This window comes from Staurois parvus, unplaced genomic scaffold (genome assembly GCF_062004578.1).
Source record: "Staurois parvus isolate SC_StPar_1 unplaced genomic scaffold, SC_StPar_1.0 ptg000586l, whole genome shotgun sequence".
Lineage (NCBI taxonomy): Eukaryota > Metazoa > Chordata > Amphibia > Anura > Ranidae > Staurois > Staurois parvus.
In genome coordinates this window covers 4942346-5198707 of record NW_028318382.1, presented here as the reverse complement: position 1 = coordinate 5198707, position 256362 = coordinate 4942346, and the positions used below count along the sequence as shown (strand labels likewise).

Below are 256362 nucleotides of genomic sequence, written 5' to 3'. Positions count from 1 at the left end.
CATATTGCGTATAAAAAAATACACAATGACATGCATTTTCACAAGACAAAGGGTACATTTATAAAGCACTGAATCCTTCCAGGTTTGTGGGCTTTGGCCGCTTGATTGCCTGGGCCGCGATGACGTCAATGCTGTGCATGTACACGGATGTCTCAATCACTGCATGCGCTGGTGACATCATCTGCTGCAGGGCCACTGAGTATCCCCTAAATGGTGCATGTTTAGGAGGTATTCCTTGTACCTACAGGTACAGCTTTATTATGAGCTTGCCAGTAGATAAAATTTTCCAGTGGAAGTTTAATGACTGCCTCCACTACATGGTAATGTGAGTTCAAACCTAAGGTATCAACCTGTAGTGAAAGCTTCAGATGGCCATCAAACTACAACAAGGCATGAGGAGCCTCTGGAGGACGGCAACTTGCACAATCAGAAACGCCATGAAGCTCGTTGGCCACATGACAGCAGCCATACCAGGGGTACAATGGGCACAACTACACTCCAGAACGATACAGAATCACGTCCTTTCCCACTGGGATGGCAGCCAAGTGTCTCTGAATTCCAGCATTCGCCTCACACGAGTGAGTCATTGGAGTGGTGGGAAAACATCCACATGCTGGAAACCGGGAGAAGATGGAAACAATCCAACCCAACAAAAATCACCACAGACGCAAGCATGCGGGGGTGGGGCGCACACATGGAGGGTTGCCTGACCCAGGGAAAGTGAGTGTGGGATTCGGTATGCTACCCTAATGGCTTGATGTCGCCCTTTCTGCCCTAGCTCCCGATTAACAATAATCCTTTTTTTCTGCCGGGCTTAGATCAGCCAGGGGCAATCTCTTGGTGGGTGGCCAACGGTTTTTCGCAGGTGCAACACTTTTTGACCTCTCGATCCTTCCCCACCTGGAACTTTCTTCGGGAATCACGGGATATCCTTCAGGCAGAATTTCTCTGTTACCGTCAATTGCGGCACTGGTTGACCTCACTGCGTGGCACTTCCGCCTTTCTATATCAGAAATTAGCCTTTGAACAGCTTTGCCAACAGCGTCTGGGAGCTCTGGGTCATTTTTCCCTACTCTATGCATCCTTGAATAGGCGCTTAATGCGTAATTCTCTATCACATGTTGTCCAGTGGGAGCGTGACTTGGGGCGATCGTGGATCTGGAGGACTGGAATAAGGCCTGGTCGTTTGTAGCTAAATGTTCATTTAATACGGCCATGCTGGAGGCGACATACTAAGTACTGTTTCGTTGGTATTGGGTCCCAGCTCGTATAGCCCAGGCAAACCCTGCCTATAGTGATCGCTGCTTTTGGGGTTGCGGCCATCATGGAGATGTGTTGCATATATGGTGGTCATGTCTGAGACTGCTTTGTTTTTGGTCTCGTGTCTTTGGCCTTCTTTACACCTTGTTCCATCTCTCCATATGCCAAGAGGCTCAATGTGCTTTGCTTTATTGTCCCATACCGGGCCTGTTGGCTTAGCAGCAGAAGTTGGCTTCTTATCTGTTTCTGTCGGCCACTAGAACAATTGCCCAGGCATGGAAGAGCCCGTCTGTCCCTTTTCAGGGGTTGTGGGACTGTATGACCACTCTGATGCTCAATGAACAGATGTCGAATATCTGTAATGACGCCCAAGGAAAGTTTTTGAAAATATGGGAGCTGTGGTTGACATATGCTTTTCCCATGCTCCCCCCAACTAGTCTGGGTTTATGGCGCTGTATGGTATTGGATCCTTGCTTCTGGTCTTGTTTTCTTCTTCCTTCTTTACTCTTTTTTTCCTCTTTTTTGTTTGATTACGTGAGGTGATAGATATTTGCCTTTGGCTGGAAATTTTTGTTGATGTTATACCACTGTTTCTGTATTTTATGTGCTATTGATAGCCCCTACGTAGGCATGTATCTTGCATTGTTGGAATTACAGTACTTATTTATTTATTTTTTATGTACCATTGATATCTTTTACTCTAAGCCTTCTTGTTAAATTTTTTACAATAGTTAATAAAAACCATTGAAATACAAAATTTTCATTAAAGCAAAAACATTTTTTTAAAAAGAGTCATTAAAACCCACCAAAGAAAGCTCTATCTATTTAAAAAAAAAAATTAGAAACATTTAATTTGGGTACAGTCACTGGTTCAGGGGAGCTGGATCACATGACCAGATTGGAGCAGCCTAAAAGTAGGTAAGTATACAGATCTTTCTTACACAGGCTAGTCAGAGTAGGAGGGCGAAGGAGCATTTTTAGAGCACCTGTATTGACACCTCTAATTTCCCATGTGACAGACCGCCTGACACCCCACCTGGGTGCTTCCATCAGAGAACTGCTTCCTCGTCACTGGGACACAGGATCAAGGTATTATAGCTGGGCATTGCACCCAAGGACTAGGCGACACAAGCTTAGTTGCAACTTGAACTCTTTATTGAACAGAAATACAGGTTTTATACACTTCAAAAATAGGGGCAGTCCCCACATGAACAATCCCACACTGATTAGATAACAAGGTAAAGCTGACACAAGACTAATCCCATTATGTTGGAACCTCCAGGAGGACTAGCCAACAGACAGAAACATTAGATTACTAAATTAACTATGGGACAAAGACACAGCAAGTGACCTCAGCATCAGGTTGTTTTGAGCTGATTATATTAACATCTGCTCTGAGTCTAGGAGGCGGGTTGAAGCAGTCAATGCTGGTTTAGGCACAGGGACCCCAAATCTGTATCCTGGTCCTCCAGTTCTCAGAGTCTGTGTGTTTTGGAGAGACATTGTTTTTGAACCTGTAGTAAAACTACTCCTGTCCCCCAGGCACACACCTCCAAAAGAATATAGCCCTCTCAGATTCCAGGGCCCATGGCCAGTAGGCAAGTGTCTAGCCTGCAGTCCCGTCCAAAAGCTCCTGTCCCAATTGGGTCTGTCACACCCCATATATGCAAGAGTGTGCATTCATATGTACTGGTAATTGGATTTTGCATGCACAGTAGATATACTGATGTCTTGGTGCACATGTATGTCCTGATGTCTGTGTGCATGTATATGTGATGGTATGACCAAAATGTATTAGTCTGTACGCTTCTTTTAGTAAGGATGGGACTGATGTGTTTCCACTCTATAAGACCTTGCACAATATCAGCAATATATAAAACAGGGAAAGATTTGTTAAAGTGAAAATGTGTACATTTTTCAAAAGCATAATAAAGTAAATCTATATTAATGGATGTACTGGAGGGGGAAAGCATGGTTCACCACATTCTCTGGCCATGGTAAAGTTTTGTACAAATATTCTTTCAGAATGTTTTAAAAGTGCTATTTACTGCCTCATTTTATCTATTTCTTTCCACTCTAACAGCGCGTGTGTGTATATGTGTGTGCGCAAAAAAACCCAGGATTTTAAAATGTGGGCTGCATTGGGTTATTTATGGTGTATGGATGTGGTTTTTGCAATGAGTCAGAACTGGTGCTAAGGACATTTCACAATTAATGCTCAAATATCTGCATGTAAACATTGTCCATACATGGTCAGTTATGTGTCAAAAACTTTAAGCCTTGATCTGCTGTCTACTCTATCAGCTGAAATTTTCTTCCATCGACTTCCCCACCACCACCATCACCAGGATTTAATAGAGCCAACAGAGCTGTGATAGGGACTCTTCAAGAGTTCCTGACAAAGACCATCTTTTCCACCCAACTCCTCCATTTATAGAAGCCATTACTACAGTTTCTAGTAATGAAACGTGAACTATGAATGGAGGACAGGTGGATGATTGAAAGTATGTCCCCTCTATTCATAGATCATGTTTCAGACATAGAAGTTGTAGTATGGTTTCTATGAATTGAGGAGGTAGGTGGAAAGAGCAGGCATAGTTGGGCACACTTGATGAATGCCTGTTACAGCTCTGTCGGCTCTATTAATCTCAGCTGCACCTTAAGATTACAGGGGTAGGGGTAGGAAAGGATCGATGGAGGAAGATTTAATTTAATAGCGGAGAAAACAGCACAAGGGACACACCAGCATCCTACTGATGGTAAAAAATGTCCCAAGTTGATTTTTGTTTTTTGATTTCTGAATTAACCTCTACTTTAAAGCAAAACTGTGCTGGTTAAAAAGCAAATAAACAAAACTGTCTGGTAGATAGCAGACCCTATAAGATCCAGAACATTAGCAATAGTACTATCAACTTTTTTTTATCAACTTTGTTATACTTTTGAGATGTGGACAAGCTTTCTACCCTTCCACCTATGTGACTATATTTGGACCTGACAACATATTGCTTACATATGGGTGTGGGTATGCCAAGGAAAATGACTGTCTTTCATAAAGTTAGTTTTTACATAGGAAATTCTGGAGACTCACACTGCACTGTAAAGAGGACTATCCAGATGCAAATCATGTGTATTCCCCATATGACTGCCTTTGCAGCTCAACTTTCCTGTACCATCCCCACCCCCAACCCCCTAACATCAAGTGTAAACTAAAGCAGGCCATAGATTATGCCAGCATCCTTCTCTGCCAGCAGAACACAATGATCAGTGCTATAGAGGGCGGCAATAAATCATGTGGGAAAATCCCGACAGACTGGTTACACACCAGCCAATAGACAGATCAATTTGTGAACAACCAGAGTGTCCATATATGGATCAAAATTAATCTGGTCCATGATGAATCGGCTGAATTTGTATCCATACATGGTTGGCATAAGCGTTTGTTCCAGTAATAATAGTCACAAATTAAGATAGTGAATTTTCCTATCAAGAACACAGACACCAATGAAAGCCTAACACGGGTTCTAATTCTTCTTCACTCTACCCAAAAGTATTCTGTATCACTAGAAGAAGTGCTTTCCCAAATCATCTTCCAGGACAGCACATGAGAGATAGGCACCACCTCCAGCAGGAACAGGAAACAGATCACCAAAAAATACTTTGCTGGAACTCTGGTGGGATAGTGGGCTGTTCACTTCATCCTACTTTATCTTAGCTGCTTATCTCAATGGTTTTGCAGAGTAAATCAGAGCCTTCACTTTATTCTTCATGCCCCTTGGACCACCTTCCTGATTTGGGCTCCCACCTAGGCTTCATGATCCTGGGGATCCAGGACCCCACCAGGCTGAGCCCTCTTGAGAGCTGCAGGCCCCTTGGGCCAGTCCCAGGTCTAGTAACTGTGTCTCTGTAAGCCGTGTACCGGGGTGAGTTCCCCAGGATACAGTGAAGTCACGAACAAGGAAAGCAACCCCAACACCAGCTTTTGCCACAACAGAATTTTACTTAGATGTGGCAAATAAACACAACCACAAATGCTGGAAACATACAATAAATTTACATACACCCAGCCCAAAGGCTGAAACCCTTGTGCTGCACAGCACGGCGCCTTCTGATGGATGAAGGTAGAAAGTGAAGTAATTTACCTACTGGCGGGCACAAATAAGCTGCCACACCTTACCTGTTATTACCCTAAAAGAGCAGGAATCAGTGTATGGGTGTATGGTATGGGCTAGCCTGCAGTGCAGCACAACAGCTTACAATCTTACACAAATCTACAGTATTCCCCCTCCCATAACTGGTCCTGTAGCACGTGCCTGAGTATTCCTTCTGAGCAAAACGCCAGTCTGGCTTGAGTTTGTAGGATTTTATCAACTCTCCAATGTGAAATGTCACTTTAAGTTGTGGAGTCCTTCCAATAATCAGTAACAACACTGGCCTGACACAAACAGAGACCCTAACTAACTAACTATAGGCCTGGACTCAGTCTCAAGGCGCCAACACTGAAATGAGGTGCGTGCACAATCTTACCGACCGGGGTCTGGTTTGCATCCACTGGTGACTCTGAACAGAACAAATGTGTCTCCAACAAGCCAGCGGTCTTGCCGTATATATTGCTTAGTTCCTCTGCTCTCATCAGCCTTCCTTGCAGCAATCTCATCAGCATTCCTGGCAGCAATCTCTGGTTACTGAGGGACGCCTTCACACCTGGATCATCAGATTCTCAGCTCACACGGCCCCTTATTCACCATGCTCCAAAACATGGCTTCTCTCTCTCCTTCCTGTTCTCTCCAACTCTGTGTGCAAAACCCCACCTCTTCATGAATATACAAATATCTATGCAGTCTGAGGCTGTGTTAGAAAAACACTGACATATTGTGGCTAAACCGCAGAATGTCAGTCAAAACATTATTTTACTTCCACATAACAGTGTTCAAACAATGAGAGCTGTTTCCCCATCTCACATCTCCTTGACTGGCGATGCATGTGCATCACTCCCAGTAGAGATGGGGACTGACATTGGGCCTTTAGCTCTAGCTCATAGAAGGCAAGGGAAGGGAGCAAGCTTCTGACTGGTCACTTTTGGTTCAGGCCTCTATCACGGGTCGTGAATACGAAACCATGGGCATTTAGTTAAACATTATGCATTGCTGTGCCTTCAGCATCAGATATCCAAGGAGACAGCATTGGTGACTAAAGGCACCAGGGGTACCAGCTTTGTTTGGGTGAGAGATTTCACTTATGTCATCTACTCACCTGTTATGGTTGTTTTTGGTTTTGACTCTCGCACCTTTTTTTCCTGTTGGATTTCCAGTGTGACTTTGCAGTGCGAATTTCATGCAACTTTACACTCTAGTCCAGCAATGGGCAAACTACGGCCCGCGGGCCGTATACGGCCCGGCGGACCTTTTAATCCGGCCCGCGGAGCTAGGCTCCCGCAAGGCCAGTGGTCGGCAAGCCGCGGCTCTTTACAATAGATGCGGCTCTCCTGTGTGCCGGGCGCCCGCTCCCCTCCCTCCTCTCGGGCGGGCGGGCGACCTCCTCTCCTCCTCTCCCCTCCCCTCCTCTCGGATGGCCGCCCCCCCTCTAGGATGGCCGCCCCCTCCCTCCTCTCGGGCGTCAGGACTCTGCAGCTGTCAGGATGTAGGCGGGGCAGCCAGGATGTAGGCGGGGCAGCGTGACGAACTCTTCTCTCACAGTCCTCCCTGAAGACCAGAACGGCGCGGGAATACGAGAGGAACGCGCGGAGGAGCAAAGGTAAGTGAATTGACACAGGGGGGCTTACTATATGGGGAATGAATTACTATATGGAGGACTTACTATATGGGGGATGAATTACTATATGGGGGACTTACTATATGGGGAATGAATTACTATATGGGGGACTTACTATATGGGGGATGAATTACTATATGGGGGACTTACTATATGGGGAATGAATTACTATATGGGGGACTTACTATATGGGGAATGAATTACTATATGGGGGACTTACTATATGGGGGATGAATTACTATATGGGGGACTTACTATATGGGGAATGAATTACTATATGGGGGACTTACTATATGGGGAATGAATTACTATATGGGGGATGAATTACTATATGGGGGACTTACTATATGGGGAATGAATTACTATATGGGGGACTTACTATATGGGGAATGAATTACTATATGGGGGACTTACTATATGGGGAATGAATTACTATATGGGGGACTTACTATATGGGGAATGAATTACTATATGGGGGACTTACTATATGGGGGACTTACTATATGGGGGATGAATTACTATATGGGGGATGAATTAATATGGGGGATGAATTAATATGGGGGATGAATTACTATGTGGGGGATGAATTACTATGTGGGGGATGAATTACTATGGGGGATGAATTACTATATGGGGGATGAATTACTATGTGGGGGATGAATTACTATGGGGGATGAATTACTATGGGGGATGAATTACTATATGGGGGATGAATTACTATATGGGGGATGAATTACTATATGGGGGATGAATTGCTATAAGGGGGATGAATTGCTATATGGGGGACGAATTACTATATGGGGGACGAATTACTATATGGGGGATGAATTACTATATGGGGGATGAATTACTATGGGAGATGAATTACTATATGGGGGATTAATTACTATGCTTACTATGGGGGAATATTACTATACTTACTATGGATGACACATACACATCATTCATCTACTCTTGGTCCGGCCCCCGGGTCCAATATATGAACCCATTGCGGCCCTCAAGTCAAAAAGTTTGCCCACCCCTGCTCTAGTCGCAAGAAAGTTGCATGAAAGTGGTGCAGGAACTTTTTTAAAGTGGCTGTGACTTTAGCCACATAGATTGGAATGGGTGCTATTGAAATAAATAGGATGCTACTTGTCATATGACCTTATGGGGTTTATTTACTAAAGCTGGAGAGTCCAAAATCAGACTCACTTCTGCATAGAAACCAATCAGCTTCCAGGTTTCATTGCCAAAGCTTCATTGAACAAGCTGAGGTTAGAAGCTGATTGGTTTCTATGCAGAAGGGAGTCTGATTTTGGACTCTCCAGCTTTAGTAAATAAACCCCTATGTGTCCAAAGTCACATGACAAGTCACACCAGTGTGAATGGAGCCTTGCGATGGATCCTTGCAGACTTGTTTTTGCACGACGTACACTACAACTTCATGTATTCTACTATGTATGTTTTTTCATTATATTTAAATATATTACAGTGAGATCCAGTGTTCATATTGTCAGGAATTTATGTACTATATCAATCCCTGAGCCAAGTCTTCCCACATTCAGGAAGTTCCAGGCACTTCTGGTTTTCTATTAGTGCTTGTGACATATATATTTATTGCTACTTTGTTCCAGTCACCCACCATGTGAGAGTTTTAATGGAACATAGTTACATAGCTAGTCTGGCTGAAAAAAGACAAAAATCCATCCAGTTCAACCAAAAAAAAAAAAAAAGGTATAACCCTATACCCACAATTGAACCAGAGGAAGGCAAAAAAACCACCAAAGCTTGATCCAATTTGCTCCTGTCGGGGAAAAAAATCCTTCCTGATCCCCCAAGAGGCAATCAGATATTCCCTGGATCAACTTTACCTATTAATGTTAGTATCCAGTTATATTACAGTATGTGTATCTAGGAAACAATCCAGGCCTTTGCTAAATCAATCCACTGAGTTGGCCAGAACCAACTATTGAGGGAGTCTATTCCACTTTTTCACAGCTCTTAATTTGAAGAAACCTTTCCGTATTTGGAGATTCAATCTCTTTTCTTCAGATGTAAAGAGTGCCCCCTTGTCCTCTGTGATGACCTCAGGGGGAATAACTCTACACCAAGTTCACAATATGAACCACTGATGTATTTATGCATGTTTATCATATCCCCCCTTAATCTCCTCTTCTGAAGAGAAAATAATTTCAGTTCCTCTAATCTTTCCTCGTAGCTGAGCTCCTCCATGCCTCTTATCAGTTTGGTTGCCCTTCTCTGCACTTTCTCCAGTTCCTCAATATTCTTTTTGTGAATTGGTGCCTAAAATTGAACTGTATATTCCAGATGAAGTCTTACTAATGATTTGTACAGGGGTAAAATGATATCTCTCTCTCTGGAGTCTATACCTCTTTTAATACAAGAGAGGATTTTGCTCGCTTTAGAAACCGCAGCTTGGCATTGCATGAGCATTAAGCTTATGATCTACCAGAACTCCCAGGTCCTTCTCCACCATTGATTCCCCCAGTTGAACTTTCCTAGTATGTATGATGCATGCATATTCTTAGCCCCCAAGTGCATAACCTTACATTTATCAACATTAATCCTCATTTGCCAAATAGTTGCCCAATTAAACAGTGCATTGAGATAGACTTGTAAATTGAAGACATCCTCTAAGGACGTTATTCCACTGCAAAGTTTGGTGTCATCTGCAAAGACCGAAACAGCATTTTTAATCCTAGACTCTATATAAATATACTAAAAAGTAAGGGTCCCAACACTGAACCTTGGGGTACACCACTAACAACCCTAGACCATTCAGAGTATGAATCATTAACCACTACTCTCTGAATATTTTTCTATCTAGTTTTCTATCCATTTACATACCGATTTTCCCAAGCCTGTAGACTTTACCTTACATATTAGCCGTGTGTGGGGAACTGTGTCAAATGCTCTTGCAAAATCCAGTTATACCATGTCCACCACCACCCCTCTGTCCAAGGTTTTGCTCACCTCCTCATAAAAAGAAATCAGATTTGTTTGACAACTTCTGTCTTTCATGAATCCATGCTGTCTATGGCTTAAAATATTTTTTTACAGTAAGAACTCGTCTATGGGGTCTTTTATTAAACTCTCCAGTATCTTCCCAACTATAGAAGTTAAACTAACAGGTCTATAATTACTTGGTAAAGATTTTGATCCCTAAATAGGCACCACATTGGCCTTACACCAATCCAGTGGTACTATGCCAGTCATTAAAGAGTCCCTATAAATTAGAAACAATGGCTTTGAAATGACAGAACTCAATTCTTTAAGGACCCGTGGGTGTATGCCATCCAGTTCAGGTGCTTTATTCACCTTTATTCTGTCTATATATCTCTGGATCATATAGAGTATCTCACAGAAGTGAGTCCACCCCTCACGCTATTGTAAATATTTTATTCTATCTTTTCATGTGACAACACTGAAGAAATGACACCTTGCTACAATGTAAATTAGTGAGTGTACAGCTTGTATAACAGTGTAAATTTGCTGTCCCCTCAAAATAACTCAACACACAGCCATTAATGTCTAAACCGCTGTCAACAAAAGTGAGTACACCCCTAAGTGCAAATGTCCAAATTGAGCCCAAAGTATCAATATTTTGTTTGGCCACCATTATTTTCCAGCACTGCCTTAACCCTCTTGGGCATGGAGTTCACCAGAGCTTCACAGGTTACCACTGGAGTCCTCTTCCACTCCTTCATGACGACATCACGGAGCTCTTGGATGTTAGAGACCTTGCACTCCTCCACCTTCCGTTTTAGGATGCCCCACAGATGCTCAATAGGGTTTAGGTCTGGAGGCATGCTTGGCTAATCCATCACCTTTACCCTCAGCTTTTTTAGCAAGGCAGTAGTCATCTTGGAGATGTGTTTGGGGGTCATTATCATGTTGGAATACTGCCCTGCGGCCCAGTCTCTGAAGGGAGGGGATCATGCTCTGCTTCAGTATGCAACAGTACATCTGAACCAAATATGTTTATCTTGGTCTCATCAGACCACAGAACATGGTTCCAGTAATCCATGTCCTTAGTTTGCTTGTCTTCAGCAAACTGTTTGCAGGATTTATCGCGCATCATCTTTAGAACAGGCTTCCATCTGGGACGACAGCCATGCAGACCAATTTGAGGCAGTGTGAGCACTGACAGGCTGACCCCCCACCCCTTCAACCTCTGCAGCAATGCTGGCAGCACTCATACATCTATTTCCCAAAGACAACCTCTGGATATGACGCTGAGTACATGCACTCAACTTCTTTGGTCGACCATGGCGAGGCCTGTTCTGAGTGGAACCTGTCCTGTTAAACTGCTGTATGGTCTTGGCCACCAAGCTGCAGCTCAGTTTCAGGGTCTTGGCAATCTTCTTATAGCCTAGGCCATCTTTATGTAGAGCAACAATTCTTTTTTTCAGATCCTCAGAGAGTTCTTTGCCATGAGGTGCCATGTTAAACTTCCAGTGACCAGTATAAGAGAGTGAGAGCGATAACACCAAATTTAAGACGCCTGCTCCCCATTCACACCTGAGACCTTGTAACACTAACAAGTCACATGACACCAAGGAGGTAAAATGGCTAATTGGGCCAAATTTGGACATTTTCACTTAGGGGTGTACTCACTTTTGTTGTCAGCGGTTTAGATATTAATGGCTATGTGAGTTTTTTTGAGGGGGCAGCAAATTTACACTGTTATACAAGCTGTACACTCACTACTTTACATTGTAGCAAAGTGTCATTTCATCAGTGTTTTTACATGAAAAAATATAATAAAATATTTACAAAAATGTGAGGGGTGTACTCACTTCTATGAGATACTGTAAATTGTGAGCCAATGTTGATCATCTGGGGCTATCAACACCATGCCCATTATGGACAAGAGCTCCCCCATGCTCCTCTGTATACACAGAGCTGAAAACGTATTTAATAAATTTGCCTTCTCTTTGTCCCGTCACCCACTCTAGATTATTTTGTAAAGGGCCTACATGCTCAGACCTGACCTTTTTACTATTAACCTCCTTGGCGGTATTCCCGAGTGTAGCTCGGGGTAACATTTCAGTACCAAAAGCGGTAACCCTGAGCTACACTCGGGAATACCATGCGGCACTGCTCCGGCATGTGTTCTTCACTTACCTTACCCTGCGCTCCCACGATGTGTCCCCTGCAGCGTCCCCGGCCATCTCCTCCGGCCGATGCCGGCATCCGGCTTCTGTGTCCTGTCCCTGTGACGTCGGGACATACGGGCGCCGCCGGCGGCGGGAAATTTAAAAATTTTAAAAAATGTCATTTTTTTTTTTTTACATTTTACACAGTAAAACATTGCTGTTTCAACCTATTTCACATACATATTGTCCCTAGTGCTTTGTCCTGCGCCCTGCCTGCATTTTGTCTGTTCTTTCTGCCTGGAAACTGAGAAATGTCCATGGCGTCCAAAAAGTGTCCCTTTAGGTCAAAAGCGGTTTAGATCAGCTAGAGAACAGCGATAGTAAATCAGAACCACTTGCAGAATTGAGTGATAATGATTCGTGGGGGAAATTCGTCATCAGAAACTGAAAACGATTTTGCGACTGAGCTCAGCAATGTGCGAACTTGGCGCTCTATTTCACATTTCAGTGTTTTTGGTTTGATTATATTATTGAATTAAATTTTTTATTATTTTTATATTATTTTTATGATTATTTATTAAATTATAATTTATGATTTTGTGTTTCAAATTTTATCATACCCGGGATGTTTACTAGACTCTTGTTCGGACAGATTTCAGTGAGTTTTTCCTAAAAATTACAGCCTACAATAAAAAAAATACATATTTCCATGCAAAAAAATGGTACCGCTTTCAGCACCAAAAATCTGAAATAATCATACCGCCAGGGAGGTTAATATATTTGAAAATATTTTTGGGGTTTGTACTGCTATCTCTTGCAATCTGTCGTTCATTTTCAATTTTTGCTGCCTTAATTTCCTGTTTACATACTGTAGTCTGTTATATTCTTTGTAGTGTGTAAACAGTGATATCATTCCTTAATTTTAATAAAAGCTCTTTTCTTATTATCTATAGCTTTTTAACTTCGGCCATAAGCTACATAGGTTTGATTTTTAGCCTTTTAAACTTGTTGCCTATAGAATATATTTTTCTGAGTGTTCACATACAGTCTTTTTGAAAAATTCCTATTTTTGTGTTGTGTTCATTGATGCCAATATTCCCTCCCAGTCTAAGTCTTGGCGAGCAGCTCTCAGCCTTGGAAAAATTAACTCTCTTAAAGTAAAGCATTTTATAATACACTGTAGTTCCTTTGAGGAAACATAAGGCAGCTCTTTGAGATTGGATCCCTATATGTACTGTTCTCTTAATGAAAATTTACAGTACAGCGGAATGTTTGCATGCATGGTATTCAGAAGGGTAATGCAGAAACTTCATGAAAAAAGTGTCAAGGTGAAGCTTTGGAGCTCAGTATTTTTGGTAACTTGTGGGCCTCATACATTTTATATTTGCTTGGTTGGATACTATGTAAAATAATAATATTATAAAATCATTTATTTGCAGATTAGGCTGTAAAATGTATTTGTTAAACTAGACAGCCATAACTTTAACCTTATCATATAACATGCAATATTTCAACCCATTAGTTTCACAACACAAAGTCCTTCTGATATGTATTGTACTTGTTCACTTTTATTGGTGTCTATTCAGCCCCACAGAAACAAACTTCTTACATGACTTCCTATGTGGATGGGGAAAGCTTAGGTTATTGCAGAGGTTTACGTTGGTAAAGGGATGTTTTGTTTTTGCAATGCATTACTTATTACAGCCAGTTAATGTTACAACATTAAGCCCTTTGAAGGACATGTTTTCTATTTGTACACTTATGGGTACCACATCTTAAAACCTCTAGGTAGTTTGTGTAACTGTTGCTGTGGAGGTTTTGGATATTTACCTAATCCTTTGGGCTTTCAATGTCTCAATAGTTGTATATAGTTATGGCTACAAAATTAAGCCTTTTATTATTTCAGGTATTGTACTTAGGCATTTTTGTGTTTATTTAATTCCACAGTTGCAAACCTTTTACATGAATTCCCATGTGGATGGGGGAAAGTCTATGTTGCTGCAGAGGTTTAGGTTGTTTAAAGGATGTCTTCTACTTACCATGCATCACTTGTTCATGCTGGACATGCACTGTATTCTTGCACTTTTAGGCACACAATGTTGAAACCTTTACATGACTTCCTATGTAGTTCATGCGGTAGTCTATAGTTCTATAAGGCATCTTACACACAAGGGTATTAATTTACTGATGTTTACACTCAGGATCTTGTTGACGGAAAGATGCTGAGTAAGGGTCCATTCACACCAGATGTGATGGGACAGCATTGGGCAGCTATTCCAGCTTAGGCCCTTTGCATATGATAAAGCAAAATTCTTTGTCTCCTTAGCTGCCAGATTTACACCACTGGGTTACGGTGGGGTGTGGGCAGTGTGCACTGAAAAAAAAAATACGTACACTACTTTTTTCCAGTGCAGTGCAAGGCAATCCATCATCTTGCACTGCTGGCTGGCAATTGAACTTTATAAGATGTCTGTGTGACATTTTAATAAAGTTCTTTTAAAAAAAACTGAACTTTGTGATACATCGAAATCGGCACCACACCAGCTGCTGCATTGTAACACAGTGACTGATGTGAACATACCCTATAATATTCTGTAAAGACCTTGCGTATACTTGCATATAAGCACTTAGCATGTGTATGCGTAAAATTCTTGTTCCTCCTTTTCTAGTTGCAAGTGTTGCAACATGCATATGCGCACATATCACTGCACTCAGATGTAAAATGTTCTGTTTTTATTTTACTGCTCTGTACTCATCGCTGTATTACTGATTTTTACGCAGCTGTGCACATTGTTCCATAAACAACAATGCACCTATATTAAGATCATTAAAAAAGTGGTTCTTTTTTACTCCCGTGTGCAAGAGGCCTTAGGCTACATGCAGACGCCCATAAAAAATGCATTTACATTTACAATTTTTTTCCTTAATTTACATATCTGAACGCAGCTGCATTGTTTTCAATGAAGACATTCAAAAATCTGTATCTGAGGACATGCATTCTGGTATTGCAAAAAACAACAGGACAATTTTACTTTTTCAAAAAAATGGATCTAAGGGCTGGTTCATACCAGCCGCTGCATTACAGCACAGGGGCTGGTGTGCAGTGTGATCCGGCTGAGATCAGCACAGCTCGGCGGATTGCACCATTTCTTTTTTTATCTAAACTAACTTTATTAACTTTATGTCACAAAGCCATCTCATAGAGTTCAATTGCTGGCATCACGGTGTGAGGCAGTGGATTGCCTCTCACCGTGTTGTGCTGATAAAAAGTATTTAATGCAGTACTTTTTCTCAGTGGGCTGAGCCCACATGTCTCTGCAATTCAGTGGTGTGAACCAGATACATAGTAGACAAGGCATTTTGCCTTGTCCATGTGTTGAGACTGTGCTGGAATATCAACACAGTCCCACTGCATCTTGTGTGAATATACCTTGAAAGTAAGACTCATTTTGTATCAGTAACATTTTTAGAGTTTACAATGTACCCCTTGTTGCATGCTAGCATTGCTACATCATCAAGCCCTTCACATCTCAAGTATGCAGTTTTGCTGGTATCCATTCTGAACCACAGTGGTAAACCTCTTACATGACTTCTTATGTAGATGGGGAAAGCCTATGTACCTGTAGAGATTTGTGTAGTTTAAGCCCCTTTCACACAAGGAGTATTCAGTTCCGATCAGCAGGGGATCAGCTCATAGATCCCCTGCTGACCAGAGCAGAGTGGGTGAATAGAAAAACTGGAGTAAGTGGATTCCACTGTCTGTTTACACCCAATTACCCTCCAATCTGATCCACCTAAATAGAAGAGGATGGATCCCTTTCCATTTTTTTAGAGTACTGGATTGGACCCAGAGATAGGTAGAGGTAAATTAACATAAGCCCATTTGCAGCCATATGTTCATAAGAATGCGTAGACCTTCTCATCAGGTCCACCTGAAAAACTGACAGGCTGACCTGATTGGATCACCCATGTGAAAGGGGCCTTAGGGAATGTCTTGTGGTTACAATGCATCTCTTGTTGCTACCAGTTAACGTAACATTAAGCCCTTCACATGGCATGCATCGGATTTGTTCCCTTTGGGCACCACAAAGTCAAAGCCTCCTTACTTGACTTTTATGTAAATAGTGTGATAATCAATGCTTCTGCAGAGGCTTAGGGCATTTATGTAGTGTATTTGTCTATACACTATAACAAGTTTTACACAATGGTTTAACCACTTCATGACGATGTCACGGGTTGCTTACTTACACTTTAATACTTGTGCATTTAATTTTGTCATACTCTGTTGACAAGCCTCATAACAATACGAAGTGGTATCAAAATTTTTTAGACTAGTTTTGTAACACACCAGCAGATGGCAGCACAACGTTGCATGCACAGTCACAGGGAGCACCGATCTTCATAAGTCAGTGTGCCAAAAGACATTGTCCTGTGTACATCAGGAGCTGTGCAACTGGTGCTGTCTAAATGTTTTGATTCCACCTCATACTTCTTTTCAGACTACAAGAATTTCTACCACTTTTGGTTGCTACTAGCACAGCTACAGGTGATGGAAGCAGGACCTGTTCCAAAAAAATGTTGGTGTCGCCTAGCTTTTTTTGGCCTTTTTCAACCAAGGTGCCCAGTCACCCTGGGATGCCTTCAGGTTTCTTCAGGGGTGCCTTGGCAAAATGCCTTAAAATTGCCCCCAAACTGTATACAAGCCAGCGAGTGGATCAAGTCTGCCTTTTGGTTACACAAAGCCACAGGTAGTTATTGTACACCATTGCATCCTTCTAGCCACTGGCAGTTGATAAGGAGGATGTCAGATGTCTGCACGGCATGCTTGTTTGCTCCCTTCTTCTCTCCATCAGCACTGGGGTCACATTTGCTGAGTGAGGGAGAGAAACTGAGGGAGAATAAAAACATTGGGATACTAGTCAGTACCAGTGTGCAAAGGTGTATTTGCTTTGGAAGAATAAATCACCTTTAACATTGGGTGTCCTACCTGGGTGGATGTTGCTGTGTTATATAAAACTATTAGTTTAGTTCTTTACATTTACGGCCCCATTCACACTGATGCAGTGCAGTTTGACTGCACCGTGAGTGTATCGCAGTATACCTGTGGGTTTGGTGAGGGTTAGCTGCGCTTTTCCATTGAGTTCTATTATGTCCCATGGTTTTGGTGCGCTTTCTCAAAGCACACCAAAAGTCCTGCATGCAAAACTGTGGGACATAATAGAACTCTTTGCAAAAGCATAGCAAATCCGTAGTAAACTCATGGGTACACTGCGCTACACTCATGGTAAGGCCAAACCGTACCACATCAGTGTGAAAGGGGCCTTAGAATGGAGTGGCTCGAGATTGTGCAGAATTTTATAGGGTGCCTTGGTTGAAAAAAGGTTGAGAAATGCTGTCTTAAAGTACCATAGTTATGTTCAGCCCCCTACTGCTTAGCCTTTTTAGTTGATGTATGTGGACAGTGGCTTGGGTTTACCACAATGCCACAATCACACACATTTGGTGTAGGTAAGCTGTTATTCCAGCATAGTGAGTGCTATATAGATCCTTAGGTAAGTGTTGTTGGTCACAAGCTTTGTTGGACATTTATATAAAGTGATGTAGATTGTAAGCTCGAAAGAGCAGGGCCCTCAATCCCCTTATGTTTTGCATTGTATTGGTATTGTTCTGTCACATGTTCTGTCCCCCTTTGTAATGTACAGCGCTGAGCGAACTATTGGCGCTTTATAAATACTGTATAATAATAAGAATAATAATAATGTAGGTTGTGAGAGGTCTCTGTGTTTCAGCAACAGACCCTCTTTAATTTCTTTATGCTAACATACTGTATGATATACATCTTTATCACAGCTAAGACCTAAATCAGTACAATTCCATTATAGTTGAGATATGCCTTTTCAGCTTGTACTCAAAATTTCTTAGTGCTTTTTTTTTTATTTGCTAAATATACAGGAATTATATAGTACATATACAGTAAATTATACGTGCATCCCTTATTTTGGGAATATATTCATGGCTGTATGTATTAACAGTGCAGAATAGAAGTCTAAATAAATTCCTTAATTAACCTTTTACATTGAGACACTTAGGTTATAGGTGCTTGTATATGTTCTTCGTTGACCAGAATCTAAACTAGGTTTGGTCTCATTACAGTATTGGAATTTTTTTTTTCTGTGTAGAATCAGTCATTTTCATATGAAGGAAGAATGAAAGTAAAGGGGAGCCAGTTTTAAGGCCCCTGCACTCATGGGAATGTGATAGCAAGGAGAGCAGTTTCTCGGCCCCCCTTTTTCTCTCAGCCTAGCCAGAAGAACACCTGGCCAGCTGTTTTCATAAGAAATCTGATTGGGTCAGCTTGCCTGGATACAAGGGTTCAGTGACCTATTTGAATCCAGCGGGTCACATGATCTTGTTGGAATTTTCTGGAATCAAAGGTCAGCTGACCCTGTGGAAGTCTCTGGAAAGGATGTGACCCCTATATAAACCCACTCTGTGGAGGCTCTGTGCCAGTCCTTAGGACCTCTTACCTACCAGCTCTGAGCTATAATACAGAGCTATAATACCTGAGCTGGGCAGCGGAGGTTTCTGTGTGACATGGAGAGTCTGATGCGGCAACTCATTGAGAGAGCTGGGCATGAAGACGGAGAAGATTGGATAAGAAGGTGTCTCTCTTCACCAAGACCACTGGGATATCGCTCCGCTGTCGCAGCCACTGCTACTGCCGCTGCCACCACTGCCGCCGCTGCACCCATTGCCAACATCAATGGTCCAGTTTCAATCAATTCAGCTCCTGCATCACTGCAGAGAGCCTCTGAGTGGTAAAGGACGAAGTGACAAGTGAAGAGGAGCATGGCCCAGCTCCGGAGACTCTCTCCTTCACCACCCAGTCACAACAGAGGATCGTCGGATCCCCGCCAGCTCCACAGTGAATCACGAAGGGGCAGAGCTTTCAGAAAAGAGAGCGGCCCCTCCCACGTAGCTGGAGAAAGGGTTGGCATGTCCCCAGAGTCATCATCAGTGGTGCGGTCGTCTAGGCTACTGGATGCCTCACCTCCTCCAGCTGCAGCTGGAGGAGGAGGCGTGGCGTCCAGTAGCCTAGATAACCGCTGAAAATCAGGCTAGGAGGGAACATTTTCGCATTAGAGGGCCTCCTGAGTCGGTGAAAAATATCGCCTCCCTCGCCCATTCCCTTATGCATGCTGCGGTGTCAGCTATTGATGAGATCCATCTTGAAATAGATCGTATCCACAGGGCTTTAGTCCCTTTAAAGTTGGACAGACCTCCTCAGGATGTTATTGTAAAACCTAATTTCTTTAAAGTAAAGGAGGCAGTGATGTGATATGCTCGGTAACTTCCAGATCTGGAAGTTGATGGTTATAAGATCCAAGTCTTTGCAGACATCTCTCAAATGACCATTCAAAAATGGAGAGCCTTCAAGCCGTTGCTCTTGCCCTTAATCCAAAAGGACATTCACTACAGATGGAACTATCTGTTTCCCCTACACTTCCCCTATAATGGCAAATCCTATTCCTTTTCCACATTCCTCGAAGGTGAAAAGTCTGCTGAACTTGGGCCTCATTTCCCGCACTCCCTCCTCACAATACCAGTCCAAAGCAAATGAACGACCATCGCCACTCTCACCCCTTTGGTCCTCCTGTTTCCAGGAAAAAATTTTCAATTCCACATCGGGTGTCTTGAGGACTTTTATTTTCTGCTAGTTGATGTTTCGGTCAGTGGAGGCCTCTCAGTGGTCCCAATGTGGGATGTTGGCCTTGGCACATGTTTTAAAAAGCCTTTTTTGAAATGCTTTACTTTAGCAATGACATTTTCTTCTTCCTTAATTGCTTGAATTGTTTATATTTTGTATAATGATGCTGTGGCTTCGGGAGCCTCTTACATGTTTCTTGTGGACCCCGAGGTGGCCAGAAGAGTCTATGCGCTCTCCCTAAACGAAAGACTCTCTCCCTTGCTTAGCCTTGGTGGAGACTCTTTCATTTCTTGACCTTGTCTAGGATATTTGCTATTCTATTATCTTACATTATAAACTGATTTTGCTAGTTGGTAGATGCGGGACATCCCTCGGCTCCGGGATCTCTTACTTCTTTTTTTCTGGCTATTTTACTCTTTTAATTTTTTAGATTATTTCTATTTGAGTGTCAACTGGAGATTCCTAAAATGATTTTGGACTCTTGATAGTGGGTGAGTTTGTCTAATTATAATTGTATCGGTTGTTTTCCATGTCTACCTTAGGACCCTATAACGCCATGATCCGATTATTTTCTTATAATGGTCAAGGGTGTGTGTCAGGAATGGATTCACCACTGGTGGTGGGACTCACTTGCTGTGTGGGCTGCAGTACCAGGGCTGGCCAGCGGGTGCTCTCAGCAGCCAGAAGCTCACTCCTGCAATCAAGCCATCATCTGAGGCTGATTGCAGGAGGTGTATTTAGGGAATGGCCAGGCCTGCAGTCAGTGCCTTGGTGTATTTTTCCCAAGAGCCCCTGTACCTGCATCCTGTCTGCTTCCTGCCTTTTTTTTTTTTTTTTCTTTTTATGGCCTTTCCTCTTTTCTCCTTATCCTCTCTTTCCCTTTTCTTTATGTTTACTTACTCACTCAGTACCTTCCTTTACCTTTACTTTGAACTCCTCCCATTTCCCCCATTTCATATGATATGTCACCATCCTATCTTCCTGCATATAATAAAGTTTTTCCATTCTAGCAATCTGGTCCACTCTATTCATCCAATCCTCTTCCCTCGGTACCTCAACCTTACGCCAAAACCTAGGAATCAGACTTCTTGCTGCATTTAAGTAACACATTATACCCAGTTCTTTATATTTATTTCCAGGTAATATTGAGTTATGAAAAAGACAGGTTTCAGGGTCCAGTCCTATCTCTATTCCAGTGATAATCATGATTTGATTTCTAATTTTTTCCCAATATACTTGTATTTTTGAACATTCCCACCATATGTGATATATCGTGCCCAGCCCTCCACACCCTCGCCAACACCAGGGTTGGTTCTCCTCACTCAACATGTGTTCTATCACCGGTGTAAAATACCACCTTGTCAAACATTTAAAATTCATTTCCACCTCACGCATACTAATATTTTCGTGTACCATTCTATATATTTTCCTCTGTGTGTGCTCTTCCCACTCCACTCCTAAATCCTTTTCCCATTTTTCTATGTATTTTAATTTAAACTTACTATCTAAATCCGTGAGAGCTTTATATGCTTTAGCAGTGCTGTGTTTCCCATCACCTCGGTCTTCTAAGTATTTCTCAAATTCATTCCACTCTTTCCTAGTTCTAAGGGGCTTCGTCAATTTCTCCACAAATTGTTTCAGTTGATTATATCTCCATATATCTATCCTAGTGAAAATTCTTCCCTCTTCCCTTTTCAAATCCTCCAGTGTTCTTAAGTTTACCCCCTCCATTACATCTCTTAACTGAGCGTCTTCCTTCATAATCCATCTACCTGAGATTTCCTCTTTACCTGGGGGGAAAAACTCTGAATTTCTTAGTGACATTAATAGTGAATTATAATCCCATTTCCTCTGTTTGTGCATTTTATCCCACTCCCTTATTACAATTCTCGTGTATATACTCGTGTTCTCCTCTAATTCTCTAAACTGTGGTGGCACCCATACACTCCTACCCAACTCCTTTCTACTAAGTGTATTTTCAATTGTGACCCAATGTTTACTCTTTGAATTATATATCCAGTCAAAAATTCTTGCTAAAATGACTGCCCTGTGGTATCTTTTAAAGTCCGGTACTCCCAACCCCCCCTTTTCTTTATTTCTGCTTAGCACTTCATATGATATCCTAGGTTTTTTATTTTTCCATATATATTTAGTTACCATTTGCTTAATTGTCCTAAAATACACCTCTGGAAGATTAATGGGAATCATCTGAAATTTATACAGTATTTTCGGGAGAATTACCATTTTTATCAGGTTAATACGACCCAGCCAGGAAGGATTTCCACTACCCATTTTCCTCAATTCCTCTCTAATTTCGTTTAACATTGGGATATAATTAGCTTTATAAAGATTTTTCTGTGAGGGAGTGAGTTTTACTCCCAGATACTTTATTTCTCTATCTTTCCATATAAAGGGAAATTCTCTCTGTATATTTTCTTTTTCACTCTTTGGAAGATTTATATTTAATATCTCTGTTTTGCTCGGGTTAATTTTTAGATTTGACATTTCCCCATATTCCTTCAATGTTTTCATTAGGTTAGGAAGTGTTATCCTCGGGTTTCCAACATAGAATAATAAATAATCCGCGAAGGCGGCTATCTTATGTTCTGTCTTTCCAACATTTATTCCCCTTATATCTATATTCTTCCTAATTGTTGATAACAGGGGTTCCAATGATAAAACAAACAACAGTGGGGAAAGTGGGCATCCCTGTCTGGTTCCATTTGACATAGAAAAGGTCTCTGATCTCTCTCCGTTTACCATTACCATCGCAGCCGGTCCTTCATACAACTTTCCAATCCACTTTCTCATCCTACTACCCAATCCCAGGATCTCCAGTGTATCTAACATAAAGCTCCAGTTAACCCTGTCGAACGCCTTCTCCGCATCTATCGAGAGCAGCACTACTGGGTTTTTTTCCATTTTACTTTTCTGTATAAGCATCAGGGATCTCAACCCGTTATCTCGACCCTCCCTTCCTCTAACAAAACCCACCTGATCTCCATGTATCCAATCCAGCATCAGATCTCTTAACTAGAGATGAGCGAATCTAACTTGGCGAAGTGGAATTCGTTTCGAATATTAGGAAAAATTCGATTCGTGCCGAATCCGAAAATTAGCAGACTTCGGATGCGCGAATCGAAATTTTTCCTAAAATGGCGGCGACATGTGTGGCGAAGGAGCGGGGAACTCTGGGAAGGCGCGCAGACAAGGCGCGCTGACCCATAATGCATTCATTCATGACATGTGATCGCATTAGCCAATCAGCAGCCAGCCAGCCAGCACTGTGTAATGGTGGAGCTATAAATTGCGGCCATCTTACAATTCTCCATTTGCCTCCGGTCATTCAAGAGAGACAGACCTCTCTGTATTAGGGACAGAGTTAGGGCCACAGATACTTTAGGGACACAGAACTGTTACTCAGGGACACAAAACTGTTACTCAGGGACACAGAACTGTTACTCAGGGACACAGAACTGTTACTCAGGGACACAGAACTGTTACTCAGGGACACAGAACTGTTACTCAGGGACAGACACAGAATTGTTACTGAGGGACACAGAATTGTTACTGAGGGACACAGAATTGTTACTGAGGGACACAGAATTGTTACTCAGGGACAGACACAGAATTGTTACTGAGGGACACAGAACTGTTACTCAGGGACACAGAACTGTTACTCAGGGACACAGAATCGTTACTCAGGGACACAGAATTGTTACTCAGGGCCAGACACAGAATTGTTACTGAGGGACACAGAATTGTTACTCAGGGACACAGAACTGTTACTCAGGGACACAGAACTGTTACTCAGGGACACAGAATCGTTACTCAGGGACACAGAATTGTTACTCAGGGACAGACACAGAATTGTTACTCAGGGACACAGAATTGTTACTCAGGGACACAGAATTTTTACTCAGGGACACAGAACTGTTACTCAGGGACACAGAACTGTTACTCAGGGACAGACACAGAATTGTTACTGAGGGACACAGAATTGTTACTGAGGGACACAGAATTGTTACTGAGGGACACAGAATTGTTACTCAGGGACAGACACAGAATTGTTACTGAGGGACACAGAACTGTTACTCAGGGACACAGAATCGTTACTCAGGGACACAGAACTGTTACTCAGGGACACAGAATCGTTACTCAGGGACACAGAATTGTTACTCAGGGACAGACACAGAATTGTTACTCAGGGACACAGAATTGTTACTCAGGGACAGACACAGAATTGTTACTGAGGGACACAGAACTGTTACTCAGGGACACAGAACTGTTACTCAGGGACAGACACAGAATTGTTACTGAGGGACACAGAATTGTTACTGAGGGACACAGAATTGTTACTCAGGGACACAGAACTGTTACTCAGGGACACAGAACTGTTACTCAGGGACACAGAACTGTTACTCAGGGACACAGAATCGTTACTCAGGGACACAGAATTGTTACTCAGGGACAGACACAGAATTGTTACTCAGGGACACAGAATTGTTACTGAGGGACACAGAATCGTTACTCAGGGACACAGAATCGTTGAATGAAAGAGTATGTCAGACAACACGCAGAGGAGTGGCAGAGGAGGCAATGTTTTAGGAGCGAGCAGACGTGGCAGCAGAGGAAGGGGTCGAGGCAGCACTAGTCGCAGCCAGAGGCCAGTGCTCCCGGTGTCATCCAGCGGTCGTGTCTCCACCGACAACCCTGCCGTCATCGATTGGTTGGCTCGGTCGTCTTCCTCTTCCCAGGTCACCTCTGACACCTACAGCCAACGGTCGGTGTGTACGTCAGACACAACCGTTAGTTGGCATGGCCCGGGAGCAAGCCCACTGAAATCACGTGTCCTCTACTTGCCCCTGTCCTTTGGTGTTCCCTCACCAAGCGAAGTATCGCATGCTGTGGGCTCAGCCCCACTGTACAGTGAGGAAGAGCTAACAGAGGGCGGTCAGGAACGGGGGGAGACATCCGCCTCTTCAGCAGCCAGGCGAAGAAGTACTGGCGAGGAGAGTGGCTCAGTAGCCGGTCTAGAGACAGGTCTGTCTCCTGACCCACACGCAGCCGAGGGGGCTAGTAGTGAGGCGGAGACCCTAATTGATGATGATGAGGCTGATCGCACTTGGCAGCCTCGTCGTCATCAGGCTATTGCTTCCGCATCATCAGGAGAAGAGGGTGCCAGCTTGGCAGCGAGCAAAACAGTCGGTGGGTTGCCCAGGAGGCAGCAGGGTCGCAGCAGTGTCAGTGGAGGCAAACGGCCACGGAGTAGAGCACCAGCTCCACTGCAGCCTACCACCACGGCCAGTAGTGGTGCCGGTGTGCACGGAGGAAGTAGCAGTCAGCCAGTGAGGAGTAGCAGGGGCAAAGTTTCCTACTCGGCAGTGTGGCAATTTTTCCTCAAGCCGCCCGAGGAAGTAAACGTAGCCGTATGTCGACTATGTGGCCAGAAAGTCAAGCGTGGCCAGGGGGCCAATGTTGCGTCAGCATATGCAGCGTCGCCATTCGGTGGCCTGGGAAAACCGTGATAAAGATACGGCGGTTCTGCCTGCCCCAGCCCCCGCTCCATCACCCGCTCCGTTACTTGCTCCGTTACCCGACGTCAATCGCCCTCTATCAGCCAGTCAAGGCTCCAACACCTCTGCTGAGGGGAGTTGTCGCTCGTTGGCATCTTCCGCTCGTTCAGATGCTCCTTCTCCTGCTACTCCTCTTCACGGATTCCGTCAGCAGTCTTTCTTGGAATCCGTTTCCAAGAGACAACAGTTTGCGAGCACGCACCCGACGGTGCAGAAGCTGAACGTCCTCCTGTCCAAGTTGCTGGTGCTGCAGTCCCTCCCTTTCCAAGTGGTGGACTCAGCACCTTTCAGAGAAATGATGGCTTGTGCCGCACCGCGGTGGAGAGTGCCAAGCCGGCATTTCTTCGCCAAAAAGGCAGTGCCAGCCCTGCATTCAGATGTAGAAGAGATGGTGGGCCAGTCTTTGAGCATGTCGGTCTCTGCCAAAGTGCACGGCAGCGCCGATGTGTGGAGCTGTAACTACGGTCAGGGACAGTACATGTCATTTACGGCCCACTGGGTGAACGTGGTGCCGGCACAGCCGCACCAGCAACTTGGACAGGTCACGCCGCTTTTGCCTCCACGTTTGCACGTCCTTGGTCCAGAAAAAATGTCCGCCTCTACCACCTCTTCTTCCGCCGTGTCCTCAGCCGCCACCCCCGTGCCAAGTCCCATTACCCGACCGGCATATCACATGTGGAGGGCGCAACGGTGTCACGCTGTGCTGCACCTGTTATGCCTTGGCGAACGTAGTCACACAGGGGAGCAACTTCTGAGTGTAATGAACAGAGAAATCGACAGATGGCTGTCTCCGCGCAAACTGAAAATCGGAACCATGTTGACCGACAACGAAAAGAACATGGTGTCTGCTCTGCGTCAAGGAAGGTTGTGCCATGCGCCATGCATGGCTCACGTGTTCAATCTGGTTGTCAAGCGGTTCCTAAAATCCACCATCCCACTGCAAGACATCCTTAAAATGTCACGTAAACTTTGCATGCATTTCAGCCATTCCTACACCGCAAAGCACACCCTCCTTGAGCTGCAGCGGCAGAACGGAATTCCACAGCATCGCCTGATCTGCGACGTTGCAACAAGGTGGAATTCAACCCTACACATGTTAGACCGCCTTTACGAACAGCGAAAGGCCATCACCGATTTCCTGATGTTACAAGCGGATAAAGGTACTCCCCTGTGTAACTTCGATGTCAGCCATTGGCAGCTCATGCGTGACACCTGCCGCTTGCTCAGGCCCTTTGAGGAGGCCACGCTATTCTTGAGTCGGCAGGACTATGGGATGAACGACGTCATTCCTCTGTTGCACGTCCTGGAACAAATGCTGTTAACAATGGCTGGTCAGGGTGCGGTAGACGTGGCGCACAGATCTCAACGCCACATGACCCCTGTGGGGGCAGGACAGGAAGAAGAGGAGGCAGAGGAGGACATTGGTGCTCAGGAATTATTGAGTGAAATGGGTGGTTTTTCCACTCAGCGGACAGGAGTGGAGGAGCAGGAGCATCTGGTAGAGGAGGAGGAGGAGACAGAGGACCCAGACCCACCGTGGCAGTATGCTGTGGAGATGGAGGCAGGGAGTCCCTCGCATTCCTTGGCACAAATGGCCCATAGCATGCTCGGTTGCTTGCGTAGCGACAGCCGAATATTAACCATCAGACAGAGGGATGACTTTTGGCTGTCCACCTTGTTGGACCCTCGCTACCGTTCAAAAATGGTGGCCTTTTTCACACCTGCTGAGAGGGAGGCCAAAATAACGTACTATAAAAACCACCTATGTAGTCAGTTGGTCTCTGCCTTTCTGCGCCAACGTCCATCCTCAGACACTGTGGGCCCTGTGCGCTCGCGTTCCGCTGCCATGGCAGCAGGGGAGGGGTGGGGTGGTAGGAGCAGTGGCAGCTCCACCATCAGCGGCTGTCTCAGTCTGCAGTCGATGATGAGTAGCTTTCTTCTCCAGCGCAGTGAGGAAACTACTAACCAGCCGCAGCAGCATCAGGTGGACCTGGAGCAGGACCTCAAACAACAGGCTTGGGCCTACTTGGACAGCACCCTGCCAACCGAGGTAGACAATCCCCTTGACTACTGGGCAACGAAACTTGACCTTTGGCCCCAACTAGCTGAATTTGCCCTTGAAAGGCTGTCATGCCCGGCCAGTAGCGTGGCATCGGAGCGCGTGTTTAGTGCGGCAGGAGGTATTGTAACTCCGCGGAGGACACGACTGTCCACCCAAAATGTGGAGAGACTCACGTTTGTGAAAATGAATCAGGCGTGGATTAGTCTGGATTTCAAACCACCAGTTCCTGACACAACTGACTAAATCCGCCATGAATCATGCCCCAAACATGTGCCACTTTCAGGTCTCCTCACACTGCTGGTGGGTTCCATTTTGTCATAGGGTGCTGGCAGATTACGGGCCTCCCATTGCTGCTGCCAGGCCCGTAATCTGCCATGGGCCCCTGTACCGCCTCCTCATGCTGCTGCCAGGTCCAGAGTGTGTCATGGGTCCCTGTACGGCCTCCCATTGCTGCTGTCTCCATCGCCACACTCTGCCATGTGCCACTTTCAGGTCTCCTCACACTGCTGCTGGGTTCCATTTTGTCATAGGGTGCTGGCAGATTACGGGCCTCCCATTGCTGCTGCCAGGCCCATAATCTGCCATGGGCCCCTGTACCGCCTCCTCATGCTGCTGCCAGGTCCAGAGTGTCTCATGGGTCCCTGTACGGCCTCCCATTGCTGCTGTCTCCATCGCCACACTCTGCCATGTGCCACTTTCAGGTCTCCTCACACTGCTGCTGGGTTCCATTTTGTCATAGGGTGCTGGCAGATTTATGGGCCTCCCATTGCTGCTGCCAGGCCCGTAATCTGCCATGGGCCCCTGTACCGCCTCCTCATGCTGCTGCCAGGTCCAGAGTGTGTCATGGGTCCCTGTACGGCCTCCCATTGCTGCTGTCTCCATCGCCACACTCTGCCATGTGCCACTTTCAGGTCTCCTCACACTGCTGCTGGGTTCCATTTTGTCATAGGGTGCTGGCAGATTACGGGCCTCCCATTGCTGCTGCCAGGCCCGTAATCTGCCATGGGCCCCTGTACCGCCTCCTCATGCTGCTGCCAGGCCCGTAATCTGTCATGGGCCCCTGTACCGCCTCCTCATGCTGCTGCCAGGTCCAGAGTGTGTCATGGGTCCCTGTACGGCCTCCCATTGCTGCTGTCTCCATCGCCACACTCTGCCATGTGCCACTTTCAGGTCTCCTCACACTGCTGCTGGGTTCCATTTTGTCATAGGGTGCTGGCAGATTACGGGCCTCCCATTGCTGCTGCCAGGCCCGTAATCTGCCATGGGCCCCCGTACCGCCTCCTCATGCTGCTGCCAGGCCCGTAATCTGTCATGGGCCCCTGTACCGCCTCCTCATGCTGCTGCCAGGTCCAGAGTGTGTCATTGGTCCCTGTACGGCCTCCCATTGCTGCTGTCTCCATCGCCACACTCTGCCATGTGCCACTTTCAGGTCTCCTCACACTGCTGCTGGGTTCCATTTTGTCATAGGGTGCTGGCAGATTACGGGCCTCCCATTGCTGCTGCCAGGCCCCTAATCTGCCATGGGCCCCTGTACCGCCTCCTCATGCTGCTGCCAGGTCCACAGTGTCTCATGGGTCCCTGTACGGCCTCCCATTGCTGCTGTCTCCATCGCCACACTCTGCCATGTGCCACTTTCAGGTCTCCTCACACTGCTGCTGGGTTCCATTTTGTCATAGGGTGCTGGCAGATTACGGGCCTCCCATTGCTGCTGCCAGGCCTCTAATCTGCCATGGGCCCCTGTACCGCCTCCTCATGCTGCTGCCAGGTCCAGAGTGTCTCATGGGTCCCTGTACGGCCTCCCATTGCTGCTGTCGCCATCGCCACACTCTGCCATGTGCCACTTTCAGGTCTCCTTACACTGCTGGTGGGTTCCATTTTGTCATAGGGTGCTGGCAGATTACGGGCCTCCCATTGCTGCTGCCAGGCCCGTAATCTGCCATGGGCCCCTGTACCGCCTCCTCATGCTGCTGCCAGGTCCAGAGTGTCTCATGGGTCCCTGTACGGCCTCCCATTGCTGCTGTCTCCATCGCCACACTCTGCCATGTGCCACTTTCAGGTCTCCTCACACTGCTGCTGGGTTCCATTTTGTCATAGGGTGCTGGCAGATTACGGGCCTCCCATTGCTGCTGCCAGGCCCCTAATCTGCCATGGGCCCCTGTACCGCCTCCTCATGCTGCTGCCAGGTCCACAGTGTCTCATGGGTCCCTGTACGGCCTCCCATTGCTGCTGTCTCCATCGCCACACTCTGCCATGTGCCACTTTCAGGTCTCCTCACACTGCTGCTGGGTTCCATTTTGTCATAGGGTGCTGGCAGATTACGGGCCTCCCATTGCTGCTGCCAGGCCCCTAATCTGCCATGGGCCCCTGTACCGCCTCCTCATGCTGCTGCCAGGTCCAGAGTGTCTCATGGGTCCCTGTACGGCCTCCCATTGCTGCTGTCTCCATCGCCACACTCTGCCATGTGCCACTTTCAGGTCTCCTCACACTGCTGGTGGGTTCCATTTTGTCATAGGGTGCTGGCAGATTACGGGCCTCCCATTGCTGCTGCCAGGCCCCTAATCTGCCATGGGCCCCCCTACCGCCTCCTCATGCTGCTGCCAGGCCCGTAATCTGTCATGGGCCCCTGTACCGCCTCCTCATGCTGCTGCCAGGTCCAGAGTGTGTCATGGGTCCCTGTACGGCCTCCCATTGCTGCTGCCAGGAGGCAGCAGGGTCGCAACAGTGTCAGTGGAGGCAAACGGCCACGGAGTAGAGCACCAGCTCCACTGCAGCCTACCACCACGGCCAGTAGTGGTGCCGGTGTGCACGGAGGAAGTAGCAGTCAGCCAGTGAGGAGTAGCGGGGGCAAAGTTTCCTACTCTGCGGTGTGGCAATTTTTCGTCAAGCCGCCCGAGGAAGTAAACGTAGCCGTATGTCGACTATGTGGCCAGAAAGTCAAGCGTGGCCAGGGGGCCCATGTTGGGACTACAGCATTGCGTCAGCATATGCAGCGTCGCCATTCGGTGGCCTGGGAAAACCGTGATAAAGATACGGCGGTTCTGCCTGCCCCAGCCCAGGGTTCCATTTTGTCATAGGGTGCTGGCAGATTACGGGCCTCCCATTGCTGCTGCCAGGCCCGTAATCTGCCATGGGCCCCCTTACCGCCTCCTCATGCTGCTGCCAGGCCCGTAATCTGTCATGGGCCCCTGTACCGCCTCCTCATGCTGCTGCCAGGTCCAGAGTGTGTCATGGGTCCCTGTACGGCCTCCCATTGCTGCTGTCTCCATCGCCACACTCTGCCATGTGCCACTTTCAGGTCTCCTCACACTGCTGGTGGGTTCCATTTTGTCATAGGGTGCTGGCAGATTACGGGCCTCCCATTGCTGCTGCCAGGCCCGTAATCTGCCATGGGCCCCTGTACCGCCTCCTCATGCTGCTGCCAGGTCCAGAGTGTGTCATGGGTCCCTGTACGGCCTCCCATTGCTGCTGCCAGGCCCGTAATCTGCCATGGGCCCCCGTACCGACTCCTCATGCTGCTGCCAGGCCCGTAATCTGTCATGGGCCCCTGTACCGCCTCCTCATGCTGCTGCCAGGTCCAGAGTGTGTCATGGGTCCCTGTACGGCCTCCCATTGCTGCTGCCAGGCCCCTAATCTGCCATGGGCCCCCGTACTGACTCCTCATGCTGCTGCCAGGCCCGTAATCTGTCATGGGCCCCTGTACCGCCTCCTCATGCTGCTGCCAGGTCCAGAGTGTGTCATGGGTCCCTGTACGGCCTCCCATTGCTGCTTCCAGGCCCGTAATCTGCCATGGGCCCCCGTACCGACTCCTCATGCTGCTGCCAGGCCCGTAATCTGTCATGGGCCCCTGTACCGCCTCCTCATGCTGCTGCCAGGTCCAGAGTGTGTCATGGGCCCCCGTACCGACTCCTCATGCTGCTGCCAGGCCCGTAATCTGTCATGGGCCCCTGTACCGCCTCCTCATGCTGCTGCCAGGTCCAGAGTGTGTCATGGGTCCCTGTACGGCCTCCCATTGCTGCTGCCAGGCCCGTAATCTGCCATGGGCCCCTGTACTGCCTCCTCATGCTGCTGCCAGGTCCAGAGTGTGTCATGGGTCCCTGTACGGCCTCCCATTGCTGCTGCCAGGCTCGTAATCTGCCATGGGCCCCCGTACCGACTCCTCATGCGGCTGCCAGGCTTGTAATCTGTCATGGGCCCCTGTACCGCCTCCTCATGCTGCTGCCAGGTCCAGAGTGTGTCATGGGCCCCGTACCGACTCCTCATGCTGCTGCCAGGCCCGTAATCTGTCATGGGCCCCTGTACCGCCTCCTCATGCTGCTGCCTGGTCCAAAGTGTGTCATGGGTCCCTGTACGGCCTCCCATTGCTGCTGCCAGGCCCGTAATCTGCCATGGGCCCCCGTACCGACTCCTCATGCTGCTGCCAGGCCCGTAATCTGTCATGGGCCCCTGTACCGCCTCCTCATGCTGCTGCCAGGTCCAGAGTGTGTCATGGGTCCCTGTACGGCCTCCCATTGCTGCTGTCTTCATCGCCACACTCTGCCATGTGCCACTTTCAGGTCTCCTCACACTGCTGGTGGGTTCCATTTTGTCATAGGGTGCTGTATGGCCTCCCATTGCTGCTGCCTCCACCGCCACACTGTGGCTCCACACTCTGGTTTTGGCCCCGTGACTGCCCAAATGAGTGAAGTGTGCGGTGATTCTAAGATCGACGGCACTCATCTGCATGTCATACTGACTGACAGTATTATTTCTCTTCCCCAGCAGACTCCAAGGGCATTTAAATTAAAGGTACAGTGTTCTGCACTAATATAAAGGCTCTCTGAAGCCTAGAAACACCCTTTTATAAGTTAAATTCGCAGCGAATATATTCGACTCGAATCGAATTTTTTCCACGAATCAGTCGAATCGAATTTTTGAATAATTCGCTCATCTCTGCTCTTAACCTATTCGCCAATACTTTTGCATACAGCTTCGTATCTACGTTCAATAGTGATATCGGTCTATAACTTGAACAGTGGGTGATGTCTTTACCTTCCTTATGTATTAAGACCACCTGTGCCAGAAGGGATTCCTGTCTTATCTCCATCTCTCCCCCCAACGCCTCCATATATCTCTTGAGCTTGGGTATCAGTATATCACCATATTTTTTATAATATCTCACGGTATACCCGTCTGGGCCTGGGCTTTTCCCCGTCTTAAAGCTTTTTAATGCTATGTTTAGTTCTTCCTGTGTGATTTCAGATTCTAAGGAGTTTAATAGTTCTTCACTTAATTTTGGTAATCCTGCATTTCTTAAATAATCCCTTCTTTTTTCAATATTTATCATTTTATCTTTATTTATGTCATCCTTGGGGGCAATATTATATAATTTACTGTAGTAATCTTTAAATACCTTTAAATACCTTTGCAATGTCTCTGGTTGAATGGACTGGTTGAATGGACTAACTCTCCCTTGGAGTTTTTTATTTTATCTATATAGTTCCTATTCTTCTTTTTCCTCAGGGCTCTCATCAGATATTTTCCTGATCTGTCTCCCCATCTATATCTTTCACCATTGATTTTATTAAAGGTTCTCATTTTTTCTTCCTCCGTTACCTTCTCTAGTTCTTCCCTCTTTTTTATCACTCTTTGCTCTATATCTTTTCTTATGTTATTTTTATGTAGGAGTTCCATCTCAGCTATTTCCTTCAAAAGCCCACTGATCTTCTCTCGTCTTTCCCTTTTTTTTCCTTGCCCCAATTGCTATAAGGATTCCTCTTACATACTGTATGCTTTATGTGCCTCCCACACTGTAGCTAGTGATACATCCCCTGTTTCATTTTTCTCAAAGAACCTCTCTATTTCTACCCTGATCTTCCGGTCAATATCTGGATCCATGAGGAGTGTCTCATTCAACTTCCATGATAGGCCTCCTGACACCTTCCCTCCCCATCTTAATTCCAATACTACGGGTGCATGGTCCGAGAAAGTTATTGCTTCTATTTTTACTTTAACCAGATCCTCAACAAGTCGATGGTCCACCAAAATATAGTCCAATCTAGAGTATGTCCTATGTACACTAGAGAAAAAAGTATAATCTCTATCTCTCATATTAACAATTCTCCAGCTATCCACCAATTGGCACTCTTTCATCACCGTTTTCAATAATCCCATGGACCTATTTTCCCCTCGTTGTGCTCTAGATGTTGTATCTATTTGTGGATCCATACATATATTAAAGTCTCCCGCCACTATTAGATATCCCTTTCCAAAGTCCATCAATCTTCTCATAACCCCTTTCAAAAACATCTCTGGCTTCCTATTCGGGCAATATATGTTTACAAGCGTGCATTCTATGTCCTGTAGTTTACAATTCAAGAACAGAAACCTCCCTTCCGGGTCCGTCTTTCTATCTTCCAGTTCAAATCTAATGTTTCTTGCAAATCCTATAGCTACACCTTTAGCTCTCTTAACTGGGGAATCTGCGTAATACCATGTCGGGTGTTGTCTAGAGTTTAGTTTGATATTTTTTTTTAACTCTAGATGTGTTTCCTGCAAAAAGACGACTGAGGCCTCTCTATGTTGTAATTCTCTGTATAGTCTAAATCTTTTACCTGGGCAGTTTAATCCATTTACATTATGGGTTACAAAGCGTATTACCTCCATATTTTATTTGTCTTCTTCCTATTTTACCCTTTCCTTTCCTCTTCCCCTTCCCCATACCTCTCCTTTCATACAAGATGTCAGTTTTAAAAACCTCTATGCCCACTCCCACCCCAATTCTCTCCCTCCCCTCCACCCCCCCCCCTCCATCTCCCTCCCCTCACCCTCCCCCCAGGCCTCCTTTGCCTTTGGATCATGATCCTCCACTGATCCCTCCCTAGGGGTTCGGCTCCACCCATGACCGCTCACCTTCCCCCCCTCCTCCCCGATGTCTCCTTGTCTATTGACTCTCTGTTTCCTCTTCTTACCAGCTGCCACTCTCCTTCACCAAAAGTACTTAACTCTCCCTCCTCCACTTCCCAACCCGGTATCACTAATCTCTGCAGACCAAGTTTATCACAAAAATCTTCCATGTCTTCTGGGAATCTTAATATTGCTGTGATTCCATCTCTCCAACCGATTAAACTCACTGCACGGCCCCATCTGTATTTCACATTATGCTTTTTAATCAGTTCTAATAGGGGTTTCAGTGATCTCTTTCTTCTCAGAGTCTCTGCTGTTAGATCTGCAAAAATTTGAATATCTTTCCCATCATATGAAATACTTGTTCTTCCTTTGATCTTTTTCCATATCTCTTCTTTATCTGCAAAGTCATGGAATTTAACAATTATATCTCTTGGTCTTTCTAATCTTTTTTCTTGTTGATATTTTCCTATCCTATAGACTCCATCCAATTTAAACGTCTCCACGTCTGTTTTCTCCATTATGGAACTCAAGATTTTGTCGATTAGCTCTTTTAAATCTTCCCCCTTTGTCAACTCTGGGACTCCTCTTACTCTAAGATTATTTCTCCTTTCTCTGTTTTCTTGTTCTTCCATCATAAAAAGCAGTCTTTTCTGTTCTTTTCTATCTTCTTTTATCCATTTCTCTAATTTTGGGACAACTTGGGAATGAATTTGAACCTTTTCCTCCATTTCCTCCACCCTAGTTAACATTTGCTGCAATTCTTCCCGAATTGTCCCCATCTCTTGCTTTATTGATTTTTCCAGATTTTTGAACATCTCCGCCATTTCCTTTTTATTAGGTAATTGCAGGTCTCTTTCAAAATCTCTTGATTCAATCCCTTCCTTTAATTGTTGACTATTATATACCGGTCCCAGGGATAGTCTCGGGCTGTTATCCAGACTTATTTCCAACTCACTTTTTTCACTTACTCCCAACGTTCTTTCTGGGGTCAAATTTCCCTGTGATACATACTTTTTAATCGTACTAGATTGGGAACTCTTGGACCCACTCCCTTTAGTATTTTTTCCTTTCATGTTGATTTTTAATGCTTTACTTTTACTTTTGAGGCTCCTCTTTCACTTCTCCTTCACTTCTCCAGGTCTTCAGACCCTCCCTAGGAATCCCCTATATCCTTATTTCAGACTCAATGCTTGATAAAATGTCTTTTTTTTTTTTAGAGGCACAAGGAGATCCAATATAAATCCGGTTCAAGAACATAAATCCAGTTTATAAATAATGCATAAAGAGTTGCAAAAAATCCCACAGTTAACACAGTTATCACTCACCCTCCACGTTGGAGTGTCTTTCTCAATACAGTCCTCTCCTGTAGCCGTGCTCTCTTAGGGGGATTCCTATGGGTCTCTTTTTTATATATATATTTATGTTGCTGATATGTCAATTGGAGGATTTGAGGGGATTTGAAATTGGGAATGGTGTAGTTTGGAGGTAGTATGGCTGCATTCCCCCCCTCCACCAGTCCACCAGCTCACCCAGACGCCGAGTGTTGGAGCGTCAAGCTGACAAGCAGTCTCTCCTCCTGAAGCTCCCAGGGCTCCTTTGCGGCTGCCCACGTGCCTTCGCCGCTGCGTCCGTCTCCTTGGCAACCCTGCTCCTGCTCCTCCACTGCAGCCGCCGCGAGGGTTCCCAGTGAACCTCCCGGTCGTCTCTCTCCGGGATCCCGCAAGGCCCGCCAGGCTCCAGGCTCGCCACCAAAGCTTCCCTCTTCAACCGGGTGAGTCTCCGCTCACCCTCCGGTGCAGCTGGTCTCTCTGTGGGAGACACCTAGGGAGGATATATGGGGGAGGCTAACGAGGAGTGCTTACAGCACACTCTCTCGTGCCGCCATGTTCAGGCTCCACCCCTGAAAAAACCCAGCGCCAGTATAGACCTCTCAATACAGACCTGTCTGCTTCCTGCCTTATCCTGACTCTGCTTGATCCTGACTCTGCTTGAACTCTGCCTGCACCGACCTCGGCTATTCCTGACCAATCTTCTGCCTACTCCTTGTACGTTGTCTGCCCGTTAGCTACTGACCCGGCCCGCCTGACTACGTTGTGCTCCATATATATATATACATATATATATATATATATATATATATATATATATATCAGTTTAGGTCTGGGTTTGTTTCACCTTGTTTTATGTATTTGTGTTAGCTTTGGGTTTGGTTTGTTGCACTGCGTTTATGTTTGTGTTGTCCTTAATAAATTATCTTGTTTACACGCTATACCTGAAGTCTGTGTTTCCCTGTGTCGGTCCACACACCTCTGGTCATTCCCGGAGCCCTGACAGTGTGGCTCCTCTTCTAAGCATTTAAAAACATTTTCCCATTATAAGTCTCTAGGAGCTGATGTTGTTCTACAAGAAACGCACTTTGCTCCTCCTTCTATGCCTAGGTATATTCACAGAAATTTTCCAGTATTTTTTTTTTTTTGCTAATGCCTCTGATAGGGAGCGAGGAGTAGCGCTTTGCTTTTCTAGGCAGTTGTTGTTCGCCAAAATTAAAGTGATAAGGGACAAGGAAGGGCGTTTCCTTTTAGTTAAGGGTCACTTTTCTCATCTATTATGCTCCTGGCATGAATCAAGTGGCCTTTTTCCAATCCCTATTGAAATCATTGTCTGCTGAACTGAAAGGCGATGTTATTTTGGCGGGGGATTCAAATATAGCATTAGATCATTAGAACACTTGATAAATCTCTTACAGGCAAACTTAAATCCCTTCCCAAACAGAGTTGTGACTTCACACAACTTTTGTATCGTAACAATTTAATTGACGCGTGGAGAGAAGCCAATCCCACCTCCAGAGATTATTCTCATTTTTCTAGAGCTCATAATCATTATTCTTATATTGATCATATTTTCCTCCCCTCAGAAATGCTATCTAAACTCCACTCAGCCAAAATAGTATCGACGCCTTGGTCGGACCACGACCCTGTAATGCTGACGCTTTCTAATTTGACAGCCAAATTGGCCAAACCACATTGGCATCTAAATGAGTCCTTACTTAGTAATGAGTCATACTGCCTAGACGTAGGGGAACATTTGAAATCTTATTTTGCAATTAATAAAGCAGAAGATACAACTCCTGCTATTAACTGGGCAGCCTACAAAGCCTCTGTTAGAGGTTTTTTCTATCCAATTGTCCTCTAGAATTAAAAAATCTTGAGAAGAATTGATCTCTGCCAAATCTAAAGCATATGAGGCCTTAGTCGCCCAACTTAAAACGTCTCCTACCTCTGACATGTTATTTAAAGTGGAACAAGCTTGATTAGAACTTACCACAAAAGCAGAAAAACAATTACGCTGGATGAATCATAAATTTTTCACGTGGCGAGACAGACCGGGTTCCCTATTGGCACATAAACTTTCCCCTAAGTATGTACATACGGCGCTTCGCAAACTTAGGCTTGCGGGGGGTCCCATTACACAAGATCCTCAGAAGATCCTTTAGGAATTTCATGATTTCTATGCTTCTCTATATGGTCAACCCCAGCCAGCTGAGTCCTCCTCAATCAAAAATTTTCTAGAGACAGTGTGTCTTCCATCCCTCACTGAGGCCCATAGAGAACTTACGGAACAGCCTATTACTGATGTGGAACTTGGTCATTAAATTGCTATTGGCACATGAATCCCAGGCCCCCAAATTATTATTATAAAACTTTTCCCGAACACCTTCTCCCCAATATGACTATTTTAATTCTTTGAGAGAGGAGGGTGTGGTTCCTTCTGATGAGAATAAAGCGTATATCAGTGTCATTCTCAAACCTAACAAAGACTCTACTGATGTTCACAATTATCGTCCCATTTCATGAATTGTGACCTAAAAATTCTAACAAAACTTCTGGCTTTACACTTTAATTAGTTTTTTGCACAATATATTCATAAAGACCAGTTAGGTTTTATCTCAGGTCGTCAGACATTAGATCAGATTTGTCAGTCTATCGATCTGATGAGGTTATAGATCCTCTGTGTTTCCAATTCAATGCGGCACTAGACAAGGTTGTCCACTTTTCCCACTGCTTTTCTCTCTGGCAATCGAACTCTTAGCTATGGCAATCCGTTTCCATCCTTAAATACATGGCATCCATTGTGGGCAACAAGAGCATAAATGTGCCCTATTTGCTGATGATGTCCTTATGTATATTACCTCACCATTGATTTCTGTACCTAACTTCCTGCCTCTGTTGCGCCAATTTTTACTCTTTCTGGGCTGGCTTTAAACTCCCAAAAAAACGACAGCCCTTTAAATCACCATACCCATTCCCATTGAATGACAGCTCAAATCTAATTATGATTTTCATTGGGCTAGTAAATGTTTACCCTATCGAGGAGTCCACCTGACCGCTTCAGTCGAGACCCTCTATCAAGCTAACTATCCTCACCTTTTTAAACAAATCTTTGCCATTGGTCTGATTATTCCTTGTCATGGTTTGGCAGAATCAGTTCGATTAAAATGACATTTTTGCCCCGATTATTATACTATTTTAGAACCTTGCCAATACAAATTCTGATACGGAAGCTGCAGCAACTACAAACTGAGGTTCTCCGCTTTGTTTGGAATAATAAAAGACCTTGGTTGAATCAAAAGACACTATATGCTTCTAAACCGCAAGGTGGGATTGGCCTTCCCAATCTTCAGGCGTATTTCCATTAGTCAGTTGTTCTATACCACGGCTAAGGAACCTACCCCTCTCTTGGTTTCAATTGAGGCTCTCTCCTGCCATCCCCTAGCTGTTGGCTCCTTACTTTGGCTTCCCAATCAACTACACCCTCCTATACTATGCCTTACTTTGCTGCATTCATTGACAGTCTGGGACAGAGTACGGCATCACAAATCATTAGCATCTCCACATACACCTTTAGCTCCCAGCTCCTATCTTTTGTAATCCTGAATTTGTACCTGGTCTAATAATTTCCCCTTTTCAATAGTGGATCAATAAAGGATTGTTGCAGATAGGGAATTATATTAAAAGTGATCGAATACACTCTTTACAGTATTGTAAAGATAAGTTGCAAATGCCTGCTGCCAAAATCTTTAGACATAATCAAATTGTTTAATTTATCCACTTGAAGCTTAGGTTATTGGATGAGCCACCCTTACTTACCAACTTTGAACTCTCATGTCAGAATAGGGATTTCCCTAGAGGCTCTGTCTCCACAGTGTATACTCTCCTCACTGATCCAAATTGTAAACTTTCCTATATGGAGCATTGGGAATGGGACCTGAATGTCCACTATGATCTTTCGGATTGACAAGATACTGCCCTGGCAAAGTTTCCATCAATACTAATTAATTGAAGCTAATTACAAAACGTTGTTAAGGTGGTGTTTCATATCTGGTGCCAATGTCCAATGGCAACCAGATTTTGGATTTTCATGTTTAACTTCATTAATTCAGTGATGGGGTAAATATTCGCAGATCCCCAAAGATAAATCATAAATTCCCGGATAATGTTCCTAAAAAGTCCCATAAATTGATCACCTACATGTTGTTGACAGAGAGAATTACTGTAGCTAGACATTGGAAGCAATCAATTATCCCACTTAACTTTGTTAAGAATAAGTTGAACTGCATTATGATCAATGACAAACTCACCTGTATACTACATTATAATACCAAAAAATTTGACAAAACATGGGACCTGTGGATCCACTTTATTTCTATGCCTTTCTAGTGTCCCCCACCTTGACCCTCTCCTTTTCTTTTTCAATTTTTTCTCTCTATTTTCTATTACTCTCTATTTTGTAAATTAGAATAGATCATGCCTATTTTCCACATGCTCTATAACGTTTGTCCTGCTTAACACGACAGCTAATCTATGGGTGTTTCCAGGTTTATGGACAGCGGTTCTTCCTCTTTCTCTTCCCACTTCACTTCCTACCTTTCCCGGTTCTTTTCCTAGTTCCCTCCCTCTTCTCTTCCCTACCACTGTGCCAGTCTCTCACATATGTCACTTAAGGAATATGTACCTTGGGTTTGGACTCCCCAATAATTCCTCTACAGAGTTCTTTATCTCCGGTTAATTATTTTATGTTTGCTAAACTTTGTTATTGGAGTCATGTTTTAATCTTCATGTTCTGATGGGACTTTGTTATTTGTATTACTTATTATTGGAAAAATTGTTCATAGAAAACTATTGAAAAATTAAAAGAAGCTATGGCTTGTGAGGTATCGCCATTAGGATATCATCTCTCTAATAGAGTTTGTGGATTTACTGTCTCTTCTTTCTTCTGCTAAAGAGTTTTTGTATAAAGGAGATTTAAAAGATGAAAAAGCAGAAGACGATAGGCATAGACCAGTGTCTTGCAATTTTAACAATTGGTTACAATCTTTTTGCATTTATGTGAGCATAATTTCTGAAGAACACCCAGAAAAAAAGTGTTGGTCTTTTCCAGCATTTAGACATTATTTTGAAAGCCTATAAACATTTTGGAGGTTTTTGCTGGTTTCGATATGATGAGTAGTTCAGGCAAAAATTGGTGGACCATCCCGGGTTAAAATGGGGTTGTGAGGACATAGGTTTGTGGCTCAACGTTTTTCTGCCTCAATGTCAATCATTCATTAAACCATCAGCAGCAACATCCAATGTCACTAATTACAAGAAAGGTATCTGCTTTTCGTTCAATTATTCACAATGTAAATGTTCGAGGACATGTCCCTACACCATGAATGTGCCTTCTGTGCTGGTACAAACACCAGTGTATTTACAAAAAATGCACCCATGGTTGCAAATATACCACAACACAACAACTATTTGAAGGTTTCACAAAAGGTTTTTTGCTTCCCCCCTTTACTGGAGATGGTTGCGCTATAGTAGCGAATTTAAAATCAGTTCATTTATTTTCTAAATTGGTTAGAGATAAGATTTTTAAAGAAATTTAGGAGGGTAGGGTTTTAGGTCCTTTTCTGCACCCGCCATTTCCTAATTTTCTTATTTCCCCATTGGGTATCATTCCAAAAAAAGAACCAAACTCATATAGGTTAATTCATCATTTATCTTTCCCTAAAGGAGGTTCTTTAAATGATCAAATAAGCGATGAATTATCTTCAATTCATTATTCCTCTTTTAAAGATGCGTTACGCACAGATTAGCCAGACAGGGTTCATTTTTAGCTAAGGCAGATATAAAATTGGCATTTCGACTTCTACTGATTAACCCAGTTTTGTTTAATTTATTAGGTTTTTATTTTGACAATTGTTTTTTTTTTTACAAATGTCTTCCAATGGGCTGTTCTCTTTCTTGTAATTATTTTGAGGCCTTTTCGTCATTTGTAGAATGGGTGGTGCATATACAGTACATGCAGGATCACATCCTATAATTCATTATCTAAATGATTTTGTTTTTGTAGATTTTTCTTTTTCAAACGCAACAAACTGTTGGAGACATTTCTATGTGTTTGTTCGGAATTTAACATCCCTTTAGTGAAAGAAAAAACAGTTTTGCCCACCACAAGTTTAGTTTTCTTGGGTATTACAATTTGCCCCGATTATTATACTATTTTAGAACCTTGCCAATACAAATTCTGATACGGAAGCTGCAGCAACTACAAACTGAGGTTCTCCGCTTTGTTTGGAATAATAAAAGACCTTGGTTGAATCAAAAGACACTATATGCTTCTAAACCGCAAGGTGGGATTGGCCTTCCCAATCTTCAGGCGTATTTCCATTAGTCAGTTGTTCTATACCACGGCTAAGGAACCTACCCCTCTCTTGGTTTCAATTGAGGCTCTCTCCTGCCATCCCCTAGCTGTTGGCTCCTTACTTTGGCTTCCCAATCAACTACACCCTCCTATACTATGCCTTACTTTGCTGCATTCATTGACAGTCTGGGACAGAGTACGGCATCACAAATCATTAGCATCTCCACATACACCTTTAGCTCCCAGCTCCTATCTTTTGTAATCCTGAATTTGTACCTGGTCTAATAATTTCCCCTTTTCAATAGTGGATCAATAAAGGATTGTTGCAGATAGGGAATTATATTAAAAGTGATCGAATACACTCTTTACAGTATTGTAAAGATAAGTTGCAAATGCCTGCTGCCAAAATCTTTAGACATAATCAAATTGTTTAATTTATCCACTTGAAGCTTAGGTTATTGGATGAGCCACCCTTACTTACCAACTTTGAACTCTCATGTCAGAATAGGGATTTCCCTAGAGGCTCTGTCTCCACAGTGTATACTCTCCTCACTGATCCAAATTGTAAACTTTCCTATATGGAGCATTGGGAATGGGACCTGAATGTCCACTATGATCTTTCGGATTGACAAGATACTGCCCTGGCAAAGTTTCCATCAATACTAATTAATTGAAGCTAATTACAAAACGTTGTTAAGGTGGTGTTTCATATCTGGTGCCAATGTCCAATGGCAACCAGATTTTGGATTTTCATGTTTAACTTCATTAATTCAGTGATGGGGTAAATATTCGCAGATCCCCAAAGATAAATCATAAATTCCCGGATAATGTTCCTAAAAAGTCCCATAAATTGATCACCTACATGTTGTTGACAGAGAGAATTACTGTAGCTAGACATTGGAAGCAATCAATTATCCCACTTAACTTTGTTAAGAATAAGTTGAACTGCATTATGATCAATGACAAACTCACCTGTATACTACATTATAATACCAAAAAATTTGACAAAACATGGGACCTGTGGATCCACTTTATTTCTATGCCTTTCTAGTGTCCCCCACCTTGACCCTCTCCTTTTCTTTTTCAATTTTTTCTCTCTATTTTCTATTACTCTCTATTTTGTAAATTAGAATAGATCATGCCTATTTTCCACATGCTCTATAACGTTTGTCCTGCTTAACACGACAGCTAATCTATGGGTGTTTCCAGGTTTATGGACAGCGGTTCTTCCTCTTTCTCTTCCCACTTCACTTCCTACCTTTCCCGGTTCTTTTCCTAGTTCCCTCCCTCTTCTCTTCCCTACCACTGTGCCAGTCTCTCACATATGTCACTTAAGGAATATGTACCTTGGGTTTGGACTCCCCAATAATTCCTCTACAGAGTTCTTTATCTCTGGTTAATTATTTTATGTTTGCTAAACTTTGTTATTGGAGTCATGTTTTAATCTTCATGTTCTGATGGGACTTTGTTATTTGTATTACTTATTATTGGAAAAATTGTTCATAGAAAACTATTGAAAAATTAAAAGAAGCTATGGCTTGTGAGGTATCACCATTAGGATATCATCTCTCTAATAGAGTTTGTGGATTTACTGTCTCTTCTTTCTTCTGCTAAAGAGTTTTTGTATAAAGGAGATTTAAAAGATGAAAAAGCAGAAGACGATAGGCATAGACCAGTGTCTTGCAATTTTAACAATTGGTTACAATCTTTTTGCATTTATGTGAGCATAATTTCTGAAGAACACCTAGAAAAAAAGTGTTGGTCTTTTCCAGCATTTAGACATTATTTTGAAAGCCTATAAACATTTTGGAGGTTTTTGCTGGTTTCGATATGATGAGTAGTTGAGGCAAAAATTGGTGGACCATCCCGGGTTAAAATGGGGTTGTGAGGACATAGGTTTGTGGCTCAACGTTTTTCTGCCTCAATGTCAATCATTCATTAAACCATCAGCAGCAACATCCAATGTCACTAATTACAAGAAAGGTATCTGCTTTTCGTTCAATTATTCACAATGTAAATGTTCGAGGACATGTCCCTACACCATGAATGTGCCTTCTGTGCTGGTACAAACACCAGTGTATTTACAAAAAATGCACCCATGGTTGCAAATATACCACAACACAACAACTATTTGAAGGTTTCACAAAAGGTTTTTTGCTTCCCCCCTTTACTGGAGATGGTTGCGCTATAGTAGCGAATTTAAAATCAGTTCATTTATTTTCTAAATTGGTTAGAGATAAGATTTTTAAAGAAATTTAGGAGGGTAGGGTTTTAGGTCCTTTTCTGCACCCGCCATTTCCTAATTTTCTTATTTCCCCATTGGGTATCATTCCAAAAAAAGAACCAAACTCATATAGGTTAATTCATCATTTATCTTTCCCTAAAGGAGGTTCTTTAAATGATCAAATAAGCGATGAATTATCTTCAATTCATTATTCCTCTTTTAAAGATGCGTTACGCACAGATTAGCCAGACAGGGTTCATTTTTAGCTAAGGCAGATATAAAATTGGCATTTCGACTTCTACTGATTAACCCAGTTTTGTTTAATTTATTAGGTTTTTATTTTGACAATTGTTTTTTTTTTACAAATGTCTTCCAATGGGCTGTTCTCTTTCTTGTAATTATTTTGAGGCCTTTTCGTCATTTGTAGAATGGGTGGTGCATATACAGTACATGCAGAATCACATCCTATAATTCATTATCTAAATGATTTTGTTTTTGTAGATTTTTCTTTTTCAAACGCAACAAACTGTTGGAGACATTTCTATGTGTTTGTTCGGAATTTAACATCCCTTTAGTGAAAGAAAAAACAGTTTTGCCCACCACAAGTTTAGTTTTCTTGGGTATTACAATTGATACATCAGTTATTGAATTCAGCTTACCACTGGAAAAAAGTGGACAAGTTGATATTTACCATGTTTTTAATGCACACTGTTGGACAGGACAATTCAGTTTGTTCACAAGCCGGTCGGTAAGTTGAGCTAGGAATTTTTCTCTTTTATTGTTTGACATGCATTGCTTTTCCATGTGCTCCTTACTGTGAAGGCCAGTTATAGACTGGGGCAGTGGCCATTTTTTTGTACTATCTTCCAGGATTGTCTGGTGTCAGCATAGACTATCAAAAGTGACTTACGCAGATAGCATAAGAATGAGAGAGAAGACGGTTGGTGTGTTGAATAGAGGCAAGTGCACACTATTGAGGGATATGCTTTGTTCATTTGGGGGGTTTGCTACCATTTTAACATCCCCACGCAGCTGAAATTTGCCTAATGTTTCTATCCCATATGTTGGCATTCATTGCCTAAACACCTCCCCCTGCATACTCCAGTGCCTGAAAACACAAGATGGACATAGTGTATGCAGCACCCCCTAACCCCTGGAGGAAGGTGGAGTACCTGCAGAGACAAGGTGGGCTAGCATTTTCCCAGGCCATGGCTGAAAGATGGGGATATGCAACAATTGGGTACAAGTCGCCTTTTTAAGGGTTTGTCTTCTTCGCAGCAACACATGAGAGGGGTTGGGAACACAGAACACCCATTACTGACTTGCAGGCTTCATAAATTGATCTGACTACAGGCAAAAACTGGCATTTAAACTGAAACCAGCAACCTGCACCTTTCCAGAAGAAGCAGTAATCTCACCAATAGCAACAGCTTTCATAGTGATCCTCCTGAAGCTTTCCCAGGCTCTCTGCATGTTCCAAAGGATCTTCAGTGGGACAACGTCTTTCAGCGTTCCCTTTAATGCTACCACCTCCCCCTCACTCCCCCTCTCTGTTGGGGTCCCTCAAGGCTCCGTCCTCGGGCCCCTTCTCTTCTCCATATACACCTCCTCCCTTGGCCAACTCATACACTCTCACGGCTTCAACTACCACCTATATGCCGACGACACACAAATCTCTCAACCCCCCACCTCACCCCCTCAGTCTCTGCCCAAATCACACACCTACTGAGCGACATATCTGACTTTCTTAAACTGAACCTCTCCAAGACCGAGTTTCTTGTCTTCCCCCCAGCCTGGACACCACCCCCCATTGACTTCTCCATCATGTCCAACAACGCCACCATCAAACCCGCCCCACAGGCCAGAGTACTTGGTGTCATTCTGGACTCCAACCTATCCTTCCAGCCCCAAGTCCAATCTTTAACAAGCTCGTGCAGACTCCACCTCCGCAACATTGCCAAAATACGCACGTTCCTAACCCCAGAAACCACTAAACAGCTCATCCACTCCCTCATCATATTAAGACTCGACTACTGCAACTCCCTCCTCACTGGCCTGCCTCGCCACTGGCTATCCCCGCTTCAGTCGATCCTGAATACGGCAGCCAGACTCATTCACCTTTCCAACCGCTCCATCTCCGCCACCCCCCTCTGCCAATCCCTCCACTGGCTTCCGATTGCGCAACGGATCAAATTCAAAATCCTAACACTGACGTACAAAGCCGTCCACCACACTGCCCCAAACTACATCACTGACCTAATATCCAAGTACCACCCAGCACGCACACTCCGCTCCTCACAAGACCTCCTTCTCTCTAGTTCCCTGGTCTCCTCCTCCCATGCCCGCCTCCAGGACTTCTCCAGGGTGTCACCCATCCTCTGGAACTCTCTGCCCCAACCCATCAGATTATCACCTACTGTCCTCTCCTTTAGGCGCACCCTGAAAACCCATCTCTTCAGGGAAGCCTACCCCACCCCCTGCTAACTTGCCGACCTCCTCCACTCTTCCTACCACTCCATCCCCCACAGCTATCTCCTCCTGTGCCACCATCCCCTCCCTCCTAGATTGTAAGCTCGAAAGAGCAGGGCCCTCGATCCCCTCATGTTTTGCATTGTATCGTTATTGTTCTGTCACATTTTCTGTCCCCCTTTGTAATGTACAGCGCTGAGCGAACTATCGGCGCTTTATAAATACTGTATAATAATAATAATCACAGGTACTTCATCCCAGGAATCACTTCTCTTTCTAGATCCTTGTCTTCTGCGAGGCTCCCTGAGCCCAGGGCCTCAAGCAGCAGGATTATACAGGGCAGGCAGGCTTCTTCTGCTTCAAATCATTTGCACCAAGCACATGCAGATGCCTCCCTAATTGCACAACATGTACCCTCCCCAGGTCAGAGCCCAGGCGGAAGAGAAAGCTTTCAATAAATCACCTACTAGTTGGCTACAGGAAACAAAAATATTTGTAGCTCAATATAACTACACTACACTAAGCTTAGAGAGAAAACCAAAAAAACAGATTATAAATCAGTTGGGTGGATTAACATTCACCAGGACTAGATTTAAGGCAGATAGGCTACATGTAGAACCTTCCACTTTAGGCCTGATTAAGTATAGACCCTGCATTAGTCTTGATGTCAGGGCCTGAGACCGTTGGAGCATGAGGGAGAAGACGCATACAGCAATGCGGAAGAACGGAAATCTTTTCTGTGTCCCCTAGACCTAAACAAGCAATTAACCCTTGCAGTGCGGGGTAGCCTGGAGGTAGGCCTTAAATAACATTTTATAGCCCAAACTGTTTTTTTTTTAGTTTTTGATTGACTGGAAGAGGGTTAGACAACGTTTTATGGTCTCTGTCACTCTCTTTTGACCCAGTGACCTTTGTCACAGAGACAGGAAGTGATGGAAAATAAAAAATGTACAGTTGTCACCAAACAAGACTTAAGTGGAAATCTTGCAACGTGGACAACTGTTTTGGTAATGGCTCTGTAAGAGGGAACTATACTTTAATGATACTACTCTCTAGATCTCAATAAAACTCATCTCCCTGATCCCAGGAGCAGGCACGTCATTCAGCTCCTTCAGGTGTAGCAAGGTCATACATACAAAATCTTGTGAGCCACCAGTCTTCAATAATACATAAAAGTTTTATGCAAGATCTAAGCCTGGTGTGTATAAAGGTGGCCATAGACAGATCAAAATTCGACCAATTTAGCAGGCACTGACAAAATTTTAATCCATGTGAGGCCGCCAGTTGCTAAAGAGAAGTCGATCTATCGATACAAAAACACAGCTGGAAGGCTTCCTCTAGCCATCTCGATTGTATGAATAAGAGAACCTGGTACGTTTTTTTAATTCAGTCTGCTGGCTGAATGAAAAAAAAACTGAACCATGTATGGCCAGCTTAAAGTGGTTGAAAACCCTTACATATACCCAGTGAAGTGTCCCAGTGCCTGTGTCCAGTGTCCCACTGGACACAGGCAGGGGCGGACTGACCACTCATGGGGCCCCCGAGCAATAGGGGATCATGGGGCCCCTGTGTCCTTGCCCACACTCAAACCACACCCAAAAAAGCCTATGAAAGGTACCAGGGACATCTCATGGGGCCCCCTACTGACCCCAATGGTCAGTCCGCCCCTGGCCACAGGTCATACACAGAGATGAAAAGGATTTTTCACAGATACAAAAAGCAGGGGGTGGGGAGCTGCAGTTACACACCGCACAAGAGCTCTGAAAGCTGAGAGAAGGGACACAACCTCCTTCACACAGCAGACAGGAACAGAGCTGAGGCTATCAATCAGCTGGAGGTAGCTCCACATCACCATTTTTCTGTTGGTGTCAGGAAAACTTGTCAGAAGAGACCCAAGCAGATAGCAGAGGAACTAGACTGCAGAGATAAATTACATTTAGAGGTTTGAAGAGAGGCAAGTAAACACAATAGAAATAAGTGCTTTGTTCAGATTTCATGTCTGAGGTTTACAACAATTTTAAGAGTAGGGTCTCAGGAACATGAAGTAAAGGAAATCTCCCCAAGGGGACACAGGCAGCAATACAGTAGACTGGTAGGTTATCATCCTTCTCTACTCTCAAAATAAATAAATAAATAAAGGTTTTGGCTACATATGCAATTAAATCTTTTTATTTTACAGGATACATGACTGGCCTAAGTAATTTTTCAAATCTTTGCTGACCTAAAAGGCACCTATAGACACGAGAGCATGGCAGGAAGATTGGAGTACCCAATGGTCATTTCAGAATTGGGCAAATACTGTGCATGTATGTTGTACTGGCCGAGCAGAATTTTTATGGCCAATGTAAACTTGGTGGGGAGAGCCTAATATCTGAGCCTGAGCAACAGATTGGTTGGCAATGACAGATCGGCATACACACAGTCATTTCCTGATCCACATGTACCAACAAAATACCTTATGGGGTTATTTTTACACTGGTAAGAAACCTCATGACTCATTTGAATTGTGATTACTAATATAACACTTTATACATCATCATTTCCAGGAGCACTGGCTTATTAATCCAATCTATTATACTTAAGCAGATGTCACCTATATGATTAGTATGGTGACCTACATCCTGCATGGTGACACCTGTTCTGTGGCAAGTCTAGATTTGATTCCGGCTAGCAAGCCATTAGCACAAAACAGGATGTTCCCGTAATCTGGCTTCATCAAGTTCCTTATTCAGCAGAAAACCACAGGATGAGGACATGAAAAATCTTCTAACAGCTATAGAAATAATATTCAACTGTATACATGATGTCAGCAAGTGATATACACGGGACTTTGACATAGAATATACCATAAACTGCATTTGTTACGTGCATACTGTGGGGTTATTTGTAAGAAGACCAGACCAGAAGAGATTTTCCCAGACTGCATTCCTGAGCATTGCTCTTTCAAAACCCTCCAGCCAGTCCCAGTGACTTGTGGCTCAGGTCCCTCTGATGTTGATGAATGCAGTGTATAAGTAGAATGCTCCTAATGTGGTTCTAAAGGCTCAAGGTTTTTTACCTTAATGCATTCTGTACAATAAGGTAGAAAAGCCTTTTGAATGTAGCAGCCCCCCCTTATACTTACATGAGCCCCATCTCGATCCAGCGAGTTGGAGTCTCTCTCTCCTCATAGGCTCACACAGCAGCGGGAGCAACTGCTGTCAATCACAGCCAGTGAGCCAATGAGGAGAGAGGGGGGGTAGGGCCGAGTCACACTCTGTGTATGAATGAACACACAGAGCATGGCTTGGGAGAGATTCTGCTCAAATGCCCCCATATCAATAGGCTTGCTATTGGGGGCCCTTGGCAGGAAGGAGGAATCAGGACCTCCGACAGTTAACCCAAAAAAAAAAGGATCGGGGCTGCTCTGTGCAAAACCATAACACATAGAAGGTAATAATAACATGTTTGTTGTTATTTTTTTTTAATCTTTCCTTTAGAATCACTTTAAAGTATATCTAATTCTAAGTACAAAAATGTAATATATTGCATCATATCAGTGTATCAATGTGGTGGCTACATTCATTTTCTTTTTTTTTTGTTCAGTCTGAGCGCAGACTGGCACAAATCTAGAGTCCTGGTAACTTTCTATGCACTGTACCAATATCTCAATCAATTTTATCAGCTTTTCTAGTTATCTTCTATGAACAATATGATATAACCTCCCTATAATAGATGTAGAGCTACCCCTGCAGGGGCTGCTTGATAGTGATTGTCCCCAGTGATTTCCCTGATCTTGCAAGCCTCTCGACACCTCTGACACTCTGAGTTCAGACATATTTCAACGGTATGAAATTATAATCCAAGATCTACAATTCTTTAGTAACACCTCCATAATAGGCTCGTTCAAAAGAGTAGACCACAGAATGAAGGTTTAGGAGGTAATCAGAGCTGGACAAGGTCATCCAGTGCCCAGGGCAAAAATGGCAAACTGCACTCCCCCCCACCCATACATGATGTGCAAGCTTAGGGTATCCTACGCCCTTCAGTCACTCTCTTGTCAGCCATGTAACAGAAGGAAGGTGCCCCCCATCCCCACAGTAAGCCATTGCCCCAGGGCAGCTGTCCCTCCTGCCCTCCCCTTGTTCCGGCCCTGGAGGTAATTCCCCAGGTAATGCATAAAAGCAAAACACTGATAAAATGGAAATAACCAAATAGCAACAATTAAGAGATTATACAGTCACAAATGGTATGTTGTATCTATGTAACTGCAATAGAAGCAGCAGGAGGGGGAAGATAAGGCTTGTTGACTTATCAGCTCCCTCTGGGCCACTGGCATCACAATAGGGAATGCAAAGAATTATGTAAAAATATATACTGTATATATATATATATATATATATATATATATATATATACACACACATAGTAAATATATATAAATATATACACACTATATTATATTATGTTGCCAAAAGTATTGGGACGCCTGCCTTTACATGCACATGAATTTTAATGGAATCCCAGTCTTAGTCCGTAGGGTTCAATATTGAGTTTGCCCACCCTTTGCAGCTATAACAGCTTCAACTCTTCTGGGAAGGCTGTCCACAAGGTTTAGGAGTGTGTTTATGAGAATGTTTGACCATTTTTCTAGAAGTGCATTTGTGAGGTCAGGCACTGATGTTGGACGAGACGGTCTGGCTCGCAGTCTACACTCTAATTCATATTAAAGGTGTTCTATTGGGTTGAGGTCAGGACTCTGTTCAGGCCAGCCAAGTTTCTCTACCACGAACTCACTCATCCATGTCTTTATGGACCTTGCTTTGTGCACTGGTGTGCAGTCATATTGGAACAGGAAGGGGCCATTCCCAAACTCTTCCTAAATTTGGAAGCATGAAATTGTCCAAAATGTCTTGGTATGCTGATGCCTTAAGAGTTCCCTTCACTGGAACTAAGGGGCCAAGCCCAAACCCTGAAAAACAACCCTGCACCATAATCCCCCCTCCACCAAACTTTACACTTGGCACCTGGCACGTCCAGAGAGAGAAGAATGATTCATCACTCCAGAGAACACGTCTCCAATGCTCTAGAGTCCAGTGGCGGCTTGCTTTACACCACTGTATCCTACGCTTTGCATTGCACTTGATGATGTAAGGCTTGGATGCAGCTGCATGGCCATGGAAACCCATTCCATGAAACTCTCTATGCTTTGTTGTTGTGCTAATCTGAAGGCCACACAAAGTTTGGAGGTCTTTATGTATTGACTCTGCAGACAGTTGGCGACTTCTCTGCACTGTGCGCTTTAGCAAGCACTTACCCCGCTCTGTCATTTTATGTGGCCTACCACTTTGTTGCTGAGTCGCTGTTGTTTCCAGTTGCTTCCACTTTGTTATAATACCACTAACAGTTGACAGTGGAATATTTAGTAGCAAGGACATTTCATGGATGGACTTATTGCACAGGTGGCAACCTATCACGGTACCATGCTTGAATTCACTGAGCTCCTGAGAGCGACCCATTCTTTCACAAATGTTTGTAGAAGCAGTCTGCATGCCTAGGTGCTTGATTTTAAACACCTGTGACCATGGAGGTGATTGGAACAAATATATATATATATATATATACCAGGGGCGGACTGACCATTTGGAAACTCGGGCACTGCCTGAGGGCCCGGGGTCAGTAGGGGGCCACATGAGATGCCCCTGGTACCTTTTTTATAGGCTTTTTTGAGTTTGGGCAAGGACACAGGGGCCCCATGATCCCCTATTGCCCGGGGGCCCCACGAGTTGTCAGTCCGCCCCTGATATATACTTATTACTTGTAGTAAATTGCATGCACACTGAAACCTTTGTGTGTTTATTTATGTGCATCATGGACAAGTACTGAGAAGATACAATTCGGTTGTGCAGCCATATCCATTCAATAATTAGCTTGTAGTGCTGTAACGCCTTCTTTTGTAATAGGTAAATGTGGATGCCACCATGTCCTTCTATAATTTTAAATTGCACATAGAAATATAGTTTTTAAAAAACATAAAATATGGTTAATAAAGCATATTGATAAGATTATTTCCACTGTACCGATTTCTTTTACATATTTATCCCAAAATGCTTAGGCTTAAATTCCATTTAAATCATTAATTATTTTTCTAGTCTAAATACATCTCCTACAGTTAGGAATGGTCTGTCAGCTTATTTATGAAGACAGCTTGATCATTTTACCTTTTTGGTCATGTCCACCACGTGGTTATTTGTGTGTACTCGTCAAGAGAGATGTTTCAGCATAGTGGCCAAATCCTGTGTAAACTCTCAGTACAAGATATGAATATAGAAATAAAGTATATTGCCCAGTAACAGGGTTTTTTCTTAATTTGTTTGTCAACTGCCATCTGGACATCAGCTGCTTCACCTTCTGTGGAATCTTCTCCTTTGCAGAATATGAAGATGGCATAGCAAAGGTTAAACAATGAGAAATATAAGACAAAGTGCTTATGGACATATGACACTGACTCAGGAATATGTTAAAAAATGCTGAAAGTTAGAGAAGCCTATACATTCATTTATAGAGTGTGGGTTTACAGTTTTCTCCATTTTATCAGTGAACTTTTGTCTGTGTTTTTTGCCTGTCAGGTTTGTCTTTCTCAAGTTTTGTCATATTTTATTGAAACTCTTCATGAGCTATTAGAAAAAAAAAATATTTAGGTGCTGTTTGAATTTGTAATATGCATCTCTTTCTTTAAAGGTGTACAATATTGTTCTTTTTCATTTTTTTAAGATTTGTTTTCCATATTACACTATGACCAAAGTAGTATAATGTTACCATAGTAACACTGTACTACTTTGGGGAAGTGATCAGTATTTTTTTTTCACACAATTTGATTGCTTATAGCAAAGACTTTCTTTGCTATAAGCAAGCATTTATCTGAATGAAATTGATTAATTCAGGTTTTTTTTGTTGTGATTAGCTGTGATTGGCCATGGCAAATCACATGACACAGATGGGCTGTAAGTGCCCCAGCCTGGGCATGTGATCACTGTGACCATTCACTGCTATACACACTTGTATACAATGGATGGCATGAAAGGAAGCCATCCATTGTATACAACTGTCATGTGACCTGCTATGATTGGTCACATCAGGTCACATGGTACTGGCAACGGGACCGGTACACAGATCGGCGGTACACGTCCGGTGACAGATCTCGCCACAGTGCGGTCCTGTGGGCACGCGCAAAGAGCAATCCGGGAAAGATGTCATATGACGCCCTCCCAGAGGGATGAGATGTTCGCCCAGCCGTCATTTGACCATAGGCCGGGCGGCAAGTGGTTAAAAAGTGACAGCTTGTATAGGGAACTTTTCCCCTTACTGCTGTCACAGTTAGTGCGGGGATCGGAGAGCAGCTGCAGGATCGGGAACATATTACTTGTTCCACCCTAAAACATTAACATGTTTCCAAAGGTGTACTTATCCTTTAAGGCAAGGGTCCTCAAACTTGTTAAACAGGGGGATAGTTCACTGACCTTCTCACTGTTGGAGGGACGGACTATAGTTTGAAAAAAATATGAACAAATTCTTATGCACCGCACATATCTTATTTGTAGTGCAAAAAAAATATGAACAAATTCTTATGCACCGCACATATCTTATTTGTAGTGCGAAAAAAAAACAGGAAAAAACAATACAATATTTAAAATGCACTGTACTCTGTAATGCACGTGACACCAAAATGTACTGTACTCTGTAATACACTTGACACCAAAATGTACTGCACTCTGTAATACACTTGACACCAAAATATACTGTACTCTGTAATACACTGAACACCTCCGTTCACTGTACCTGGTGCCTGGTGCACTCTCCTCCTCATCTCCTGTTGCTTCTCTGGCTGCAGAGGGTGAAATCAGGGGGTGAGTCTTCACTAGGCTGCCACTCGCTGGGTCCTCACTGCCGAGGACCCAGCGAGCAGCCTAACTATTTGCCTGCGCAGCGCTGTTTTTTTTTTCATTTTTGGGGTAAATTACTTTGACAGGCCATATCTGGTCCGGGGGCCATAGTTTGAGGATCCCTGCTTTAGAGGAAAAACTAGTGAATCTCAGGTGAAAGTTGTGCAAATCATGGATGAAAACAATGATACATTTTTACCTAACACACCAGTCCACTTGAGCTGCATTGGACAACAAAAGCAAAGACATGGCAAAAAGCCTTGCTCTCTATAGGGCCTCTTCATATCAATGGTGGTGTTCGTTGTTACAGTGCACAGCAATGTTCCACAATGTGCTGCCATGCATAGAGCTACATGAAGTGTAATGTAAATAAAGTTGTAACACCGCATTGCAGGACAATGCATAGAAGTGTGCGCATGTTTAGCGCACCATAAGGCATGCCCATACTGGTGTAAACAAACGCTAAGCCTTTTGGATTGAACAGCAAATTTAGATTTGTAACACATTGAAAGCATCGGAGGAAGATGGGACAGTAATTATTATAAACCTATAATTAGTGCTGTCATTCTAGCACAAACTTACGAAACCACAGTTTGAGATAAAAGGGACTGTTACAACACAATGTACCTACCAGTACTATTAGTAATACTAATAAGGCAAATTACAAAATGTGACGTGTTGATGTTGACATTATACAGTAGATTTCTCTGTAAAGCAATATTGGGCAATTCTGCTGTCTAAGCTTTAACAGCTGAAGATACTTCCTTTTGTCACTTGCACATCAGGAGCACACCACAACCACACAGTGACAATGTTGAGACCCCTACTATTACTGCTTGCACTACTGGATAGCCTGGTTTGGGGTAAGTCTTTACATTTCTTTGTATATTTCTATTAATATACAGTATACGGAACACATAATTGGCTTCTTTAATAAGCAATTACTAATTTTACTATGATACATCAATGTCTTTCGTCTTCTGATCTCACTCATCATGTCATTTCAGTCTCTGAAATTCAATGTGACTTTAGGGACACTTCACTTCTTTCACAGAACTTATATTAAAATATATTGATAGAAACTATTACCATGACATTTATTAATCTTTTTGTAGTATTACACAGAGTTCCTGTGTTCAGACAACAAAAAAGACTAAATTCCATTTTGCACCATGTTGTTTCCAAGCAATACAAAAGCACCGTGCTGTATACGTGGTTATGCAAATGAAGCTGGAAGATTACAAATCAGAGCCCTAGGGATCTATTTCTTACGTTCTCTTTCATAAACCAGCAATGAATCAATGGGGTTGTTTTACTAAAACTGGAGAGTGCAAAATCTGGTGCAGCTCTGCACAGAAACCAATCAGCTTCCATTTTTGTTTTTTGCAAACTTTAAATGAACAAGCTGAAGTTAGAAGCTGATTGGCTACCATGCACCACTGCACCAGATTTTGCACTCTCCAATTTTAGTAAACCAACTACAATCATTTCTGGTTCACTTCCATAACTCATACATATATACAATACTGTAGCTGGCAGTGTACTTGTATTGTCGTGCACCACAACATACATGCCAGGCCTTAGGGTGTGAAGTGTTAAAAAAAAAATCAGATCCAATTTGTCATGTGTTAACCCCCCTGGCAGTATTCCCAAAGTGTAGCTCGGGGTTAACTTTCAGTACCAGAAGCAGTAACCACGATCTGCACTCAGGATTACCCTGCAGCGTTGCTCTGGGATCCCTCCAGCACTTACTTTGTCCTGCGCTCCCGCGATGTCCCCCCTGCAGCGTCTCCGACCATCTCCTCCGGCCGATGCCGGCATCCATCTTCCGGATTCTGTTCCCTCCGAGCGTCGGTATGTATGATGGACGGAACCGGCGGGAAATTCAACAATGTAAAAATTTTACATTCACCCAATACACCAAAATCTGATAGTATTACATTACTGTATCAAACCATTCCAAATACATTTTGTTCCTAGTGCTTTGTCCTGCGCTCCTGCGATGTCCCCCCTGCAGCGTCCCCGGCCATGTCCTCCGGCCGATGCTGGCATCCATCTTCCGGGTTCCATTCCCTGCGAGCGTTGGGACGTACGGGGGATGGAACGGCGGTAAATTAAAAAATTTTAAAAGTGACATTCGCTCAATACACTAAAATCACATAGTAAAACATTACTGTATCAAACCATTTCACATACATTTTGTCCCGAGTGCTTTGTCCTGTGCCCTGCCTACATTTTTACCGTTCTTTCTGCCTGGAAACTGAGAAATGTCCATGGCGTCCAAAAAGCATCCCTTTAGGTCAAAATCGGTTTTAGACCAGCTAGAGAACAGCGATAGTAAATTAGAACCACTTGCAGAATTGAACGATAATGATTCGTGGGGAAATTCATCATCAGACACTGAAAACGATTTTACGACTAAGCACAGTGATGTGCGAACTTGGCACTCTATTTCAAATTTCAGTGTTTTTGGTTTACATTATTGAATTGAAGTTATTATTATTATTTTTATGATTATTTATTATATTATAATTTATGATTTCGTGTTTCAAATTTTTTCATACCCGGGATGTTTACTAGACTCTTGTTCGGACAGATTTCAGTGAGTTATTCCTAAAACTTACAGGCCTACAATAAAAAGAAACATATTTCCATAGAAAGCAATGTACCGCTTTGAGGACAGAAATACTGACATAATCAGACCGCTAGGGAGGTTAAAGTGTGCATCCAACCACTTCAAAATGAAAGGATGGCCTTAACAAAATGCACAGTGTGAATGGGTCCGAAATGAATGCACTGAGCCAGAGTTAATGCAGCATATGCATGTATGCCAGTGCATCAATCCTATGCTTGTGGAATTACCTATGTGATGTGTGTAAATGCATGTGCACAGGGTACAGTATATATACATGGGATTTATGAGTGGCTTTGAAATGTGTGTTTTAGCATCTATGTGTATGCCAGCTAAACCATGGTGTGCCTATATTTTTTTAGGGTTTATCCAAGCATTTTTAAATGGACAAACACAGTATGTATAGCTAAGATTAAAAAAAAAATTTTTTAAAAAACATCAGTGAACCATGTGCAGAGGAGTACTGTACTGCACATGTTTGTTCTCTATTGCCCATGTGCAGAAGGTCCAGCATTAATAGCCGGTCTATGTGATTGAATACCCTTATGCTCAGAATACAGATTCCAATGATAAACTTCATACATTGCTCCTTTTCCTGCAACAGCATATCGTATGGAATTATTTGACATTCCAACATCTTGCATGCGCCTTTTATAATGAGTATGTTTACAATTTATTTAGTAGAATTTCAATATGTGCATTATTTGCACTTTTTAGGAACAGTAGGCGCAAGGGCAGTATTATTTGGATGCTCTTCATCCATGGCAAATTAGGACCACACTGTATAAATGTAACGCCAATGTGGGTTCAGGGAATCAAACCGCTATGTGCACAAATATCTGCATACACATGCAAGCCCGTAACTAAAGCACGCCTGTTCAGGTTCACTTGCTTTAGAAATTTGCCCTATTGAGACAGGTATGTTTTCATTAAAACCTCTGAAGATGCTGCATTTCTAATTCTGAATATGGCAATAGAAAACATGCTTTTTATTGGACCAGTGCATGTAAACCAAAAGTTATCTATTTGACTAAAAGAGACCATAAACTATACAATCTGATTGTATAGTGTCTCCTCTACATCTGTCATCAACTATGTAGTGCAAGGGCCTGCCCAATTTGATACAAATCGAATAGACTTTTCAGGTGGATCCTACTATTACATAGATTTGGTAAATCTAGAGGAAATTGTACAGAGATTGTACAATCAGACTGCATAGTGAATGGCAAGCGTTATGTGTGTCTAAAGGATATATTCTGGGCGCACATGTTTAATTGGGAATGCAAATATGCGGCTTCATCTCATCAAGGCCCAGCTGCTGAGAGGCCACATATTTGCGTACCGTCAGCGCAAAGGAGCCAAAACTGGAGCACACAATATCTGGCACAGCTTTAGGCACTGGGGAGCCTAAAGCTGGCCATACACCAGTGAATTTTCAAACAAACGTTAAAAAGTGTTTAAAAATTTTGCTTTTAACATTTGATTTTTGGGACAAATGGACTTTCCTGAACAAAAACCTCATTCACTGTTTGAATTTTTTCTTCACTGTAGTCAAAAGCAAACATTGATTGGACCCACTAATGATTAGAAAATCAAACAAACGTTTTTGAAACAAAAAAAAGAAATTCTACCAGTGTATGGACAGTTTAAATGACCCAACACTCCTGATGAGTTGATATTAACACTACTGATACAGCATCTACACTGCTCAAAAAATTAAAGGAACACTTTTTAATCAGAGTATAGCATCAACTCAATTAAACTCCTGGGATATTGAGCTGGTCAGATAAGAAGCAGAGGGGGTTGGTAATCAGTTTTAGCTGCTTTGGTGTAAATGAAATTAACAACATGTGCATTAGATGGGCAACAATGAGACGACTTCCAAAATAGGAATGGTTTTACAGGTGGAGGCCACTGACATTTTTTTCCCTACTCACCTTTTGTACTGTATTTCACTAGTTTTGCATTTGGCTAGGGTCAGTGTCACTACTGGTAGCATGAGGCGATACCTGGACCCTACAGAGGTTGCACAGGAAGTCCAGCTCTTCTAGGATGGCACATCAATTGCCAGAAGGTTTGCTGTGTCTTCCAGCACAGTCTCATGAGCATGGAGGAGATTCCATGAGACAGGCAGTTACTCTAGGAGAGCTAGAAAGGGCCGTAGAAGGTCCTTAACCCATCAGCAGGACCGGTATCTGCTCCTTTGTGCAAGGAGGAACAGGATGAGCACTGCCAGAGCCCTACAAAATGACCTCCAGCAGGCCACTGGTGTGAATGTCTCTGACCAAACAATCAGAAACAGACTTCATGAGGATGGCCTGAGGGTCTGAAGTCCTCTAGTGGGTCCTGTACTCACTGCCCGGCACCATAGAGCACGATTTTCATTTGCCATTGAACACCAGAATTGGCAGGTCTGCCACTGGCGCCCTGTGCTTTTCCCAGATGAGAGCAGGTTCACCCTGAGTACATGTTACGGATACAAAAGGATCTGGAGAAGCCGTGGAGAACGTTATGCTTCCTGTAACATCTTTAACCAGTAGCCGACCGCAGATAGCCGAATAACGGCTGCACTGTGGCCGGCCAGTTCTGGGTGGACGTCATATGACGTCCACCCAGAACGCGCTCTCCTGCGCGCCCCAGGGGGCGCGCACCCGGCGATCTCCGTGATCGCTGTGTCCTACGGACACAGCTAATCACGTGATGTGGTAAAAGGCCAATCACAGCGGCCTTTTACCACGTGATCAGCGGTGTCCAATGACACGCTGATCAGAGGAAAATACAAGTGCCGGTTCTCGGCTGCACTTTCCTCACGCTGTCAGATCGTGAGGAAAGTACTGCTGAGAACCGGCAGTTGTCAGAGCGGGGATCGGCACCGATCATCAGGGCACTGATGATCAGTGCCCTGATGATCGGTGCCCAGCAGTGCCGCCCGCAAGTTCCGCCCACCTGTGCCCAGCAGTGCGCCCACTAGCTCCGCCCACCTGTGCCCAGCAGTGCACCCACCTGTGCCCAGCAGTGCACCCACCTGTGCCACTCTGCAGTGCCACCTACCTGTGCCCAGAAGTGCCACCTACCTGTGCCCAGCAGTGCCACCCACCTGTGCCCACCCACCAGTGCTGCCCACCAGTGCCGCCCACCAGTGCAGCCCAGCAGTGCTGCCAGTCAGTGCCACCAGTCAGTGCCCAGGGGTTGTGCCAGTCAGTGCCGCCAGTCAGTGCCCAGCAGTGATGCCAGTCAGTGCCGTCTATCAGTACCCATCATCAGTGTCACCTATCAGTGCCGCCTATCAGTGCTGCATATTAGTGCCGCCTATCCGTGACACCTCATTAGTGCTGTCTATCAGTGCCGCCTATTCGTGCCACCTCATTAGTGCTGTCTATCAGTGCCCTTTAGTGCTGCCTATCAGTGCCGCCTATCAGTGCCCATCAGTGCTGCCTCATCAATGCACATCAGTGAACGAGAAAAAATACCTGTTTGAAAAATTTTATAATAGAAACAAAGAAACTTTTTTTTTTTTCAAATTTTTTACACTTTTTTTATTTTTAGCACAAAAAGTAAAGCGCCCAGTGGCGATTAAATACCACCAAAAGAAAGCTCTATTTGTGAGAAAAAAATGATCAAAATTTCATATGGGTACAATGTTGCATGACCGCGCAATTGTCAATCAAAGTGCGGCAGCGCTGAAAGCTGAAAATTGGCCTGGTAAAGAAGGGGGTATAAGTGCCTGGTAGGCAAGTGGTTAAGCATGACCAGTTTGGTGGTGGGTCAGTGATGGTCTGGGGAGGCATATCCATAGAGGGATGCACAGACCTCTACAGGCTAGACAATGCCACCCTGACTGACATTAGGTATCAGGATGAAATCCTTGAACCCATTGTCAGACCCTATGCTGTTGCAGTGGGCCCTGGGCTCCTCCTTGTGCACAACAATGCCCAGCCTCATGTGGCGAGAGTATTCAGGCAGTTCCTGGAGGATGAAGGAATTGCCTCCCTTGCCTGACCAAAATCCAATAGAACACCTCTGGGATATCATGTTTCAGTCCATCCAATGCTGCCAGGTTGCACCTCAGACTGTCCAGGAGCTCAGTGATGCCCTGGTCCAGATCTGGGAAGAAATACCCAAGGACACCAGGATGATCTGAGCTGCTGAGAGAACAGTTCCAGTGCTTCTGTTGATAATGTGAGGGCAAATTGCTCCACAGTGTTTATAGCCACAGAAGTCAGTGAGGGCTTGTTTTAAGCTCATTTATTGCTGGTTAGGAAAAGGTAAATTCTTGATTGTTTATAGCCTAGTCACAGCTCTACTTTAAGATGGAGTTGGGCCGAGAGCAACAACTAGTATGTGTCCTCCCATCAACATGGATTTCATGTTGCACGTTGTAGGAGGATAAAACATTTTTTCCCTGTCAGGTTGAAACCAACCACCATGGTTCTGGATTTTGAGATTATAACAGCCAATTTTAGTGATCACATGGTTTTGTTTACAAAATGTGCCAGTGCTGACTGCCAGTGATGACTGCTGGCTGCATTGTCATTGCATCTGGTGCAGAGAGAGCCACTTTGACAGCAGCAGTCAGAAGACTGTGGCTGTTAAAATTATGCAGTAATAATTTTAAAAGCATTTTATTAACCACATGCCGCCCAGCCACTGTAGAAATACAGCGACAGGGCGGTACGGCTGGGCAAAACCACGTTTTAAAATGTGTGTTTTTAAAACAGGTAGGGGGCGCGCACGAGGCGCGCCGCCGCCCTACCTGTCCCGCCAACCACAGCCGCGGATGTCAGTCGGTGGGTCACAGCCGGTCGTTACCGGCTATGTCCTGGCGATCGGCAGCAATCGCTGACAGAGAACACATCTGCAGTAGCTGTGCTTTCTGTCAGTTCCCTGACAGCTCCAGGACACGCTGATCGGGACAGAAGAGTTTCTCTCTCCCGATCAGCGCTGTTCCCTACAGTACACACCCCCGCCCCCTAGTAAAACACTCCCCTCACACAGTTAACCCTTTCCCTGAATAATAAACTTAACCCCTTCCTCCCCAGTGCCATTAGTACAGTGTCAGTGTTTTTTTTTTTGCACTAATCACTGTATTGGTGTCACTGGGGATGTCAGTGACCCCAAGTCAGTACCCCCCAATGTCAGAATGTCCACCGCAGTCCCGCCATAAGTCGCTGATCACCGCCATAAGTCACTGATCGCCGCCATAAGTCGCTGATCGCTGCCATTATTAGTATAAAAAAAAACTAAAAATCCCAGTATCTTTCCCGCCATTTGTAAACACTATAACTTTCACGTAAACCAATTAGTTTACACGTATTGGGTTTTTTTTTTTAGCAAAGACATGTCGCAGAATGCATTTTGGCACAAAATTTATGACTAAATTTTATTTTTAAATTTTTTTTTACTGGACATGTTTTATAGCAAAAAGTCCAAAATATTGTTTTTTTTCCTCAAAATTGTCAGCCTTTTTTTTTTTATAGCGCAAAAAATAAAAATCGCACAGGCAATCACAAACCACAGAAAGAAAGCTCAATTTGTGGGAAAAAAAAGGATGTACATTTCATTTATGTACCATTTTGCATGACCGCGCAATTGTCCGTTAAACTAGCACAGTGCTGTATAGAAAAAAATGGCGTAAATTGCAGTATCTATACCATAGTTTGGAGACGCTATAACTTTCACACAAAGCAATCAATATACACTCATTGGGATTTTTTTTACCAAAAACATGTAGCAGAATACATTTTGGCCTAAATTTATAACTAACTTTGAGTTTACTATATATTTTCTATAGCTGAAAGTAAAACATATCGTTTTTCTTCAAAATTTTTATCCTTTTTTTGTTTACAGCGTGAAAAATAAAAAGCACACAGGTGATCAAATACCACCAAAAGAAAGCTCTATTTGTGTGAAAAAAAGGACGTAAATTTCATTTGGGTGCAGCATTGCATGACTGCGCAATTATCAGTTGAATTAGTGCAGCGCCGAGTAGCAAAAAGAGGCCTGGTCATTAAGGGGGGTAAATCCTCTGGAGGTCAAGTGGTTAATGATTATAAACTGTTTAAATGTGCAAATTATTATTGTTATTATTATACAGGATTTATCGTTTGCACAGCGCCTTACGATATAAAGAGAAACAAAACAGTTACAAAACAATAAAATACAAGAGGGTTAAGAGGGCCCCACTCATAAGAAATTACAGTCTAATAGGGTGGGGCAAGTGATACAAAAGTATTGTATTTTTTTCACATTTTATTCCACTTAAAGTGTTACTAAACCCACAACAGTAAAATCGGTCTGTATATGCAGAAAAGCATGCTTGTTATACTCACTGTGGAACCTAAGGGTTAATCCTCTGCATTGTGCAAAAAGGCCCTTTGACCCCTTCTTCTCTGTTACTCCCCTTTTTCAAGCGACCATCTCTTATTTCTGATAAGACAGACTGAACCATAGGCATTTGCACATGCTCAGTTTGGTGTGTATTGCTAGAAGTTTTTTTTGGGGGGGAGAGTGCATGTGATCAGCACAAGGCCAATCAGTGCTGTCCAGACAGAGCTCAGGGGTTTTGCATCCTCCTAGAGCAGAAAGAAAACTCCTCCTTCAAGCTTTAGCTAGTGCTGGGCTGGACACTGATAGAAGTCACAAGACCACTCTAACTTCTGATGAGAAAAGGTATTTAGCAGTTTATATTCACTAAAATATTTCTAATTCCATGTTCTGTGTACTGTGGGAGACCAGATATAATGGATGCAGGGTCCTGGATTTAGTAACACTTTAAATGAGTATAACAAAAAAATGTAAGCAGGGAATTAATTTAAACAGTGTAGCAAATATAATAGACTATATTTTTTAGATGTGCAATTTGTTCCAAGAGTTACAATCTATATAATCAACATATACTGACACTTCCACCTTTGAACTGGGTATCTAGGCATCAATGACTTCCGGTCACAAAAGGGTTAATGCTCTTTAATAGTGTGTATCAAATGGGTGGATGTCAGCATTTTTTTAAAATATCAGTAAGTAAGTGGCTGAAAAGTCACTAATTTCACTTCCACTTTTACAACAGATTGAGTTTTCACTTCTGTCTCCAATTCTATTTCTAAAGTATAAAAATCCCCATTCAGCCATGTTTTTTTTACCTTTTTATTTCCCATTAATAATATTGTAATGCAGTAATGTGTAATTACTGCATTACAATATTATTAATGGGAATTAATAAGTAATTATTTAGTAATGTGAGACAGTCCCAGACAAATTATTTTATATTTTTAGGATTAAGGTTAGAACCACTGCCTCGTATTTTCTATTCTGTCTATTCCCTTTTAATAACATTTTCCATCGTAGTGAGAGGAAATTTCCCCAAAGTGAAGTGAAATCTCACCTTCCTGGACAGGTGTCCCCACTGGCAGATTTGTGACAGTTACAATTGTCAACTGCATTTCAACATTGTAATCTTGTCACCAGGACAGGAATTAAGGTGACACTAAACTCAGGTTAAAAAAAAAAGTTCTGTAGTGCTACCTCCTTGAGAGCCGCTGCTTTTGAGTCCCCCTATTTCCTGCACAGCCAGGCAACACACATTTTCCAACTTCCATTCAGAGTCAGTAACCAGTCCATGGGCTTGTTTTTGTTGTTTTATTTAGGGGTAAACAACTTAGATAGGGTCTAGGGTATATGGGATGTCCAACTTGACCTGAAACCAATACTCTGAGGACACATTTCTTAATTTGTGTACAAAAATTTAGGATCGTGGACTTTATACTCCATCCGGAGGGGTATCAGTCTTTTGACTAATTAGTAACACAGTCTCCATGAGGAGCACTTGGCCCCCTCTAAGTGAACCTCTCAGACCTAGAAACTGCCCATCCACCTGGCTGCCTTTGAGGGGTATCTCAGAGTAAGAGATTATAGAATAGATTTGTAGCACTGTCCCATGGAGAACTGGTTGGGTATAGCACCCAGCAGCCCTCTCTCCTGTAGGCCCTGGGGGTGTAGAAGTACTCACACTGTCCTTGTGTCCTGTTGCTGGATAAACTGCTTTAAAGCTTTTTGCTGGGCTGGTTTCCTTCCAGGCTAACAGGGTGTCCTTCCTCAGTGGACTGCAGTGGAACTACCTGTCAACTTCCTTCTCCCATCTTTCTGACCTCAGCCTGGAGGCAGAACCCCCCTTCTCTGGATCCCATTGCAGGATACACAGCAGCACACCTCAACACTCCATCTTCCACCCCACTTCCCTGCTGGCCAGGCTCTCTCATTTTTATGGGCTGATTAGGCCCCCTTGCCAGGCCTTAAGTCTGGGACTTTCATGAATATGCAGATTAGCACCTTCTGGCCTCCATCTACTAGCTTCTAGAAACTTCTCCAAGCTTCTAGAACCAGGGGGAGGTACCAGATGCCTGACCTGTAGAGCCCTCCAGCCTGACTTCACACTGAACCTACTGACTCACACCCAAACCTCTAACTACATTACCAACTATGTACACAAGTGTGTGGCAGGCGCAGCACCCTTTGGTGCCTAGTGCGCTGTGGCATTAGAAAAATTATGCAATTGCTGATTCTTTGTTTGATTAGACTGACTTTACTCTGTAATTCCTCCAATGCCGCTCTATGGATGCAGTAGGTTTAAAGAGCACACCAAATACTTTAGTTAACTTCTTTAATAACTTCAATCTTCTTCATATAACACTGCTTACAATGGCTTGTTCATTCATCATACAGTAGCTTATTTCTTTCATATTACAGTGGTTTAATTTGTATTACATTGGGTTGATTCAATAGCTTATCTCGATAGATTCGATTGGATTATGATTACTCTACAGTGACTTGATTTGGTATATTCGTAAATTCGATAAGTTCGTTCTGTATATTTCGATAGATTGATAAATTCACTTGGATTTATAAATTCGTTATATTCGGTGGAACTACAACCAAACACACATACAACAGTTTTTACATACAGATCTACCTGCATTACTAAACAATAGAGGAACACACAAGTGCATTAAATACCTATTTGGCCTGCTCTGCCTCCATAAAGCTCTTCTGATTGGAACTTTGTCTGTTTCCTCTTCTGTCTGGTGAGCATGTGTCTCTAGAAAATCCTAGCAGGGAGTTTTACACAGGCATAAATGTGAAACTGGCTGGGATTGGTTAAGGCTCTGTACCTGTGTGAGGCTGGCTGTGATTGGCTCAGTTCTTTACTAACTTTTAAAGGCATATTTTCCTTTTCTGCTTCTGCTAACACAATTAATATAAAAATGTCATATAACAATCAAAGACATAAATTACAGCAATGATTCTGCTTTGGTTTTAACATATGCACATATATACTGTACTGAGGTTATTGGCAGGTTTGGTATACACATATATGTGAACCATATTAACAACCTAGGACTGGTCTTAGCTGGCCAGCTACAAAGTGGGCCTTATAGTTCCATCCAAATTCTTAACTCAAAAAACATCCCTTCTATTGCTCCCAGCCTCCTCCGAAATGCCAAATTCCTTTCTTTTTTTCTTTTTTTTTTTTATGCTGTGATCCTGTTAGAGGGTGGCTACGTACGTTCTTCATGGTCCTTAGTATGCAAAGAGCAGTGCTCACAACCCCAATAATGTGCACTGCTCATTCCAAACAAATGAGAGTAAGGGGGAAAAAGGAGAGAGGTTTTGTTGCTCAGGGAGGACTTTAGATAGAAACAGAAAGGGGGAGATTTACTAAGACTGCTGCACTAATAATTTGATGCAGCTGTGCATGGGAGCCAATCAGCTTCTAACTTCAGCTTGTATAAGGAAGCTTTGACAATAAAACCTGGAGGCTGACTGGTTTCTGTGCAGAGCTGCACCGGATTTTGCACTCTCCAGTTTTAGTAAATAATCCCCCAAAACAGTAGGAACTGATTTCATGTAAAATAGATTACAGGACCGTTAAGTAGTGAATGTGTATGGATTATTTTTGGAGAAAAGCAATACTGTTTAGTGTCACTTTAAGTCCCCTGTCACACCGGTGCAACATGTCATGCGTTTTGATAGCTTCAAATCGCATGCAAAGTCACATGCTATTGTCCACAATGGCAGCAGTCATATTGGTGCGATTCCGACTCCATCAGAGTCGCACTGATTTTGAAAGTACTTCATGCACTACTTTTTGCCAGTTCAGGTACGACTTGCATAGACATCTGTGCATGAAGTTGCACAGAGGTCTTCCAAGTCGCACCTGAAGTTGGACTGGCATCCGACTTTGAAATCGTGCAAATTCAAGTGAAGCAGCACAATTTCAAAGTTTGTGTGACGGAAGCGTAAGTGTGGGGCTGTCCAACAAGGGCACAACCACAGTACAAAAACCTGACAGGGGTTCAAACACTTTCCCACTCTATCTTCTTTAACCACCTCCCACCCGCCATAGAAGGAAATGACAGGTGCAAGGCGGTTCTCTCATTCTGGGAGGACGTCATATGATGTCCTGCCACTCTAATTGCACGGCTACGGGGGCACGCAATGAAGCGATCGGTGGTACGCTGTGTCCCTTGGATCACTGATCAATGGAAAGAGTCGAAGATGTCAGCTCTCTCATGTGATCAGCTGTGTCCAATCATAGCTGATCGCATGTAAATAATCACTATGACAGCTCGTGAGGAGAGGAGAGCTGGTAATCGGCATTCCTCAGAGGGGACATGTACACTGATCATCAGGGCACTGATGATCAGTGTGCACTGATGATCAGTGTAGCCCCATTAGTGCCACCTGTCAGTGTCCAGCAATGCCAGCTGTCAGTGCTCATCAATGCCACCTGACAGTGCCACATCAATGCCACATATCAGTGCCTACCAGTGCACATCAATGCAACATATCAGTGACCATCTGAGCTGCCTTTCAGTGTCACCTATCAGTGCCAGTCAGTGCCACCTATCAATGCCAGTCAGTGCCACCTATCAGTGCTGCCAATCAGTGCTGCCTATCAATGCCAGTCAGTGCCGCCTATCAATGCCAGTCAGTGCTGCCAATCAGCGCCAGTCAGTGGCACCTAACAGTGCCAGTCAGTGCCACCTCTCAGTGCCAGTCAGTGCCACCTATCAGTGCCATATATCAGTGCTGCCTTTCAGTGCCCATCAGTGATACCTGTCAATGCCCATTAGTGCCGCCTATCAAAGTCAGTGCCCATCTGTGCAGCCTCATTAGCGCACATCAATGAAGGAGAAAAATCACTTATTACAAAATGTTATAACAGAAACTAAGAAACTTTTCAAACTTTTCTGTAGTTTTTGGTTTGTTTAGCAAAAAATAAAAAATCCAGAGATGATTAAATACCACCAAAAGAAAGCTCTGTCTCAAAAAAATAATAAAAATGTTATATGGGTACAGTGTTGCATGACTGCGCAATTGTCATTTAAAGTGCGACAGTGCTGAAAGCTGGAAATTGGCCTGGCATAAGGTATATATGAAATTGGCCTCACATAAGGTGAGTATATGGGGACAAAGGTGACAGTGTCTCTTTAAGCAGGAAATACACTACTGAGATCAAATGGGCAACACCCGTAGAGCAGGAAATGTTGGTTAAGGTGTTACCTTATTATCACAAAACCCACAGTATACTGTATCTTATAAATGTGTCACCTTTCAAATCAGAAATTGTTCAGGTATGAAATGTAAGACAAGTGATAAAAGCCAGTCAGAGGTTCTAAGCCTTTTCCACTCCTTCCCAAATGAAATGAAAAGCTTTGGTTGGAGTTGGGGACATGTATGAGTGATTTTAAATGCTTTAAGCAGGAGTGTGGCATGCAAATATATTGGCAAGTGACATGCTGATAGGAACAGAAAGAAGAGTGATGAAAGAGATGACCTTAGCATTAGTATGCCGTCTGGCAAAGCTGTGTAAATGTCAGGAATGGATGGACAGAAAAACAAATTCTGTGGCAATTAAAACAAACAGCTCATATGCATGTATTGTAACTTTGCAGTTAGCTATTTACCTGGAGTTCAGCTATAAGATATCTTTACTTTTAGCTTCTTTTATTTTGCTGTCCTTTTTCATACCTAGTTTAAACTGTGGCAGTCTCCCATAAATATGGTACACGTAAGATTACATGAAAAACCATATGTTATCTTGTAAATCAATCTGTGGCGTGCGCATTTCCTTTGTCCTTTTTTCAAACGATTGCTCATTTTATTTAATTTACAAGCACAGTACTTCTGTTTTTTAATCTTTCATGATTGTGTTTTCACACCAGAAATGGAGTTAACAGAAGATATGGTCAATCTATCACACAATATGAGTTAGGAAGAAAAATGATTAGCTGAAAATGAACATTTCAATAGGAATTAAAATATTATTTCAATGTACCAGTGGTCTCCAAACTGTGGTCTGGGGGACGAATGCGGCTTGCTTTTATCTGGCCCTTGGGACAATATTTAATTCACTGACACCAATGAAAGGCATAATTCCTCCTAATGACACCAATGATGGGCAAATTTATAAGAATGAGATAAATGATGGGACATAGTTCCCCCCAATGACACCAACAATGGGGCCCAATGACACCAATAAAGGGGCACAATAACTCCCAATGACACCAACGATGAGGCACAATTCCTCCCACTGTCACACAATGATAGGGGATCATTTACTCCCACTGATGCTGAGACATTTTGTATTCCTGTTGGCCATAGCCCGGCCCCCCTAAAGACTGAAGCACAGTAATCTGCCCCTTTGTTTAGAAAGTTTCGATACCCCCTCTCAGGGGCAGAATGACCATTTGGGAACTCGGGCACTGCCCGAGGGCCCGGGGTCAGTAGGGGGTCCCATGAGATGCCCCTGGTACCTTTTTCATAGGCTTTTTTGAGTTTGGGCAAGAACACAGGGGCCCCATGTTCCCCTATTGCCCCATGAGTTGTCAGTCCGCCCCTGCCCCCTTTATATACCATGGGTCAGCAACCTTTTCTGCACTAGGTATCACAATGCTCACAAGCATTAAAGGATTAGTTTACCTTTTCTGGCAAAATTTCACTTTTCACAATAAATAGAAGTGTTTTCCAATGCAATTTCTAGCCCAGCCATCCCAATGTGCTTTTTCTTCACTTACCACATTCACAGGACGCTTAATTTTTTTTTAGTTTCTGTAGGATTTGGAACGGATGTTCATATAGCATAGCTTCTTGTAGATGGTCTCTCAGCATTCACGTCCTGTAGGCCACTTCCCAGAAGCCTTCACTTCCTTGTTGAATCACAGAAGAGGGTGTGATAGTGTGTGTTCACCACTCTGGACCACACCTCCCTTATTACAATACCACCTTCCTCCCATTAGCTACGTAGTACAAGGGCCTGTCTGATTTGGTACAGATCAAACTGATTGTTCAGGTGTGTTCTCGTATTCCATAGTTCTGGTAAATCTAAAGGAAATTACTAGAACTACATAATGTATGGTCATCTTTACACAAGTACATAGGAGGGAGTGGATGGAGACACTCAGTTGTCAGGCCCCATTCACATCTCCATGTAGTAAAGACTCACATTCCCGCAATTCATTTGTTTTGTGTGTTTTGGAGTGTTTTCACTCGTCTTGCATAGGGCAGGCCATTGAGTTCAATGGGCTGTTATACACGCCCCAGAAAAGCTCCAGAACATTTTTTGGAGCGGAGCACGGTGCGTTACTAAAGTTTTTGGTACATTTATTACACTTTGGGTGTCTTTAACATGTAATGACAACACAAACATGATGCACATTTACAGCGTGTTTCTGAAACACATGGCAAAGTATGCATTTACTGTGCAGGTTGCCATGCTTTCAGAAACACACAGATGTGAATGGAGCCTCTTTGTTCTGTGTAAACGCACCAATTTCAGTTTCAAGCCCCATTCACACCGAGAGTAGAGGGAGCGCATGTTTTTTGGCTCATTTTTCTAGTGACACACAATAGGTCAGCCTGTTGATTTCAATGGGTTGCGCTACACGTGGTAAAGTAGCTCATGGGACATATCGGTGTGATGAGAGTTGCACATTTTTTACTGTGCAGTTTGCTGCATTTGTCACCCATTTTTTTCATCTGGCAAAATGTGTGATTGTTTCTGTATTTTTGTGTGCCATTAACAATGAATGAAGCGCAACTAGTTAATTTTAGGTTTATCAATGTGGCCATGCACTATACAATCTGTGTACAATCTCCTTTAGATTTACCAAGACTAAATAATAGGAGGACACAGCATCTATCCAATCACTCTATATTCAATAAACAGACCCTTGCATTACATCAGGGGTGTCCTGTGGGCTGCATGTGGCCTTAGCCTGTCTGAAGGGACGTTGGGGTAGCCAGGCAAATGCACGTGAGGAGAGATCCAGGGGATGCTGGGAAAAAATAGTTGATGGGTGAATGGTGTGTACTAATGAGGTCAGTGCAGGAGTTGTGTGCTAATGGGATCGGCTGGTAATCTGCTTACCGGGTCCTACTGGCTCCTCTGTCCTCTGTCTACATTGCAGGAATTTAAAAAGCTTTCTAAAAAATTTACCAAGGGCTAAAAGGTAAGTCCTTGCTCTCCAGATCAAAGAGAGCTTGAATATTTTTGCAACTGAGGTAAGTTAATGGTATATTGGTGCATAGGGGAGCTGGATTTTATAAAAAAAAAAGTGAACTTAGTCTTTAGCATTGGGTGGGGAAGAAAAGTGGAAGAAAGGCCTAAAAAGTCTAATTATTCATAAAAATGTTTCCTCCCCCCCACCTATCCTGCCTAACCTGTATTAAAAAAGATCTGTGTACTTACCTCTTTTTCATTCACTGTGGTACCAATCACATGAGCCCACACCTCATGACCCTGTGTCAGTGAGCAGCTGCTGCAGAGGAGTGCTGATAACGGCTGAGATATGGGAGCCTATGGGTGACGTCAGGAATTCAGAGCTGTTGTTGAATGCTCCCTGAGCCACGGTTGCTGGATAACAAGACTGGATCAAGGCAAATTAACACTTGCCCTCCGGACGGTTTTAGCCCCTTCATAACCACAGCATTTTTTTATATTCAGCACTGTGCTACTGACAATTGCTCGGTCATGCAACACTGTACAAAAATTAATTTTATATAATTTTTTTCACACGTATAGAACTTTCTTTTCCTGGTATTTGATCACCACTGGGTTTTTTATTTTTTATATAAACAAAAAAGACTGAACATTATAGAATAAAAACAATATTTTCTAATTCTGTTATAAAACATATCCAATTGACAATAAAAAGAATCATATTTCTTCAAAATTTAGACCAAAATGTATTCTGCTACATGTCTTTGGTAAAAAAAAAAATCCCAGTAAGTGTATTTTACTTGGTTTGTGTGGAAGTTATAGCGTCTACAGACTATGGGATATACAGGACACTTCACTTTTTTCAACTTTGTTATGTTACAGCCTGACACTACTACAGTTGTTTAAATTTTTTTTCTTGTTTTATTAATCTACCCTCAGTAGCCCATAATGACAAAGCAGAAAACAGAATTTTATAAATGTTTGCAAATTTAGCAAAAAGGAAAAACTGAAATATCACATTAGTATTCTGACCCTTTGCAACAACATTTGAAATTTAGCTCAGGTGCCTCCAATTTCTCTTGATCATTGCTGACATGTTTCTACACCTTGATTGAAGTCCACCCATAGTAAATTAAATTGATTTGACATGATTTGGAAAGACCCACAGGTCTCTAAGGCCTCACAGCTGACAATTCATACTGTAACAGAGCAAAAGCCATGAGGTCAAATGAACTGCCTACTGAGCTCAGAGAGAAGATTATTGCAAGGCACAAATCTGGGGAAGGAGAAGGGCCTTAGTAAGAGAGGTGACCAAGAACCGATGGTTACTCTGACTGAGTGCCAGAGATCCTGTGTGGAGATGGGACAAAGTTCCAAAAGAACAACTATCACTGCAGCCCTCCAACAATCTGGGCTTCATGGCAGAGTGGCTAGACAGAATCCTTTCCTCAGTACAAAACACATGAAAGCCCACTTGGGATTTGCAAAAGCTTTTTGGTTAAAAATAGATTAGGTAGGATAGGTAACAGGAGGGAACATTTTTTAAGACTAGTTAGACTTAGGACCCTTTCACATGGTGGGTCTGATCAGGTCTGCCTGTTTGTTTTTCAGGAGGACCTAATCGGATGGTCCATTCACCACTATGCACAGGCAGTGTCTGTTTACACCCACCTACCTCTGGGTCTGATTGGGTCCACTAAAAAAAATGTAAAAGGATCTGTCCTCTTCCATTTAGGTGGTTTGGGAGTAGTCAGTTGTAAATGGAAAGCAGAGCTCATTTACACCTGGCTGCCCATACACAGCAAAGTGGCTCTGTCCGTTTCCACTCTGAAGAAACTGAGTGGACACAGATGTGTCATCTACCCATTCTGCTCCAATCAGCAGGGAATCTGTGAGCGGATCCACTGCCGATCGGGACGGAGTCCGCCCCATCTGAAAGGGGTTCTAGACTTTTCTTTCACTTTTATTATTATATAGTAATTCATGAATTTACCATGTGCAAACATTGATTGACTCAAAGGTGCAGGGACATACTAGAAGCCCACCAAGGCACAAATGTAGCTGAAGGTGTCCAATGTGTTCTCAGGCCATTTCCAGCAAGCTATCCAAAATGGCAACACCCCGTTTTATAACTACCTTTAGTAAGGTGCACATGGACGGACTTTAAAGCCTAGCTCTAGGTTTACTATGATTTTAAATAGTTTCTTTGGGCCAAGCTGGTCCAAACAAACTGTTTCCGTTACTAATGGATGCTCCCACTGGGAGCGCTGTATACACTGTATTGGGCATTGGCTACATACAGTACATAGCACTGTTTTACAGAAGTGGTATGTGGACTTCCCATCCCATTCCTGGAACAAAACTAAGTGAAGCTGAGCACTGCTCAGCCATCCATAGGAGGCTTTGTATTTATGAATGAATACAAGACTTCCTCTGATTGGTTGAGGTGGAGTTATACTGTAACCGTTAGGTCTGTGCCTGGAGGTGTTGAATGCTAAACTGTGTAACATCAATGTACCAGTATCATGAAGAGAAACTCTAGTTAACAAGTTTGTTTATTCTGCAGAGTCTTAATGTGGAAAAGCTTATGTGTGCAAATACAGGTTGCGTAGTGGGGAGAACAAAGTGTGATTTATGTGCTTGTGTAACATAGGTGTACAGAAGGAACGGCAGCCAGTTTGGGATGGGGATCTGTCTGAGTATCTATCTAAGCATGCCCTTCTCAGCTGTGGATCCCTATTTTAGGGCCACCATGGTATGGATCTTTCCTGGGGACAGAGCCTGGACCACAGAAGAAGCAAGGCCTCCAAACTTATATGTTGGAGCAAGATAAAAGTGCTGTGCGATGGAACTGGTGGAGGATATTTAGTGTTCTGCACTGTTAACCTCAAAATACTCTGTAGTCTGGTGCTAGGACAGGTAGGAACAGATCCACGTCGCTGGCTGAAGAGGAGACGGGTCCTTCTGGTGTGTATCCTGGCAGAATGATTTAACCAATGGCTCACACTTTTTATTACTTTTGAAGTGAGGTAGTGGCACATAAAGAACGGTTCCACCATGTCACGGCCCCTGCCTACAACAAGTGTTCTGTGCACACTGTGCCTGCATGTTACAACCCATTCAAAGTATTGTGTGAAACCTGTGTTGTGTTCTCTGCATAGCACCGTAGAGTACACTCTGTAACAGGAGGAGTGACCAGTCATGTATCTATGTCAAGTCATATAACTGGGGTCTTTATTGTTTAAAGTGGAACTTCACTCTCAATCAACATGGACTATTTTTAATCTTTAAGCTGCTAGCATTATTAAATAGATAGGAAAGTATATCATATTTACTTTTTTTAAACTTTTGTTTACATTTCTTCAGTTACATTCTGGTTTCCATGCCTAGGTAAATGATGTCACAAATCCTAGGAGCCTTCAGGAGGGGATGGAGGGTTCTCAGCTCAGTCAGTGTCTGAGCTAAGGGCAGATGGATTCCAGCAAGTAAATGCTATATTGATCGTCTGCCCTTACTCTAGAAGGCCACTGCCAGAAATACCAAGGGGTATTTTCCAAAATTATTTCTCAGCAAAATAAAGCATGGAGACATGGATGGATGAGTTTGATTTGAATATTAACAATGAATCAACAAATATTTTGGTTTGTGGTGCTCAGATGCAGTGCAGTTCCAATTTAAGCAGTGGTATGGCTGCAGTAAGGCCATACTACTACATTATAAATGGGCCCCTTAATGCAAGCTGTGTTTCCTGTTCAAAACACATTGCTGTTCACATGCCAAGTTGTGAGGATCCAGACATTAAGATTTTTATCAGTGAAAGTATGGTTTTATTTTCTAAAGCAGGACTTTTTGATATGAATAATGAATTAATGTGATATTTCATAATAAAAAAATCATGGTGACAATGTATTATTTTTAGGATTGAATCCACTTCCTGGGGATCAAAGATATGAGGTGGTTTATCCTCGAAAACTTCATACTCAGCACAAGAGAGATACACAGGTACAGTAACTGATCTACTTATGCAAAACTGTTCACACAAGGAGGAATAATGTTAAAGGAAATTAACTAATTTAAAATTTGCATTATTTGTTAATAACTGAGAAGTTTAGAAATAATGGTGGGCTAAAAATTCAAATGTTATATATTATGATATATTTTATATTTTATATATTTTTTCTGGGTTCCTAATTCTACAAATGTCATGCTGCCTCATTACTATTCCTGCACTGTTTTTTGCCATTAATCCCAACTCCAGTGAGTATGTGCTGGTGGTGAGACCACTATTAACATGCACCTTTGCCTTGGCTATGGATAGAAATGGCCAAACCCAAATGAACAGCTTTGGACAGCCATGACCCTTTAAAGAACCAAAAAACCTAAAGTGCAGGTTGCCCTACATTAAGCTGTACAGTACATGGTATTATAAGCTGTCATCCCATTTAGGAGTTGTCACTCTGATTTGATGATTTCTGAGATTCGTAGAGATTTGTCATGTGTTATAGAACTATAAAGAGGCAAGTGTTTTTATAGAAAAGTTAATTGAAAAAAATGATAATAGATAAGGTGCAAGAAAACCAAAGTAATATTTCATATATTTTATCCTAGAGTATTAAATATAGCATTTCTATCAAGTAGGACATTATAAATCCTGCATATTTTTGTTTATTATTATTCATTCTAAATAGAATATTACTGGTTTTGTTTGTGTTAATTTTCGATGCTGAAATGAAATGTTTAACTATATATAATGTAGTAGTTTTTATTTTAGTGTTTGCTTAACATTTGTGTTCCTGGGTATAGTACTTTGCATTGCAATACATTTTTATTTTGATTCTGTTTTCGCTGGTAAGAAACCCCCTCGGGAAAGGTTGTGCATTATGAGGGGGTCTTAGTATCTCAGCTGCACTTTTAAAAATCATTTTAAATTAGTTATGGGGAATGCAGCAGAAAACTATGATGGCTTGGGCGGGCTATATCTTGGAATCCTAGCAGAGAGATTGCACCAAAGTATTGCATGACAAGTATGAGAAATGTAGCATAAGACAGTAGCATATCTTCCTGATGAAGATCATCGTGAAATGCATTGAAGAATTACTTACCATATCTGTTATATATTTATCTTTTACCAATGGTTATATGTAACCTCTTGTTGCAATGTTGTACATACATATAGAATATTAGCAATATCTCATGGATGGCATTTTCTGAATATGATGTGTCATTGATTTGTATCATTTGATCACCCATTGAAATGTATTTCATTTATGAAATATGGTATTTTGTAATAAAATGTTTTTTTATCTGATTTTCTGTTCTTATTAAGGGCACCCTAAAAGTCCCACCAATTGGCATGCAAACCTTTTTCTACACATGATTTGGAGGTGCAGTGTCAGGTCACTAACCATCTATCCTACCCTCTGATTGAAATGATAAGAACCCATTAAGTAAAAATAACCCAGCAGAGTATACCTACAACTAAGTTTAATGATGACAGATTATCTGAACAGTGTAAATGGCATTATCAAGTTTTGTGCAGCAATTGTGATTGTCATTATGCTGTATGCATGCTATACAGCCAAAATTAAAATTGGTCTCCTTTGTCCCAGATCTTCAATGATATAAAAACCTGCGTTGAAATAATCAGAAAAGTGTAAGATGAAGCAACCACTATGCAATTGTGATACCAATAGCTACACATAAATAATATCAGAAAACAGCACTAAATCCAAATATAAAATAAATAAAATAACATAAACCAAAAAGAATAATTTGTGATATATGAATGTTAAATCACAAATAAAAGTAAAAAAAAAAACACGTGAGATGCAAAGAATGTCCTTTTTACAATCCATATAGTACTAAAAATCCCAAAAGGATTGGAGCAGGAAGAGGTAGAGAGGAGACATTTCTGGAAGTGGCAGCAGAGAAGAGATTCTGATGGAGGACGTGCCTTGTGCCTGAAGAATCACAATTAAAGGATATATCTAAGCGTTTTTGACCATTTACATCCTAATGGTCCACATTGTCTGGTAAGAGGCTCCCTAAAAGGTGTCACTTGGTGGTTGATGCATGTTCTCTCTAAGAGGAAGTAGGAGTGTGAGGACACCTTCAGCAATATATGGATTCCGTAAGGACTTTTTCTTGACCTCACATGTTTCTTCACCTTTTGGGATTTTTAGTAATATATGGATTGTAAAAGGACTGCCTTAGCATCTCACGTTTTTCACTTTTATTTTTGATTTAACATTTATATATTACAAATTATTCTTTAGAGCCACAAAAATATCTTTAAGTATAACTAAAGGCAAAACTTGTATTATTTAGTTTTGGATAGAGTCGAGGGGGATTAGAACCCCTGTCAGTTTTTATTGCTGTCTGGGACATTTATTATCTCTAATCGTCCTGTTTACCATTATCATTGAAAGTGAAAGAAAATAAAATCCCATATTTTGGGTTGTCACTAGAACAATAACAAAGGGGAAACCTTCCATTGGAGACGCTAGGTCTGGTGACTCTGGTGACACACCGGATTTCCCTCACTTTGGAGGGATTTCCTCTCACTTCCTATTAAGGGACAGGAAGTGAAGAGAGATCTCCCCAATGAGACAGAAATGGCAAAAAAATCCTAATGATATACACTCACTGGCCACTTTATTAGATAAACCTTGCCTGTACCAGGTTGGACCCCCTTTTGCCTTCAGAACTGCCTTACTTCTTCATGGCATAGATTCAACAAGGTTTTGGAAACATTATGCAGAGATTTTAGTCCATATTGACATGAGTTACTGTTTCCTTTCTATCATTTTGATCCATTCTGCCCATTCTCCTCTGACGTCTGACATTAACAAGGTATTTTGTTCCACACAACTACCACTCACAGGATATTTTTTCTTTTTCAGACCATTCTCTGTAAATCCTAGAGATGGTTGTGCATGAAAATCCCAGTAGATCAGCAGTTTTTGAAATATTCAGACCAGCCTGCCTGGCACCAACAACCATGCCAAGTCACTTAAACCCCTTTTCTTCCCCATTCTGATGCTCAGTTTGAACTTTAGCAAGTAATTTTCACCACATTTACATGCCTAAATGCATTAAGATGCTGCAATGTGATTGGCTCATTAGCAATTTGTGTTGCCAATCAATTGAACAGGTGTAGCTAATAAAGTGGCCCATGAGTGTAAGTCTTGCTCTATCCAAAATGGGAAAAAAAGTTTTGCCTTTAGTTATACTTTAAGGGTTTGTACACCTTCATTTGAGAAAATATACTCTAAGGAAAATATGTGGGCACCTTTGCAAATTAATGAGTTTGGTATACGATGAAGAGGATGTGGACACCCCTTCAAACTACTCTGTATGATTAACTGGGATTCTGATTCTGAGACAGGTCTTTTCATCCAAAAGCAGTAGCTCACCTTTACAAATTTCCACATAGAAACACCAAAATCTTGTGGAACTCCTTCCTAGATAGAGTGTCTTTTGCAGCAAAAAAAAAAAAATACAGAATGTGATATGAGTGCTATCCTTATAAATATGTGGTGCAATACTCGTTTTATGTTTGCCAAATTATTGTTAGTGTGGTTCCCAGAAGACATCATAAATGTGTTCATGCCACTCCTATCTTCACAGAGCAAATATCCAGACCTAGTGCATTATGGGATAGAATTAAATGGACAGCCATTAGAACTTCAGCTGGAAAAGACTGAGTGAGTACCTCCCACATATTATTGCTTAGAATAACACACTCATTTATCGAAGAGAGTGAAAATGTGCAAAATGCCAAATGAAAAGTACTTCTTTTTGGATGTGAAACACTTCCTTAAAGTGGAACTTCACTATTTTAATCAACATAAACTATTTTGAATCCCTATGCTGTGAGCATTAGTAAATAGATAGGAAAGTACTGTATATCATACTTGTTTTAAACTATTTTTTACATTTCTTTAGTCACTTTCTAGTTTCCATGCCTATTATTATTATTATTATTATACAGTATTTATATAGCGCCAAAAAGTTTGCTCAGCACTTTACATTATAGTGGGAGACAGTACATGAGACAATACAGTAACAATACAATACACAAGGGGTTCGAGGGCCCTGCTCCTTGGAGCTTACAATCTAGGAGGGAGGGGATAGTGGTACAGGAGGAAATGGCTGTAGTGGTACAGGAGGAAATGCCTAGGCAATTGATGTCATACATCCCAGTAGTTTTATCAGTTAAGCACACCCTCCTGCCTGTATGCCAGAATTAAGGGCAGATGGCTTCCAGAAAGTAACTGTATATTACTGAACAGTAGAAAAATATTTTTGCTTCGCACTGAATTGTTTTATAAAGCCTGTATTCTATTTTCACACAGAGACCTGCTAACTAACAACTATACAGAGACTCATTATCTGGATGATGGGACTCCAGTAACTACAAGTCCAGCATGGCAGGTATGTAGAATGATAATGATTGTATAGCAGTTTTATTTTATTTTTTACTTTTAAAGGGTTTATCTACTTAGAGCAGGGCTTTAGGTTACTTTGGACTTTGTAAAACTTTTGAAACATCACCTACTTGAGTGCTGGCTTGACCTACATAAAGCTGTATACATTTATATCAAGGGTGGAGCTGTACATGATATTGTAAACGCTCATCTATTTATGTCATAAAGGAATCCTTACGTACAACTCAACCATTCCACAATCTCTCCCCAAAATGGTATAGCGATTGGAATGGTATAGCGATTTTTTTAAAATTATGAATTAAAAAGAGCGCTGTGTGTATGTGTATGTGTATACTGCAGTTTTATATTCAAATGGTTTTTATTGAAGGAAAAAAAAATTTTTTCAACATACAAAAGGGTAAACATATTAACATGAAACTAGAAGGGTTCACTCGAAGGATTATAATGCATGAATAGAGGAGTAGGAGTGGAAGATCCCCACCAATAGGCCGGGGATACTTTAGGTTCCAATTGTATACATGAGAGGTATGCTCATTGTCATGTGAACCAGTCTAGAGAACGAAAGATTATGAGTAGGGAGGGGGGGGGGGAAGTAGAAAATGGGGAGGGAAAGGAAAAGAAGAGAGAGGGCACCATCGGATGACGAGTTACGTGTAATACAATGGGTAGAATTAGTAATCATTTTACAGAACAGTTTGGGTTTTTAAGCCATCTAGACCATTGGGTATTAAATTTGTGAGAGGTGGAGTTTTGTTATACAATCCTTCTTTCCATTTCACATTGAAGATTGAGATCGGAAAAGAGGCGAGACAAAGGGGGAGTAGTAGTAGAGCGCCATAGTCTGGTAATATTGGTTTTTGCTGCTGCTAAAGTATGTATAACAATGGTGCGTGAATTTGTAGGAAAGTTATCTACGCCAACATGCAGGAGAGCTAAAGCGGGGTTTGGTGTTACCAACATACCTGTAATTGAGGAAATTATTTGAAAAACTTTGTTCCAGTAAGACTTAATTGACTTACAATTCCAGAGTATATGTAATAGTATACCAGACTCTCCGCAGTGTCTCCAGCAGGCTCGCGAGTGTTGTGGATAAAATATTGATAATTTAGTGGGAGTTAGGTACCATTCATGTAATATTTTTAAATATGTTTCCCAGTGGGAGGAACATTTCGAGGCCTTGTACGTAATGGTAAATGTTTTTTCCCACATGCTTGGGGATATCGATTGTTGGAAATTTTTCTCCCAGTTGGTTAAGGAGGAAGTATATGTTGTAAATTGCCTTTCGGTTATAAGTGTATAAAAGACAGAGATTCCTTTTTTTGGGTATTTGGTTCTATAAAAGAAGTGATGTGCAGTTGCAGGAATTTCTGTTGTGTGCGGGATACTTGTTTTGTGGAGTGCATGGGCTATGCGCATATATGTAAATTGTTAATTGCCAGGAAGGTGAAATTTGCTTTGAATGGTGTAGAAAGAGTCCAATTTGCTTGAGGTGAATATGTCTTGAATGTGAAGTATGCCAAGGGCCGTCCACTTTGTTAGATTTAGATGAGGTATGATGTAATGCAAGGACGAAAGTGGGGTAGGGGTTTGAACATTGTTTTTCCCAAATTTATTGTTGTCAACAAAATCGTGCCATGCCGTTAAGGAGGCCTGTATGCATGGGTGTTTGTGAAGCGCTTGAATCTGAGCCGCTCGAGGTAGACATAGTATGTTCATTATCGCGTATGGAAGGTACACAGATGTTTCCAAGGTGGTCCATATTTTTTCAGGGGAGGGGTGCCACCAGAAGAAGAGCTGATCTAATAGAACAGCTTGGTAGTAGGATTTCATATGTGGGAGGCCCGCTCCACCTCTGGAGGTTGGACGTATTAGGAGATTCGTGGTGCATCTGGGTTTTTTTGAGTTCCATAGGAATTTGTTTAATATGGCCTGGAGGTTAGTGAAGAAAGAGCATGGGACTGGGATGGGGAGTGTTCGGAAAATGTATAGTATTTTAGGAAGTATACACATTTTTAGAGTTGCTATTCTACCCAATGTCGATAGAGTAGAGGTGCGAAAGCTCTTGAGATCCCGTGGGATAGTTTCAAGTAGCGATCTGTAATTAGTTGGGTAAAGGTGGTTAGTCGTAGGGGTGAGTCTAATCCCCAAGTAAGGAATGCTGTGTTTTTCCCAGGTAAAAGGGAACTGTTTAGAGAGTAAGTCCTGGGTAATAGAGGGTGTATATAAATTTAAAATTGATGATTTGGATTCATTAAGTTTGTAATATGAGACCACTGAGTAACTTTGAATGTGCGTACGAATCGTCTGGAGTGATTTATATGGATTTGTAATCATCAGTATAATGTCGTCTGCGAAGAGACTGATTTTGTGTTTAGTGGTGAGGTATTTGACTCCCGTGAAGCTTGGGTCGTTTCTAAGGTTAGTCGCTAGTGGTTCTATAAGTAAGGCAAAAATTATAGGGGAGAGGGGGCAACCTTGTCTGGTTCCATTGGATATACTAAAGGGCTGTGAGAGCGTGCCATTAGTTAAGACTCTAGCGGAAGGTTTAGAGTAAAGGGCGAGGATCGCCGACAAGATCCAATCCGCAATGCCAAACTTTTGTAATGTAAGTGTCATAAATTTCCAATGAATTCGGTCGAAAGCCTTTTCCGCGTCTAGTGATAAAAAAAGGGAGGGACGTTTGTCAGTTTCAAGGTGGTGAAGCAGAGATATAATTTGCCTGGTGGCGTCAGGAGCTTGTCTACCAGGTATAAAACCCACTTGGTCTGGATGGATCAATGTAGGTAGGTATGGGAGTAATCTTTGAGCAATTATCTTAGCATATATTTTTATGTCTGTATCGGTCTGTAATTTTGAGCGAGTTGGGGGTCTTTGCCCGGTTTTGGGATGGTTGTGATTATCGTTTGTAGCATGTCAGGGGGGAATTCCCCGTCAGATGCCACGTGATTGTAGAGGGCAGATAGGTGTGACTTAAGATCGGATGTAAATGTTTTGTAGTATTCATTAGTGAAGCCATCATTCCCTGGTGATTTATTTAAAGGTAGAGTGGTTATGACTTTTTCAATTTCTAAGGTTGAGATTGGTACCGATAGAGATTCGAGTTGAGAAGGGGTAATGTGGGCAAGATTGGTGTTATGCAGGAAGCGTTCAATGGAGGGAATCGTTGGTTGGGTTGTATTAGAGTCATCTTTTATGTTATATAGCTTCTGATAATATGTTGCAAAAGCGTTAGCAATATCTAGTGGATTTGTAAGAGGAGAACGTGTGATTGGATGCTGGATCATAGATATTTTGGTCTTAAGTCATTTTTGTTTAATGGTCTTAGCAAGAAGAGAGCTTGCTTTATTACCGAGCACATAAAATTTGGTCTTCGTTTTTTGGAGGTTGGTGTCATAAGAGTGGAGTAAGAGGGTGCGTAATTTGTTTCTATCTTGGTTTAGAATTGCTGAAATAGCAGGGTTAGGGTGTTTTTTGTTAATTTCCTCATTTAGGTTAATGGAGGTTAGAAGCTGGTCAATTTGTTGAGAGCGCTGTCTATTTATACGGGAGTTTAATTGTATGAGGATACCTCTCATGTAGGCCTTGTAAGTTTGCCAAAGTGTAGTAATTGAGATATCTGGAGTGGTGTTGGTAGCAAAAAACAATTTGTGGGCTTCTAAAATATGTTTCTGATTGTCCGGAAGTTTCAGGAGTGAAGAGTTGAGTCTCCAAATCGGTGGGAGCGCCGAGCGTCGATCGTCATCCAAGGATATACTGATTGGTGCGTGGTCTGACCAGGAAATGGTTCCAATGTTAGAGGAAGTCACTTGTTGTAATGTCCATTTATCAGTGATAAACATATCTATTCTGGAGTATGAAAGATGTGCTGGGGAGTAGTAGGTGTAGTCTCTCTCAGAGCCATGTTGGCATCTCCATATATCATACAAATCGTGATCATGTAGAAATTGATTAAAGGTATATTTAGTGGGTGGCTTCTTAGAGGATGAGTCCACGAGTGGGTTGCTCATAACGTTGAGGTCTCCGCCAAGTATGAGTTTGCCTTGTTTATGATCTGAGAGGGTCTTATAGAGCATTCGGTAAAATTGCATTTGGTTGTTGTTTGGGCCGTATACATTCACCAATGTGTGGATTATGTCATTTATCTGGCAAATGAGGATATAAAAGCATCCATGTGGGTCGGCTATTTTCAAGATGAATCGGAAAGGGAGAGAGTTATTAATGGCTATAATTACCCCGTTTTTCTTTTTAGGATTGGTTGCCATAAATATTTGTGAGAAATGGTGCAGGTGTAGTTTAGGCGTTTTTTCCGTGGCGAAGTGAGTCTCTTGTATAAAGAAAATGTCGGCTCGGGATTTCCGGGTTTCTTTAAGGAGCAGCGATCGCTTGAATGGAGAGTTTAGGCCTCTAACATTAAGAGATGTTATATTAATCATTTATATAAGTTTCTTCGTTGGAAATATAATGTCGGATTGTTGTTTTGGTAATCTCCTGAGAAAGGATAGTAATAGCATAGTCATAGTACCAGTAAGGCTCGAGTGGAGGTTTAGAGGAGGTGATCCATGTAGCCTCAAGGACAACACGATTGGAAGTAAGGAGGGTTAGCTGATGGTGCCGTAGGAAAAAATGAGAGGAAACGCAAGGGATACTAAAAATAGTTTTGCAAAAAATGCAAAGAGGCCAAGTAGCCAACATCGCTACTTTAGAGATGGGGGGTATAAACAGGCTTTGACCGCCTACAGGGTCATGCCACACGTAAACTTGGAGAGCGAACTTCATTAAATGTAGGCCGATCGCCAGAAGTGTAAGCATTGAAAAAATAACCCCCGGGGGAGAAGGAAAGATGTCAGCACCTGGAATGCTCTATGTAGCAGCTTGAGATGTCTCCATGCGTTGGGCAGAGTTTGAGGTGTTGTCATGTGTATCTGCAGGGAGAATGTTCCATGTCCTGAGCAGGTCTAAGCCTGCTTCCAGGTTCCTGACGGTGAATATTCTGCCTTGTCGTCGCACTATTAATTTAGTTGGGAAGCCCCATTGGTAGGCTATGCCATGATTCCTTAGGGCCTTAGTGATGGAAATCATTTTTTTTCTATTAAGGAGCGTGGCTTTGGAGAGGTCCGCATAGAGGCGTAGATTTGCATGTGATGGCGGGAGAGGTGGTGGGTTTCTAGCCGCAATCATAATTTTTTCTTTAACGTGGTAAAAATGCACCCAGATCAGTACATCTCTTGGAATAGATGCCGGTAAAAACGCTGGTTTGGGCAGTCGGTGGGCTCGATCAATCGCGAGCTCTAGATCTGGAAGTGTTGGTAGGAGTAGTTTGAAGTACTGCTGTATGTAGAGTAGCAGATTTTCGCTCGGCACTGATTCAGGGATCCCTCTGAATTTAATGTTGTTGCGATGCGAGCGATCTTCTAAGTCTGCTAATTTTAAATTGATTTGCTCGATATCAGATGAGTGATCTGCATGAGCGTCAATCAAATCGTTATGCGCTGTTATGATATCACCTAGACTGCTTTCAATATGGCATATTCTACGCTCTTGGTGCTGTACCACATTAGTTATTTGATTTAAAGACGCAAAAATGTAATTTTGCAGAGATTGACGGAGTGACGTCAGCAGGTGTTTCATGGACACCTCCGTTAGCGGCTGATCTGCTGCTGGAAATGCGTCTATATCTGGCAGGTTTAAAGTAGCGGGTGGAGGTGTGATATGTAGGGCTTGGTAGGAAATGTTAGGATCCTGGTCCAATCGTGGCCTAGATTTGGCAGGGCTGCTAGTTGTGGGTGACAGAGGGGGTGAGAACTCACCAGGGTCCCCTGGGTAGAGCGATTCTTGCAGCCTCGGATCCCTGTGCTGAGCCCTGTAGTCCTCCTCGTGGCTGCTTTCTCCCTGTATGTCTGTGCTGCGGCCGCCATCTTGGATTCCTTGCACAATAGCAGGGAAGAATTTCGTCAGCTTCCCTGGATGATCAGGGGCTCTCCTCCTGCGGGGCATGGTTGTCGGGATGTGGGCAGAGGTATGTGACAGTGCGGGGTGATTTATTTCCCCCGGGGCTGGTGTGTGCCGCGTTGTAGGTGGCGGGTGGACGGAGCTGTGATCAGAGCACGTCCATCCCGTAGCCGGCCGCGCATGCGCCCCCTATACTGCAGTTTTAGCGTTTAATAATTACATAGAAGCAATTTCTTGTTTTTTTTAAGAGCAAACATTTATTATATTGCAGCGTACCAATTCTTAGATGTAGTGGCTGGATTAGTTCCCTTTTTTAGGCTTTCTTTCTTTAATTTTATAAGGATAAAAAACCTCTTGCTATTCCTCTTTATGAAGTATTAGCTGGGGTTTGGCTTCAATTTGTTAGTGTATCTAAATCTGCTAGACTTATACATCTAACTCTTCCTTTCCCCAGACTGATAATGTTGCTCTCCAAAGTGCCCCTGGGGTGCTCTAATGCAGGTGGTGTGTTACTAGCAAGAACACCAGGTGAAAACAGAGGGAAAATAGTCTACTATTACCTTTCGGGTTTTGGGTTACCACTTCATACCGCATAATATGGTAGTTAAAACTGAAAAGGTATATTTGGGTACCAACCTCACTCCCTTCTATCACTCCATTTATGCGGCTAACTTCCCCCCTCTGTTCCATGCCACCTCTCAATCCTTAAAATCATGAGACTCTCTTCCCATATCTTTCCATGGACGGATCAACGTACTAACTATATTACCCAAGCTCCTGTACCTGTTTGAGACACTTCCGGTCCCTATCCCCATGCCCAAGTTGCGTTCTCTTCAGAAATCTTTTCTCTGCTTCATCTGCCACAACAAATCACATCGGATTGCTCATACTGTCCTTCTCTCTCCTCGATCCAGGGGGGGACTGGGGGCCCCGGACATTGTGTCATACTATTTAGCTACCCATCTCTGGACCCTTGTCTCATGGTCCTCCCAGAGCCTCCCTAATAAATAGACTGAGATTGAATCTCTACGACTCAGTCCGACGCACCCTTTTCCCTCCTTTGGTCTATGACCAACATCATTGACTTCTCTTCTTACAAACGTTTCCTTTTGGGACCCATGCAGTTCACATTGTCTATCCCTTTTGGAGAGAGGTCCTTACCCTATTGCGTTAACTTTTGCGTGCTCCTGTTCCTTTTGAGCCCCCTTACTTTTTGCTGGGTCTACCTTTTTCGGGCCTCTCTAAACATGCACGGAAACTTTCCACCCACATTTTGACGGCGGCCAGGAGATTCATTTCCATGCATTGGCTTTCTTCTATACCCCCCATGTTACTGGAATTGACTAAGGTTATAGCAGAGATTAGAAAGTTGGAGTACGTAACTGCTTTACACGCTGCTTCTATTCCTGCGTTTGAAGCAGTTTGGGACCCATTGGATACTTATAATGCTAACTTGTCTGCTCAGATTGTTTGTAATTGATTGCCACTCCACTGTTTTGTATTGACATTGTATGTACTTATGAACCCCTCATAAAAGAGCTTGTTTTCTGGCTTTCTCTCCTTTTCCTCTTTTATTTTATGTTTACCTATGCGACTTGTTTGTTGTAATGTTTGAAAACCAATAAAAAGTTAATCATAAAAAAAAAAAAAAAACTGAAAAGGTGTCATTGTTCCATGGTCAGAATTTTCCAGAGGTATTTACCCACATACAGGGCTTTTTATTCTCAGACAATAGGTGCAGGTACTACCCCCTTCCAAGTCATCCCTTGTCTCTGCCACTAACCCACCTCTGAGCACTGCCACTTTGTTCCAACCTGTACCTACCTCCCAGTACCGCCCTTTTAAAGAATACAGAACTAATTATCATTTTTGGTGATAACCAATTTATATGGAATGTGTTAATGATAACAAATAAATAGATCCCCATGCAGCTAGTAACAGTAAAAACCCAGCAACAATAGTTCCCCAGCAAAAATATCCCCCATACGCACCAATAGTTCCACCCCAACAACAGTAGACCCACGTCAGAAACAACAGATCTTCCAGCAGTCAGCATCTCAACATCAGACCCCCCCACCAGCACCAATAGACTTCATGCAACAATGGATCCCCTCAGTGACAACATATCCCCTAGCAGCCAGAATCGGTAGACCCTCCAGCACACCCCAGTACCCCAGCCTTTACATACATTCAGTGCTGGAGGTGCCGGAACTGCATTCCCCTGTGTTCCCGCTGAAAAAAAGCGGTGCCCACATCTCTGTAGAGAACCTATGTTTTTAACTCTAATAACTTGCAAAGAGATTAGTTTGGATCTGTTTCTGGCTTTAAGACAATTTAACATATATCTTTTGCAGGATCACTGCTATTACCAGGGACGTGTGAAGAATGACAACAACTCCCAAGTCAGCCTCAGTGTGTGCCATGGGTTAAGGTAAGATATAGGAGAAAACAATGAGGGAAGGTGTGATGCAATTACTGTCACTAGAAGATTATACAGCTGTGCTCAAAAGTTTGCATACCCTGGCAGAGATGGTGAGATATTTTATTTAATGATTGTGACCATAAGAAGCCATTTATTATCACATAGTTGTTTGACTCTTTTTTAACTCGTAATGATAACAGAAATCTCCCAAATGGCCCTGATCAAGAGTTTACATACTCTGGAATGCTTGGCCTTCGTACAGACATGCAAGGTGACACACACAGGTTAAAATGGCAATTAAAGGTTAATTTCCCACATCTGTGGCCTTTTAAATTGCAATTGGTGTCTGGGTATAAATAGTCAATGAGTTTGTTAGCTCTCAGGTGGATGTACTGAGCAGGCTAAATAATGAGCCATAGGCATAGAACTGTCAAAAGACCTGCGTAGCAAGTAAATTGAACTTTATAAAGAAGGAAAAGGATATAAAAAAGATCTCCAAAGCCTTTAATATGCATGTCAGTACTGTTCAATCACTTATTAAGAAGTGGAAAATTCAGTGAGCTCTTTATACCAAGCCAAGGCCAGGTAGACCAAGAATAATTGCAGCCACGAATTCCAGAAGAATTATTGGAGATAAAAAGAAAACCCCACAGGTAACCTCAGGAGAAATACAGGCTGCTCTGGAAAAAGATGGTGGCTGCATGGTTGAAATGCTAGAAAGAAGCCTTTACTGCACCAATGCCACAAAAAGCCTGGTGTGTCCGACAACACCTTAACATACCCCTTTGAAGTTAGGACAAAACTGCTCAAATCTAGACCATTGAAATGTTTGGTTATATAGTTATCAGCTTTGTAGGTAATACAATTTTGTTTTCTACTTCAGTGGTTGTTCTGAAAATGTTATAGATACACTATATTGCCAAAAGTATTGGGATACCCCTCATTGCATTCAGGTGTTCCAATCACCTCCATGGCCACAGGTGTATAAAATCAAGCACCTAGGCATGCACACTGCTTCTACAAACATTTGTGAAAGAATGAGTCGCTCTCAGGAGCTCTGTGAATTCAAGCATGGTACCATGATAGGTTGCCACCTGTGCAGTAAGTCCATCCGTGACATTTCCTTGCTACTAAATATTCCACGGTCACCTGTTAGTGTTATTATAACAAAGTGGAAGCAACTGGGAACAATAGCAACTCAGCCGTTAAGTGGTAGGCCATGTAAAATGACAGAGCAGGCTCAGCATATGCTGAAGGTCACAGTGCACAGAAGTCGCCAACTGTCTGCAGAGTCAAAAACTAATGACCTCCAAACTTCATGTGGCCTTCAGATTAGCACAACAACAGTGCATAGAGAGCTTCCTGGAATGGGTTTCCATGGCCAAGCAGCTGCATCCAAGCCTTATATCACCAAGCGCAATGCAAAGCGGCAGATGCAGTGGTGTAAAGCACGCCGCCACTGGACTCTAGAGCAGTGGAGATGTGTTCCCTGGAGTGACCAATCATGCTTCTCTGTCTGGCAATCTGATGGACGTGTCTGGGATAGATGGTTGCCAGTAGAACGGAACTTGCCTGACTGCATTGTGCCAAGTGTAAAGTTTGGTGGAGGGGGGATTATGCTCCTAACTTTGTGGGAACAGTTTGGAGATGGCCCCTTCCTGTTCCAACATGACTGCGCACCAGTGCACAAAGCAAGGTCCATAAAGCCATGAATGCGCGAGTTTGGGGTGGAGGAACTTGACTGGCATGCACAGAGTCCTGACCTCAACCCAATAGAACACCTTTGGGATGAATTAAAGTGGAGACTGCGAGCCAGGCCTTCTTGTCTGACATCAGTGCCTGACTTCACAAATGCACTTCTGGAAGAATGGTCAAACATTCCCATAGACACACTCCTAAACCTTGTGGACAGCCTTCCCAGAAGAGTTGAAGCTGTTATAGCTGCAAAGGGTGGGCCAACTCAATATTGATATTCATACCACTCCAAACCACTGACAATATACTAAATAAATAAATATACCCCAGTAGCATAAATCCACCTTCACCCTTGAAGTTGTCAAATTGATAATCAAAAAATGCCACTCAATATAAATAATAAATCAAAAACATACAAGATCCAAAAAAATCAAAAATCAAAATATGTCCAAAATTTTAAAGTCCAAAACTATAACCCCAGTGTTAGTAGTTGTCATATATGTGATTCCACACAGTAATCTCAATATTAGAGCCTCCCACAGGCTTGCACAATCAAAATCACCTCAAAGAAAAAGAAAAGAAAAAACATAGTGCATTATCCTTTTACATAAAAAAAACTTTGTGTGAATACACTCCACAAAAAACACTATTACACTATTATATTCCCCATATATTTTGGCAATTTGGTGGAGTATGGTGTAAGGAGGACTATGGAGCTGACTTGCTGATGGATCCTGAGGATAGAAGGAGAGAGGGATAACCATAAGGATCCTTTTCGAGGGCTATAGAACTTCCATTGCTATTTGGATAAGGCTTAATTATTTTGTTGCTCTGGTAAGAGTATTTATTCCTTACTTTAATAGAAGTGAACACGGTTTTTCACCTGTGTGGCACAACGCATGTTTCACTTATACACTTGCACTCTAATCACTATAGAGGATTCACAAGTGTGTTTTTTGTGGAGTGCATTCACTCATAGTTTATTTATATAAAAGGATAATGCACTATGTTTTTTCTTTTCTTTTTCTTGGAGGTGATTTTGATCGTGCAAGCCTGTGGGAGGCTCTAATATTGAGATTACTGTGTGGAATCACATATGTGACAACTACAAACACTGGGGTTATAGTTTTGGACTTTAGAATTTTGGACATATTTTGATTTTTAATTTTTTTGGATTTTGTATGTTTTTGATTTATTATTTATATTGAGTGGCATTTTTTGATTATCAACTCAATATTGAACCCTACGGACTAAGACTGGGATGCCATTAAAGTTCATATGCGTGTAAAGGCAGGCATCCCAATACTTTTGGCAATATAGTGTAACTCCTATCTTTCTAATGATTAGTGGTTCCAATGATAACTACTGCAGTAGGGAATAGACACAAAAAGATACACTCTGCATCTTTCCAAATACCTGCTTTGTTTATTCAGTGCAATTTACATTTTTTTGTACACACGCTTATGTATGTATCAAATGAATATTACAAGTGTACTTTTATGGTAAAAAGGGGAGCTACATAGGCATGCTAATGTAAAATCAGGACTCAAAAGAATGCAAACATAATCAAACGTTATTAGTGCACAGTGTTCAATACATAGACAAATCATACAAAATAGATTACAGTTTTATACATAATTTACAATTTCTTTTACAGTGGTTTTATCATGACTCAAGAACAGCAGCTGTTGATTGAACCTTTGAAGACAGAGAGTGGTGCACATGCTGTGTATACTTATCAAGCCCAGGAGGTTCCCAAAACCTGTGGTGTGGACCATACCATGTACAATGATTCCATACAGACCAAGATATTATTTTCCACAAGCAATGATGAGGTAGGAAACATACTATATGCTCTACATTCATAAGGCAAAACTGATAATAGAATGCATCTTTCATTCACTAAACTAGAAAAACTGAACTCTATTTGGTGGCTCATTCATCACCACACAGTCAAGTTATAGAGTTCTGACATGACAGTGATTTAGTGAAAGTAAAGATTTTATCTTTTTTATTCACAAGCTTTATAATATCTGCATAGACTCATAGGATGGATCTCATGGCTTGGCCATAAATGGGCCCTTTACTGCCTCCAAGCCATAATCCATGTCACATTGGAGTAAGGGTTCAGGAGCAAAAGGACTTCCTTGGGGAACAATATCTGATAACTGGTGTCATTACCATTCATTACGGCTCACAGAAACTTTCCAGCTTAATGGCAGTAGGCTGAACTTTCTTAGTTCTGAATGAGAAAAAAGAAGTGCCAGTCCCATTTATTTTAGGTAGGCTGCCTGGTATAAAAATAGGAGCATGTCCCAGTGCTACACAGGATGGGTGGATATATCTTGATTGGTGTTTGTAGGAAGATATCTGCCTGTCTATTGCCAGCATTTGATCTGTGCTTATTCCAGTAAAATTACTTATTAGACTTGTTTTACACTTCTGAATTATCGACTACACTTTAATGACTATACTTTCTCTTTTACAGAAAAATGCATTCCTCAAGTCAAGAAAATACATTGAGCTGTATATGGTTGCTGATAATTCCATGGTAAGATAACAATATATAGTAAATTATACTTATCTACTACTAATTGCACAGGGAATGCACTACGCAAATATTGCATAGGTGGTATATAAATTAAACTAGTGTAATAATCCCAGAAAAAAATATTTGAAAAATTACTATAAAAGATCTAATGAGAACCTACAGGAAACTGGTTAAGGCTAATGGCACAATTCCACCATTTAGTGCCAAACCATATACTTAAAATAAATTTTCATCAAATACCAGGATGTACATTGCCAAGAGCAAACAGTAAAACTCCAAAAGGTCCCTATTTTACCTCTTTTAGGACCAATCCATCTGTCCCTCAAGAGGAAAGATGGCACACTGAAAATAAAAGCCCCTGTTACGAGTTTATAAATTCAAACGATGCACAGGTCAAACACCTAAACCTCCACCCTATCATCTGTCCCTCACTTCTTCACAGATGTCCCTTTTTTGGATCTGGTGAATAGACCTCTTTAAATCAAATGTGCCTTTTAACTCATCATGTAAATATCAAACATGTTATATTACCTTAAACATTTCATCCAACCCCTAAATTATTGCTCCTGTTATTTTTAAAAGCCAGCACAAAAATACTTAGTGATTGAAAAAAAGCAATATTTTTAATAATATTTTGTGTATCAGTTCATTAAAGTCCACATAACTAGGAGTATGGTAGAAGTGTGTCCTTTGCTTCCATACATTTCTAGAACTGGTGTCCCTCTTTCTAGCCTTGGAATTGTTGGAGGCATGAAGTAGGTTCAGATACAAATTGGCTGGCATATTAGAAGTACAATTCCTAAAAAGAGAAAACACTTGAATAGCAGAGCACTTTAAAATTGAACAGGATAACTCCCTGCAAGTTTTGCAATAGTAAGTATCTACCATCTAGATTTAATTCTTCGCATAGGTGACTAAGATAGGATTCTTAAAAGGAGACATGAGGATTTATGTATTAAATGCTTGTCCAGAATGATCTCAATAAGGAATTTGTTTTCTAGTATTCTGAAATGTCCAGGCTTTATCCACGTTTCCCCCAAATGTACTTCTCTCTTTGTAGGACATGTCCTCCCATTGCTTGTTCCTGTAATGGGAAACAGCTTTATTTACCCCTGGGAACATTATTACCAGGATTGTAAAATGCTTGCAGGGGCAGCTGCTGGGAACTCAGGTACTACTGATATAGAGATGCCAGTGGACATTTAGGAGTCAGTGAGACAGTGCAGTGAGACAGTGAGGGATAGAGAGAGATGGGGATAGGTGGAGTTTTGTAGATCAACAGCCCGGGCTAACAAAGCTGATTAGGATTTCAGTATAGAAAAGGCACTGTGTTGTCAGCCTAAACAGGAGCACACTGGACTTCTGGCAGATTATCAGGTATTTTTCTATTCTTGTAAGATTATTAATAAAAAAACATGAGGAAATATGCATGTATTGGAGAGATGCAAAATTTTTTGTCCTTTCATACGCTTTAGGTTCTCTCTAAGGTGATTGTTCAAAAAGATGTTGTTGTGAATGAGATTTGATTTCATATTTCCTTGTACCTACATACTTGATACCATGGTATTGAAAAAGCAGTGGATTTTACAATCAACAAACTTTTACTGGTGGTGAATAAGTTACTATATATTAAAACACATTCACCAGAAGGACACCTGCACTGTGATAGGGACAACTTTAAAAGGGAATAATGTAGTACACCACTGGTGCAAGCAGCAGTCTTCCCCAGACCAATTCTCTTTCTATCCTAGTGATACTAACTAAATCAGGCTATGAATCACTGTGATGACCCCACAGTGTCCAGTGGGACAAATGGTTGCTGACTAATCTTCAGGCAAGGTAACAACCTCATCTCTTGCCATTCATACATATAGCCATCTAAGACAAGGTTCCTAAATTTTATGATAATGCTTTAGTTTTTATGTGTATTGAGCTAGCTGACCACAGAACAAATTTCTGGCAACTGATAATGAGAGCTCCATAGACCACGGGTGAAGAAAGGAAAAGTGTTGCCAATAACAATAAATCCGATTTCAGATGTCATTTCTCTCCAGTTTTTATAGTTTGACACAACAATGCCTGAGAAAATGTTAGCACCACTAATGCATGACATTGTTTCTTCTAGTATATCAAGTACAATCGTAGCAAAAGAGAGCTACGGGAACGAATATTTGGAATTGTTAATTTTGTTAACTTGGTAAGTAGCTGCACAATCAAGAAATCCTTATCCTTGTAACAGCTAATGTGGGCTGGCTGATTTGTAATCTCCCGCCACAGTGGTCTTCCTAGAATGTACAATGGAAGAAACTGCAACACCAATTAATATTATCAGGATATTTGTCTAGTTTGAGATATCATATTAAATGCTTTTTACAAGTTATACCAAATGTATGTTCGATTTGTAAAGTTGTTTTTTTTACACTGAATCCGAACTCGAGAGCTTTTTGTTTTTGATAGTAAAAAAGAGTTAACAATTGTGTTCTTATTTATGTTGTAATTTCTGTTTTATGCATAGATTTTCTCATGCTTTCTGTTCGTACAACACCCATACAAGAAATTGAGGGTATGGTTGTCAAAGAGATAGAATGACAAAAACTGCTAATAAAACATTATCAGAGAGGTTTCCCACCACTTCACGTCCTCACAGGTGGTGATGGGCAATATCCCCAGTAGGGACACAGACAGCAAGAAAATTTAACAGAGGCTCTACCCCCCTCACCCTATTCCATCCATAAAAAAGTAAAATATGATGACTGGATTGTGACTTTAGAAATACATTTTTGGGCTTAAAGGTACCCATGCGCAAGAGATTCTATACATTTAATCAGGAATATCATAGAGATTGTCCATGTTTGTGAACACCATGTGACCATCAAACCCATCCTTCTCCAAAACCATGGATGTTAGTAAGGAGTTACCACCTTCACATTCCTCCATTTTCAGCTATAACAGTCTCCACTTTTCTTTAAAGGATTTCCACAAAACTTCAAAGTGTGTCTGTTGGTATTTGTGCCCATTCACGCAAAAAAAAAAATTTATGAGACTAAGTACTGGTTGTGAATGCGAAGACGAGGCTCACAAAAAGTAATTCCAGTTCATCCCCATGATGTTCAGTAGGGTTGAGGTCAGAGCTCTGTGCAGGTTATTCAAGTTTCTTCAAGTCAGACCAGGGACGCACTGCCAACTCATGGGGCCCCTGGACAATAGGGGATCATGGGGCCCCTGTGTCCTCACCCACACTCAAACCACTCCCAAAAAAGCCTATGAAAGGTACCAGGGGCATCTCATGGGGCCCCCTACTGACCCTGGGCCCTCGGGCAGTGCCCGAGTGTTCGAATGGTCAGTCCACCCCTGAGTCAGACTTACAGTATCAAACCATGTCTTTATGGAGCTGGCTTTGTAAATAGGAGTACAGCTAAGCTGAAACAGAAAAGGGTCGTCCACAAACTGTTGCCACAAGGTTAGAAGCACTCAGTTCTCTAAAATATATTTGTTTGCTGAGGTTTAAGTACCCTTCTTTGGAAACTCCTGAATAATTTAGGAGGATATCCACATATTGCTGGTCATATAGTGCATCTTACAGTATATTTTGTCATTTTCAGGTATACAAACCCTTAAATATTTTTGTGGCTCTGACTGGACTTGAGATCTGGGATACCAGAGACCAATTTCAAGTTGTCTCTTCGGCTAACACCAATCTCAATCGGTTTTCTGAATGGAGGAAACGATATTTACTGCCCAGGAAACCCAATGACAATGCTCAGTTTCTGACGTAAGTATACCAATTGTGGCCTGCTGTATTTAGCATAGACAAAGGCAGATGTTAATTAGGCGAAAAGATATGTAATTGCACAGCAAAACTCATTAACCTGAATGACGAATGACCTGAAATACAGTATATCCTGCACTGTTTGTACTTATAATCTATTTCTTCAAATTGTTTATGGATGCAGGGCTGCTGTGAATAAATGCTCTTGCTTAAGATATGAGGCTTCCTTTATAGAGTTTGTCTTACCATAGTTTTCTACTAAACTTTTCATTGTAACTAAATGCAACTTATTGTTTTGTGGTGCCAGCTGCCATCTAGGCTAGGGTTTCTCAACCAGGGTTCAATGGAACCCTAGGGTTCTTCCAGGGGTTTTCTAGAGATTCCTTGAGCAGTGAGCAATTTCTGCCTCTCAGATAAGGTTCCACTGACACAGTGATATTTTTAGGTATCTGTAAAGGAGTAATTCTTTCCAATGACCACAACTGTAAGGAGCATTATTTCCAATGATCATGGGACTAATGTTTAATGAGTTGGAGATTCAGTAGTTTTTATCAGGGGTTCCCTGAGACTGGAGAGTTATTTCAAGGTTTCCTTTGTGTTGAAAAGCTTGAGAAAGGCTGATCTAGGCTAAGTAGAGTCTCAGCCAGAAAAAAAGCTGAACCACATTCTTAATTAAAGATGCACAAAATGTTAAAGCAGTCTTAATGTATACAAGACACAATTAAATGATGTTGCCTGCTATTACTGACCTTTTTAGAATGTTCTGACTTTTGAGAATGTTTGTTCCCTGGTTTTCATGCTGATGGTAACCCTTCAGTGCTATCTGAGTCACTGACCTGAAACAAGTATAAAAAATTCTGGCACTTATGTATAGTATGCCTGTTCCAGGTCTCCAGAGTACTGCAGCCAGACACAGCCAGGCAGCTAGCATTTTCAACTTGTGAATGCCACCACAGAGGTACACAACAGGATTTCCCCTCTTGCTTACTATAGCTAGTCCATCTCACAATCCCTTGCAAGCCCAAGCTGTAGCCTAACATCCCTCAACACAATTCCCTGTATTACAGATGTTATTCTATTTTTTCTTTACATCTATGAGTGTGCAGTCTTGCAGAAATTCTGCTTCGAGGAACATGTCATATGTGCACAAACCATCGGCACATACCACAGTATGCTGTGGCTGGATCTCCATTAATTATCAAGAACCAGCCAGCATGGTTTCCAGTCATGAGATGATTATGTCACATACAGTGGGGCAAAAGAGTATTTAGACAGCCACCAATTGTGCAAGTTCTCCCACTTAAAAAGATGAGAGAGGCCTGTAATTGGCATCATAGGTAGACCTCAACTATGAGAGACAAAATGAGAAAAAAAATCCAGACAATCACATTGGCTGATTTGGAAAGAATTTATTTGCAAATTATGGTGGAAAATAAGTATTTGGTCAATATCAAAAGTTCATCTCAATACTTTGTTATATATCCTTTGTTGGCAATGACAGAGGTCAAACGTTTCCTGTAAGTCTTCACAAGGTTGGCACACACTGTTGCTGGTATGTTGGCCCAATCCTCCATGCAGATCTCCTCTAGAACAGTGATATTTTGGGGCTGTCACTGGGCAACACGGACTTTCAACTCCCTCCAAAGATTTTCTATGGGGTTGAGATCTGGAGACTGGCTAGGCCACTCCAGGACCAAATATTAGAAATATCACGCTTTCTAACCTTTGAAACACTTTTTAGAAGCATTTTCCAAGCAAGGACATCCAAAGCACAGCTCACTCTAGTGACGGGTAGGGTGCCTAATGATGTCAGGTGGACCTGACATGCAGTGATATAAGTTATGTTTTAGACATCTCAGTCTACTATTAAAATGCTGGCCACCATGTTTCTTTTTCAGATACACTGACTTTGATGGTGCTACAGTGGGACTGGCCTGGGTCAGCACTCTGTGCAGTGACACCCACTCCACAGGAGTTATCCAGGTGAGACATGACACAAACTCCTATTGCTGTCTCCATTGGTCAGACTTGTTACATTAACTGTCCAACAGGTATATTTTTCTTACACCCTAAAAGGGAATTCCCTAATACTTAGTCTGTAGGTAGTTTTAACAAATGCGTCACTATAAGACTTATTTCAGCTTATTTCACGATTCACTGCAGACCACACTCTGAAAAGTAATGTGCACTGGATAGCTTTTCAGACTATGGTTGTCAGCCAATTAACAGGCATGCAGGAGGCAGTATTGGTTTTGTGCTCCTCATGGGCATTTTTTCTATCCGAGTGGTGATTTTACATTGAACCACCGTAACCGCCATAGCTGCCTTTGGCATGCGGTTGTAGTGCAGTCCCATTGCCTTCAGTGGTGGTGCCATATGTCAAACTCAACATGCTGAGTTAAAATTGCCACATTGTAAAGCGAAAAATCATGGCAGTGGCAATATGAAAGCACCCTCTTGCCATCATGCAAATTTGGAAGGGGCAAGTCGAGGTGTAAGCAGGTGTAGTTTTGCTTCCCTGCATAGGTGGTGCCGTTCTGGAGCCACCATGCAGAGAGGGAGCGGAGGGCAAGGAGAAGCCATGTTCCTCTATAGGTGTCATCAGGAGAGCAGCTGTCCAATTGGATGCTGCTACCCTGGTTGAGCTCTGGAGCCTTCTTTGGTGTGGGCAGTGCTAATCAATAGCACTGTCCTCCTTCGTTTGGTGCACATTCGCGAAGTAGCTAGGTCAGGGACAGAGACCCTGCTGGTCAGGGACAGAGTACTTAGAGTAGGGGGAGGTTGCAGTGGAGGATGAAAAGAGTAGGGACTGTCGCTGTGCCTCAGGTGGGAGCCCTTCCTCATCAAGGTGCCTTGATGTCGATCTTCCTTCTAGCTACCTCCTCTGTCAGATGCTGTCTGGTATCAGCAGTGTGTCCGGGTATCTTCTGCACAGTTTCCAGTAAGTGCTGCCAGGCGGAAACTGTCATGTATACAGACTTTTTACTACTGTCTTGGAACTCTCATCTTAATATACATTTCTGGACCACTTGGCCTCCGTATGTGTTCTCTCTCCTCTAGCTATTAAGTGCTTGGCCCTGCCTACAGGGGGACAATAAAAAGGTGGACCACCAACCTTTCTACTGCTCCTCTGCCACCAGTGTGAAGCCTTACACCAAGCTTTCTGCTGAATGTAGGAAAGGAAATACTCAAATCACAATTAATTAAAAGGTGATGCTTCCATGTGTACATTGAAATGCTGACTTGATAGCTTTCTATGTTATGTTCTTAGGATCACTCTCAAGAATATATTCCCGTGGGAGCGACTCTTGCTCATGAAATGGGACACAATCTGGGAATGGATCATGATGGCAGTTCATGTTTCTGCAATTCGGAATCCTGTATCATGGCACCTTCCTTAAGGCATGTCTGTTCAAATACAAAATATAAAGAATTTTTTGATTACAGTTTTCTGTTGTGGATCGGGGTGGGATTCACTGCCTTGCTATGATTATGTATGCTATCAGGATGATTTCCTCCAACCTTTGGAGTTTGTTAGACACTGATCTCTATGACTATGTGAAAATACCTGCCTATGCAAGCTAACAATAGAAAAATGCCTTACCAATCTCCTTCACTATTGTTACAGAAAGAACATGGTTGTCTTGTATGCCTAAAGAGACCCTGTTCTTAAACAGTTTTTATTACTGTGTTCTTCCTACTTACTTTTGCAGCTGGTTTGCCTACTGAAACCATGCCTTATTCATTCTGCAAGATTCCCCTCTGTCTGCTGTTGGGCGCCACCCTCTTGAATCTCATATCACCAGCTGCTGTGGACATTAGAGCTACCATTCCCATAATTGCACTGGCTGGATGGCAATCAAGACAGAGATTGGATAGCTGACCAAGTGCCAGTTCACACTGCTGTGAATCCTATGCAGATCAAATGTGTTCAGAAAAGCATAGATTCACAATGTCAAAAACATTGTTCCCAATGAGTCCTGTTCACATACGCTATACTGCCAAAAGTATTGGGATGCCTGCCTTTACACGTACATGAACTTTAATCGCATCCCAGTCTTAGTCCGCTTAGTCCGTAGGATTCAGATGCATTTGTGGAGTCAGGCATTGATGTTGGACGAGAAGGCATGGCTCACAGTTTCCACTCTAATTTGTCCCAAAGGTGTTATATTGGATTGAGGTCAGGACATGTTGGAACAGGAAGGGACCGTCACCAAACTGTGCCCACAAAGTTGGGAGCATGAAATTGTCCAAAATGTCTTGGTATGCTGACGCCTTAAGAGTTTCCTTCACTGGAACTAAGGAGCCAAGCCTAACCCCTGAAAAACAACCCCACACCATAATCCCCCCTCTACCAAACTTTACACTAAGCATAATGCAGTCAGGCAAGTGCTATTCTCCTGGCAACCGACAAACCCAGACACGTCCATTAGATTGCCAGACAGAAGCATGATTCGTCACTCCAGAGAGCATGTCTCCACTGCTCTAGATTCCAGTGGTGGCATGTTTTACACCACTGCATCCGATGCTTTACATTGTACTTGGTGATATAAGGCTTGGATGCAGCTGCTCGGCCATGGAAACCCATTCCATGAAGCTCTCTACGCACTATTGTTGTGCTAATCTGAAGGCCACATGAAGTTTGGAGGTCTTTAGCTATTGACTCTGCAGACAGTTGGCGACTTCTGTGCACTGTGTGCTTCAGCATGCGCTGACCCCACTCTGTCATTTTACGTGGCCTACCACTTTGTGGCTGAGTTGATGTTGTTCCCAGTTGCTTCCACTTTGTTATAATACCACTAACAGTTGACCGTGAAATATTTAGTAGCAAGGAGATTTCACCGATTGACTTACTGCACAGGTATCACGGTACCACGCTTAAATTCACTGAGCTCCTGAGAGCAAACCATTCTTTCACAAATGTTTGTAGAAGCAGTCTGCATGCCTAGGTGCTTGATTTTATCCACCTGTGGCCATGGAGGTTATTGGAACACCTAAATTCAATGATTTGGAGGGGTGTCCCAATAATTTTTGCAATATAGTGTGTATGAGGTGCAAATCTGATCCAGTTGAAAAAAGGGTCATGTGCGTGTTTAGTGTGAGTGTGGTGCTAATTTCATCTCCTGCTATGCCCATTCCCCTCAGAAATCGCATTCAATTTTCACCTGTCACAGCAGAAATTGCACTGTGATACTGCACTGTGAAACAGCATTAGATTCGCACTGCATCAGTGTGAACTGGCACTGAGGGACAGTGAAAGGCATTATGTGGGCTCAACAATGTGTTACATAGTTTTAGTGCAACTGAGCAAGATATAGTGGGAAGGAGATAAAAGACCTTGAGTGATGGACCATTAGAGGAGATCAAAGGAAGCATGTAGAATGAATGTTAGGGAGAAGAAGAGGATAGACAGTATACAGATTACAGATATTGGGACATACTGATTACAACACTGTGTAATTCTTGACAAGCACACTTGTGTGGAACACTAAAGACCTCTTTTATACGGGCAGCAGAGGGGCATTTTTGTGCATTGCAGATAAGCATGTGATTTTGCTTGCATCCCCGCAATGCACAAGTGTGAACATAGCCTAACTGTATACATTACTAATCCGTCTTTCTTTTTAACAGTTTTCACTGTATAATGTACATCTGTTCCTCTTCCTCATACAGTTATAAAACTCCACAAGAATTTAGCTTCTGCAGTCACCAGAACTATCAGGACTTTATCCTGAAAAAAATGCCGCTCTGTATGAAGAACATGCCAGACAAAACTGAGGTTGTGAGCGCTGCAGTTTGTGGAAACCGATTCACAGAAGTGGGAGAGGAATGTGACTGTGGTACAGAGGAGGTACTCACATTTTCTTTACATATTTTTATACATATGCTCTATTAATGTCACAGATCGAGCCAGACACACCTGACACTGAGCTAACCTGGTACACACAATTGTCTATTTAAAGCTGAGCTCCAGGCACGTAAACGTTCATTGATATATATTCCTCAGTAGCCACAGCATATACAGTTGCAAGAAAAAGTATGTGAACCCCTTGGGATTACGTGGAGTTTTGCATGAATTGGGCATAAAATGTGCTCTGAACGTCATCTAAGTCACAACAATAGAAGAACACAGTCTGCTGAACATAATACTACACAAACATTAGATGTTGCCATGGTTTAATTGCACATAACATGTAAACATTCACAGTGCAGGGTGGAAAAAGTATGTGAGGCCCTAGCTTAATGACTTCTCCCAGAGCTAATTGGAGCCAGGAGTGAGCCAACCTTGACTCCAATCAGTGTGATGATATTGGATGTGTTGCTGACAGCTGTCCTGCCCTTAAAAAACACACACCTGTTCTGGGTTTACTGGTTTCAAGAAGCACTGTCTGATGTGAACCATGCCTCGCAGAAAAGAGCTCTCAGAAGACCTACGATCAAGAATTGTTGACTTGCATGAAGCTGGAAAGGGTTACAAAAGTATTTCCAAAAGCCTTGATGTTCATGTGTCCACGGTAAGACAGACTGTCTACAAATGGAGAAAGTTTAGCACTGTTGCTACTCTCCGTAGGCGTGGTCATCCTGTAAAAATGACTGTAAGAGCACAGCGCAGAATGCTGCATGAGGTAAAGAAGAATCCCAGAGTGTCAGCTAAAGACCTACAGAAATCTCTGGCACATGCTAACATTTTTGTTGACACATCTACAATAAGGAAAACATTAAACAAGAATGGAGTACATGGGAGGACACCACGGAGGAAGCCATTGCTGTCCAAAAAGAATATTGCAGCAGGTTTGAAGTTTGCAAAAGAGCACCTGGATGTTCCACAGCACTACTGGCACAATATACTGTGGACAGATGAAACTAAGATTGAGTTGTTTGGGAAGAACACACAATATGTGTGGAGAAAAAAAGGCACAGCACACCAACATCAAAACCTCATCCCCACTGTAAAACATGGCAGGGGGAGCATCATGGTTTGGGGCTGCTTTGTTGCCTCAGGGCCTGGACGGATTGTTGTCATTGATGGGAAAATGAATTCCAGAGTTTATCAAGACATTTTGCAGGAAAACGTACGACCATCTGTCCACCAACTGAAGCTCCGCAGAGGATGGGTGATGCAACAGGACAATGACCCAAAGCATACAAGTAATTCAACAAAACAATGGCTGCAACAGCACAGAATACGCCTTCTGGAGCTGCCCAGTCAGAGTCCTGACCTCAACCCGATTGAAATGCTGTGGCATGACCTTAAGAGAGCGATTCACACCAGACATCCCAAGAATATTGCTACACTGAAACAGTTTTGTGAAGAGGAGTGGTCCAAAATTACTCCAGATCGTTGTGCAGGTCTGATCTGCAACTACAGGAAACGTTTGGTTGAGGTTATTGCTGCCAAAGGAGGGTCAACCAGTTATTAAGTCCAAAGGTTCACATACTTTTTCCTCCCTGCACTGTGAATGTTTACATGTTATGTGCAATTAAACCATGGCAACATCTAATGTTTGTGTAGTATTATGTTCAGCAGACTGTGTTCTTCTATTGTTGTGACTTAGATGACGTTCAGAGCACATTTTATGCCCAATTCATGCAAAACTCCACGTAATCCCAAGGGGTTCACATACTTTTTCTTGCAACTGTATAAATCCACTTTATGTGCTATAAATGCTATTGAAAACCCAGTTATTGCTTTGTAAGAGTATCCGTGACACCATAACTGCACTGTGCATAGCCTGCGCAGACAGCAGAGCTGTGGGAGAGGCCCAATAAGTCCTACCCAGTACAGGCTGCCTACAGAAAACTACAGGAGGGGATGGAGACAAGACCAATCACTCTGCACAAGAAAAGAGAGCAGCAGAGACCAGTCTTTACTACAGGAAATTCATGCACAGAGACAAAGTCTCACACCAGATTACTGCACAGATCTAGAAGAAATACACAAAGAACACCAAGAAATTATATGCATCTTGTATTTATACAATATTTAATTATTCTGAAGTTCAGTTTTAGGGTAATTGACCATATAACAGTTCTAGTACGCAAACCCCAAAATATATTAGTGTCTGTAACTCTGTTGTCCTGAGATTAAATATGCAATGAGTATATTCAGCAATCCACATCTGCCTACAGGAATGTACCAGCAACTGCTGTGATGCCAAAACCTGCAAACTCAAAAACAACGCTCAGTGTGCAGAGGGAGAGTGCTGCTCTAATTGTCAGGTGAGTGCTGTAGGCAATAATGAAACAGTTACTGCATCTAAAACTAGTATATGGGAGTTTAATAGATGTTGAAAAGTTACAACATCTAATGGATTCTTGTATTCTCAAGGGCTCTCAGAGTTTCCAATGTTGAGATCTCAGTACTTGAGTTCCTGGGTTCATACTGTTGCCATTATGAAGAGGTCCCACTCTTCCTGTTGGAATTTTCACTTCTATTATATTATGGAAAATGCAACGGCAGGAGTGCGGGACACCCCAAGATGGTGAGAACATCCAAGACTCCCATTTTGTCAGTTACAGAGAAGATGGAGAAGCCCTCTGTTGACATCCTCAAGAGATAAAGAAGTCAGTGGGTGACTTGGCCCACCGCACACTAACTGTAATTGAAATATCGCTTACAGATTTGGGTAGAATAAGGATGTTAGGTTGAAATTTGTCCCAGTAGGTGAGATTTTCCCTTACTCCTTCTAATGAAGACATGGCAAAAAGTATGAACAATCTCATACAGTTGCCCCCACTGGGAGATTCACTCTCTGCTACTATTCCTTTAACAGCCATAAGGACCTATTTACATCTTTGTACTTAATGGGTGTTGTGTCGCACATTCATTTGCTTTGCGTAAAGGAGGCCATTCATTTCAATTGGCTGTCTAACTCTCCAAAAAAGGTGCTTGCAGCATTTTTGTCAGTGCATTGCATGTCCACTGGCATGGTGCATTGGGGTGACATTTGGAATGATTCACATTGCTGCATTGCATATTCCGCATTGGTACGCTGTAGTAAAGTGCACAAAAAAAATTAATAATTCACCATAAAGGCATTACTAATTATTAACTGATGCGTGCACTAACAGTGATTCACATTGCTGCATTGCAGTGAAGCCCACATCACTGCACTGTATGTTATGTACTTTGGTGCACTGCAGTGCCTTTCAGAATGAATGGAACCACAGCACACGAATGCGGGTAATGAATATTGTGTAATGTTCTCTGCATTGCTGTGCAGCACAAATAATCCTCTACATACAGCCCAACAATCACTTTTCTGAGGGCAACACTTGTGTATATGAGCCCTAAGTCTACCAGCTTTTATTTTAACATTCCTTGATCAGGGTGGCTAAAATACTGGAGTGAAATGCCAATAGCACCTAGGGGGATGTACAAATGTGTATTTAATAGAGTAATGAAAATATGGTGCAGTGAGCATGTAAAATGTAAGCAAAATATAATGAAAACTAGGTGATTGTTATCTTTATGTTTTAGCTGAAGACTGCAGGATCTGTGTGCAGAGCCTCTAAAGATGACTGCGACTTAACGGAGATGTGTGATGGGAAGTCTGCCATGTGTCCTTCTGACCGCCTCCGGGTCAATGGATTTCCCTGCACAAATGGTGGAGGACACTGCTACAACGGCAGATGTCCCACTCTCCAAAGTCAATGTCTAATGCATTGGGGTCAAGGTAAGCAGGAAGCAACCAACCAACTTCTGCTTGTACACACAGACAGGAGGAGAGGGCAGAGTGAGCAGAGTTGATGACATATCACTGTGTTGCTACTTCTTGCTCAATGTCCAATCAGCAGGCTGCAGGTGGGGAGATGACTATTCCTAAAAGTGGAATGTAAGCCCAAAACTTCATTTTTATTTTACAGTGATGGAGGAGTAAAACCTCTATTGTTTTACTGCTAAAGATGACATCTGGGTCTTTTGGACCCAGACCTCAACTAAACACAATTCTTTTTTGGTTATATATGGATGTACACCAATCAGACATAACATTATGACCACGGACAGATAAAGTGAATAATATTGATTATCTCTTTACAATGGCACCTGATAGTGGGTGGAAGCAGCAAGTGAGCATGTTGTTCCCAAAATTGATGTGTTGAAAGCAGACAAAGTGGGCAAGTGTAAAGAGTTGAGTGACTTTGACAAGGGCCAACTTGTAATGGCTAGACAACTGGGTCACATCAACTCCAAAACTGTAGCTCTTGTGGGATGTTTCCAGTTTGCAGTGGTCAGGACCTACCTAAAGTGATCCAATGAAGGAAAAGTACTTAACTGGAGACAGCGTCATGGGCGGACAAGAATCAATGATGCGCGTGGGGAGCGAAGGCTGGCTTGTTTAATCTGATCCAATAGAAGAGCTACTGTAGCTCAGATTACTGAAAATATTAATGCTGGTTCCGATAGAAGGTGTCTGAGCACACAGAGCATTGGTGGTTGTTGAGTATGGGGCTGCATAGTCGTAGATCAGTCAGGACGCATTTGCTGACCCATGTGCAAAGCCAAATGCACCTACAATGGGCATGTGATTATCAGAACCGGTCCCAGGAGCAATGGAAGAAGGTGGCCTAGTCTATTAAATCATTTTTTTTCTTTAACATGAGGTAGATGTCTGGGTGTGTGTGGGACCTGGGGAAGAGATGTATTATGTGAAGAAGGCAAGCCAGCAGAGACTGTGTGATGCTTTGTCTAGTGGTGGCCATGCCTCGATTAGTCATGGCTTTTTGGTGGCAAAAGGGGATCTACTCAATATTAGGTTGATGGTCATAATGTGATGGTGGGTGGAAATAATGGTACGGCTGATCAGTGTATTGTATAGGTATGATGGTGGGAATGGCACTGATAGATATTTTTGTATGCCTTTTCGAGTGCTCTAGTTATATGGCCTGGAATCACTGCTAGCGACAGCCAAGATATGCAAAGAGACTAGGGGAAGAAGAGGAGGCTCAATAGAAAGGATTGGGTAGAATTGTGCTGCAACAGTTCAATCTAGGTGCCCAGGGATGCCCCAGGTCTTTTAGGATGTTATCAACTCTCCTGCTGGTAGGAAAAGATTGGGCTTTTTAGTTGCTACTTTATGTTATATAGTTTTACAGCATTTGCTAAAGATGTCTGCTCACTGGCAGTATACAGCTCCAGCTGATGTTCTGCACATACTACAGTGTATAAGTGATTTTTGTATAAGTGATATATATATATTCATCTGTTACACTAGGTTATGTTGCTGGGTCAGATTCCTGCTTTGCATTAAACACAAGAGGCAACCCCGGGTTTTGCCGTCAGTCTGGAGTCAATGTCGTGTGCCCGGCCAAGTGAGTGCATGTCAGAGTCAATGATCAGATATGTTATGCATATGTGATCCTCATCAATATCTAACTGCATCCTCTATGTACACAGGGATGTGAAGTGCGGAGTGTTGTTCTGCTCTAGAAGCAGCTCTCGTCCATCTAATTCGGATTGTAATATCCTGAACCCACAAGTGCTGGTGGAAGATGGAACACGCTGTGCAAATGAAAGTGTGAGTATCCCCAAGCATGCAGGGTGACTATTGCCATACATTCAGTTTACAAGGTTTTCATATATATAGGAAAATCTAAAAATGACAGTTTTTGAATATCCGTAATTTCCAGAAAGGTATGTGATGGGGGGGGGAGGGTCAAGCGATGACTAAAAATTACAAAAAGAAGTGAAAGAAACACAAAGACAAAAGCTGTATTTTGTTGCAAATTGGCAAGTTTGTCAAAATTCATCAATCATCCCTATAAATAACTGAAAGGCATACTTAAATACGCACAAGTACACATTGGACAGGACATCAAAGAACACAAATTAGGTGAACCAACAACAGACCAGGAGATCAAAATGAGTAGAAAGATAAAGGTAAGTGGGACAAGAAAGATATGTACAAATGAATCCAGGAAACACATTACAGGTGTGAAATACGCAGCTCTGGTCATGGGATTTCATTTTTTTATATGTTATTAGCCAAAGAATAGAACTGTGAGCCACACCTGGAAAAAAAGAAGTTTTACCTACAAATAGGGAAAGGCTTATTTACAATAAGTATAATAAATATGTTGTAGATTTCCATAGGAGTTGGTTTTAGACAACTCAGTACATTGTTTAAAAAAGGGCTGGGCGTGTCCCTAAATGCACAATATATAACTGGGTATTAATATTTGTAATAAATAATGGTGTATATTATTGATCCAGACAGTATCCAATTTTCTTAGAGGATCAGGAAGGGTTTTTTTTGCTTTTAGAGCAAATTGGACCATGTATTTTAAAAGATGTCTTTTCTCTTCTGGATCATCTGACGGGTAAGGTTCCATAAATGAAGGTTTTTAATGTAGTATTTTTTTTTTGCTTGAACATGATGGATAGGTGGTATCAAAAGGTTTCAAGACTAGTTTTGTAACACACCAACAGATGGCACACACAGTCACAGGGAGCACCCACCTTCATATGTCAGTGTGCCAAAAGACATCGTCCTGTGTACATCGGGAGCTGTGCAACTGGTACTATTCTGACCACGTGCATTACTACGTCTGCTCTTTCATCATGGACAGCATGTTAGAACAAAAAGCAAATGTGAAATTCTGTGTGAAACTGGGCAAATCTGCCAAAGGGATATTTGACATGATTCGTCAAGTTTCCGGCGATGCTGCAATGAGTCGTTTAACCTTTCTGGCGATATTCCCGAGTATAGCTTGGGGTAAAGTTTCAGTACCAAAAGCGGTAACCCCGAGCTACACTTGGGCTTACCATGCAGCGTTGCATAGGGAGTCCCTGCAGCGCTTACCTTGTCCTTCGGTCCCGCGATGCGTCCCCTGCAGTGTCCCCGGCCATCTCCTCCGGCCGATGCTGGCATCCGGCTTCCGTGTTCCGGTCCCTGTGACGTCGGGATGTACGGCAAATTTCAAATTTTTTAAAAAATTTCATTTTTTTTAAACATGATTATTACATAGTAAAACACTGCTGTTTCAAAGCATTTCACATACATTTTGTCCCTACTGCTTTGTCCTGTCCCCTGCCTGCATTTTGACTGTTCTTTCTGCCTGGAAACTTAGAAAAGTCCATGGCGTCCAAAAAGCGTCCCTTTATTTCAAATACGGTTTTAGACCAGCTAGAGAACAGCGATAGTAAATCAGAACCACTTGCAGAATTGAGTGATAATGATTTGTGGGGAAATTCGTCATCAGACACTGAAAACGATTCTGCGACTTTGCTCGAACTTTGTGCAAACTTGGCGCTATATTTCAAATTTCAGTGTTTTTGGTTTGATTATATTATTTAATTAAATGTATTATTATTATATTATTATTTTTTATGATTATTTATTAAATTATAATTTATGATTTTGCGTTTCAAGTTTTATCCTACCCGGGATGTTTACTAGACTCTTGTTCGGACAGATTTCAGTGAGTTATTCCTAAATTACAGGCCTACAAAAAAAAAAAATACATATTTCCATGCAAAAAAAATGGTACCGCTTTCAGCACCAAAAATCTGAAATAATCATACCGCTAGGGAGGTTAAGGTGTTTTGAGTGGCATGTGCGCTTCAAGAGAGCAGGAACATCACTGTAAGAAGAGGAGAGATCAAGAAGACCTTCAACAAGCTCAACCCCCGAAAATGCCCTCTTCCCAAGGAAAAAGATCCAGCTTATAGATCGCCGTTTTGACAACAATGCGGCAATCCAGTGATTTGTCTAGTTTCACACAGAATTTCACCTTTGGTCTTTGTTGTAACTTGCTGTCCATGATGAAAAAGCAGATCTGGTAACACGTGGTCAGAATAGCACCAGTTGCATAGCTCCCAATGTACACAGGACAATGTCTTTTAGCACACTGACTTGTGAAGTTCGGTGTTCCCAGTGACTGTGCATGCAGCCTTGGTCTGCCATCTGTTGGCGTGTAACAAAACTAGTTTCAAAACACTTTGATACCACCTCATACATCTTTTTTCATGCATCCAATGAATTGTGTTAAAAGTAAAGTTTATAATTAACGAAGCCTGTAAAGTTTTTCTTGGCTATTTGATTAATACCTGCTGATCCTGCCACTTCATTTTGGTTTCTATTTCAAGCTGACCATGCTAGGCACAAACAATTCCGTCCTAGTGTGGTCAGTTTTTGGATCTTCTCCTGACTTAGGAGCTACAGAATACCGTGCCTATGCATGGCGATCCTGTAGCCCTGTAGACAGATTCAGATACCATGTCCCCATCTAGCCCTCCACAGTTTGATTGACAGATGCAGGAGCTGTGCTGTCAACTGAGCAGATTAAAGTTTTCTATGGAGCTCTTTGTATGATGTTGGTGGGAGCTATCAATCGTCTTCTTCAGGCTAGACCCCCAGCCCTTCATGCTTTGGGAGATGAGGGGGATGAACTGTTACATGACCGCAGAAAAAACTATTGAAAAATATGTAAAAGCTAATTAATTTTTTTAATGAACTTGAGATCATGGTGTCAATAGTGCTTAGTGTGTGCTTTGCTCATACTTTCCATTCACATACTCTTTAAGGGTCTTTGAGAATTAGTTACTTTACAGTGCAAGCAGCTACTAAGGTCAGGGATTGGTTGTTTGAAAACCACTTGCTGAATGTAGATAGCCAAATGACGGCTTTACTGCAGCCAGCCAGTTCTGGCAGGGCGTCATATGACGTCCTCCCAGAACGTGCCCTCCCGCGCGCCACAGGGGGCACGCACCCGGCAATCTCCATGATCGCTGTGTCCTAAGGACACAGATGATCATGTGTGGTGGTAAAAGGCCAATTACAGCGGCCTTTTGCCACTTCATCAGCCGTGTCCAATGACACAGCAGATCACTGGTAAATGCAGTTGCCGGTTATCGGCTGCACTTTCCTCGCGCTGTCATAGTGTGAGGAAAGTACTACCGATAACCGGCAATTGTCAGTGGAGGGATCGGCACTGATCATCAGGACACTGATGATCAGTGCCCTGATGATCGGTGCCCAGCAATGCCACCCACCAGTGCTGCCCATCTGTGCCCAGAAGTGCCGCCTACCTGTGCCCAGCATTACCACTCACCTGTGCCCATTAATGCTGCCCATTAGTGCCACCCACCTATGCCCAGCAGTGCTACACATCAGTGCCCAGCAGTGACACACATCAGTGTAGCCCAGCAGTGCTACCCAGCAGTGCCACCCATCAGTGCCCAACAGTGTCGTCAGTCAATGCCTAGCAGTGCAGCCAGTCAGTGCCACCCATCAGTGCCAATCAGTGCCGCCTATCAGTGCCCATCATTGTTGCATATCAGTGCCAGCTTATCAGTGCCGCCTATCAGTGCCACCTATCAGTGCCCATCACTGTTGCATATCAGTGCCAGCTCATGAGTGCTACCTATCAGTGCCATGTCATCAGTGCTGCCTATCAGTGCACATCAGTGCCGCCTATCAGTGCCCATCAGTGCTGGCTATCAGTGCAGCCTCATCAACGCACATCAGTGAAGGAGAAAAAGTACCTGTTTGCAAAATGTTATACTAGAAACAAAGAAAAAAATTTTATTTGCAAAATTTTTGTTCTTTTTTTGCTTATAGTGCAAAAAATAAAACAGAGGCAAGTAAATACCACCAAAAGAAAGTTCTATTTTTGTTAATAAAATGATAAAAATTTCATATGGGTACAATGTTGCATGACCGCGCAATTGTCACTCAAGGTGCGACAGCGCTAAAAGCTGAAAATTGGCCTGGGCAGGAAGGGGGTATAAGTGCCCGGTAGGCATTAAAGCTATTTTACAGCTTGTTAAAAATATACAAATACTTTTACTTCCAAAGTCTGGGCACAGTTGTATTGGAACAGCAAACGTTAGGACTGTAAAATTATGCTCAGTTCTACAAACTACTTATGAGATTATTTATAGTTCAAATTCAGTATGCCAAGTGTCTGTTCACTATTAATCCTCATAGCTTCATAATGACATTTTTTGCTCATTGAATTTCAAATGTTATCTTCCTATTCTTGCTGGTGCATGCAGGTCCCCAGGTTTTATAAACCCCGCAGCATATGATGATTCACATCTGCAGGCGTATGGGGGTGTGTTAAACAGCTTCAGACTAAAACAGTAGTCAGCAACACAAGGGACACTTCTTATTAAATGTAAATACTGTCCTTTGTGCTGTTTTTTTGGGTTTTTTTTTTAAGTTTTAACAAAACTTGGGTTAAACTAAGTTTTTAATAAAATTGTCGATGAAAAAAAAAAACATGAAAAACGAAAAAATCAATATGGTTTTTAATCTGCATTTGAGCATAAACTAACCACTATGATAGTTGTACTCTTCTCTAATGCCTTATAGTTGTGTCCTGAATAGCAAAGAGCTATTTGTATATCATATGACACAAAATATCACTGAATGTATTACCCAATTAAAAAATTATTATACATACTACCTTTATGTAAATGATAGTACAATAAATAATTGTTGTAATTAGGCCATTACAGATATTCATATTCAGCTTTGGAAACACGTCTGTACAAAATGTTGATTACTCCATTTTTTGATTTTCATTAAAAAGAACTTAAATTGTACACCCCTTGAAGGTTAGGGACTGATGTGGATGTGCAATATATATGTAAAGCACTGCAAAAATTGATGGTGCTATATAAGTACCTGAAATAAATAATAAATAAATAAGTATAACCAGAGCTAGGTACTCCAATTCCCCCTGCCTCCGGAACAATTGAGTACTGTCCATGATACTTTTTTTATTTGCACTAACATACAATTTTGAGGACAAGCTTTCGGGGAATGTCCCCTTCTTCAGGTCTAAGCAGTACTCAAAAAATTACCTCCTAAATTTTTTTATTTGTTTATTCTACTTCATACTGATTACTCTTTTCCAGGTATGTCAAGGTGGAAGATGCATTACTATTGATGATGCTTACAGTTCCAGGGGCTGCTCTGCTAAGTGTCAAAAAAATGCTGTGAGTAATACTTTCAGCAGTAAATCCAATATTAGTTTTTCAATATAAAATGGACAGCTTATGGCATATGCTAATTAATATCTGTTAAAGTGTATGTGTAGTTAAAGTGTATGTGTATGTGAAATTATTGCATTTGCAGAAAAGTACCTACTATTCTTCTGTAATGCACTTGGCTCCTAATTGCCGGTTGTGGGCTGACTGCACAGTGGAGTTACTGCACTGAATTTGAAAAGAGTGCTGTCAACCCTGCTTAGCTGTCCATACCATAGTGGGAAGTATTCTGTACTTCAATGAGACAACTAGGAGGGTTGATTAGAGCAGTGTTTCTCAACCTTTTTTTAATCGAGGCACCCTTTAAGATTATGGACAGTCCCGAGGCAGCCTTTAAAATTATGGACAGTCTTGAGGCACCCCATTTTAGATCATTAAAATGGGACTCGGGCTCTCAGTGACACTGCAGTCTGTGTGCTGGGAGCGCGCTGCGCGGTGCGCTCCCAGCACAAAGACAGTTACGTAAATATGCAGCCCCACAGAAAAAAGCCCAGTTGTTTGTTCATATTTGTGTTACGTCGGCGTCAAGGGGTTGAAATGTGGCTTACATGATAGTTCTGACTTCTGGGAAGATCAGTGAGCCAATCACACAAGCAGGAAATGACTTTTCTGGGGGTTTCTGTACATCAATGATGTACAGAGTCTTGTGTATGAATTGTATATGCAATATTATTCTTTTTTATTTGCTTTATTTTTTTCCTCAAAAGTGAACTTATCCTTTGAATGTATAAATATATTTTATTACAATAATGTATGATAGTATGTTGTTGCTATAACTGTTTATATCAATTGAGCCAGAGAGTCTTGTTTTCTGAGGCAGGAATGTGACCTTGAACTGAAATGCCACTGTATGAAAGGCTGGGCGCCCCCCAACTGTGACACCCGTGCCACTCAGATAGGTAAGTAATAGAAGTTGGATGAACCCTGAATCCTGCATGTATAGCCTGAGTTTCCTAGATAACCAAGTCTTGTCAGCGTGTCATGAAATACATGAACGAAAAGGTCTAGATTTTGGGTGGGGTGGGGTGGGGTGTAAGAGCCTTCAAGGGGAATTCCTACCTCACATTATCTTTAAAAATGTCCCCTCCCTCTCCTGCTACCTATGTTGACTAACCTGTGTGAAAAAAATGTATATACTGACTATTTTCAGCCTGCTCCAGTTTGGTCACGTGATCCCCTGTGTAAGTGAGCAGTGGCTGGAGAGGAGAGGACACTCAACAGTGGAAATCCAGGATCCATGACATTACGTGTAGGCTGTCATGTCCCAACCATTATTGGTGCTCCTTCCTCTCCCCTGCAGCTGCTGCTGACACTGCAGTGGAGCCAGAACACATGACTGAACAGGAGCAGGCTGAAATGAGGTATGTATACACCTTTTTAAAACAGGTTGGTCAGTATTGACAGGATGGGGGAGGGGACATTTTTAGGTCTAGCTAGTATTAGACAGGAATTCTACTTTCAGGCTTCCCATAAGGAAGAAGGCAAAATAAATAAATACAAGTATCTAAAATCTGGTTTGCTTCTATGGTTACTGCATATTATTATTGCAATTTTCCCTGTTTGTTTTGCACTTTCCTGTTTTTGCATAATAGAATAGTTACGCAATAGCATTGTGGGACATTTCCTTCCCTCATTGCTCCCACTGCTCTGTCACCTGAACTATGTGCTGACTTTATTAATGTCATTGACAGGAAGTAAGAGAACATCTCTCCATAACAGGGGAAACCTCTTCTCAGTTGTCACCCCAGCTGGTTTCTTCTCTACTCCTCAAAAGTTTTGATTTGTAAGCACTGTCAGTACTGGTGGCAACGGTCAAAAGATGGCAATAAAAACATAACGGGGGTTCTAATCCTTCCACATCCTTTCAAAAATTCCAAAAATAAATAAATAAAAGGTTTTGAGCAAGCAAAACAGTAAAGAAATGTTCTTGAAGGGTGAAGGGCCTTTAACCAACCCATCCCTCCTAGATTGTAAGTTCGAAAGAGCAGGGCCCTTGAACCCCTTGTGTTTTGTTTTGTTACTGTATTGTCTCATGTTCTGTCCCCCACTATAATGTACAGCGCTGAGCATACCTTTTAGCGCTATATAAATACTGTATAATAATAATAATAATAATAACTTGGAAGAGGATGGCTGTTAGCGAACACTCTGCGCACTATGGCACTGTTGAATGCCACATAAATATTTGCTCAATCCAGCAAAACATTCATGTCACATTAGAGGAGAGTGAAGGAGGAATCAGGACTTCTAAATGCTCCTAGCACTGTTTATCACAGGGTGGTGGTAGTAGAGATTGGGCCAAAGTTTTCTAACCTATCCAGCTGATTTTTCCCCCTGACGTTGGTTGGCCCACTTGTCTTTTGCAGCAAACATGAATTAAGCCTTATCAAGGACCTTTTCTTCTGCCTTTTGCCCTTCTCTGTTTCCCTGTTACACATTTGCTATAGACACTCACCGGACACTTTATTTGGTACACCTGTTCAATTGCTTGGTAACACAAATTGCTAATCAGCCAATCACATGGCAGCAACTCAATGCATTTAGGCATCTAGCTGTGGTGAAGACAACTTGCTGAAGTTCAAACTGAGCACCAGAATGGGGAAGAAAGGGGAATTAAAATGACTTTGAATGTGGCATGGTTGTTGGTGCCAGACGGGCTGGTCTGCATATTTCAAAAACTGCTGATTTACTGGGATTTTTACACACAACCATCTCTAGAGTTTACAGAGAATGGTCGAAAAAGAGAAAATATCCAGTGAGTGGCAGTTGTGTGGTTGTCAGAAGTCAGAGGAGAATGGGCAGACTGGTTCGAGATTATAGAAAGGCAACAGTAACTCATGTCAATATGGACCAAAATCTCTGAGAAATTGTAATGCAATGCTGGATGCAATAACTAAAAGCAAGTCATATACACACAATAGACAGGTAATCACACACGTACATTTAACCAGCATTTACACCATTAATTATTCTAAGCATGTGAGAGACCCTCTACCAAATGAACACCTGCCCTAGTACATCATAGAATTCACTTGGCACTCCAAGAAATAACAGAATCCAACTGCAGAATTCTTGCACTGTCAAAACCTCCACTTTTATTATCACATGACACACAGGAGGATATATCTTATAGTCATCACAATTTGCATAATAACACACACCAATAATAATGTGAGCATTACAGCATGAAATAGACACATCTTTTCACAGCATAGAATTAATACATTACCAAAGCTATGGGAAGAAAGGAAGGAACAAACCCCACCGGAACCATACTGCATAGGGGGTTACAGGGAAGCTGTAAACATGACCAATCATATAGCCCATATAGCCTTGGCAAGAGTCCCAGCGTCAGAGCGTCCTCATCTGCATAGGAAGGCTCCCAATCGTTTACTCTTGAGCTCCTCGCTTTTAAACCTTTTTTCTGGTAACTTTTCTGAAGTGGGCGGGTGTCACACCCACTCTAGGAGGAACTAACAGAAAGTTTCCATGAAGATAACAGAGTCACGCCCAGCCACTACACTGCGTTATCTAATAATAACACACTTTTGCTTCAAATCAGCTTCTTATCTACCCTAAACTTAAAGATTTCTAACTTCTCAAGCAAGTAGACATCTTTAATTGCACAAACAAGTTCTTATCTGCTTTAAGCAGTCTAATATCTTGTGACTCTGTTCCTTTAGCCTAGAGAAATGATATCAGTCATTTCTCATGCTCTTGGCATCTGGGCAAAGATGATTTATTGTAAACATTACCCAAGAAACAAAGGGTCCAAGGCCAATGCATTTCATAGGCATTACAGGAATGTTTCCAATACCTTGTTGAATCTATGCCATGAAGAATTAAGGCAGTTCTGAAGGCAAAAGGGAGTCTAACCCGGTACTAGCAAGGTGTACCTAATAAAGTGGCCAGTGAGTGTATATAGAATAAATAAATAAAAGAAAAACTATAATGTTTATTTTTACTTGCCAAATCCTCACCTAGGTAAGGATGACCTCATGGCCTCCTGCTAATGCACACACCTGCTGTGGGTGTCTGCTAGTCCAATGCACACAGACAGTGTGCATATCTAGTTTAAAACTAATAAGGAGATCTGCAGCACAGTACAAACAGGGTTAAGTATAGAAAAACATAACTCCTCAGACCCCTACTAACATTACATAGAAGGATAAAACTAGGTAGGACTTTTCAACAAGTAAAAAGATAATCAAGAATTTTTAAATATTGTTTTTAAGTTATGTGAATGTGAACATGTAACAAATATAAAGAAGGCGCATCACAATTTGGCTGAAAAAATGGAAATGTGATCTATTTTTTGTCCCCGCAGGAGCTGGCTACATTGTGCTCATTGCCATTGTTCTGATAGTTGTTATCCTAATTGTATTGCTTATGCTACATAAGATGTTCCAGAAGAACAAGCAGAGGTATGACTGGCGAAGTACATATTTGTGTGTTTATTTATCTTTATACTATATACTCAGCAACTATTACTATATAATCACATAATGGTCACTTTTCATTAACTTATTGTGATCAATACTGCTATTAGTAGAGTTAAAGTGGTTATAAGGGTTCTGCTTTTTTTCTTTTCTTTTTTTTAAGAACAAATATGTCATACTTACCTGCTCTGTGTAATGGTTTTTCACACAGCAGCCCCAATTCTCCTCTTCTTGGGTACCTTGCCAGTGCTTCTGGCCCCTCCCCTCTGCTGAGTGCCCCCAGAACAAGTTGCTTGCTCTGGGTGCACTTGTATGTGCTCTCTCCCAAGCTGTCTCTGTGTGTCTATGGCTCTCACTGCTGTGTCTCAGCCAATGACGAGGCAGAGACCTAGAGAAGTCTCTTGCACATCACTGGATTGGGATCGGACCCAGGTGAATATTAGGGAGGACTGCGGGGGGAGCTGCACACAGAAGGTTTTTACCTTCATGCATAGAATTTATGAATGCAAAAAATCTTCAGCTTTTACAACCACTTTAACTGAAGTGCTGGAGCACACAAGCCAAATAACTGTGATGGATGAATCTTGCAATCATCATCTGCCGTTGTTATTTGAAGGATGAAATTAGGAATTCAAAGTCAGTTGAGAATTGATTTCATAGTCCCAAATGAATCGCTTCAATACCGGGCACTTTTACTCCCTTCCTGCCCAGGCCAAATTCAGTTTTCAGCGATCTCACACTTTGAATGACAATTGCACGGTCATGCAACACTGTACCCAAACTAAAATTTCATAATTTTGTTCACACAACTAGATCTTTCTTTGGTGGTATTTAATCACCACTGGGGTTTTTATTTTTTGCTAAATTAACAAAAAAAGACTGAAAATTTTGAAAAAAAAAATGTTTCTCGCTGCTCTGAGGCTTTCAGAAGAAAGCCTTGCAGGCAGTGGGTAGATCTGAGGAGTGGTTGATTGCACTCTTGAGGGACCTCAGCCAATCCCCAAAAGAAGGCTTTGCATGGGGCTGGGACTCCATGAAAAAGTGTAAGAGGAGTTGGGTGGAAGAAGGAGTAGGAAGATGTGAGGCTGGAGGAGGAAGGCTGCCAGGAGGCCTAGTGAGATGGGACCTGCCTGTGAGCCTGGAAAGGAGAAAAACTCAGGACACACTGGCCCTCTGTATGGCAGGGAAGGAGCAGCCCAGCTGATAGGCCTGGTAGCAGCAGCCATCCCACAAGCAGTACAGGTGAGTACACCTGCACCCCCTGGGCAGACAGGGGAAGGAGCAGAAGAAATTCTCTAGATTGCTGGTTGAAGAGGAGTTCATCTAGGGTCTGGGGTGGTACAACCAGGAGATGCTGGCTATCACTTCAACAGAGACTGCATCAGAGAAGAGAAGCTTATGAATAGTTCAGGAAGTTGTCCTCAGATATCGTTTCCTTTGGGCATCTTATACCCCCCTTACCCTATCCAAATTCTAATTCCCTCAATAAAATAACAAAACCAACTCTCAAGGACTGGTTTCTTTCTCTGGATAAAAGCATGTGTGAAAAATGCTGAATGACTGGCTGTGCAGGACTAAAGGGGGACCCAAATTCATCAGCAATCCCTAAGGGGGCGGTACTACACATATTTACATTGGTCCAGCTTGGGCCGATGTAAGTAGGCCTATGACATACCCATAGGACAGCTGTGGAAGCTGGAAATCAATGTAGTAATCCTACCACATTGATAACTGCTGTCTTCTGGGTTCCGTGCTGAATGGTTGCCTTGCTGCATAGTAACCACAGGGTATTGCTCGCTCAGCACGATTTGTGATGCCTCGCCCTGGCATAATGAATACACCTGCAATAAGCATGAAAACCATCATGATCCAATTAAAAAGGGGAAACAAGTTTTGTACAATAGCACTTTTTTTTTTTACGATATGAATACAGATGGAATAGTTTGGACAGTATAACTAATAAACGTACTTTTTGTGTCTCAGGAGAGCTGCAGATGGTAGTTCTGGTGTGGCCAATCCCACCTTCCGTATTGAAAACCAGAGAAAACAAAATATAAATGGCTATCCCTCAACTCCTCAGGTAAGGTTATCTAGGACATGGCTACCATAAAGACAGGGAGAACTCTTACATTAGGATGAACTTTTCAAGAATCAAATTGACAAATTAACCTCATGTCAGCATCTACAGTAGTTGTCAGGAATCAGAAGCAGAGATGGCCAGATCAGTGTGGCTACGCTCAGGAAGCTGGGACCAGACTGTGTATGCTCTAAGTGAGATTTGTTTATAGTGAAACAAAATCCATCCAAACACCAGCAAACATAAAAATATAAGTGAACCAAAAACCCAGTGAGAGACTACTTGACTAATAAACCAAGGAAGCAGAAAGCCAAACTTACAACTAAAGATATACAAAATGGTGAAAACAAAAAGGCAAGGAAAACTGGTGGTGCAAGGAGCTGATGGGAATGTGGACCAAAACTGGAAAAAGAAACAAGGAAGAGCAGGAACAAGGCAGCAGGATACTGGATACATGTTACAGGGCAGGAGCAAGACATTACAATAGGATCTGGCAGCAACAAAACACTGGAGCAAGAGGAACTAAAAGGGGTGACCTAAATACCCTCCCAGCATCCAGCATCACGGGGAAACTGATTACTGGGATCTGCTGGCTGCTTGGAAAAAACCTACTGGTGGACACTGGAATTACAACCCTCCACCCAGGGAACCACAGTGCCACCAGCAGGTGATCCAGGTCCTGACACTAGTTAACTGCAGGCTCTTTAGAACATTGAGGGTAAGGGGCCTGTATAATTGTGAAACATGAAGATATGTTCACTCCTACAAATGCTGTAATGTATGGACACATAGTAATTGCATGATAAGGGTGGGGGACATTTAAAAATAAGTTTATTTGCCACAAAGATATGAGCACCCTCGAAGACAAATAGTACAAATCCACTAATTTTCTGACCAATATATTCTCTTAAAAATAACTTGATGGATCCACTAACCTATGTCTAAGGTTCAATGGATTTGCCTATGTACAAGTATGTGAGTTTTTTAGTTCTTTCTCTAACCTCGTACCTGATGAAGAAAAAAATTAGCATTCCTAAAAGCTAGTAGTGAGTATAATCAGTAAGCTAATTATAGATGCTATTGCTTTTAACTAAGGCACTGTGCTCCCAATTATAATAAATAGAACATAGATGAAAATATGTGATTAAATAGCTACATATATTTAAACAATCAATTAGGTGCCCACTTTAGCCATGTGTATAATAGTTAATTGTGCAAAAACTTAATATACAAATAAATACATAAAACATCCAATAAAAATAATATTAATCACCACTGCCTATGCCTGTGCCTATGATGCTTTATATGTACTGTATATGATATATAGGACACTGTGTTCTTTCTCATTTCTTTAGGTGGGTTCTGGAAATGCCATGTATGCTCCACAGCCACCAGCAAGCTCTCAAAAGCCTCAGACCTCTACCATGTACCCTCCACTACCCCCAGCACTATCTCAAAAGCCTCAAAATTCTGCCATGTACCCTCCACAACCACCAGCAAATTCTCAAAAGCCTCACATCCCTTATGTAAGTAAAATGAAAATCTGATTAACCTTTATCATGATATTTTTCTGTTTCAATAATTTTTTATTTGGGTTTTTGGAAAAGTAGTCATACAATTGACAAAGAAATAGAACATGTCACAATAGCTTATACATGAGTCACAATGCAGGAAATATTTGTGGTTTTACATCAAAGATAAGCATTAGGTAAAGAGGGCTGCATGAGCTTTAATAAACCCTGACTAGACCAAAGAGAGACCCCTGTACTGACAAAGGGTTGGCAGTGGGGATGTGCGCTTCTCATCAAAAAGGCACACATCATGATAGGGGCTAAGCCCCCAAGGATTTAAATTGGTACAGAGAGGGGTACATGTTGCTCCAAGCTTTCAACACCCCTCAAAAGGGGGTTAAGAAAATATCAATGTTAAGTAGTGAACTCTGAAACATAGCATAGATTGGAAGGCCTGGTAGAAGAGAAAGAGAGATATTGAAAAAAAAATAGTTTCCTTTAGTTATATTTTAACTCCTTCCCACCTGGCCTATTGTAAGATGACTATTATGTCATATGGCATTCTCCCAGGATCACGCCCCACGGGCCGCGTTTCGGCATGATCTGTAATCGACCATGTTCACTGGACACCGCCAATGATAGATCACTACACCCTCCCGCTGCCAGTGTCATGTGATCACTGTGACCAGTCACAGCACATCACATAACAGTTGTAAACTGTTGTTCTTCCATGCCATTCATTGCCTACAACTGTGCTGCTAACTGTGATTGGTCGCAGTGATTACATGTACAGACTGGGCCAATCACAGCTGATCACAACAAAAACTATTGAATGAATCAGTTTCATTCAGTAAAAATGGCTGCTTATACCAATCAAATTCCTTGGTATAAACAATATGTAAAAAAAAAAAATCCTGATCACTTCCCCAGAGTAGTGCAATGTTACTGTGGTAACACTGTATTGCTCTGGTCCCAGGAGTAGAAAGAAAATTCATTAAAAAACATTTTCTAAATGTAATAAAAATAAAATAACTTTTTTTTAGAAAAGTAAAAATTACTACATACTGCACCAGTTATATGATGACACTGTACTGCATTGGTGACAGTAAGTAAAAAAAATTGTGAATCATTTCTTCATTTTCCACAAAATTATGACAAAAAAAATGACAACTTCAAAAAACTCGCCATGCCTTACAAAATACCTCAGACTGTCTACTTTACAAAAAGCGGTCATTTGGGGGGTATTTATAGATTGTGGACTCTATAACTTTCCTACCAACTAAATAATAAACACTGATTTGGGTTATTTTCACAAAGAAATGTTGCAGAATACATTTTTGACCTAAATTTGTGTAGAAAGATTACTTATTTGCAACATTTTATAACAGAAATGAAGAAATTTACAAAGCACAAAATTAAAAAAAACAGCGCCGATTAAATACCAGCAAAAGAAATCTCTATTTGTGTGACAAAAATGTTAAAAATGTCATATTGGTACAGTGTTGCATGACCGTGCAATTGTCAGTTAAAGTTTGACAGAGCTGAAAGGTGAAAATTGGCCTGGGTAGGAAGGGGGTGAAAATGCCTAGTAGGCAAGCGGTTAAATTTGAAATGGAAACATATTGCAATAAATACAGTAAGGTATAACAGTGAAATAGGAGGATTATTCCTACTTAGGCTGCTTTATAGAATAGAATAGAATAAAGTAGAACAGAATAAAACAGAATAGAAAATAAAGGAAGAGAATAGAAAAGAATAGAATAGAATAAAACAGAATATAACAGAATAAAACCGAATAGGATAGAAAATAAAAAATAGAATAGAATAGAGTATAATAGAAAAAACCAGAATAGAGTAGAATTGAATAGAATAGAGTAAAATAGAACAAATATAGCCATCTTATGTAATTTGTATTTCCAGTTTCATTCCGATTTGTAAATAATGACTATACAAAATGAATCAATGTATGAAACAAATTCCTAAAACAAATCTTTCTACCATAACAAATATGACAAATGAAATGATTAAATTAATAAAACAAATTTGTCCATCACATCTCTAATAGTGGCTACTTTTGCAGGATTTTTTTCTTAACCTGGCGGACCGTCTGTGTTTATCAAAACATATTCAGGCTTTGAAAGCAAAGCTAATATTTTGTGAATATAAAGTTCTTTCATTTCGTTTCCCCACCCAAGGCTCCAGCTTGAAGGCTGCTGTGATCTGTCTTCTCTCCAAGCAGTATTTAGAGGGATTATTCATTGACTAAGAATATATATAAAAATCCTACTGCACAAATAAATGTTGTTCCATAAGGACTCTTTCACTGAGGTTGATTGGAGTCCAAGCTGTGTCATACATTTGAAAGCAACTAGAAAAATGTATCTAATCCAGGTTTGAGCTTCATGTAATTTATAATATATTCTATTTTGTTTCATTTTAGGCATATCAGAGGCCAACCAATGTGGTTCCAACCAGGCCAGCGTACCCATCAGTTCCCCCACAGGTATACTACTATATTGCTACACTCCTGATTTCCATCATATTATTAGACAAGCCTGACAAGCTTTAATCCCAGCTAATCATATTTTAACAGCACAATGCAGCTGCTCCAGTGGTTGGTTGCTGCATGGGACCACCTTTCAGTGATGCAGAATGAGCAGTGAAATTAGCAGAGCTGTCAATGCACACAAGCATTACCTTATGGAAAAATGCCTACCCAGCATTTAAAACAAACTTTGGCTGGTTTTCATTTTCATCCAAGGGAAAGTTACTTGAAATTACTCTGTTCTTCTTAGCTACACACAAAATGGTGTAGGTCTAGGATGAATGATTTTATTACATTGAAGTATACAAGACTACACTAAAACATGATCCATGGTGTATAAGAATTATGGCATTACTTTTTACTAAATGTGTAAGTTCAGGGCTAAGGCCCATCCAATAGACCAGGGGTATCCAAACTTTTGAAACAAAGGGCCAGTTTACTACCCTTCAAACTTTAGGGGGGCCGGATTGTGGCCAGTGGGAGTAGAAAATGCCCTGGCATCAGTGGGAGTAAACAATACCCTAGGCTTGGTGGTCAGTGGGAGGAACAGTGCCCCATCGTTGGTATCAGTGGGATAATTAGTTCCCCATTTCTGGTATCAGTGGGAGGAACAGTGCCCCGTCACTGGTGTCAGTGGAAGGAACAGTGCCCCGTCACTGGTGTCAGTGGGGTAATTAGTTCCCCATTTCTGGTATCAGTGGGAGGAACAGTGCCCCATCACTGGTGTCAGTGGGAGGAACAGTGCCCTGTTGCTGGTGTCAGTGGAAAAAACAGTGCCCCGTCGCTGGTGTCAATGGGAGGAACAGTGCCCCGTCACTGGGGTCAGTGGGAGGAACAGTGCCCTGTCGCTGGGGTCAGTGGGAGGAACAGTGCCCCGTCGTTGGGCTCAGTTGGAGGAACAGTGCCCTGTCGTTGGGCTCAGTGGGAGGAACAGTGCCCCATTGCTGGTTTCAATGGGAGGAACAGTGCCCCGTCACTGGGGTCAGTGGGATGAACAGTGCCCCGTCATTGATGTCAGTGGGAGGAATAGTGTCCAATCATTGGTGTCAGTGGGAGGAATAGCACACAATCATTTGTGTCAGTGGGAGGAATAGTGCCTCACTGTTGGTGTCAGTGGGAGGAATAGTGCCCAATCATTGGTGTCAGTGGGAGGAATAGCACCTCTTTGTTGGTGTCAGTGGGAGGAATAGCGCCCCATCATTGGTGTCAGTGGGAGGAATAGCGCCCAACCGTTGGTGTCAGTGAGAGGAATAGCGACCCATCGTTGGTGTCAGTGGGAGGGATAGCACCCCATCGTTGTTGTCACTGGGAGGAATAGTGTCCCATCATTGGTGTCAGTGGGAAGAATAGCGCCCCATCGTTGGTGTCAATGGAAGGAATAATGCTTCATAACAGTGGAAGGAAAAGTACCCCAAGGGCCAGATAAAAGCAATCAAAGGGCCATATCCGGCGCACAGGACGAAGTTTGGAGACCCCTGCTCTAGAGCTATACCCAACATATTAATCTTCTCTTTGTTAAATGGGACCTATGGAACTTTCATTGTACAGGGAGATGACATATTAATGCAAGTAAGAGAAGTCAAGCTCTAGGTCAGACATTCTCAACCAAGGTTCCATCGAACTGTAGGGTTCTTCAAGGGATTGCTAAGTGTCACATTTATGCGGATTGGATACGGTTTGAATCACATCCAATCCGCATAATATGTGAAATAACATTGCTTCCTATGGTGCCTGTTCACATATGTCCAGTGCACTGCCGATGCAGATTAAGTGAGGTTTAAAAAAGAGTCAGGCACGTTTTCTGAGCAATGCGGTCCAGTTCAGGAGCGGATTACAGGCTATTGACTTCTATGAGAACCATTTTTTAAACCTGACATGGGTAAACAGAATAAAATCCTGAGCTGATTCTGTCCTGAACCTGATGTAAACCTGACCTGAACCGGTGAACAGCTACTGATGGATAACTGATGTCCCATTTGGTGATACTTGCATAGTTTTAGGTCCAACAACAATTGGCAAAAATACCGGCATTATCTTTTTAGCTATTTGTAAGTGTAGCATTCTGACCACCACTGAAAAGCTTGATAAACACTTGCAGAATTTAGTTCAAAATATTTATTTTAAGCGCGTTTATTGGACTTCCTAACTGTTAGTGGGGTCAATACAACATTCCTTTTCAACTGCGGTGACAGCAAAATTAGGAGTGGAATGAAAGATTTTTCTAAAGCCAAAGAATTTGGTTTCCCATGGGAAAGGTAATTCACTCCAAAATCGAAAGTTAAGAGCAAACTACATTATAAAGTACATTTAAATGACATTTGTCAAGTCACTACTGATTCTACTAGTTTACTGATTCTTTGTGAGAATGTTAGAACAAATTTTCATGCAAATATTCATTTGAAAATCTACTATTGAATGATCAGCTTAAAGGTGACATTCTTCCTACTGACCACCAATTTAAGGGGCACTTTTCCACTGACCCCCTATGAATTGGTTTTAGGCAAGGGTTCCCCAAGACCTGAGGACTATTTCAAGAGTTCCTGAGAGGTAAAAACGTTGAGAAAGGCTGCTGTAAGTAGTAAAATGAAACAAGGTTCAAAGGGGTGCACTGAAGAAGTGTTCCATGCTTGTAAAGGTAACATTAGACAACTTTTGAAGCCTGTTTGCAGTTTAAAAGTTTAAAATGGCTAACCAGTTCACTTGAAGCAGAATGAGTTCTGAGTGGGTTCTTTAATTACAGATGAATCTCAGGCATATTCTGCTCAGTCCTAACTGTGCTGAGTAACCATTCAAGTACAGTGGCATACGTAGGAGTTGTGAAAGTGCCACAGTCCAGAAATGTTAAATTGTTTGCAGCCAGGGCAGATCTATAGGCAGATATTCAGGAGAATCCAAAAATTACCGACTTTATGGAACATGTCTACTCATAACATTATATATGGTGCTAAATACCAATCTGCTTAAACTCAGCTTTACACTGCAGTCCTCAATGGTTTTCTAATATGACCAATTCACACTTTTTTTTTTCAGGCAATGAAGCCAAATTACAGACGATAAGAATAATGTACAGCAGAGGCAGAAATATATTGTAAAAGCACTATAAAACACATCTCTATTATGTATCTATACATATCATACCTCTTCATTTCTACATTTCTGGAAATCACCAAGATTGTGGTGGCATAGTGTGCTTTTCTTCTCCACGGTTACAATTAATGTTATTTTATATTTATATAATTGTTATTCTTAATATGTTTGCATTTTTATTATAAGTGAATTATATATTTCCTAATAACAATGTATCAGTCTTTTTTATCACGTTAATGCAAAACTGTAACCAAATTTAATACTTCGGATTTTGGCATGACAAACAATAAGTATCCACTGGGGTTGATTTACTAAAGGAATATACACTGTGCTCACTTCAGTTAACCTTTAAAGTGCAAACAACATTTTTTTCCCTTGCACATTTTTGGTTGTGCCACTTATCAGCCTGGATGTTCTCTCTCGAGTCTCCTGCCCAGCCACCACTATCATCCTCACAGCACATAGGGGCAGGAGGTGCTGGATATTGGGACAGAGAGCGGGAGTCTTTTCATTTTAACAAGCCGGTAATCACCCACTTGTTAACAAAATAAGTTGGGCAGCTCCCACCATCTGTCCAGATCTGCAGCACCCCTTTCCTCCCTCGCCTGCTGTGATAGAGGCAGCCAGGAGACCCGAGAGAGAACACCCAGCTGCTATTTGTCTCTACCCTGGCAGGACTGTGCAGGGGAGGCTGCAAATGAATCGTGTACTGTAAAAGGGACACTGATATATGTAAAGGGGGCACTGTGACATGTGAAGGGGCATTGTGATGTGTAAAGGGGCTCTGTAACATGAAGGGGAACTGAGGTTACTAGGACTACTTTAAAGTGGGGAATGTGATGTAAAGGGGTTCTGTGATGTTAAGGGGGACCATAGACTCTGATGTTAATGAGGACTGAGATGTTAAGGGATGTTGTGATGTGAAGGAAGGGCTGAGGATAGTGAAGTAAAGAAGGGGCTAAGATGTGAAGGGTGGGGGGGGGGGAGCTGAGGGCACTGATGTAAAGAAGGGACTATAATGTAAAGGGGGGCTGAGGACACTGATATAAAGAAGGGGCTATGACGTGAAGGGGGGGGGGGCTGAGGACACAGATATAAAGAAGGGGCTATGATGTGAAGGGGGGGTTGAGGACATGGATATAAGGAAGTGGCTATGATGTGAAGGGGGGGGGGGCTGAGCACATGGATATAAAGAAGGGGCTATGAAGTGAAGGGGGGGGCTGAGGGCACTGATATAAAGAAGGGGCTATGATGTGAGGGGGGGGGTTGAGGACATGGATATAAGCAAGTGGCTATGATGTGAAGGGGGGGGGGGGCTGAGGACACGGATATAAAAAAGGGGCTATGATGTGAAGGAGGGGGGGCTGAGGACACTGATATAATGAAAGGGACTATGATGTGAAGGGGGGGCTGAGGGCACTGATATAAAGAAGGGGCTATGATGTGAAGGGGGGGTTGAGGACATTGATATAAGGAAGTGGCTATGATGTGAAGGGGGGGGGGGCTGAGGACACGGATATAAAGAAGGGGCTATGATGTGAAGGAGGGGGAGCTGAGGACACTGATATAAAGAAGGGACTATGATGTGAAGGGGGGGCTGAGGACACTGATATAAAGAAGAGGCTATGATGTGAATGGTAGGCTGAAGACACTGATGTACTGGGAATACTGTGATGTTAAAGGGGTCTATGATGACTTACAGTGCAAACATGAGATTCAGACCTCTGCTGGAAGAAAATTTTGGATCTCTGTAAATTTTAATGCAAGATCCCTGGTCTAAACTATCTAGCCCTAACATACTGGGAATCTGGATTATACTATTTACTGACATAAAATGAAAAGTTGTAGTTACACTGAATTGCCATGAAATGCCAGCACCAAGACATTATTACATAAATACATAATGAAATCCAATGCAACTGTAATGGATACGCAGTACGTGTTTCAGAACAAAATGTATTGTGTCAAGATTCCCACCTTTTTTAGTAAATCAGCCTCAACTTTTTTGCCTCATATTAGAACCTTCTACCTGATATGTTAAAAGTCAGTTGTCAGTGCAACCTGCGACCTCTGCTTTGTCTTGCAATATGTCTTCTTGCTGTGCTCCCTGAGATGCTGCACAGCACCCTGTCTGATCCATAGGACAATTCTGCCTTGTGCCTTGTTTCTGCTAAACTTTGAACACCTTGCTCCTCCCATGAACTTCCTATTTAGGCCACACCTTTGCACCTACTGTTTGCCAAGTTATTGTGCTCTTTCCAGCCAATCTCTCTCTCTTGTCACTCCTGCTGCTGTCTGTATCTCTTTTACTACTCATTACCGACCTTTGGCTTGTTTGTCGACTATGTTTCTGCTTCATCCCAACCCATGACCATGTGTTATTGACCTTTGGCTAGTTTACATACTATGCTCCTGCTTGATCCCAGGACCATCCCTGGTGGGGTGATCCTGAGGACCGTAACCTGGTACTAACACACAGCAAAACCCATCTCTACCATCAGTAGCTCTGGTGAACACCAGTTAGTGCTTAGACTCTGCACCTTGGGTGAGCCTGTGCCATCTGTCAGGGTGACCTGCTGCTACATGTATCCAGTTGGTTAGTGGGAGCTTCTCTACTGCTGTGGCTACTGGCCTCCAAGCTTGACCTCTGACTGACACAGTGAATTGAAATCTGTATTCTCATGCTGTTTGCTACTTAACATTATAAAATGCATCTTATGGATAAGGCAGTCTACTGTAGGACACACAGCAAATCAGGCTCTGGTTCTATGCTAAGTATATAGAAGCTGGCCATAGATATATTTAATTTTGATTTATGTATGGCCATTCCTGCTCGACAGAAGTTGACCTAACAATCGGCTTCTGTTGAACTGGAATATTGGAAAATTTTCATTTGATCAGCACCCACACTGATCAGTGCACCCTGACAGAAAAAGAGTCCCACTGTCAGAATACAATAGCACAATGGGGAGGATTCCTCCAAAAACTATCCTTGTATGGCCAGCCTAAGACTATTAAACATTGTTCATGGATGCCAGTTGTTCTTCAAGCATAACCTAGTCAGAATATCATGATGAAATCATCAGTGTTTTTATTGAATGCAATAAGTATAGTAGAGCACAACACAGAATATAACTGATAATTGAAGGAAGAGTACAGGCAAACTGTAACAATCAGTTACATATAGTGGAACAGAAGGATACAGTCAGAATTACTCATACCATTAATACATGCACAGTCTGTAGATGCCAACTAATTATTTCTATGCAGCGCAACAAATCTGTATTCAGCGTTTATCACCAAAGTACAAAGAAAGGGCTAGTGAAGAAAGAAATTAGTAGAACCGGAAATCTTCAGTGTTTGTTTTATGAGATTGTCGTTATGTTTTCCACCTTTCCAGCACATCCATACAGGTTATTGCAAGTTCACCTAAAGACAATAAAGTTTATAGATAGAGGTCATTGCAGTGAATGAAAGATAATGTTGAGTGTGCAGCTAAACAACCCACTGACAACTAATAAATGCACTGGTGCCACCTCTCTTCTTATCAGTGTTCCCTCCTCTGCCCACCATAGAGTCCATCTCCTCCAACTATATTTTCAATATCAGAGCAGAGGGAGATTGACACCACCAACATATAGCAAAATGTGACATAAAGCTTCCAAATTGTGATTTAGCCTTGAGTGACCTGCACAGATCCCTGACCTCAACCTTACTGAACACCATAACAGATGAATTGGAATGCTGACTGTGAGTCAAGTCTTCTCATCTAACATCAGAATCTAACCTCACAAACAGCTCTTTTGGCTAAATGGGCAGAAATTCCCACAGACACTACAAAAACTCCAAATCTTGTGGAAAGCATTCCCAGAAGAACAAAGCTATGGAGGGGGTTGGGTGGTGTGGGGGTCAACTCCATATTGATGTCCTTAGTCCAGCAATATCATATAGATATTAAGGTCACGTTTCCACAAAAATTTGGCCATATTGTGATTTAGCCTTGAGTGACCTGCACAGATCCCTGACCTCAACCTTACTGAACACCATAACGATGAATTGGAATGCTGACGGTGAGTCAAGTCTTCTCATCTAACATCAGAATCTGACCTCACAAACAGCTCTTTTGGCTAAATGGACAGAAATTCCCACAGACACTACAAAATCTTCAAATCTTGTGGAAAGCATTCCCAGAAGAACAAAACTATGGAGGGCGTTAGGTGGTGTGGTCAACTCCATATTGATGTCTTTTTTCCAACAACATCATATAGATATTAGGTCACATTTCCACAAAAATTTGGCCATATTGTGTATGTGGTTACCAGGGGCGGACTGACCATTTGGAAACTCGGGCACTGCCCGAGGGCCCGGGGTCAGTAGGGGGCCCCATGAGATGCCCCTGGTACCTTTTTCATAGGCTTTTTTGAGGTTTGGGCAAGGACACAGGGGCCCCATGATCCCCTATTGCCCGGGGGCCCCATGAGTTGTCAGTCCGCCCCTGGTGGTTACATTTACATCTCTTACTGTAACAGATTTAATAAATTGCAAAAAAAAATGCTTTAAATTGCACTTAGGCAGTTTGCATCTTTATTGTCAAAGGAATTACAAACCATTTGCAGATTTGAATTCCCTTGCACCATATCGGATGTTAATATTATATATTGTACACTCCTGCTTTGTATATCGCATATACAAATTCTTTAACACAGGGCTGGTAATCAGGTAAGGTCTGTACAGGCAGTTTATTTTCAAAATATATAAAGATCTACTGAAACATTAGCAGAATTTACAGGCGTTGGCACTGGCATCCTCCAAAAATTCTGTAATAATTGTCAGTGTGGGAAGCAAAAGTTCACACAGATATGGAAAGAATGCACAAAATACATGCAGCAGCGGCCTTGGATGATATGATTGATTACCAATATCAATTACACTAGCACAGTATTACAGAACTCCAGGGCATGTATGCAACAAGTGAAGTCATTGTGACGTCTTAGGCTTTTTCACATATATGCATATCGTGTTTGATGCTTTCTCCAGTGCTTTTTGCAGTTTGTTTTGCGTTTCTCTACATGCATTTTTTACGCGTTGTTACCGCAATTTGCGTTTTGTACAGCTTTTTGTTAAAAAGTGGAATTTTCTTTTGTTGCTGGGCAGAATAAAAATTCAAAACTCGGTAAAAACGCATTACCATGCATTTCAACAGCTGCTCCATTGAACTCTACTGTAGCAAAAATGCTGCTTTTTGCTTTAAAAAAGTCACTGACCCTTTCCAAAAATGCAGCAGCTCAAAAAGCACAGATGTGAACATGTTCCATGGGATACCATGTTAGATGGACTGTAGTGCAATTCCGCAAAAAGCACTAAAAAATGCATTGGTGTGAACGGAGCCTTAAAGTGTTACTAAACCCAGGACCCTGCACCCACTATATCTGGTCTCCCACAGTACACAGAACATGGATGTGCAATTTTTTTAGTAAATATAAACTGCTAAATACCTTTTCTCATCAGCAGTTAGAGCAGTCTTGTGACTTCTATCCGTGTCCAGCCCAGCACTAGCTAAAGTTTGTAGAAGGAGTTTTCTTTCTGCTCTAGGAGGATGGAAATCCCCTGACCTCTGTCTGGACAATGCTGATTGGCCCTGTGCTGATCACATGCACTCTCCCAAGAAAAAAAAACCTCTCTATCAATATACACCAAACTGACCATGTACATGCCTACAGTTCAATCTGGAGATAAGTGGTGGTCGCTTGAAAAAGGGGAGGAACAGAAAAGAAAGGATCAAACAGCCTTTTTACACAATGCAGAGGATTAACCCCTTAGGTTCCACAGTGAGTATAACAAGCATGCTTTACTGCATATATAGACTGATTTTACTGTTGTGGGTTTAGTAACACTTTAACACTCAATCAGCATACTTGTCATTCATCAGTTACTCAATATTTTAAAGCCACTGGATTAGCTTGGATTTACATGCAGCCAAGATTGAGAGTACCAACAAGGGTTCACAGTTAATATCCAGACCCTTTAGAATCCTTATCCTAGAACCATGTAAGAGCGAGGTGTCCCAAAACTGTTAAAACGCACTGGCTGTATTCCTATTTGTAGATTCTTTACAGTTTGCCTGGCTTTTGACCACTTACCTCACTCCTCAATATGGGAACTACAGTTTTAAAAGATCTGTTATACATTTCCTACCCATCCCAAAGGCTGAGCTGTCACCGAATATACCTCTTGAATTGATTCTCAGTCCAGGATCAATCCAATCCAAATTAATTATGCATCTTTAGTCCAGTGTCACCCTATACACTGACACAGGATAGGTCAGCATCATAGCATTATCATCAGGACTGGTTATCCTACATATTTTTTTCATCACAGCTTTTCTTTAAAATAGACCCTTATAATGGAACCTTACCACCATGGACCTATACACAGTTTCTTTGCTTGTGCATGCTCCTTTGTAGCACACCTGCAAAAGTAGAACAATTTATGTTAATCCATGAGACATTCACATTATGCATCATCTGAAAAACAGACCACAGGCTTCATACCTTATAAAGAAGCACACTTATAGGAGTCAATAATTGATAGTCTCAATATTAATAATAACAATATTCAGTTAACAGCAGATATAAGTAGGGAGAAAATACACTTTTTTGACTTGGAGGTAATGATCAGAGAGAATAAAATTATTACCAAAACCTTTTTTAACAACACGTATAGAAAATCATATATACCTAACAATAGTCATTACAAACCATGGTTAACCAATAGTCCAAAAGGACAGTTTGTAAGGATTAGGAGAAATTGCACTTGAGATGAGGATTTTGAAGAGCAAACTAATAAGCTTATTAATATGTTTTCAAGAAAAAACACTTTAGCAAGTATTTAGGTGACACAAAAATCAATCTTCTGTGCAAAAACTCTACAAAAATATATAAAGTGAATAAAAGTATTCAACACAAAGAAAATAGTTAATGAAATTAAAATAATTAATAAAACCTTTTTGAAACTTACATTACATTGCCAAAAGTATTGGGACACCCCTCCAAATCATTGGATTCAGGTGTTTCAATCACCTCCATTCCAAAGGTGTATAAAATCAAGCACCTAGGCATACAGACTGCTTCTACAAACATTTGTGAAAGAATGGGTCGCTCTCAGGAGCTCAGTGAATTCAAGCATGGTACCGTGATAGGTTGCCACCTGTGCAATAAGTTCATCCGTGAAATTACCTTGCTACTAAAAATTCCAAGGTCAACTGTTATGGAATTATAATAAAGTGGAAGCAACTGGGAACAACAGCAACTCAGCCACTGAAGCGCACAGTGCACAGAAGTTGCCAACTGTCTGCAGAGTCAATAGCTAAAGACCTCTGCTTCTGGTGGGGGGAGGGGTGTGAGAATGGCGCTCGACGACCGTATGGGATAGGCGCTCCTGACGCCCGCAATGGTACTCATCTGATCGCCAGGCCCTGCCACATTGCTGTGTTGTTTGCTGGAGGTGCACGGCGTGACTAGCAGGTCCAGTGGAGCCGCGGACTCGTACCATCAGAGGGGGGACCCAGCGAAGAAGCGGAGGATCATGAGTGCACCAGAACGACCATGTTACTGATCAGGTGACCAGAGCAGGGAAGCCTGGGAGGTCGTTGTGGAACGGAGCTGTTTGGAGTCAGCCCCTGGGTCGGAAGTGGAGACTTGAGGTGGAGGCCATCGGGCCGAGGGGCCCCAGAGCATCAAAGGAGACTGCCTGAGACCCCAGATGATAACAATCAGCAGCGGACACCCAGCCAGTGGATGGAGGACATAGGAGCGGGTTAGTTGCCGAGGGAGGTGGTAAATCCCCAATGCTGAGGTTGTGTATGATATAGCCATTGCTGGGAGAAAGGTGAACATAATAGAAGCAGCTAAGGGGTCTCAAAGGCCAAATGGAACTTTATGAAAACAAGTTTATGTGAAAAAAGGAGGGGGCACCCAGGCAGTGTAAGGTGAAAAAGGAAAAAGAAGGGAATACCAGAGAACTCTAACACTCATTAAGATTAGGAGGGGAAAAGACGTTAATGTGAGACCATTGTTGAGTGTAAAGATCTGGGGAGACTGGAAATAAATCTCTACCTGAAGCTATAAGTAACTGATCAAGAATATGAAGAGTAGATGTGCTAGAGGAGGAGAAAAAACCCACCACAGGAATTTAAACACAATAAAGAAGTATATGCCTTTGCATGAAAAAAAGCCCAGAGAAACAAACTGCAGAAAGTCATGGTGAAGCAAATTGCACAGGAGATCAAATGAGATTGTCTTTGGAGACATCGGACAGGAATCAGTTGAAAGAATTTTCAAAGTTGGAGAGCGAAAGGGGAAAAAGCAATATGGAGGAGCAGGAAATAAGGCTACAAATGCCTACAAAATAGGAAATGGTTGAAATGTTTGCTAAACTTGAGAACTTCATAAAAAGTGAAACGGTGGTTTTACACCACGAAATGGGACAAGTTCTGTCACGAGTGGAAGAAACAGGAGGGAAAGTAGAGAAACAAGCCCAAGAAATTAACAAACTAGACGTGCAAGTGGCAGAAGAGAGGAGAGATTGTTATTAATAAACTAGAAGATCAGGAAAATCGAGAAAGAAGGAATAACCTAAGGATCAGAGGCTTACCAGAAGTGTCTCAAGGAGAAGATCTATGGGTTACTATGAGAAGACTGTTCAACCCAATATTAGGAAGAGGAGAGACAGAACAACTGAAAATAGAGAGAGAGCACAGGATAAGGAGATCCCAAAGAGTTACATCAGATAACCCAAGGGATTTGATAGTCCAGCTCCATTTTGATGAAGATAAAGAAATCATATGGAAGAAGTTACGAGGGACATCAGAGATAAAATATTGAGAAACAAAGTTGCAAATTTTCACAGATATAGCACAGGAGACACTTGTCAGAAGAAGATCTCTGAACAGATGAGGAACTATTAGAACAGATGAGGAACAAAAATGTTCATTATAATTTGGGATTCCCTGCTTGCCTGATCGGGTGGAAAGACAAGAAATCGGCAAGACTGAGATTCCCAGAAGACCTAAGAGACTTTTGTGTAAAACTAGAATTACAGACTCTGGAAATAGCAGGGTGGTTTGAAGGGGGCAAAGAGATTGTAAGGTTAGAAGAAGAGAAATGGCAACAATTTTCTAGAAGGAGATAGATAGAGTGGGGGGGGGGTGGTGGTTGCTGGAGGGGGGGGGGGGGGTGGGGAGTGTTGGGTCCTCCCCCCCTCTCTTTTTTCTCTTTTCCCTCTATCTGGCCTTTCTCTATCTGGCCTCTCCACCCACCCTGTAAAACTCGTAGGATAAGAGCTTACATGGGTTTCCATGGCCGAGCAGCTGCATCCAAGCCTTATATCACCAAGTGTAATGCAAAGTGTTGGATGCAGTGGTATAAATCACGATGCCACTGGACTCTAGACCTGGGGTCTCCAAACTATGGCCTTCCAGCTGTTGAAGTACTAAAAGTCCCATCATGCCTCTGGAAGTCTTGCCTTTGGTTGTCAGAGTCTTGCAAGGCCTCATGAGACTTGCAGTTCCTCAATACCTGGAGGGCCATAGTTTGGAGACCCCTTCTCTAGAGCACTGGAGACCTGTTCTCTGGAGTGACAAATTATGCTTCTCTGGCAATCCAATGGACGTGCCTGGGTTTGGCGGTTGCCAAGAGAATGGTACTTACCTGACTGCATTGTCAGTGTGAAGTGTGAAGTTTGGTGGAGGGGGGATTATGGTGTGGAGTTGTTTTTCAGGGGATGGGCTTGGCCCCTTCGTTCCAGTGAAGGCTATTCTTAAGTTGTCAGCATGTCAAGATATTTTGGACAATTTCATGCTCCCAACCTTGTGGGAACAGTTTGGAGATGGCCCCTTCCTGTTCCAACATGGCTGTGCACCAGTGCACAAAGCAAGGTCCATAAAGACATGGATGAGCGAGTTTGGGATGGAGGAACATGACTGGCCTGCACAGAATCCTGACCTCAACCCAGTAGAACACCCTTGGGATGAATTAGAGTGGAGACTGTGAGCCAGGCCTTCTCATCCGAGATCAGTGCCTAACCTCACAAATGTGCTTCTGGAAGAATGGTCAAACATTCCCGTAGACACATTCCTAAACCTCATGGACAGCCTTACCAGAAGAGTTGAAGCTGGTATAGCTGCAAAAGGTGGGCCAACTCAATATTGAACCCTACGGACTAAGACTGGGATGCCATTAAAGTTCATGTGCATGTAATGGCAGGCATCCCAATACTTTTGGCCATATAGTGTATTTATTGTTTATGTAGCACACCCTCTAAAGAGTCGCTGGTGATTTAAGTCCTATCCCCCTCCCCCCTCTTCCCAGAGCACACACAGCTGGGCAAACAGCATTTCTGCCTTTCTTCCACTAGCTCAAATATCATTCTCTGGAGGTTTCTTTTTGTGTTTTTATTGGGGAATGATAACCTTGGATAGGGAGCATGTGATACCTCAGAACCATAAAACTAGACAACTTGAAGTCCTCTTAACTTCTGGCTGCTCTGACAACTCTTGGTGGTTTTGCACAACTTCTGGCTGCACTGTACAACTCCCAGCTGTATAGCACAACTGCGGCAGCACTTTCACAAAGTAATGTCCCACAGGATCTCTAAGCTGTCTGTGATTCTTCCCAGAGTCTCAAAGCTCCACACTGTCACACTTGCAGCATTGGGGTCTTGTACTCACTTAGCCACAGGATCATCGATCCTGTCGATATCACCAGACTCTTCCTAGTGAGGGAAATGTAGACTCGCACCGCCTCTGGAAACCTTGTGCTCTTTCCCACAGCTTCCTCTAGGCTCTATCCCATGCTCTTCCTCCTGACGAAACTAGATCTTTGGACTGGACTTGCAAATAGGCCCCCCAGCTAAGCCTGTTTTCTCAGGCTGACTTTCTTCCAGACTTCTGCCCAAGGGGGCAGAGCCCTTCAACAGGGGTCTACTCCTGTAGAACTGGACCCAGGAACCCTCTACCCCCTTCTCCCCAGGCCCCAGACTACCCATGGCCCTCTCCTTCACCCTCCAGGCACACCCACCAGGGACCCACAAACACCCAATCTGCAGACTTTGTCCTTCCTCCCACTATGTTCCAGAAATCTCTAGAAGACAGGGGGAAGTAACAGAGCAGAGTCCACAGACTAAATCCACTCAGCAGTCCACTCCAAACTAGGAAGGCGCCACGTTTAGTTAGAGAAATAATGAGGGCTCATTCAAACTATGTGTGGGTACTGGCCTTTTTCCGCACTGAATCAATGTCATTTTTCTGCAGCACACTGGATGGCACTGGAGGTGAAGTGTTCACTTTGTACACTTCCAATAAAGTGATAAAAAAAACCAAAAAACTAAAAACATAAATAGTGCATTGATCCACCTCCCTCACTTTTTAGCAAAAAACTGTTCCTGTCAGGCTTTTTTTTTGCCTGTGATCCCATTGTGGAAAGTCTCTTTCACAGATAATAATAAAAGTATGACATAGGTTTTTACCCTTCTCTATAAAATCCAAAACAAATAAGATAATTGTTTTGGTCAGAGTTGGACTTCACTTCACAGAGACACTGGCAGTGTCTGCACATATCTCCCCCCCCCCGGCACTTATACATACCAAGCTACACTCCCTCGTCACCTTCTCCCCACTATATCCTTGTCTGTATAAGCTCTGGAGTCAGAGCTTAGACAAGGGGAGGGCAGTAGGACAGTGTTTTGGCCTGGTGATTGGCCTTCTGCCCAAGCACGATCACAAAGGGGGAAGTCACATGCTCCCCCATACCAAGAAGTACAGCTCTATTGAAATACAAAAAAACACAAAGATTACTTCTGTTATTATTCATACCTGAGGCATGTACTAATTATATATAGGTTTTGGTAATAACTAGATCTACCCTGCACAGAACTATGAAATACTGTACATACCACAACAAGCCATGCTTTGATCTCTTCTTTTAGAGTCAGAAGTAAAGCTTTCTGAATGCAAAAGCAAGGAAGTGGGAAAATCTTGAACTGGGTACTCGGGCCACTCTAAATATTAAAGGACAAATTCATCTTTCGTAACATGTTACATGTTACACCCATATTCAGAGTGTAGCGTGTGACATATTACGATCAGATCGGCCCCTGCTCCTCACCACTCCCTGCTGTGACATCTAGTGGGGAATTTTCTCCCCCATCGCTAGCTGTCCAAAAAGATGTGGCCGTGCAAACTCCGCCCACTCGGCCGCATCACTCATTCACAGCATTCTGTGAATGCGAAAACTACAAGTTCCGGCAGCCTTTGTGACTATCGGCTTGTAGTTTTCAATGGACAAGCTCATTGCTTATTCCTGTCAGTAGTATCTGCTTGCTTGTCTTGGATGTATGAGCAAGTAGATATACTGATAGGTCAGGGAGAGACCTACTTTAGAGGCTCCACAAACAAAAAATAATAAATGCACATTTATTTACCTGCAAAAAATGTGTATTTATTATTATGTGTTAAAAGGTGAACTGATCCTTTAAGGCAGACATTCTGAGAACCACACAGATGGCAGTGTTTTTGAACCCTATAACTCTGCTTGATTTTTGAATTCCAAAAACAGCAATTAAAGATGACAGGTGTAGAAAGGCTGCTTGTACTCACCTTCTCTTCTCCGCACTTTGTTCCATTCAATATCATTCCAGCTGGGTCCACGACAACCTTGCAGGAACCCACTGTGACTCTTCTGTTATAGCCTTTAGGAAATAACGTTCCACGATAGCAGAAGAGAACACCACAATTTATATTCCTAACAGGAGACAAGGATCTTTACTGTATATTATTTCTAAAAATAACCAAACATTTTACTGTGTTGATACAACATATATTAGCAGACTTATTTGGTAAGAGAGTGTAATGAATGAGCCCTTAAGTTTCAGTGAAAGGGACTCACGGCTAGCCAGCGCTAAGTGGAAAAACAGAGAAAACAGCAGCTAGCTCTAAAGGCCAACATGCCAAACCCTTCCCAGTAAAAAAATACAATAAAGTAGTGCAAGGACTCAGAACAAGGAAATGTGAAAAACAACAAAAGCATGACATACACACGTGTAAATGAAAACCACAAAAGGAGTTATACCTCCAATGAAGAAGGTTATGATAAATAAGCACTGTTCCTTTTTAGTTACAAAAATTTGTGTATAAATTTATGCATACAACTCTGTTCAGCAACATGTCACACTACAAGTCCGTTAAACAGGCTGTATGCAAAAATAAACATGATTCTAGAAAAAGTGTAAGTGTGGCTCCTTTGAATAATATCCAAATGGTGCAGATCCTTTCATACACTTTTCCAACATTATAACCAACACTCACCAAAAACTGTGGCTGTTTAAGTTATAGGCAACACACAGGCATTATGATATCTTACAAAAGGAAAGGGTCATAACTTCTTTTCCTCAGCAGCGGTCTCCTTTAACCGCTTGCCTGCCGCCCTATAGCAGAAATACTGCTACAGGGCGGCAGGGCTGCACAAAATCACATATATACGTGGTTTCGCATCTCCGGGTAGGGGGCGTGAGCATGCCGCACACACGCTCCACCCGCGCCACCATTGACGGCTTTAGCTGTTGATCGCCGGGTCACGGCCGGTAATTCCCCGCCAGCACCCGGCGATCAACAAGTATCACTGATGAGGGAGAGAACTGTATGTAAACAATACAGGTCTCTCCTCTGTCAGTTCCAGCACACTAATAGAGTAAAGTTCATGGATAAATGATCATAAAATCTAAATGTTCCAAAAGTGACAAAAGTGCTCTGAAGGTGCTTGTTTCAAAGATATTCCGGTGCTTGTGCAGATGGTAACAATAAAATTGCACACTCACCAGATGCGCAACTTAAATGCGCATATAAATATGGGCATAGATGTCCTTTCAATGGGATCAGGGTAGAACAGATGATAGGTGATCCTCCCTCTGAAGGGTAAGTGGCACAACAGGCAATTCCAGGGCTTAACATTGATCCAGGACAGCCAGAGGTCCCCTGCAGGGTTTGGTGGGTGCAGTTTCCTGGGTAAACAGGAGATCCCCTCTCTGGGATCGGAGGAGATGGAGAGTTCCAACCCGAGCTGAGCGCCGCCGGGTCCAGACTGAGTGTGGTCAAATTTACCATGAGAGGAAGCCCATTCAAGGTCCATCCCAGTACCCAGATAGGGGATCTCCTGTTTACCCAGGAAACTGCACCCACCAAACCCTGCAAGGGACCTCTGGCTGTCTTGGATCAACGTTAAGCCCTGGAATTGCCCATTGTGCCACTTACCCTTCAGAGGGAAGATCACCTATCATCTGTTCTACCGTGATCCCATTGAGAGGACATCTATACCCATATTTATATGCGCATTTAAGTTGCGCATCGGGTGAGTGCACAATTATATTATTACCATATGCACAAGCAGTGGAATATCTTTGAAACAAGCACCTTCAGAGCACTTTTGGAACATTTAGATTTTATGATCATTTATCCATAAACTTTACTCTATCATAAAGGCACCTTATTAGATGTATTCTTTTTAACGCTGCACTACGTTGTTTTATTCTGATTTACAGGTTTTATTTGGTTACCTATCATGCATAGCTGCTAATAGTAGTGCGCTCACATACCATTTACCTTTTGAGGTCCACCACACTGCCTTGTATTGCTCTGCATAGCAGAGCAAAACAAAGCAATGTACTGACACAGTAAAACACACACAAAGCACCTAGTAAAACAACACACAGTTAACTCTTTGATCGCCCCAGATGTTAACCCCTTCTTGCCCAGTGCCATTAGTACAGTGTCAGTGCTTTTTATAAGCAATGATCACTGTATTAGTGTCACTGGGGATGTTAGTGGCAGTTAGTCAATTCCTCCTAGTGTCAGAATGCCCGTCACAGTCCCACAGTCCCGCTATAAGTCACTGATTGCCACTATTACTAGTATAAAAGAAAAATTCCAGTATATATACCGCCATTTGTAGACGCTATAACTTTCACATAAACCAATTAATTTGCACGTATTGAGATTTTTTTTTTAGCAAAGACATGTAGCAGAATACTTTTTGTTCTAAATTTATTATGAAATCTAATTTTTTACATTTTTTTACTGGACATGTTTAATAGCAAAAAGTCAAAAATACTTGTTTTTTTTCTCAAAATTGTCGGTATTTTTTTTTTAATAGCACAAAAAATAAAAACCACACAGGCGATCAAATACCACCAAAAGAAAGCTCTATTCGTGGGTAAAAAAAGGACATAAATTTCATTTGGGTGTATCAAATGTATATAAAATGGCAAGGTCAGGAATGGGGGTAAATCCTCTGGAGGGCAAATGGTTAAGGAAGATAACCCTCTGATAATGGCATCAGTCAGTCTGTCACGTCCCAGGGCACACAAGTGAGCAGTGCAGCTTGTAACGGCCACTCCACTGTACTAGATTCAGCACAGTCTCTTACTGTATCATTTAGAAAGTCCTTGCAACCAGCCAGCCATTAGAACAGAGTAGCAGCAGTAGGAAAGAATATCCTATGCTTTCATTCCCTGCCCCTTGGGTGTTTTAGCACAAAGTTCACCTGAATATGATCACGATCCGAATGCGATGCTCCTACTGGAATCAGTCATGTCAGCGGGCTTGTTACTGTAAGGCTCGGCTCACACTATTATGGGCCATGTGGCAGACATTCAAATGGATTGCTGTGCCCACGTTTCCCGCACAAAAAAAGGTGCATGCACCCTTTAAAAACCCAACCGCAGGGAAACCGCATGGTCTTTTCGACCATGTGATTTCCCTGCAGTTCCCGCTCCCGCAAACATGCTGCGGGCAGAAATGCGTGGCAGCCCCATGCGTTTTGCAGTGTGATTAAGCTGCGGTTGGTTGCGGGTGCTGGAACAGATGTGATTCCCACACCCGCAACCAACCTGCACCATGGCTTAGTATGCAGCTTTCTTTTGAACACTTTGCAAGCTACACCTGTGTGATGGTAGCAACTGTGTAGTAATTGGAATCTCTGCTGTGTGTGTACCAATAGGACAGTTTTTGTAAGGATATATTCAACCTGCGTTTTTATTGTGGTGCAGCTGTAATGTAGTGCATTTTGGATGCATGGCAGGCCACAGAGACATGTTGGCACCTATTATAGGAAGATGTAAAAAGAAATCAGAGTTACATTAAGCTTTTCGGCAAGCCATAGAGGATGCTTTGAAAAATGAGTTTCTGTGTGATCTGGTAAAAGAGCCTCCTATGTAATTTTTTTTTCTTTACAGCTGACTCCTGGGTAATTTAGATGTACAAAGAGTAACATATGACAGCAACAATAGTGAACATAGTACAGTCAATGTTGACAAGAAATACTAAAGGAAAAAATGTCCTGTCCTGGGTTGTGGTCACAAAAGAGTAAGCCCTGGTTCACACCAGTGCGACTTCAGGTGCGAAATGCGATTTACACAACATACCTGAAGTCGCATCTAATGTATTTCTATGGTACTGTCTTAACCACTTCTAGTCCGGACACTTTTACCCCCTTCCTGTCCAGGGCAATTTTCAGCTTTCACACATTGAATGACAATTGCACGGTCATGCAACACTGTACCCATATGAATTTTTTACCATTTTTTTGAGACAGACAAAGCTTTATTTTGGTGGTATTTATTCACTGCTGGGATTTTTATTTTTTTTGCTATGTAAATGAAAAAGTCCAAAAATTTTGAAAAAAAGTGTTTTTCTTATAAAATTTTGCAAATAAATAATATTTCATCATAAATCTTGGCCAAAATGTATTCCGTTATCTTTTTAGTAAAAAGAAAAAATATAAGCCAAATTAGTTTATAACCAAAAATTATAATTTTTTTACATTTTTATTTTATTTTTTTTATTATTTATGTTTTTTTTTTTACATACTGTCACTCTAGCAGTACAGTGTCACCATGGTGACACTGTACTACTTGTGGGGGTGATGAAGATTTTTTTTTTTTTTACACTGATAGGATGTAGAAGCAATCATTTCTCTTTCTCTCTGTCTGCATTCTTGCAGCCATTGAGAACTACTGAGTGAGCTGTGATTGGTCACAGCTTGTCACATGGTACAAGGCTGTTGTGAATAGCCTTGTACCATGTGACTCCTGTGATCATTCACAGATTTCACACGTAGTAAGCAATGATGTCACAAGTGATTGGGCAATCAGTGATCACATGATCGGGAACTCATACAGAGGTCCTTTCCGATGATCGATGTTCCACTGTGTCCGGAGGACACAGCGGGCACTGGATCGCAGTGGTGCGCGCTCCCAGGGAGTGACCCTGCAGTGCCACCGTCCGGCCATTTATAAACAACGGCCGGACGGGAGGTGGTTAATCAGTGTGATTTGAAGTAGCGCGATTTAAAAATTGTTCCTGCACTACTTTTTTCCAATTTCATTGGGAAGTTGCAAGCCACAGTGAAATCGAAGATAAAAATCACACTGATCTGCAGCTTTGAAATTGCATTACTTCAAGTGAAGTAGTGTGATTTCAAAGTCGCATTCATTGTGATCCAGGGCTAATAGTCTCACATCCTACATGTTACTTTCATGGTTCTAGTACTTGGCCAGCACAGCACTGGCATCTTCAACCTGGACTGTTCAAGTGGGTAAAATAACCAAGTCTGCACTGAAATATTGTGACTGTATCATTTTTCACCTTAATATGAGCTGCATTTATATATACTCACTCAGGACTACATGGTTGATATTTTCCCTCCAGCTGAGTACAGTATCCATAATATACACCTTGTTTGTTGATGGAAAAGCAGTCATCAGGACCTACAACAGCATCTGAAACAAACAGTAAGAAAGAGATAGCAAAAGAGAAACAATGCAATATTCCACTGTACCTCTGCCAAAAATCACATCTCTTGTATTCGAAAGAGAATTAAAGAAATTCACAAAAAACACTGAAAGAAAACCATCTCTGGATTTATACTGGATTATTCAACACTCCTTATACCTTTGACACCTCCATTTAACTGTCCTACAGGGGATAGAGGTGTGGATAGGGGTTTTCCTAAGATAGCCATCAGTGACAATTCATACACAGCCACTACTGAGTGAAGTCTTTTACAGAGTGGATACTCTTAGGTTAAAAAAATCTAAGAAGAAGGAACCTGGTATGTTTTTAATTTCCTGAAAAATTGTGATCCTGTAGCTGAGAACCTAGAGATTTGTTTTTTACATTTTGCCCTGTCCAATTTAACAGAATCCAGGAATGTTGTCCTCCTTTCACAATTCTCTTTCATATTGATAACCAATTGTGAGCAAAGCCACATCCATCCAGCCATTGATGTGGTGCATATGGTTTTTCACAGTGCTGGATCAAGCTCTGTGGAGGCCTCTAGGCACTCGAAACCTTGGAGCGCCCCTCATAGGTTTCTGGAGGTTGCTCTAGTTAATTAAGTAGTGTGCATGTGGGCCAATAGATGGAGATGACCATCACTACTGTACATTGCACGTAAGCAGGTTGCACCAAAATGTTTTACAAACTGACAGCTGAAAGATGAGCATTTTAAAGACAAAATGTAATGTGAACCTGATGTCCTTGGTTTATGTACTTTAAGTTGTTATTGGGTACATTATATTAATACAGTCTATTCTCTAAAGAGTCTTTATTGTAAAATTTTTGCTTCTTTGAGGTGATTAATTTTCTGTCTTTTGTAAACAATTTAGGAAAATGTTGCTGTAATTTTGTTACAAGATCAAATCAATATTATTTTGATTCGCTGGCCATAGGGCAGTGCCTACTCTGCCTGTTTGGTAATCCGCCACTGGTTTGCCATAGAATCTTAACACCAAAGTATTGCGTTGTAAGTGCTGCACCACAAAACAATCACAAGCAATGCCATGAGAGGAAATAAAAGTATTTAGGAAAGAAAAAAGGAGAAAATGGGAATGTTATTCAGATAAAACCTTCGCAGAACCAACACGGTGTGTGTAGATGTTAGCATCTTTTAGATGATATATACAGGGGTGTATTTACCACAAGGCAAACAAGGCACTTGCCTAGGGCAGCATTTTTTTTAGGGGGCAGCACCTCCCCCCAGAAAAAGGAATGAAAGAAGGGACACACGCACCATGGGAATCAGGTGGGATCCGAGAGAGGCTGCGGGCTGCTTGATGATGTATTTACAGCCTGACTCTCGTCCGGGATGTCCGGAGCTGTGAAGATGAGCATCTGTCTATCGCTGGCGGGGGGAGTAGTGGAAGGCTCTCCCGGGTGGGGGGCAGGGGTGTTGTTGGCAATGTCAGGCTTCTCCGCAGGAGGGGGAAAGGGTGGGGGCGTTGGTCAGTGTCCGTGGGGGCAGATGATTTTTGTGTTGCCTAGGGCAGCACAAAACCTAAATACACAACTAGATATACAGTTGCAAGAAAAAGTATGTGAACCCCTTGGGATTACGTGGAGTTTTGCATAAATTGGGTTTAAAATGTGCTCTGAACGTAATCTAAGTCACAACAATAGAAGAACACAGTCTGCTGAACATAATACTACACAAACATTAGATGTTGCCATAGTTTAATTGCACATAACATTCAAAGTGCAGGGAGGAAAAAGTATGTGAGGCCCTAGCTTAATGACTTCTCCCAGAGCTAATTGGAGCCAGGAGTGAGCCAACCTTGACTCCAATCAGTGTGATGATATTGGATGTGTTGCTGACAGCTGTCCTGCCCTTAAAAAACACACACCTGTTTTGGGTTTACTGGTTTCAAGAAGCACTGTCTGATGTGAACCATGCCTCGCAGAAAAGAGCTCTCAGAAGACCTACGATCAAGAATTGTTGACTTGCATGAAGCTGGAAAGGGTTACAAAAGTATCTCTAAAAGCCTTGATGTTCATGTGTCCACGGTAAGACAGACTGTCTACAAATGGAGAAAGTTTAGCACTGTTGCTACTCTCCCTAGGCGTGGTCGTCCTGTAAAAATGACTGCAAGAGCACAGCGCAGAATGCTGCATGAGGTAAAGAAGAATCTCAGAGTGTCAGCTAAAGACCTACAGAAATCTCTGGCACATGCTAACATTTTTGTTGACACATCTACAATAAGGAAAACATTAAACAAGAATGGAGTACATGGGAGGACACCATGGAGGAAGCCATTGCTGTCCAAAAATAATATTGCAGCACGTTTGAAGTTTGCATAAGAGCACCTGAATGTTCCACAGCACTACTGGCAAAATATACTGTGGACAGATGAAACCAAGATTGAGTTGTTTGGGAAGAACACACAACACTATGTGTGGAGAAAAAAAGGCACAGCACACCAACATCAAAACCTCATCTGCACTGTAAAACATGGCGGAGGGAGCATCATGGTTTGGGGCTGCTTTGCTGCCTCGGGGCCTGGACGGATTGTTGTCATTGATGGGAAAATGAATTCCAGAGTGTATCAAGACATTTTTCAGGAAAACGTACGACCATCATTCTGCCAACTGAAGCTCCGCAGAGGATGGGTGATGCAACAGGACAATGACCCAAAGCATACAAGTAATTCAACAAAACAATGGCTGCAACAGCACAGAATATGCCTTCTGGAGTGGCCCAGTCAGAGTCCTGACCTCAACCGGATTGAAATGCTGTGGCATGACCTTAAGAGAGCGATTCACACCAGACATCCCAAGAATATTGCTACACTGAAACAGTTTTGTGAAGAGGAGTGGTCCAAAATGACTCCAGATCATTGTGCAGGTCTGATCTGCAACTACAGGAAACGTTTGGTTGAGGTTATTGCTGCCAAAGGAGGGTCAACCAGTTATTAAGTCCAAAGGTTCACATACTTTTTCCTCCCTGCACTGTGAATGTTTACATGTTATGTGCAATTAAACCATGGCAACATCTAATGTTTGTGTAGTATTATGTTCAGCAGACTGTGTTCTTCTATTGTTGTGACTTAGATGACGTTCAGAGCACATTTTATGCCCAATTCATGCAAAACTCCACGTAATCCCAAGGGGTTCACAAACTTTTTCTTGCAACTTTATATCCACACTGTGTCTAGTCCACAGAGAGTGCTGTACCACCAATGAGAACAACTGTGGCTGCCATCTCAGATGGTACTTATGGAGGCACGTCACGTAGAGTGTTGCATGCCATCATACTGCCATATTGGACCCTCCGCCCCCAGTGAAGTAACACTGAGACTGATAAAATCACAGGCTCAGCAATACTGAACTCCTTGCCTGGCCACTGAGCCTGCCACAAAGGCAGACTCAGCAGCTAAGCTGCCCATCAACAGTGCAGACTCAGCAATAGTAAACATTGTGCTACTAAGTGGCAGCAAAAAATGGCTGCATTGGGCAGCATCCACCCCCAGAAGGCTCCTGTCTGTGGACTCTGGGCCTGAAAGGAATAATTAATGTTTTTCTATAGATTTTTTTCTTTTTTTGGTTCAGTAAATATAAAAATGTAATATTTGTCTTTACTTTAGTCCAGTAACTATGATATATTGCATATGAATATCATGTATTGTATACCTAGCCAACAAGAGGCATTTTCCTCTGTGTGCTTAGAAATTGTTGTAAAAAGTGATAACTCCTTCACACAAGAAAACTACTTATTTCACTGACTCAGTGGCATCGTTATGGGGGTGCGGGCCACACCTGGGTGACACCTGCCAGAGGGGTGACACCATCCAGGGCTGCCATCAGGGGAGTTTAATCCCGGAAGAGGCAGTAAAAATAACAACCCTGTTGGAGGCTGATGCAGCGCTTTGAGAGGACTTTGGCCAATGAGTGGACCCATGGCGATGAGGGCAGTGACAGCCGCTCCGGGCAGCTTCGCTCCTGGGGACTTCAGTGGAGGGGCGGGTCCGCAGTCCACATCGTGGCCGTAGGGAATAGAAAATCGGAAGTGAAGAGAGCTGGAGGTGGCAGACAGAGTGCACTGCATAGCGAACCCAGAGAAACCTACATTGTGTGAAGTAGGTCAGTGACAGTGATCGCGAGCCCAGCTTCTTAGTGTATCACTCTGCCTTAAAGTATACCAGCCAGGCTGATTATTCCTGCCCAGTGCCCATACACCAGGTTCTATTCTCTCTCTAACAACCCTGATCTCTATACACTGAGTGCCACTGCAGAATATCTCCTGTACTATACTATACTGCCTGAAGTATGTCTGCATCTCCTGTACTAATGTATTCATTAATTTAGTTATAACTTTTTTTTCAGATTAGTTGACATTCGTTACTATGCCCATTCAGAGATTTGTACACATCTGAACGTCCAAAAATCAAATTTTCAATTTTCGCAAATGTCTACTGCTGACTCATTTCCTGAGTCTTGTGGGTTACCACAGGAGTGGTTACTCCTGCAGAGCATTTGGTTCTCTTTGTTCATTTTTCTTCCACTATCTTCATCAATAGAACATCAATACAACTTTGGTATGGCAATGATGGTACACAACTGAATGAAGCTTGGAAAACCTTGTTCTAAAAAATTGCATTGTCTTTTTCTTTTATCAAAACACTTGTACCTGTCAACTGATTATAATGACCTGTATTTGTCAATTGAAAGATCATTAATTTGTTTCAATTGATTTTTCAGTCACACATCATTAAACAGGTTTTCACTTTAAACCTGCTCGCACATACTACACCTTGTAGTTCCACTAGTTCTTTTTGTACATTTGGAATTTAATCATACAGTATAAATATACTCTACCTACAGTACACAACTGTCTTTGTCAATACAAGTTTATGCTAGCAAAATGTGCCTTCCTAGTATGTACACTGCTCAAAAAACTTAAAGGAGCACTTTGAAAACACATCAGATCTCAATGGGGAAAAATATTATACTGGATATCTATACTGATATGGATTGGGTAATGTGTTAGGAACGTAAGGATGCCCCATTGTTTGATGGAAATGAAAATGATCAACCTACAGAGGACTGAATTCAAAGACGCCCCGAAAATCAAAGTGAAAAAATGATGCAGCAGGCTAGCCCATTTTGCTGAATTATCATTGCAACTCAAAATGGTACTCAGTAGCTTGTATGGCCCACACGTGCTTGTATGCATGCCTGACAATGTCAGGGCATGCTCTTAATGAGATGACGGATGGTATCCTGGGGTATTTCCTCCCAGATCTGGACCAGGGCATCACTGAGCTCCTGGACAGTCTAAGGTGCAACCTGGCAGCGGCGAATGGACCAAAACATGATATCCCAGAGGTGTTCTACTGGATTTAGGACAGACAAGCATGGGGGCCATTCAATGGTATCAGTTCCTTCATCCTCCAGGAACTGCCTGCATACTCTCGCCACATGAGGCTGGGCATTGTTGTGCACCAGGAGGAACACAGGACCCACTGCAACTGTGTAGGGTCTGACAACGGGTCCAAGGATTTCATCCCGATACCTAATGCCAGTCAGGGTGCCATTGTCTACCCTGTAGAAGTCTGTGTGACCCTCCATGGATATGCCTCCCCAGACCATCACTGACCCACCACCAAAATGGTCATGCTGAACGATGTTACAGGCAGCATAATGTTCTCCATGGCTTCTGCAGACCCTTTCATGTCTGTCACACATGTGCTCAGGGTGAACCTGCTCTCATCTGTGAAAAGCACAGGGCACCAGTGACGGACCTGCCAATTCTGGTGTCAATGGTATGTCGAGCTCTATAGTGCCGGGTAGTGAGCACAGGGCCCACTAGAAGTTGTCGCCCCTTCAGGTCACCCTCATGAAGTCTGTTTCTGATTGTTTTGTCAGAGACATTCACACCAGTGGCCTGCTGGAGGTCATTTTGTAGGGCTCTGGCAGTGCTCATCCTGTTCCTCCTTGCACAAAGGAGCAGATACCAGTCCTGCTGATGGGTTAAGTACTTGCTATGGCCCTGTCCACCTCTCCTAGAGTAACTGCCTGTCTCCTGGAATCTCCTCCATGCTCTTGAGACTGTGCTGAGAGACACAGCAAACCTTCTGGCAATGGCATGAATTGATGTGCCGTCCTGGAGGAGTTGGACTGTCTGTGCAACCTCTGTAGGGTCCAGGTATCGCCTCATGCAACCAGTAGTGACACTGACCCTAACAAAATGCAAAACTAGTAAAAAACAGTTAGAAAAGATGAGTAGAGAAAACATGTCAGTGGCCTCCACCTGTAAAACCATTTTTGTTTTGGGGGTCGTCTCATTGTTGCCCATCTAGTGCACCTGTTGTTGATTTAATGAACACCAAAGCATCTGAAACTGATTAAAAAAACCCTCTGCTATTTAATTGACCAGATCAATATCCCAGGAGTTTAACTGACTTGATGCTATACTCTGATTAAAAATGTTCCTTTAATTTTTTTGAGCAGTGTATATTTTTAAGACACACATACAGTACATTGAAGATGATGGCCACTGTTAGTTACCTGAACCCCACAGGTCAATGCATTGGTTGTTCTTTGTTGGACACTTTCCATGAAGACAATAACCTTGGCCATTCATACAGGAAATACCATCTTTGTTTAACAAATCGAGGCAGAGATTAGATATCCCATCACACTTGTCTGGAAGATCACAATCATGAAGGCTCTGTCGGCACACGCTTCCTGCTTTCCTAATCTGTAGTAACATCACAATTCATACACATTAACCCTTCATAGGACCCTTGCAGTGTTATTCAACAGCATTATCACCTACTTGAATACTCTGAAAAACAGGTATAAACTAGCATTGTGGCAGCATTGTCCCAGTAAAATAAAGGGATGATAGGAATCCCAACCATACCTAAAAGAGAGGATGGAAGCGTTCAGCACCATCTGTCATTCACATATAATGCCATTTCAACATTTGGGGTGGGGTCTATTGCGTACGTTAAAGTGAAGTAACACAACAATGTCAGGGACCAGGCGGAGGATACGTTCATTTGAAGAATCAAACATTAAGGTGGTCCCCGACTCAGAGATGAGCCACTTGTGTGCAGCATTAATGTAGAGAGTTCCCCTGTAAGATGTTTCATCCCACGGCACTAGACACTTGTAACTGGTGCATGTTTTTTGCATTTAGAGGGCCAGATGCTTTCACATGTTGTCGCTCACCTTACAGTCCTCACAGCATTCCCCATCTGCACATATAGCTCCTGGTTTCAGCTTGCATGTGGAGGCATTACAGCAGGGATTGGTGCATTCCTAACAAGAAAAATAAAGCATTCAATGTGCTCAGTATATAGAGGAAAATATAACAGTACCAAGAAATAGTTCCCAATGTCAGTCCAGTCCACACAATGTAGAATCTGCAGCAATCAGAGAGGTAAAATAATAATTATGCATCTAACTACCCAATTAGGATCACCTAGTACAGGGGTGGCGAACAAGTTAGACACAAAGAGCCAAAATTTTAAACTGTGAAAGTCAGAGAGCCACACCACGCAGTGACCTGCCAAAACAGACAAACACTCACACAAAAACACATAATTAAAACCATATTATTCACCATAACACTTTCTTCCCCTTACAAAACAACAATGTGTTCATTTCAAGGTAAGTGTCCACCCTCAACACACACATCAAATGCAACTTAGCCAGAGTTAACACATCAACTACCCTGGAGGTTGCTGTGGCACCTGTCTCTGCGGACAGCACAGGGATGACCAGAGACTGCGGACAGCACAGGGATGACCAGAGACTGCGGACAGCACAGGGATGACCAGAGACTGCGGACAGCACAGGGATGACCAGAGACTGCGGACAGCACAGGGATGACCAGAGACTGCGGACAGCACAGGGATGACCAGAGACTGCGGACAGTACAGATGACTGCTGACCTTTGGGGAGGTGGGGAGCGGGTACCTGAATTTGACAGGTACCCGCTCTTACTTCCGCAGAGTTTTTGTTTGATCTTACCTGTTCCTCGATTCAGCCGCGCGCTGTCTTCCCGGCTTCTGTAATGGCGCTCGGCATGACAGCCGGGTGCCCAGTGCGCATGAGCGAGAAGCACTTGCGCTTTGTGATTGGTCCGGCAGCTTCTGGGATCTGTCATGTGTCCCAGGTACCGCCTTACCATTCACAAAAAGCACCGCTTCTTGCGCATGTGCACTTGGCACCCGGCTGTCATGCCCAGTGCCCACACTACAGAAGCCGGAAGACAGCGCGCCGCTGGATAGAGGAACAGGTAAGATCAAAGAACAAAGAAGTAAGAGCGGGTACCTGTCAAATTCAGGTACCCGCTCCCCACCTCCCCAAAGAAAGATGAAACTTGGCAAAGAGCCACAGTATACAAAATATGATAAGAGGCAAAGAGCCGCATTCATTTTGGCCGGGAGCCGCACGCGGCTCGAGAGCCGCGTGTTCGCCACCCCTGACCTAGGATGATATGAGCACAATGGCTGTTCCCATGTTATTTTTGACATTACTATTATTATTATTTTTATTAATATTTTTTTTCACTATATTATTATCTTCTCTATTTGCATAGGTTGGCAACTTTATATATATTTTCCATCTTCTATACATATATTTTCTTATCTATTATGGCAGTGTGAGGCCCTGTGTCAGAGAACCAATACTCTCACAGGTAATACCAGGGACGGACTGACCATTTAGGCACTCGGGCACTGCCCGAGGGCCCGGTGTCCATAGGGGGTTCCATGAGATGCTCCTGGTACCTTTCATAGGCTTTTTTGGGTGTGGTTTGCGTGTGGGGGAGGACACAGGGGCCCCATGGTTTCCTATTGCCCGGGTGCCCGGGGTCAGTAGAGGGCCCCATGAGATGCTCCTGGTACCTTTCATAAGCTTTTTTGGGTGTGGTTTGAGTGTGGGCGAGGACACAGGGGCTCCATGATTTCCTATTGCCTGGGGGCCCCATGAGTTGTCAGTCCGCCCCTGGGTAATACTAATGCTAAAGTTACATTCTCAAGCAGCTAATGCTCGTGCACGTGTACCAGCACACAGACGAGCTTGGGTTAATATCCAGCATGCACTGACACATAGGTGCATCTGTGTGCACCAGCACACATAGGTGTCCATGTCCACATGCATAGGCGCCCATTTCGCTGCCAGGTTCGTACATCCTGACAGTGGGGGGTTTCACACTATCCGGTGGCTGCATGAAACTATCAGTGTATAAAACTAATAATGGTGCCCCCCCCCATACCCACACCCCCACCATGTATTCCAGGTATCGCTTGCCCATCTGCGGGTGCCGGTGGATGGAGGGGATTGAGGAGAGTGGACGCATGTCCATTCTCCTCCCCTTTTTCCTGTGACTTGGAAAGCGACGTGTATGACATCACTTCCAGGTCACCCAGTCACTTTCCCCAGCTAGACTAGCCAGAGAGGAATGTATTGCAATGCGATTTGCATTGTAATGCATTCAGTGGAGTCCAGAGGAGACCCCCCATGTTTCATGTCTTAAAGAGAACCTAAAAATAATCACACAGGGGACTTTGTGTATCCCCCCCAAAAAACTGATTGTGATACACATATTACATATCGCTGCACACACTGGAGTGAGATCAATAATTCTAGCACCTCCTCTAAGACCTTCTCCATAGCACTAAACTGATGACCTGTAGGGGCTTTTGAAGTGTCCCGATTAGAAAATATAGGGTACTGAAGTTTGTTGCCATTTCACAGGCGTACACAAATGTAAAGTTTGACATGTTGGATATCTATTTACTCGGTACAATTTTGTCTTTTATATTTTACCTAAAACTTTGGTAATTTATTGTGTTAGTTTTCCCTAAAATTTGCTTTAGTGTGTTTTTTACAGAAATTTTGAGTTTCTTAGACCTTTGCGGTAATATAGTGTGACATAAAAATTGGAACTACCAATATTTTATTCTCTAGGGTGTCTGCTTTTGAGAAAATATATAATGTTAAGGGGTTTGTGTAATCTTCAGGCCTAAAATTATTTTTTAAACGTGTGCAAAAACCAAATGCAAAACCAGCTCTGGCAGTGAAATGCTTAAAGGAAATCCTGATGTGTACTAATTGTTGGATGTTCAGCTTCCCTGTGACCTGTGTTCCTGTGTTCTTGCTTATGCTGACTGATCTCCCGTTGCTGGCCCGGCTAGTTCCTGACTTTTCTCTGTGGATTTTGGATACTGACCTCAGCTTGCCTCTGACTACTCTTTCCCTGGAGCAGACCTCAACCTGCTACTGGACTTTGCTCTGCTTGCTTTCCTGGTACTGACCTCAGCCTGACCATGCTTCAGCCTCACCGTGTATGACCCTGACCATGTCTTTGTCTCTGGCAGTCACCTGCTACCAAGCTACCGGCAACCATGTATCTTTGAGACTTCTACCTCTGTCACCACCTTCAGAGGTGCTCATACCAAAGGGAAGCCCTCTCATCAGCTCAGCCTCTAACCAAGGTATGTGACACCCTGCCACTGTGTAAAAGTTGGCAAATATGACACAGGGTTCTCACAAATGCAGAGCGAGGGGCTCCAGAGTGTCTGCACTGAGCATAGAAAGTTGCTCATTGTAATTCCAGGATTTGGGTCTGGAGTTTGGAGGCTTCAAAGGATATTGGGAGGGACAGAGCCTTCAACTCAGTGTCCAGGTCCTACTGGAGACTCACAAGCTTTGTGTGTGTGCAGGTGTGCACAGCCTTTATACTAATGGGCCTGGGCATAGTACACGATTCTGTCCAGGAGACAGATGTGCTCCACCCTCCCCAGAAGTCCATGAGGCAGCAAGGGAGCAGCCAGAAGAGTGCATGTCCAGTAAATTCTGTGAGGGAACAGACAAAGGCCCTAAGCCTGAAGGCCAGAGTAGCAGAGAGCTGCAAAAGGTACAGTTGTTGTACAAGAGCACAGGGGCGATCTAAGGGACCATACCACAGTCTGAAGCCTGAGCATAGGTGTTGCAGGAGAGAGCCAGGAGGCTAATATTTATCTTTCAGGTTTGCACTGACGGTGGAAACCCCAGCGAGGGCAACCTTTTATTTTGCTGGACTTTTCATTCATTTTAAATAAAATTGGGCTGCCATGCCATGAAACCTGGTTTCTGACTAACGTGAGCTTACTGAAAAACACATTAGACTTGAGCCAATACCCCCAACATATCATACTACTGTATATACATTGGGACGTGGATTCTTTTTAGACTGTTGAGCATTTATAATACTTTTCTTTGCTTTGATTAGTATATACAATAGTTTTAAGATAGGGTATTCATGTTTACTCAAATGCTTCTGCCTAAATTGATGATTCTCGGTAAGTAAATAGTGTAGCATCAAATACCTCTATTCTAACAGGAATGAATGGACTCTATGACTTGGAGTTTGATAGGCTTAAGAAGGGGAGGAGACCAAAACATCTTGCCTGGTACCTACCGTACCCCACAATCAGTAGATTGAGGGAACCAGGGAAGAAATAGTTTGTTCAGTTCTTTGTCACCATATCCTATCTTCCTAAAATTGTCATTTTTATTAAATGTGCACCTTACATAGTTACATAGTTAGTCTGGCTGAAAAAAGACAAAAGTCCATCAAGTTCAACCATAAAGAAAAAAAAAAAAGTTTTAATCCTATACCCACAGTTGATCCAAAGGAAGGCAAAAAAACCCAGCAAAGCATGATCCAATTTGCTCCTGCTGGGAAAAAAAATCCTTCCTGATCCCCCGAGAGGCAATTGTATATTCCCTGGATCAACTTTACCTATAAATGTTAGTATCCAGTTATATTCTGTGTATCTAGGAAATAATGCAGGCCTTTTTTAAAGCATCCACTGAGCTGGCCAGAACCAACTCTTGAGGGAGACTATTCCACCTTTTCACAGCTCTCACTGTGAAGAAACCTTTCTGTGTTTGGAGATTAAATTTCTTTTCCTTCAGACGTAAAGAGTGCCCCCTTGTCCTCTGTGATGACCTCAGGGTGAATAACTCTACACCGAGTTCACTATATGAACCACTGATGTATTTATACATGTTGATCATATCCCCCTTTAATGTCCTCTTCTCAAGAGAAAATAAATTCAGTTCCTCTAATCTTTCCTCATAGCTGATCTCCTCCATGCCTCTTATCAGTTTGGTTGCCCTTCTCTGTACTTTCTCCAGTACCCCAATGTTCTTCTTGTGAATTGGTGCCCAAAACTGAACTGCATATTCCAAGTAGTAACTAGTAGTAACTATAATATGGGAATATTCAGCATGGAAGTACATAGAGCAAGTATGATGTGCTTCTAGGAGACAGTTGTGAAGTACGGGGATTTTGCCAGTGGCTATGAAAAATGTTTTCCGAGGTAAGTATTCTTTTTTTCTTGTAATGGAGGTCACTTGGCACCCTTTTTAACACTTTAAACTAAGTTGATACTACAGGCAAACTGCCAATACTACAGGCGAACACTCCCAAGAACCACTCCAACTGCTTTGCCCCTCCAGATCCAGGTGTCCCCTGCTGGGGCTTAGTCATGGAGCCACTATAACTAAGCAAAAAATCAATTGATCAATTGATCTCTATGTGCCTTGTTCACAACACTAGTATCAAATGCAGATTTTTTCTGCGCATGAATCTGCAATATGTATAAAAAATGTAAACTGACGTCTCTGCAAGTGAAATCTGCACGTCATTTTCCATCATTTTTCATGCACGTATTGGGGTGAACGAGCCCTTAAACTTATTTTTTAAATTTCTTAAGTAGTGTGCTGGTTCCCAGGCTTAGACAAATGACACCATACACTCCAGGTGCCTGGGAAGGGAGGAGGGGTTTTCTTAGATAAGCACACCCTCTTGCCTGTATGCATGAACTAAGGGCAGAGAGATTCCAGGAAGTAAAAGCTACATGAATTGTCTGCTCTTACTCAAAATGGCCACAGCCAGCAATGCTAGGAGGTGTTTCTAAAAGTGATTTCTCAGCAAAATGAAGATATGGATGGATGGGGGAGTTTGCTTTGAATATTAAAAATGAATTAAGTATTGTTTTTGGTTTGTGGTGCTCGGGTGCAGTGTAGTTCCGCTTTAGACACTGATTTTCCTCCACCAGTTCTTTAACACTGGTTACACTTTCTTCAGATTAAGGGCATATGAGGGCTCTGCTACTCAGTTGTCCCCAACCTGGGGTCCCTGCCCCTAAGACGGGTAGACCATACAGCCGCCAGTCCCCCCATCCAACAGAGCCTCCATCACTGGCCACCACTGCCTCCTCTCCCAAATTGACTGCTTCTCCTTCCTTAGTTACTTGACAATTTCCATTATCTAGAAGGTAAACACAAGATGTATACTTTATTCCCCATTCCAGTACACTGTAGGATTTACTGAATAAAGATATGGCATTACAACTTCTTTCCATACTGTTTCATCCAGCAATCCCAAGGCAGTGCATAAGGCAACAAATGATTGACATTCCCTTTTAGCATATGGCTGTGTCTTTATGGCTTTGCTGTGGTGTTTCATACATTTGACTTATAAAAGCTTCCATCTAATGGTCCCTCTTTACCCCATCCAAAGGAAGAGCCCTAGAGACCCAATCTCTTACCTTAAATACTTCAAGGACTAGACCCTCAACAGGCCAAATGGCAGACACAACACAGCAAGTAAACCCAAAGAATGACAATAACATAATATAAAACAGTTGACATCTGCCTACAAACCTTAATGAGGGAGGTTGGTACTAGATTACACTAGATTATTTCAAACAAACAAAAGGTTCATGGTGTAGAATTGAGAAGTCTTTCATTCTTGGAAAGGTTAGAATACACAGACTGACCTTTAAAGTTCCACAGTCACACTGCTCTCCATTCTCGATTAAGTAGTTTCCGCACACTGGTGGGGATATAACTCTATCTTTATTAGGTTTATTCATCAGACACTCAAACTTCTGGTTCAAGAGATAAGTCTTGTAATTGTTCACGCTGCAGATACTAAATTTTTCAGCAGGGGGGTCACTGTAAAGGGAGAGAGTAAAGACAGACAATTAAAGTGTTACTAAACCCACAACAGTAAAATCAGTCTGTATATGCAGTAAAGCATGCTTGTTATACTCTCTGTGGAACCTAAGGAGTTAATCCCCTGCACTGTGTAAAAAGGCCATTGGATCCTGACTTTTCTGCTCCTCCTCTTGTTCAAATATCTATGTCTTATCTCCTGATAAGACAGACTGGACCATAGCCATTCTGCACATGCTCAGTTTAGTGTGTATTGCTAGAGAGTGTTTTATTTTCTTGGGAGAGTGCATGTGATCAGCACAGGGCCAATCAGCACTGTCCAGACAGAGGTCAAGGGTTTTGCATCCTCCTAGAGCAGAAATAAAAATCCTCCTACAAGCTTTATCCAGTGCTCTGCTGAACACTGATAGAAGTCACAAGATTGCTTTAACTGCTGATGAGAAAAGGTATTTAGCAGCTTATATTTACTAAAATAATTGTACTTTCATGTTCTGTATACTGTGGGAGACCAGATATAGTAAATGCAAGGTCCTGGGTTTAGTAACACTTTTACCCCCTTTCCTGACCAGGCCATTTTTTGCAATACGGCACTGCGTTACTTTAACCGCTTTAGGACTGCCCTATACCAGATATACTGCTACAGGGCGGCACCATTTCCAGTTAGGGGGCACACACGCACGCCCCACCCGTGCCACCATTCACGGCCTCAGATGTCAATCACCGTCAGGGAGGAAAGATTGTTTTGTTTACAAACACTCTTCCTCCCTGTCAGCTCGAGCACACTGCTTGGGATGGCTGTGCACAGTACAGTGAAGAACACCCCCCACCCCCTAGTAAAACACTCCAAGCACAGTTAACCCTTTGATCGCCTCTCACATTAACCCCTTCCTGCCCAGTGCCATTAGTACAGTGTCAGTGATTTTTTTTAGCACTGATCACTGTATTGGTGTCACTGGTGTGTCAGTGACACCAAGTTAGTTCCCCCCCAGTGTCAGAATGTCCACTGCAGTTCCGTAGTCCCGCTAAAAGTCGCTGATTGCCGCCATAACTAGTAGAAAAAAAAATCCCATTATCTATACTGCAATTTGTAAACTTTCACTTAAACCAATTAATTTACATGTATTGGGATTTTTTTTAGCAAAGACACGTCGCAGAATACATTGTGGCCTAAATTGAAGATTAAATTTTATTTTTTTTATTTTTGTACTGGACATGTTTAATAGCAGAAAGTCCAAAATATTGTTTTTTTCTAAAAATTGTAGGTCCTTTTTTGCTTATAACGCAAAATATAAAAAACGCACAGGTGATAAAATAGCACTGAAAGAAAGCCTAATCCATGGAAAAAAAACAACGTAAACTTCATTTGGGTGCAGCGTTGCATGACCACACAATTGTCAGTTAAAATAACGCAGTGCCGTAACGCAAAAAATGGCCTGGTCATGAAGGGGGGTAAATCCTCAGGAGGGCAAGTGGTTAACTGACAATTGCACGGTCATGCAATGCTGCACCCAAATTAAATTTACGTCTTTTTTTCCCACGAATAGAGCTTTCTATTGTTGGTATTTGATCACCTGTACATTTTTTATATTTTGTGCTATAAAAAAATAGACCGCCAATTTTGAGAAAAAAACTATATTTTTGACTTTTTGCTATTAAACTTGTCCAATAAAAAAAAATTGAAAAATCAAATTTCATCATAAATTTAGGACAAAATGTATTCTGCTACATGTCTTTGCTAAAAAAAAATCCCAATACGTGTAAATTAATTGGTTTACATGAAAGTGATAACGTTTACAAATGGCGGTATATATACTGAAATTTTTTTTTTACTAGTAATGGCGGTGATCAGCGATTTATAGCGGGACTGCGGCGGGCATTCTGACACTATGGGGAACTGTCTTGGTGTCACTGACATTCCCAGTGACACCAATATAGTGATCAGTGCTAATAAAAAGCACTGACACTGTACTAATGACACCGGGCATGAAGGGATTAACATCTGGGGCGATCAAAGGGTTAACTGTGTGCTGTGTGTGTTTTTACTATGGGGGGCTGTGTGTGTGTTTCACTGTAAACACACTGCTTTGTATGGCTAAGCAGAGCCATACAAAGCAGTGTGCAGGAGCTGACAGGGGAGAGATCTGTATTGTTTACATACAGGTCTCTCCCCTGTCGGAAATCCTTGGAGGTCACCGGGTGTCGGCAGGGAATCACTGGCTGAGACCCGTTGATTGACAGCCCGTGCAGCAAATGGTGCTGCGGGTAGGGCGTGCACACACGCCCCCTACCCGGATCTGCAAAATCACATATATATATATATATATATATATATATATATATATACGTGATTTTGTGCACCTGTGCTGCCCTGTAGCAGTATTTCTGCTATAAGAAACGGTTAAAGTTCACCTTTTCGGGCAGAATTTCACTTCTTACAATAAATAGAAACCTTTTCTAATGCCCAAGCCATTCCAGTATGCTCACTTACCTAGTTCAAGGCAGCCTTCAATCTTCACTACTCTGTTCAAAATGTTAAAAATGAATTCTGATATCAGCACTTCTTGTATTATCATGTGACAATTCAGGAAACTTCATATCCCATCATGCACTGCCTTACTGCATCACAGAATAGGGCAGTGTTTCTCAACTCCAGTCCTCATGGACCCCCAACAGGTCATGTTTTCAGGATTTCCATTATTTTGCACAGGTGATTTGATCAGTTTCACTGCCTTAGTAATTACCACAGCTGTTTCATCTGAGGGAAATCCTGAAAACATGACCTGTTGGGGGTCCATGAGGACTGGAGTTGAGAAACACTGGAATAGGGCATGTTTTACCACTTTGGACTACACCTCCCTCATTACTGTACCACCACTTTTTTCCACCCACTTTCCTATTTCTTCCTTTACAGTGGCCATACAATCAGATTGTGCAATCTCCTTTAGATCTAGCATCAGCTATGTAGTGCAAGGGCCTGTCTGATTTGATACAAATTGAATAGATTGTTCAGGAGGGTCCTCTATTCCATCGTTTTGGTAAATCTATAGGAAATTGTACAACGTTTGCACAATCAGATTACATAGTGTATGGCCAGTTCTTGTACAAGTACATGGGAGGGAGTAGATGGAGACACTCAGCTGTCATTGTTCTTGTGTAAACACACCAAATTCACTTTCAGGTCCCATTCCACTCCTAGTGTATTGGGAGTGCATGTTTTTTAGCACATTTTTTGGCTACCCTATCATCAAAAAATGTGGCTTATGGAACATTTTGGCGTGTTGCAGTTTGTATGTTTTTTACTGAACATTTTGGCGAGTTTGTTGCACATTTTTGGACATGGCAAAATGTGCATTTGTTTCCCTGTTTGGGTTACCCTCCACAAGTAATGACACTGAAAGCGTGACTAGTTCATTTTACCACCCAAATCGTCCACTCCACTCCTCCCAAGATATCTTCCTCTCTAGCTCAAACATCACCTCCTCCCACGCCTGCCTCCAGGACTTCTCCAGAGCCTCTCCCATCCTTTGGAACTCCCTACCACATCATGTCCGGTCAGCCCCCACCCTGTCTGCCTTTAGGTGATCTTTGAAAACTCACTTCTTCAGGGAAGCCTACCCCACCTCCACCTAAGAACTGTACTTGAACCACCTCCACCAGATCATCCCCCGCAGCTATCACTTTTTGTATCACCTCCCCCTTCCTTTAGATTGTAAGCTCCACGAGCAGGGCCCTCATATTCCTTCTGTACTGAAATGTATTGTAATTGTACTGTCTCCCTTATATTATAAAGCGCTGACCAAACCGTTGCCGCTATATAAATCCTGTATAATAATAATAATAATTTTAGGTGTATAAAAGTGGCCATACACTATGCAATCTGATTGTATAATCTCTGTACAATCTCCATTTACCAAAACGATATAGTAGGAGGACACACCTATCTATCCAAGCACTTTGTATCCAATCAGGCAGGCCCTTGCACTACATAGTTAATGGCAGCTCTATAGGAGATTGTACAATCAGAATATATAGTGAGTTTACAAACTTCCAGGGACTCATTACTCCTGTTTTCAATACTACAGCTTTACTCCACATAGGCTGTTATGTGATCGATCAGCTCCTGCACACTCTGTCAAATGAATGATCAATACAAGAAGAAGGTAAGGTACAAAATGAGGAAAACCCTGGCTGTGTATTCAGTGAGAATGGTGCTCACTAACATTGGATGCATATGAGTACAGAGGTGGGCAGGAGCAATCTCAGGAACAGGTTTAGGTTGTGTTAATGAGGTCAGCTGCTGAACTACCTCCTGAGTCCCAAAAACCAGGACAGACACCCGGAAGTAATGGAGGAGTTTTCAATAGCAAACAGTGGAGGCTGATGTAAGGCCTGTTCTAGAATCTACAGAAAGCTTTTTCTTTTCTGCAAGAGAGGCATATTATTGGTATTATGGTACATAAAGAAGCTGAAATTTAGAGAAAAAAAAAGGTGACATAGCCTTTAATAACAAATGTGGTGGACATAGATATTGTAGTAAGAACCTAATGTGGGGCTTAGGGGTAAAGAGGAAATCAGTATTTCTCCTCAGACATAATCATACCCTATGTATTTCATATTGGCTTGGTGCAGCTTTAACATTTCTGACCATACCTGAGAAATGGATCCATGATGCATGGACCTGAGGGACATGAGCAGTTCTTGTCATCATGAGACATTCCCAGGTTGTGGCCAACCTCGTGGACTAACGTGGCTCCAATATCAATTGCTGAAGTGCTGTGATCCTGAGGCGAGAAGGGAATGTAAGGGAGGACTAGATACAGGAAGCAAGTAAACAAAGCCTAGAAATAGTTATAGACATGTACAGTAAAAGCATATAACTTCAAGATCTTCCAATGGTATTTTGAAACTACAAATCCCAGCATGGAATTCATTCCTGCATTCTTGCATCAGCATTGTGAGACAATAGAAAGGTGTTATTGATATGATAAGATTTATTGTCATTATAAAAAAAATTTACAAACAAAAGTTGCTAATAGGGAGTCAATGGCTATGATTTATCAAGCTATCACCTAAGAAGTCCTCAATAAAAATATGGGCATGCTAAATTGACATACAATAACATGGGTTGGGTGGTTATTTTCGCATGCCTAAATCCCAAATTCACCTTTAGGTTGACTCACAATCCTTTGTTTCTTTAGTCCCCATCTCCTGTATTTTTAAAAAGCATTTCCATACCCCATAGCCTGGGCTTATAGGAGAAAGCTGCATAGAATGGCAGGGTTGGCCAGTAGAATGAATGGGAAGGGGAGACAATAAACATGGAACTGGTTTAAAACACTATTCGGTTCTTCTACAGTGATTTTTTTTTTTTCCTGCTGTTTTGATGTGTTCCGGTCTGAATATGGTCTTTTGTCATTTTTTTTTTGTATTTTATCCCTAGTAGACATGCATTTTTTGTTTTTTGATGCATTTTTTGTATGCATTTTCTGTTTTTTATATGCACTTTTTGTATGAGTTTTTTGCATATATTTTTGATTTACAAATGTGGCTTCTTAGCCCATATCTTCTTGGGATATTTACTCACTTTTATCTGTGTTTGTTATTCTATTTTTCATTTATAATTTTTTCATAATTATTTTTTCACATATATTTTTATCTATTATTCTTTTTCTCTTTTTATTCCACATCACTTTACTTTTTTCTTTTCTTCCTTTCTTGTTCTCTGAGATCACTACTTATGATACAATGGTTTTATATGTCTTGTTACAATGTATTAGTAGGCGTACCCTCAGGATTCAGGAGTGCTGATTAGGACAGGTGTTCTTTATTAACTAATACCTATATAAGACAGCACTTTTGTTGTTTTCTTTGTTATGATTAAGGATGAGATCATGTGAAATTTGTTAACAGGTCCTGTTTTCATGTCCTGGTGTTTTGTGTGTCCTATGCATCAATAAATACACACTATATTCATCTATCCTCCAGTGTACGGCTGACCCTTGTTCCTATTGTTTTTGATATGACTGTTGTTGATGTTACACTAATAAAACATGATGGAATTTGAAGTTTCTTCGGTACTGGGCCATTTAATTTATTTCCTAACTTGCAACATCAGGCAGGCTGAGATCCATTGGAGAACAAAACACGTAGTGTGTCAGATCCTTCAGGTGGCAGCAGACCGTGTCTTATAAAATAGAGCCACTAGACCAAACTGCAAAGTGAGAACATTGACTGGTCATGCAGCAAGGCCATGCCCTATCAGTGGTCTACTTAAATGAGCGTGACTGGGTTAATGCAAGAATTTCAATATTTATTCTTAAAGTATTATATGGAAGATTTATACCTAGTGATGCATCGATATATTGGTTGCTGAAAATTATCATCCGAAAAATAGGGTTATCAGCATTTGGCCAATAAAAAAAATATGCCCATTAATTATTGTGCAGCATATAATGTACTTACTTATATCCATATATAAGTACATGTATATACTTTCAATAAGTTATTTTACATTACTGGATATATATATATAAATAAAAAGAATATAAAAAAAACTCTCCATTTTGGCTTCGGTCCAGAATTTTCATTTTGGTGCACCTCTATTTATACCTCCCTACACCCAAATCCTTGTCTGCAAACTGCTTCACCTCAGTTCAGATATAAACCTTCCAATCATAATACCTTTAACTCCTTGGCACCGGCGCCTCCCAGCCCTTTAAGGATTTCAGAAGCCAGGAGGTGGGGCGAGGTTTTAGGGTCATGTGACCGCCATGATTTGCCATCACGGCGGTCACATGATCGGGAAAGAGGAGATCGGGACCTTTCCGTGAGTACCGGACATGTGTGCTGGGAGCGCGCAGGGCGCGCGCTCTCAGCACATATGTTTTTTTTAATTGCACACAAATGTGCGGCTGCTCGGCGTCTAGGCCCAGACACCGGGAGGCCGCAAATATGTGTGCGGCTGGCGTGAAGAGGTCAAAAATACTGTTCGTAGAATACAACTATATTGATTTAAGACTGAAGGGTCACATTTGTGTACACTTATTATTGTGACCTGTTCTGTATTAGGTTATGGAATCTCACCTGAACGATTCCTGTAGAATACATTTCACTGCACATTAACCCAACATTTCCCAGTCCGACTGTAATACCCTCAAAATCTATATTCCTGTGAAACAAACACAAGTATGTAAGAAGTACTGATTTCTATCTGGCAATGTGTACAAATTCTGCCACTGTCCATGCTGTAGACCTGGTTGAAGAAATTCTAACTTTCTTCATTTCTATTAGGGTTGCATCGATATTGGTATAGGTATCAGTGCCAATACAGTGTACTTGCACGAGTACTCATGCTCGTGCTAACGCGCCTGATACCTGAAACCAATACCTTTGCGGTCCGATGTGAGCCCATACAAAATAAATAGGCTCAAATCGTACTGCAAAGAATCGCATGCGATTGGAACAGGAATGCAGTACAATTCCTGTCCAAATCGCATGTGGTTTCCCCCACCACTCCTCTGTGATCCCAGTATAGAAAGACAGGGAAACACCATCTAAGAAGTGCAGTAATGGGCAAACAGACAGGTTTTTAATTTCATAACAACTCACATGGTAAAAGTACATACAGTGCCTTGAAAAAGTATTCATACCCTTTGAAATTTTCCACATTCTGTCATGTTACAACCAAAAACCTAAATTGGGATTTTATGTGATAGAACAAAACAAAGTGGCACATAATTGTGAAGTGGAAGGAAAATGATCAATGGTTTTCAAATTTGTTTACAACTAAATATCTGAAAAGTGTGCCGTGCATTTGTATTCAGCCCACTTTACTCTGATACCCCTAACTAAAATCTAGTGGAACCAATTGCCTTCAGAAGTCACCAAATTAGTAAATAGAGTCCACCTTTGTGTAATTTAATCTCAGTATAAATACAGCTGTTCTGTGAAGCCCTCTGTAATAAAAGGCGCTGTAATATGTATATCTTGCATGTTACATAGTTACATAGTTAGTCTGGCTGAAAAAAGAAAAAAGTCCATCCAGTTCAGTCATGTAAAAAAAAAAGCTATAATCCTATACCCACAGTTGATCCAGAGGAAGGCAAAAAAAACCCAGCAGAGCATGACTCAATTTGCTCCAGCAGGGAAAAAAATTCCTCCCTGATCCCCCGAGAGGCAATTGGATATTCCCTGGATCAACTTTACCTATAAATGTTAGTATCCAGTTATATTCTGTGTATCTAAGAAACAATCCAGGCCTTTTTTAAAGCCATCCACTGAGCTGGCCAGAACCAACTCTTGAGGGAATCTATTCCACGTTTCCACAGCTCTCACTGTGAAGAAGCCTTTCTGTGTTTGGAGATTAAATCTCTTTTCCTCCAGATGTAAAGAGTCCCCCTTGTCCTTTGTGATGACCTCAGGGTGAATAACTCTACACCGAGTTCACTATATGAACCACTGATGTATTTTTATATATATATATATGTCAAACCCAAAACCACAGATGCTTGCGGTGCTCACAGGGCTGGAGAAGATGTAGGAGCCCTGTGGATATAGGGCAGAAGTGATGTCAGCTTGGGAGCAGACTGCCTATACATCTCCTCCAGCCCTTTGATTTTGGATTTGACATGCAAGATATACGCACTATGTAGTTTTACCGTGTGAGTTGTGATAACATTAAAAACCTGTCTGTTTGCCCATTGCTGCACTATTTAGATGGCACTTCCCTGTCTTTCTATACTGGGAACACACAGGAGCAGTGGGGGAAATCACATGCGATTTGGACAGGAATCGCACCTCATTCCTGTTCAAATCGCATGCGATTCTTTGCAGTACGATTTGAGCCCATTCATTTTGTATGGACTCATATCGCACTGCAAAGGTATCGGTACTCGGTATTGTCGAGTACTTGACTGAATGTATCGGTACTCGGACAGAAATGACCCAGACAGCCCTTAGACCTTAACGGATCAAGTCTAGGACATAGGAGTAACTGCTGCTCCACTGTGAGGTAATAAAAAAAAAGAAAGAAAGATGGGAGAGCCTGCCTGGGTAACTACACCTCTTTCCTGGGTCAGTTGAAAAAATACCATTTCTACACTGATGACACCCAAATCTATCTCTCTACCTCCCAGCTCATTCCATCAGTCTGCACACACCAGGGGTGGACTGACAACTCATGGGGCCCCCAGGCAATAGGGGATCATGGGGCCCCTATGTCCTTGCCCAAACTCAAAAAAGCCTATGAAAAAGGTACCAGGGGCATCTCATGGGGCCCCCTACTGACCCCGGGCCCTCGGGCAGTGCCCGAGTTTCCAAATGGTCAGTCCGCCCCTGCCACACACATCACTAATTTACTAACACACATAACGGTCTAGATGTCACACCACTTCCTCAAACTCAGTCTATCCAAAACCAAGCTCATATTATTTCTTCCCCCATGTGCCCCTCTCCTGACGTCTGTCAAGATCGATGGCACAACTATCAACTCGTCTCCGCACGCTAGGGTGCTAGGTGTTATTCTTGACTCTGAACTATCCTTTCGGCCCCACACTAAATCGTTGTCCAAAGCTTGACACCTCAACCTACACATCTCCAAAATACGCCCTTTCCTAACAAATGACACCACAAAGCTTCTAATTAATTCCCTGGTCATCCCTCGTCTCAACTACTGCATCTCCCTCCTCATTGGCTTACCTTTACATACGCTATACCACCTTCAGTCCATCATCAATGCTGTTGCCAGACTCATCCACCCTACCAACCGTTCAGTGTCTGCTACCCCTCTCTGCCAATCCCTCCACTGGTTTCCACTCACCCAACAAATTGAAGTCACAATACTAACAGCAACTTACAAAGCCATCCACAACTCGGCCCCCAGCTACATCACCTAGTCTCAAAATACCAACCAAATCATTCTCTTCGATCCTTCCAAGACCTCCTGTTCTCTAGCTCTCTTGTCACCTCCTCCCATGCTTGCCTCCAGGACTTTTCTCAAGCCTCTTCCATCCTATGGAACTCCCTATCACAATCTGTCTGACTACCTCATAATCTGTCCACTTGTATGCAATCCTTGAAAACCCTTCTCTTCAGAAAAGCCTATTTGCTCCCACCTAACAATTGTACTCTTATTTCTCCATTAGCTCATCCTCCACAGTTCTTACCTTTTGTATCACTCGATCATCTCTCTTAGATCGTAAGCTCTAACAAGCAGGGCCCTCTGATTTCTTTTGCATTCAATTGTATTGTAACTGTACTGTCTGCACCATGTTGTAAAACGCTGTGCAATTTGTTGGCACTATAAAAATCCTGTATAATAAAACCAATGATACAGCTTAGTAGCCTACTGAAAGAGTCCCTCCAGTCACTGGCCTCCTGTGAGGTAGCAAAGACATTGACCATTCCCTGATGCTGTAAATGAAGCTTGCTAGGGTAGATCATGTTATATTGAGGGACTTTATCCTGCAGTCACTTCCTCACCTCAGTAAAGAATGTCTCTTCTGTATTTTGGCAGAAAAGTCTGGGAACAGCATCATTCTAGCATTCTCATAGCTATGCTCAGGATGTTTATAAGCTTCCACCCCTGTCTAGAAATTCAGAAACCTTACCAGGAAGGGTTGCAACGGAGTGCAAGAAGTTTGTTGACCTGTAGAGACTATGTGGGCTCCCTATATAACAAATATAGGGGATACCTCAATCAAATCCAATATAGATTAGTTAGGCTTGTGATCCAGGTATCCCTGCCGGAGAGCACTGACAGATTTGTGATCTTATTTTTCTCCACTGCAGTAGCAATTCTCAGTCACAGACCTGCCCTGAGCCTGTTGTTCAGGCTGCTCTCTTCTCTTGACACCAAGCTTCCAGTGTTAGAACAGTACTAAACAATGCAATAAAAGCCTTACTGGCCATGATGCTAATATAAAGGTAAATGTAAAGAACCTAAGCTAGTATGAAAAATTTATGGAATATTTGTGACCCAGTTTGGGTGAATATACAACTGGATGAAAATTGGATTTTTGTACTTACCTGTAAAATCAATTTCTTGGGAGTACACAAGCAGGTTATAATTCATGACTACCTGGGTTATGTACCGGGGTTATGCGCCACCTATAGATGAATGGACACTGGCAGAAACAAAAAGACAGCAAGTTACCCCTATATAACCTCTCCCATCCAGAAAGAATCTCAGTTATGTAGCAAGCGATGAATCCCCAAGAAAAGGGAAGGACCTCTGTGCCCAGTGATATATTCCAAAAAATGGATTTTACAGGTAAGTATAAAAATGCAAGCACAGAGCAGGTTATAAATCGTAACTCCCTGTGATGTCCCAAAGCACTGCAAATGAGGGGAGGGAGACACAGTAGCCACCACCAGGCCCAACGGAACCACTCTTCAGCCCAAAAAACACTACAGGCAAAAGCAGTATCTTCAGTGGCCCTTGCATCCACCTACAGTAGTAAAAACCTTGTAAAGGTGTGTACCAAAGCCCAGGTCGCAGCCTTGAAACCTGATCCCACTGATGCCTGATGATGGATAGAACAAGAGGCTCCAACCCTTCTGGTAGAGTGAGCCTTCACTTGAAAAGGTGAAACCTTATCCTTCAACCCCTAGGCCTGGGCAATAAACTGATGAATCCACTGTGAAATAGGCATCTTAGTAACTGCCAGACCCTTCCTTAGGACCTTCAGGAAGGATGAACAAAGAATCCAGAAGACACTTTTAAACACATTTTTAATAGCCTGAACTACATCTAATGTGTTAAGAACTCCCGGTGACTGAGGCCTGGCAAAAAAAGAAGACAAAACAATGTCCTGATTAAGGTGAAAATTTTAAACAACCTTCAGCAAAAATTAGGTTAAAGAACTACCCTGTCATAGTGAAGAAATAAAAAAAGGCCCGAGTACAAGTACCAAGTGCCATCTAAGAAAAAAAATAATTAATATAAGGCCCAGACATGGCTCAAAAGGTTGTCTCTATAAAACTTACAACACCAAACTAAAGTCCCATGGTGACAAAGGTGACCTGACTGGAGGCACCATGGGGTCAATTTATAAAGGCAAATAGACTGTGTACTTTGCAGAGTGTAGTTACTCCAGAGCTTAGTAAATGAGGTAAAGCTTCACTTTGCAAAAAATACCCAATCACATGCAGGGAAAATAAAAAACAACATTTTTGCTTGCATGTTATTACCATTTACTGCATGTCCCCAGTTACAACTACTTGCCATGACCTCTGTGGGAGGGGTGAGCTATCTCAGATTAGACAGGTGCAGTTCGTTTTGTTCCAAATTGAAATTGGGACAAAATTTTCATTATTTGGAATTTTCGGATGTATCCACATTTCTGAATTAAACAGTAGTGAATTTCAGTGAATCCAAAATAAATATGGAAGTCATCAGAGCTTCTGCTCATTTACTAAGCTCTGGAGCAACTGCTGTTGCAGAGTGCACACTCTATTTGCCTTTAATAAATCAACCCCCATGACACCTTGAACAAAAGTATGCACCAAAGAGAAAGAAGCAATCTGGCCTTGAAAATAGCCAAGGCTGAAAACTGTCCTTTGATCATACCCAAGGCCAGCATCATATCTACTCCAGACTGAAGGAAAGCCAAACTACAGCTCACAACATACTTGCAAGGATGCAACTTCCTAGCCTCACACCACGCCACATATTTCCAGGTATGCCGGGGCAGCATATAGCCTGAGTATAAGTAGGAATGTAGGAAAAATTACTGTATCACCTGATCTTTGGACTTTTCTGTACTTTTCTGTATTTTATACAGTAAAGCGTTGAGACTTTGCCTTCCACCTGGTTTGAAGTTCTTTAAAGGAGTGTAATACAAGTAACCAGCACCTAGAGTCTAAGGTTTGGGTAATGTAACACATGGGGTATGAAGAGCCAGCAAGAGTCATTCTAGTGCAAAGTATCATATGTCATTGCCATGAGTAACAGAAATTCTGTTAGCAAGCAGCCTGTCAGAAACATGTGACTGTTATAGGTGGGTCAGCCTCTAGCCACAAGCGAGATGTCAGCTTTCCCTATGCAGCATTCTGTCTTCCTTAGCATTGCAGAGGTCACCATCCTGTACAGAGGTTCAAGAGTTAAAGTCAAGAGCGCAATGGAGCCCGCACTATGTGCACGGCAGGGTTCCATGCTGCTACCGGGACAGGCAGGGCCAGTGCTTCCACTAGGAAAACTAGGCAGCCGACTAGGGAACACTGCCACCTAGGGGCAACTGGGCAGAGCACAGGCCTGTACTCTCTCTGTGTGGCCTGTGGACCTCTTGTATGAATTCTTCATTTCTCTGCAGAGCCCCCCTCTCCTCGTACACAGGGATGACATTAGTCCAGGACCCCAGGTGGTTAACAGTCTCTGATTGGAGGATTGGTCCTTTCATCTCCTCCAGCTATAACAGGGAGCTGGATAGTGACCAAATTGGGCGTGTCCAGTGCTGGCTCCACCTTCTTCTACATAGCTGAAGCCAATCAATAGGCAGGGGTGTACTCTGTTTGCAGGGTTAGCCCTATGTGAGTAAGATGTTTGGAGCCCGATGTGTATGAGAGGGAAGCGGTGTAGTGCTGGTAGGCCGTTTGTTCCCACTGACAGCCGCAGCCTGGACTCCGCATCCCAGCAGGAACCATCAGAGGTGAGCTGAGGCTAGGATTTTTTTGTCTATATATGTATAAATTATGGGATCATAGTATACACTTTGAGATACCTATTTACAATTTCATGGTTTTATTTGGGGGCATGTAGTGATACTAGTCCCCAAATAATTGCACATTTTCACTTATCTGTATTTCTATTTTCATTTTTATGTAGCACCTACCTATTTATATCACATACTGACACCAGCGTGGGCACCCACTAAATTAGGGGCAGCTTCATACTTCATTATATGTTATTTTGTCACAGTTGGCGCCTCAAATAATTATTTTTTATTTTCTAATCTGCCCAAGAAGCTGACAAATTTTCCTTCATAACACAAGTCCCTGTTTTAGCCACAAGACCAGACAGGCATAATGGTTTAGATTATCCTGATAACCCTGGCCTTCCTGGGAAAACCACATCAGCAGGGCCACGTCTAATGTCCACATGAACTGACAGCAACAGCTGCATGTTCCCACCTTTCCTCTTTTTAGGAGACATCAGCCTGCAAAGAAGAGCAACAAGACCTGTACCTACATAAGAAAGCCCCACTCAACTTAAAAAGCTGTTTGTGCAAAGAGCAAAAATGTGGTATCTCAGGGGAAGCCCCAGCTGCTAGTGCCAAGTCCCCAGCAGGTAACTAACATAACCCACAAGCTATCCTGAGCCTGCCTTGTGTTCCCCTGTGCCTCCTGCCAGGGTTTTCCTGTACCTCCTGTGTCATGCCTGTTACTATGTTTGGGCTAAAAAACATTCATATTTAATAATGATAAATATGGCTGCTCCATTTTGTTGCCACACACACAAGGAGGCTTTGAACAGATCAAAAATTGGCAAGAACATATGTTCCCCACCCCCTGGTGGCTGGGGGCACAATAGCATACCGCACACAGTGAACACAGGCTGCCTATAGCAAACACCTCCCAGAGGGGAAAAGAGAAACGGTACACATATACAGCTGGAGGCAAACAACCAGCCCTAGCAGGAAAAACAGTGAACACAGTAGCTCAATATCAATTGCCCCCTGTGACGCAACATGGTGCCCGACCCCTTCCCTTCTCACAAAGGACCAGCCAATCTCACACTGCGCTGTCACTTGCATAACAATGCCACTCTCAGCTGCACCCTACACAGAGATTTTCCAGCTTGCAGGACCGCAATCTATGTGCCAGCAGCCTGAGAGCAATTGTCACTGGGTTAATTAATTACACAACCCTTTAAACTCCAAACTGCCACCAGATAGTTTTGGGCCTATCAACCCTTCACAATGTTAGCGAGAACAAATGCGAACAATAAACATCTGTAACACACACTGTCACCACAGACAAGTATATTCAGAGTATTATTACATGCAGTAGCACTCTTCAAGAGACAGGGATTCTTTAGTTTGCAATAAAAGCTTTAGAGACAGTTTCAACACTTTTCAAAATAGGGTTTATTATTAAAAAGGACAAAATTTCGCAATTAAAATGTTTACAGAAAAAAGATGTTACACAGACATAAAGAGAACAATAAAGCAACAGAGAAATAAAAGAAAGAAGTTAAGAAGGCAGAATACTTGCAAACTCCTGGTTTAGCAGAATCCAAATGTCCGAGCAAAAATGTTGCCTTGGCTCTCAAATCCGTTAAGATGTTCCTTGATTGATGTTAAAGGAGAGCTCCCCCTTCACAAGTCCTGTCACTCCTTTTCTATGATATCAAGGGGGTGAGGACAGAGACAAACTGACCAATAATCTAGTTTAAGGGATGGGTGTTGGGAGGTCACGAAATGTAAGTCCCAACTACAGTTTTATAGTAATATTAAACTCCAATACGTGCAGGTGGTATTCTAGCAACTGGCAGATTAAAATTCAGAATTGTATTTCGAACTCAGGGATACTAAACACAGCGTACCTTTGTCACCTAGGACAGAAGAGACTGCTTTCACCCCTTTTCTATGAGCTAACATAGTTAGGTATAACCTTGATTTGTTTGGTATTATATTCCCTGTTCAAATATATACCTAATATTAATGTGCTCTGTTCCTATTGAATTCTATGAATCGTATGTGGAATTGTTACATGTGGAATAGCCGTTTTATGGCACATTCTGCATTCCTAGAGCTCTAATGTCCTTACAGGTCATGTGTGACTGCATGCCTGAGTTATTATTGTTTTACAATGGGGCAAAGGAAAGTGTTTTCCATGGTTCATGGAAAACAGACATCCTACCAATACTAATTAGCTGTTTACAGCCCTGGACACTGGCATCTATTTGTGCTTTATTTAAGATAAGAGGCTCTTTAAAAGTTCATTAAAAGTTACATCTACAAATTCCAGTTTTCAGGAGGAGGGAGGAGGGGAGGAAGATAATTGCTCATGAAAAACAGAATTCTGAGACCTTAACAAGATGGCTGTCAAGTACAGCTTCCATGTCTCTATTGCACTCAATTGTTAAGCCCCCTAGTAGGGGAAAGGAGGAAAAGGCACACATGAATTTAAAAGCAGCAATAAAACAGATACCAAAATTGACTTACAGGAACTTACCAATCTCACGGCAGGATCTGTCTGGAAAGACCACGATCCAACTTTCACCCATTCCGGCGGATAATGTCTAAGTAGACCCTCAGGGACTCAATCCCCCTATCTTAGGGTCCCCTGCCCTGGACCTGTACAGCACTCTAGTGGAAACACCTTGGTGAGTCATTACTGCACAGGCTTCCGCATATGCAGGGTCCAGTGCCAAATTGTTGCATTACAGGCAGTTCCCGCATGTTTTTCCCAATCCCATCATAGCATAGACCGGGCACAATCCATCTTAGTGTCACAGCTGTAGGACTGGATCCAGACAACACCAATCTCCTGATCCCTGCTGGAACCATTGAAAATCTGGTAGCATTATGCGGAAAGCTGCACATCAGTATCTATCACTTTCTGAAACTGGTGAAAAAACTAAGATATGTCCTGTATGGGATGGGCTATATAGGGGAGGACATCCTGTCTATTTGTTTCTGCCAGTGTTCATTCACCTACAGATAATGCATAACCCAAGTAGTCCTGATTTATGACCTGCTGCATGTCCCGTAATGTACGAAAAAGAAATTGTGTTTTTGAATAATTAATAAAAAGAAAAAACTTTATCATGTTTGTTTTGCATTTTAGGGGGAAATATATGGCATTAAACCCAAAATATGGATATTACTGTTTGAGAACCAGATTATATCTGCAATCAAAGACTTACGTGATGAATTGAGCATTGTCATGTTCTTTTCTAGGCACTAAATTTTCCATTCTCCATAAAGAAAACTGTTTTAAAGTTTGCCAAGGTGAAGCGCTTACTTCAAACTGGTCCTTATTATCCCAGATCTCAAACCCAACAAGAACCACAGAAATGTTTAAACTGTTGAAATCCTATGTAAAATAGAAAAAGCAAAGCTGGCATTACAAGATGGCAAAAAAGTAGATTGAATTGTGTTTCCTCAAAACAGGGAAATAAAGAAATATTCACTTTTCTATATGATGCCAAACAGAATCCACTTACACTCCCTTAGCCACTATCTCAGCCGAATGAAGAAGTAATAGATCTTTAGGCAGTACGTAACTAAAACATGATACGGGAAACATCTATCTGCCCAGCTTCATGCTCTTACCTCTACTCTCAGACAGCTGAATGAGGCCACAGTAGCATCAGCCATCAACTGGCTTCCTGAGATTTGCATAATGTTTCTACAATCTCAGGACAGGCCTGTGTAAAGATAATGTGACAGGATCTTCAAGAGAGTTGACCCTAGGCACCAATGTTGAGACTATGTTATCTGATTATTGAAAAACTGTCTCCCATTACCAGAAAGAGTCTGCTACTAATGTTTGAAGGTTACATTTTTAGCATTCAAAGAAGAAATATTTTTTACCTTTTGAGCACCAATTGGGGAGGGGGTACATGGTGATGAAGACCTCTGAGGATTCTACAAACCCTAAGAGGCTTCCTTGGAGAAAGGCTGTCAAGTAGCAAATGAGTACATAAACCATTGAAGAGTAATTACTGCTGTTAAAATTATGTACCTGATCTACATATAAGAAGTGTTTTGAAAAGCATTAAGCTGTCTGAACCTCCATTGTCCAAAGCTGTTCTATCAAAAGAACCTGTGAAGTCCACAACGGCTGTTGATTGATGTTCTACCTGGCAATTTACTTGTGTAGCGGGGCCATTGCCGTTTCCCTTTTAACCCCCCTGGCGGTATTCGGGGAAAACTTTCAGTACCAAAAGCTGTAACCCCGGGGTACACTCAGGAATGCCCTGCAGCGTTGCTCCGGGATCCCTGTTTCACTTACCTTGTCCTGCGCTCCTGCGATGTCCCCCCTGCAGTGTCCCCGGCCATGTCCTCTGGCCGATGCCAGCATCCGTCTTCCAGGTTCCGTTCCCTGCGAGCGTTGGGACGTACGGGGGGATTGAACGGCGGTAAATTAAAAAATTTTAAAAGTGACATTCACTCAATACACTTAAATCACATAGTAAAACATTACTGTATCAAACCATTTCACATACATTTTGTTCCTAGTGCTTTGTCCTGTGCCCTGCCTGCATTTTTACTGTTCTTTCTGCCTGGAAACTGAGAAACGTCCATAGCGTCCAAAAAGCGTCCCTTTAGGTCAAAAGCAGTTTTAGACCAGCTAGAGAACAGCGATAGTAAATTAGAACTACTTGCAGAATTGAGTGGTAATGATTTGTGGGGAAATTCGTCATCAAACACTGAAAACGATTTTGCGACTGAGCTCAGTGATGTGCAAACTTGGCGCTCTATTTCAAATTTCAGTGTTTTTGGTTTGATTACATTATTGAATTAAATGTATTATTATTGTTTAGGATTATTTATTATATTATAATTTATGATTTCGTGTTTCAATATCATACCGGGGATGTTTACTAGACTCTTGTTAAGACAGATTTCAGTGAGTTATTCCTAAGAATTACAGGCCTACAATAAAAAAACAGCATATTTCCATGCAAAAAAAGTACTGCTTTGAGCACAGAAATATTGACATTATCAGACGGCTAGAGAGGGTAAAGAACTGTTTCCCTTTTAAGACTGCATGTTGGCAGAAAGGGTTTGATTTGCTCAGATCTCAGCAGTACTGGAGTGTTTGTGGGAGTTGCAGTTTCATTACAGAGGCAGACAATGTCACTTTATACTGCACAGAACTACAAGACCAGGATGCTTTGCAAGGAGGAAGGGGGGTGGAGGGGAGCCATGTGGGCCTTTGCAGGGGACATGTGGGGGCTAGTCTGCAGACCCCACTGTGAAGTACACTGACACTGTTTCCAGAACAGCAGAGGTTGCTAAGGACAACGGTTATCTACAGCAGCTGAAGTCAGCAGCAACTGTGATCATTGGTACCAGTCACCCGTGACGGCAGTTACCGACAGCAATGACATCTCCCCCTGCAGAGAGAGGTCAGAGTGTTGGAAATCACAGAGGAGGCCTGTGACCATCCCAGGTGAGGCACCTCAGAGATTGTGCAGCACCGACAATTGACAACAGGAAAAAACTAGCCAGAGAGACAGAGCCCCAGTCATCATCCCTTCAAGGAGTTAACCCATGGAGACTGTTCTTCTTAGATGTGATGAACAACTGCTAACCAGTGACATGTCAGTCCTTAAGAGCACTCCACCAATTCACTAACACAGGCTTGTGCAACACATAGACTTACACAGTGTTACAACCCTACAGTATACAAGTGAATTTCTGACTGAGCCTAGAGATGTCAGTTTAGCTGGGGACATATTGCTGCTATAGTTGCAAGGGGTTATACTCATCTATAGCTATACCGGTATATACATATATACATGAATATTGTGTTTATTGATGTGATTGTGCCAATTCTAGAAGGTTTGTGTATTCAGTGCATTTAACTGATATTTTCCAAGTTAATTTGCAGTCTATTTGCAGAGTTTTTCCCGTCTTACTAAACCTGTTATAAAACAAAAGGTGTACTCGTGTGCTGTGGATCCAATATATATATATGGTTCATCACTGAAGTAAAAAGAAAGAAAGAAAACATTCCTGCGCCAATGCAAAATAAATAAATCAATATTCTAAATTGCTGCTGTGCAAAAATGTGAAAACACAAATAGTGATATTTATAAATTAAACAGCGCAAAATAGACCTACATACAAATGTTAATAAATCACAAAACATAAATGTCCCATGTTCATTAGTGAATATCTTATATCAAAAATCTTCAATAAAAACACCACAGGACCACTTGTGATGAGGACTGGGGATTCCAAATAATCTTAGGATCAAAGAAAACTTCCATCTTTCACCCGTGCACACCAACATCAAATGCGCTCACTGAAGTAAGGACAGAAGTGCCCGTTAATTCCAGCAGCTCCTCCGGGGGTGAGCGCTACACTTGTAAGTTGGTTCACTGTTTATATTGTGTTATCTGTTACACCCTGTATTGTATGGTTTGTACAGCCCTTATTTATAATTAAAGGACTAAAAAAAAAACTCTGTGGAATTGATGTGAAGAGTGGCTGTGTAGACAAGGCACTAAGCATGTTTAATGGCTAGTGATGTTTCCTCTTCAATTCACAAACAGTCCCCCTGGCTCAACACTGAAAGTCTCTGACTTCCATCCAGATTTTACACCCTGTGCCCTTTAACCATTTCTCTAACTGCCCACTTCAAGCTTACTCACCATGTTCATAACATTAACCATTTCATGTACTTTGTTTTTCAAAGATGTTGTATTTTTGCCATATTTTTGATGCTGAAAAAAATGGAATTATATATTAAAAAAAAATATTCAATATCATGATTTCATACAAGCTAATACTGTATTATGGCTGGGTTTAAAACAAAAAACACAATACTCACCATTGATAAATCAGCAACTATAACCATTTCTATATACTTCATTGATTTCAGAAGTTTGTCAATTTCTTCCTACAAAGTTGAAATACATTAAACATTGTCAGCATGATACTTTCAATAGCTAACAAGCACCTTTTTACGGTTTCCGCAGAAGAAAATGCCAGTTGCTTCTTAGTGCATGGCAAACAATTGTTTTATAAAAGCTGCAATCTGTTCTGAGAAAGTACATTTGATTACTCTCACAGTGAGGAAAGCTTAGAAAAAAAACAAAATATGTCATTATTTATGTCAATAAATGGAAAAAAAGAATGTAAGGGGTGTCAGCATGACCACAGCCCAGGATAGGGCTGGATTGAGAGACACGTGGGCCCCCTAAACTAGCGCTAATAAGATATGTTGTGCTGGTGGCAGTATCTGGCAGAGGAAAGTCTTCCAGCACCTACTACCTTCACAATGATGAGATGTTATGTGGCCAAATGCCAACAACCTCAAAGGAAATTGATGGTGAAAAATTTGTAAAGGTGTGTTATAAAAGGCCACAGTAAAGCAATGAGATGTCACCAGCGCTCCATTGCAAACATCTCATTGTTTTATTGTTGCAGTGCCATCTGCTACAGTCACTATGACCACCCATCTATTTTTAGGTCGAACACTGAAAGAATTGTGGTCCTCATCCTTAGAATCCTTACAATAAGCCATGTCTTTTAAAAACATCCACCTTTCTCCATGCCCACCCATCAATGTGGAACACTAACATGCTGGATGGTACACTTTCTGTAGCCCACAGATATCTGTCCCTACCATGAAAGGTCTAGATAGTTGTCTATGCCCACCCCCCCTTCCCCTGGCCAAAGGTTTTCAGTTCTCCACTGTTGCTACTGACTTTTCTGATGTTCCACTGCATACTATTTCTCTAAAACCATTCACAGTAAGTATAACTACAGGAATAAGGAATGCCACACACAAAACTGTGTGCCATGGCTTTTAGGAGAAGAACCAGCTTATGCAAAGATGCAGGAGTCACCATGACTTGACAAAAGGGATTGAACATGGTCCCTAAACATTGGTTTTTAATGAATTTTTGATGTCTTGATGTAAAAAGCCTTTGTGATGCACAAGGAGGAATGTTGGTGACAATTTTCTTTTTAAGAATGTTTGATGGCTCTATCCCTGTTTTTACTTCAGTGCCCAGAATCAAATTAAGAAGCATATACCAGTATTGTGTGTTCTAAATAATTGTACAAAGATCTGAGTATTGATTTTTTTTCCATAATATCTATTGGTGAGCAGTTGGTTTTACTGGAGAAAATAGAACATAAAATATAAACATATGCAACAATCCTTACTAATGGGTGCAATATCAATAATGAAACCTGTTAAAATAAATAAAGATGGTCAGGAGTGGCTGTTTATCAAGAATATAACATTTGAATTCTAGAACTGAGGCCCATACCTCCATAGTGATAGCGCCATGGTGAACAATCTCTGGTTTTATTATGTATTGCTAGAATTCTTTTTAACAGTTTAACACACAACAATATTCCACTCCCTGTCTGCATCGCAGGTGTTACATCTTTAAGATCAGGTGCCTGTACACCCCTTTTACAAAATGGTATACTACATATATTGATTGATTAATCTCTGAGCCCCTTTTATGGTACACATGCATTGTTGTTTTGTCCCTACCTCATTCTCTAGCTAGGGGATGGTCTAAGTAGTTAGTCCCACCCCTTTTCCTCATGCTTTAGCCCTCCATTCATCACATGTACTGTATTCTGCTGGAGCTAGACACAATATAATTTTTGACCTATCTGATGTTCATCTGTTATGATCTGCACATGCTTTAGATTAAAGCTTTCTATGATTTGCAGGATGTCATTTGGGTCATATCACTGTCTGCTAATTCTACTAAGACTGTATGTACAGCTATCTCAGCACAACTGGATCAGTTATAGAAATCACACTTTCAGTGCTTAGATTGGAGATCCAGAAGAGCCACAATACACTACCTTTGATGGTAAAATTCGTGCAGGATTCATCACTGACTTCTGTTAAGATTCTGCACAGAACCTGCATGGAAACAGAATTGCACAGAGACAGGAGGTAAATTCTATATTTGGTTGTCCTGTGGCGTGGATTCTGCATTCTGGACTAAGATCACCTGATGTCCCTCAACAATTTTCTTGCTGAAAATTAGAAATTACTGTTTATTCCTTCTGATAGGTAGTGGGGGATTGTTAACTGGGTGTTAGGGTTTGGAACAAAAGGGTTGTTTTATTAAAGGCAAATAGGCTTTTCACTTTGCAAGGGAAGTTTGATTTTGCAAGGGAATATTCCTCGGAGCTTTGCAAAGAACACACAATCACGTGCAAGAAGAATAAAAAAACAACATTTTTGTTTGTACATGATTGGGTGATGAAAGTCTGCAGAGTTTCACCTCATTTACTAAGCTCTGGGGAAAATGTCCTTGCAGAGTAAACAGTGTATTTGCCTTTAGTAAATCAACCTCAAAGTGTTTAAGTTTTCAGTTGGAGTAGGAAGCACAAAGAGGGATTTACTAAAACTGGAGCACACACTATTTGGTGCAGCTGTGCATTGTAACCGATCAGCTTCCAGGTTTTACTGCCAAAGTGTAATTGAACAAGCTGAAGTTAAAAGCTTTAAAAATTAAAACACCAAATTAATAAAGTGTTTAAAGTGGTGCTGCATGAATAATCAATAATAAATACAATGATGAAAAAATATAATCACTATTGAGTTTTTATGGGTATTTACGATATATTTTTTCGTCATTATATTTTTTCATGATTGTATTTATTATTGATTATTTATTCAGCGTCACTTTAAATACTTTATTCATTTGGTGTTTTAATTTTTAAAGATTTTTGGGGGGTTTATATATAGTGGCAGCTCCTTTATATATAAGTTGCATTTGGCGTGATATAATAGATATTGATTACATCATCACATTTATTTTATATAATTTTCTGAAGTTAAAAGCTGACTGGTTACTATGTATAGCTGCAGCAGATTCAGGTTTAGTAAATCCCCCACAGTATGCTTGCATGTATTGTTATCTTTGCCCTTCATCTCTTGTATTTCTCTGTGCAAGTCAGTCAGAATGCAATGTGAACATGGTATTTCCTTTTAAAGGCTAACCACTTTTTATTAGCAGCAGGTTGCATTTGATTTGCTTTTTTAAGGTGGTATTTAACCCCATAATAAAATGTAATTAAAATGTAAAATAATGCAGCTTACCAATCCTCAAACATGGTAGCTGCATTACTTTTCCTTTTTTTTTCCCCAGTATTGTCCAGCAGTATCGGGACAGGGTTGCCCACTGCCCAGGGCAAGGATTCAGAATTGTGCCCCACTCCCCCCACTTTTATTGTATGTCATAGAATGGGTGTATCACTCTGCATCTAATTGTTGCCCCCTTGCTTCTCTGCACCCAAGGCAGTTGCCCCTCCTGTCCACTCCTTGTCCCGGCCCTGTTGTCCAGCATGGAATGTGATGAGTACAGCATAGGGTTGCTCTTGTTCTATAAATGTTCTCTGGGGTCTTACCTTAGTATTGTTCATTGTCTCACCTCATTCATAGTAGGTAGCACATTCTGAGCTAACGTAGATCCCTCCAAATGTGTAGGTGTCACAGCACAGGCTTTGGGGTTTTCTTCTTTTTCTTCATATACAATATGTTTTCCCTCTGCCAGGTTCAGTGGTTCAATTAAATATCTCTGGCCTTGTGTTTTGATGACCCCACTTTTAAAAAAATAAACAAAAAATACTGTTTAAACAGCAGTGCGGTCTTATAGCTACATTACATCCATCTTTAAAAATCCTAACAGCAACTATACATACTAAAATAATTTGAGAAGGTTATTTTTTTAATTTTAGGCAAGTCAGGCATACATTCAGAGGCTGGAGTGTGTATTCCTTAAACTATACTTGTTAGAAATTCCACATACTGTACATATGCTGTAGCTGTAGCTATGGCCTGTGCTAGACTATCTTGCGTACTAGGCAAGACCAACTACTACCCCACCAACCCCCCAAAAAAAATGTAAAACAGTAGAAAATATTAAATCAACAAAACATGAAACTGCTAAATTTCTTTTAATTTGCAAAAATAAGTGACATAAAATGCCACCAGCATCAATATTAAAGACAAAATATATAATAACCAAATATAAATTAACTGTATTAACCAATCAGACAGAGAAACAAAAAAAAGAGACAGAGTTAAAAAAACTCCATGGTGATCAGCAGCCACCAGCTGGCTTGCAGTAAGTGACTGAGTCTGAGAGGAACACTGGAAGGAGTGGCAGCTCAGCTGCTACACTGACACCCGGCATCTTCCTCTGTCCTTTCTTTCTCCCCCTCTGCCACCCCTCCCCTCAGCTGAAGGATCATTCATGATGTGCCGGCATTCCACATGATCAATCAGCATCTGCTCCCCTCACCCTGACCATTGTATGCCCCCTTCCTCCTCCTGTCACCTCCATGACCCGCCATCTTCCTAGGCACTGCTCACCTCTGATGACTCCTGACAGGCTGTGGCTGTCAGTGAGGACAGCTGGCCTTTCCAGCACTACACTGCTTCCCTCACATACACATCGGGCCCTGATCATCCTACTCACATAGGGTTAACCCTGCAAGCAGAGCACACCCCCGCCTATTGATTGGCTCCAGCTGTGTAGAAGAAGGCAGAGCCAGCGCTGGGCACATCCCATTTGGTCACAAGCTGGCTTCTTGTTACAGCTGGAGGATGTACCGGAGATGTATGGACCAATCCTCTGATCAGAGATTGCTGACCACCAGGGTCCTGGGCTAATGTCATCACTTCCCATCCTAGGGGGAGCTGACCCTTCACTGTTACATGAATACTGTTTTATATATATATATATATATATATATATATATACACATACATACATACACATCATTCCCTGTGTATGGGGAGAGGAAAATCTGCAGAGAAATGAAGAATTCATACATGAGGTCCATAGGCCACACAGAGAGAGTGCCAACCTGAGCTGCGCCCAGGTGCCCCTAGGTGGCAGTGCACCCCAGGTGGCTGCCTAGTTTGCCTAGTGGAAGCCCCAGCCCTGGCTGTAGCATAGACAGGGGTGGACTGACCATTTGGAAACTCAGGCACTGCCCGAGGGCCCGGGGTCAGTAGGGGGCCCCATGAGATGCCCCTGGTACCTTTTTCATAGGCTTTTTTGACTTTGGTCAAGGACACAGGGGCCCCATAATCCCCTATTGCCCGGGGGCCCCATGAGTTGTCAGTCCACCCCTGAGCATAGACATACCTGCACACATCACAAGCTTATAATTAGAGATGAGCGAAGAAATGAAAAATTCGATTCGACTGATTCGGCGAATTCGTGGACAATATTCGATTCGAGTCGAATAAATTCGCTGTGAATTTAACTTAAAAAAGGGTGTTTCTAGGCTTCAGAGAGACTTAATATTAGTGCAGAACACTGTACCTTTAATTTAAATGCCCTTGGAGTCTGCTGGGGAAGAGAAATAATACTGTCACTCAGTATGACATGCAGATGAGTGCCGTCGATCTTAGAATCACCGCACACTTCACTCATTTGGCCAGTCACGGGGCCAAAACCAGTGTTTGGAGCCACAGTGTGGCGGTGGAGGCAGCAGCAATGGGAGGCCATACAGCAACCTATGACAAAATGGAAACCAGCAGGAGTGTGAGGAGACCTGAAAGTGGCACATGGCAGAGTGGGAGCAATGGGAGGCGGTACAGGGACCCAGGTCACACTGTGGGCCCAGCAGCAGCGTGACCAGGCGGTACGGGGGCCCATGGCAGATTTGGGGCCTGGCAGCACCTATGGGAGGCCTGTAATCTGCCAGCACCCTATGACAAAATGGAACCCTGGGCTGGGGCAGGCAGAACCGCCGTATCTTTATCACGGTTTTCCCAGGCCACCGAATGGCGACGCTGCATATGCTGACGCAACGCTGTAGTCCCAACATGGGCCCCCTGGCCACGCTTGACTTTCTGGCCACATAGTCGACATACGGCTACGTTTACTTCCTCGGGCGGCTTGACGAAAAATTGCCACACCGCCGAGTAGGAAACTTTGCCTCCGCTACTCCTCACTGGCTGACTGCTACTTCCTCCGTGCACACCGGCACCACTACTGGCCGTGGTGGTAGGCTGCAGTGGAGCTGGTGCTCTGCTCCGTGGCCGTTTGCCTCCACTGACACTGCTGCGACCCTGCTGCCTCCTGGCAGCAGCAATGGGAGGCCGTACAGGGACCCATGAGAGACTCTGGACTTGGCAGCAGCATGAGGAGGCGGTATATAGGGGCCCATGGCAGATTAGGGGCCTGGCAGCAGCTATGGGAGGCCCGTAATCTGCCAGCACCCTATGTCAAAAAATTCAACACACCAGCAGTGTGAAGAGACCTGAATGTGGCACATGGCAGAGTGTGGCGATGGAAACAGCAGCAATGGGAGGCCGTACAGGGACCCATGAGAGACTCTGGACTTGGCAGCAGCATGAGGAGGCGGTATATAGGGGCCCATGGCAGATTAGGGGCCTGGCAGCAGCTATGGGAGGCCCGTAATCTGCCAGCACCCTATGTCAAAAAATTCAACACAACAGCAGTGTGTGAGGAGACCTGAAAGTGGCACATGGCAGAGTGTGGCGATGGAGACAGCAGCAATGGGAGGCCGTACAGGGACCCATGAGAGACTCTGGACTTGGCAGCAGCATGAGGAGGCGGTATATAGGGGCCCATGGCAGATTAGGGGCCTGGCAGCAGCTATGGGAGGCCCGTAATCTGCCAGCACCCTATGTCAAAAAATTGAAAACACAAGCAGTGTGAAGAGACCTGAATGTGGCACATGGCAGAGTGTGGCGATGGAGACAGCAACAATGGGAGGCTGTACAGGGACCCATGAGAGACTCTGGACTTGGCAGCAGCATGAGGAGGCGGTATATAGGGGCCCATGGCAGATTAGGGGCCTGGCAGCAGCTATAGGAGGCCCGTAATCTGCCAGCACCCTATGTCAAAAAATTCAACACAACAGCAGTGTGTGAGGAGACCTGAAAGTGGCACATGGCAGAGTGTGGCGATGGAGACAGCAGCAATGGGAGGCCGTACAGGGACCCATGAGAGACTCTGGACTTGGCAGCAGCATGAGGAGGCGGTATATAGGGGCCCATGGCAGATTAGGGGCATGGCAGCAGCTATGGGAGGCCCGTAATCTGCCAGCACCCTATGTCAAAAAATTCAACACACCAGCAGTGTGTGAGGAGACCTGAAAGTGGCACATGGCAGAGTGTGGCGATGGAGACAGCAGCAATGGGAGGCCGTACAGGGACCCATGAGAGACTCTGGACTTGGCAGCAGCATGAGGAGGCGGTATATAGGGGCCCATGGCAGATTAGGGGCCTGGCAGCAGCTATGGGAGGCCCGTAATCTGCCAGCACCCTATGTCAAAAAATTCAACACAACAGCAGTGTGTGAGGAGACCTGAAAGTGGCACATGGCAGAGTGTGGCGATGGAGACAGCAGCAATGGGAGGCCGTACAGGGACCCATGAGAGACTCTGGACTTGGCAGCAGCATGAGGAGGCGGTATATAGGGGCCCATGGCAGATTAGGGGCCTGGCAGCAGCTATGGGAGGCCCGTAATCTGCCAGCACCCTATGTCAAAAAATTGAAAACACAAGCAGTGTGAAGAGACCTGAATGTGGCACATGGCAGAGTGTGGCGATGGAGGCAGCAGCAATGGGAGGCCGTACAGGGACCCATGAGAGACTCTGGACTTGGCAGCAGCATGAGGAGGCGGTATATAGGGGCCCATGGCAGATTAGGGGCCTGGCAGCAGCTATGGGAGGCCCGTAATCTGCCAGCACCCTATGTCAAAAAATTCAACACAACAGCAGTGTGTGAGGAGACCTGAAAGTGGCACATGGCAGAGTGTGGCGATGGAGACAGCAGCAATGGGAGGCCGTACAGGGACCCATGAGAGACTCTGGACTTGGCAGCAGCATGAGGAGGCGGTATATAGGGGCCCATGGCAGATTAGGGGCCTGGCAGCAGCTATAGGGGGCCCGTAATCTGCCAGCACCCTATGTCAAAAAATTCAACACACCAGCAGTGTGAGGAGACCTGAAAGTGGCACATGGCAGAGTGTGGCGATGGAGACAGCAGCAATGGGAGGCCGTACAGGGACCCATGAGAGACTCTGGACCTAGCAGCAGCATGAGGAGGCGGTATATAGGGGCCTATGGCAGATTAGGGGCCTGGCAGCAGCTATAGGAGGCCCGTAATCTGCCAGCACCCTATGTCAAAAAATTCAACACACCAGCAGTGTGAGGAGACCTGAAAGTGGCACATGGCAGAGTGTGGCGATGGAGACAGCAGCAATGGGAGGCCGTACAGGGACCCATGAGAGACTCTGGAACTGGCAGCAGCATGAGGAGGCGGTATATAGGGGCCCATGGCAGATTAGGGGCCTGGCAGCAGCTATAGGGGGCCCGTAATCTGGCAGCACCCTATGTCAAAAAATTCAACACACCAGCAGTGTGTGAGGAGACCTGAAAGTGGCACATGGCAGAGTGTGGCGATGGAGACAGCAGCAATGGGAGGCCGTATAGGGACCCATGAGAGACTCTGGACTTGGCAGCAGCATGAGGAGGCGGTATATAGGGGCCCATGGCAGATTAGGGGCCTGGCAGCAGCTATGGGAGGTCCGTAATCTGCCAGCACCCTATGTCAAAAAATTCAACACACCAGCAGTGTGTGAGGAGACCTGAAAGTGGCACATGTTTGAGGCATGATTCATGGCGGATTTAGTCAGTTGTGTCAGGAACTGGTGGTTTGAAATCCAGACTAATCCACGCCTGATTCATTTTCACAAACGTGAGTCTCTCCACACTTTGGGTGGACAGTCGTGTCCTCCGCGGAGTTACAATACCTCCTGCCGCACTAAACACGCGCTCCGATGCCACGCTACTGGCCGGGCATGACAGCCTTTCAAGGGCAAATTCAGCTAGTTGGGGCCAAAGGTCAAGTTTCGTTGCCCAGTAGTCAAGGGGATTGTCTACCTCGGTTGGCAGGGTGCTGTCCAAGTAGGCCCAAGCCTGTTGTTTGAGCTCCTGCTCCAGGTCCACCTGATGCTGCTGCTGCTGCTGCGGCTGGTTAGTAGTTTCCTCACTGCGCTGGTGAAGAAAGCTACTCATCATCGACTGCAGACTGAGGCAGCCGCTGCTGGTGGAGCTGCCACTGCTCCTACCACCCCACCCCTCCCCTGCTGCCATGCCAGCGGAACGCGAGCGCACAGGGCCCACAGTGTCTGAGGATGGACGTTGGCGCACAAAGGCAGAGACCAACTGACTACATAGGTTGTTTTTATAGTACGTAATTTTGGCCTCCCTCTCAGCAGGTGTGAAAGAGGCCACCATTTTGGACCGGTAGCGAGGGTCCAACAAGGTGGACAGCCAAAAGTCATCCCTCTGTCTGATGGTTATTATTCGGCTGTCGCTACGCAAGCAACCGAGCATGCTATGGGCCATTTGTGCCAAGGAATGCGAGGGACTCCCTGCCTCCATCTCCACAGCATACTGCCACGGTGCGTCTGGGTCCTCTGTCTCCTCCTCCTCCTCCTCTACCAGATGCTCCTGCTCCTCCACTCCTGTCCGCTGAGTGGAAAAACCACCCATTTCACTCAATAATTCCTGAGCACAAATGTCCTCCTCTACCTCCTCCTCTTCTTCCTGTCCTGCCCCCACAGGGGTCATGTGGCGTTGAGATCTGTGCGCCACGTCTACCGCACCCTGACCAGCCATTGTTAACAGCATTTGTTCCAGGACGTGCAACAGAGGAATGACGTCGTTCATCCCATAGTCCTGCCGACTCACGAATAGCGTGGCTTCCTCAAAGGGCCTGAGCAAGCGGCAGGTGTCACGCATGAGCTGCCAATGGCTGACATCTAAGTTACACAGGGGAGTACCTTTATCCGCTTGTAACATAAGGAAATCGGTGATGGCCTTTCGCTGCTCGTAAAGGCGGTCTAACATGTGTAGGGTTGAATTCCACCTTGTTGCAACGTCGCAGATCAGGCGATGCTGTGGAATTCCGTTCTGCCGCTGCAGCTCAATGAGGGTGTTCTTTGCGGTGTAGGAATGGCTGAAATGCATGCACAGTTTACGTGACATTTTAAGGATGTCTTGCAGTGGGATGGTGGATTTTAGGAACCGCTTGACAACCAGATTGAACACGTGAGCCATGCATGGCGCATGGCACAACCTTCCTTGACGCAGAGCAGACACCATGTTCTTTCCGTTGTCGGTCAACATGGTTCCGATTTTAAGTTTGCGCGGAGACAGCCATCTGTCGATTTCTCTGTTCATTACACTCAGCAGTTCCTCCCCTGTGTGACTACGTTCGCCAAGGCATACCAGGTGCAGCACAGCGTGACACCGTTGCGCCCTGCACATGTGATATGCCGGTCGGGTAATGGGACTTGGCACGGGGGTGGCGGCTGAGGACACGGCGGAAAAAGAGGTGGTAGAGGCGGACATGTTTGCTGGACCAAGGACGTGCAAACGTGGAGGCAAAAGCGTCGTGACCTGTCCAAGTTGCTGGTGCGGCTGTGCCGGCACCACGTTCACCCAGTGGGCCGTAAATGACATGTACTGTCCCTGACCGTAGTTACAGCTCCACACGTCAGCGCTGCCGTGCACTTTGGCAGAGACCGACATGCTCAAAGACTGGCCCACCATCTCTTCTACATGTGAATGCAGGGCTGGCACTGCCTTTTGGGCAAAGAAATGACGGCTTGGCACTCTCCACCGCGGCGCGGCACAAGCCATCATTTCTCGGAAAGGTGCTGAGTCCACCAGTTGGAAAGGGAGGGACTGCAGCACCAGCAACTTGGACAGGAGGACGTTCAGCTTTTGCACCGTCGGGTGCGTGCTCGCAAACTGTTGTCTCTTGGAAACGGATTCCAAGAAAGACTGTTGACGGAATCCGAGAAGAGGAGTAGCAGGAGAAGGAGCATCTGAACGAGCGGAAGATGCCAACGAGCGACAACTCCCCTCAGCAGAGGTGTTGGAGCCTTGACTGGCTGATAGAGGGTGATTGACGACGTCGGGTGACGGAGCAAGTAACGGAGCGGGTGATGGAGCGGGGGCTGGGGCAGGCAGAACCGCCGTATCTTTATCACGGTTTTCCCAGGCCAACGAATGGTGACGCTGCATATGCTGACGCAACGCTGTAGTCCCAACATGGGCCCCCTGGCCACGCTTGCATTTCTGGCCACATAGTCGACATACGGCTACGTTTACTTCCTCGGGCGGCTTGACGAAAAATTGCCACACCACCGAGTAGGAAACTTTGCCCCCGCTACTCCTCACTGGCTGACTGCTACTTCCTCCGTGCGCACCGGCACCACTACTGGCCGTGGTGGTAGGCTGCAGTGGAGCTGGTGCTCTACTCCGTGGCCGTTTGGCTCCACTGACACTGATGCGACCCTGCTGCCTCCTGGGCAACCCACCGACTGTTTCGCTCGCTGCCAAGCTGGCACCCTCTTCTCCTGATGATGCGGAAGAAATTGCCTGATGACGACGAGGCAGCCAAGTGCGATCAACCTCCTCATCATCAGGTACGGTCTCCGCCTCACTACTAGCCCCCTCGGCTGCGTCTGGGTCAGGAGACAGACCTGTCTCTAGACCGGCTACAGAGCCACTCTCCTCGCCAGTACTTCTTCGCCTGGCTGCTGAAAAGGCCGATGTCTCCCCCCGTTCCTGACCGCCCTCTGTTAGCTCTTCCTCACTGTACAGTGGGGCTGAGCCCACAGCATGCGATACTTCGCTTGGTGAGGGAACAGCAAAGGACAGGGGCAGGTAGAGGACATGTGATTTCAGTGGGCTTGCTCCCGGGCCATGCCAACTAACGGTTGTGTCTGACGTACCCACCGACCGTTGGCTGTAGGTGTCAGAGGTGACCTGGGAAGAGGAAGACGACCGAGCCAACCAATCAATGACGGCAGGGTTGTCGGTGGAGACACGACCGCTGGATGACACCGGGAGCACTGGCCTCTGGCTGCGAATAGTGCTGCCTCGACCCCTTCCTCTGCTGCCACGTCTGCTCGCTCCTAAAAAATTGCCTCCTCTGCCACTCCTCTGCATGTTGTCTGACATACTCTTTAATTCAACGATTATGTGTCCCTGAGTAACAATTCTCTGGCACTCAGTAACAATTCTGTCTGTCCCTGAGTAAAAATTCTGTGGCCCTAAGTAAAGTTTCTGTGGCCCTGAGTAACAATTCTCTGGCACTCAGTAACAATTCTGTCTGTCCCTGAGTAACAATTCTCTGGCACTCAGTAACAATTCTGTCTGTCCCTGAGTAAAAATTCTGTGGCCCTAAGTAAAGTTTCTGTGGCCCTGAGTAACAATTCTCTGGCACTCCGTAACAATTCTGTCTGTCCCTGAGTAACAATTCTCTGGCACTCAGTAACAATTCTGTCTGTCCCTGAGTAAAAATTCTGTGGCCCTAAGTAAAGTTTCTGTGGCCCTAAGTAACAATTCTCTGGCACTCCGTAACAATTCTGTCTGTCCCTGAATAACAATTCTCTGGCACTCAGTAACAATTCTGTCTGTCCCTGAGTAACAATTCTCTGGCACTCAGTAACAATTCTGTCTGTCCCTGAGTAAAAATTCTGTGGCCCTAAGTAAAGTTTCTGTGGCCCTGAGTAACAATTCTCTGGCACTCAGTAACAATTCTGTCTGTCCCTGAGTAACAATTCTCTGGCACTCAGTAACAATTCTGTCTGTCCCTGAGTAACAATTCTCTGGCACTCCGTAACAATTCTGTCTGTCCCTGAGTAACAATTCTCTGGCACTCAGTAACAATTCTGTCTGTCCCTGAGTAACAATTCTCTGGCACTCAGTAACAATTCTGTCTGTCCCTGAGTAAAAATTCTGTGGCCCTAAGTAAAGTTTCTGTGGCCCTGAGTAACAATTCTCTGGCACTCAGTAACAATTCTGTCTGTCCCTGAGTAAAAATTCTGTGGCCCTAAGTAAAGTTTCTGTGGCCCTGAGTAACAATTCTCTGGCACTCCGTAACAATTCTGTCTGTCCCTGAGTAACAATTCTCTGGCACTCAGTAACAATTCTGTCTGTCCCTGAGTAACAATTCTCTGGCACTCAGTAACAATTCTGTCTGTCCCTGAGTAAAAATTCTGTGGCCCTAAGTAAAGTTTCTGTGGCCCTGAGTAACAATTCTCTGGCACTCAGTAACAATTCTGTCTGTCCCTGAGTAACAATTCTCTGGCACTCAGTAACAATTCTGTCTGTCCCTGAGTAACAATTCTCTGGCACTCCGTAACAATTCTGTCTGTCCCTGAGTAACAATTCTCTGGCACTCAGTAACAATTCTGTCTGTCCCTGAGTAACAATTCTCTGGCACTCAGTAACAATTCTGTCTGTCCCTGAGTAAAAATTCTGTGGCCCTAAGTAAAGTTTCTGTGGCCCTGAGTAACAATTCTCTGGCACTCAGTAACAATTCTGTCTGTCCCTGAGTAAAAATTCTGTGGCCCTAAGTAAAGTTTCTGTGGCCCTGAGTAACAATTCTCTGGCACTCAGTAACAATTCTGTCTGTCCCTGAATAACAATTCTCTGGCACTCAGTAACAATTCTGTCTGTCCCTGAGTAACAATTCTCTGGCACTCAGTAACAATTCTGTCTGTCCCTGAGTAAAAATTCTGTGGCCCTAAGTAAAGTTTCTGTGGCCCTGAGTAACAATTCTCTGGCACTCAGTAACAATTCTGTCTGTCCCTGAGTAAAAATTCTGTGGCCCTAAGTAAAGTTTCTGTGGCCCTGAGTAACAATTCTCTGGCACTCAGTAACAATTCTGTCTGTCCCTGAGTAACAATTCTCTGGCACTCAGTAACAATTCTGTCTGTCCCTGAGTAAAAATTCTGTGGCCCTAAGTAAAGTTTCTGTGGCCCTGAGTAACAATTCTCTGGCACTCAGTAACAATTCTGTCTGTCCCTGAGTAAAAATTCTGTGGCCCTAAGTAAAGTTTCTGTGGCCCTGAGTAACAATTCTCTGGCACTCCGTAACAATTCTGTCTGTCCCTGAGTAACAATTCTCTGGCACTCAGTAACAATTCTGTCTGTCCCTGAGTAACAATTCTCTGGCACTCAGTAACAATTCTGTCTGTCCCTGAGTAAAAATTCTGTGGCCCTAAGTAAAGTTTCTGTGGCCCTGAGTAACAATTCTCTGGCACTCAGTAACAATTCTGTCTGTCCCTGAGTAACAATTCTCTGGCACTCAGTAACAATTCTGTCTGTCCCTGAGTAACAATTCTCTGGCACTCCGTAACAATTCTGTCTGTCCCTGAGTAACAATTCTCTGGCACTCAGTAACAATTCTGTCTGTCCCTGAGTAACAATTCTCTGGCACTCAGTAACAATTCTGTCTGTCCCTGAGTAAAAATTCTGTGGCCCTAAGTAAAGTTTCTGTGGCCCTGAGTAACAATTCTCTGGCACTCAGTAACAATTCTGTCTGTCCCTGAGTAAAAATTCTGTGGCCCTAAGTAAAGTTTCTGTGGCCCTGAGTAACAATTCTCTGGCACTCCGTAACAATTCTGTCTGTCCCTGAGTAACAATTCTCTGGCACTCAGTAACAATTCTGTCTGTCCCTGAGTAACAATTCTCTGGCACTCAGTAACAATTCTGTCTGTCCCTGAGTAAAAATTCTGTGGCCCTAAGTAAAGTTTCTGTGGCCCTGAGTAACAATTCTCTGGCACTCCGTAACAATTCTGTCTGTCCCTGAGTAACAATTCTCTGGCACTCAGTAACAATTCTGTCTGTCCCTGAGTAAAAATTCTGTGGCCCTAAGTAAAGTTTCTGTGGCCCTGAGTAACAATTCTCTGGCACTCCGTAACAATTCTGTCTGTCCCTGAGTATGAATTCTGTGGCCCTAACTAGCGTTTCTTTGTCCCTAAGTAACAGTTCTGTGGCCCTGAGTAACAATTCTGTGTCTGTGCGAGTAACAATTCTGTGGCCCTAAGTAACAGTTCTGTGGCCCTCAGTAACAGTTCTGTGTCTGTGCGAGTAACAATTCTGTGTCTGTGCGAGTAACAATTCTGTGGCCCTAAGTAACAGTTCTGTGGCCTTCAGTAACAATTCTGTGTCTGTGAGAGTAACAATTCTGTCTCTGTGCGAGTAACAATTCTGTGGCCCTAAGTAAAGTTTCTGTGGCCCTAAGTAACAATTCTCTGGCACTCAGTAACAATTCTGTCTGTCCCTGAGTAACAATTCTCTGGCACTCAGTAACAATTCTGTCTGTCCCTGAGTAAAAATTCTGTGGCCCTAAGTAAAGTTTCTGGGGCCCTGAGTAACAATTCTCTGGCACTCAGTAACAATTCTGTCTGTCCCTGAGTAACAATTCTCTGGCACTCAGTAACAATTCTGTCTGTCCCTGAGTAAAAATTCTGTGGCCCTAAGTAAAGTTTCTGTGGCCCTAAGTAACAATTCTCTGGCACTCAGTAACAATTCTGTCTGTCCCTGAGTAACAATTCTCTGGCACTCAGTAACAATTCTGTCTGTCCCCGAGTAAAAATTCTGTGGCCCTAATTAAAGTTTCTGTGGCCCTAAGTAACAATTCTCTGGCACTCAGTAACAATTCTGTCTGTCCCTGAGTAACAATTCTCTGGCACTCAGTAACAATTCTGTCTGTCCCTGAGTAAAAATTCTGTGGCCCTAAGTAAAGTTTCTGTGGCCCTGAGTAACAATTCTCTGGCACTCCGTAACAATTCTGTCTGTCCCTGAGTAACAATTCTCTGGCACTCAGTAACAATTCTGTCTGTCCCTGAGTAAAAATTCTGTGGCCCTAATTAAAGTTTCTGTGGCCCTAAGTAACAATTCTCTGGCACTCAGTAACAATTCTGTCTGTCCCTGAGTAACAATTCTCTGGCACTCCGTAACAATTCTGTCTGTCCCTGAGTAACAATTCTCTGGCACTCAGTAACAATTCTGTCTGTCCCTGAGTAACAATTCTCTGGCACTCAGTAACAATTCTGTCTGTCCCTGAGTAAAAATTCTGTGGCCCTAAGTAAAGTTTCTGTGGCCCTGAGTAACAATTCTCTGGCACTCAGTAACAATTCTGTCTGTCCCTGAGTAACAATTCTCTGGCACTCAGTAACAATTCTGTCTGTCCCTGAGTAACAATTCTCTGGCACTCAGTAACAATTCTGTCTGTCCCTGAGTAAAAATTCTGTGGCCCTAAGTAAAGTTTCTGTGGCCCTAAGTAACAATTCTCTGGCACTCAGTAACAATTCTGTCTGTCCCTGAGTAACAATTCTCTGGCACTCAGTAACAATTCTGTCTGTCCCTGAGTAAAAATTCTGTGGCCCTAATTAAAGTTTCTGTGGCCCTAAGTAACAATTCTCTGGCACTCAGTAACAATTCTGTCTGTCCCTGAGTAACAATTCTCTGGCACTCAGTAACAATTCTGTCTGTCCCTGAGTAAAAATTCTGTGGCCCTAATAACGTTTCTGTGGCCCTAAGTAACAATTCTCTGGCACTGAGTAACAATTCTGTCTGTCCCTGAGTATGAATTCTGTGGCCCTAACTAGCGTTTCTTTGTCCCTAAATAACGATTCTGTGGCCCTCATTAACAAGTCTGTGTCCCTGAGTAATGGTTCTCTGTCCCTAAGTAACTTTTCTCTGTCCCCAATTATCGTTTCTGTGGCCCTAACTCTGTCCCTGTCCCTAGTACAGAGCGGTCTGCCTCTGTTCAATAACTGCAGGCAAATGAAGAATTCCAAAATGGCCGCTATTTATAACTCGACCATTACACAGTGCTGGCTGGCTGGCTGCTGATTGGCTGATGCGATCACATGTAGTTGAGGAATGCATTATGGGTCAGCGCGCCTTGTCTGCGCGCCTTCCCAGACATCCCCGCTCCGTCGCCGCACATGTCAGCCGCCATTTTCTGAAAAATTTCGATTCGCGCGTCCGAATTAGGCTATTTTTCGGATTCGGCACGAATCGAAATTTTTCCGATATTCGACTCGAATTCCACTTCGGATACTTCGATTCGCTCATCTCTACTTATAATAAATACCGTGAGTATACGACTTGTTTGCATGCACACAATACATCAATGTACACATTTCCCATAAGAAATGCTACTGCATGTAAGCCTGAATTGGCTTATGACACTGAACTGCAAGCTGCATAGTAAAGATACATTTAATATCAGATATGTACCTTTTTTCCTTGTTATACTATTGTCTTACCTTATCCCAGAACAGGTACTAATGCTGGCCATTGATTTGATGTCATTTTCCACATGGCCCTGATAGTGACAGTGATCCTACACAATATAAGCACAAACACCTGTCAATGTAGCAGGATCCCCATAGAGGGAAGCAGTTTGTAGGTCCCAATGCCTTTTCCCACTATCGCTCTGCAGCCAGGCACACTTGCACTCTCTCTCTCAGCTTCAGAAACAGTCTAGGGTTGTTGGTTTTGATGTTTTCATAAATGGTTTGAACTTGGATGGGGAAAGTTGGATACTCCATTAACTTGCTATTATGAACTTTGAGGACACTGACACTTGATTCTTGAAACTTGGAACTCTTGTAACTCTAAACACTGTCCCTGTTTATCCAAGAGTGGACAGGTTCTGCAAAGCAGTATTGAGGAGGTTGAGCTCTCCTTGGTGAACAGTCTAGGCAATAGCCTTCCTTCCAGGGAATGGATAAGCTATGCTCTTCAGGAAAAGCTTCTTAGAAAACACCTGGCTGACTTCCTAGCACACAGGAGAGGTGATAGCACTCAGTCTCTAAGATCTCTCCCCGCCTGTGCTCACAGAACACCTCTGGGTGGCCTCCTACCTGTATCCTGCAGGCAGCTTCTCTCAGTGGCAACAGCCTAGATCCTTAGATGACAGCCCTCTCAGCCAGCCTTCAGCAGTAAACAGTGGCTCGATGCTCTCCAGCCTCCTGGCTGGGGTGTCCACTGAACAAGCACATGGCAAGGTGCCCAGGAGAGGCAAACAAACCCCTGGGCAATACTCTCCCCCTCTAGATGAATACAGGGCTGACCCCTGCTCCAGGGGATTTATGCATTCTCCCAGAATCCTCTAGGCCAAGCCTTTCAGGGATTTGCTGGTGCTACATAAATATTAGGCTGCTAATTAATATGCACCTCTATTATCCAGAGCTCCTCCAGGTGAACATGGAGAAACAAACAATCATGTAGCCCCTGGAACACAGACCAGACCCAATTAATCAAACCCAGCTCCACTGGTTACTGTGCGATAAACTAAATTTACCTCCACTAACACCTAAATTTAAACCCCAACAGAATTCCAGCTTCACTAGATAGAGTGAGCCAAACTAAATTTACCTAACAGAACAAATTAACCCCATTAATTACAATGTGCCCAGACTAAATTTACCTATCCTAGCACCTGACTAGGAGAGTGTTACATATACAAGTTATGTAGATATGCAAAATATATTGTGTGACTTCTCTTAAGGCACCACATGGAAGCAATCTGCCCATCTTCAGGTACAGGAACTCTTGGCTTGATCTGGCACAAATTACTTAGCATGCAAAACAAATGACAAAAGACAAACTTTGAGATATAATTGCACTTTAAGTTATTCAGTAGTGGTGTAAGGGCACTTTAAGGATTGGAAGCTACCCCATTGGTGCCTTGCTGCCTCACTATTTAAATAGCTGAAACATTGGTTTCCCCGTCTTTAGGGAACATGGCCTTAAAGTGGAACTAAAGTCCATAATACCTACCTCTCCTTCAACGGTCTGCGGTCCCTTGTTGGCAACCTCTACCCAGCTTCCTCCTGGTTTTGGACAAAAAGAATGCATGTAGAAGCAAGACACTGGGATTTACCCAAGTCATATGCCTGGATCGAGAGCCATGCTATCTGCGTGGGACTGTTCCGGCTGATTGAGCAGATCTGTGGACACTGCATGATTTGTTCAGTGGCAGTAGGGGCTAAAGACTGAGTGCCACCCATGATCTGGACCATTTCAGCTACACTAGAAACACTAACTCTGGGCCCATCTGAAGATGGCCATCCACTGCTATGGCCACCATTACTTGTCATGGTGGACCACTTCATCAAGTTGCAGTAGCCATGCTGACATACAACCAGACCTCCAAGACCGCAATACATTCTGATCAAGGAATCTGCTTCAAAAGTTCGTTCTTCCAGGAGTGGTGCAGTTCACTGGGCATCAGCAAGACACTTAGAACCCTGTATCACCTACATGGTAATGAGACATGCAAAAGATTCAATCGCACCCTGATCCAGATGCTGAGGTGCCTAGCCCAGAGAAAGCAGAGGAAATGGATTCACTACATGACTGAAGTGGTCTGGAAGAACAAACATACATTACGCTCAGTGATAGGTCACTCACCTTGTCAGGTTATATTCAGCCGTATCCTCAGGGACCCACTGTTTTTTGAGGCATTGACCAGAAGCTTCAGACTCTGTCGCTACTAGATATATAATGGTGGCTGGCCGTCATTGCCTCCTGGAGAAGAACTTTCTGGAGAAGTTACAGAACCCAACAATGCTGCTGAACCCATATGTCAACCAGCTCAGGTTCTTGGCCCTAAGGAAGAACCACCAGATCTACTAGTTTTACTGATGGGCCTTACAAGGAGGAATCCGCCTCACATCAAGTTCCTGAGGATTGGGCCCAGACTCAACCCCTGAAATGCTCCCAAGAGTCTAACTTTGGGAATCCTCCTGAACATTTGACATAGAAAGACTTTGTCTAGATTGCAGACCTGCCAGGGACCTCAAGTTCAAGCAGGGCAGAGTGTAGTGTAGCGAAGTGTCCCTTTGCCTGCCTTCCCCTGCAGCAGGCATAGGGCTGTTTAACTATATTATCCAAATTCTCTAGGACTCCCACAATCCCCTGGGATCCCAACATCCTCTGGACTCCTGGACATGCCCAGAGGATATAAATCGTAGCTTCTCCAACCTGTACTCTGTGGGACTTTGCCTGATTGAGAACCTGTGACCGAGCTAGCTTCATACGGCTAGGTACGAAGCCGTAGGCTGCTCCCTATGTCAGAATCTGTGTGCAGGCACCAAAGGGCATAAATGTATACAGTATCAACCTAAGCCCCAGTCACATTGGTGGACATTGTCAAGACAGATTCTCCAGTACAGCCATTTAAAGTGGCATTACACCCAAAAGCAAACATTTATTCTGTTGCAGCTTAACAATTCTTGACCCTAGGTTCACACCTAAGCGTTTTCTGCAGCATTTTGCATAAACGCAGTACAGTCCATTTAACATAATTTCCTATGGGACATGTTCAAATCTCAGCGTTTTCACCCGGTGTGTTTTTTGGAAAGCATCACAGACTTTTTTGAATGCAAAAAGTTGCATTTTCGGTTCTATATACTTCAATGGAAACGCTGCAGAAAAGCATATTTTCTTTGTAAAAACACAAAAGGCATCAAAAACACGGCAAAAAAGCGCAAAACGCAATGCAGAAATAGATCAAATGCAAACTGCATAGGCGTGAACTTAGCCTTAATGTGGAAACTGCATTAGTTTTCTCTTTTAGGCTTTCTTTCCTTTATTTTCACCTGGTGATGCACTTGCCGCCCGGCCTACTGTCAAATGAAAGCGCAGCAAAGATCTCGTCCCTCCGGGAGGGCGTCATATGACGTCATTCCCAGATCGCACTTTGCGCTGTCCACAAGGCCACGCTGTGGCGAGATCTGTCACTGGCTATGTACCTCAGACACTGTGTACCCGTTGCCAGTACCATGTGACCTGCTGTGACCAATCACAGCAGGTCATATGACAGTTGTATACAATGGATGGCTTCCTTTTATGTAATCCATTACACAGCAATCACATGCACAGGCTGGGCCAATCACAGCCCATCTGTGTCATGTGATTAACTTTGGCCAATCACAGCTAATCACAACAAAAAAACCTGAGTGAATTGATTTCATTTAGTTAAATGCTTGCTTATAGCAAATAAATTATTTGCTATAAGCAATAAAAAAAAAAATATTGATCACTTCTCGGAAGTAGTACAGTGTTACTACGGTAACATTATACTACTTTGGTCATAGTGTAATATGAAAAAAAATCTTAAAAAAAGAGAAAAAAATGTTATTAAAAAAAAGATAATAATTTTAAAAAATTTTTTAAAAATTATCAAATTTTTTTTTCATACTGTCATTAGTCAGTGTCCCTGATCACCGCCACACCAGTTATATGATGACGCTGTACTGCACTGGTTACAGTATGTAAAAAAAATTGTGAAAATTATTTATTTAATTTTTTCATTTTCTGAAAAATTCTGAAAAAGAATTACAACTTCAAAAAACTCACCATGCCTCTTATGAAATACGTCGGACTGTCTACTTTGCAAAAGGGGTCATTTGGGGGATAGCTGTACTGTTCTGACATTCTTGGGCCTCAAGAAATTAGATTGGCCGTCAGCACTTCAGGATTGATCAATTTTCAGATACAGTATTTCCCATAGTTTGTGAACTCTATAACTTTCCTACAGACTAAATAATAAACACTGATTTGGGTTATTTTTATCAAAGAAATGTAGCAGAATACATCTTGGCCTAAATTTACGAAGAACAATTATTTATTTGCAAATTTTTATAACAGAAACAAAGAAACGTGTTTTTTTTTCCATCTGTGTCCCATGGAGATTTCCCTCCGCTTCCTGTCCTACAGTCACAACAAAGTGAAGGATTCCCTGGTTGCCACTAGGGTCACTAGAACCAGTGTCCTCATTGGAATCTTTCCCCTCTATTACTGTTCTTGTGACAACCCAAAATTTGGAATTTTCTTTCATTTTTACTTTTGATGATAATGGTAAACAGGACAAATGGAGAGGGTGAATCTCACAAAATGGGACACAGACAGCAATAAAAACTGATGTCCAAAAAACTTTTTGCCTTTAGTTACACTTTAATCAGTTCATGTACAAGGTCTGCCAGCAACTTTTTTCCTGTGCCATTACCATTATGCTGTATCGCCACCTAGTGGGAAAATGTAAGAATTGTTGCTGGCATTCCCGTTAACTCTCAGTTTAAAGGATAGCTTCACTTTTTGTAACATGTTATATGTTACAAAGTGGCTAAATGTTTAGAACTTCTGCCTGGCAGTACTAGGGTTGTTGGTTTAAATCCCAACCATGGCACCACCTGCCTGGAGTTTGCATGTTCTCCCTGTGTCTGTGTGAGTTTCCTCCGGGTACTCCAGTTTCCTCAAACACTCCAAAGACATGCTGGTAGGTTAATTGGCTCCTGTATAAATTAGCCCTAGTATGTGTATGCTTGAATATGAGTTAGGGACCTTAGATTGTACACCCCTTGAGGTTAGGGACTGATATAAATGTACAATACATATGTAAAGCGCTGCAAAAATTGACAGCACTATATAAGTACCTGAAATAAATAAAGTAATAAATAATACATTACACCCATATTCAGGGTGTAACATGTAACTTTTTTGCAGATGCCAAAGCCTCCGCTCCCCCCTGAGTCCCTGTTTTGACAGTGAGCGAGGAATCCCCCCGCTCGCTGTCACAGTCTAAAAAAAGTGGCCATGCGGGGCTCCGCCCACCCAGCTGCGTCATTCATTCACAGCTTCTGTGAATATGAAACCTACAAGTACTGACAGCCTTTGTGGCTGTTAAATTGTGGCTCTCAATGCACTACCAGGATGCTTGTTAAGCGCTGCGGTAGTCCATTGATTCTTCCTGCCAGAGTGCAGCTGCCTGCCTGTATCGGAGGTACGGGCAGACAGCTACACAGACAGTCTGCAGTTTGCAGGACCGTGACATTACACCCACAATCTGCTGATCGTAGATGCAAAGCTTTACAGGTCCCTAACAAAAAAAATAATAAATCAAAAAATTTTAGCTACACAAAAATGTGCATTTAGTTTTTTTTATTTTTGTAAAGGTGATTATATCCTTTAAGGGCTAGTTCACCTTTTCTGAAAATATGAAAAGGTGAACTAACACCACATACCCTCCTTATTGCCCCAGTCCCCACTGTGCTTACCTCCATGGATGATGAGCTGCCAGTACCCAGCATGGCTGGATCTAGGGGGGTGCTGGGGTGGGCTATGCACCCCCAGATTTTAGTTGTGCCCCCATTCCAAAGCCACCCCTAACCTGACATTATACTGCCCTAACCTGCCACTATGCCGCCCCAATCTGACACCTTACCACCCTAATCTGATACTTTACCGCCCTAGCCTGACACTATACTGTCCTTCACTGACACTATAATGTCCTCTGCCCTGCCAGCAGTGACCTCTGTCCTCTGCCCCGCCAGCAGTGACCCCTGTCCTCCACCCTGCCAGCAGTGACCCCTGTCCTCTGCCCTTCCAGCAGTGACCTCTGTCCTCTGCCCCGCCAGCAGTGACCCCTGTCCTCCACCCTGCCAGCAGTGACCCCTGTCCTCTGCCCTTCCAGCAGTGACCCCTGTCCTCTGCCCTGCCAGCAGTGACCTCTGTCCTCTGCCCCGCCAGCAGTGACCCCTGTTCTCCCCCCTGCCAGCAGTGACTCCTGTCCTCCACCCTGCCAGCAGTGACCCCTGTCCTCCGCCCTGCTAGCATTGACATAGGAAGACTTTGACTGACACTATAATGTCCTCTGCCCTGCCAGCAGTGACCTCTGTCCTCTGCCCCGCCAGCAGTGACCCAAGTCCTCTGCCCTGCCAGCAGTGATCCCTGTCCTGCCAGCAGTGACCCCTGTCCTCTGCCCTGCCAGCAGTGACGCCTGTCCTATGCCCTGCCAGCAATGATCCTTGTCCTCTGCCCTGCCAGCAATGATCCTTGTCTTCTGCCCTGCTGACCTCTGATCCTCTGCCCCTTTACATTTTTTGCAGCACCCCCACATTGAACAGGCTAGATCCAGTCCTGGTACCCAGGCAGCCAGTGCAGCAGTCTGAGCATTTAAAATCCCCGCTCTTCTCCCTCTTCTCTCTGCAGCACTTCCAGGACAGATCAGAGAGATTTTCTGTGCGGGAACTGACCAAATAGAATATGATCTGTCCTGGAATCCCTGCCTAAAGAAGAGGGAGAAGAGCATAGATTTCAAATCCCTAGATCACACTGGCTACATGGGAACTGATAACTCATTACCCATGGTGGTAAGTACAGAGGGAACCAGGGGCTGGGGAGGGTGTATGGCGTTAGTTCACTTTTTTTATTTATTTTGAAAAGGTGAAATAACCCTCTAATACTGGTAATGTCTGTGCCTTTCTGTCCTGTATACAGCCAATAATGGGCCAATAAATAACACTGAGTGTCTGGTCTGATGACTGATACTGCAACACAACAGAAATGTGCTTAGTAGTGGGCAGCAGTGGACCAGGTTTGGGGGTTGCAGGACAATCTCAACTATTAACACCACTGTCAGGGATCTCCTCGATCCCTGCCGCGATGGTCCCGGCGCAGGCGCACTGCTCCGCCCTGTACACGGGCACTAGGTCCGGGCCGGCCGCGGCGTTCGAGTTCGCGCATGCGCAGTAGAAGCCGCGGCCGCCCGCTGGGCACCAATGGCAGTGCAGGGCGGGATATTTAAAGGTCCCTGAGCTGTCATTTCGTTGCCTTCTGGTCTTACCTGCTTCCTGTGATTCTGTACCTGTGCCTAGTAAGTTTATTGACCCGGATTGTTTATTGACCTGCTGATTTCTCCTGCCCAGACCCTTGCTTGCCTGACCTCTCTCCCTGGATGCCCCTCATTAGATCTGACCTCCTGTTGCTGACCTGGCGTGTGACCCGACGATTCTCTGCCTGCTCCCTTGTACCCTACCGTCCTCTACATTACCGACTCGGCCTGTCTGACTACGCACTTGCTCAGCCATCCATCCATCCCATCGGGGTCACCCGACCTCCTCACATCTGGCTCTCCCTGGTTGGAGCCCCTGGCGAACACCCCTACCACTGACAGGTGTGCTCAGTAGAGGCGACCTGGTCTCGGGGTACTACAAGTCCATCCCCACCATCAGGGGCCCTGGTGAACAAGTACCCTGGGGCTTAGACTCCGCGCTCTGGGCACGCCTGACCAGTGGAGTGCTAGTGGTGCCGCTCGGCGGTCCCTCACAGTACCAGAAGGCCATGACTGAGCCTCGAGGAGGACCCTCCCCGTTGGACGAGGTTTGCAGGCACCTGGCTACCCTGACGCAAGCAGTAAACACATTACAGGACAGATGTCTGCAGATCGAGAATCGGTTTCAGGCCTGCACCATATCTGTTCCTGTTTCACAGGCCCCGGCTCCTGCACCGCCGGTCGCAGCAGCCCACGAGCCGGCTCCTGGGCCTTCCACATCACTCCCTATGGCGGAACCCCGAGTACCCTTACCCGAGCGCTTCCATGGGGATCGCACACGCTTTCGGTCATTCCGTGACTCCTGTCTGCTCTATTTTGAACTGCAGCCACGGACCTTTTTGACAGAATCGGTGAAAGTGGGGTTTGTTGTCTCCCTGTTGCAGGGTGAACCCCAAGACTGGGCCCACTGACTAAGGGGAAACAATGATCCTCACCTGGTTACGGTCGACAGCTTCTTTAACGCTATGGCCATCTTATATGATGACCCACAACGGGCGGCCTCGGCCGAGGCCACATTATACGCACTCCGACAAGGTCGGCGGGCGGCTGAGGAATACGCCTCTGAATTTAGGCGCTGGATGGGTGACACTCGTTGGAACGAGTTCGCACTTTTGCACCAGTTTCGTATGGGCCTTTCTGAGGCTCTGAAAGACGAGCTCGCCCGGGTGGAGGTGCCCGAGACATTAGAGGACTTGATTGCACTCACCATTAAAATTGACCGTAGGCTACGGGAGCGCAGATTGGAGAGGTCTGGTCAGGGTCGCGGAAATCCCTGGGGGTCATTTCAGGGATCCGGTCAACATACTAGGCCAAGCATCCAGAACCTGCCGTTTGAAGATGCTCCCGAACCCATGCAGCTAGGCCTGGCACGGCCTAAACTATCGCCTGAGGAACGCCAGCGCAGACGCTCCCAGAATCTGTGTCTGTACTGCGGCGAAGCTGGTCACATGGTGCGTTCCTGCCCGCAGAAACTGAGTAAGTTCACCTCATCTTCTTTATCTGTTGGCAATATGAATCCGTCCCAGTACTTAGTTGTTCCCCTCTCCTTTCAGCTTTCAGAAAGGACCGTGGAGGTGACAGCCATAGTTGATTCGGGGGCATGCAGCTGTTTTGTGGATATCAGTTTTGCTCACCAGCAGGGTATCCCCCTCCGCCCAAAGGAGAAGGGGTTTCACATCTTTTTGGCTGATGGTTCCCGGATAAAGTCAGGGGTGGTTAACCAGGAGACCCCTTCCATTGTGACTTCCATTGCCGGTCAGCACCGGGAACTCCTCCGCCTGGATGCTATTGCATCACCCCTTTTCCCAGTCATTCTGGGGCTCCCTTGGTTGCGGGCCCATAACCCCCAAATTGACTGGGAAACTGGGGTTGTCTCGTTCCCTTCCCCATATTGTCGGGAACTGTGTCGAACTTCGGGCCCGGAGGTCCCCCAGGTCCTCCTGTGCTCTGAAGGGGATGACAGTCTAAAACAAGTGATTCCTGCAGCCTATCATAAGTTTCTTGATGTGTTCAGTGAACGGGGAGCAGATGCTCTACCCCCCCACCGCCCATATGACTGTCCTATTGATCTGTTGCCCGGTTCTGAAATTCCGTTCGGGCGAATTTTTCCCCTTTCTGAGCTAGAATTAGGGGCCCTGAAGGACTATATTGAGGACAGCCTCCGAAAGGGATTCATCCGTCCCTCCACTTCCCCAGCAGGTGCAGGGATCTTCTTTGTAGAAAAGAAGGACAAGACTTTGAGGCCATGTATTGACTATCGGGAGCTGAATAGGGTCACCATTAAAAATCGTTACCCATTACCACTGGTACCTGAATTATTCCAGAGCTTAAAAGCTGCAGTAGTATTTACCAAGCTGGACTTAAGGGGAGCCTACAATTTGGTTCACATAAGGGAGGGGGATGAGTGGAAGACGGCCTTCCGCACCCGTTTCGGCCATTTCGAATACCTGGTCATGCCTTTCGGGTTGTGCAATGTGCCAGCCACCTTCCAGCACTTTGTAAACGACATCTTTAGGGACTTCCTGGACATCTTTGTCATCGTCTACTTAGACGACATTTTGATTTTCTCATCCTCCCTGGGGGAGCACAGGGTACATGTAACAAAGGTGTTGGGGTGGTTGCGGCAGCACGGGTTGTACGCTAAAGCAGAGAAATGCTGCTTTGAACAGGCTAGCGTTACATTTCTGGGTCTGATTATCTCCACCACGGGGGTCGCAATGGACCCTCAGAAGGTCTCAGCGATCCTAGATTGGCCTGAACCCACGGACAGGAAAAGCGTCCAACGTTTTATTGGGTTCGCAAACTTCTACCGGAAGTTCATCAAGAACTTCTCGGGTCTGGTCTCCCCCATCACTCAGTTAACTAAGCTTGGGACGCGATTCAGATGGACGCCAGAGGCACAGGAAGCTTTTGAAGCACTAAAAAGGTTATTTACCTCGGCACCCATTCTGGGTCATCCCGACGCCTCCCTGCCCTACATCTTAGAAGTAGATGCGTCAGAAAACGCGGTTGGCTCCATCCTTTCCCAGCGGAAGGGCGCCAAGGAATTACTTCACCCAGTAGCATTCTTCTCACGGAAACTTACCCCTGCGGAGAGGAACTACGACATTGGGGATCGCGAACTACTGGCTATCAAAACCGCATTAGAAGAATGGAGGTACCTGCTGGAAGGTGCCTCCCATCCCATCCTGATATTCACGGACCACAAGAACCTGGAATATCTGAGGACGGCCAAACATCTGCGCCCACGACAAGCAAGATGGGCATTGTTTTTCTCGAGGCTCCAGTTCCACATCACATACAGGCCCGGCTCGAAAAACACGAAGCCTGACGCGTTGTCGCGCATGTACGAGGACACCAAGGAGATCCCAGTACCCGACACTATTCTTCCTGCAGGAAATTTCTTGGCCCTCCAGACGAACCTTCGCTCCGAGATCCTGAGAGCGTCCACAGCGATGTCTACCTCCGATGGGGCGCCCCTCCAGAACAAGGAGGGACTCCTATGGAGGGAGGACCGGATTGTGGTGCCGGAGGATGCCCGAACCTTAGTCTTGGGACATTGCCATGACCATCCAATGGCAGGACATTTTGGGCCGGTCAAGACCCTGGAACTTCTCCGACGTTCCTTCTGGTGGCCGGACATGGCCAAGGATTGTAAGAACTACGTGGGCTCCTGTGCCATCTGCCAGCGGAACAAGCCTTCAAGAAATAAGGCGTGGGGCCTGCTACGTCCATTGCCCATCCCTGAACGGCCCTGGCAGAAAATCTCTATGGACTTCATAGTCGAGCTTCCACCTTCACTGGACCACACAGCAATTCTCGTGGTCGTGGACCGCTTATCCAAGATGGCCCATTTCATTCCTTTACGGAAGACTCCATCAGCAGCCGAGACGGCGCAAGTCTTTATTCCAGAGATCGTTAGACTGCATGGGGTTCCCGAAGACATCGTCTCGGACCGAGGGGTGCAGTTTACCTCGCGGTTTTGGAGGGCGTTGTGCAAAGCCCTGTATATCAAGCTGTCCCTTTCCTCGGCATTTCACCCTCAGACCAATGGTCAGACCGAAAGGACCAATCAGACCCTGGAGCAATACCTGCGATGCTACACATCATTCTCTCAGGACGACTGGGTGCCACTTCTCCCTTTGGCGGAATTCGCGTACAACAACGCTTGCCATTCAGCAACTGGGCAGTCCCCGTTCTTCTCCAACTATGGGTTTCATCCTGTCTTCCTCCCGGACTTAGTCCCGGAATGCCCGATTCCACCGACACAGGATGCACTGACCTTCTTCACCTCCAACAATAAAAAACTACAGGAAGCCATCCGTCAAGCCCAAGAAGACTATAAAAGGGCTTTTAATAGGAAGCGAAGAGGGGACCTGGTGTTGCAGCCCGGAGAGAAGGTTTGGCTGGCTACGTCAAACTTGAAGATGCTCTGCCCGTCAAAAAAGTTGGGACCTAAATTTATAGGCCCTTTTTGCATCAAACGGATGGTCAATGAAGTGGCCTATGAACTTGTTCTCCCTGAGACACTCAAGATCCACCCTGTCTTCCACGTGTCCCTGTTGAAACCAGTAGTCCTTGATGCCTTCCCGGAACGGGAATCCAGGCCCCCGGAGGCCGTAACGGTTGAAGAGGAAGAAGAATTCGAGGTGGAGGCAATCTTGAAGTGCCGACGAAGGGGGGGCCAGACCCAATTTCTCATCAAGTGGAAGGGCTACGGCCTTGAGGACAATTCGTGGGAACCAGCCCATAATGTCCATGCACCTAGACTTGTTCGGAGGTTTCTTTGTGATCACCCGTGGTGGAGAGATCGGGTGGGCATCCGGAGGTTGCCCGTAGGGGGGGGGCAATGTCAGGAATCTCCTCGATCCCTGCCGTGATGGTCCCGGCGCAGGCGCACTGCTCCGCCCTGTACACGGGCACTAGGTCCGGGCCGGCCGCAGCGTTCGAGTTCGCGCATGCGCAGTAGAAGCCGCGGCCGCCCGCTGGGCACCAATGGCAGCGCAGGGCGGGATATTTAAAGGTCCCTGAGCTGTCATTTCGTTGCCTTCTGGTCTTACCTGCTTCCTGTGATTCTGTACCTGTGCCTAGTAAGTTTATTGACCCGTATTGTTTATTGACCTGCTGATTTCTCCTGCCCAGACCCTTGCTTGCCTGACCTCTCTCCCTGGATGCCCCTCATTAGATCTGACCTCCTGTTGCTGACCTGGCGTGTGACCCGACGATTCTCTGCCTGCTCCCTTGTACCCTACCGTCCTCTACATTACCGACTCGGCCTGTCTGATTACGCACTTGCTCAGCCATCCATCCATCCATCCCATCGGGGTCACCCGACCTCCTCACATCTGGCTCTCCCTGGTTGGAGCCCCTGGCGAACACCCCTACCACTGACAGGTGTGCTCAGTAGAGGCGACCTGGTCTCGGGGTACTACAAGTCCATCCCCACCATCAGGGGCCCTGGTGAACAAGTACCCTGGGGCTTAGACTCCACGCTCTGGGCACGCCTGACCAGTGGAGTGCTAGTGGTGCCGCTCGGCGGTCCCTCACAACCACCTTATAGACTAAAAATAAATATGTGATTGTCATTCTATAAGAAAGGTCATTTTGGCTGAAACGCGTTAGTATTTCAGACACTGTATATGCTGAAATGTAGCCAATAAACATTTTACAAAGAAGAGTTTACAGAGTTTCCGGCTTTCTAATTGTGATCAAAAAATAAATATGGGTGTCAAGAGCTGTGGTTGGGTCTGTGACCTGAACAACTCTGTCACATGATAGTGGAAAATAATGCAGTCGTGTCAAGCTGTGTGTATGATATTAAAGGATATTAGAGCATTGTGACACTAAATCAGGCAAAATAAAGAATGTGCAGTAACAGTAGCCTGCTGGGTAACAAGGCAAACATATTTTCTAATTTTGCAATGCTGCACAATGACAACCACAACATTAGGCAACAAATTTCACTTAACCAATTGCCCTCCAGAGAATTTACCTCCCCCCCCCCCCTTTCCTGACCAGGCCATTTTTGGCGTTACAGTGCTGCATTAGTTAACTGACAATTGCGCGGTCATGCAACGCTGCACCCAAAGTTTTCCCAGAAATAGAGCTTTCTTTCGGTGGTGTTTGCTATAAACAAAAAAAAGACCGACAACTTTGAGAAAAAAGCTATATTTTTACTTTTTGCTATTAAACATGTCCAGTGAAAAAAAATTTAAAAAAATCAAATTTCGTCATAAATTTAGGGCAAAATGTATTCTGCTACATGTCTTTGCTAAACAAAAATCCCAATACATGTAAAATTATTGTTTTACGTGAAAGTTATAGTGTTTACAAATGGCAGTATATATACTGAAATTTTTTTTTTTTTTTTTACAAGTAATGGCGGTGATCAGCAACTTATAGCCTGACTGCGGCAGGCATTCTGACACTGGGGGGAACTGACTTGGTGTCACTGACATCCCCAGTGACACCAATACAGTGATCAGTGCTGATAAAAAGCACTGACACTGTACTAATGGCACTGGGCAGGAAGGGGTTAACATGTGGGGCGATCAAAGGGTTAACTGTTTGGTGTGTGTATTACTATAGGGCTGTGTCTGTGCTTTCCACTGTAAGCACACTGCTGTGTATGGCTCTGCTATGCAGAGCCATACCAAGCAGTGTGCTAGAGCTGACAGGGGAGAGAACATACAGTTCTCTCCCCCCCGTCAGTATTACTTGGCGATCACCAGATGCTGGTGAGTAATCACCGGCCAGGACCCGGTGATTGACAGCCGAGGCTGCAAATGATGTGCGCCCCCTACCCGGAAATGCAAAATCACATACAGTGGGGATCGAAAGTTTGGGCACCCCAGCTAAACATTTGTATTAATGTGCATAAAGAAGCCAAGGAAAGATGGAAAAATCTCCAAAAGGCATCAAATTACAGATTAGACATTCTTATAATATGTCAACAAAAGTTAGATTTTATTTCCATCATTTACACTTTCAAAATAACAGAAAACAAAAAAATGGCATCTGCAAAAGTTTGGGCACCCTGCAAAGTTAATATCTTGTACTGCCCCCTTTGGCAAGTATCACAGCTTGTAAACGCTTTTTGTAGCCAGCCAAGAGTCTTTCAATTCTTGTTTGAGGTATCTTTGCCCATTCTTCCTTACAAAAGTCTTCCAGTTCTTTGAGATTTCTGGGCTGTCTGTCACGCACTGCTCTTTTAAGGTCTATCCATAGATTTTCAATTATGTTGAGGTCAGGAGATTGTGAAGGCCATGGCAAAACCTTCAGTTTACGCCTCTTGATGTAATCCCCTGTGGATTTCGAGGTGTGTTTAGGATCATTATCCATTTGTAGAAGCCATCCTCTCTTTAACTTCAGCTTTTTCACAGATGGCATCAAGTTACCATCCAAAATTTGCTGAAATTTTATTGAATCCATTTTTCCTTCTACTCGTGAGATGCTCCCTGTGCCACTGGCTGCAACACAACCCCAAAGCATGATTGATCCAACCCCATGCTTAACAGTTGGACAGAGGTTCTTTTCATTAAATTCTGTGCCCCTTCTTCTCCAAACGTACCTTTGCTCATTCCGGCCAAAAAGTTCAATTTTAACCTCATCGGTCCACAGAACTTGTTTCCAAAATGCATCAGGCTTGTCTATATGTTCATTTGCAAAGTTCAAACGATGATTTTTGTGGTGAGGACATAGAAGAGGTTTTCCTCTGATGACTCTTCCATGAAGACCATATTTGTACAAGTATCTCTTTATAGTGGAATAGTGTACCACACTCCAGTGTCTGCCAGATCTTTCTGGAGGGATCGTGCAGTCAAACGTGGGTTTTGAATTGTTTTTCTCACAATCCTGCGAGCTGTCTGTCTGATATTTTTCTTGGTCTTCCAGATCTTGCTTTAACTTCCACTGTTCCTGATGACTGCCATTTCTTAATTACATTCCGAACAGAGGATATTGACATCTGAAAACGCTTTGCTATCTTCTTATAGCCTTCTCCAGCTTTGTGAGCGTCAACTATTTTCAGTTTCAGTTTTCTAGACAACTGCTTAGAAGAACCCATGGTGCTGATTGTTGGGGCAAGGTCAGATGAGTCTGGGCATTTAAAACCTTTGAGACTGACATCACCTGGTCTTCCCAGACGATGATTGAGAACAATCCATGACACTGGCAGGTCTCAGCTTTGCAAAGGGGGCAGTGCATGCTATAAATTCTGCAGGGTGCCCAAACTTTTGCAGACGCCATTTTTTGTTTTTTGTTATTTTGAAAGTGTAAATGATGGAAATAAAATCTAACTTTTGTTGACATATTATAAGAATGTCTAATCTGTAATTTGATGCCTTTTGGAGATTTTTCCATCTTTCCTTGGCTTCTTTATACACATTAATACAAATTTTTAGCTGGGGTGCCCAAACTTTCAATCCCCACTGTATATATTTATATATATATATATATATATATATATATATATATATATATAATTTTGCGCACCCCTGCCGCCCTGTAGCAGTATTTCTGGTAAAGCGGTTAAAGTGTATATAAAGGCAAAACACCTGTAGAACATATCTGCAATCAAGCTGCTTGTTTTATCCCTTTAAAGACCCTGAGAGTACATAACTATACCTGTGCCAGAAATGTTTGTACAGTTTTTTTGTGTGGACGGAGTGGTGTCAGCCCTGCCTTGTTTCTTTTTCTAATCTCAACCACTCCCACTGCCTTCATCTGAAAGGCATGGACACTGACATATAGGGCAGCACAGTGGCTAAAAGGTTAGCACTTCCGCCTGGCAGTACTTGCGTTGTTGGTTTGAATCCCAACCACGGCACCACCTGCCTGGAGTTTGTATGTTCTCCCTGTGCCTGCGTGGGTTTCCTCCGGGTACTCTGGTTTCCTCCCACACTCCAAAGACATGCTGGTAGGTTAATTGGCTCCTGTCTAAATTGGCCCTAGTATATGAATGTGAGTTAGGAACCTTAGATTGTACACCCCTTGAGGGTTAGGGACTGATGTGAATGTACAACATATATGTAAAGCACTGCATAAATTGATGCGCTATATAAGTACCTGAAATAAATAAATAAATATAGTCCTTAGAAAAGAACTAAGAGGGCTATATAGCTTCTTTGAGATAACACAGGCGAGAGAACAAGAAACATGACTGCTCTGAATTTCTGACAGGATTAACAGTTCTTTCTTTGCAATTATCAAACAGATATACCAGCTTCCAATGGTACATTTAACAGACCAAAAGGGAGCAAATAAGAGAAGTTCATTGTTAGGGTTAACATTTGCTTTAGCACACTTTCACAAGTAAAACAGGGAGGTTGGATAGCCCAGAAAGTTGTCTGGCCTCAGGTCCTTGCTGCCTCCTGACAACTCCCGAAAGCAAATTCGTTGAAATATAAAATAACCCCCCCCCCCATGTGTCATAGAGTAAAGAATTTAGTAAATCATCTGTAAAATCCTCTCTGGCTGTAATTCGCGGCCTCCATGGAAATGTTTATTGTCCCATCATCATCAACAAAGAATGTGACTTTACCTTTACGTTCTGCTTTGGTCTTCTCATTATTGGTTTGTTATCTTGATCGTAAGTTGTCTCTATATAATTATCACCTAGGAGATCGCTGAGGGATGTAAAGTGTGGAAATTAAAAGGTTTGCAGCATTTCAGACTCCCCCATCATTCTTCCATCCAACTACTCCAATGTGTTACTTACTAATTCCTCTCCAGGTATAAGATCAGAGGGTTTTCTTCAATATCTAATTCATATTTAACCATCTGCGGGTATTTGTCCTGGGGAGAGCATAGGAGAAGTGCAGTCAGTGTCCTTCTAACAGTGAGGAATTCATTATATAATGCGCCACAGGCTTTTATCAATTCATGGGCCCCTCACAAGTTTAAAGTGCTTCTAAAGCCTCTTTTTTATATTAAAATAAAAAAGATGCTATATTTACCTACACTGTGCAATGGTATTGTACAGAGCAGTTCTTTACCTCCTCTTCTGAAGTCTAATGCTGGCGCTCTTCCAAGTGCCCACTCAGAAAGCTGGCAGCCCAGAAAGCACCCATGCGGGTGAACTCCTGAGCTGGGCTGTGTGCGTCCATAGACACACACAGTGTGAGTTGCCCTCAACCCCCCCCCCAACTCCTTCCTTACAGGATTTCACTGACAGCAGCAGGAGCCATAGGCTGCATATTCCTCCTGTGAGACTAGGAAAAGAGGAGAGAACAGTGCTGTGGGAAGGACAGCACTGGATCGAGAGAGGACTCAGGTAAGAGTTAATGCAGGGAATGCATTAAGGAAAAAAAAGATAAGACTTTAGAACCACTTTAATTGGATCATGTGCAGGGGCAAGCAGGGCTGTGGATAAGGGGGTACCACCAGTCCTCCTGTAAGGGGCCCAGGACAGCAGAGGGGCCCAGGCAGCTGGGTGAATTTGATGTGGGCAAGGAGAGTGATCAGAACAGTGGAGGGAGGGGGGGGGCAATTACTGGAGCTGATCGCCTGTATGGCTCTCCCTGCAGCTGCTGAAAGCTGGCTTCTTCCCTCTCCCTCCCACTGGCTTTCAGCTGCTGCAGAGAGAGCCATACAGGGAAACGGTTACAGTAATTGTCCCACCCTGGTGCACCCATCACCCTCCCTGTACATCATACAGTTGCCCCTGCTGCCTCTACCCCTGTGATGTTGCTGGCTTCCGTCTTCTCATTCCCATCGGCAGCTGCAAGCATACAATAGGATCCTTCAGGATGAAGAGTGGGGGAAGAGTCTGGTAAATATGTCTCATTTACCAGCCTCTTCCTTTCCTGAATGAACACAATGAGTAATTGGTACCAATGAATCACTGTGTTTATTCATAATTAAAGCATAGTAAACTGGGTTTTTTTGGGGGGGGGGTGGAGGGGGCTTGTCAGGTTGGCTGTATGGGGCCCCATGGATTGGGGGGCCCTGTCAGGTTGGCTGTATGGGGCCCCATGGTTTCTAACAGCAGCCCTGGGGTCAAGTGTACACCAGCATTTGTGTTTTTCTTCTGACATGAGTTTGTGAAAAAAAATTCTGTGAGATTTGGAACATGGTTTTTGCATTAAATCTTATACAGTAGTAACCTCTTAATTTGCAAAAGGTTACAGTGACAGATAATATGGAAAGAATGCTTCCAGGTACACCGAGTCTTATGTATTATACATGAACATTTTATCATCTTAAAGGAAACTTTTTTGAGAACAATGCAAAAGCTGTCATTGCCAATCACCTTCAAAAAATGAGGCATGCAAAGTTGAAATTGATTGTATCTCCATTGGTCACTCTAGAGCAGCCTTTCTCAACCAGGGTTCCTCCAGAGGCTGTTAGGGGTTCCTCCAGCATCGAGCAGCTTCTGCCTCTCAGGAGGGTAACCACTGACACCAATCATCTTTTGGGGGTTCTTTCCAATGACCACCAATGTAAGGAGCATTCATCCCGATGACCATCACACTAGTGTACAATGAACTCTAGATATTGTAATTATTAGCAGGGATTCCCTAAACCTTGCAAGTTATTCCAAGGGTTCATAAGTGTTAAAAAGAAAGGTTGAGAAAGGCTGCTCTAGAGTCTGGGACCTTAGGCAGCCAATGACTCTGTCTCTCCTATTATATCCCCTTTTCCCCTACCCTGGTGTACCTTTATTAGTTTGGAATGCCTGGTGGGGGGAAAGGAAGGATTGGTGAGCATGTGACCACTGTCATAGTGGTCACATGATTGGAAGCTACCAATCTTTACCCCAGACTGAGAGCTGTCTTTTACAGCCCGGTCTTTATGCTGAAAGCGGGCTGCGAGAGCTCTCTCAGCACATAAACATTAGCTGCCCAGTGATGCATATGTGCGGCATGAAGCCCAGCTTTTTGCTGCCGCACATGTGTTGGGCGCTCAGAAAGAGGAAAATCACATTCAGATCACAAGTGGTTTGAGTATGACATTGGAGAAGGAAGCTACAAAAAAAAAGCTACTGTTTAAATAGCTCACGGGTCTCCAGACTTTTCAAAGGGCCAGGATACGGTCCTCCAGAATTTAGGAGGGCCGAATTAAGGCCAGTGAGGATAGAAAATGTTCTGGACCCAGCATCAGTGAGAATAAATATGGCCTCAGGGTTGATGGTTAGTAGGAGTATTGCCCCATCGTTGTCATTAATGGGAAGAATGGTACACCATCATTGGCTTCAATGAAAGAAGTGCTGCTCCATTGTTGGCCTCAGTGGGAGGAATAGTGCCCCATGGGCCAGATAAAGGGTAACAAAGGACCATATCTGGCCCTCGGCCCACAGTTTGGATACCTCTGAAATAGCTGTCAGCAGATTTGCTAAAACATTTTTGTCACCCCTTTCCACCACAGGGTATGAGGACAATGTTGCATCAAGTGGTGCCTTCTGAAGGTGGAATGTGGCTTTCACTTCACTGCCTGATCAGTTAGCTTTCTCTTGTGCCTATGAGCATCCAGATTGCCAGGTGGTCTAGAGGTACCTTGCTGAAAGGCAAGGATTTAACATTGGAAGGTAGCCCTGGTTGCATGTGAGCCACCTAACCAGAGCCAGTGGGCTCTTCAAATGATTGTCTTTTTCCCTTTACTACTGTGTATTAATAAGCATTAAGCATTGAAGTCCCAGCACCTCTTGGATGTATCCCTTTGAGCTCTGAATTGATGACAGTTCATTGATTTTATACAAAGGTATACACATAGATATATTAGCACATAATTGTTTTATCATAATTTTATCATAGTTTTACCTGAGTAAAACTTTTGTACACTGCATGAATTTGCCGTGGAACGACAATCTTGTATTTCTGTACTGTAGGCAGGGCTTGTAGACCTGGAACTGAGTTCAAATGATAAGTAATCATAATAACCAAAGATCATTTTTTTTATTAGAACTGTAATCATTACCATTATTGCTGTTATTTGTATTAGTAGTAGTAGTACTGTAGTAATAGTAGTAGTAGTAATCTTACTATAAAAAAAAATTCAGCAAGGCAGTCAACATTTTTTTTAATTGATTCAAAATAATTTGCATGTGGGAATGGAGGAGAAAAGGAATGCAAAGAAATTAAAGTAGAACTATAGGCAATTTTTTTTTCATTATAGATAGAGCAAGGGAGGGTTGTATCCTGTCAGAATTTTTTTCAATATCTCTGTCCCATTGCAGATTTGACTTCACTTCCTGTGCCATAGCAAAACTGAAAGTGAGAGGAAATCCCTGCAAATTAAAGGAATTCCTTGGGGTGCCCCAGGTCACCAGAACTAGTGTCCCCATTGGAAGATTTCCCCTCTATTACTTTCCTAGTGACAGCCCAAAATTTGGGCACAGACATCAAACCTGGTAGGCGTTCTAATCTCTCTCCACTCTAAAACTGAAAAAAATGTTTTGCCTTTAGTTATACTTTAAGCCCGGGTTCACATATATGAGGTGCGGTATATCGCATGTGATTCGCACAGGAACCGCACCGCATTCCTGTGCAAATCACATGTGATTTGTGTGCGATGCGATTGGAGCCATACAAAAACTATCAGGCCCCTTTTTGTGGTCCGCAATAGAATCGGATCTCATGGGTATTCATACCTATGCGATCTGATTCATCATACCATGTTTTGCGGACCGCATTGTTAACTTAACATACACACCCGCAGCAGTTTGCATGAACGGGGTGCGATTCTGATGCGGTGCAGAATTCGCACAGAAAATGCTGCGAATTCCGGACCGCATCAGTATGAACCAGGGCTAATAGTGATGCAGCTTACAAAAAGGCTGAATACATTTATATTTCTTTCTGAATGAAAATAAAAGATAATAAAAAAATACATTATGTGCACAAGTCGGTATCACTCATTTATTATCCACTACCAGAGTCACTAATATCAGTTACACTGCTAAGAAGTAATTAACACAACACATGTCAAAAGTTGTACTAACTGGAAACCAGATAAGTCTTGTTAATTATTTACTTGGTAAATTCTTATATGTAAACCCAACATTTCATATTCCTGATATGTGCCTGCTGTACCATGTACTTGTTTGAAAAAGTATCCTGTTCTCTTTGTATTGCTTCCTTTGTGTGAAATCCCTGGTGTTCCTGCCAGTCCCTCTGCTTTCTTAATAAAAACTGACCACACTGAGCAGGAGAGCACAGCGTGGTCAGTTCTCTAACTGTGATAATCAGTGCCGATCTGGTCCGTGACAGCTGCCGGTTATCGGCAGTGCTTTCCTCATGCTGTGACAGTGTGAGGAAAGTACTGCCGATAACCAGCAACTGTATTTACTCCATGATCTGCTGTGTCATTGGACACAGCTGATCACGTGGTAAAAGGCCGTTGAGGCTTTTTACCTCATCACATGATCAGCGATCACGGAGATCACCGGGTTCGTGCCGCTGGGGATGCTAGGGAGGACTCGTTCTGGGAGGACGTCATATGACGCCCTCCCAGAACTGAACAACCATGCTGTAGCTGTCATACGGCTATAGCGCGGTTACCAAGTGTTTAAACACATGTATATGCATTTGTAAATGTGTAAATTAAGTTTAAACAAAAGAGGGAAATAAATAATAATGAGTTCTAAAAACTAATAATGTACGCATCTTTAACGCGTTTAAATACATCTATATGCAGGTATTTAACTGATATTGCGCAGAATGTAATAACATCAGTAAAATGTTTGCGGCTGTGTGAATGAAACCTTATATACCAATTTCATTCGGCTTCACATCACATTTTTAACATGATCAAAAATCATTGGAAATGTTTAATGGATAATTATCCTGGTACTGAGGAATTTCAGCACCCCCCTTCCCCACTTTCAATTGTTCAGGAAAGTTAGTTATATGATCATCAGAGCTGATTTTAGGGACTGGTATAAATGCATTTTTGGTTCTTCTGTATGTCAGGCTCACAACATTCAAACAAGACTAGGACTCTTCAGTCACACACCCACACAAGGGGGAACATTTTGAAATGAAAGGACAGTGGCGTCCTTAGGCGGGTGGGGGAAGGTGCGCACTGCACCTGGGTGACATCGGACCAGGGGCGGACTGACCATTTGAAAACTCGGGTACTGCCCGAGGGCCCGGGGTCAGTAGGGGGCCCCATGAGATGCCCCTGGTACCTTTTTCATAGGCTTTTTTGAGTTTGGGCAAGGACACAGGGGCCCCATGATCCTCTATTGCCCGGGGGCCCCATGAGTTGTCAGTCCGCCCCTGCATCAGACCTTCTCCACGAGCTCCTCGAAAAGGAAAGTTTTAAAGCAAGCCGACGATCCCTGCAAGATGGATCGGATCTGCGGATTGAGCGTAATGGATCGTAGTCTGATCCATTATGCTCCCCAATCCGCAGATCCGATCCATCTTGCGGGGATCGTCAGCTTGCAACCTATACGGGGTTAACTGATCTAGGAAAGGCTGTGCAAGATCCAGGACTTGTCTGTAACCAGGAAATGTGGCCGGGATAGCAGGAATCTCCTCCATCTGACATCGCTTCTCGAGCATGTGCAGACCGGACCGGTGTTGAAAGATCAGTTAACCCCGTATAGGGTGCAAGCCGACGATCCCCGCAAGATGGATTGGATCTGCGGATTGGGGAGCATAATGGAGCGGGCTCCAATCCATTATGCTCAATCCACAGATCTGATCCATCCTGCGGGGATCGTCGGAGCGGTGACACCAAGGGGTTTATTTACTAAAGCTGAAGAGTCCAAAATCAGACTCCCTTCTGCATAGAAACCAATCAGCTTCCAGGTTGCATTGCCAAAGCTTCATTGAACAAGCTGAGGTAAGAAGCTGATTGGTTTCTATGCAGAAGGGAGTCTGATTTTGGACTCTCCAGCTTTAGTAAATAAACCCCCAAGTGTTACCACACCGGGTGACACCAACCCTAGGGATGTCCCTGTGAAGGGATACAACAGGTGCCAAAGTTTATATGTGGTATACATTCTTAAATGGCTCTGCGTATTGTTTTACATTGAAGTACCCACTCAAAAAATAAAAGATTGTTGTCACAGCACAAGTATTCTATATGATTTCCCAATCAAGAATTACCTGAAGATAAATTTATTATGTGGATACCGTAGCACAGATCATGTTTATGCTAAGGACAATGGGCCAAAACCTTGTCTTAAAAAAGTGCACTTTAATAGCATGGTAGCTAGAGCAAAATTCTGTGGTACCCATTCCCTTCGTGCCCTTGGAGTGTGCTTATTTTGCTTGAAGTATATGTAAACTCTCACCCTGTAAAACAACCCATTCCTTTTAAAATAGAACACAAAGGCAAAACGATTGTGTATAATATAACAAAAAACACATCATAAACACCTTTTTTCCCTTTTTGATAAGTGATCACATTCCCTCTGTTTTCAGCTGCCTAAGGAGCTTAGAGAGCTGTGGGGGAGAAACAGCAGGCCACTTAACTTCCCAGTGAATAGCTGAGCAGGGATGAGCGGGGTGTCAGGACAAATTTGATAATTGGAGGAGTTTTCAACACAGCCAGAAAACTGACCACACTGTTCTCTCTTGCCTAGTGTGATTAATTTGTTAAAGAAAAGCAGGGGGGCTGGCAGGAACACCAGGGATTTCACAAAGGAAGCAATACAAAGAGAACTGGATACATTTTCATACAGGTACATGGCACAGCAGGAACATATCAGGAATATGAAATGTTGGGTTTACATTTTCTTTAATGGTAATCCTGACCTGGTTACAATGTTGTATTAATATTTTGTACACAGTAAAATAATGGTGGCACATTTGGGAGACTACAGTCAATGAAAAATAATGGCTCTAATTGTCAGGAGGACTGTTGTTGAGTTGATGAAATTTACACTCCAACCAAGTACATACAGAGATGTAACATTTTTGGAGGAGAGTGGTGAATAAATGGAGAAAGAAAAGACAGAAGGAAAATAAATAAAAGAAGCCAAGATAAGGAGGGACTAAACAGAAATACAAAAGGTACAGATACAGGTAATGGAAAGGAAAGAAGAATACCAGTAGACCAAGAAGACTGATCATTGTTCATGATACTCAGTTTACAAAATTTAAGTCAAGAACAATTTTTTTAAACCAAGAAGATTCAAAATTTTTATGTGGCATATTGTTATATGTTCTTTGCATCAGAGGTATCAGGATGTATTCTATACAAAGCTATACCTTTCGCACTCAGTGGCATATACATGATCAGTGCTCCTCTAGGAAAACAAACAGCTCTTCTACTGGAACAATTACTTATGATTTGACATCACTTATGGAATGTCTTTGTATACTTTTGGAAGCAGTGGTCATTTATATGTTTATTGTGCCCCTTTATGATCATGCTTTGAATGGATTTTATACGATATGATATATATGATATACTAAATTATATTATGTTATACTATACTATATTATGTTATACTATACTATACTATACTATGTTATACTATACTATATTATATTATGTTATACTATACTATATTATACTATATTATGTTATACTATACTATACTATAATGCAGTATTCTGTATAGTGGACACCAGTTTGCCAGTAAAATGTTCCTGTGAGTTTTGTAGAACTACGTAGGATTTATGGCAGTTGCAGAGGTACATGGCTAAAGGTGTGGAAGTATGAATCTTAGAAGAAGGGCAACCAATCCAGTGTGGTATAGACCCAAAACTTGGTCCGCTGTCCTTGGATCTCTCCATAGACCCCTAAAACACTAGAAATTAGTTCACTGTTTATTTTTTAAATGGGAAACAAAATTATAAAACTCACCTATGACCAGAAAGATGAACATCGCCAGTGGAGCCATTATAGACATTAGGATAGCAGCTTCAGAAGCACACAGTAGGTGTATATATGTGTTAGGAAATGGATCTGAAGAAAGCTGTTGTGATTCTCTGTAGTTTTATACCCTGGTAAGCAAACAGGCTCTTTGTCTAAATATTACAGGGTGTTTGCCCCCAAGCAATTTCACAATATATACCTACGCAATACAGGGACAAGGACCTCTAGCACCCAAGGTGAAGACGCCAGGTTTGCCTCCACCCAAAATTCTTTCATTCCTTGTTGGAAAAACGAACACACCTGTAAATTACATATATACAAATGGTAAAAAAGTGTAGGAAATGAAGGTGTTAAATATATTTTCACAGGGGCATTCCTTATGTCCATTTTTCATCCGTCCATTTACGGATGAAAAACAGACACTCATGTATTTCTTTGGACTAACGAATGTAAACGGATGATCATTCATTTACATCTGTTAATGTCCACATCCGTTAGCATCCATTTTTTTGAACAGAAACAAAAACTAATTTTACTTTCGTAAAAAAAAAACTGGAACGGTTGAAAAACGGATGTAAACGGACATATGGTCCGGTTTTGCATTTGTTTTTGCATTGGTAAAGAATGTAAAAAACTGCTAAGAAAATGAAAAGAAACTGATGAAAAAATGGATGTAAACAGATCAAAAACGGATGTAAATGGATGAAAAACAGATGCAAATGAATCAAAAATGGATGTAAAGGGACATGAAAATGGAGGTAAAAAGTGAAGTCTTGATCCGTTTAGCTCCGATTTTGAACAAAAAAAAAAACTCGACTGAACTGATGAAAAAAGGACCCTAAAATAAAAAATTCAATTACAAATATTATGGTTAAAAAAACTAATTAGGGTTAACTACAAATTTTATTCTGTGTTTTATCATGTTTCTAGTACAAAGTTTTTTAGGGTTTTTCAGTTTGGTGCTACAAACACGAATGAACGTAAATGTCAAAAGTTTATATTAACCAGGGGTCTCCAAACTTTCTAAACAAAGGGCCAGTTTATTGTCCTTCAGAATTTAGGGGGCCAACAGAAGTAGAAAATGTACTGGTGTCAGTGGCAGTAAACAGTGCCCCATCTTTGGTATTGGGGGGTGGGGGGATAGTGCCCCATCATTAGTGTTAGTGGAAGGAATAGTGCAAAATCATTGGTGCCAGTGGAAGAAATAGTACCCCATTTTTGGTGTCAGTTGGAGGAATAGTGCCTCATTGTTGGTGTCAGTGGCAGGAACTATTATTATTATTATTACATCGAGTTTATATAGCGCCAAAGGGTTTGCTCAGCGCTGTACAATAGAGGGGGGGGGACAATACATGAAACAGTACAGCAACAACAAACAGCACATGAGGGGTTAGAGTTCCCTACTCTTTCGAGCTTACAATCTAACTATAACCCACTGTTGCTGACAGTGGGGTGAATAATGCCCCCCAAGGGCTGGATAAAAGCAAGCTCATTTTATGTTAAGGGGGCACTTTGATGGGCATCTTTTATGTTAAGGGGCACATATTGGCACATACTGTGGAAAGGGGCACTCTGATGGGGAAATATGATGCAAAGGGGTACTTTGAGTGTAAGGGGGCACTCTGGCGGGAATACCTAATGTAAGGTGGCACTGTGATAGAAATGCCTGGTGTAAAGGAGCACTCTGATGGGCACTCCTGATGTGATGGGGATACATGATGTAAAGTTGCTCTCTGATGGCAACATTTAATGCAAGGGGGCATGCCCCCTATTTAAGGTGTCACTGTGATGGGGGAACCTTATATAATGGGGCACTCTAATGGGGACAGCTGATGTAAGGGGGCACACTGATGGGAGACACCAAATGTAAGGGAGCCTTTTCTGATGCAGAAACCTGATGTAAGGGGGCACTCTGATGGGAATGCCTGATGTAAGGGGGCACTCTGATGGGAATGCATGATGTAAGGGGCACTCTGATGGGAACACGTTACTCAAGGGGGCGCTGATGGGGACGCCTGATATAGGGGGGTACTCTGATGGTGGCAACTGATTTATGGGGGAAGTCTGATGGTGGCACCTAATGTAATAAATAAATCTGAAGGAGGAACCTGATGTAAGGGGGAACACTAATGGGGACATTTAATTTCAGACCTCGGTCAGAAGAAGATTTTAGTGACCAGACCTCATTGAATTTTAATTAAATACCCCTGGTATAGGTGCTTATTTTGTAACAAGCATTTTTGGCTCACATAGATTTCAGTAGCAGTGCACAAAAATGCATGTAGCATGCATTTTTACGCATTTTAGCACAATATAGCAAGCTAACACCCCATAACAGCATCTACTTTATACAGTCAGGTCCATAAATATTGGGACATCGACACAATTCTAAAATTTTTGGCTCTATACACCACCACAACGGATTTGAAATGAAACGAACAAGATGTGCTTTAACTGCAGACTGTCAGCTTTAATTTGAGGGTATTTACATCCAAATCAGGTGAACGGTGTAGGAAGTACAACAGTTTGCATATGTGCCTCCCACTTGTTAAGGGACCAAAAGTAATGGGACAGAATAATAATCATAAATCAAACTTTCATTTTTTAATACTTGGTTGCAAATCCTTTGCAGTCAATTACAGCCTGAAGTGTGGAACGCATAGACATCACCAGACGCTGGGTTTCATCCCTGGTGATGCTCTGCCAGGCCTCTACTGCAACTGTCTTCAGTTCCTGCTTGTTCTTGGGGCATTTTCCCTTCAGTTTTGTCTTCTGCAAGTGAAATGCATGCTCAATCGGATTCAGGTCAGGTGATTGACTTGGCCATTGCATAACATTCCACTTCTTTCCCTTAAAAAACTCTTTTGTTGCTTTTGCAGTCTGCTTTGGGTCATTGTCAGGGCTTTTTTTCTCAGAGGAAAGGTGGTGGAACTCCCCCACCCAAACCTGGCCACGCCCCCATCAAACCCTAGGACCACCCCTTTAGAGAACAGGAATGCAAGTAAAATTTGGGAGGGGCTATAAAAGTAAATGTATGGAATTAACACCGCCCCCCCCCCCCACATTAGTAAGAATAGCGAGTAACACTGCCCCCCCCCACATTAGCAAGAAAAGCGAGAAAAATTGTATCGCCGCTCCTTACCTGATGCTGACGATCCGCGCTATGGTAGGATCGACGAGCAGAGGGCGTGATGACGTCAGCGCGCACCGCCGGGTGTACTAAGATACACCTTTCCTATGGGGGTGGCCGCGCGCCCCCGATGTTTACACGCTGGCGGTAGAGGGGGGGGGGTGAAGCGTGCATGTCCCCGCTCACCGGCTGTGAGCAGCGGCAGTGACAGGTGCCGGGCACGCGCAAGCATGACATAAACAAGCCGCGTCCGGCACCTGTCACTTTCGCTGCTCTGCATAGCTTGTCAGCTCTGCAGAGGCAGTCGGTGAGCGGGGACAAGAAGAAAAAGGTGGCGGAACGCAGTACCGCCGCGTTCCGGCAGAAAGAAAGCCCTGGTCATTGTCCATCTGCACTGTGAAGCGGCGTCCAATGAGTTCTGAAGCATTTGGCTGAATATGAGCAGATAATATTGCCCGAAACACTTCACAATTCATCCTGCTGCTTTTGTCAGCAGTCACATCATCAATAAATACAAGAGAACCAGTTCCATTGGCAGCCATACATGCCCACGCCATGACACTACCACCACCATGCTTCACTGATGAGGAGGTATGCTTAGGATCATGAGCAGTTCCTTTCCTTCTCCATACTCTTCTCTTCCCATCACTCTGGTACAAGTTGATCTTGGTCTCATCTGTCCATAGGATGTTGTTCCAGAACTGTGAAGGCTTTTTTAGATGTCGTTTGACAAACTCTGATCTGGCCTTCCTGTTTTTGAGGCTCACCAATGGTTTCCATCTTGTGGTGAACCCTCTGTATTCACTCTGGTGAAGTATTCTCTTGATTGTTGACTTTGACACACATACACCTACCTCCTGGAGAGTGTTCTTGATCTGGCCAACTGTTGTGGAGGGTGTTTTCTTCATCAGGGAAAGAATTCTTTGGTCATCCACCACAGTTGTTTTCCGTAGTCTTCCGGGTCTTTTGGTGTTGCTGAGCTCACCGGTGCGTTCCTTCTTTTTAAGAATGTTCCAAACAGTTGTTTTGGCCACGCCTAATGTTTTTGCTATCTCTCTGATGGGTTTGTTTTGTTTTTTCAGCCTAATGATGGCTTGCTTCACTGATAGTGACAGCTCTTTGGATCTCATCTTGAGAGTTGACAGCAATAGATTCCAAATGCAAATAGCACACTTGAAATGAACTCTGGACCTTTTATCTGCTCATTGTAATTGGGATAATGAGGGGATAACACACACCTGGCCATGGAACAGCTGAGAAGCCAATTGTCCCATTACTTTTGGTCCCTTAAAAAGTGGGAGGCACATATGAAAACTGTTGTAATTCCTACACCGTTCACCTGATTTGGATGTAAATACCCTCAAATTAAAGCTGACAGTCTGCAGTTAAAGCACATCTTGTTCGTTTCATTTCAAATCCATTGTGGTGGTGTATAGAGCCAAAAATGTTAGAATTGTGTCGATGTCCCAATATTTATGGACCTGACTGTATGACTTTTATTAGCCAAAAAAAACCACATGAAAATGCATAAACATATGTGTTAAAATGTGCTTCAGCTCACATGGAAAAATGCTGAAGAAACGCATTAAAATGCAGATGTACAAGAGCTCTGCCCATGACTTGGCAGGGGGTATGCCGGACCTCTGGAGCAAGGGACCAACTTTGCAATATACTTGTAGTACACTGGCCTTTCGACTCAGCCTGTGGCTGCTTTAAAAAGAAAGAGGATCTGTAAGACACTGAACACAATTAGTATTAGTGACCGCCCTCCCCCAAGACTTTGTGTGCCACTGGAGGTTGGAGCTGCCTGTCAATGACCTCCTCCATTGCTGGCTCACGTCCAGAACAGTCAGCCATGGTCCTCTGGGTGGCTCCTCTCGTCAGCATCTCTGTCCTCTTCTCCAAGTTCTCCTCTAGACTCTATGTCCAGTCCTCTAGTGAGTGACACAGTTCCAGCTGGGGCAGGAAGCAGGCCTTACCCTGCACTCCATCACTCATCTCTGCACCCCCCATTCCTTCACTCACCTTCGTACTCCCCATTCCATCACTCATCTCTACACTTCCCCATTCCACATCTCATTTCTGTACACCCCATTCTGCCACGCACCTGCATCCTTCCCCCCATTTCCACAACTCTCCTCTTTACCTACCACTCCCCTATTCCAACACTCACCTCTAGAGGCATCTTCCTGTCAGTGAAGGATCTCCCTTCCCCTCCATGGACTTTCACTGCCCTCCCTTCTATTTGTATGCCCCCTCCATCTCACCCCAACAAAGAGTACAGAAGAAGACAGAATGATTAAAATACCCCAAAATACCTCCCAACACCCAACCCCTCCTCGTACAGTACAGCAGATATATTCAATCATCTTCATCCTCTGTATTCTACCATCATCTCCATCCTCTGTATTCTACCATCATCTCCATTCTCCGTGTGTATTCTACCATCTTCTCCATTCTCCGTGTGTATTCTACCATCTTCTCCATCCTCTGTATTCTACCATATTCCCCATCCTCTGTATTCTACCATCATCTCCATCCTCTGTGTGCATTCTACCATCATCTCCATCCTCTGTATTCTACCATCACCCCCATCTTCTGTATTCTACCATCATCTCCATTCTCCATGTGTATTCTGCCATCATTTCCATCATCTGTGTGTATTCTACCATTATCTCCACTCCATCCTTTGTATTCTCCTGCTCTCCATCCACTGTGTGTATTCTTCCATCATCTCCACATGATCTCTGCATTGTCCAGCTTTTGGCTCCCCTTCCACTCAGTCCTCTGGCTCCATGTCCTTGTCTTGATTCCTTTCTCATTCATAAAAGGTGCCATGACATCCCCAGGTAGGGAGCAGTTAGGATCATCAACCCTGTACACAGCACAGACCTCCTCTGCTGTCCTGGGATCTCTGCATGACATTAAAGTACAGGCAGCCCCCTCGGCACTGGCATCCACACACCAGGACCAGTGGTTAGGACATGTGGCCCCGGAGACCCCGGCCCACCAGGCAAATGCCCGGTGTGCCCTATGGCTAGTTTGGGTCTAGTCAAGAGTTATTATTTGCCTTGCAGTCATTGAATTAAAGCCTAGGCCTGGCTTTTCCACTATAAGTGACTCTAGGCAATTTACTCATTACTCTCTTGATACCAAGTTTACTGTCACATTAGACTGCTCATTTTCAGTGGGGAAAGCTACTGTTTATGCCCACTGACCCAGCCAAGATGACTGTCCTCTGCACTGGAGATACTTCATAGACAAACATTGCAAAATTGTCTCCTTAACTGCTTCCCGCCCGCAATGTACTGCAGATGGGCGGTAGCTGCAGGCAAAGCTGCGTACCCCTACATCGCTCTGCTATTCCGGGTTTAGAGCGCACACTGCCCCCCACTGTCATTCATTGTAGGAGGTGTATGTCAGCACGTCTCGGACAGTGATTTTGGCCAGGACTCTGCCAATCTCCTACATTTGTAAATACAGTCACAGGATCTAGCTGGTTCTTCCCTCCCTGGAACCATATTGTTCCAGAGAGAGAAGAAATACATCACATGTGAGTAAAAGCAGCACACTGCACCCACATTAGATAGATACATTTTAACCCCTTTATTGCCACATTTAACCCTGCCACCCTGCCAGTGCCATTAGTACAGTGTCAGTGTACAGTATTTTTCACTGATCACTGTATTAGTGCCACTAGCGACATCAGATAGCGTCAGGGTCAGTTAGCGTCGCTCCCAGCTAGGGTCAGCTAGCGTTAGATTGCCCACACACTATTGCACTCACGCTATAGGTCGCTGATCACCGCCATTACTAGTATAGTGTTTGTACGGATCAATATATTGATCACGAACAAAACTATACCAGTGCCCCCTTAGTAATAGGTCCCCAAAAATACAGTGTTAGCAGGATCATCCCCGTTCGCTGCCAGCACTAGCATTTAGCCCCAAAGCTCCCCCCCACCCCTAACAAGAAGTGCAGTGTCAGTATAATTTCTGATCACTGTCACCTGTAGTACATTGCACACAGAACCGCAGTGTTCACAGAATCAGGCCTGATATCTGCCAGCATTAGCAGGTGAATTTTATTGGTAGCAGCTCAAGCAGTCTCTGACAGCCAGGTGCTCTTTTTCCCATGAGTCGCACAAGGTACCTGTAAATTTAGAGCCCAAAATGTCCAATGAAAGGTACACTAGTGAAGATGCCTACAGGATTCCGAGCATGTCAGGTGAGAGCGAAGGGGAAGACTCCCTGACACAATCAGCCTCAGAATACGAACCTGTAGACAGCAGCGGCAGGCTGACAGATAGCTCGGATGATGGAGAAGAGGTCCCTGTTAAGATCAGGCGTACCCGATCCCATGAAGCTGAAGTGCTAGAATCGCATGACTTGTCTCATATGCAGCAGAATGCCAGTACTAGTGCCACACTACATTTTGGTGAACTGGCAACACCAGCAGCCTAGTATATCCTGGTGTTTTTTTATACCAGCACTGCAGTATCATTTGGTGACGTTGCGAGTCCCATAAGTGCAGTATAAGCTGGTGCGATGACGAGCACAAGTAGTGTCCCACAGCCACCAAGAATTCGCACACAGGCCTGTAGAGCCCCTAGTGTCCTTCCGGACAAGCTTGCAAATACCGATTGGCAGCCCACAGATTCTGCAGCACCCGTACTTCCCCCATTCACTGCCCAACCTGGAATTCAAGTGGAAACAGCGAATTGAAATACTCCCCTTGATTATTTTTTGATTACTGTTTTTCACAGAGGATTTGTACAATTTGATTGTGGGCTAAAGCAATTTATATGCTCTACAATATATCACCGCAAACCCAAATTCAAACTTTGCCAGACCATTTGCATGAAAACCTATCATGGTTTCCGAATTTAAAACTTTTTTGGGCCTAAACCTCAACATGGGCATTACAAAAAAGAATGAGTTGCAGTCGTATTGGTCCACAGACCCAATTCATCATATGCCCGTGTTCTCTGCTGCCATGGCCAGGCATAGATATGAGACGATAATGCGCTTCATGCATTTCAGTGATAACACACTCTGTCATCCTCGGTGTGACCCTGAACAGGCTCTACAAAATTCGACCCCTCATAAACCACCCCATTGAGAAATTTGCAGATGTGTATACACCCCAACAAAACATCTGTGTGGATGATTCCCTCATTCACTTTACTGGCCACCTTGCATTCAAACAGTACAGTTGCAAGAAAAATTATGTGAACCCCTTGGGATTACGTTGAGTTTTGCATGAATTGGGCATAAAATGTGCTCTGAATGTCATCTAAGTCACAACAATAGAAGAACACAGTCTGCTGAACATAATACTACACAAACATTAGATGTTGCCATGGTTTAATTGCACAAAACATGTAAACATTCACAGTGCAGGGAGGAAAAAGTATCTGAGGCCCTAGCTTAATGACTTCTCCCAGAGCTAATTGGAAACAGGAGTGAGCCCACCTTGACTCCAATCAGTGTGATGATATTGGATGTGTTGCTGACAGCTGTCCTGCCCTTAAAAAACACACACCTGTTTTGGGTTTACTGGTTTCAAGAAGCACTGTCTGATGTGAACCATGCCTCGCAGAAAAGAGCTCTCAGAAGACCTACGATCAAGAATTGTTGACTTGCATGAAGCTGGAAAGGGTTACAAAAGTATCTCCAAAAGCCTTGATGTTCATGTGTCCACGGTAAGACAGACTGTCTACAAATGGAGAAAGTGTTGCACTGTTGCTACTCTCCCTAGGCGTGGTCGTCATGTAAAAATGACTGCAAGAGCACAGCGCAGAATACTGCATGAGGTAAAGAAGAATCCCAGAGTGTCAGCTAAAGACCTACAGAAATCTCTGGCACATGCTAAAATTTTTGTTGACACATCTACAATAAGGAAAACATTTAACAAGAATGGAGTACATGGGAGGACACCACGGAGGAAGCCATTGCTGTCCAAAAAGAATATTGCAGCACGTTTGAAGTTTGCAAAAGAGCACATGGATGTTCCACAGCACTACTGGCAAAATATACTGTGGACAGATGAAACCAAGATTGAGTTGTTTGGGAAGAACACACAACACTATGTGTGGAGAAAAAAAGGCACAGCACACCAACATCAAAACCTCATCCCCACTGTAAAACATGGCGGAGGGAGCATCATCATCTGCCTCAGGGCCTGGACGGATTGTTGTCATTGATGGGAAAATGAATTCCAGAGTTTATCAAGACATTTTAGAGGAAAACGTACGACCATCTGTCCGCCAACTGAAGCTCCACAGAGGATGGGTGATGCAACAGGACAATGACCCAAAGCATACAAGTAATTCAACAAAACATTGGCTGCAACAGCACAGAATACGCCTTCTGGAGTGGCCCAGTCAGAGTCCTGACCTCAACCCAATTGAAATGCTGTGGCATGACCTTAAGAGAGCGATTCACACCAGACATCCCAAGAATATTGCTACACTGAAACAGTTTTGTGAAGAGGAGTGGTCCAAAATTACCCCAGATCGTTGTGCAGGTCTGATCTGCAACTACAGGAAACGTTTGGTTGAGGTTATTGCTGCCAAAGGAGGGTCAACCAGTTATTAAGTCCAAAGGTTCACATACTTTTTCCTCCCTGCACTGTGAATGTTTACATGTTTTGTGCAATTAAACCATGGCAACATCTAATGTTTGCGTAGTATTATGTTCAGCAGACTGTGTTCTTCTATTGTTGTGACTTAGATGACGTTCAGAGCACATTTTATGCCCAATTCATGCAAAACTCCACGTAATCCCAAGGGGTTCACATACTTTTTCTTGCAACTGTACATTCCCAGCAAGCATACCAGATATGGGGTCAAATTGTATAAGCTCTGTGAGAGGGCCACAGGTTATACGTACAAATTTAGGGTTTATGAGGAAAGAGACAGCAAAGTAGAGCCCCCCGACTGCCCAGACTACATGGGGAGCAGTGGCAAGATAGTTTGGGACTTGGCGTTGTCTTTGTTCCGTAAGGGGTACCACTTATATGTGGACAATCTCTATACAAGCATGCCACTATTTAGACATCTGTACAATCGCTAGGGCTTCCTCAACGGCTTGTAAATGCCCGACTTAGAAAGAGGGAGAAAGCCTGCTTGAGGAATGATGCATTGCTCACAGTGAAGTGGAAGGACAAACGGGATGTTTTCGTCCTGTTTTCCATTCACGCAGACTAGACAGTCCAAATTAGCACGGTATCTGGTGTTGTTGAGAAACCCCTCTGTGTTCACGACTATAACCTATACATGGGAGGGGTGGACTTCAATGACCAAATGATAAATCCATATCTAGTTTCCCGGAAAGCTCGACACTGGTACAAAAAGGTGTCTATTTATCTATTTCAATTGGCTATATATAACAATTTTGTAATTTACAAAGCAACTGGACGAAGTGGATCCTTCCTAAAATTTCTGGAAGAGATCATCATGGCCCTTTTGTATCCAGAAGGTGCTGTGGCCACAGTTCAGGGCACGTATTCACCATTTTCACAAAGGGTCTCCAAAGATGTTAGATAGTAAGGAAACTGTCCATCACATTTTGAGAGACCCGAAATTCAGAGGTTGTTACAAAAAAAGTTAAAAAAAATTAAATAAAAATTAAAACATTAAAAAAAAAAGTTTTTTATCGAGTTTTATTGAGTTCTGTTGTTACTTTGTTTATTTTTAACCATTTGCTTTACAGGAGCACCATTCACTTGTTGGTCATTGAGTTAATGTTCTATTATTACTTTGTTTTATTGTTAACCATTGTTTGCTTTGCAGGAACAACATTCAGCTGCACCGAACTGTTTATTCTGACAGCAACAGGGTCTTGCTCGCAGAATATACATAAGTAGGTGTGTGTAGCGCTGTTGGATGAGATTTTTCATCCGCAGTTAAAAAAAGAGCATATATGCCGAAGCATGGGGGCCTGGGGTGGCCAGTGGGTGGATGACCCCTATGCTTCGGCATATATATTTTATAATATTTGTTGGTACATTTCATGTACCATTAGAAGTGGTGCATGCAGGGAAGTATATTCTAATAGTGGGCATACCACACACTTTTTCTGGCAGAGATATTTCAATTAAAAAGTTGTTTTATTGAGCTACTGTTTTATTGTTAACCATTGCTGTTTTCTTTGCAGGAATGTCATTCAACTGCAGCACCGACTTGTTTATTCTGACAACAACAGGGTCTTGCTCTCAGAATATACATAAGTAGGTGTGTGCAGTGCTGTTGGATGAGATTTTTCATCCGCAGTTAAAAAAAGAGCATATATGCCAAAGTGGCCAGTGGGTGGATAGCCCCTGTGCTTTGGCATATTTTATAATATTTGTTGGCACATTTCATGTGTGTGCACCATTAGAAGTGGGTGGATGCAGGGGGGTATATTCTTTGGTGTGCATACCACACACTTTTTCTGGCAGAGATTTTTTTCTGTTTTTCATTCAGCCCACAGGCTGCATTAAAAAAAAAAGAACATAGCATATACACCCAACAACCATCAACCACATAGAAACATAGAAAAGTGACGGCAGAAAAAGACTGAGTGGTCCATCGAGTCTGCCAGTTTTTTGGGGGGTTTTTTTGGTTTCTTTTCTTTTTTGTTAACACTAGGCCTCTACTTGTTAAATGTGTCTGAGAGTCTCGTTCCACCCACCACTGCAAGTGGGGCTAAATTACATCACTGCTTCCTGGAGAAAGAACTACAGAAGGGATGTGCCAAGACCAGTGGCTGGGGGAATAGGAGGCAAAGAAGCCATCAGTCTTACAAACAGGAAACCAAAGAGAATTAATGGTTTGATTTGAAAATAAATAGGTTATTTCATAGTAACTACTGAGTGAACTAGAAGATGAATGACATATTCAGTGAAGGTAGGAAATCAGCAACAAGGAAATGTAAATAAGTTTTTGCCCGGAGTTCTGCTTTAAGCCTATGAGGAGCAAGAGAGCTACTGCTCTCATGCACATCACTGTATCAAGATCGGGCCCAGGTAAGTATAAGGGGGGCTGGGGGGGGGAAGTGCTGAGCATGAAAGGTTTTTTACCATAATGCAGAGAATGCATTAAAGTGTTACTAAACCCACAAAAGTAAAATCAGTCTGCATATGCAGTAAAGCATGCTTGTTATACTCACAGTAGAACCTAAGGGGTTAATCCTCTGCATTGTGTAAAAAGGCTGTTTTGTCCTGTTTTCTCTTCCCCTCCTCTTGTTCAAATGTCCACCTAATAAGACTGAACCCATAGTCATATACACATGCTCATTTTAGTGTGTATTGCTAGAGAGGTTTTTTTTTTTCTTGGGAGAGTGCATGTGATCAGCACAGAGCCAATCAGCACTGTTCAGACAGAGGGTCAGGGGTTTGCATCCTCCTACAGAGCAGAAACAATACACCTCCTGCAAGCTTTAACCAGTGCTCTGCTGAAGTCACAATACTGCTCTAACTGTTGATGAGAAAAGGTATTTAGCAGTTTATATTTACTAAAAAAAAATTGCATTTCCATGTTCTGTGTACTGTGGGAGACCAGATATAGTGAATGCAGGGTCCTGGGTTTAGTAACACTTTAACCACTTGCCCTCTAGAGATTTACCCCCCTTCCTGACCACTTTAATGAATATTCAGTTTAATCCTGTCCACACTGCAGAAGGCTAATATAGTAGTAATATAGGATAATATAGTAGTAAGAAGTTCCACAACAGTTATCAGCTACAGTTCAGGTTACACGAGAAAATCCAAGTGCAAGTAGTGTAAAAGGCAGCAATTCACGTTCATCTGGAAGACCTGTTCATCAAGTTAGATTTTCTATACTTTTGAGTCCATTTTTAGAGAGTTTTCAGAATTGTGCACAGTTGGGTTAAAATGGAAGGCACATTAAGTAATACACAATTAGAGAGGATTATTTGGATACCACGAAAGTTTTGTTTTATAGATGAAAACAGTAGCACATTGACACGGGAGGTGTTGAGAATAAGGGATGGATTGCACAAGCTAAATGGGTTGGAAGTACAATTCATTGTTGATTCCCCTGGTGCATACGGAGTTTTTCCCACCAGGGAAAGATAATATTTTGGAGAAGTGGTTTAAAGATAGAGATACACTTGTAAGGGATATAGTGGATAAGAGGAAGTTATGCACTCTGCAAGATTTGAAGAGTAAAAAAGATTTATTTTTCACATTAAATGAATTAAGATATTATCAATTAGAACATTTTGTCTCAATGCTCCCTCAACCACTGAGGATGCATTTGAAAAAATACTGAGTTCAACTACAGGTGTCCTTTTATGAAACAGAGATCAGCGGCGATCCTGAGAATCGTTGCTGATCTCCGATCATTAGTGGTTTAGTGGAAACAGAAATGATCAGCGGAGAACATGTTCTCCGCTGATCATCTCAGCACACAGTCAGCCAGTGTATGAAGGAGCGATGTCAGCCCTTCACTGGCGATCTGTGTTCTCCCTCCAGATTCTCCAGCCCAGAGCTGGAGAATCGGAGGAACCGCAAATGAAGCAGCGGTAATTTACCATTGCTTAGTAAACGGTGTTTGACTGATCTCTTGCTGTAATTAGAGATGAGCGAAGTATTCAAAAATTCGATTCGGCTGATTCGGCGAATTCGAGGAATAAATTTGATTCGATGCGAATATATTCGCTGCGATTTTAACTTATAAAAGGGTGTTTCTAGGCTTCAGAGAGACTTAATATTAGTGCAGAACACTGTACCTTTAATTTAAATGCCCTTGGAGTCTGCTGGGGAAGAGAAATAATACTGTCAGTCAGTATGACATGCAGAAGAGTGCCGTCGATCTTAGAATCACCGCACACTTCACTCATTTGGGCAGTCACGGGGCCAAAACCAGAGTGTGGAGCCACAGTGTGGCGGTGGAGGCAGCAGCAATGGGAGGCCATACAGCACCCTATGACAAAAATGGAACCCACCAGCAGTGTGAGGAGACCTGAAAGTGGCACATGGCAGAGTGTGGCGATGGAGATAGCAGCAATGGGAGGCCGTACAGGGACCCATCACACTCTGGACCTGGCAGCAGCATTAGGAGGCTGTAGAGGGGCCCATGGCAGATTATGGGCCTGGCAGCAGCAATGGGAGGCCCGTAATCTGCCAGCACCCTATGACAAAATGGAACACACCAGCAGTGTGAGGAGACCTGAAAGTGGCACATGTTTGGGGCATGATTCATGGCGGATTTAGTCAGTTGTGTCAGGAACTGGTGGTTTGAAATCCAGACTAATCCACGCCTGATTCATTTTCACAAACGTGAGTCTCTCCACACTTTGGGTGGACAGTCGTGTCCTCCGCGGAGTTACAATACCTCCTGCCGCACTAAACACGAGCTCCGATGCCACGCCACCTGCCGGGCATGACAGCCTTTCAAGGGCAAATTCAGCTAGTTGGGGCCAAAGGTCAAGTTTCGTTGCCCAGTAGTCAAGGGGATTGTCTACCTCGGTTGGCAGGGTGCTGTCCAAGTAGGCCCAAGCCTGTTGTTTGAGGTCCTGCTCCAAGTCCACCTGATGCTGCTGCTGCTGCGGCTGGTTAGTAGTTTCCTCACTGCGCTGGTGAAGAAAGCTACTCATCATCGACTGCAGACTGAGGCAGCCGCTGCTGGTGGAGCTGCCACTGCTCCTACCACTCCACCCCTCCCCTGCTGCCGTGGCAGCGGAACGCGAGCGCACAGGGCCCACAGTGTCTGAGGATGGACGTTGGCGCACAAAGGCAGAGACCAACTGACTACATAGGTGGTTTTTATAGTACGTTATTTTGGCCTCCCTCTCAGCAGGTGTGAAAAAGGCCACCATTTTTGAACGGTAGCGAGGGTCCAACAAGGTGGACAGCCAAAAGTCATCCCTCTGTCTGATGGTTATTATTCGGCTGTCGCTACGCAAGCAACCGAGCATGCTATGGGCCATTTGTGCCAAGGAATGCGAGGGACTCCCTGCCTCCATCTCCACAGCATACTGCCACGGTGCGTCTGGGTCCTCTGTCTCCTCCTCCTCCTCCTCTACCAGATGCTCCTGCTCCTCCACTCCTGTCCGCTGAGTGGAAAAACCACCCATTTCACTCAATAATTCCTGAGCACAAATGTCCTCCTCTACCTCCTCCTCTTCTTCCTGTCCTGCCCCCACAGGGGTCATGTGGCGTTGAGATCTGTGCGCCACGTCTACCGCACCCTGACCAGCCATTGTTAACAGCATTTGTTCCAGGACGTGCAACAGAGGAATGACGTCGTTCATCCCATAGTCCTGCCGACTCACGAATAGCATGGCCTCCTCAAAGGGCCTGAGCAAGCGGCAGGTGTCACGCATGAGCTGCCAATGGCTGACATCGAAGTTACACAGGGGAGTTCCTTTATCCGCTTGTAACATCAGGAAATCGGTGATGGCCTTTCGCTGTTCGTAAAGGCGGTCTAACATGTGTAGGGTTGAATTCCACCTTGTTGCAACGTCGCAGATCAGGCGATGCTGTGGAATTCCGTTCTGCCGCTACAGCTCAAGGAGGGTGTGCTTTGCGGTGTAGGAATGGCTGAAATGCATGCAAAGTTTACGTGACATTTTAAGGATGTCTTGCAGTGGGATGGTGGATTTTAGGAACCGCTTGACAACCAGATTGAACACGTGAGCCATACATGGCGCATGGCACAACCTTCCTTGACGCAGAGCAGACACCATGTTCTTTCCGTTGTCGGTCAACATGGTTCTGATTTTCAGTTTGCGCGGAGACAGCCATCTGTCGATTTTTCAGTTCATTACACTCAGAAGTTCCTCCCCTGTGTGACTACGTTCACCAAGGCATACCAGGTGCAGCACAGCGTGACACCGTTGCGCCCTGCACATGTGATATGCCGGTCGGGTAATGGGACTTGGCACGGGGGTGGCGGCTGAGGACACGAAGGAAGAAGAGGTGGTAGAGGCGGACATCTTTTGTGGACCAAGGACGTGCAAACGTGGAGGCAAAAGCGGCGTGACCTGTCCAAGTTGCTGGTGCGGCTGTGCCGGCACCACGTTCACCCAGTGGGCCGTAAATGACATGTACTGTCCCTGACCGTAGTTACAGCTCCACACGTCGGCGCTGCCGTGCACTTTGGCAGACACCGACATGCTCAAAGACTGGCCCACCATCTCTTCTACATGTGAATGCAGGGCTGGCACTGCCTTTTTGGCGAAGAAATGCCGGCTTGGCACTCTCCACCGCGGCGCGGCACAAGCCATCATTTCTCGGAAAGGTGCTGAGTCCACCACTTGGAAAGGGAGGGACTGCAGCACCAGCAACTTGGACAGGAGGACGTTCAGCTTTTGCACCGTCGGGTGCGTGCTCGCAAACTGTTGTCTCTTGGAAACGGATTCCAAGAAAGACTGCTGACGGAATCCGTGAAGAGGAGTAGCAGGAGAAGGAGCATCTGAACGAGCGGAAGATGCCAACGAGCGACAACTCCCCTCAGCAGAGGTGTTGGAGCCTTGACTGGCTGATAGAGGGCGATTGACGTCGGGTGATGGAGCAAGTAACGGAGCGGGTGATGGAGCGGGGGCTGGGGCAGGCAGAACCGCCGTATCTTTATCACGGTTTTCCCAGGCCACCAAATGGCGACGCTGCATATGCTGACACAACGCTGTAGTCCCAACATGGGCCCCCTGGCCACGCTTGACTTTCTGGCCACATAGTCGACATACGGCTACGTTTACTTCCTCGGGCAGCTTGACGAAAAATTGCCACACCGCCGAGTAGGAAACTTTGCCCCCGATACTCCTCACTGGCTGACTGCTACTTCCTCCGTGCACACCGGCACCACTACTGGCCGTGGTAATAGGCTGCAGTGGAGCTGGTGCTCTACTCCGTGGCCGTTTGCCTCCACTGACACTGCTGCGACCCTGCTGCCTCCTGGGCAACCCACCGACTGTTTTGCTCGCTGCCAAGCTGCCACCCTCTTCTCCTGATGATGCGGAAGCAATAGCCTGATGACGACGAGGCTGCCAAGTGCGATCAGCCTCATCATCATCAATTAGGGTCTCCGCCTCACTACTAGCCCCCTCGGCTGCGTGTGGGTCAGGAGACAGACCTGTCTCTAGACCGGCTACCGAGCCACTGTCCTCGCCAGTACTTCTTCGCCTGGCTGCTGAAGAGGCGGATGTCTCCCCCCGTTCCTGACCGCCCTCTGTTAGCTCTTCCTCACTGTACAGTGGGGCTGAGCCCACAGCATGCGATACTTCGCTTGGTGAGGGAACACCAAAGGACAGGGGCAGGTAGAGGACACGTGATTTCAGTGGGCTTGCTCCCGGGCCATGCCAACTAACGGTTGTGTCTGACGTACCCACCGACCGTTGGCTGTAGGTGTCAGAGGTGACCTGGGAAGAGGAAGACGACCGAGCCAACCAATCGATGACGGCAGGGTTGTCGGTGGAGACACGACCGCTGGATGACACCGGGAGCACTGGCCTCTGACTGCGACTAGTGCTGCCTCGACCCCTTCCTCTGCTGCCACGTCTGCTCACTCCTAAAACATTGCCTCCTCTGCCACTCCTCTGCATGTTGTCTGACATACTCTTTAATTCAACAATTCTGTGTCCCTGAGTAACAATTATGTGTCCCTGAGTAACAATTCTGTGTCTGTCCCTGAGTAACAATTCTGTGTCCCTGAGTAACAATTCTGTGTCCCTCAGTAACAATTCTGTGTCTGTCCCTGAATAACAATTCTGTGTCTGTCCCTGAGTAACAATTCTGTGTCCCTCAGTAACAATTCTGTGTCCCTCAGTAACAATTCTGTGTCCCTCAGTAACAATTCTGTGTCTGTCCCTGAGTAACAATTCTGTGTCCCTGAGTAACAATTCTGTGTCCCTGAGTAACAATTTTGTGTCCCTGAGTAACAATTCTGTGTCGCTCAGTAACAATTCTGTGTCCCTCAGTAACAATTCTGAGTCCCTCAGTAACAATTCTGTGTCCCTCAGTAACAATTCTGTGTCTGTCCCTGAGTAACAATTCTGTGTCCCTGAGTAACAATTCTGTGTCCCTCAGTAACAATTCTGTGTCCCTCAGTAACAATTCTGTGTCCCTCTTTAACAATTCTGTGTCTGTCCCTGAGTAACAATTCTGTGTCCCTGAGTAACAATTCTGTGTCCCTCAGTAACAATTCTGTGTCTGTCCCTGAGTAACAATTCTGTGTCCCTCAGTAACAATTCTGTGTCCCTCAGTAACAATTCTGTGTCCCTGAGTAACAATTCTGTGTCTGTCCCTGAGTAACAATTCTGTGTCCCTGAGTAACAATTCTGTGTCCCTGAGTAACAATTCTGTGTCACTCAGTAACAATTCTGTGTCCCTCAGTAACAATTCTGTGTCCCTCAGTAACAATTATGTGTCCCTGAGTAACAATTCTGTGTCTGTCCCTGAGTAACAATTCTGTGTCCCTCAGTAACAATTCTGTGTCTGTCCCTGAGTAACAATTCTGTGTCCCTCAGTAACAATTCTGTGTCTGTCCCTGAGTAACAATTCTGTGTCTGTCCCTGAGTAACAATTCTGTGTCTGTCCCTGAGTAACAATTCTGTCTGTCCCTGAGTAACAATTCTGTGTCCCTCAGTAACAATTCTGTGTCCCTGAGTAACAATTCTGTGTCCCTCAGTAACAACTCTGTGTCCCTCAGTAACAATTCTGTATCTGTCCCTGAGTAACAATTCTGTGTCCCTCAGTAACAATTCTGTGTCCCTGAGTAACAATTCTGTGTCTGTCCCTGAGTAACAATTATGCGTCCCTCAGTAACAATTCTGTGTCCCTCAGTAACAATTCTGTGTCCCTCAGTAGCAATTTTGTGTCTGTCCCTGAGTAACAATTCTGTGTCCCTCAGTAACAATTCTGTGTCCCTCAGTAACAATTCTGTGTCCCTCAGTAAAAATTCTGTGTCTGTCCCTGAGTAACAATTCTGTGTCTGTCCCTGAGTAACAATTCTGTTTCTGTCCCTGAGTAACAATTCTGTGTCCCTCAGTAACAATTCTGTGTCCCTCAGTAACAATTCTGTGTCTGTTCCTGAGTAACAATTCTGTGTCTGTCCCCGAGTAACAATTCTGTGTCTGTCCCTGAGTAACAATTCTGTGTCCCTCAGTAACAATTCTGTGTCCCTGAGTAACAATTCTGTGTCCCTCAGTAACAATTCTGTGTCCCTCAGTAACAATTCTGTGTCCCTCAGTAACAATTCTGTGTCTGTCCCTGAGTAACAATTCTGTGTCCCTCAGTAACAATTCTGTGTCCCTCAGTAACAATTCTGTGTCTGTCCCTGAGTAACAATTCTGTGTCTGTCCCTGAGTAACAATTCTGTGTCTGTCCCTGAGTAACAATTATGCGTCCCTCAGTAACAATTCTGTGTCCCTCAGTAACAATTCTGTGTCCCTCAGTAGCAATTCTGTGTCTGTCCCTGAGTAACAATTCTGTGTCCCTCAGTAACAATTCTGTGTCCCTCAGTAACAATTCTGTGTCCCTCAGTAACAATTCTGTGTCCCTCAGTAACAATTCTGTGTCTGTCCCTGAGTAACAATTCTGTGTCTGTCCCTGAGTAACAATTCTGTGTCCCTCAGTAACAATTCTGTGTCTGTCCCTGAGTAACAATTCTGTGTCCCTCAGTAACAATTCTGTGTCCCTCAGTAACAATTCTGTGTCTGTCCCTGATAGAGATGAGCGAATCGAAGTATCCGAAGTGGAATTCGAGTCGAATATCGGAAAAATTTTGATTCGTGCCTAATTCGGACGCGCGAATCGAAATTTTTCAGAAAATGGCTGCTGACATGTGCGGCGACGGAGCGGGGATGTCTGGGAAGGCGCGCAGACAAGGCGCGCTGACCCATAATGCATTCCTCAACTACATGTGATCGCATCAGCCAATCAGCAGCCAGCCAGCCAGCACTGTGTAATGGTCGAGCTATAAATAGCGGCCATTTTGGAATTCTTCATTTGCCTGCAGTCATTGAACAGAGGCAGACCGCTCTGTACTAGGGACAGGGACAGAGTTAGGGCCACAGAAACGATAATTGGGGACAGAGAAAAGTTACTTAGGGACAGAGAACCATTACTCAGGGACACAGACTTGTTAATGAGGGCCACAGAATCGTTATTTAGGGACAAAGAAACGCTAGTTAGGGCCACAGAATTCATACTCAGGGACAGACAGAATTGTTACTCAGTGCCAGAGAATTGTTACTTAGGGCCACAGAAACGTTATTAGGGCCACAGAATTTTTACTCAGGGACAGACAGAATTGTTACTGAGTGCCAGAGAATTGTTACTCAGGGACAGACAGAATTGTTACTGAGTGCCAGAGAATTGTTACTTAGGGCCACAGAAACTTTAATTAGGGCCACAGAATTTTTACTCAGGGACAGACAGAATTGTTACTGAGTGCCAGAGAATTGTTACTCAGGGACAGACAGAATTGTTACTGAGTGCCAGAGAATTGTTACTTAGGGCCACAGAAACTTTACTTAGGGCCACAGAATTTTTACTCAGGGACAGACAGAATTGTTACTGAGTGCCAGAGAATTGTTACTCAGGGACAGACAGAATTGTTACTGAGTGCCAGAGAATTGTTACTCAGGGACAGACAGAATTGTTACTGAGTGCCAGAGAATTGTTACTCAGGGCCACAGAAACTTTACTTAGGGCCACAGAATTTTTACTCAGGGACAGACAGAATTGTTACTGAGTGCCAGAGAATTGTTACTCAGGGACAGACAGAATTGTTACTGAGTGCCAGAGAATTGTTACTCAGGGACAGACAGAATTGTTACGGAGTGCCAGAGAATTGTTACTCAGGGACAGACAGAATTGTTACTGAGTGCCAGAGAATTGTTACTTAGGGCCACAGAAACTTTAATTAGGGCCACAGAATTTTTACTCAGGGACAGACAGAATTGTTACTGAGTGCCAGAGAATTGTTACTCAGGGACAGACAGAATTGTTACGGAGTGCCAGAGAATTGTTACTCAGGGCCACAGAAACTTTACTTAGGGCCACAGAATTTTTACTCAGGGACAGACAGAATTGTTACTGAGTGCCAGAGAATTGTTACTCAGGGACAGACAGAATTGTTACTGAGTGCCAGAGAATTGTTACTTAGGGCCACAGAAACTTTAATTAGGGCCACAGAATTTTTACTCAGGGACAGACAGAATTGTTACTGAGTGCCAGAGAATTGTTACTCAGGGACAGACAGAATTGTTACTGAGTGCCAGAGAATTGTTACTTAGGGCCACAGAAACTTTACTTAGGGCCACAGAATTTTTACTCAGGGACAGACAGAATTGTTACTGAGTGCCAGAGAATTGTTACTCAGGGACAGACAGAATTGTTACTGAGTGCCAGAGAATTGTTACTCAGGGCCCCAGAAACTTTACTTAGGGCCACAGAATTTTTACTCAGGGACAGACAGAATTGTTACTGAGTGCCAGAGAATTGTTACTCAGGGACAGACAGAATTGTTACTGAGTGCCAGAGAATTGTTACTTAGGGCCACAGAAACTTTACTTAGGGCCACAGAATTGTTACTCGCACAGACACAGAATTGTTACTCGCACAGACACAGAATTGTTACTGAAGGCCACAGAACTGTTACTTAGGGCCACAGAATTGTTACTCGCACAGACACAGAATTGTTACTCGCACAGACACAGAACTGTTACTGAGGGCCACAGAACTGTTACTTAGGGCCACAGAATTGTTACTCGCACAGACACAGAATTGTTACTCGCACAGACACAGAACTGTTACTGAGGGCCACAGAACTGTTACTTAGGGCCACAGAATTGTTACTCGCACAGACACAGAATTGTTACTCAGGGCCACAGAACTGTTACTTAGGGACAAAGAAACGCTAGTTAGGGCCACAGAATTCATACTCAGGGACAGACAGAATTGTTACGGAGTGCCAGAGAATTGTTACTCAGGGCCACAGAAACTTTACTTAGGGCCACAGAATTTTTACTCAGGGACAGACAGAATTGTTACTGAGTGCCAGAGAATTGTTACTCAGGGACAGACAGAATTGTTACGGAGTGCCAGAGAATTGTTACTCAGGGCCACAGAAAATTTACTTAGGGCCACAGAATTTTTACTCAGGGACAGACAGAATTGTTACTGAGTGCCAGAGAATTGTTACTCAGGGACAGACAGAATTGTTACTGAGTGCCAGAGAATTGTTACTCAGGGACAGACAGAATTGTTATGGAGTGCCAGAGAATTGTTACTCAGGGCCACAGAAACTTTACTTAGGGCCACAGAATTTTTACTCAGGGACAGACAGAATTGTTACTGAGTGCCAGAGAATTGTTACTCAGGGCCACAGAAACTTTACTTAGGGCCACAGAATTTTTACTCAGGGACAGACAGAATTGTTACTGAGTGCCAGAGAATTGTTACTCAGGGACAGACAGAATTGTTACTGAGTGCCAGAGAATTGTTACTCAGGGACAGACAGAATTGTTACGGAGTGCCAGAGAATTGTTACTCAGGGACAGACAGAATTGTTACTGAGTGCCAGAGAATTGTTACTCAGGGACAGACAGAATTGTTACTGAGTGCCAGAGAATTGTTACTCAGGGCCACAGAAACTTTACTTAGGGCCACAGAATTTTTACTCAGGGACAGACAGAATTGTTACTGAGTGCCAGAGAATTGTTACTCAGGGACAGACAGAATTGTTACTGAGTGCCAGAGAATTGTTATTCAGGGACAGACAGAATTGTTACGGAGTGCCAGAGAATTGTTACTCAGGGCCACAGAAACTTTACTTAGGGCCACAGAATTTTTACTCAGGGACAGACAGAATTGTTACTGAGTGCCAGAGAATTGTTACTCAGGGACAGACAGAATTGTTACGGAGTGCCAGAGAATTGTTACTCAGGGCCACAGAAACTTTACTTAGGGCCACAGAATTTTTACTCAGGGACAGACAGAATTGTTACTGAGTGCCAGAGAATTGTTACTCAGGGACAGACAGAATTGTTACTGAGTGCCAGAGAATTGTTACTCAGGGACACATAATCGTTGAATTAAAGAGTATGTCAGACAACATGCAGAGGAGTGGCAGAGGAGGCAATTTTTTAGGAGCGAGCAGACGTGGCAGCAGAGGAAGGGGTCGAGGCAGCACTATTCGCAGCCAGAGGCCAGTGCTCCCGGTGTCATCCAGCGGTCGTGTCTCCACCGACAACCCTGCCGTCATTGATTGGTTGGCTCGGTCGTCTTCCTCTTCCCAGGTCACCTCTGACACCTACAGCCAACGGTCGGTGGGTACGTCAGACACAACCGTTAGTTGGCATGGCCCGGGAGCAAGCCCACTGAAATCACATGTCCTCTACCTGCCCCTGTCCTTTGCTGTTCCCTCACCAAGCAAAGTATCGCATGCTGTGGGCTCAGCCCCACTGTACAGTGAGGAAGAGCTAACAGAGGGCGGTCAGGAACGGGGGGAGACATCGGCCTTTTCAGCAGCCAGGCGAAGAAGTACTGGCGAGGAGAGTGGCTCTGTAGCCGGTCTAGAGACAGGTCTGTCTCCTGACCCAGACGCAGCCGAGGGGGCTAGTAGTGAGGCGGAGACCGTACCTGATGATGAGGAGGTTGATCGCACTTGGCTGCCTCGTCGTCATCAGGCAATTTCTTCCGCATCATCAGGAGAAGAGGGTGCCAGCTTGGCAGCGAGCGAAACAGTCGGTGGGTTGCCCAGGAGGCAGCAGGGTCGCATCAGTGTCAGTGGAGCCAAACGGCCACGGAGTAGAGCACCAGCTCCACTGCAGCCTACCACCACGGCCAGTAGTGGTGCCGGTGCGCACGGAGGAAGTAGCAGTCAGCCAGTGAGGAGTATCGGGGGCAAAGTTTCCTACTCGGCGGTGTGGCAATTTTTCGTCAAGCCGCCCGAGGAAGTAAACGTAGCCGTATGTCGACTATGTGGCCAGAAATGCAAGCGTGGCCAGGGGGCCCATGTTGGGACTACAGCGTTGCGTCAGCATATGCAGCGTCACCATTCGTTGGCCTGGGAAAACCGTGATAAAGATACGGCGGTTCTGCCTGCCCCAGCCCCCGCTCCATCACCCGCTCCGTTACTTGCTCCATCACCCGACGTCGTCAATCACCCTCTATCAGCCAGTCAAGGCTCCAACACCTCTGCTGAGGGGAGTTGTCGCTCGTTGGCATCTTCCGCTCGTTCAGATGCTCCTTCTCCTGCTACTCCTCTTCTCGGATTCCGTCAATAGTCTTTCTTGGAATCCGTTTCCAAGAGACAACAGTTTGCGAGCACGCACCCGACGGTGCAAAAGCTGAACGTCCTCCTGTCCAAGTTGCTGGTGCTGCAGTCCCTCCCTTTCCAAGTGGTGGACTCAGCACCTTTCCGAGAAATGATGGCTTGTGCCGCGCCGCGGTGGAGAGTGCCAAGCCGTCATTTCTTTGCCCAAAAGGCAGTGCCAGCCCTGCATTCACATGTAGAAGAGATGGTGGGCCAGTCTTTGAGCATGTCGGTCTCTGCCAAAGTGCACGGCAGCGCCGACGTGTGGAGCTGTAACTACGGTCAGGGACAGTACATGTCATTTACGGCCCACTGGGTGAACGTGGTGCCGGCACAGCCGCACCAGCAACTTGGACAGGTCACGACGCTTTTGCCTCCACGTTTGCACGTCCTTGGTCCAGCAAACATGTCCGCCTCTACCACTTCTTTTTCCGCCGTGTCCTCAGCCGCCACCCCCGTGCCAAGTCCCATTACCCGACCGGCATATCACATGTGCAGGGCGCAACGGTGTCACGCTGTGCTGCACCTGGTATGCCTTGGCGAACGTAGTCACACAGGGGAGGAACTGCTGAGTGTAATGAACAGAGAAATCGACAGATGGCTGTCTCCGCGCAAACTTAAAATCGGAACCATGTTGACCGACAACGGAAAGAACATGGTGTCTGCTCTGCGTCAAGGAAGGTTGTGCCATGCGCCATGCATGGCTCACGTGTTCAATCTGGTTGTCAAGCGGTTCCTAAAATCCACCATCCCACTGCAAGACATCCTTAAAATGTCACGTAAACTGTGCATGCATTTCAGCCATTCCTACACCGCAAAGAACACCCTCATTGAGCTGCAGCGGCAGAACGGAATTCCACAGCATCGCCTGATCTGCGACGTTGCAACAAGGTGGAATTCAACCCTACACATGTTAGACCGCCTTTACGAGCAGCGAAAGGCCATCACCGATTTCCTTATGTTACAAGCGGATAAAGGTACTCCCCTGTGTAACTTAGATGTCAGCCATTGGCAGCTCATGCGTGACACCTGCCGCTTGCTCAGGCCCTTTGAGGAGGCCACGCTATTCGTGAGTCGGCAGGACTATGGGATGAACGACGTCATTCCTCTGTTGCACGTCCTGGAACAAATGCTGTTAACAATGGCTGGTCAGGGTGCGGTAGACGTGGCGCACAGATCTCAACGCCACATGACCCCTGTGGGGGCAGGACAGGAAGAAGAGGAGGAGGTAGAGGAGGACATTTGTGCTCAGGAATTATTGAGTGAAATGGGTGGTTTTTCCACTCGGCGGACAGGAGTGGAGGAGCAGGAGCATCTGGTAGAGGAGGAGGAGGAGGAGACAGAGGACCCAGACGCACCGTGGCAGTATGCTGTGGAGATGGAGGCAGGGAGTCCCTCGCATTCCTTGGCACAAATGGCCCATAGCATGCTGGGTTGCTTGCGTAGCGACAGCCGAATAATAACCATCAGACAGAGGGATGACTTTTGGCTGTCCACCTTGTTGGACCCTCGCTACTGGTCCAAAATGGTGGCCTTTTTCACACCTGCTGAGAGGGAGGCCAAAATTACGTACTATAAAAACCACCTATGTAGTCAGTTGGTCTCTGCCTTTGTGCGCCAACGTCCATCCTCAGACACTGTGGGCCCTGTGCGCTCGCGTTCCGCTGGCATGGCAGCAGGGGAGGGGTGGGGTGGTAGGAGCAGTGGCAGCTCCACCAGCAGCGGCTGCCTCAGTCTGCAGTCGATGATGAGTAGCTTTCTTCACCAGCGCAGTGAGGAAACTACTAACCAGCCGCAGCAGCAGCAGCAGCATCAGGTGGACCTGGAGAAGGAGCTCAAACAACAGGCTTGGGCCTACTTGGACAGCACCCTGCCAACCGAGGTAGACAATCCCCTTGACTACTGGGCAACGAAACTTGACCTTTGGCCCCAACTAGCTGAATTTGCCCTTGAAAGGCTGTCATGCCCGGCCAGTAGCGTGGCATCGGAGCGCGTGTTTAGTGCGGCAGGAGGTATTGTAACTCCGCGGAGGACACGACTGTCCACCCAAAGTGTGGAGAGACTCACGTTTGTGAAAATGAATCAGGCGTGGATTAGTCTGGATTTCAAACCACCAGTTCCTGACACAACTGACTAAATCCGCCATGAATCATGCCTCAAACATGTGCCACTTTCAGGTCTCCTCACACACTGCTGGTGTGTTGAATTTTTTGACATAGGGTGCTGGCAGATTACGGACCTCCCATAGCTGCTGCCAGGCCCCTAATCTGCCATGGGCCCCTATATACCGCCTCCTCATGCTGCTGCCAAGTCCAGAGTCTCTCATGGGTCCCTATACGGCCTCCCATTGCTGCTGTCTCCATCGCCACACTCTGCCATGTGCCACTTTCAGGTCTCCTCACACACTGCTGGTGTGTTGAATTTTTTGACATAGGGTGCTGCCAGATTACGGGCCCCCTATAGCTGCTGCCAGGCCCCTAATCTGCCATGGGCCCCTATATACCGCCTCCTCATGCTGCTGCCAGTTCCAGAGTCTCTCATGGGTCCCTGTACGGCCTCCCATTGCTGCTGTCTCCATCGCCACACTCTGCCATGTGCCACTTTCAGGTCTCCTCACACTGCTGGTGTGTTGAATTTTTTGACATAGGGTGCTGGCAGATTACGGGCCTCCTATAGCTGCTGCCAGGCCCCTAATCTGCCATAGGCCCCTATATACCGCCTCCTCATGCTGCTGCTAGGTCCAGAGTCTCTCATGGGTCCCTGTACGGCCTCCCATTGCTGCTGTCTCCATCGCCACACTCTGCCATGTGCCACTTTCAGGTCTCCTCACACTGCTGGTGTGTTGAATTTTTTGACATAGGGTGCTGGCAGATTACGGGCCTCCTATAGCTGCTGCCAGGCCCCTAATCTGCCATAGGCCCCTATATACCGCCTCCTCATGCTGCTGCTAGGTCCAGAGTCTCTCATGGGTCCCTGTACGGCCTCCCATTGCTGCTGTCTCCATCGCCACACTCTGCCATGTGCCACTTTCAGGTCTCCTCACACACTGCTGGTGTGTTGAATTTTTTGACATAGGGTGCTGGCAGATTACGGGCCCCCTATAGCTGCTGCCAGGCCCCTAATCTGCCATGGGCCCCTATATACCGCCTCCTCATGCTGCTGCCAGTTCCAGAGTCTCTCATGGGTCCCTGTACGGCCTCCCATTGCTGCTGTCTCCATCGCCACACTCTGCCATGTGCCACTTTCAGGTCTCCTCACACTGCTGGTGTGTTGAATTTTTTGACATAGGGTGCTGGCAGATTACGGGCCTCCTATAGCTGCTGCCAGGCCCCTAATCTGCCATAGGCCCCTATATACCGCCTCCTCATGCTGCTGCTAGGTCCAGAGTCTCTCATGGGTCCCTGTACGGCCTCCCATTGCTGCTGTCTCCATCGCCACACTCTGCCATGTGCCACTTTCAGGTCTCCTCACACTGCTGGTGTGTTGAATTTTTTGACATAGGGTGCTGGCAGATTACGGGCCCCCTATAGCTGCTGCCAGGCCCCTAATCTGCCATGGGCCCCTATATGCCGCCTCCTCATGCTGCTGCCAAGTCCAGAGTCTCTCATGAGTCCCTGTACGGCCTCCCATTGCTGCTGTCTCCATCGCCACACTCTGCCATGTGCCACTTTCAGGTCTCCTCACACACTGCTGTTGTGTTGAATTTTTTGACATAGGGTGCTGGCAGATTACGGGCCTCCCATAGCTGCTGCCAGGCCCCTAATCTGCCATGGGCCCCTATATACCGCCTCCTCATGCTGCTGCCAAGTCCAGAGTCTCTCATGGGTCCCTGTACGGCCTCCCATTGCTGCTGTCTCCATCGCCACACTCTGCCATGTGCCACATTGAGGTCTCTTCACACTGCTTGTGTTTTCAATTTTTTGACATAGGGTGCTGGCAGATTACGGGCCTCCCATAGCTGCTGCCAGGCCCCTAATCTGCCATGGGCCCCTATATACCGCCTCCTCATGCTGCTGCCAAGTCCAGAGTCTCTCATGGGTCCCTGTACGGCCTCCCATTGCTGCTGTCTCCATCGCCACACTCTGCCATGTGCCACTTTCAGGTCTCCTCACACACTGCTGTTGTGTTGAATTTTTTGACATAGGGTGCTGGCAGATTACGGGCCTCCCATAGCTGCTGCCAGGCCCCTAATCTGCCATGGGCCCCTATATACCGCCTCCTCATGCTGCTGCCAAGTCCAGAGTCTCTCATGGGTCCCTGTACGGCCTCCCATTGCTGCTGTCTCCATCGCCACACTCTGCCATGTGCCACTTTCAGGTCTCCTCACACACTGCTGGTGTGTAGAATTTTTTGACATAGGGTGCTGGCAGATTACGGGCCTCCTATAGCTGCTGCCAGGCCCCTAATCTGCCATGGGCCCCTATATACCGCCTCCTCATGCTGCTGCCAAGTCCAGAGTCTCTCATGGGTCCTTGTACGGCCTCCCATTGCTGCTGTCTCCATCGCCACACTCTGCCATGTGCTACTTTCAGGTCTCCTCACACACTGCTGTTGTGTTGAATTTTTTGACATAGGGTGCTGGCAGATTACGGGCCTCCTATAGCTGCTGCCAGGCCCCTAATCTGCCATGGGCCCCTATATACCGCCTCCTCATGCTGCTGCCAAGTCCAGAGTCTCTCATGGGTCCCTGTACAGCCTCCCATTGCTGCTGTCTCCATCGCCACACTCTGCCATGTGCCACATTCAGGTCTCTTCACACTGCTTGTGTTTTCAATTTTTTGACATAGGGTGCTGGCAGATTACGGGCCTCCCATAGCTGCTGCCGGGCCCCTAATCTGCCATGGGCCCCTATATACCGCCTCCTCATGCTGCTGCCAAGTCCAGAGTCTCTCATGGGTCCCTGTACGGCCTCCCATTGCTGCTGTCTCCATCGCCACACTCTGTCATGTGCCACTTTCAGGTCTCCTCACACACTGCTGTTGTGTTGAATTTTTTGACATAGGGTGCTGGCAGATTACGGGCCTCCCATGGCTGCTGCCAGGCCCCTAATCTGCCATGGGCCCCTATATACTGCCTCCTCATGCTGCTGCCAAGTCCAGAGTCTCTCATGGGTCCCTGTACGGCCTCCCATTGCTGCTGTCTCCATCGCCACACTCTGCCATGTGCCACATTCAGGTCTCTTCACACTGCTTGTGTTTTCAATTTTTTGACATAGGGTGCTGGCAGATTACGGGCCTCCCATAGCTGCTGCCAGGCCCCTAATCTGCCATGAGCCCCTATATACCGCCTCCTCATGCTGCTGCCAAGTCCAGAGTCTCTCATGGGTCCCTGTACGGCCTCCCATTGCTGCTGTCTCCATCGCCACACTCTGCCATGTGCCACTTTCAGGTCTCCTCACACACTGCTGTTGTGTTGAATTTTTTGACATAGGGTGCTGGCAGATTACGGGCCTCCCATAGCTGCTGCCAGGCCCCTAATCTGCCATGGGCCCCTATATACCGCCTCCTCATGCTGCTGCCAAGTCCAGAGTCTCTCATGGGTCCCTGTACGGCCTCCCATTGCTGCTGTTTCCATCGCCACACTCTGCCATGTGCCACATTCAGGTCTCTTCACACTGCTGGTGTGTTGAATTTTTTGACATAGGGTGCTGGCAGATTACGGGCCTCCCATAGCTGCTGCCAGGCCCCTAATCTGCCATGGGCCCCTATATACCGCCTCCTCATGCTGCTGCCAAGTCCAGAGTCTCTCATGGGTCCCTGTACGGCCTCCCATTGCTGCTGCCAGGAGGCAGCAGGGTCGCAGCAGTGTCAGTGGAGGCAAACGGCCACGGAGTAGAGCACCAGCTCCACTGCAGCCTACCACCACGGCCAGTAGTGGTGCCGGTGTGCACGGAGGAAGTAGCAGTCAGCCAGTGAGGAGTAGCGGAGGCAAAGTTTCCTACTCGGCGGTGTGGCAATTTTTCGTCAAGCCGCCCGAGGAAGTAAACGTAGCCGTATGTCGACTATGTGGCCAGAAAGTCAAGCGTGGCCAGGGGGCCCATGTTGGGACTACAGCGTTGCATCAGCATATGCAGCGTCGCCATTCGGTGGCCTGGGAAAACCGTGATAAAGATACGGCGGTTCTGCCTGCCCCAGCCCAGGGTTCCATTTTGTCATGGGGTGCTGGCAGATTACAGGCCTCCCATAGGTGCTGCCAGGCCCCAAATCTGCCATGGGCCCCTGTACCGCCTGGTCACGCTGCTGCTGGGCCCACAGTGTGACCTGGGTCCCTGTACCGCCTCCCATTGCTCCCACTCTGCCATGTGCCACTTTCAGGTCTCCTCACACTCCTGCTGGTTTCCATTTTGTCATAGGTTGCTGTATGGCCTCCCATTGCTGCTGCCTCCACCGCCACACTGTGGCTCCAAACACTGGTTTTGGCCCCGTGACTGGCCAAATGAGTGAAGTGTGCGGTGATTCTAAGATCGACGGCACTCATCTGCATGTCATACTGAGTGACAGTATTATTTCTCTTCCCCAGCAGACTCCAAGGGCATTTAAATTAAAGGTACAGTGTTCTGCACTAATATTAAGTCTCTCTGAAGCCTAGAAACACCCTTTTTTAAGTTAAATTCACAGCGAATTTATTCGACTCGAATCGAATATTGTCCACGAATTCGCCGAATCAGTCGAATCGAATTTTTCATTTCTTCGCTCATCTCTAGTCCCTGAGTAACAATTCTGTGTCTGTCCCTGAGTAACAATTCTGTGTCTGTCCCTGAGTAACAATTCTGTGTCTGTCCCTGAGTAACAATTCTGTGTCTGTCCCTCAGTAACAATTCTGTGTCCCTCAGTAACAATTCTGTGTCTGTCCCTGAGTAACAATTCTGTGTCCCTAAGTAACGTTTCTGTGGCCCTAAGTAACGGTTCTGTGTCCCTCAGTAACAATTCTGTGTCCCTCAGTAACAATTCTGTGTCTGTCCCTGAGTAACAATTCTGTGGCCCTAAGTAACGTTTCTGTGGCCCTAAGTAATGATTCCGTGGCCCTAAGTAACGTTTCTGTGGCCCTAAGTAACGATTCTGTGGCCCTAAGTAACGTTTCTGTGGCCCTAAGTAACGATTCTGTGGCCCTAAGTAACGTTTCTGTGGCCCTAAGTAACGTTTCTGTGGCCCTAAGTAACGATTCTGTGGCCCTAAGTAACGTTTCTGTGGCCCTAAGTAACGTTTCTGTGGCCCTAAGTAACGTTTCTGTGGCCCTAAGCAACGGTTCTGTGGCCCTAAGTAACGTTTCTGTGTCCCTAAGTAAAGTTTCTGTGGCCCTAAATAACGTTTCTGTGTCCCTAAGTAACGTTTCTGTGGCCCTAAGTAAAGTTTCTGTGGCCCTAAGTAACGGTTCTGTGGCCCTAAGTAATGTTTCTGTGTCCCTAAGTAACGTTTCTGTGGCCCTAAGTAACGTTTCTGTGTCCCTAACTCTCTCCCTCAATACAGCCAGGTCTGCCTCTCTTGAATGACTGGAGGCAAATGGAGAATTCTAAAATGGCCGCAATTTATAGCTCGACCATTACACAGTGCTGGCTGGCTGGCTGCTGATTGGCTAATGCGATCACATGTCATGAATGAATGCATTATGGGTCAGCGCGCCTTGTCTGCGCGCCTTCCCAGAGATCCCCGCTCCGTCGCTGCACATGTCGCTGCCATTTTAGGAAAAATTTTGATTCGCGCATCCGAAGTCTGCTAATTTTCGGATTCGTCGCGAATCGAAATTTTCCTAATATTCAAAACGAATTCCACTTCGCCAAGTTCGATTCGCTCATCTCTAGCTGTAATCTCACGAGATTATAGTAAAAGCAGCCGTTTTCCAGCGTTCAAAGCGTTTGTAGATTGCTCCTCCCTTCATTTGGAGAAGTGATCTACAGCGCTTCATAAAAAGGCATTCAGAGGTGAATTCTCTCCTCTGAGAATGCCGGAGAACTGAGCACCGGTCATTTACCGCTGCATGATAAAAGGAAACCATAGTACAAAAACATCCCACCTCTAGGATATATAAGATCCTTATCGAATTGATGGGACCTGATCCTCCGTTATTCTTAGAGAAATGGGAAAGGGAATTTGGAACAAAAATGAGTGAGCAACAGAAAAATGAAATGTTTAAGTTAATACACGGGCTGATGAATATGAACAGAGTAGAAATGAATTATAAATGTTTAACCAGATGGTATTTTACATCGAGTGTGGCACATAGACAACGAGTAGACGTTTTACCACTTTGTTGGAGGGGATGTGGGGATAAGGGAACAATGCACATATATGGTGGGATTGTCCAAAATAAGACGTTTTGGCAAGATATAATTCAATATATACCGGAGATTTTGGGGATCACTATTCAGAAGGACCCATGGGTGTGTTTATTCTATAGGTCAGATGTCAGTGAAACATTATAAAAATAGTATACTATATCATCTAATTAGTGCGGCAAAAAGGACTTATCCCCAAATGTTGTCAGGTACAGGAGCCCCCAACAATGAGGGACTGGATAGATAGGATTGAGCTATAAATAATATGGAGGAGTTATACCATATAGATGAAGATAAAATGGAGAAATTTAGAAAGGAATGGAGTAGATGGTATGACTTTAAGACATCTGAAAAATATCCGAAAGTGGTGGGAGTCCCAGGAAGTAAGGCTGGAGAATTAAACTGAACAACTGAAGGGCCACATATGATGATAGTAAGAAAGGAGAGGAGAGTAAAAGGAGGTAAGAGAGAAATCAAAGAAAGGAAAAGTAAACAGGGAAAATAGGGACAAAGACATAGGCAAGAAAATACGGAAGGAAAGAGATGGGAAGAACTACAGTACGTGGACAGGGGAAAAAGGGATAAGGCAGGGAGGGGATGGGGATAGACAATTTATGTGGATTGTTTGTATGTTTGATAAATATGATATAATGTTGATTTAAGTATTGGAAAAATGTAATAAAAGATATGAAAAAAAAGAATTGTGCAGTTACTAAACAGGCAGAAAGGTTTGGCTATAATGACAGATTTGCCATATAACAAGACATTTTATAGGAAATATTACGCATAAATACCAGTTCCAGCAAATATGGCTATTTGTCCTGAACAGTTAATGGCAAATTGAATTAAAAAATGGTATATTTATAGATGATATATAGTACTGCGACTAAGGCTGGTCATAGACAGATAGCTCTATCCCCAATAGGAAAGAAGGTACAGTAGATAATTGTCTTTAAAGCAGATCTTGTACTAAAAGACACAGCCTGCTTATGTCAGGTCTTCTCGCTCAATACCAAAATGCTGCATGACAGAGTAAAAAAAATTAGTAAATATACATAACTTATCCCTAATTTCCACCAGTGACATCCTGATCTTACCATTAAGATCCTGAAAATGCTGAAATCCTAAATCTCACCAGAGGACAATTTAGCCACATGCTGGAGCAAGGATTAAGGATACTTAGAGGCATATTTATAAAGAAGTGAATATGACATTCAACAAATATTCACTGCACAAGGAAGATACACCTGCAGTGAATGTCTGGTGAATGTCACATTCACTGCTTCCTCAATTTAAATCTATTGTTATCAGGATCTCACCAGAAGGCTAAGTAGGACCCACCTCTTACAGGAGATGGTGGATAAAAGACCAGCCACCCTGCAGAAGGAGAGTGAGCAACAGAGATGGGTCTTTATTATAGGGAACTCCTACACCATGGCAAAGTATAGGATTGTTTCAAGCTAGATTATGACACAGGTTTGGTAAAAACACACAAAGAACACTGAGACTCAAAAAAGAATACATGTGGCTTTTGTATTTAGATAATATTTGTTTAGCCCAGATTTCAACTCTCAGTCCTCATGCACAATTGACGTTTTTACAGCGGCTGTTTTTGTCTTTTGATGTTTTTTTCTAC

The 256362-nt window shown here is 43.7% G+C and overlaps 3 protein-coding genes across 3 annotated transcripts; 1 reads left to right on the top strand and 2 right to left on the bottom strand.

Moving 5' to 3' along the window:
* The first annotated feature begins 55426 nt into the window (after window positions 1-55426).
* Window positions 55427-127496, top strand: LOC149450057 (zinc metalloproteinase-disintegrin-like VAP1). Its single transcript, XM_089692490.1, has 23 exons — window positions 55427-55523; window positions 75709-75791; window positions 79419-79495; window positions 80147-80225; window positions 88543-88619; window positions 91963-92140; window positions 92794-92856; window positions 94982-95053; window positions 96459-96628; window positions 98524-98608; window positions 99897-100027; window positions 102299-102476; window positions 104756-104845; window positions 106107-106302; window positions 107842-107938; window positions 108024-108144; window positions 113493-113573; window positions 114445-114523; window positions 117952-118048; window positions 120047-120143; window positions 121496-121666; window positions 124092-124154; window positions 127227-127496. Exons 1-23 carry the CDS (start codon window positions 55472-55474, stop codon window positions 127251-127253), a joined length of 2364 nt encoding a protein of 787 aa, XP_089548616.1. The 5' UTR covers window positions 55427-55471; the 3' UTR covers window positions 127254-127496.
* Window positions 127497-130297: 2801 nt separating this feature from the next.
* Window positions 130298-170200, bottom strand: LOC149450056 (zinc metalloproteinase-disintegrin-like berythractivase). Its single transcript, XM_089692501.1, has 9 exons — window positions 170155-170200; window positions 163780-163939; window positions 158952-159129; window positions 152341-152430; window positions 151672-151864; window positions 145007-145109; window positions 139936-140080; window positions 133699-133752; window positions 130298-130339 (listed from the first exon to the last, which is right to left on the bottom strand). The coding sequence occupies exons 1-9, from the start codon at window positions 170198-170200 to the stop codon at window positions 130298-130300; spliced, it is 1011 nt and encodes a 336-aa protein (XP_089548627.1).
* A 5792-nt stretch (window positions 170201-175992) lies between these two features.
* Window positions 175993-222090, bottom strand: LOC149450055 (snake venom metalloproteinase atrolysin-D-like). Its single transcript, XM_089692401.1, has 9 exons — window positions 222045-222090; window positions 217040-217128; window positions 214000-214076; window positions 213823-213907; window positions 196927-197003; window positions 183224-183395; window positions 179638-179706; window positions 179459-179530; window positions 175993-176166 (listed from the first exon to the last, which is right to left on the bottom strand). Exons 1-9 carry the CDS (start codon window positions 222088-222090, stop codon window positions 175993-175995), a joined length of 861 nt encoding a protein of 286 aa, XP_089548527.1.
* Between the last annotated feature and the right edge of the window lie 34272 nt (window positions 222091-256362).

Coding starts and splice junctions, on each gene's coding strand:
- LOC149450057 (XM_089692490.1), top strand. CDS start 55,472: ATGTTGAGACCCCTACTATTACTGCTTGCACTACTGGATAGCCTGGTT. Junction 80,226..88,542: donor CTACAAGTCCAGCATGGCAG/GTATGTAGAATG, acceptor TATCTTTTGCAG/GATCACTGCTATTACCAGGG. Junction 118,049..120,046: donor TTCCAGAAGAACAAGCAGAG/GTATGACTGGCG, acceptor TTTGTGTCTCAG/GAGAGCTGCAGATGGTAGTT.
- LOC149450056 (XM_089692501.1), bottom strand. CDS start 170,200: ATGAATTATAACCTGCTTGTGTACTCCCAAGAAATTGATTTTACAG. Junction 152,431..158,951: donor GTGACTGTGGAACTTTAAAG/GTCAGTCTGTGT, acceptor TTTTCTTGTTAG/GAATGCACCAATCCCTGCTG. Junction 140,081..145,006: donor TATCAACCATGTAGTCCTGA/GTGAGTATATAT, acceptor GTCTCCTGTTAG/GAATATAAATTGTGGTGTTC.
- LOC149450055 (XM_089692401.1), bottom strand. CDS start 222,090: ATGTCTATAATGGCTCCACTGGCGATGTTCATCTTTCTGGTCATAG. Junction 197,004..213,822: donor GACCAAAGCAGAACGTAAAG/GTAAAGTCACAT, acceptor TATATTGTGTAG/GATCACTGTCACTATCAGGG. Junction 183,396..196,926: donor AGTACCTGTTCTGGGATAAG/GTAAGACAATAG, acceptor TTTTTTTAAAAG/TGGGGTCATCAAAACACAAG.